This window comes from Euleptes europaea, chromosome 17 (assembly GCF_029931775.1).
Source record: "Euleptes europaea isolate rEulEur1 chromosome 17, rEulEur1.hap1, whole genome shotgun sequence".
Lineage (NCBI taxonomy): Eukaryota > Metazoa > Chordata > Lepidosauria > Squamata > Sphaerodactylidae > Euleptes > Euleptes europaea.
In genome coordinates this window covers 29,002,002-29,251,043 of record NC_079328.1, presented here as the reverse complement: position 1 = coordinate 29,251,043, position 249,042 = coordinate 29,002,002, and the positions used below count along the sequence as shown (strand labels likewise).

General features: G+C 44.9%; 1 protein-coding gene across 1 annotated transcript; it reads left to right on the top strand.

Annotated features, from left to right (window-relative positions):
* Positions 1 to 34,739: 34,739 nt before the first annotated feature.
* CMIP (c-Maf inducing protein) lies at positions 34,740 to 219,183 on the top strand. The gene is made up of 21 exons (XM_056862268.1): positions 34,740 to 35,033; positions 123,046 to 123,171; positions 134,318 to 134,368; positions 159,270 to 159,431; positions 164,486 to 164,527; positions 174,979 to 175,041; positions 176,908 to 176,988; positions 182,525 to 182,628; positions 184,928 to 185,032; positions 185,896 to 186,249; positions 194,449 to 194,514; positions 201,443 to 201,469; positions 203,120 to 203,168; positions 205,323 to 205,430; positions 206,672 to 206,788; positions 208,101 to 208,241; positions 210,398 to 210,445; positions 214,382 to 214,528; positions 215,484 to 215,589; positions 217,953 to 218,023; positions 219,087 to 219,183. The coding sequence occupies exons 1-21, from the start codon at positions 34,740 to 34,742 to the stop codon at positions 219,138 to 219,140; spliced, it is 2,316 nt and encodes a 771-aa protein (XP_056718246.1). The 3' UTR covers positions 219,141 to 219,183.
* Positions 219,184 to 249,042: the final 29,859 nt, after the last annotated feature.

Genomic DNA, 249,042 nt, shown 5'->3' with positions numbered 1-249,042 from the left:
TAGACTAGGGTGGCTGAAGCTGTCTGCAGTCAGACACATTTTTATCATTTAAAACCCAAGCTTATAACTGCTGGTGAGCAAAAGAGGGAGAACTTGGTCAAATTGTATGGTTGCTTGGTTCACTTTTGTTTTGTTGCAATTTTGCTCCAGCTCTAGTACACAAGTCTGTCATTTTGGGTATCAATTTTACCTACACCAGATAAGAAAAAAAGAAAACTGAACATGTAACATGGATTCATAGCCAATATTTACTCTAGCTTTCTGAATCCCCTTAAAGCTGGGATGCCTGTATCCCATCTGTAGAAGCCTTTTGCTCTTTCCAAGGCTTTAAAAAAAAACAGCCACTAGCATGGATAATTCTTGATTACGACTGAAAACCCCACCAGTCAGAGGTTGGCTCATATTTAGGGTGGATAAACTCTTGCATATCTATGTTGCACTTATGTCAGCTCTGGCTTGACCTGCAACCAAGGGCTACCTGCTGTTCTGCATAATTCTATGCAACTAATGTTCTAACCATTAGCAGTAAAAGGATCCTGTACAGGGATCCTGTACAGGGCATCCTCTTGGAGGCAAATTAGACATGACCCGTTCACATCTAAAGAGTGTATGGGTGTGTTACCTTGAGCTTCTTTTTTTTTAAGTCTTTACTTAAATGGACTCTATGCTTGGTAGCTTTTAAGGAGCCCAGTTCCAATACCAGGAGTCATATCATTTGGCGAGCATTCAAACAAACCCATGAAAAGCCACTACAAGGGTGATGTAATTCTTTGGAGAAGGATTTAGTAAATCTAGACACCTTCTCTGTCTCTCTTCCTCCCCTGTCCCCTCCAGAACTATGCAACTTTGGTACGTGTACTGGAAAGGGCTATAGACAGGCCTCTGAAATCTGTTTAAATATTTGCACTTTTTTTTTTTGCAAGGGCAGTCACTGGGAACTAATGAACAGGTTGTGATTTTTATTAAGTCTCTAGATTCTGCCTTCTACATTGCTTCATTTGGTTTACCTTTTGTGTGTGTCCAACATTTCCATTTTGAGTGTTAGGTACTTGCCTGATCGCTTGTGGTGACTAATAATAATTTCCAGGTGACCAGGAAGGGAAGTGTTGTTGTTGTTTTTTGTAAACTTGAAGTAAGTTGTTTCTTTGTTTCAGGCAAAATGGAGAACAGAAATATCCCTTGACTGCTTGCATGTATGCCTCTTGTGGGTTAATTTGGGGTAGCCAAGTCTTTTATCTTTAACTTTTGACAAATCTTGATTCTTCTGTTGCTTGTTTCGTTTGAACTGCTTTCGTAAGTTTTGGTTTAGTTGTCTAGCATTTAAGTTTCAGTTCCTGAGTACTAAGGTGACATGAACTAAGCCAAGCCTTCCTCACAAATTTATTCACTTAGTGTGAATGAAATTCATAGTCTTAACTACTGTGTTAAGCTAAAAAGCACCATCCAAAGAAAGTTAAGTTCCATTGAAATAAATTCATAGTTCAGCTAGGTATTTTACATGAGTTAACTCCAGAGGGGTAGCTCTTTTGCCGGCAGGGGCAGGGAGTGGCACCTTAAAGATTAGCAAAGTTTTCATTCTTTACTTTTTGAATGGCATGGCCCTTTGACCCTGCTATTACAATCCCCCCCCCTAAATTTCTACATGTCTATCTACAGAAGCCTCGTGACGCAGAGTGGTAAGCTGCAGTACTGCAGTCCAAACTGCTCACAACCTGAGTTTGATCCCGACGGGTGTCAGTTTCAGGTAGCCGGCTCAAGGTTGACTTAGCCTTCCATCCTTCCGAGGCCGGTAAAATGAGTACCCAGCTTGCTGGGGGGTAAAGGGAAGATGACTGGGGAAGGCAATGGCAAACCACCTTGTAAACATAGTCTGCCTAGTAAACGTCGGGATGTGACGTGACCCCATGGGTCAGGAATGACCCTACTGGGGAGCCCCTACATGCATCCGATGGTGTGCTGTAGTCCCAGTTGTCTTCAGCTGAGCAGGGTCACAAGACCCTCATTTTGTTTGTTTTCCCCCTGCTTTGTGGAGGAGCTTGGTGCCAATGCATGTGTGTACAGAACATGGTCAGTATGCATCCTGCCTCTCCTTGTACACACACTGAGAGGTAAAGCAGGACCTGGAGGTAAAGTTAGTCAATGTTGGAGAGGATTCCTTTTTAGCCCAGACGGATTCAAAGACGCATGCCCCTCCACTGTCCACACAAATATTTTCTCTTGCCTTCTCTCTTGGCTTGGCCACTCCCCATCCCTGTCAGTTGGTCCTGTGTGCTTGCAGTGCAGGAAACCCCCCACACATACACACACCAGTGAGATCATAGCTCTGGTTCCTTGACACATGATTTGCGTGATGCGATTTCCTGTTGCATGTTTGCAGTTCAGTGGGGTCCTTCTTTGCTGCCTGGGTGTTTAAAGTCGGGTTCTGCATCTGAAAGCGTTAAAGACCGCAGCTTTAGTCTGTGAAAACTTTTACTAAAATAAAAGCTTGTTGGTCTTCAAGCTGTTACAAGGCTTCCTATTTGGTTTTCATGATGCCCTAATTTTCTCTGGCTTGTGCTGTCAGCCCCAGCCGTCCCCATAGGTAGACTCAAAGAGAACATAAATGTAGATATGTTGCTTCTTTTGTGTTAATTGAAAATGTGTTGAGTTCTGTGTCAAGCATTTTGTATGACTCTGCTCCCATACAGCCACGCCAAAATCTATTTTTAGGTGGTCCTTGTGCTTCCAACACATCTACAGCATTTCTTAATAGACGTGCAAGTTATTTAAGGAAACGTACAATTTCTTCAAACTTGTCAAAGTGGCATTTTCTAGGAAAAGCACACAGTACCTGGATTACCATTGCAGTTATAATTTCAAAATGATTTTTTAAAAATTGATCAGATTTGTATGTATTGTTCAAAACAATAAGATCTTGTGTGCCAGGAGTTTGTAGGCATAATGAAAAAGAAATCACATTTTCCATCATCATACCCTGCCTATATCTGAATACCAAGGGGCAGCTAATGCTTTTCAGTTTTGGAACGTTCCCTTGTAGCAAAGAAGTCCTGGCTCCCATAGAGATCTGCATGCAGCAAACCTCATAGAGGTTTGGAGCAGAGCTTTTGGTCACCAGTTCAATAAGGCTGATAATTCCACCAAGGTTTTTATTTTCTTAGTGTCAGCACAGTTAATTGTAGAAACAAATCACTGCTTTTAACAGATTAGCTGTAAGGAACAATGGCAGAAACATAGTGTGTTACCATGGGGGGGGGGAGATGTCTGAGCCAAGCAATTTACAAAAAGCAGAACTTATCACTGTACATGACTCATATTCATGAGGTCTTGTTCTTTCCACTGATGTTTACAGTCAAAACTATCAAAATTTCAAAATTTTCTTGCTGTGGTCATTGTTTTAGAGATTAACCTGAAAGGACCTAGAGAAGGAATTATATAGGAACCAGAAACAGTCGAGATGTTAGAGACAGAAGCCCTGAGTATGTGTCTCTTCCATCCGTTAAAGCACAGTTTAGTTTTAGTATGCGGATTCCACTAGACACTGTCGAAGAAACACTTGGTTAGATTGCATACAGGCTTACTGGAACGCTTAATGCAGGGATATGTTTTGGGCTTGATTTTTAAAGACTCTTTGCAGATGTACCTTCGGTTGCTTGCTCAGTGCCAAAGAGAGTGTTTGCAACGCTAAGACCCGTAGAGGCTGCCAAATCTAATAACAATCCTCTTGATGTTGTCGATGCTAATACACAACCCTCTGCAGAAACACAAGAGAAGTGTCTAAATAGTGGACCTCCAAGGTGACTGTTTTGTTTTTGTTTTTTTGTTTTGCCAACTCGGTCAACGGGCTTGTTCAGATGTCATACTTTCCCTCCCCCAAGGGGCCTGAGCTAGTCCTGCCACATTCCCACGCATTTGCTGTAATGCTGATGTGCCAGAAAGCAACACTAAAATGCATGTGTGTGGTTGGGAATTGTGAAACCGCACATGAGAATTGCCTTATGCTGAATCAGACCCATGAACTGGCAACATGTCTCTGACTGGCAACAGCTCTCAAGGTCTCGGGCAAAAACCTTCCGGAGCCCTGAGCTGGGGAAGCCAGGGGGTGACCTTGGGACCTTCTGCCCACAATGCGATCTATCATTTCACTGAGAGGTGACCCTTCCCCAGAAGCTATGTGGAGGGAGACTTTTGTGGGGTCCCCCTTTCCAGGAAAGCTGAAGGGTATGGCGTCTTTCCATTTTCTCACTTGCACTGGGTACCTGTAACTGTTAACTAGCGCTGGTGGCTGTATGTTCATACTTGCGTCCCATTTTTATTTTCAACTGTGGGGGGGACTACCCTCTCCATAGGTGCTCTTTCCTCCTCCCTACTCAAAGTGAATTTCAGCTCACATTCTCTGCCCCAGGGCAGGGGGGGTCTCCATCAATGTGTATTTATGGCATCTGAACAAATCCAACATTTAGTAACAGTGTGGAGTTTATTTTTCAGCTTTTGTTGCTTCAAAGATCCTGTATCTCATACTAGCTTGGACATTAAAAAAAAAAAAGAACCCCACCTATGGAAGAACAGCTAAGGTTGGGCTAGTTTGAATGTTGTGCATGCTAAATTGTACTCTTTTATATTTGAAGAAGAAAAAATGTGCAATTTGAATGGCACTTTGTGATCCGTTAGTGAAAACTGGGCTTTGCAATGAAACATTGTCTTAATGAGTAACGACAAAGTAGTGTTGTCTGTGTTTCTTGTATCTGTTTTTCAAGTGTTTTGACCCATGGCTGTTTGTTTGTTTTAATCTTGACTGTTCATTTAGAAAAACAATAATCTTGATCCACTCCAGCGTGCACATAATAGGCCGCGTGTGCAGGGACCACGGAATGCTCGGTTCTGGCAGTGGGGGAAATGACCTTGTGTACCTGCATTTCTCTTCCTGAAGTGAAGACAAACGTTAACATTTTTAACAGTGGTTGCAGTGGGCTCTTCAGTCACTCAGCTTCACTTTTTATTTTGCAGGAACATCCTTTACAAATATACCATCCTGCACATGATTAGATCAGACTGACCATCTTGCCCAGGGGTATCAAACATACGGCCCAGGGGCCGGATCTGGCCCCTTGAGAGCTCTTATCCGGCCTGCGGGCCAGCCAAGGCAGCCACACACACCCCGCTCTCGATCTGGGCTGCCGAGGCACGGCCCGACCAAGTGACATTTATGTCATATCTGGCCCTCATAACAATTGAGTTTGACACCCCTGATCGTGCCCCTTTGCCAGGCTTTTTTTCTAAAGGGTCATAGTTAGGGTTGCGAACCGGCCCAGAGGAAAAATGCCCTGTCCCTTTAACAGAGGCTTATGTGCAGGAATGGGCAGTTGAAGCTTGTCATGGGATGGGAGGTAAATAATGTTGTCTGGCAAATAACAATCCGTTAAAGGGTCAAGACGTTTTTCTCTGGGCCTGTTGGCAGCCATAATTATAGTTTATACATTTATCTTTTTTTTTTTAAACCCTGCAGATGTTGCAGAACTTGTCTGCAGTTGGAAGGGGGTATAGATGGTGTGGGTGACATCACAGGCAGTGGTCAGTTGGCACTTCCCACACTTGGCCTTTCGCCTTTGTTCAAATAGTGACACTCCAAACAAACCCAGAAGATGGGTTTCTTCCGTTCTTGCCCCAGGAGAGAAAACGGTTTGTTTCAACTGAATGCATGGTCAGTGCTTCCAGACATCCCTTCCCACACATAACGCTCTACAAATGTTGAGTGTCTTCATTTCTAGAAGAAGAAAGGGAACTGTATAAGATGTAAGAAGATGTAAGGAGATGTAAGAAGGCGTATGAATCATGACGTGTATTGAGTTCATTTGCTTAAGGACCATTTCACTCACCTCTTGTTCCCCTCCAGTACTATGTTTTCATGGATCATCTTGCTTATCCACCAGTAAAAAGAAAAATTTAGATTTCCTTTGTTCTCATTGTTAACACTTAAGGTTTACATAATCTAAAGATGCAAAATGCTTATTTAAAAAGGGTTGTTGGATTAAGTAGCACTTTGTTTACATGTTCAGTATCATGTTGGGCAAGTTAAGGGTTTCTTGTTTTTGTGTTTTTTGTTTTTTTGTTTTTAATTTAAAGCACATGGATTGTGCTCTGGGGCTTTGTAGCCACTGTGCAAATTGTGGCGTAATATTGTATTAAGGATCAGTGAAAGTGTTTTATCTTTTTTAATGTAGTTTGTATTGACCGGGTTTTATAACATGTAAAGGGGAAAAAAGAGTGTTGTATTTTGATCTGAGATTTGTGTACAGTAAAGTCACTTTGCTTTATGTATTGGAGGTTCGTTGAAAACTTGAACTATTTTATAGAAGGGTGTGCAGACCAAAATTTAATTTGTCTTAAAGATGTTTGATGAACTAACCAAATAAACATTTTATGGTTTGCGTACACTGACTGTTTCTTGCATAAAATATGTTTGGTTCTCTCAGTGTTATTTTTAAAGTGTTGTTGACTATTTCCTTTCAGAGCTATCAAGGGTAAAGAAAAGAGTGTTGGAGAATAGGGGCAAACCCATAATTTATTATCAGAATTGGATATTCCCATTGTTCTTGTGCGCCCACTCTGTACTGCAGGAGGTGGTTTGAGAGTCTCATCACAATGGTAAAAAGCTCTCATTGTAAAGGTACTGTTATCAAGCTGTAAGGCAGTGGTTCCCAATGTGGGCATTACCACCCCCTAGGGGTCGGTGGGATTACTTAGGGGGACACTAAGAGACAAGGGGGCAGCAGGAGGTCGCTAGAGGTTGGCCCCTTCAACTGTTGGTTCACTAATTTACAATAAATCAAGCTATGGCACCATGCTGGCAAATTTGGTGGAAACGATCAGAATTTTTTTCCAGACTTTGAAGAGCTGGTACCACTGGATCAAGTTCATCAGTTTTGTTGAATAAATTTCAACTAAAAAGTTTTAATATGATTTTGAATAAATGTGTAATTAATTGTTACTGTTTTGAAATTGTATTGTTATATTCTTAAGTGAGTCATGCAAACCCCTATTTTGAATAATGCTTTTTATAGAATAGGGTAGGGGGCGCTGGGGTTGAGTTTGTGGAACCAAGGGTGTGGTGGCCCGAAAGGTTTGGGAACCATTGCTGTAAGGTGTGGAGCGCAAGCGGTTCTGTACAGCCGCAGCATTACAGATGAAACCTTTTGACTACTTAAAAAACACACAACAGGAATCAGTCTGTTGAGAGCCTGAAGTGAAACCCCAATTGAGACAAGGTTTCCTTTGCATGTAAAGATGCTGAAAGATTCAGCGCCAACGTAGGGCAGACACATCAGTGCTCTTCTGGTAAGAACAATTTTTTTATCCATCAGGATATGCTTTATCAGAAGGAAAGAAAAGGCAGAATAGCCTGCCTATCTCATGGGGAAAGAACAAGATTCTGACGGTCTCTGGGTTCAGAGGAAGGGGAACAGCCCTTTCCAAGCCTGAAGTTTCCTGACAGTACAGCTTTCTGTGTGAAAACACACAGGTCTTGACAATGTCAGCAGGTTTCCAGAACCCTAGGAATGCAATTGATATTGCAGCAACGGTCTGCAGAAAAAACAAACAAAAAGCATGCCATCTTAAAAGAGCTAACGACTTCTTATTGTGGCCAAAGCCTTTCATGTAGGGGAGGGGCCGTGGCTCAGTGGTAGAGCATCTGCTTGGCTTGCAGAAGGTCCCAGGTTATGTCCCCAGCATCTCCAGTTAAAGGGGCAAGGCAATTAGGTATGTGAAAGACCCCTGCCTGAGACCCTGGAGAGCCGCTGCCAGTCTGAGTAGACAATACTGACTTTGATGGACCAAGGGTCTGATTCAGTATAAGGCAGCTTCATGTGTGTACATGCATCTTACGAATTGTGTGTGTGTGCCATCAAGTCTCAGCTGACTTATGGCACCCCCATAGGGTTTTCAAGGCAAGAGGTGGTTTGCCATTGCCTTCCTCTGTATAGTGACTGACCCTGGTATTCCATGAAGGTCTCCCATCCAAATTCTAACCAGGGCCTTACCCTACTTAGCTTCTGATGAGATCAGGCTAGCCTGAGGTATCCAGGTCGGAGCTTATGAAGCAGGCTCCATGTTGAGTGTTTATTACCGCTGCTCCAGTTTGATGCAGACTACCCCTCTGGAATCAGTGAGTGTGACATGTTTATAGACATCTCTAATGGCATTGTAAGGGTTAATGCTTCATTCTCTACTATTGCAGCCCAACTTTGAGACCTACGATATTCTTTGGGTGGTTTTTTTTGTATAGCAATAGCTGTGACTGTCCCAAGAAAGCTCTCTCCGTGAATTGAGAACTCCCCTCATTTCATGGGTCTGGGCTGTGTTTTCTCAACAGTGAAAATTAATTCTGAAAATGCTTTAGAGTACACATAACTCTGGGCTGCAGCCAAGATTTAAAAAAAAAATTCAGTTAGTATCATAAAAAGATAGAAGTTTATTTTCTTCATGGACACCTGCAGTAGGTGCTTCCAGAATTACTTGGGATTTGTCTCTAATTTGCCAGTGGCCTACACAACCAGGAAGCTGTGTTGCTGGGGAAGGCTGGTCCTTAGCCAAAAAGAGCTACAGATCATAAAACCTGGTTCTCAATGCTTCTTGTGACTTTCCGTCTAATGTAAATGAAAGCAAGAAGTGGGCCTCACCTGTGCAGACCCAAGTTGCTTACAGCCGTGCTGGTTCAGAATCCCAAACCCAACTACAATCCACATGATAGCTTGAATTAGGACCAACATTACACAAAACAGCACAAGCTTTCAAGTTCTCCAGAACCTTTCCGCAGGCTGGATGGTACAAAATAAAAACATTGCAAAGGGTTGTTGGGGGATGTGTCTCTTGTATTGCAGAGTACTTCCTAGGTGCCCTTCTTGGGTTGCTATACAATAGGTCTAACCCTGCGCATTCAGAGAAGACTGAATTTAAAGACAAAGCTGACCAATGAAATGAGAGTTGTGCTCGTTTATATTTTTGTCAGTGTGTCTTGGGCTTGGGGTGCACCAAACGTCATCTTTCAGGCTTGTATAGAAGCCAACTTGAGTCCTGCGTTCTGAAGGAGAAATGCCCAAATTGTCACTCAGACTAGTGTGTGTTAATCATTCACTGCTAGTCAGCTTGTTGCCTCTATGAAGAAAAATGTACATCTGTTTTCTCCCAAAATCTGGGTTTTAGGACAAAGAGGACAGAAAAACCTAGTATTTATGGGAGAGGGCATTAAAATAATCTCAGGCAAAGTCCTTCAATACCAAGGCTACTAACAAGGGAAGAGTTCTCTGAACACGTACAAAATGCTCTTCACTACTGACTAGGGTTGCCAGCTCCAGGCTGGGAAATACCAGGAGATTTTGGGGGCAGAGCCTAAGAAGGGTGGGGTTTGGAGAGGGGAGGGACTTCAATGCCATAGAGTCCAATTGCCAAAGCGGACATTTTCTTCAGGTGAATTGATCTCTATCGGCTGGAGATCAGTTGTAACAGCAGGAGATTGCCAGCCACCACCTGGAGGTTGGCAACCCTACTACCCACATACCACGCACCATCCATTCGGTCCTCAGAAATGAGTTTTTAGACTACAGGGAGCTGCAATAAAAGAGTAATTTAAAGTCATTTAGTGTTCCCTAGTGTGAGAACAGAGATATCTCAGATGATAGGTGTGATGTTGTGCAATGTACACATTTATTTTTAAAATGTTTTGAACCTGTTTCTCTAGTGGACAGCTGTGGGGAGGGGAAGCCTGGAATCACATAATCAAAACAATATAAAATTAAATCACAACAAAGGGTGAAGATGGATATGCATTCTGAGCGTGGAGGAAGTAGCTTGTAACACATACCTTTCCTGCCCTGTAAGCAAATATCATGGGATGCACAGAAATATACGTGTTCAAACCATTTTGCAATGTTTTGGAATATTTAAGAGCGTAAGATCAGCCATACTGGATCGGAGCAAAGGTCCATGGGTCCAGCAACCTGCTTGCCCACCAGCTCAGCCATACAGGAAGGCCTGTAAGAGGTCTGGAGGCAAAACCACACCAGCAATTGATTCTCAGAGGAAGAAGAAGAGTTGGTTTTTATACGCCGGCTTTCTCTACCACTTAAGGAAGAATCAAACTGGCTTACAATCGCCTTCTCTTCCCCTCCCCACAACAGACACCCTGTGAGGTAGGTGGGGCTGAGTGTGACTAGCCCAAGGTCACTCAGCTGGCTTCATGTGTAGGAGCAGGGAAACAAATCCAGTTCACCCAATTAGCCTCTGCCGCTCATGCGGAGGAGTGGGGAATCGAACCCGGTTCTCCAGATCAGAGTCCACCGCTCCAAACCACTGCTTTCAAACACTACACGCTGCAACGTGGACACATGAAGCTGCCTTACACTGAATCAGACTTTTTGGTCCATCAAAGTCAGTATTGTCTACTCAGATGGGCAGGGGCTCTCCAGGGTCTTAGGTGGTCTTACATACATCGTATTCTCATGAATTTAAAGGCACCAGAGCCAGCTCCCCTCGTGACATCCTGTAATACTGAGTTCTAGAATTTAATTATGGGTTGGAACCAGACTAAAATTTCTGCAAGGCGTTCCGGGTAGTGGGGCAGAGCGTTCCTGCCTCCCCTTTCTCCTACTGATCTCCTAAAATGCTACTCCTGTGGGGACAGGTGACCCTCAGGAAACAACACAAGCCGCAAAATTGGGGTCTGAACAGGAAAAGGGGATTGCTGAAAAAGGCCTTACCCTTTCCATTAACAGCCAATTTAGTCCCGTCCCTATGTATTGCAGAACAAAGTAATTCCTTTTGTCTGCCCCAAGCCTACTGCCCATTGGCTTCATCGGGTGCCCAGTATTTATGGGATGACAGTAGGGTTGCCAGGTCCCTTTTCACCACCGGTGGGAGGTTTGTGGGGTGGAGCCTGAGGAGGGTGGCGTTTGGGGAGGGGAGGGACTTCCATGCCATAGAGTCCAATTGCCAAAGCGGCCATTTTCTCAAGGTGAACTGATCTCTATCGGCTGAAGATCAGTTGTAATAGCAGGAGATCTCCAACTAGTACCTGGAGGTTGGCAACCCTAGATGACAGATGCCATGGGGTATGGGGATTTTGAGGTGGAACTCCGGCAGGGCCCCAGCTGGTTGACGGGGGAGGGGAGAGGGAATACCATGACACCTACATGCTTTCTCAGGAGCCTAGCTGGGTGGAGTTTTGTTAGGCAAGGTGAGCGCAGCTCCCCAAAACCCAAATCTTCTTGCTGGCCTGCTCTGGTCATCAGAGGCAAACACCGCACCTTGGACTGGAATTGAGCCCAAAGGACCAAGAGGGTCTGACTTCTCCTGAATGCATGGGTGCATGAGAGAGAGAATGCTGTGTGTGTTTTGGAGGACCACATGTCACTACCTTTGTGGCAGAGGACAGGGGTCACTAGTGGAAACGGGTTTATCTTTCTGGCTTTGCCGTCTGTGCATCTCTGGTTTCCCATATCCTTTAGGGTTGGAGGTCTCTTGGCTGTTTTTAATCCTACACACGCCCTCGCTTGGGAATAATCCCAACTAAACACAGCAGGATTTACTTCAGTGTAAATATGAATAGGATCAAGTTACACCATGTGCGCTCATCTGTGGCAGCCGTGGGGTGAACTGAGACAACTTGGTCATTGTTGTGTAGTATGTTGTTCATCTGGCCCTTCCTTCGAGGAGCTTAGGGCTTGATACATTAGTCTTTCCCCACTTTTATTCTTACACAACAACTTTGAGAGGTAGGTTGAGAGGAGAGCGACTGGCCTAAGGTCATCCAGCAAGCTTCCCTGGCAGAGTTGGGAGTCGAACCCGGGCCTCCCGGATCCTAGCCTGACTCTTTAACCATCGCACCGTGCTGGTTTTGCATGTTCCTTTTGCGCTGTGCATTTGAAATAGTACGCTTAGCCCCTACAAGGCCCTGAAGCGCAGAGTCGAAAGTGTCCAAAGCACACTGCCATGAGTGAAAACAGAATCGGTCTTCAGCCCAGATCAACAGCCCTGAATTAAAAAGTCAAGCAGCCTTCTTACCTGTCTGTCAAAGCAGCCCCTTTGTTCCCGACTCATGAACTGAAGTAGCCGTGGGAAGAAGCATGGCTTCACAAGATGTCCAGCGTGGAAACAGCCCTCAGGTGGTCCTCACGTAATGGTCTCTCCCGCTCTCTCCTTCCCCAGCCTCTTCAAGAGAAGAGAGAAAGAATGTAAATGGGGAGCAGTGAATGGAAAGAAATGAGGCCAGCGGCTTTCGTCATGAATGAAGAACGGTGCTCGAGTTGTCTGAGGACAGGCAGGACGTGTGTCTCAGCCTCCAACACGTGCGGAAAGGGGCCAAAGCTTTCTGCACGTGGAGAACAGGGTAGCTCCCGGAGTGTGCTCCCTCTAGCTCCCAGCCCCATCTTGACAGGATTTAGCATTTCAAAGCATAGTTTTGTTCTGCGACTCTGCCACAGACTTAAAAATAGCTTTCCAGCTATTTATAGAAGCTGCAGAAGCGCCTCTGCTTGGGTATTCTTGATTGGGATCGCATGGCAAGAAAAGCCTGTTCTTCCTCTGCTCCAGCAGCCGACAGCAGCATGGGACCCTTCTGGATTTTCTGTTCTGCTTTCCGCATCTTTGGATCCAGGACTGTGGCTAGGGGAAAGCAAGGCCAGGGGATCTCTGGCCGTTGTGAAATTCCTTGGAGTGTAAAATCCACCAGCATCTACATTTTTTCTCACTGAGGTGATTCTTTGAGAAGCAGACCACCCCACTCAACAAATGCCTCTCTCACAAATAGTTCACACTGACAAACAGGCGCCTTTTTAAAAGTGGCGTAAAAGACATGCCCTTGATGAATTCATGCTACCCCATGGCTGTTGCTTCACCGACTGAATCAGGGATACCGCAACTTGGGGCCATAGGTCACATCTGGCTCCAGATGTGTCCTCGGCCTTTTCTGTGCCAAGCAAAAAGAAGTGTGCAAATGGCCATTTCTGTCTGAACAGATGCTGCTCCTGTCATGCAAGGAAAGCACATCCCAGCAAAGCAGATCTCTGCACCATCTTTGTTTTCATATTGTACACGTTACCTCAGTAGTTTTTGACACCTGTGTGTGTGTGTGTGTGTGTGTGTGTTAAGTGCCATCAAGTCGTTTCCGACTCATGGTGACCCTATGAATCAATGTCCTCCAAAGTGTCCTATCCTTAACAGCCTTGCTCAGATCTTGCAAATTGAGGGCCATGGCTTCCTTTATAGAGTCAATCCATCTCTTGTTGGGTCTTCCTCTTTTCCTGCTGCCCTCAACTTTTCCTAGCATGATTTTCTTTTCCAGTGACTCTTGTCTTCTCATAATATGTCCAAAGTATGACAGCCTCAGTTTAGTCATTTTAGCTTCTAGGGTCAGTTCAGGCTTAATTTGATTTAAAACCCACTGATTTGTTTTTTTGGCGGTCCAGGGTATCCGTAACACTCTCCTCCAACACCACATTTCAAAGGAGTCTTCTTTCTTCCTATCAGCTTTCTTCATTGTCCAGCTCTCACACCCATACATAGTAATAGGGAATACAATGGCATGAATTAACCTGATCTTGATGGCCAGTGACACATCCTTACACTTCAAAATCTTTTCTAGCTCCTTCGTGGCTGCCCTTCCCAGTCTCAATCTCCTTCTGATTTCTTGGCTGCAGTCTCCCTTTTGGTTGACAATGGAACCAAGGAATAGAAAGTCTTCAACAATTTCAATTTCCTAATTGTCAACCTTAAAGTTGTGTAATTCTCCTGTAGTCATTTCTTTATGGGGGGTTAAACAGGCCAAAATTGCTAATTCCAAGCTGAGGGGAAGAGAAGGTGGCCTAACGCTGCCTAACAGGTTAGTGGTTGAGGTGAGATTTTGAATTGGAAATGTTCAATAATTGCAATATTGCCGTAGCACTATTTCTTTTATTTTAAGCCCTCCAAAAGATAGCCCTCCTATGGAACAGGGGGAAACAGCGCCAATACAGGCAGGACCGGCACAAATGCACACCTTTTCATCCACACGGTACACAAATATACTTTTCAGTGTTTCCAAAAAGATCATGCCAAACCAGGTTTGGGAAAGATTAGAGCAAAGCAGGGTGAAAAATGGAAAGTGGTCGACTGGGGGCTAGCATTGTGTAGATACTCTGGAAAAATGGAGCAAGCCCTCGGCGGGGAAGCCGCTTCAGTCCGTCTGCTTTCCGTTCCCTTGGCACAGCAAGATGACTGTTTGAGGCAAGAAAATGGCCTCTTGACTTCAGCGGCTTCATGCTCAGGCCTGCAATGAAAAACCTGCCGTGGCAGCCTCTAGGACAGGAATTGCCCAAGCCACCCGCCTGGTTCTTCTCAGGAAATTTGCAGAAACCTCAGGTAGCAAAAAAAAAAAAAAAGAAAAGAAAAAAAGCTAGCAAGGATATGAGGTTATTTCTGTGGAAATTGATTCATCATTTGACTGATAGTTCCTACCCCCTTGCTGTGACCTCACTGAGCCTTAAATTGCTTAAAAAAAAAACATTTACATTTTTAAAACAAAATATCTTCATTAATCCTGAGCACAAAAAAGGGGAAGAAAACAGTTGTATCAGTGGGATTCAATAAACAAACTGGATTGTGATGTAGGGTAAAAACGCATGGTCACTTTATCCTCCTTTAATCCCTGTTTCAGCCAGGATTCAGCCAGGATCGAACACATGCGTTTCACCTAATGTGTGTTCGATCCTGGCTAAAACAGGGATTAAAGGAGGATAAAGTGACCATGCGTTTTCACCCATAGTTTCCAGGGTTTGTGTCTGTTTCATGTTTGGCCTTTGATCAGATCAAAAAGAGAAAAGGAGGAGTGGGGGATATAGTAACCCATAGAGTGAAAAATGCCAGCATGCCTCTAGCGGCTTAAAAAAAAAAGATTGTCTAAATGGTAAGACTAGGGCGGCCAAGTCCCCCTTTGCCACTGGCAGGAGGTTTTTGGGGCGGAGCTTGAGGAGGGCGGGGTTTAGGGAGGGGAGGGACTTCAGTGCCATAGAGTCCAATTGCCGAAGCGGCCATTTTCTCCCGGTGAACTGATCTCTATCAGCTGGAGATCAGTTGTAATAGCAGGAGTTACACACAAAGCCAGCTGGGAGACCTTGGGCTAGTCACAGTTCTCTCTGAACTCTCTCAGCCCCACCTACCTCACAAAGTGTCTGTTATGGGGAGGGGAAGGGAAGGTGATTTTAAGCCGGTTTGATTCTTCCTTAAGTGGTAGAGAAAGTCGGCAAATAAAAACCAACTCTTCTCCTCCTCCTCCTCCTCCTCCTCTCTTCTGGCATTGCAGCGCAGAATTGTACCAAAGCCTTCTTACTCCTCCTTCCCTGGCTTGGTTGCTTTGTACACCCATCTTAAAAAGCCATTTGTGTTGATCGAAAGGAAAACTGTTTTAGTTCCAAATGAATGATCAGTCTTTGCCATTGTGCCCTCCCGCTGCCTGGAATTGCAGGGACTTGCAATCCCGCCTGGCTTCCATCACTCCTTTCGACATGTTTACTCCACCGACAAGCCAAAACAAGTTTTCTTTCAGCCCTCAAAAACAGCTAACAAGGCTGCTACACCACTTACTGTGGTCCATTTTCCTGACAGTCTATGCAGCGCTGAAACCCAAAGATTCTCATAAGCAGGAGACTCGGAAGGCATGTGGGATTCTCCAAAATCAAGCGGTTCAAAAGAGCAACAGGCGTAGTTTAGGGGTATTTAAAAACAAGCAAACAAAACCATTTACAACCTGCCTTCTTTCCTGAGAATCCGGGCAGCTAATAGTACAACCACAAGCTGCAAGGAGACGCAAACATAATTTCACTAACAAGATCCAACAAACACAGTCTTAAAAAACAACAAAATTTAAAACTAATAAAAGTAGGGTTGCCAGGTCTACGTAGAGAAATTCCTGGAGATTGGGGGTGTGTGGAGCCTGGAGAGGGCGGGGTTTAGGAAAGGGAGGGACTTTAGCAGTGCCGTAGAGTCTGACCTTGAAAGCAGACCTTTTCTCTAGAGGAACTGATCTCTGTAGTAAGGAGATTAACTGTCATTCAGGGAGATCTCCAGCCCTCACCTGGAGGTTTTTAACAATAATAACAGCACGTAGGCTCATATGAATGATTCACTTTACTGAAATAGAATTTCTGCTGTGTCATGCCAATTATGCACAATTATGTACAACAGGTATATTAAACAAAATTATTTCCAGAGGAAATAATGCTCCCATACACAGACCACAATTAAACAAAATATCCAGAGTATTAATCCAACATAAAAGAGGTTACTACACCTATAATAATTGGTACATTAAGCAAAAAAGTTTTAACAGCAACAATGCACAATTATGTACAACAGGTATATTGAACAAAATTCTTTCCCGAGGAAATGATGCTCACATACACAGACCACAATTAAACAAAATATCCTGAGTATTAATCCAACATAAAAGAGGTTACTACACCTATAATAATTGGTACATTAAGCAAAAATTCTTCAACAGCAACAAGATGACTCCTCTAGTTTGGTAGTCGTTTCGCAAATTGCTTCTTCAGTTATTCATTATTCTTCTCATATATTGAGCACAAGGCTTCACTGTCATACATGAGAGACCACTAGGGTTCCTTCCAAAATTAAATGCAATTCATAGGGCAAAAGCCTCATTCGCACATGGAAATAGACCAATATGGTTCTCCTACCCTCCACACAGATTAAGAACAACTGTACCGATGTAAAACCAAACGCACAGATTAAAGCCACAGCCAAATCTGCCAGAGCAGTTCACCCTCCTCCAAATGCTCTCCGAAGTTGAACAGCTTTACAGGCCTTCCTAAACACAGCCTAGTTTCCTCAACACAGTGCTAGTTTCTTTGTTGAAGTGGGCTGCGACGGAAAATGCGCGTGCTGTTTCGCTACTTTGCCAAAGCCTGTCCTCGCTTGGGAAAATTAGTCTTCCCAGTAGAACCAAACGGGCTCCCTTAGCTTGTTAACTGCGTGCAGCAAATGATACAATTAAGAGCAGTCACTATATATTATAGCAATGTTTTACTCAGCTTGAAATTAACCGTTACTACTCGTTGTACATGGCTTAGTTCATGTTTTCATTATGCCAGCAAGATGCACATGATCTGAGTTATTTCATAGCAACTTCTGCTGTTAGATCTCTGTACAGGCAGTGATCGTTGGGCTACCATCTTGACCAGGATGGCACAGGCTAGCCTGATCTTGTCAGCTCTTGGAAACTAAGCAGGGTTGGCCCTGGTTAGTACTTGGATGGGAGACCACTGAGGAAGTCCAGGTTTGCTCCACAGAGGCAGCCAATGGCAAACCGCCTCTGGACATATCTTGCCTTGAAAATCCCTTGAGGGGTTGCCGTAAGTTGACTGTGAATTCAGGGCACTTTCCACCATCGTTCAATTTACAGATGATGTTGGCAGGCCAGTGCTTAGGTGTGCAACACTGCACACACCCAGGGTCGCACTTAACCTGGGCCGCCACACGGGCAAAGCAACAACATACACATCATCAGCATACCAACATAACACCCACCTAGGATATGGATCTCTGGCATGCTAAAATTGTACAGGATTCAGGACAATTTCAATGAAACAGGTATGCGAAAGGTCACAAGGACATTTTTGTTGCCCATTGACGCCATGTTTAAATCTGTCCTTGTCAGAAGGGCCTATTACTGTCACTTTTTATATTCTCGTGTGTTGCTAAATTTTATTGTCATTATTGTGTTCTGCTGATATCATCATTGTCACTGATGATTTGCATCCCACCCAGGGTCCGTGCCAGTGATCCTCAATGTGGTGCCTGCTAAACGGATTTCCAGGCGCTCGTTTGCTTCTTATAAAAAGCATCTCGCCCCCCAAACAAAGAGTCAATCCTGACTTTCCTCCACCGCACTGGAGCGCGGGGTGTTTCAGAAGGACCCAGGAGGCATCGCCTTTGTGTCTGAAGAGAGAGCCCATTTGGGAAACAACTGGCTCCATCGCAGAAGAATGCTTGCCTTGCAGCCTTTCAACACTTTGTAACTGAGTCATGGCAGCCATTTTTGGTAGGGTTGGTAGGGTTGCCAACTCTGGGTTGGGAAATACCTGGAGATTTTGGGGATGGAGCCTGAGGAGGGCAGGGTTTGGGGAGGGACTTCAATGCCATAGAGTCCAATTGCCAAAGCGGCCATTTTCTTCAGGTGAACTGATCTCTATTGGCTGGAGATCAGTTCTAATAGCAGGAGATCTCCAGCTAGTAGCTGGAGGTTGGCAACCCTATTTTGTAGACAGGCCGCTCCTCAACATTTCAAAAGCACCCACAGGCCCAACAAGACTGAGGACCCATGCTCTATATGTCAGAGAAAGGTGGTTAAAATGTATAATGATTACTACTATTGATAATAATATTTACAGTGTCCATAAATAGATTTTTATATACCCAAATTCAAACTGTGGGCCAGTTCTTAGGGAAGGTTGTGCTTCCTGTGTTTTCCCTTCTCCCACTATCAGTGCTTTCCTAAGGAGAGTTACTCCAGTCTAAGCCCATTCATTCCAATGGGCTTAGACTGGAGTAACTCTCCTTAGGAATGCACAGTATGTTTCTCTGTGTATGTGTACATGCTAATTCTTCCAGGAGGTGGCGAGCTCTTCTCTTACTCCCAGTGCTAGACAGGTGGGGGTTATGTGTGTATTCTTCTACAGGGTTTGATAATCAATAGGGCCAGTTTTAATGTGGTTACTCAGCTGCCTTTTAACAGGTTAACTTGTTAATCAAAAATATTGTCATAAATTTGCACGTCAGGATCCTCAGTCCAGAAGCCCTTTGAAAACACCAAAGACGTGCATGAGAATTTACTATTTAATAATGCTATCCGGGCAATTTACTTCTCATTTCCTGTTGCAGTAACTCGCCAGAACGAAAATGGGCTCTGAAATAAATCACCGTAGACATAACTCCCACAAAATCCTTATTGATCAGTAGTGGCCCCTGCCACCAATCAGTCCATTGCTCTTAATGGTATCTTGAAGAAGCTGTCCTCTTTCCCTCGCCTGCCTGAAGCTCTGTGTTTCAACCACAGTCCACATCTGTCCCAGTCCTTTCGATAACATTTTGTGTATTTGCTTTGAGTTGCTTCCTTATTAATGCCCTTCCCTCCACCACTTTCTTGGTTAGTCATGGTTTTTCAAGGAGGTTTCAGCAATACATAATTGCTTGTTTATCATGTTCTCATGTTTTTGGAGAATGGAAACATTTGTCTAACTGCCCTCACAAGATCTCTGACGTGAGTCCGATGAAAAACAAAATTATTAAGGGGCATAATCCACACATATGTTTTCCAGTACGAGCCCTTGGAGAAAAGAATGTGAGCATTGTGCCCAGTTATCGACTTGTGTTGCACCTGAGGGCCACACTTAGATCTTATGGCACCCTTTGGGCAGACCTGCAGACTCGGCTGCCAATTTAAAGAGATTTAAAAACGCCACAAAGGTCAGGCCCCCATTGCAGTGGGCTAGGGTTGCCAACCTCCGGGTACTTCAATAAGTCATCCCCCAACAAACACTAAATATTAAGAATACAAAACATCTACATTAGTTACATAATACAGTTTCACCAATTGTGATTAACAGGTAGGTATATAATTATTTCTGTCTAATGTTGTTTCTTTCTTTTACAGCAATGTGTTCATTCATCAGATGTCAGACAGGCACCTGGTGAAACTGTATTATGTAACTAACGTAGATGATTTGTATATTTAGTGTTTATATATTTCATGTTTGTTGGGGGATGACTTATTGAAATACAATTGCATATATAGAATAATAGGTTTCTGTGTGAATTTTGGTACTATATACACAGAAGTGTCTATCTTCTACCAACCTCCAGGTACTAGCTGGAGATTTCCTGCTATTACAACAGACCTCCAGCCGATAGAGATCAGTTCACCTGGAGGAAAGGGCCGCTTTGGCAATTGGACTCTATGGCACTGAAGTCCCTCCCCTCCCCAAACTCCGCCCTCCTCAGGCTCCATCCCCAAAAACCACCCGCTGGTGGCGAAGAGGGACCCTGGCAACCCTACAGTGGGCCCTCTCGTCCCTTCACACCTTTTCAAAATGCCTAAGTGTAAAATGAAAATTGGAAGAAGAAGAATGAAATTCCTTGACTGGTAAGCTAAGGGAACAGACGGAACAGCCACTGCATCTGTAGTGACCGAAAGTGGTAAGACGTGTAGGAATCCTGTTCAAATCGGAGCGGACAAGTGTTTCTTTAAGGGAGGTGGTGCAGTGTAAGCCGAACACTGGTGGTTCATTGCAACCTGGAATAGTTCTCAGGATATGCCAGTGTTTCCTGATACACTGCTGTATAGCATGAGAACATTGGCTATAGGTCAGGGAACAGAATATTTTTTGGTCAGTGTTCTTCTGATGTTGTTTATTAAATAGACTCTGGGGATCTTTGCTTTCAACTCGTCATCTGGCATTCCTGAGAACTTGATAAGGATAACCTTTCTTAAGTACTGTTGTTTCCAACTGATTGGCAGTAAAGGAAAAGTCCTGCTCACGAGTTGCATTGCGTTTTAATCTGAGCATCTGGCTAAAAGGAAGGCTGTTTTTTAAATGCAACGGATGGTTAGAAGTATAATGTAAGCCGGCAACTTTGGCTAAGGGTTTTTTTTTGTAAGGTCTAACAGCCAAAGTGCGATCCCTTTGGATGAATCATCTGGCTAAAAGGAAGGATTCAGTAGAAGACAGCTTCATGTGTTCAAGGTGCTACTGGACCAAAATCTTGCTCTTCTGTTTAGGATGGCTCTGAAAGTCTGCTCACGTGTCCACATTATTAAGTTAAAATATTTGTATGCTGCCACTCAAGCCTGGCTTGAGGCGGCTCACAGTTGAAAAAGTAAAAACAATTTAAAGTATAAGAACTAATAGAAACAAAATCCATGCAGGGGACAAATGCAACCCAGAAGCTGAGAGCACCGCCTTACACAAATTCCAGTTACAGATGGAGCATTCCATTGTGCCCCTTTCTGGATGATGTTTCTTTCTTTTTATTGCTTCTAGGAACTGTTTTGAATAGTTTGATAACTGTTTGAGCACTGCCTTTTCTGGATACCCTTTTCAGCACCTGGAGTCTGGTTTTCATGCTGTGTCTTCTTCATGATTCCGTTTGCAGACCTTGTTTTGGGTTCACGCTGACCTACGTTTTCACAGGGCTAATAACCCTAAATGCACTTATCTCGCGGGGCTGATAGCACTGCAGCAAACAGTCTTTCGCTTTAGGCAAGATATGCTCCTCCTGTATCGTATTGCTATTGTGGAGTTTGGCTCCAGAGATGGGCCGTAATTGGTTTATTGTGGCATAAATGTGGTCAGAGTCTAATTGTGTGATGTTAATGTCTTGTGTTATATGAGCATGTCAATGTGGTAGGCTGTTGCATGTGTTAAGTGCCGTCAAGTCGCTTCCGACTCATGGCGACCCCATGAATCAATGTCCTCCAGAATGTCCTAGCTTTGACAGCCTTGCTAAGAATTTGCAAATTGAGGGCTGTGACTTCCTTTATTGAGTCAATCCATCTCTTGTTGGGTCTTCCTCTTCTCCCACTGCCCTCAACTTTTCCTAGCATGACTGTCTTTTCCAGTGACTCTTGTCTTCTCAAGTAGGCTGTTGCAGGGCCTTATATGTGTTATATGTGGTATTGGGTTTTATCCTGAAATAAATATATATTTATTTTGTACTGACATAGTCTTTAGATTGTATAACCTTTGGCCTTGGATTTTGTTTATTTTTTCTTGACCTTTTGGGTACTTAATTCTGATAGCACTGCAGCAAACAGTCTTTCACTTTAGGCAAGATCTGCTCCTCCTGTATCGTATTGCTATTGTGGAGTTTGGCTCCAGAGATAACAATCATTGGTTTATTGTGGCATAAATGGTTTGTCTTGTTTGTGGGCTTCTTACAGCACCTGGTTGGCCACTGTGTGAACAGGATTTGATGGGCCTTGGTCTGATCCAGCATGGCTTTTCTTAAGTTCTTATGTTCTTTTGTTCTTATCTTTCAAAGTGCTGCAGCAACAGGGGGAATTACCTGGGGGCGGCTCAAAAAAGGGAGCAATACAGACGCTGCTATGCTCTCGTGACAAGCAAAGAGAGGGCCCTTGTAAGGGCCAAACTACACAACATATTTTTTAATGTGTTGGGCCCAGGTTCTCCACACCCAGCTTGTTTTCCCCACAGACGCACAGCAGCAGCAGGAAATGCAGTTTTTAAAGTCTGCAGGGGTCCGATTAGAGTCGCCAACCTCCAGGTAATAGCTGGAGATGTCCTGCTATTACAACTGATCTCCAGCTGATAGAGATCAGCTCCCCTGGAGAAAATGGCAGCTGTTGGCAATTGGACTCTATGGCATTGAAGTCCCTCCCCTTCCCAAACCCCGCCCCCCTCAGGCACCGCCTGAAAAACCTCCCGCCGGTGGTGAAGAGGGACCTGGCAACCCTAGGTCCGATTCATAGGGTTGCCAGGTCCCTCTTTGCCACCGGCGGGAGGTTTTTGGGGCCGAGCCTGAGGAGGGTGGGGTTTGGGGAGGGGAGGGACTTCAGTGCCATAGAGTCCAATTGCCAAAGCGACCATTTTCTCCAGGTGAACTGATCTCTATCGGCTAGAGATCAGTTGTAATAGCAGGAGATCTTCAGCTATTACCTGGAGGTTGGCAACCCTACTGATTTAGCTTGGAACCATGGTGAGAAGGGAGGAGGAGCTCCTGCCTCCCACATAAGGTTGCCAACTCTAGATGGGGATTTTGGGGGTGAAGCCGGGAGAGAGCAGGGTTTGGGGAGGGGAGGGGGCCTCAGAAGGGTACAATGCCATACAGTCCACTCTCCAAAGCCATTTTTTCCAGGGGGACTGATCTTTGTCGTCTGGAGATCAGTGGCAACGCCGGGAGACGTCCAGGCCACAACTGGAGGCTGGCAACCCTACTCCCACCCCATGCCAGGCTGAAAAAGCATTGGAGCACGCTAGGGCCGCCAGACCTCCTGCTTATGGAAGAAGGTCTCCCACTGGCAGCCCTCTGTTTCTGTTGCTGCTCAGGTAGGGGGGAAAAATCAGTGACGTCACCAATGTCACTGCTGAGGAAAACCGTAGAACTTTTGCCAATTCATAGAGTGACCCTACATCGCTTCTGGATTTCCCCCGGATGTGATGCAGCAATGTCAACAACATTGCACCCCTCCCCACGTCTCCACTTCCAACCCTCCTGCCGGTTGCCAGGATCAATCAGGCAACACTAGTCAGAGTGCAGCTTCCAAGTGATGCAAATAACTCCCTCTCCCAGGCTGATTTGGCTCAGGAAAACAGTGCAGGGGGAGACAGAAGCCACCTTCCCCCCACGTAGGGTTGTCAGGTCCCTCTTCGCCACCGGCAGGAGATTTTGGGGGCGCCGCCTGAGGAGGGTGGGGGTTAAGGAGGAGAGGGACTTCAATGCCATAGAGTTCAATTGCCAAAGGGGCCATTTTTCTCCAGGTGATCCGATCTCTGTTGGCTGGAGATCAGTTGAATTAGCAGGGGATCTCCTGCTGCTACCTGGCAGTTGGCAATGCTACCCCCACGTCATAGCCCTGAGCTGAATCAGCCCCCCCCCCCCGCAAGCTTTTCAAAGAACGTTCCCTGCAGCTGCAGGGAAAATGAGTCAAGTCCATGAAACCTGGACCAGGAAACCTGGACCCGATATGTTAAAAAATATATTGTGAGGTTTGGCCCTAAATTGATGACCACAATTTTTCTGCTGGTAAAAAAGAAAGAGGTAGCTACCTACAAGCCAAAGCACGTGATATGGAAAGGGCTGACCACAAACACCTTCAATGGTAAATACAGAAGTCTCCTTAGCCAAGAGACCTTACTAGAGTGTGAAGGACTTTATTTGCCTTCTGATTTTGGGCTAAGAGTTTGTTAGCTCTGACAAGTAAAATAAACCAGCCATCTCTACCACTTCCTCCCTCTCCGTCCAGCATATTTGTTTTTATTGGGAAGGCAACTTCATTCAAGTCTTCCGGAAGACTTCTCGTTCACTGGGATTCTTGGGTTGGATCCAACCAGCTTTTGTGCAGGTGAAAAAGGGAGGAGGGGTGCAGGTGAAAAAGGGATCATGGGATCTGCTTGTACAAAAGCCACATGGAACAAGGGCTGTAGTGAGGAAGGAAACTCGATAAGACTGAGTGGGAAAGCTGGCTGGATCCAACCCCCTTTCTTTTTAGTCCTAACATTCCCTCTTCGCTGTGTTCCTCTCGTTCTCGGGGATTCCTCATTCTGGATCCTGGTTTGGCTTCCACATAAGGTGCCAGAAGGCAGTACGTTTCTGCTTGTATATTTGTAGGGTTGCCACCAGGTCCCACTTCGCCACCGGTGGGAGGTGTTTGAGGCGGAGCCTGAGGAGGGCGGGGTTTGGGGAGGGGAGGGACTTCAATGCCATAGAGTCCAATTGCCAAAGCGGCTACTTTCTCCAGGTGAACTTTTCTCTATCGGCTGGAGATCAGCTGTAATAGCAGGAAATCTCCAGCTAGTACCTGGAGGTTGGCAACCCTATGTATTTAACACCTCAGCTATCTTTTTCATGGCTTTGTAAGCTCCCCACTGACGTCCAGCCCATACCACTGGCTGCCAAACCTCTCAGGAATGCCTTGTCTTCATTTTTCCTGAATTCACATTGGATTTTTCTGTCGTTAGTGGGCCTTTCTGAGGGAAAAATGCAGAAATGCCAATGCCTCTAGTTGTAGGGTTTTTTTTGGGGGGGGGGGTTGGCAGAAGGAAAAACTGGGGATGGAATTTCCTACAATCAGCAAGGCATTTCTGCATAAGAACAACATGGAATATTTCTCAAAACAGGAATTATATGAATGAAAACATTTGGGAGATTAACTGATTTTGTTTGCACAAAATCAGATGTCTGACTGATTTTGTTTGAACAGCTATAGCCCCAAAGGACTTCCTTCTTCATTATAAAGGGGAATCATAACTAAGACTTTGAACAGAAGAGAGAAGTTGTGGGTTTTTTTTTTATAGTTGCAAAATGGGACACATTTGAGGGCCACACTAGATAGGTCAATAGCAGATCTCTGTGTTCAAATAATGATTTATTTAGAGTCTGCACTGGGGACTCGAAGCAGATTACAGCATCATTCTCCTTTCCTTCCATTTTTATTCTCACAACATCCCTGTGAGGTAGGTTACCGTTAGGCTGAGAAAGAATGACTAGCCCAAGGTCACCCAGAGAGCTTCCAGGGCACAGTGGAGATTTGAACCTGGGTCTCCCAGATCCCAGCTCAACACTCTAACAACTACCCTACACTGGCATGAGGAGGCCCTACTATTAATTCTAACATGCTCAGAGGTGACCTTGGCCTCCATGAAGAGGACCCTCTTGGTTGCTGCCCAAGATCCTGGAATGCCTTTTTATATGCTAATCATTTAGTACTCTTCCTTCAGGCATTCTTTAATTTACTAATCAATTGGTGGACTCTAATCTGGACAACCAGGTTTGATTCTCCGCTTCTCCACATGAGCGGCAGACTCTAATCGGGTGAACTGGGTTGGTTTCCCCACTCCTATACTTGAAGCCAGCTGGGTGACCTTGGGCTAGTCACAGTCTCTCAGCCCCACCTCCCTCACAGGGTGTCTGTTGTGGGGAGGGGAAGGGAAGGTGATTTGAAGCCGGTTTGATTCTTCTTTAAGTGGTGGAGAAAGTTAGCATATAAAAACCAACTCTTCTTCTTCTTCTTCTTTAAAATTTGAAAAGTGGCATAAAATCGAAACAAAAACTGCAGCGGAGGTCAGGATGGCTTGATTTTGGTTCCAGTGCTCTTTGTGACCTCTTGGGCAACGTTGATCGCATTGGCTTTCATTATTTCCCCCCCTAGCCACATCCTCAATGGACACAAAAAGTCCCAGGTTTCATTTCCTTCCTCTCAGTTACAGAGGAAGTATGGTGTAGTGATTAATGTTCAGCTAGGACCGGGGAGACTTGGGTTCAAATTTTCCCTGGTCCATGAAGCTTGTTGGGTGACCCTGGGTGATTCTCTCAGCCTACCCTACCTCACAGGGTTATTGTTGTGAGAAGAAAATGGATGAGGAGAGAATGACATATTCAGCTCTGAGCTCCTTCACTCAGAAGGAGGAAAATGTGGCAAATAAACATGTAAAAACCAACAGACTGTTTCAGGCAGGTTATTGTAGTCACATCTACCTCTTGTTATCCCTGCCTGGAATTGGGCAATTCAAAGGTGGAAGTCCCATGCTTAAGCTGCATCTGCTGAAATTTAAATGATAAAAATAAAGGCGAGAAGCTCACATCCTTTGCTGGGAACATCCTTTGGATGATAGTTCAGTTTCCAGTATTTCTCAGAGGTAATGTTTAGAGGAAGAACGATTGTCGAAAGAGTCACTACGGCTAATCGCTCCATGGCTCGCTTGCAATGCCATTTTGCACAACAGTTCTGACACACTTTGGCCCAACAGCAACAAAAATCAGTGCGCGGTGCTGTTGTGCCTCTTTATTGTGCTGCTGCATGGCCATACCTATGACCAATGCCCCAGGAAAATTCTCTCAGGCTAGGTTAGTCCAGTTGTCTCTCTCATTCTGCCAGGTGAGGAAGATTTCATACCCTTGTGGACTGATGTGCAGAACATGTGAGGAATACGCTTCCCTGTATGAGCTCACCATCGTTTTCAAACAGGGAAACAAGCATGGTTCTGCTTTCCAAAAGGTCTGGCAGAACTTCTCCGAGGGGGAAAGACAGTGTGGTGTAGTGGTTAGAGTGTGTTGGGCCACGACCCGAAAGACCCAGGTTTGAATCCCCGCTCTGCCGTTGAAGCTCACGGGTCATCTTGAGCCAGTCGCTCTCTCTGATTTGCCTCACACGGTTGTTGTTCGGAGGATAAAACGGAGACGGGTAGAATGATGTTATTGGTCGCTTAGGGTTTCCATTGAGGGAGGAAAGTGTAAATATCTAAAATAAATTAAAAACCAAAATAAGGCTTATAGGGGATAAATATACTGATTTTTTTTCCTTCATCTTTGCAACAGGTCCAGGCTAATTATTCCTTCTTCCATGACAGAAGCCTTGAAGAGAAAAGACTCTAATTTTTTACTCCCATGGAGACAGTCTTGGAAAGGTTGGTTTCTGGACCTTTCATTGTTTAACAGGGAAATAAGAAGATCAGGGCTTAGATGGGAAGGCCTGCAGCTCTGGTGAGGGGTCTGGAGACCAAGTCCTATGAGGAAAGGTTAAAGGAGCTGGGTATGTTTAGCCTGAAGAGGAGAAGACTGAGAGGGGACATGATAACCATGTTCAAGTATTTGAGGGGCTGTCGTATAGAGGATGGTGCTGAGTTGTTTTCTGTTGCCCAAGAAGGCTGGACCAGAACCAACGGGTTGAAATTAAATCAAAAGAGTTTCCGTCTAGACAATAGGAATAATTTTCTAACAGTTAGAGCGGTTCCTCAGTGGAACAGGCTTACTCGGGAGGTGGTAAGCTCTCCTTCCCTGGAGGTTTTAAAGAAGAGGTTAGATGGCCATCTGTCAGCAATGCTGATTCTGTGAACTTAGGCACATGATGAGAGGGAGGGCATCTTGGCTATCTTCTGGTCACTAGGGGTGTGTGGGGGGGGGTAGTTGTGAAATGCCTGCATTGTGCAGGGGGTTGGACTTGATGACCCTGGTGGTCCCTTCCAACTGTATGATTCTATGATTCTTCTTATTGAGTTCACATACATACATCCCTTCCTCATTATCATCAATTGTTGTTGTTGTTGCTATCATGTTTTTTTTTTAGGGCATTTTCTATTATGGCATCTAGATTATACAATTTCTTCCCCACCAGACACTGAGCCTGTTGAGTTTTATGCTTTTAGTTAATTGTGTGTGCGTTTTGTGTTTTTGTCCTTTTGTCCTACTAGTTTCAAGCTTTGGCTTTTTAAAAAAAGTTTATTTTTTTTATTCTTGCCTGTGTTTTATAGTTGTTCTTTGGCTGCTTTTATGTGATATTGAGTACAAGCCCCATGGCGCAGAGTGGGTTTCAGGTAGCCGGCTCAAGGCTGAATCCGCCTTCCATCCTTCCGAGGTCAGTAAAACGAGTACTCAGCTTGCTGGGGATAAAGTGTAGACGACCAGGGAAGGCAGTGGCAAACCACCCTGTAATCATAGTCTGCCTAGTAAATGTCATGATGTGGCATCACCCCGTGGGTTAATAATGATTCAGTGCTTGCACAGGGGACAACCTGTACCTTTTTATGGGGTATTGACAATTTTAATTCTTTTTTGCTAGTTATCTAGAAACCACCAGGGGTTACACTGCAGAATGTAAGGCACAGATGCCTTAAATAAGTAAGTAAATTCCTCCACAAAGCTTTGAAAGAACTTCATATAAGAGATCCCTCAAATCCTTTTGTATCAGTCATCACGAGGGTCTCTTTCCCTTCTAGCAAGGGGATGTGACGCCTTCCACCCACTTAGCTGTGCTTCCCCCTCTTTAGCTCCCCTACCTTTCTAGCACCTATCAACTCTAAGTAGAGTTCAGTGCTTGATATGGTTATGAACACTCTCTGCTTCACCTGCCTCCTTCATTTTTTCCTCACAACAACCCTATGAGGTAGGTAAGGCTCAGAGTTTGTGACTGGCCCAAGGTCACCCAGTGAACTTCCATGGCAGAGTGGATATTCGAACCTGATCCCACCCCGACATTCTAACCGCTACATCACACTGTAAGACAATTTTTAAAATCTCTTCAAAAGACAAAATAAATATGCATTTGGGACAGTTCCATATAGGTAGCCGTGTTAGTCTGTAACCACAGAATATAAAACAGGAGTCTGGCAAACAACAAAATGTATTCTTGCAGAAGTCTTTGTGATTCAGAGTTCACTCCCTTGTATCTGATGAAGTGAGCTCTGACTCACAAAAGCTTCCGTTGGAAAATATTGTGTGAGTCTTTAAAGTGCTACCAGATTCCTGTTTTCTTACCTGAGACAGAGAACAGAAAACAGGGATTGCCTCTGGTACACAGCGACAGTTGGATCACATAAGAACAGATGACTTACAGGGGTACATATGACTTGACCACATATTGAATCATACCACTGGCCCATAGACATTCTGCTCTGACTGATCACAGCTCTCAGACGGAGAAAGGTCTTCCCCAGTTCCTGCTCCGTAATATCCTTGAAGTGCCAGGGATTGAATCAGGGGACCTTCTTGTTGGCAAAGCAGGTGCTCTCTGGTTCAAAGCCAGAACCTCACCCTAGGCCTGAAACGTCCATCTTTGGAAGCAGAATGCTACACTAGTAGGGTTGCCAGATGTGGGTGCAGAAATATCTGGAGTTTTGGGGGGTGTAGCCTGGGGAGGACAGAGTTTGGGGAAGGGAGGGACTTCAGCTGGGCACAATGCCACAGAGTCCACCTTCCAACGAGGACATTTTCTCCAGGGGAACTGATCTCTATTGCATGGAGATAAATTGTAATAGTGGGAGATCTCCAGGTCCCACCTGGAGGTTGGCAACCCTATGCTCTAGAATAGACTTTGTTCTTATCCAGCAAGGAAATCCTTAAATCTTAGAGAGCTGGTGACTTGAGAATGTGGTCCGTAAACTAGTCTGCTCCTAGTTCACCCTCCTTTGTTGCTGTGAGGTTTTTCCCCAAAGGTATTAGAACAGTACAAGCCCCATGGTGCAGAGTGGTAAACTGCAGTGTGTGTGTTAAGTGCCGTCAAGTCGCTTCTGACTCATGGCGACCCTATGAATGAAAGTCCTCCAAAATGTCCTATCTTTGACAGCCCTGCTCAGATCCTGCAAATTGAAGGCCGTGGCTTCCTTTATTGAGTCAATCCATCTCTTGTTGGGTCTTCCTCTTTTCCTGCTGCCCTCAACTTTTCCTAGCATGACTGTCTTTTCCAGTGACTCTTGTCGTCTCATGATGTCACCAAAATACGATAGCCTCAGTTTAGTCATTTTAGCTTCTAGGGTCAGTTCAGGCTTGATTTGATCTATAACCCACTGATTTGTTTTTTTGTCAGTCCATGGTATCCGTAACACTCTCCTCCAACACCACATTTCAAAGGAATCTATTTTCTTCCTATCAGCTTTCTTCACTGTCCAGCTTTCAAACCCATACCTAATAATAGGGAATACGATGGCATGAATTAATCTAGTCTTGGTGGCCAGTGACACATCCTTACACTTCAAAATATTTTCTAGCTCCTTCATGGCTGCCCTTCCCAGTCTCAGTCTCCTTCTGATTTCTTGACTGCAGACTCCCTTTTGGTTGATGGTGGAGCCAAGGAATAGAAAGTCTTGAACAATTTCAATTTCCTCATTGTCAACCTTAAAGTTGTGTAATTCTCCTATAGTCATTACTTTTGTTTTCTTGATGTTCAGCTGTAGTCCTGCTTTGGCACTTTCTCTTTTAACTTTTAGCAGTAGTCATTTCAAATCTTCACTATTTTCTGCCAATAATGTCGTGTCATCAGCATATCTCAAATTATTAATGTTCCTCCCTCCAATTTTCACTCCACCTTCATCTAAATCTAATCCAGCTTTCCTAATTATTTGTTCTGCATATAGATTGAAGAGATAGGGAGATAAAATACATCCTTGTCTGACACCTTTGCCAATTGGAAACCATTCTGTTTCTCCATATTCTGTTTTAACTGTGGCCTCTTGTCTAGAGTACAGGTTGTGCATTAAAATGATCAGATGTAGTGGCACACCCATTTCCTTTAAAACCAGCCATAGCTTTTCATGATCCACACAGTCAAAAGCTTTGCTGTAATCTATGAAACACAAGCTGATTTTCTTCTGAAATTCTCTCGTATGCTCCAGTAACCAGCGTAGATTTACAATATGATCTCTAGTGCCTCTTCCTTTTCTGAAACCAGCTTGAACATCAGGCATTTCTCGTTCCATATATGGTAACAGCCTTTGCTGTAAGATTTTGAGCATCACTTTACTTGCATGAGAAATTAATGTGATGGTCCGATAGTTGCTGCAATCTTTGTTGTCTCCTTTCTTGGGAATTGGAATGTAAATGGATCGTTTCCAGTCTGTGGGCCACTGTTTTGTTTTCCATATCTGCTGGCATATTCTTGTCAGTACTGCAGTACTGCAGTCAAAGATCTGCTCACGACCTGAGTTAGATCCTGAGAGAAGTCGGTTCCAGGTACCTGGCTCAAGGTTGTCACAGACTTCCATCTTTCCAAGGTCATTAAAATGAGTAACTGGGGGTAAAGTGTAGATGACTGGGGAAGGTAATGGCAAACCACCCCATAAACACTGTCTAGTAAACATCGTGATGTGATGTCACTCCATGGGTCAGTAATGACCCGGTGCTTGCACCTTTACCTTTATTAGAACAGTAGTATAATGGAACAATTCAGGATATTTCTTCTGTATGGGATAATATTGTCATCTATTGCCAGGTTTACTGTACCTATCACTTCCCTTTCTTTACAGTGATGTTCTCTACCTTTGTAACCTGCTTTTTCATTTTAGGATGTCATGCCTTAGACAGTTTTTGTTGCTTGTTTTCTAGTCTCTAGTTTCTAGTAATCCGAGTCCTACAGCATGTTTCTTTGCAAGCCTTTGCTTATCAGTTGAATGGCTTTTCATATTTTATAATCGGTCTCGAGTCTGAGAAAGGTGGGCCATAATAGTAATAGCAATAATAATATTAACAATAATATGTTTCCTTCTACAATTATTGTAAAAGTGGGACAACAATATGCAGTTTTTTTAACAAACTGTATTCTTATGTTGATTGATGTCCAGATTTCAGCGCAAAGCAACAAAAAAATTAAAACCAAAAAGCTCTTTCAACCAGCCCCCGCAAATGCTTCTTGTCACGCCATCCTCTGCAAAGTTAGTCCAGCCTAAATCCACTGACATTTATGGCGTGACCGATATTAAGGCTGCAAATTTCCCAGTCTCGAGACTAGTCATGTAGGGACCGTCAGTTCGCATGTGTCTTCACTGCAGATTAATAAAAATGAAACTTCCATCCAGACAGAGCTAGAAGGGGGGTGGGGGTGGAGCTTGCTCGCAAGCGCACTGAGAGCTTCATCAGCTTTGGAAACGGAGGGGGTGGTGGTGGAGGGTGCTCAGAATTCGAAGCATCGTCCTATTACTCATATCCCCTTCCCCATTCCCCGGCCGGGGGTGGGGGACGGGGGCTTTGCTGGCAAAAGCTTCAGGCTTTGAACACTGAAAAAATAAATAAAAGGACTCATTTATGCATGCAGTGGTTCCCAACCTGTTTTTGACCTGGGACCACTAGGACTTTTTTGTTCGGTGCAGGGACCCCAAGGTTCAAAATAAAAATTCTGAGTATTGTCAAAGGCTTTCACGGTCAGAGTTCATTGGTTCTTGTAGGTCATCCGGGCTGTGTAAGACACTGTCCTTCAGTGTCACTCCTCTGAAGAAGACTGCCACAGCTGCTGGCGAAACGTCAGTAAAGAAAATACCAAGACCACGGTTACACAGCCCGGATAACCTGTGTGTGTGTGTGTGTGTGTGTGTGTGTGTGTGTGTGTGTGTGTGTGTGTGTGTGTGTAAAGTGCCTTCAAGTTACAAGCCGACTTATGGCGACCCCTTATGGGGTTTTCAAGGCAAGAGACTAACAGAGGTGGTTTGCCAGTGCCTTCCTCTGCACAGCAATGCTGGTATTTCCTTGGTGGTCTCCCATCCAAATACTAACCAGGGCTGACCCTGCTTAGCTTCTGAGATCTGACGAGATCAGGCTAGCCTGGGCCATCCAGGTCAGGGCTCGGATAACCTACAAGAACCAAAAATTCTGTGAATTTGAAAATAAACTTTAATCACAACGGTTAGTTAAACATTAAACTTAGAATAACATTTGAATATATATTTTTGTAATAAGAGAACTTTTAATTGAAAAAAAAATTAATTTGTTATGGGTTCATAACTTTGGTTCGGGGACCTTAATTTAGTTCTTGCGGACCCCTGGGGGTCCACGGACCCCCGGTCGGGAACCAGATGCACATTTCTTCCATCCAGATTCTCAAAACTCTGCACGGGGGGTGGGGTGGGCTTAGTGTTGATTTTGGAGAATCTGCAAGGAGGAAAACGTGCATCTAGAGCACTGGCTCCCAACCAGGGGTCCGCGAGAACTAAATTAAGGTCTGCAAAACAAAGTTATAAACCCATAATAAATTAATATTTTCAATTAAAAGTTCTCTATTATAAAAATATATTCAAACATTATTCTAAGTTTAATGTTTAACTAACCGTTATGATTAAAGTTTATTTTCAAATTCTCTGAAATTTTTTTTTTATAAATTTTTATTAAATTTGTAACAAAATAAAAAGATAACAACACTCAAAAAAAACTATTAACAGAAAAGTTATCTAATAAAAAAAATACAAAAAAAATACAATGATATTAAAAGAAAAAAGAGGAAAAAAAAGTTGTAGAAGGGTATTTATACATCATATAAGATACAATCATAATTAATCACAATATCCAATAATACCCTTTTATTTTGAACCTTGGGGTCCCTGCACCGAACAAAAAAGTCCTAGTGGTCCCTGGTCAAAAAAAAGGTTGGGCACCACTGATCTAGAGAGAGAGAGGCAAATCCAAGGCAAAGCCTCCCCATGCATAAATGGCCTGCAGGATCCCTCCTCGTCAACGGCATGCCTTGGAGGGCTCCGAGCTGGCATCCCCAGGCCCGGTTTTGCAATCTGCATGCCAGCCCCAGCCTCCCCCCCCTCCCCACCCAGTCTGCCTTAAGAGAGCTGCAATCTGCCACTCCGGCTCCCATTGACGTCAGAGCGGGCCGCACGTGACCGAGGGGACCAATCGGGAGAGGCCTGGAGCTGCTCCTGCAACAATCTTTCAGCGGGGCTTTTTTTTTTGTTGGTGTTGCTCCTTCCTACAGCCAAGCAGAGGAAGCGGCCGACGCACGCCTTTGGCTCTGGCTCTCTCTTCCTCCCCCCCCCCAACCCCGTCTCCTTCCCCCCCCACTCGCATGCGCTCACCTAAACCCCCTCCCTCCTACACGCATCCGCAGCCCCCGTCCAGACGTGCACCGACAGAGAGAAGGGAAGATTGCAAGCTGGAAACGGATTGTTCTTTCTTTTTCTGTTTTTTTCCCCCCCCCACCTTCCTTTTTGGTTTTGTTTCCTCCGACCCAACAAAGAGGATCCCCGCCTCCTTTTTTTTTTTTTTTTTAAATGAAGACTACCTTTTGTCTCCTGCTTCCTGCGGCTGGATCTATCGTCCCTTGCAATATGGGGTTGCTCCTCTGAAAGGGGGGTGGGTGGGAAAGCACCCCCCCAGGAAAATTCCCAAACGCACCCTATCCTGAAAAGAAAAAAAAAACCAGAGGACGGGAGAAGGGGACCAAATTAAAAAAAAAAAAACCAGTTTAAGTTTCCAAAGCCAGGATTTTCTTTTTTTAAAAAGCAAAATCGCTTCCTCTTTGTGCATGCGTGTGTTACGCGCGCGCCTTGGCCAATTTTTTTAAAACAATTTTATTATTATTATTATTATTATTTTTTGCAAGGAAACCCCTTTTCCTCCCCTTGCCCCCGGTTTGCACGCGCGTGCCTCCCGAGCCCTTTGCAATTCGCAGCGGGGGCCGGAGGAGAAGGAAGCCCGGAGCCCCGCGGCGGGGTGGGCTCGAACCAGCCGACCGTCGGGCGGGCGGGCGCGCCGCCATGGAGCTGAACGGCAGCTGCGGCGGGGGCAGCGACCGCCGGCAGATCGAGGAGAGCAAGCCGCTGCTGGCCGAGATGTCGGCCACGGAAGGGGCCAAGACCGCGGCCGCCCCGTGCCGGCGGGGCGTCCACTGCAGCGGCATGCGCTACAAGCTGCTGCAAGAGGGGGACATCCAGGTGTGCGTCGTCCGCCACCCCCGCACCTTCCTCAGCAAGATCCTCACCTCCAAGTTCCTCCGCAGGTGGGAGCCCCACCATCTCACCCTGGCCGACAACAGCCTGGCCTCCGCCACGGTGAGTCCCGCCTAACCCCTTCTTCTGGGGAGAGACCCCCCCTCCCCAATAGCAGGATCCCCCCCCCTCCCATTGTCCTGGTCCTGCAAAAAGAGAGAGGGACCCTGGGTTTTGGTCCTCCTAGCAAGGGATGTGGTCTTAGCCTGCTTGGCTCATCGCAGGTCCGCTTGCAAGGTTGCGAGTGGAAAAGGTCAAGAGTCCGGTAGCGCCTTAAAGACTAACAAAAATATTTTCGGGTAGGGTAGGGTATGAGCTTTCGTGAGCCACAGCTCACTTCGAAGAGTCCAGTAGCACCTTAAAGAAGAGTCCAGTAGCACCTTAATTTTCTGGTATGCCAGAAAATATTTGTGTTAGTCTTTAAGGGGCTACTGGACTCTTCTTTAAGGTGCTACTGGACTCTTCGAAGAAGTGAGCTGTGGCTCACGAAAGCTCATACCCTACCAGAAAGTATTTTTGGTAGTCTTTAAGGTGCTACTGGACTCTTCTTTAAGGTGCTACTGGACTCTTCGAAGAAGTGAGCTGTGGCTCACGAAAGCTCATTCCCTTAAGGTGCTACTGGACCCTTCGAAGAAGTGAGCTGTGGCTCACAAAAGCTCATACCCTACCAGAAAATATTTTTGGTAGTCTTTAAGGTGCTACTGGACTCTTCGTTAAGGTGCTACTGGACTCTTCGAAGTGAGCTGTGGCTCACGAAAGCTCATACCCTACCAGAAAGCATTTTTGTTAGTCTTTAAGGTGCTACTGGACTCTTGACCTTTTCTACTACTGCAGACAGACTAACACGGCGACCCACTGTGAATTATTTGCAAGATTATGGTTGTCTGAATGGTAGGGAGGGGAAGGGTTTTTCCTTGCTTGGGATGAACCCGGGGACCTGACCTGGGGTCTAGAGCGTTGGACTTGTGAAACTGAACAAGGGATAGGGGAAGATCCACAAAGACCTGGGGAAAGGGGGTTGGGGGATGCACAGAGACCTGTAGGATGCATCCCTGTCACCCATGTACAGAAAAAGATCATTGCGAATTTAGGGGGAGTTTAAAATATTATTTTTGTTCCTTTTTTTAGTTTGGAATATCTGAGGTTATAAACCAGTAGCAATAAAGCACCCCTATGCTTTGGGCGCCCTTTAAGTGGACATTTGTGTGTGTGTACAAGGTTACATTCTTTTTTCTTATTACATTTTAACTTCCTTTTTTGAGATAATGAGGTCTTTCTTGGTTTAGAGGTGCTGTGGAATTATTTTCTTCTTAAATTTTAACTTCCTTTTTAGAGATAATGAGGTCTTTCTTCGTTTAGAAGTGTCATGAGATTACAATAATTTGGAAAGAAAACCTATAGATCAGGATGGATATATTGAGGGTGAAAAAGAATCCCGCACTTTAAATGGATTGATGAGAGGTTTGTGGAAGTCAAACACGATTGCTCTGAGTTGTAAACAGAAAAATATGGTTTAGGGCCTTGGTTTCCTTCTGATATTTTGGAAGGAAGGGGAGTGTTTTGTGGCCCCATGATGACTGTGAGCAGGGTAGGAAAATAAGTTTCATTCTCCATGTGTGTACTTCCTTCCCCATTTCATTGAGGATTAGCCCAGGAAACTGGCCTATGAAGGAAGAGAAATTGGCCACACAAAGGTGTGTAGGCAAAACCTTTCTTCAGCCCACATACCATTGAGGTGAGCGGAAGAGGCTTGGTTGTAATTCTTCAATCTGACTCAGAAATACTATCCAAGCTGACCTCGTCAAACTAACTGCGTGTGCCCGTTTCCGTGACTATTTGCTATTGTCCTTATTTCAGATCTCATGAAACGTGCCGTTTTGGTGCACGTACCTGATGCTGTAAGTCCAGTATCTTCAGATCAGTGGCCTTCCTCGTAGTATTGTTGTCTGTATCTTCTTGCTCCCCCGCCTTTCTCTTTCCATATCTTTCCCCACAATCTACAAACAGTGGTTGAGGCACTGCCGACGTGGGACATTTTAGGTCAAGTAGCCACCCATTTGTGGTGGAGACACCACCGGTTGAAGAATAGTAATTTTTTCAGTGACTCAGTGATTTGGCATAAAGGGCATAAACCAGTCAATTCGACAGCAACCTTGGATATGCTTTACAGCTAGCCAGAGGTGTAGTGAACATAAAAATTGTATTCTCCCCCCCCCCATTCTTAATCCTGAATACACTCAACAGTCTGTGTAGGCTTTGATTTGCACTGAACATAGAAACAGAGTAGGCATTGGTTAAATATTCTTCAATGGCACAATGCAAAGGCTTCTCTTCAATTGCTATTCAAATGTGGGTACATGTAAATAAGGAGATGACTCAACTGTAGATATATGATGTCTTATTGCAGAGGCGCTCTTTCACAAAGCGTTATCCAGAGAAGGACTGGCTGTAAAATGTTTCCTTGGTTCATTTTCACACCTAAGAAGCTGCCATGAATCCCGGCATTTACTGCCATTTTGTTGAATTGGTCCGCTGGATCCATTGCATGCCCGTAAGGCCTTCAAATGTACTGCTACTGAAGAAGAATGGTATCAGAGGAGTGAGTTTAGGATTGGAACAGTTCTCCAACCTAGGATATCTGCAATTAATTTGTTATTTATTTACTCACTTGTTTGCTTATTTATTTATTCACAATATCCAATATTTACAGAAATTTTATGCAGCCTCTTCAGGAAACCTGTTTATCTCCCCACAGTTGCTGTGGCTTGGTATATATCAGGTACACTATACCCCTCTGGTGAGGGAAGAAGGCCAGGTGTTGATCCAGAGGCCTCATACTACCAGCCTATCCAATGGCATCATACTGCCAGCCAGTCACAGAGTCCAGTGCTGAAAATTGTTATTCTCTACCTGCTGTACTGAGGCTCAGATGTGTTAGGATGTGAGACTGTGTTAGGATGTGAGACTGTGGCAGATCTGCCCCACTCATGTAGAAAGTGGAGGTGGGGCATCTAATTTGAAGAGTGTAAGGGGTGCTGAAACCTTCCTCCCACACCTCTTCCTGCAGGCCATCGTCCCCAGATGGTTACTCCCATTATTGGAGCCTAGCTAGGAGATGGAAATCACCACTGGGGGCAGGCTGTGGAGAGATAAGCCACAGGTGGGGTTTGAACACATGGATCTGCTGCTGCCCCGTGCCATTTGAGCCCAAGACGTGGTTCACATGTGGAAAAGAGTGGGATGGCAGGATACTGTAGTGGTAGAGGGAATGTACCACCTCATCTCATTGGGAAAATTTCACTGGAAAACAATTGAAAAGCAGAAAGACATAATCAGTTCTATCAGGAGTTTAAAAGGGTGGCATGAAGTGCAACCTTAGGCATGCTAACTCAGAACTAAGTCCCTCTGACTTTCGGTGGGGCTTTGTCTCAGGTAATGCATGTTGGATTGCAGCCTTGGGAAGGAAGCCACCCAAGGTCTGCCTTTGATTAAGGGAAGTAAGCACACACTTTCGGATCCCAATCACATTTACTTGGAAGTAAATCACATTGAACTAAATAACATGCTCTTGTTGGTAAATATGCAGCTGCATCTGAGGTTCATGCAGTTTTCAAAATGTTTTGGGATGATGGTTGTTTTAGAGAGCCATTCTAAACAGGTCTACTCCCGATCCTATTCAGGTCTATTCAGCGGGGCTCACTCCCAGGAAAGTCTTTTTAGGATTGCACTGTTATTCTCTGTACCATAATCCAAGGCTGCCTATTAGACTATTTTTTAACTTAGTTTTTTATGTTCAAAACTGAGATTCTTCATGCATTTGTATTGATACCAAGAGTGAGATTTTTTTTGTTCATGATGCATGGGAAATAGCTGAAAAGGGGAAGTTTGAAAGACTTTTTTTTTTTTGAGCGACTGCATCTGTAGTGTATGTTTGGTTTTTATGTATGTAGCACACACATAAAAAGAGGATCCCTGCTGCAGGAATTGTGCAAGCTAAAGGGGCCCTTGAGAACATTAAATTAAAACCCTTCTGGGGAGAAAGGTTATGTCTGTGCGCGGTTTGTAGTGGGGGACAGCTTCCCCTACAGTTTCTCCACTGTCCCTTGTGCCCTTCCTGAGTCTGAATTCACATGTTCCACTTAAAGCACTTTTCATCTTTGGTTGTGCACATGTGAAAACCAGGAGGATAATTCTAAATATGTATCAGGTTTTTGATGTGCCAGACAGTTTAAAATATTCGCCTACCAGGTATCTGAATTGAATGAGGGCTACACAGAAAGCTTTTTTTTTTGCAGGTGTGTTTGTTCCTTCCTGGGGTTGTACAGTGCATATGTGATTTCTACCTAGTAGGCTTTTATACCCCCCCCCCAAAAAAAAGTCTGCAGGGACTCACACTTCTTTTAAGTGCAGTGGAGTCTTGGAGATGTGAACAAACAACTTTTTCATGGGAAAGTTGGGTTTTAAGAAGGGGGTGACATAGAAAGTGATGAGAAGAAAGTAACGTGTGTGTAAAGTGCCTTCAAATCGCAGCCGACTTACGGCGACCCCTTTTTGGGGTTTTCATGGCAAGAGACTAACAGAGGTGGTTTGCCAGTGCCTTCCTCTGCACAGCAACCCTGGTATTCCTTGGTGGTCTCCCATCCAAATACTAAACAGGGAGTTACATAGCATGTCAGATTCCCCCCTCCCCATGGTTAAAATGGAGGGTTGGAAAAATACTGGGAATGCTCTTTTATGGGCTAGTTTTCTTTTCTGTATGGGATGTAATCCATTTTGACTTTTGATCTCAAATGTTGGGAATTATTAACCAGACTTATGGAATCAGTATGATATCCGAACCATTAGTTGTTCTTTTGGATCAACTGAATGACGTTTGTTGGTGCAATGCTAGACTGCTGGTATTATAGTCTTTTATTGGGGCCCAAATGGTTCTGACTTGGTGTTGGCAAGTGACTGTAATATCCGCAGTGAAGGAGGGGTTGGTCAAAGTATTGGGCATGGCCCAGATGGGGAAATGAAAAACTAAAATTCAACCCCCCCAATCTAATCTTTGATTTATCTAGAAGAAAAATGGAACTAATTTGCTCTATACTGGAATTGACATTCTCATTTGATCAGACCGGAATAACATTCACATAAAGCTGCCATATACTGAATTGGACCATTGGTCCATCAAGGTCAGTCTTGACTAGCAGCTCTCCAGGGTCTCAGGTAAAAGTCTTTCAGATCACTTGGTCCTTTTAACTGGAGATACCAGGGATTGAACCTGGGGTCTTATGCATGCAAAGCAGGTCCCCTGCCACTGAGCCATGCCTGCAGCTATTTTTTGCTTGTTGGTAAGAGGGTGGTACATTGTATGGCTTGTTAGTGGTCTTTATTAAAATTAACTTTCAAAATGCACAGATATAAAAATTCTGAATGGCTGATCCCAGACACAGGAAGTTGTCTATTGAATACAGTTCTGTTAGAACCATTAGGGAATTTTGCCACTGTTTTAGTGGAATGGAGATTTTGTCTACTGACATTTTGTTACTTTGTCAATACAGGTTACAAATCATTGTAATGTCTTCTGTGCCCCCTTCTATTTTATTATTGTTCCTGCTCTTTCTCACAGCACAGGACACTTTAAACAAGATGCATTTATTGTTGCCAGCGCACCCAACTCCTGTGTGGGCTGTCTTGATCCTGCACAGGATCATTGTTTTCAGCAACAATTTTATTTTCTGCCAGTGTGCGAATGGGAATCTGTGTGTCACTTTTTGTCTGTTTGTTTCAGTGCTTAATATCCCAGTAGAACAAATTTAATATTTGCAAACTTTTGTTTGCCAGGTAACTGCTTGCTCAGGGACATATTTTTCCCTCTGGGCTAAATGAAGATTATTAAGCAAACAGCACCTAAATATGTATTTCTATTTATTTGCAGAAAATATTTATTTAGCATTTTGTCATTCTGTTAAATAACTTTCAAGACTGTTAATGAAATGTTCATAGAGCCAAAATACTTCTATATTAACATAGTTGATTTTATTATGCATTACTAATTGAGCTCTCTACAGCCAGCATGATGTAGGAGCAGTGGACTGTAATATGGAGAACTGGGTTTGATTCCCCACTCCTCCACATGAGTGGCAGACTGTAATCTGTAATCGGGTTGGTTTCCCCACTCCTACATATGAAGCCAGCTAGGTGACCTTGGGTTAGTCACAGTTCTCTTAGAGCTCTCTCAGCCTCACCTACCTCACAAGGTGTCTGTTGTGGGGAGAGGAAGGGAAGGAGATTGTAAGCAGGTTTGATTCTTCTTAAAGGGTAGAGAAAATCAGCATATAAAAACCAACTCTTCTTCTTCCATAGCATCCAGAGTGACATACCAAACAGTAAGATCCAACAATGTTTATAAAATATTCTGAAGGCGTGCACAGCTACTAAATCCCTGCAACCTTTTTAGAGGGATGTTCTTTAATATCTGTATTTGTAAATTGAGTAGCCAGGTCGTCATCAAGAAATGGCAAAATCCCAAATTCACAATTAGAAAATCCACTTTGGAGTTTTGAAATATGTTGCTAGTCTTCATGACAATGAAGAGACTTTTTTTTTAAATGTCAAGGGGAATGTCAAGGGTGAAAAATGCCCTAAGAAAATCAGAAACGGAAAGGTTTATTCATTTGTCCTATCAACAGGTCTCCTGTGTGTACTGGGAAACTAACCCAGGCTCTTTGAAAGCGTGTGATAGCTGCCACACAACACCTGGCACATTTGAACTGGGCAGTGGAGTGCAAAAGTGGAAAAGAAAAAAAAGCATGCTCAGTATTTCCTTTGCTGACTGACTCTTTTGGTAGATTTCACTGTCACGACAGAATTCTTGTTTTCCAAACTCAAGTGGGCTTGAGAAGACCCAGACAAGGACATCAAAGACATATTCTCTTGCTTATTTTATCTGTAGATTTCCCCCTTGAATTTAGCAGGCCAATTTGAATGTTTCTGACCTTATAACATTCAGGTTGGTTTGGCTGCTGTGATTGGATGAGTGCTAGCCTCATTAGGAAGATATACATCGGTTACTCCCCCCCTCCTCTTCGTGATCTTTATTTGGTTCTTCTTTCTTCTCTTTACTTAGGAAACGTAATTTCCATCCTCAGGCATCTGGCACAGTAGTCTTAAACCTGTACTACAGTGATAATGAGTAACAAAAATAGCGATCCCTGCCTCAAACCGCCAACCAAATGTTTGGATATACAGTTACTTGCTGTCTCCTAAGGAGACAGAAAATGTGTTCGCTGAATTACTAAATAACCTCCTGACGAGGTTTGCAATATGCATTAGGAATGTTGCATTTGGACTGCTTTGCACCTTTGGCTTGGTCCACAGATTTTTGTGTGTCTCTAGCAGTTCTAATGCATTCATTTATTGTACCCCATTATTAACAGCAGGCACTTAATTGGCAACAAAAGGCTGGTTTATACTGGTACCCTGATGACTCCAGCAAATGGTGGAATTTCATCTGTGAATGAGTTGTTTCTACCCCAAACCATAGGTGACTTTCAGATCACCCCACGCTCAGTGGTTTGTATGGAGGTATCAGCTGGATGGCCTAGGCTAGCCTGATCATGTCAGATCTCAGAAGCTAAGCAGGGTCGGCCCTGGTTAGTATTTGGATGGGAGACCACCAAGGAATACCAGGGTTGCTGTGCAGAGGAAGGCACTGGCAAACCACCTCTTCTAGTCTCTTGCCATGAAAACCCCATAAAGGGTTGCTGCAAGTCGGCTGTGACTTGAAGGCACTTTACACACACACACACACACACACACACACACACACACACACACACACACACACACACATCAGCTGAGTGAGGGCAGTCAGCGAGAGGGGGTGGGGACATGCAAACAGGCACCACACCAATGCCGTGATATCACTTCTGGCATGCATCCATCCAATAGAGTTTTGGGGGAATCCTAGAGTGCCGAGACAACGTGATGATGTCACTTCCAGAGTGAACCTGTACTAAAGATTTTCAGGGGAATCCTAGAGCATCATGCCAACGAAATGACAGAAGTGATGTTGGCACAATGCCTTACATGTTCTTCTTCTGCTCTACTGAGCAACAGGCAAAGAGAGCTACTGGGCAGGATGTCTCTTGCTATAGCATGCCAGGTTTGTGTCAGCATTAAAGACCACCACCTTAGGGAGAGTCTCCCATAAAAGCACGGGTGCGGTTTAAGATCTGCCAACGAAGGCCCGTTAAGGTACTAACCTCTGTGGATACCACCTTAGCATCTGCTATGAGCATGGTCTTTTCAGTGGTTTCCCTAGTGCTGTGGCAAGTGGTTCCCCTGGAGGGCTGCCTAGCTTCGTTTCTTGTTTCTTTTGGAAGCAAGTGAAAACCTACCTTGGTAAATGTCAGTGTTGTCTCTTTGAGGTGGCATTAGTGCATTTGTTTAGGTGATGTGTGAATAAGGGTGATTATGCATTATTAAGTTAAACCGTGGATTTTTAAAAAACGTACATTTTTGTTTTAATTTTCTCCTCCCTCCCAGAACTATTTGCTTGGCTTACAGCTTTACTTGCACATTTGCCCAGTTTCACAAATAGTAAGATTTGCTTTTTTAAAAAATGATATTTTATGTTGCAGTGCAGATTTATCCAGACTTATTTAGAAGCAGTAGCTACCATGTGGTGTGGCTTGCACCGAATTTCACTTGGCTGTTTGAAGTTCCAAATAAAACCTTGCAGGCCTGGGAATCTAAAGAAGGCAAAAGTATATTTTGCACCAGCAGGAATCCGGAGGACTCTGATTACTAAGGACAGGCTGAGCCCTGGTTGCGTAATAACAACCAAGTTACCCATTAACCCTCCACCAAGGAAGCGAAAAGTGGACATTGATTCATTGTTTTTAGTTTCACTTCTCCGGTTGTGGGAAGCAAAGCAGGAGCTACCGCAGATGAGAATTCGGTTAACAATTCAGGCTGGGGCCTCGGACAGGAGCCGAGCAGCTTATTGATGAGTCAACCACTAAAAGTTTCAAATGGATGCGCTTGATTTTATTCAATTGCTGCCGAGCCCCTGAAACGAAGGCATGATTTGAAGTCGGTTTGGCTGCAGAGAGCCCACCTCCGTTCTGCCACTTGCGTGTTTTGAAAAATGGTCGGCTGGTTTCTTTTCTTTTTTTTGCTTCAGAGGGTGTTTGCCATTAATTTATAAGATTCGGTTTTCTGCTCGGACTTCTTCATTCCAGCTTGGTGTGGGTCTTTCTGAACTGCCTTCCAGCTTGTTGTTGTGGTGCCGTTTTCTAATTCTTTTAAAAAAACTGTTCACGTTTATTCATACACTAAATACCATAAACAAAGAAGTTAGCTAAAAACAACCACAGTTGGGACACATTCTTGAGAAAATCCAACTGAGACCGTTGTGGGGGTGGAGAGGAACCACAGCTTGCGTTTGAGAATTCAGGGTTGTTGTTTTTCCCTACCAAGAATTGGTAGCTTCTTGGAGGGAGAACAGGATGAAGATTTCACATCATAAATCACAGCAAGGCTCATGAATGATACGTTTTAATTGTCTTGTTTGTGGGCTTCCTGGAGGCACCTGGTTGGCCACTGTGTGAACAGACTGCTGGACTTGATGGACCCTGGTCTGATCCAGCGTGGCCCTTCTTATGTCCAACTGTTCAGCAGTCCCTGTGCATCTTGGATCTTGGCACCCAAAAATATTATTCCATTTACATGTTGTGGGCAGTTTGGGGGGCATTAATGCTGCCGGAAGTGGCTTCTCTCTTCTCAGCTCCAGCACCCCACCCGGTCTCGCCAGGCCCCGTTTCTACAGCCGCCCTTCCCTGTGGCAGTATAGCACCCGATCCTTCCACAAAGTGGCAAGAAAAGTGTGTGTGTGTGTTTGTGTGTGTGTAAAGTGCCATCAAGTCGCAGCCGACTCATGGCGACCCCTTTTAGGGTTTTCATGGCAAGTGACTCACAGAGGTGGTTTGCCACTGCCTTCCTTTGTATAGCAGCCCTGGACTTCCTTGGTGGTCTCCCATCCAAATACTAACCAGGGCTGACCCTGCTTAGCTTCTGAGATCTGACGAGATCAGGCTAGCCTGGGCCATCCAGGTCAGGGCATGGCAAGAAAAGTACCTGCTGAAAACTGCCTACCGTGATACTGTGGTACCACATAAAGGTTGTGTGTGTGACCTGTGATGATTCTCAGATCCATTTCTGCCTGTCCTGCTGACAGATGGTTGGCTTGTTCTTTAAAAAAAAAAAAAAATCCCCCACTCCCAGAAAGAGAATTTTTGGAGAACTATTTCAGAATGCATTAAAAAACAACAACACGCAACCACTACCGAAATATTTTGAAGCTGATCTGACAACGAAGCCTTTTTTTCAGGGTGAACGGGGGCCACTCGGTCACTTCAGCTGGCTGGAATACTCAGCTGTGAAAGAGGACTCCTCCCCCTTCGCATTTCACCGCGAGCCAGGAATTGTTTCCTGAAAATGAGATGGGCACAGAACCAAAGGCACCTCAGGAGGGTATCACGTTCACCAGTGGCGGCCAGCAATCTACCCGTTGCACCCCTGCGGGCACTGTGCACAGCTGGCCTCTCTCACATGTGAATGCACGCTATGCGGGCCAGCTCTGGGTTGTGGACTTGTGTTCCCAAGGTGACTCCTGTATTCCTGAGCTATAGGCCACTCTTAATTTGGGGTGGGTGGGGCCATGGCTCTGCTTGGCATTCAGAAGGTCCCAGGTTCAATCCCCGGCATTCCCAGTTAAAGGGACTAGGCAAGTAGGTGATGTGAAAGACCCCTGCCTGAGACCCTGGAGAGCCCCTGCCGGTCTGAGTAGGCAATACTGACTTTGATGGACCAAGGGTCTGATTCAATCCCTGGCATCTCCAGTTAAAGGGACTAGGCAAGTAAGTGATGTGAAAGACCCTTGCCTGAGACCCAGGAGAGCTGCTGCCGGTCTGAGTAGACAATACTGACTTCGTTGGACCAAGGGTCTGATTCAGTATAAGGCAGCTTCATGTGGCCACACAGCTGAGCGCCTTGCACACATACAGCAATTGACTGTGACGTCTCTGGGCCGTCTCATGTTCCTCCTTCAGGGAAGGGCGGAGGCATCTTGCTGAAGGGTGAGGCAAAATTACCCGTCGGTCTGGTCAAGGTCTGTTCCCCAAAGGTAGCCCTGATAAGAAAGACTGGCGTGGTAACTGAGTGGAGCAGGCGATGGAATTGACCGCCCAGGGAACTGAGGAAAAAATGGCTTGCCGTGTCAAGAAACTGTGGCAGGGACAAAGCAAGCCTGTGAGGTGGTCACCGAAGGGGTTTGTGGCCCAGGCAAGATCTGCTAACAGAAGAGGAAGTTATAAGATAATAGTAAGGAAGGGCAGGGAACTAGTCACAGGGGGAAGGAAGAAGCAAGACAAATAGTCTGGGAAGCTGTTTAGTCACATGGAGTCTGGAAAGTTCATAGGATCAGAGTTAGAAGGGACCACCAGGGTCATCTAGTCCAACCCCCTGCACAATGCAGGAAACTCACAACTACCTCCCCCCCACACACACCAGTGCCCAGAAGATGGCCAAGATGCCCCCCCTCCTATGAGCTGCCCAAGTCCATAGAATCAGCATTGCTGACAGATGGCCATCTAGCCTCTGCTTAAAAACCTCCAGGGAAGGAGAGCTTACCACCTCCCGAGGAAGCCTGTTCCACTGAGGAACCGCTCTAACTGTTAGAAAATTCTTCCTAATGTCTAGATGGAAGCTCTTCTGATTTAATTTTAACCCGTTGGTTCTGGTCCGACCTTCTGCAGCCTCTGAATCTTTTTGGAAAGCCCTCTGCCACTGTGGGCCTGAACAGCTTCCCAGACTGTTTGTCTTGCTCTGCCCTGTGTGATTCGAATCCTGTGATTTGAAGCTGCCCATGGCTGATTACCCTGCTATCCACTTCCTATAAACACACATCTTTTGCTGTTCTCTGTGAACGGTAACACGATCTCGCCAGGGCAGCTTGTTTGCTTTTCTGCCTACCACTGGGCCAAAAGGCCGATTCCATTTCAGCCCTGGTAGCATCAGCTTTTTTCTGACTTATGTAATTGTATGTTCTGCGGATTCGTTTGGCTTTTTAACTCTTGCAGTTGGAAGGCAGTTTTAGGGTTGAGCATAATCCCGTGTTTTGGTTAGACAGGCACATTCCAAAAGCAATTACCCTGCTGTTTTTCTTACGTGAGTGTTAAAATAGTAGTGCAAAGTGCCATCAAGTTGCACTCGACTTAGGGTAACCCCATAGGTTTTCAAGGCAAGAGATGAAAGGAGTTGGTTTGCCATTGCCTGCCTCTGCCTAGCAACTCTGGACTTCCAGAGGGACAGTGTGGTGTAGTGGTTAAGATCGGTGGTTTGGAGCGGTGGACTCTAATTTGGAGAACCGGGGTTGATTCCCCGCTCCTCTACATGAGTGACGGACGCTAATCTGGTGAACTGGGTTGGTTTCCCTACTCCTGCACGTGAAGCCAGCTGGGTGACCTTGGGTTAGTCACAGCTCTCTTAGAGCTCTCTCAGGCCCACCTACCTCACAGGGTGTCTGTTGTGGGGAGGGGAAGGGAAGGGGATTGTAAGCCAGTTTGATTCTTCCTTAAGTGGTAGAGAAAGTCAGCATATAAAAACCAACTCTGCTTCTTCCTTGGTGGTCTCGCATCCTGATAGCAACTGGAGTTAACCCTGTTTAGATTGGGCTAGTCTAGGCCATCCAGGAAACAGGCACATGTTAAAATACTAGGAGGCAGTATCAGGGAGAGGTCTTGGCCTCTGCCCAGTTTGTTGGTCCCCCAGGGGAACTCTTTTGACCACTGTGTGAAACAGATGGCTGGACTGGATGGACCATTGGACTAATCCAGCAGGGCATCTCTAATGGTAGCTAAAATTATAACTACCTTGGTGGACAAAGCAGAGAATTGTAAGTGAATACCCTGTTGAGACTTGTTGGTGTACCACAAACTACTAAGTTGGTGAAGAAATGTTACTGGGCTAGTAATATTTGTGGATTTATTGTGGTTTAACGCACAGCTTCTGTTTTGGAGTCTGGCATATTGCAGAATAGTCTGCAGTGGGACACACTGATCTTTTATGCATGGCTGTTTCCCTTGTCACCCCTTGATGACTTCAAGTCTTTGTGTTGATTATGCATGCTGTTTCCAACCGTCAGAGGTCGCCTCGCTCTCCCCCTGCATTTCCCCGCGTTTTGCCCGCGTCTCTGAAAATGCGGGGAAATGCAGGGGGAGAGTGAGGTGACCTCTGACGGTCAGAAACGACATGCATAATCAACACAAAGACCTGAAGTTGTCAGAGGGGTGACAGCAAGTGAAACAGCCGTGTATAAAAGACCATCCTGTTTTACTCTTCCATCAAAAGTTAGTTCCATCTAGGGACTAGTTGCAGTGGGTGGATGATTAGAAACTTTTTTACAATTTTGTTTTTCCACTTGCCACAAGCAGGGATTGGGTAATATTCTTCTCTTCTTCCCCATTGCAAGCTATCATAAAAAACTGGTGCAATTCACCAATGATATATTGGCTGTGTGTTTCATTCTTTCAGGGTTAGGAAACAAAAAGTGGTTAGATTGCTTTTCTACTTCATGCATCCTCCCTGCACCCAAGCATTCAGGATGGCCCAAGAGTTTTATGATGGTGTGAGAAGAGAAGAGCATAAATCAAAGCTGTTCCTCAAACTGGAAAATCCACCCTTAAACTGTACTCTAGGAATTAGGGTTTGTAAAACCTGGTATACTAGGACATCACACACGATGTAGTAAACAAAGCCTAAGGGAAGTAGATTCTTTTCTGGTGTATACAATAGGAAATGGTGTTGTAATTTTCCAGTTATTTCATCCTGGGGGGAAAAATTATGGGCTGTTCTAAATGAATTTACGCAAGTGGGTTTCTCAAAATGAGTAATAATAATAATAAAAAAACAATTTGGCAGATATTCTTGGAATTGAGAAGAGAACAAAACTGGATCCTTCTGAGTACCTTCTCAAGCTAATCTTGAGAAGTGTGCCGGGGCAGCCCAATCCTGAAAGGGGGGGGGCTTATGAGGCACCTGGGGGTGGTGCAGTCGCACCCTCTCCCGAGTGGCTTGCAGTGACGTGGGGAGGGGAGCGATTTCCCACCAAGCCCTGTGAAAATCGCCCATAGAGGCTATGCCAGGGGTTTTGTAGGCATAATTCCACGCCTGTAAAAAGGGGCATTCTCGGGCCAATAGGTCTTAGGAAGCTGACTGATGTCAGTTCCGCCCCGGGAATGGCCCCTTGGGTGCCAGCGCGAGCATATACGCTGGAAAAACACTGCCAGCAAGGCAGCGCCGGCGCCCGAACCTCACACTGTCACATTGCGCCCCTACACCAGTGTAAGTGCCCTTGCGCCAGCGTCTGTGCCACTTTGGACGGTGCAAGTGGCACTTACGCTGGCATGGGGTCACTCCAGCCCCTCAGAAGCTCTGCCCCCCCCCTGAAGATTCTTAGGCTAATCCCTTCCTGGGATTATGTAAAATCTAGGTATGTATTTTTTTTTATTTTTAGGACTGCCACAGCGGCAAACTAACCAAAATGATGAAGTCGGCTCATGAAAGCGTTATACTTTGGAAAAAAATTCTTCATCTTTGAGGTGCTATTGGGATTGAATTTTGTTTTCATCCTAGACAGAGTTCTATCTTTCCATGTCCATGGAAGTATATAAGCCTAGAAGGGTGTAACTCTGGTGTGGATGGCATTTAAGAAATAGTTATTTCTTATAAGTTATTTAAGTTATTTCATTTAAGAAATAGTTATTTATTTACTTCACTTACAGCCCACTTTCCTCGCTGAGACCCAAGGCAGGTTTTTATACACACAAACATACACACTTCAATCTGTTCTTTTACTCAGCAAGATAAGGAACTTGCAGAAATTATATCAGTTTTTGGGTAGTTTCAGTGGTGGAGCATTCTGTCTCTGTCTCTCTCTGTCTCTCTCTGTCTCTCTGTCTCTCTCTGTCTGATGTCTCTTTCTGTGTCTGTCTCTCTGGTGGAGCGTTCTGTCTCTCTGTCTCTCTGTCCCTCTCTGTCTCTCTCGTCTGTCTCTGTCTCTTTTGTCTCTGTCTCTCTGTCTGTCTCTCTGTCTCTCTATTTCTGTCTCTATTTCTGTCTCTCTGTCTCTCTCTGTCTCTCTGTGTGTGTCTCTGTCTCTCTCTCTCTCTGTCTCTGTCTCTCTCTGTCTGTCTCTCTCTGTGTCTCTCTCTCTGTGTGTGTGTCTCTCTCTCTGTCTCTCTCTGTCTCTCTCTCTGTCTCTTTCTGTCTCTGTCTCTTTCTGTCTGTCTCTCTGTCTCTCTCTGTCTCTGTCTGTCTGATGTCTCTTTCTGTGTCTGTCTCTCTGGTGGAGCGTTCTGTCTCTCTGTCTCTCTCTGTCTCTCTCTGTCTCTCTGTGTGTGTCTCTGTCTCTCTGTCTCTGTCTCTCTCTGTCTGTCTCTCTCTGTGTCTCTCTCTCTGTGTGTGTGTGTCTCTCTCTGTCTCTCTCTGTCTCTCTCTGTCTGTCTCTGTCTCTCTCTGTCTCTCTCTCAGTCTCTTTCTGTCTCTCTGTCTCTCTCTGTCTCTCTCTGTCTCTCTCTGTCTCTCTCTGTCTGATGTCTCTTTCTGTGTCTGTCTCTCTGGTGGAGCGTTCTGTCTCTCTGTCTCTCTGTCTCTCTGTCCCTCTGTCCCTCTCTGTCTCTCTCGTCTGTCTCTGTCTCTCTTGTCTCTGTCTCTGTCTGTCTCTCTGTCTCTCTATTTCTGTCTCTCTGTCTCTCTCTGTCTCTCTCTCTCTCTCTGTCTCTCTCTGTCTCTCTCTGTCTCTCTCTCTCTCTCTCTCTCTCTCTCTCTGTGTGTGTGTCTCTCTCTGCCTCTCTCTCTGTCTCTCTCTCTGTCTCTTTCTGCCTCTGTCTCTTTCTGTCTGTCTCTGTCTCTCTGTCTCTGTCTGTCTTTCTCTCTCTCTCTCTCTCTCTGGTGGAGCGTTCTGTCTCTCTGTCTCTGTCTCTCTGTCTCTGTCTGTCTGTCTGTCTCTCTTTGTCTCTTTCCCTCTCTCTCTGTCTCTCTCTCTGTTTCTCTCTCTCTCTCTCTGTGGATTCTCTGATCTTTCTCCAGCATTCTCAAAGCGATGATTTTTCGCTAACATGCTCAGGCCTGAGTCGAGAGCAGTGTTTTGAGAAGCAGCATTGCTTACGGATAGCCGTAAATGTGTTGGTTGTGTCACTGGACTGACTCAGTCGGCTCTCTTTCTGTATCCTCCTCGTTCCTTTGAATGCTTGCACATTAGAAGCCCTTGCAAGGGCGGGCAGTCATCTGGTAACAGGGTAGTTTTTCCACATTGCAATCAGATGCGTAAACTATGATTTGCTCACTGTGTGACCGAGGACTCCCACGGTTGGCTATGAGTTATTGGCAAGGTGAGGTGGAGTCGTCAGCAGCACACTGAACCTTAAATAAAAACGAGCAACTTGGTGAGGGTGCAAAGGCAGACCTTTGCCCAGCGCGGTGTGTGGGATCCATAGGTTGAGGAGTCACGCGGTGGCTCAGAGAATGGGGCGCATGACGCTGTTATGTTCTTAAGCAAAGTCGTATCAACGCTACGAAGTTCTGGTTTTTACATCAGCCTGATTGTCGTGGCTTCTCCCCAGTTGATCCTGGGAGTCATTTGGGCTCTGGAGGGGCAGTATAAAGATCTCTGAAACAAACTGGCAAAAAAAAAAAGCCTCTGTTAAAAGTCCCCAAAGTTTTCACAAACTTTTTGAAGTAGAGCCCATTTCTAAACTTACTGTATGGGGGGCGGGGGAGCTAGTTTCAGAGTAACTCCATGGAACTTACATAAAACACAGGACGTTTACAACAGTTATCATCGCACAAGTTTATAGTGTGTTTGTATTTAGTTATTTTTAAACACACAGCAGTACTGATGCTGTGTTTCAAGGCACTTTGGACCTTTCCCAGAGGTCAGCCCAAATTTGCCATCAAGCCTCCCAGAACGTCCTCTCCTGGCTCTCTCTGCTCCTCTTCCTCCTGCCTCGTACTAATGCTATCCACTGATTGAGTGAGTTGTGACCCACATTTCGCGAGTCAAAGCTCCCTTCATCAGGCATCCTTTTAGAAGAGGCATTCCCACGCCACTCTCTCAAAGCAAGGAATACCTCTTTCAAGATGTTACTTATTATTTGCACTTTGTATGAGTACTTGTATTAAAATGATTAAAAAATAAATAAATCTGGGGCCCAGATGAACAAGAACATTTTTAGTTGTTCAGATGTTGAATTGATTTTGATTCACCAATTAAATATTGTAGGCTTTAACAACAACAACAAAAAGATGTCTGTTCTGCTTCTGCAGCTCAGCCATTCTGTATGTTGTGTACTTGGTTCCAGAAGGTCCTTATTTCCTTATTCTCCTTTGACTCTTTTTCACATGACTTCCCATTTGACCTAATTCCCACTACCCCTTTCTGATGCACCCCTTTCTTCATTATTTTCTATGTCTTTTTGTTCCCCTACCTCCTGCATCCCCCCTTTACCTGCCTACTTTTTCTTTTTAAATGAAAGAGTTATCTACACAAACACACCCTCCATGAGCATGCAGTAAGGAATGCTGTACTAGAAGGCTACACAGATGACGGTTATTACTAGATTTTCTATTATCAGGGTGTAGGAATCACTAAGCAAATGAATGTTCTACCACGTCATTTTTTAATTCTATTTCTCATCCGCTAATCATATTCTCCAGCTGGTAATGCCAAGCAGTTTGCTCTACCAGTGATCCTTCTCAAATTTGGAAGTGATATGATTGGTTAGATTTCTTTGCCACGTACGTTATAAAGGTTCCCGTGGCACAGTAATATTTCACAGTAGTAGTAGAAGAATAAAAAGATGTTCCTTGGGTTGGATCCAGTGCAAAAGATCCACTTGCCCAAGAGCTCTTACACAAGTGGAAATGCGAGGAGTCTGCAGTAGCTACCTGCACCAGGCCAAGCTTATTATACCCCCACTTGCTTTTCCACTTGCTCAAGACATTGTGAAACTAATTTCTGGGTGCTGTGGTATATAGGGAGGAAAGCGCTAGGTGTTGCAAAAGATTTCGCGCAAGCAGAACCGTGCCATGTCTGCTTTATGTTTCTGCTTGTGCATCGCTGGATCTAAACCTTTACGTGGTAATAAATGGAGTAACAAGCATTACAGAGAGTGTGCTATAGAATTAATGTGACATCTTTTGGGGGAGGAGGTCTGATGATAACACCGGGGGTGGGGGCGGAAGATACGGCTTTTAAAGATACGGCTTACTTTTCAGATGATCCTTGGGGCTTGAGAAGAGGCTGTGGCTCTGGGGCAGAGCACATGCTTTGTGTACAGGAAGTCCCAGTTTTAGGCATTTGCACCTGTTGGTTTAGAAGCTCCTCAGGTAGGAGATGCGAGAGAGAGCACCTGTCTTCTTGAGATCCTGGAGAACTTGCGGAGTAGGCAGAAGTGAGCCAGATGGCGGAACACTCTGTCTCAATGTAAGGCAGCTTCCTATGTTCTTTTATGGCTCTAGTGGCGTCCGTTAAGTTGTCTAGACCCTCCCAATACCTGTTGTTGTAATGGTGTCATGATGGCACATGGAATTAAACAGGTCCTGGTATAAGCAGGTATCTCTTTCAAGTGAGACCTGGGCCGTACAGGACTGGATACAATTCCACAGGGCTTGTAAGACTGAGATGTTCCGCCAGGCCTATGGTGGAGGACAGCAATGGTTTCTGTCTTAGCTGACTTCCCTTCCTCCCCTCCCCTCCCTTTTACCTTTTTACCTATTTTATCTACTTTTATTCCCTATCCCTTCCCTTAATGAGGGTACCCTGTTGTCCCTCCCTTCCCTTATTTTTTCCCCTCTTGACTGGTTCCTGCTATTGTTATATGGTTTTAAGGGCGCCACTGTATTTTTAAAATAGATATTGGGGATTTTTAAATTGTAATTGATGTGATTTTAATTGTTGTTGGAATTTGCTGTGAGCTGCCCTGAGCCTGGTTTGGTTAGGAAAGGGCGCGATAGAAGCCGGAATAATAAATAAATAGAACTTCATGATACAAGTGTGTAAAATGGGCTGTCCTGACGTGGATGGCCCTGGGTAGCCTGATCTCATGAGATCTTGAAAGTTTAGTGGTTCAGCCCTGACTAATACTTGGATGGGAGACCACCAAGGAAGTCCCCAGGTTCGCTGCACAGAGGAAGGCAATGGCAAACCACCTACCTCTGCTTGTCTCTTGCCTTGGAAACCCTACAGCAGGGTTGGGGAACCTTTTTTCTGCCAAGGGCCATTTGGATATTTATAACATCATTCGCAGGCCATACAAAATTATCAACTTAAAAATTACCCTGCTATATTTGGTCAAACATTTAGCCAAGAGGCACGACCGGAGACGGCTCCGAGTGTCTGCCACTCACTTTTGAGCTCTGCCGTCCCCAGCTGGGCCCAAGAGATTCAGGCAGGGCAACAAGCACAAGACGGAGTGAGCGACAAGCCGCTCGGGGCTTGTAGGCAAAGGAGCCCGGTCCAGTAACACCCTGATCCGGCACTTTCCCGCCCTACGCGTCTTTTGCAGGACTTAAAGGGGAAATAACCAGAAGGGAGAGGGGGTACCGACCAAGCCCCAAGCAGGCAGCTGCCCAGATGACCCCTCCCCCACATGGGCAAGCAGGCAGGCATCTGCCCGGTGGCGCACTCACCCACCTGGTGATACAGGATGGTCTGTTGCACCAGCCAGGTGTAGCCATCCAGCCACACGGCGAAGTTGCTCCTGTTCCGCATGGTCGGGGCCAGATTCTACAGCCGGCTCCTGCTACCTCTGCCTGCAGGGATGAAATGAGGACACACTGGCTAAGAACTTACCCCCGCGCATTCTGGCCCTGTCCCTTTTAACCCCTCCCATTGTCGCCACTTCCGCCCCCAGCCCTCTTGTAGTACAGAGGGAATACATTTCTCCACGGCTCAGGTGGGAAAGGGTTAACACAGTTTCTTGGGCGGTCCTAGCAACTCCATAGCTAAGGACTCTTCTGCAAGGGGGAAAGAAGGTTCCTTTTCTCAGCAAAGCAAACTCACATCCTCCTTGAATAAAGGCTATTCCTGTCCGCAGGAGGGGGCGGATCGCCAGTCTTAGATCCTTCTGAGCTAGAGATCTGCCAGGACCCACGAAGGGCCGGACCAAATGATTTCGCGGGCCTTATATGGCCCCCGGGCCTGACCTCCCCCCACCCCTGCCCTACAGGGTTGCCATCTGTCGGCTGCAACTTGACAGTACTTCCCACCACCTAAACAGGCCAAGCCACTAATCTGGGTGGGGAAAGAGGGAACCGGCCAGTCACCCCCCCAACTTTGCATCAAGTGTAAACTGAGTGTACTTTTTGGAGTGTAAACCGAGTGATGATTTTCTCCATGTGTTGTGGCAGCTTTGTGACTGCATCTGCCCTTGATCCTGCTGGCCTTTTGCAGATCACTCTGGAGCCATGAGAACCTGCGTGTGTGTGTGGGCGTCTTTGTGAGAGAGACAGCATCTCTGTTTACTTTTCCCCCTCTGGTTCTGCGGAACTGAACCAGTGGGCCACTAGTGAACATGGTTGCAATTTCCTGCTCGTCTCTTGCTAAAAGAGAGCCGTTGGCACCTAAACGAGAGTCTGTATTTCCAGGAATCCAATCCTCTTCCTCCTATCGCAAATTCTTTGTGGGGAGTCTTGGCATTGAAGGGGAACACGTCTGATTCAGAAGTAAAGGATGAGAATATTTAGAAAGTGGGCAAGGGCATTGGGGAGCGGGAGAAAGGCAGGGAAATGCAGTGCAGCTTTCTTTGTTAGCAGTCCCTTTGCTAGAGATCTCTTTTCACTTTCAGCAGTTTGCTGGAGTGGAACGCAGACCCTGCTTGAATTAGGAAATCTGGCCGCGGCAGAAAAAGGGCGGTTTTTCACTTCTGTGGAATTCACCTTCCCTTGCACAGGCATGTCCTGGTAGCAGTGTTGAGGAGAAACGCAGTCATACCCAAGCCTTCAGCGTTGGTGTTTGGAACCGCTTTTTCTGATGCTTTACGATTGCTTTGCGTTTAGTTTTCTCTTCTTCCTTGCTGGGGCTGGCTCATACATGCTGCAGACCTTTGCCATTGGCGGAGCTCTGCCTGATTACTCTTAAGACTGGGTCTTTCTCCTCTCCTCAACCTTTCTGGTGTGTGTGTGTATTGATCTGCTGGAGTTGCACTTCGCTGCATCTGAAAGTGAGCTCTGGCTCACAAAAGCCTATGCTGGAATAGATTGTTAGTGCTTTTAAGTGCCCCTGGACGCCTGTTTTGATTCTGCTGCTTCAGACTAGCCTGGCTACACATCTGGAATTCTCTTTTAGACCGTATTGTTCTTCACTTCAGGTGAAGAGCTGTCTCTTTGTACAGTTCCCCCTCTGAAAACCTTGCTGCATTGTAAACTACTGTGTCCAAAATGCCTCCTTTCTTCCATGGAATCTGAATCAGTGTACAGAGGGTTTGTTGGTTACATATCCAGGCAGAGTGGACCCAGATCTTCTTAGCATCATCCAGGTTTCTGCATCATGTCCCTTCAGATCAGAATCGTATGCATTATTACTAATAATAATTCCCATCCATCACCATTGTTCATTAAGGTAACTCAGAGGTTGCAATCCTCCCTGCAAAGGCCCATTTCTGCAACCTGCATTAATTATTAAGCCAGTTGAACAATTGCGTTTTTGTTTTTAAAAATTGTACAGGCTTCGTTTTTTGGTTTTGTGCAGGGGAAGCATAAGACTTCTTTTTAAAATTTTTTATTTATTTTTCATAGGGGATACAAAAAGAAAAAAGAAGGGGAAAGGTCAAATGGGGAAAATTTAACATTTCATTTTGTGTCTGTGCCCAACATAGCCCGTCTCTACTCTCAGAGCCTCTTATAACATTACAAAATTTAGCTAGCAATTCCAAACATTATTCATACTTTGTTTTTATTCTGTTCTTCATCAATCAGGACTGAAAAACTATTGAATGAGTATTTCGGCTAGTGACCATATCTATATTTGCATTATGAAAAATTAGACCCATTATTAAATATACTGTAATCAAATCTATTTGAAATAACTTTTCAAGTCTTATTTAATTCTACCAGTGAACCCTCATATCAAAAACATAGTTATATCATACATATCTGTCAAAAAATGGTTGCCATTTCTCCTTATATTCATCAATCGGCAGCGTAAGATTTCTTCATGGGACCTGATCAACGTTTCCTACTGTTCATGCTCTTTTCGTGCACAACAAAATCCTCTGCATCTGTAGCTTCCATGCTGTTTCCAGATAATGTCATTTATTTCCTCTCTGTTTGCTGCTGCTTCTGTTTAAAATGTGTGTTTTACATTTTTGGAACCTGTTGTGCGTGCGTAGTTTGTCTTTCTTTATCTGTGCCTTTGGGGAACCATCAAGTTTTGGTCTGGTAGTTCCAGTGTTCTGAGTGGTGCGTGGAAAAAGTGGTCTGAATCGGATTATGTACAAAAGAAAAGGCTTGTGGGTGAAAAGAGCCAAGTCAAAACACTGTCAGGATGAGAAATCCTTTTCTGAGCTGACAACTGCAAACTGGGGGTTTGGATCTCTGTGGGATTTTCCATGTTTTTGCAAACCCATCTTTCCCCACTCTTCCCTTCCGATCCTAATGCACGTTTGCCTCCTCTCAGGTGACTTGAGACAGTTCTGCAGTCACCCGTCCCACCCATAGTGAGTGCAAACCAAAATGCAGAAAGGTCATTTGTGAGGGCATGGGTAGGGTTGCCAACCTTCAGGTACTAGCTGGAGATCCCTTCTATTATAACTGATCTCCAGCCGATAGAAATCAGTTCACCTGGAGAAAATGGCTGCTTTGGCAACTGGACTCTATGGCATTGAAGTCCCTCCCCTCCCCAAACCCCGCCCTCCTCAGGCTCTGCCCCCAAAACCTCCTGCCAGTGGTGAAGAGGGGTCTGGCAACCCTAGGCATGGGACTTGGCCAAATTTGAATTTTGGCTCTCTCTGAAGGAGAAAAACAGCAGGGATGGGAAAAATGGAATTGGGAACAGAACGGGAATAAAAAAAATAAGTCCAGCAGCACTTGTGGCTTGCCTCAACATCCCTGACAGTGTTTCTGTGGCGGGCATCCATCTGTGCTGTTGGGTATACATTCTGCCTCATCAGAAAGAGGTCATATTAACACTACTAATAAATCTGCCCTGTCCCCCCCCCCAGCTGTTTTCAAACTTAACGATTTTAATAGTTTATTTATTTAATTGATAGCCAACTCTTTTCTTCTGAGACTTTGGCACTAGGTGGCAATTTTTGTGCACGTGCTAAAGACAGAACACTCTTCTTCGTGTGCCAGTGAATTCTATGAGTTTGCAAGTCTGCATATGAAGAAAATTGCTGTTGAATTTTATGGTCTTGAATTTATTTACTTGAAGCTTTGCATGCCCCCTCTCCAGAATCTGAGGGAGCTCACAACTAGAGCAGTACAAACAAGTAAACAAGAAGTAGTCGAATAAATAAAAACAAGCACTCAAAGGTAATAAAATAATAGGAAGGCAAAGAATGCATCCATAATCTGATTGACCCATGTAAAAAAAAAATTGGGTCTTTTTTTTTTTAATGGATTGTAGTTTCAAGTGACCATTTGTATGAGTGACTGAATCGTCATGGGTCTAACAGGGCGTGTTGAATTGTTGTAGCACCTATCATTAACTCAAATACAATGCTTTTTGGAGCATATCAAGGAACACACTCAGCTTCCTCAACTGCTGGATAATAGGACCACGAGAATTTAGGAGCCGTTCCTGTGCGAAGAACCGACCTGAAGATGATGGGAGTGTTCAGTTCTTTTAGCTTTTCATTGGTTATACAACATAAAGAGAAAAGGCCATCTCCCTTGAGTGTGGCAAAATTTATCATGATTGAAAAGAACAATTGAATATGGTTACTTGGCGATTTAGCAGCAGCAAAAAAGTTTTGGCCTTCTTGCTTTATGCTCTTTTCCTTATTCCGCAGGCATTTAGTGTGGCAAACAGCATTGTGCCCATTAGGACTTCCTCAACTCCCACATCTCTGAAGCTGAGCAGAATATAGCTTGCCATCTTCATTTTGACCTTTCATCTTAAGACTTTTTCCCTTCTAGTGGAGAGACTTGAGAAGGAGACCAAGGTCCTAAAAATTTTCTTCATAACGTTGAGATTTGCAAAATTGTACCTGCTGGGTACAAACAGCACCAACTCTTGATTTATTGATACCATCCTTTTCTCCCCAGCGCAGCTTACAACGTTGTTCTCCCATCCTCCATTTTGTCCCTACAACAACAACCCTATGAGGCTGAGAGAGTGTCTGACTGGCCCTAGGTTACTCAGCAAGCTTCCAGGCCAGGGCAGGATTCAAACCTGGGTCTCCCAATCCTAGACTGATATACTAGCTACTGCAGTCAAACTGGCTCCCTTCGCATTAAAAGGTAAAGGTAGTCCCCTGTGCAAACACCGGGTCATTCCTGACCCATGGGGTGACGACACATCCTGATGTTTACTAGGCAGACTATGTTTATGGGGTGGTTTGCCAGTGCCTTCCCCAGTCGTCTTCCCTTTACCCCCAGCAAGCTGGGTACTCATTTTACTGACCTCAGAAGGATGGAAGGATGGGTCAACCTTGAGCCGGCTACCTGGAACTGACTCCTGTCGGGATCGAACTCAGGTCGTGAGCAGAGCTTGGACTGCAGTACTGCAGCTTAACACTCTGCGCCACGGGGCTCATCACATTACATAATCAAAAATAAACCCCGGTCCTCGCTCACAATGTTTTAGCCTCTCTCCCCTGTAGCATCAGATACAGCAACCCGTTTTGCTTTGCCTAGAAAAGGGTGCATTTTACGAAGGGGAAACTGTTTGTAACCCGGGAGTTAAAGCAGGAAGTGAGCTCCGTGCCCAGGGACAAGGAGGCAGAGTTTCAGAAGTTGCCATGACTGAGCCACCCCCCCCCCCCCCGTTGGTTGCTGTAGAAACGTGCCAGTCTGTGTCTTTCACCGACGAGTTCAATACAAAGGGTGGCTGGGCGGGAATGGGTTTTTTGTTTCAGAGGCAGTGTTTTTGCATTCGAACAGAACTGTGCATTCAAGGCCTCCAGGATATGTTGGATTAAGAACCAACCAACAACAGTTTGTTCAGGTGTGGCAACCGCTTTTCAAATAGAGATGCTCTGTTCCCCCATTAACCTGGTCTCGAGACAGCTTCACTTTGGGTTTGTTTGTTTAAACAGTTTTTGGGTTTGTGGCTGTAATGCCTCGGGGATAACCTTTTATTCCCCTTCAGCTGGTCCTGTTGGAAAGGGAGACAAGGCTGAACTGGTCCTATTCTGTGACCCTGTGTGGTTCTTTAGTTCGCTCCTTCCTTTCAGTACTTGCCTTTTGGTTACCCTGAGCCTTCCCAGTGGGGCCAGCTATAACCTTGCCTTTTAAACCACCCCAGTTGCTAAAGTGTTTTAAGAGATAACTGCTCCAGGTGATGGAGAGGGTGACAAACCAAGTAAATAAAAAACGAGATGAAGAGTTTCAAGACAACTGGACGCTTTATTACTCATTCGTTTGTTAAAACGTTGTATAAGCAAAATTGAGCTTGGGTAGATATGTGCATATGTGATGGGAGACCACCAAGGAAGTCCAGGGTTGCTGTGCAGAGGAAGGCACTGGCAAACCACCTCTGTTCGTCTCTTGCCATGAAAACCCCAAAAAGGGGTCGCCATAAGTTGGCTGCGACTTGACGGCACTTTACACACACACAAAGGAAGAAAGCATTCGATATTAAATTAAAAACGAGTTAATGTTTAAAATATTAGCAATACAGAGAATAAGCTAGCAAGTAGAAAGCAAAGAGGGCCCTATATTAAGAGGGTAGAAAGTAGGATAGAATAATAGGATGTATGAGGTAGTTTTATCAAAATTATGTATTTCCATCCAGAACGTTTCTGCATTGTTTTCTATTTTTTTAAAAAGAGGTAACTGCTCCATGTTTATTGCTCTTGGGTACGTGACACAAAATGCGTGGGATAGGGTGTTCTGAGGACTGAAGTGAACTTGGAGAAGTATCCATGTGTGGGGAGACCTTAAGAGACCCGTCTAGTCCTGAGGCAGCCAAGGCCACCGGAAGCTCAACTGAAAAGAGATTTTTGCTGATGAAACTCACTTTACAGACTTCCACCTAGGTCTGTTTTGAATGTAGCTAAGCCTCTGTGTTGGTTCCGGTATTAAACACAGCTGGCCTGTCTTTCCTCTTGATCCTTGTTTTGTTTTTTTCCACTTGTTTTGCCTTCAATGCCCCTGTTTTTGAAATTTCATTGGAAGTGGAACAACCCCCCCCCCCGCACTGGGAACGTTTTGGTGTATTTGTCGAAAAATATGGGGGGTTTTACATGGCAAAGAGCCCCGTGGCGCAGTGTTAAGCTGCAGTACTGCAGTCCAAGCTCTGCTCACGACCTGAGTTTGATCCTGCTGGAAATCGGTTTCAAGTAGCCGGCTCGAGGTCGACCCAGCCTTCCATCCTTCTGAGGTCGGTAAATGAGTACCCAGCTTGCTGGGGGTAAAGGGAAAATGACTGGGGAAGGCACTGGCAAACCACTCCGTAAAACAAAGTCTGCCTAGTACACGTCGGGATGTGACGTCACCCCATGGGTCAGGAATGACCCGGTGCTTGCACAGGGCACCTTTACCTTTACCTGTAGGATAAATTGCAGTCAGGAGTGTTGATGAAACATCACGCATCTTGATGACCCAGTCCTTGCACAGGGGACCTTTACCTGTTTTTGTTGTTTTTTTTTTACATGGCAAGAAAGAAGGTTTTTTCTTTCTCTCTGTTTTTGTTTTAAAATGCTTTGACCTGGATGGAAGGAAGGAAGAGTGATTACCTTATATCATGTTGGTGGGCTGGGGGAACATGAGTGCAGAACCTACCGTTGGAGGCTTCCTCATTTGGCGAGAAAGTGACCGTGACCGGGGGAGCAATACGCATCAGCCTGGGGGGCGGGGTGACCCCCACATGTGTTTACTCCCTTCACACTGTCCAAGTCAACGTGTGAGTTCGATGCTGTGCCGTGTTGGGGTTTTTGCTGTTGCCTCCAAACTAGCAAACTGTGACATGCTCTTTCTCTCCAAGTTCCAGTGCCTGCATTTAAAAGACTGGGGAAAGCCTTTTAAAAATGAACACAGAAGAGAAAACAATGTGTAGCTCCATCCAATGTCAACATTTGTTTCCACATTTGCTCCGTGCTCCTCCTCCCCATGGCAGTGATTTTTTTGGGGGGGACTTCTTCATGACACTGTTGAGGCTGCATGACACTGTATGACACTATTGAGAGCCAACGTGGTGTAGTGGTTAAGAGTGGTGGTTTAGAGCGGTGGACTCTGATCTGGAGAACCGGGTTTGATTCCCCACTCCTCCACATGAGCGTCGGAGGCTAATCAGGTGAACTGGATTTGTTTCCCCACTCCTACACATGAAGCCAGCTGGGTGATCTTGGGCTAGTCACAGCTCTCTCAGCCCCACCTATGTCACAGGGTGTATGTTGTGGGGAAGGGAATGTGATTGTAAGCTGGTTTGATTCTTCCTGAAGTGGTAGAGAAAGTCGGCATATAAAAACCAACTCTTCTTCTTCTTTTGTTGTTGTGCATTCATCCCCCTTCTGGGTTTTCTCCAGCTCAGCTGTGAACTTCAGTACAATATTTCCTAAATGATCCTGTAAAAGGCAGAGTTGGGGAAAGGGTGAATTTCCACCCTGCCCTGCCGTCATCCAGTGCCTTACCCCCATCATGTCTGCCATTACCTTCCCCCAGTACCGGCAGGCTTTTTGCTGTTTTTTTTGTTTTTTAATTTTAATTTTATTAACAGAAATAAATACAATTACAGTTCACAATCACAGGAACACATAAATACATAAGTACATAAAGCAAACAAAACAACAACAAAAATAGCAAAACTATAATTACAGCACTAATGGTCGAGGGCTGAATATTTGTTATAAATTCTTATAAACAAACACACACACACACACATATATATACACACACACATGCATATACATACACACACGCACATGTATACACATACATACATGCATAAACTTTTCCTTTTGGTTACAGGTATAAAAGGAATACAATATCAGCATAGGTTGTTAATACATTTAGAAATTAAAGGAGGAAGGGTCATTATAACTTTAATTTGTTTTCCTTAATCTTTGAAATGGTTTAGATACATGTTGAATTTCTTTCTGGTTTGTATATGAGATGAAGTCATGCCATGTTTCGTAAAAATCCAATATATTAGCCTTGCCTTTAATAACTCTAAGTTTTTCTTTTTGCTGTTTTTTGAAAAACATCGTTAGTAGTATGTGTATCTATGCCGTGTTAAAACACTATAGCAATATACAAACTACTGATTTTTTTTTTTAAAGGCAAAAAGCCCCACCCAAGGTGGAGCAGGGGGATCACCGGCAAGGGGAAAGAATGGGAATCGCCCCCTCCCCAGAAGCTCTCTTCCTTTTAAGGAGCCTCGAAGCAGCTTGCAATCGCCTTCCCTTCCTTTCCCCACAATTGACACTTTGTGAGGTAGGTGGGGCTGAGAGAGTTCGGAGAGAACTGTGACTGGCCCAAGGTCACCCAGCTGGCTTCATGTGTAGGAGTGGGGAAACCAGCTCTGCTCACCAGATTAGCGTCCGCTGCTAATGTGGAGGAGCTGGGAATCAAACCCGGTTCTCCAGATTAGAGTCCACCACTCTTAACCACTACGCCACGCTGGCTCTCATGTGTGCTCCATGTGTGTGTCAGAGCCTCCAGGAGCCCACTGTCAGTGAAAGGGACAGATGGAGCTTCTTTCATTTGCGTAATGTTTGTCCACTTCCTTAATGCCCTCTGTGGTGTATGATGGTTCATTTATACATAGGCCTCTGTATTGCCTTGCTTCCTTCTCCTTTTGAGGCAAGGGCATCTTGAGCTGTGGGTTGGTTTTTCTTTGCTCCAAACGGGGAGGCAGGATCAACTTCCTGTCCCCCTAGGTGGGAAAACCAGCCTGCAGGAACCCAGTTCTAGTCCTGCCTCGGAGGGGAGAGGAGTGTATAGTCACAACTCTGTGATTTAGGATTAGGATAAAGATCTTTTCTTTACCTGTTTCTCTGTCAAAAGAAAAAAAAATCTCACCACCACCCCATTCCATATACATTCAGTTGCATTCTCTTGAGCACTTTCTTGGTCATTTTCAAAGCTGGAGTCTGATCTGAAGCACATTCTCTTAGCGGTAGAGCGCATTCTTCATGTGCCGCAACCAATTGGTAAATCAGCATTTAAAACAACTGGCAGTTTTAGTCATTTTGATCTCTGGATGGAAGTGAGCAGTAAAGAACTGCTAAACTGCGTTCTGGCTGTGCAGTGCGTTTTGGAAGGAATGAGTTATTGTCAGCTTAAAGAAAGAGCGGTTTATAAGGTTTGGTCTTTGGCATCTCCTAATGGGAGCCAGCATGGTGTAGAGGTTAGAGACTCGGGTTCGACTCTTTAGCATTGCAAAACCTGCGTGACATCCTTCTGGGAGGAATGTGTTTGTCTTGAAAGCTTTGTTGGATAAGAACTTTGTTGGAAACACTGTTGTAAGACCATCTACTTACGTTATAGCTTAGAGTTATTGGCTTGTAAACTCTGGGAGTGTTTTCACAGGGCTACCTGGCGAGTGAGTGATACTTGTGTGTGGGGGGGGTAGAATTTGAAATCTTTAATCTGAAATCCATCTTGGATGCTGAAATGTGTTGAAATAAAAATAAGAAAAAGCCTCTCCTTAAAGCACGATTATTATTATTTTTTCAAGGACTCTCCGGTTCTAATTTCTCAAACACCATCCAGATGGCCTCCTCTATTGCTTGATCGTCCTCTGGCCAAAACGTAATTTGGTTTTGAACTCTGTCCAGTCTGGATTGCCAAATCTCAAAATAAAGTAAATCAGCAAGTTGTTCTTGGACAGCTTTCTCTAATCCAAACCGACCCAAATGAAACTTTAGGTCTAACCTCAGGCCTGCATGTCCAAATAGTTTCTTTTGCCAGTTTCTCTGTCTCAGAAGTAGCAAATGAGACGGCTGCTTTGCTGTGTTTAAAACAGACGAGCTTGTGCAACCTCTGTTCAGACCACACAACTATATTCCTTGGGACTTCAGTTTAAAGAGTGCAAAGGGGTCCTAGGAAGACTAATGGGGTTGCCCTTAAAGAGCCCTTAGATTTCTGGGTACCTGTCTTCTTGACTGGGCCTTGAACCTTCTTCGTGTGTGTGTGTGTGTGTGTGTGTAAGGGAGGTGTTCATATAGGCATTGCCGAATTACAGTGTACTCTACAGAAGTTAAGGAGCCCTGTGGCGCAGAGTGGTAAGCTGCAGTACTGCAGTCAAAAGCTCTGCTCACCACCTGAGTTCGATCCCAACGGAAGCTGGTTTCAGGTAGCCGGCTCAAGGTTGATTCAGCCTTCCATCCTTCCGAGGTCGGTCAAATGAGTACCCAGCTTGCTGGGGGTAAAGGGAAAATGACTGGGGAAGGCACTGGCAAACCACCCCGTGAACAAAGTCTGCCTAGGAAATGTGGGGATGTGACTTCACCCCATGGGTCAGGAATGACCCGGTGCTTGCACAGGGGACCTTTACCTTTTTTTTTTTACACTGCAGAAGTTGTCGCTGGAGTATACTGCTGCCGTTTCCGGGGATACAATGGGGACTAATTGGAATTAGCAATACAGAGAAAAGCAACGAGGAATAATTTTACTCCTGCAGTTGAGTACTGCTGTTGGGGACCATAAGCGTCAATATATCCACAGTTGTAAATCTTGGACTATTGGTTGCTGTGGCTAAGAATCAGTGAGGCGGCTATTGGGTTTCCTTATGTGCCATTTCAGATTTCCGGGAGAGGGAGGTTCCAGACGATCCAAAGGCCTACTCTTGACTTAAGGTTGCAAAGAAGCATTGCGTTCTAACTACTTATCTTTTGATACCTCTCCTCTGTAATTGCCCTAATACCGATAGTGGGATTAAAGGCACAGGGCCGTCTTTTTTCAAACCAAGCTCCTCTGTGAAGCGTTTGTGATGCTTAGCTAATACTCAAGTCCCATTTAATAGATGCTTGAGGTTTAGCTAAGCGACTGTACAGAGATGCGTGTACCTTTCAAACGTTTTCTTTCTTAACGGAGGCTTTCTTGTCAGTAAGTTCACAGGTCATCGTGGAAAAAGGCCTTGCTTTGTATCCAAGGCAACTTGACCCAGATGGTGCTGTCTGCCTGTGCTCTTCAAGCAGTGAGGAGGGAAAGGCACTCCCTAAATTTTTTAAAGCCAAGACTGTTTACAGGCATGCCTTGCTTTATTGCACTTCGCTTTATTGCGGTCGACACCGTTTTCCCAGCACCATGTGCTGACTTTGTGTCTCTGTGTCACGTTTTGCTAATTCTTGCAATATTTCAAACGTTTTCATTATTATTACAGTACTTTTTTTAGACATAATGCTATTGTTCACTTAATAGACTGCAGTACGTTGTTTAACATAACTTTTATATGCACTGGGAAACCACAAAAAATTGTGTGACTCGCTTTATTGAGATATTCGCTTTATTGCAGTGGTCTGGAACTGCAATATCTCTGAGGTATGCTTGTATAGCATAAGCCCTGCTGGGTCAGACTAGTGGTCTATCTTGTCTAGCATCCTGTATCATACAGTGGCCGGCCAGTTGCCCTGGAGGTCCAACAAACAGGCCATAGAGGCTGAGGCCTTCCCTTGATGCTGAAAATAGTCCTAACCAGGTCTACTCAAAAGTAAGTTCCATTTTATTTGGTGGGGCTTACACTCAGGAAAGTGTTCATAGGAGTGCAGCTGTTGCCTCCTAGCACTGGTATTCAGAGGTTTTTTTGTCTCTGAATATGGAGGTTTCCTTTGGTCACTATGGCTTAGTAGCCATAGATGGATAGATTTCTCCTCCATGAATCTGTCTAATCCAGTTTTAAAGCCATCTATGCTTGTGGCCATCACTATGCCCACCAGAAGCAAATTCTACAATTTGCTCATTGAGTGAAGAAGTTCTTTTGTCTGTCCTGAACAATCGCGCATCAACATTGTTGAGTGCTATCATGTTCTGGTGTTATGGAAACAGATCACAATGGAAATAGATCACGAAATAGCTCTGAAGAAGTGAGCTGTGGCTCACGAAAGCTCATACCCTGCCAGAAATGTTGTTAGTCTTTAAGGTGCTGCTAGACTTTTGCTCTTTTCTAGTGTTATGGAAGTGTGAGAAAAAATCAACTTTTTCCATCCCATGCATCATTTTATTAGTATTTTTACATCGTTTGTGAACCATCTGTGCCTTGAGGCCCAAGGAACTGATTTCCCATAGATTGTGCAAACAACAATATAAAATACATTACTTGTCCTGAGACCTCGCTCTGTGGAGGTTTTTTTTGGAGGCGTGGTTAGACGAAGAGACTCAGACTGTAAGATTAAAATAATACAGAAAAGTTTCCATAGTCCCCACCTGTTAGATAGTGAAGGTTACAAGTTTTACATATACAGAATCAATCTTCCACACCTCCAACAGGGCTCTGAAGGTCTTCCCTTGACTTGAATATTTCCTTTTTCTTTCTTTCTTGCTCAGTGACAGCGATCTGACGCAGGGCCTCAGAGCTGTTATGCAACAGCAGATACCATGGATGGCAATAAATGGAATCATTTACAAAGAAATGCCATAAAAAGGAGATGATCTGCAAGCCAAAGCCCCTCCCTGTAACTCTTCACAACTTCCCCCTTTCTGTTGGCGCTCCTCATTTCCTAAGCATTGTTTTTCCTCAGAATGCTTCTGCAGAGTCCACGTGTGGTTCTGATTGCTGGAAATTGATAGCACAAGAGGGGTGGCTGGTTGCAGCTGGTTTCTTTCTTAGGCCACTTTTATACGTTTTGCAGAATCAAATGATAATGTCTTTCCCGAACAGGGAATGGGGTGGATGGTATTTGTGTGGTTCATTGTTTTTCTCACAGTAACACCTCTCAACGCATAGAAAGATAACGTGGAAGGGGAAAGTCTGGTGGCAGAAATTGCTGTCAAGTTGCAGCTGATTTATGGCAACTCCATAGCTGGAGAGTTTCCAGGGCAAGAGCCAAACAGAGGTGGTTTGCTGTTGCTGTGTGGAGCAACCCTGAACTCCCTGGGTGGTCTACCATCCAAGTACTAATCAGGGCTGACCCTGCTAAGCTTCTGAGATCTGGTAAGATGGGGCTAGCCCGGGCTTACCCATTCAATTCTATATACTCGGGGAGTTCTTAATGGGAGAGGGGAAGGGAGCTATGTACCTGCAGCCCAGGAAATGCTCTACAACTGGATTTTGTGTAAATAATAAGCTAAGCCTCGATTCATAGACGCAAAGAACCTCTTACAGGATTGTAGTTGCGTTGTTCCCGCAGGCAACTCTTTCCACACTGTGATAGCAGCGTCGGTTTGCTGCAGCCAAAGCAGCAAAAGAATCTTGTGGCATCTTAAACTCAAACATTTATTTTTGGCAAGCTTTTGTGAGCCAAAGCACAATTGTGGTGTGCATTATGTGGTGCGCTCAGTGGGCAGACAGATACTCATATAGAAGTTGCAGAGGGGTAGGTGAGTCATCTTTTCTGCCCCCCACGCCGGAAATGTGAAAGCCAAGGATGAGCCCTGCCATCAAACCCCTGGTGCTCATTCTGATGTCATATTCTCTTCCCCCCTCCTTCCATGACACATGAACATATGAAGCTGACTTACGCTGAATCAGACCTGTGGTCCATCAAATTCAGTATTGTCTACTCTGACTGGCAGTGGCTCTCCAGGGTCTCAGGCAGAGATATTTTACATCACCTACTGTCTGGTCCTTTTAACTGGAGATGCCGGGGATTGAACCTGGGGCCTTCTGCATGCCAAGTGGATGCTCTTCCTTTGAACCACAGCCCTTCCCAACATTGTTTCAAAACCTCTAGCCATACCATCAAGGATTCCTTCACTTGCAGTCATGTACCAGCAGTCCTGCCATTTACATTCACCAACTTGGACAATCTCTACACAACAGAACAAACGGATCCAAGATGGATATTAAATATGGAAACACTCAGAAACCAGTGGGGAACATTTAAATCTCCCTGTACGTTCTGTAATGGACATAAATAAATTTCCCTACAGAAGTAGTACAGTAAAAGTGGCCGTCAAGTCACAACAGACTCATGACGACTCCATGAAATTCCACCTCATGGGGTTTTCAAGGCAAGAGGTGAGCAGTGGTGTTTTGCCATTTCTTCCCCGCCCAGTCTTCCTTAATGGTCTCCCATCCAAGAACCAACCCTGCTTAGCTTCCAAGTTCTGACAAGATCAGACTAGTCTGGGCTGTTAGGGTTGCTACCTTAAAAAGGCCCAATGACCTGGCTAGGCTGCTCTCATCAGGTCTCTCAGTAGCTAAGCAGGGTCTGCTCTGGTTAGTATTTGGAAGGGAGAACACCAGGAAATTCAGGGTTGCTGCGCAGAGGCAAACCACCTCTGAACACCTCTTGCCTTGAAAACACCATGGGGTCGCCATAAGTCATCAGCGACCTGAGACACTTTTCCTCCATCACCACCACCTTTAAAAGGGAGACGCTCCATCGAGAAGTTGCTGAGTTGGGAATTTGTATGCAGAGCTGATATTATCAGGCCTCAGTTGGAACTTGGAATGGTTAGCTCACCGCAAAACAGAAAAACAACTGCTCCACCTTACATGCTTAAATACAATATTCAGATTCATTGCCTATTTGTTTATTTACTTAATTTATACCTAGCAATGGGAACTCAAAACAGCTGACATCATTTCCCTCTCCTCCATTTTATCCTCACAACAACCCTGTGAGGTGGGTTAGGCTGAGTGCGTGGGATTGGCCCAAGGTCGCCCACCAAGCTTCCATGGTAGTCTGGATTTGAACCCCGTTCGGGAGGGAGTGGTCCACACCCTCCCTGAATGCATTTTTTCACCCTTGGCTGGATCTTTATGTCATCTCTGCTCTACACTGTAAAGTAAAGCACCTTTTCCTGGGAAACTAGGCCTTCACCATATATAATAGTCACTGTGTGACCCACCCCTGTTTGTGTCTCTTGGCTGGGCCAACGGGATGTGATACTTTATGCATCTGAAGTCAGGCTCCTGGAAGCTTGTGTCACAATCTGTTAGTCTTGAGGGTGCCGCGAGACAATTATATATGCACAAAGTGACAAACGAAAAGGAGGAGGGCGAGACTTTTACAAAGAGAGCCTAGATAGCCCTGCGTTCTAAGAGGCAGGCGTGTCGAAAAGAGCAGAAGAAAACCTGATCTGGTCAGAAGAGTAAACAATCCAAACAGTGGGTGCGGGCTGCTCCCATCCGCTGATGCACCTGTATAGTTAGAAAGCTGAATGCCGTACATGAATTTGTAAGGAGGGATGAATCCAAGGGTTTCTGTTGACACTGCTAACTTTTGTACCGCCACGTCCAAAATTAGCCGCAAGTTGTTGGGATGACCTGTCTTGTTATCTAAGTACATAGTAGCGTCCTCCTAGGATTTTATATAGTCACTGGTGTATTTTATACTTGGAATTTCTGGTTTTAATATTGATGGGATTTTAGGCAACTGTTGACTGTTCTTTTCTTTTGTGTATGTCTGGCTATGTGCCGTATTAATAAATGACTGACAGTAAGGAGGGATGTTTTCTCTCTGTAGGAAGCCATCTACTTCCATTCCCCATTGAAAACCAGGGCAATGTCAGATCTGCATAGGAATTCTGCCTCGAACAGTTTCTTGCCTTTTAAACTCTTGTGCTGAAGTAACGTGACCTTTAAATTCTGTTAATGAGTGTCCGGGGAAGTTGAAATGCCGCCCTCGCTGAATTTCTCTGTGTGTCAGGTTTGTGTCAGCTTATTCTCTTGCGCAGAGAGAGTCTGTTTTCTTACATGGGAGTGCCTTGAGTTTCCACAAATATACATTGTGGGAAACCTGTGTGTGTACATTTTAGGGGTCTCCAGTCAAGAGTCCTTCCGGGAACTTTTGAAACGTTAAGGATGGGTAGTGGCCACAGTCGTGAAAAGGTTACCAGGGATCACAAAATGGCTGCCTGTTCATAGCAACCCTGGTATTCCTCCGTGGTCTCCCATCCAACCACCAACAAGGGTTGACCCTGCTTAGCTTCTGAGATCTGACAAGATCAGGCTAGCCTTGGATGCCCAGGTCAGGGTATCACATGGCTACTCACCTGAAGCTATCTTGTTGGAAGATTTCAACTTAAACATTCTCCTATGACTTAAGTGGATGTTTAAGCAGGATTAGACTGTGGCTCTCGTCAAGAAATATAATAATAATAATTTATTGCAGTCATAGACCAGGAAATATCATATTACATTTCTGTTCTACATTTCCAAAAACCTTAAACCTTGCATTTCAAGAACTGCTAACAAAACATATAAAATACAGATAAAATACGAGTTAAGCCAAATATAACAATGTAAAACTAGGAGCAGTATTTCTATACTTATTACAGTTCCTTACCGGTCAAGAAATATATTCCTCCTGTCTCTTGCTACTCCTTGAGTAATAGGAAGGGGCACCTGTCCAGCACCGGGCATGAAGGAGACATGCTGTCAGCTTTCCCACACTCAAAAATCCAGCTGCCAGCATGAGTAAAGCTTCCTAGAGGCTTGGTTGCATATAGAAAAAAAATTAAACCTCAAATGCATCTGTCATTCTTCTAATAACCAAAGGTTAGTTGCTCTTCCCCCTTTGATGGCTGAAGTCTCAGCATCTTTATCTCGTCTCTTTATGCAGTGACAAAGAGGAAGTTTTGGAGCTGTTGACCTAATGCAGAATTTTAAAATCGACTATTTGAAGTCATTAATCAAATTAGATATAATTGCATAAAATCTCAATCTGTGCCTTTTTGAGATGTCTGTGGGAATCATAAGGTAACTTATATTTTTAGCGAACGAACGCTACTGCCCTGTGAGAACAAAAAAGTCATTTTTAATATTTTGTTTTCCCATGCTTCATTGCAGTAACACATCAGAATCAAAAATAGCCTTTTAAAAAGAGTCTCCCCTTAAATATCAGCATTACTCAAAAAAGCCAAACTAACACCTATTAATCACCTAAACTACAGCTGCTTAATCTGTGAGCCCTAAATTGATTTGAGCATAATTTGGAATGGCCCCCAGTTAAACAAATCTTTGTCGATTACATTATGAGTTTTAGTTGACATCAATTAATTCCATCAACATAAACTTGCATAGAAATAAAGCAATACTGTTGAAGGAAAAAGGATGAAGAACAACAAAATACATTTTCTCAAGTGTAATGTGCAAAGCGTAGGACTGCCAGCATGTTTTGATATTAAGCTAAACTTTGTAACATTGAAAACACTGACCCCTTTAATGATGTATCATCATTAAACATATTACAGCATATGAATTGTTGCCAAATTAGTTACAGTGTTTTCAATTTTTTTTTGTTTAAATGTATGTCAACAATATAAGGGTTTATTTTTCAGCGTTCCTGCAAATTTTCCAATTTTTCTATTGGAAAAAAATTGAGAAAGTCCTCAGACGTTTGCGTCCTGTACATTTTGAGTGTGAAATACCTAGTCTTAAGAAGCATTTAACTCATTCTAAAAGAGAAAACATTTCATAGGAGTTTTGATTCAGCTTTCCCCCAAATTTCTCTCCAATTTTCCAATCAGAAAAATTGAAAAACCTCTTAAAAAATGAATACTCCCCCCTAAATTTTCCCATTTATGTCTTCGCAGAATAACATGAAAATGTTGCCATGTGGATTTGGGAAGGGGCTGTGGTTCAGTGGAAGAGCCTCTGCTTTACATGCAGAAGGTCCCAGGTTCAACCTCAGGTGTCAAGGACCAAGCAGTAGGTGATGTGAAAGTCCTCTCCCTGAGACCTTGGTGAGCCACTGCCAGTCTGAGTAGACAGTTCTGACCGTGATTAACCAATGGTCTGCTTCAGCGTAAGGCAGCTTCATGTATTTGTCTAGATTCAGGGCAATTTAGGCCTTCCGGAGGCTTTGGGATTTGGCTGGAAGGTTGATGGGAGCAGCTGGCAGCTTGAGGAATGCTGGAGGTGCAGACAGGTGTGTTCTAGGCCTCTGACAACTTGCTCAGGCCAGAGTCGGCAAGGAGCTTATATTAGTGGCTGGAGTCACCTGGTGCCCTGGAGACACCTGGTCTACGACTCAGCATGTCTGGTTTCTGCTGCATGCCCTCGGCGAAGCAGACAGCCTTCATGGGCGCTGTGGCAAAGAAACCTCTCCAGGAACTAAATTTCTAGAGGCGTGTTTCTTGAGAGCTGCTTTTGAAATGCTGGGGGTGACCATTGGGATTAAGGTTGTTACCTGGCTAGGGGGAAAATGTTCCTTTAACAGAGGTTTGTTACACAGAAAAGGGCTTTTGAGGGTTTTCATGTCGTGGAGCTAAATAGCATCACCCGATGAGTGACGCAGATCAAGCTGATACTAAAGGGACAGCTCTGTGTGTGTGTGTGTGTGTGTGTGTGTGTGTGTGTGTGTGTAAAGTGCCTTCAAGTCGCAGCCGACTTATGGTGACCCCTTTTTGGGGTTTTCATAGCAAGAGACTACCAGAGGTGGTTTGCCTGTGCCTTCCTCTGCAACCCTGGTATTCCTTGGTGGTCTCCCATCCAAATACTAACCAGGGCTGACCCTGCTTAGCTTCTGAGATCTGACGAGATCAGGCTAGCCTGGGCCATCCAGGTCAGGGCAAAGGGACAGCTAGAGGGACCGTATTTAAAGTTGGCAAGCCAACTTTGATATTTGATTGGAAGGTTTGTTTTTAATATTTTTTAAAAAAATCTGTTATGAGCTGGTCGGTGTTTCTTGGTGGGTCCCCTGGATTTCAGCATTGGCTTCGGAGGGCGCATGTTCCTACAAAAACTGTCTTCTTCACCATGGTTATTAAAGAATGGAGGCAGTAGGAAAATAGGTCAGTATCAGTGAAGATTTACTATTGCAACACCCAGTTTCGCTCTACACCCTTCCTAAATTACACAGCTTTCTTGCCTCAGTTCCTGTGTGCACGCTGGTTTCAGTTATGGAAATCTATCTATCAAGAAGTAATGCAATATGTTATGTTTATTACAGGGCCAAGCCCAGCTTCGTTCGGCAATGGTTAGGGGGTGGAGCACCAGCTAAGTTAAGGGGAGGCGCTGCCCTTTTAGCTAGGAAGCAAGTTGCTGCAGGCGTTGCTTTCCAGAAAGTAGATGAGAAATGCTTATGTAGCAGTTTCATACCACACCGGCTTTCCATCTGAGGGTATTGGGAGCCAGCGTGGTATAGTGGTTAAGAGCGGTGGTTTGGAGTGGTGGACTCTGATCTGGAGAACCAGGTTTGATTCCCCACTCCTCCACATGAGTGGCGGAGGCTAATCTGGTGAACTGGATTTGTTTCCCCGCTCCTACACATGAAGTCAGCTGGGTGACCTTGGGCTGGTCACAGTTCTCCTAGCCCCACCTGCCTCACAGGTTGTCTGTTGTGGGGAGGGGAAGGGAAGATGATTGTAAGCTGGTTTGATTATTCTTTAAGTGGTATAGAAAGTCGGCATATAAAAACCAACTCTTCTTCTCCTTCCTATTCTCAGGTCTTTTCTGGTTTCTTTTATTGAACTTCCTGCTACACAACGTACAGTGAGGGGAAAAAAGTATTTGATCCCCTGCTGAATTTGCCCGTTTGCCCTCTGACGAAGAAATGACCAGTCCATAATTTTAATGGTAGGTCTATTGTAGCTGTGAGAGACAGAATAACAACAGGAAAACCCCCAGAAACCCAGAAGACAAAAGTCAGAGATTGATGTGCATTATAATGAGTGAAATAAGTATTTGATCCCTTTGCAAAAGATGACTTAGTACTTGGTGGCAAAACCCCTGTTGGCAGTTACAGAGATCAGATGTTTCTTGTAGTTGGCCACCAGGTTTGCACACATCTCAGGAGTTATTTTGTCCCACTCCTCTTTGCAGATCCTCTCCAAGTCAGTAAGATTTCGAGGCTGATGTGTAGCTACTCGAACCTTCAGCTCCCTCCACAGATTTTCGATGGGATTAAGGTCTGGAGACTGGCTAGGCCACTCCAGGACCTTAATGTGCTTCTTCTTGAGCCATTCCTTTGTTGCCTTGGCTGTGTGTTTTGGGTCATTGTCATGCTGGAATACCCATCCTCGACCCATTTTCAATGCCCTGGCTGAGGGAAGGAGGTGCTCACCCAAGATTTGACGATATATGGTCCCGTCCATCGTTCCTTCAATGCGGTGAAGGTGTCCTGTCCCCTTAGCAGAAAAACACCCCCAAAGCATAATATGTCCCCCTCCATGTTTGACGGTGGGGATGGTGTTCTTGGGGTCGTAGGCAGCATTCCTCCTCCTCCAAACACGGCGAGTTGAGTTGATGTCAAAGAGCTCGATTTTGGTCTCATCTGACCACAACACTTTCACCCAGTTCTCCTCTGGGTCATTCAGATGTGCATTGGCAAACTGCAGACGGGCCTGTACATGTGCTGTCTTGAGCAAGGGGACCTTGCGGCTCTGCAAGATCTCAGTCCTTCACGGCGTAGTGTGTTACCAACTGTTTTCATGGTGACTATGGTCCCAGCTGCCCTGAGATCATTGACAAGTCCCCGCCCCCGTGTAGTTCTGAGCTGCTTCATCACCGTTCTCATGATCATTGCAACTCCACGAGATGAGATCTTGCATGGAGCCCCGGACCGAGGGAGGTTGACAGTTAGGGTTAGGGTTACGGTTAGGGTTGTCACCTTCTCACCAAGCTGCTTGGCAATAGTCTTGTAGCCCAGTCCACCTTGTGCAGGTCTACAATCTTGTCCCTGACATCCTTGGACAGCTCTTTGGTCTTGGTCATGGTGGCTAGTTTGGAATCTGATGGATGGATTGCTTCTGTCGACAGCAGAACCCTAACCCTAATCTGGCTGGTTGATAGGGGATCAAATACTTATTTCACTCATTATAATGCACATCAATCTCTGACTTTTGTCTTCTGGGTTTCTGGGGGTTTTCCTGTTGTTATTCTGTCTCTCACAGCTACAATAAACCTACCATTAAAATTATGGACTGGTCATTTCTTTGTCAGAGGGCAAATGGGCAAATTTAGCAGGGGATCAAATACTTTCCCCCCTCACTGTAGCAGTGGCCATTAGCTTAGATGCCTTTAAAAGGGGACTAGCCAAATTCATGTAAAAGAGGTCTATCACTGCGTATTAGTTGCAATACTTACATAGATGTTCAGGGGCAGTATACCTTTGAATACCACTCGCTGGCAGGCAGATGGTGGGAAAGCAGTATTCCTGCCTTGCTGTGCTTGTGAGTTTCCCAGAAGCATCGTAATTGGCTGGATTAGATGGACCTCTGGTCTGATCCAGCAGGGCTCTTATGTTCTGAGATGTCACAAGATCCTGGCCACAGGCATTACTTGCCTTCGTACCCATAAGGGCTAGCAACGTGCTTTTTTTAATGATTGATAAAAGCTTAGGCAATGTTGAGCTTGCTATCTCTAGTAAATCAATAAGCAGAGCTTAAAGACCCGGTTTCTAAAATCACATTAAACAATGATTTATAGAAAAGCGGACTTTTAGTTTTATTCGCGATGTTGCGTTCAAACCTGACTTCCAGGTGTTAATGCATGTTTCTCCTATTTTGGCATTTCCAAATATACACCTAAAGATTGAAGAATGTATTTAAAAACTGCATGTGTTAATGTAACAAATCATGTTTGCATATACCTGCAAATATTTGTGGCAAACCCTTTCTGGCTGCTGTGTAATGTGTGAATAGCCCTTCGTGAACGGCTGCGCAAATAACTCTGTGGGGGTGTCAGCTTTTTTTTTGTGGTTCATTCATTCGAAACTTTACAGATAGTGGAGGGAAATGCCAGAAAAGTTCCCACCCCAAGCCCAACCTTTTAAATACTTTCTAGGTACAACTTCAGCCTTGTTTTGTAGTCTGTAGTTTTTGTTTCCGGTTGCTAGAAATAATGCTTAAACCTGTTGCAAAAGGAATGATTAATGACATTTCTCTCTCTCTCCCAGTTGCACTCTTCGCTAAACTTCTCATTCTGCATTCCAGTATAATCGACTTCCTTTTCACATCTGTGTGGGCCTGCCACAAGGCATTATGGGAGTGGCAAAAATCTGAAAGACCGAATGAGAAGTGCGACTGTGAAATCTCTCAAAGCTGCCCATTAAACTCCTGGTCCCAAGTGACCATTTAAGTGCCATTAATTTTAAAAGGATCACCACCTATTCCAGTTTACAGATTCTTGGACCCTAATCGGTGGCTTTTCTGTCAGAACTCATCCACTCTGACAAAAACCCTGTAGTAATCATAAAGTGTTGCCAGATGTGTTATTTAAAAAAAAGCCCACCTTTTCACTGTAGAAGCATATCAAAGTTGTCTTTAACCGAGGCAGAACGGTGGTTCAGTTATTGGCTGTGACTGGGAGGGCTTTTCTGTGGTCTTTGGCAGAGAACATTGCTGCTTTTAACTGGATTGGTCCTGGGACTGTCTTCATGCAGACCATGTGCCGCTGTACCACTGAGCCGTACGCTATCAGAGCAGGAAACTGCTTTATACTGAATCCGGCCATTGGTGCCTCAAGGACAGTATTGTATACTCTGACTGGCAGCTGCTCTCCAGGGTCTCAGGTTAGAGGTCTTTCCCATCACCTAATACCTGGTTATTGTTGCTGGAGATGATGAGGATTGAACCTGGGACCTTCTGCATGCCAAGCAAGCAGATGCTCTACCACTCAGCCAAGCCGCCTCTAGCTCTGTCTCATCTGCCTTGATGGCCAGTGGTTCTCTGGGGTCACGAGAAGTAATGTGCAGAATTCGTGGTTTTGCAGTCCTGACCAAAACCGGTTCATCGCTAGCATATCACAACCACCCTCATTCTGGACTAGACAGATTTTTTATCTGATCCAACTGGTAAAGTCGCCAATTTTGGCTTGGGAAATTCTTGGGAGGTTCTGGGGAGGCACCTGGGGAGGGGAGGGAACTCAGCAGGGATGTGATGTCACTCTAGGACTTATGCTTCTCCTAGACTCTACTATGTACCATAGAATCTGCCCCCTGAAGCTGCTGTTTCCTACAAGGGAACTGATCTGTGTAGTCTGGAGATTAGCTGTAATTCTGGGAGAACTCCAGGCCCCACCTGGAGGTTGGTAACCTGACTGGGTGGGTGAATGTTCAATACCTTGTATGAATGGCTACTGTTCATCCTCTTAGGAAAAAAATATTTGGGAGACGCCATCACATTGAGTGATGAGGAGACCCCTTGTGATCAGGAGACTCCTTGGGGATTCTTGTGATGAGGAGACTCCTTGGGGATGCTGCTTCTTAAATTGATCCACATGGGTGATGATCATTCCCACACGGTTCGCTGTTTTTGTCCAGAGTGGAGCAGGTTTAGAAGAAGATGACAGATTTATTATGGAATGTAAAAAAAAGATGTGGTGCTCTCTTCACTGAAACCATGGAGGAAGTGATTTCTTTTGGCCACTGAATACATTTGCATGACTCTTAAAAAAATTGGTACATTTATCTTGCAAAATGTCCTATTCCCAAAGGTCCCATTTCTGCTAGAATTGACCTTGGAAGAAGGGGGGAAGGAAGCTTCCCCCTCAACCACAAGAAATTTTATTCAGCCATGTTTTCTGAGATCCCCTTGAGGGATTTGTTTATTTTTGCATCCATGAGGACTAGAGCCATTTTATAAAAATGATACCTGAGATTCTTAAGAAGAAGAATTCTGCAGTCGTTGCGGCTTCTGTGCTCTAATTAGAAGCTCCGGTCATGAACATATTCTGGCATTAACTGCCTTAATCTCAAACAGAATGAAAAATTAATGGCCACGTTTATATATGCGTTGTATAGCAAGAGTTAAAGTGGGTTGGGAGGGTTGCAGGTTCTATAGATGGCTTTGGATTGGTAAATCTAGTTGATCTTTATCTTCTCTGTGTTTGTCACAGAATTGTGAGGGGATTTAAAACAATCCTTACCAGTCCCACCTTATCGCGGTGACGTAAGTGTGGTCCAGCCACCAAGCCAGAGGTGGCTCTTGCAGGTCTGGGTGAATCAGACCTTTTCATCTTTCTGTGGGATTTTTATCTGGGCAGATTTTTCAGCATCTGGTTAAAAACAATAGGAAGAGAAGAGGCAAGGTTCAGAGCGGATCAGGTTGACGCAGCTCAAGTTTCTGGCCAGGCTTTGGGGTTCTTGAGAGGGAAGGCTGCTCGAGCAGAGATGAATTCTCTAAATAATGGTGTGTGGGGATTTGTGGAACCCCCCCCCCCCTTTGGACACCGGAGCAGCAGCTGAGTATGGAATACGACTGTGAGGATCAAGCGGGTGCGATTTCCCCAACGGCAAAACGAAACGCGATCCTCAATTTTTGCATTTGGCTCGACTTCAACGGCTGTGTTCCCACTCTCTTTTTTAGGTTTTGTTTCTTGCTCCACTGTGATGTGATATCTGTGGTATAAGAAAAACTCCCAAACTCTCTCTATTCCAGTATTGATTGTTTTGCTTAGATTACACTGTTCTTTTCTTTTTTTAATGGGCAACATAAGAACATAAGAAAGGCCACGCTGGATCAGACCAAGGCCCATCAAGTCCAGCAGTCTTGTTTGCACAGTGGCCAACCAGGTGCCTCTAGGAAACCCACAAACAGGATGACTGCAGCAGCATTTTCCTGCCTGGGTTCCACAGCACCTGATATAATAGGCATGCTGCTCTGATCTTGGAGAGAATAGGTATGCACCATGACTAGTAGCCATTTTGACTAGTAGCCATGAATAGCCCATGAATATATCCACTCCCCTCTTAAAGCCTTCCAAGTTGGAAAACGATGTGCTCCTAATTCCTTCTGTTCAGGCACCATTGCCGGCAACTAGAAATGAGGAAGAAACCCTCAGTGTCTTGGTTAGTAGCAACATCCCAGGGAGAGAGACTAGAGGGGGGAGGGAATTATGGAAAGTGCTCCTTGAGGCCCAAGCGGGAGTCCCTGTTCTTTATCGCCCTTTTACAACTTGAAGGATTTACTTTTTATGAGACTGCGGTGCCTGCTTAAAGCTCCGTGTGTTTGGTATACTATCAGCGAAGGCTTTCTTCTGTTTTGTCTGCTGCGTGCCTCAAAGATGCGCTTCCTCCATCAGACGATTTGCAGTCTGCAAAGGCCGTTGGTTATTGTAGTGTACAGAACAAAGGGGGGTTGTTTTGTGTTTAAAGAGTGTGGTGTAGTAGCTATAGTATCATATAAGAATCTGGGAGACCCAGATTCTAGTCCCCTCTCTGCCATAGAAGCTCGGTGGACGACCTTAAGCCAGTCGCCCGCTCTCTCAGCTCAGCCTGCCTCGCAGGGTGGTTGTTGTGAAGATAAAATGGAAGAAGGGAGAACAATGGTGTGGGCCACTTTGGTTCCATTGGGGAGAAAAGAGCAGGTTAGGAATAGATAAATATGCACTTCTCCAGTTTATATAGTTTGTGTCATTCCCTGGGCTGCTTCAGTCATGCGGCAAAAGTCCCCTGTTTGTGGCAATGCGTGTTGGGAAGCCTCAGCCAGTCTTGACTTCCTGGCTTGTGCACCGGTGAGATGCCCGTCCTCGGAAAATCGTGTTCCTGGGTGCACATGTTGCAACGTTACGTGTGTGATTTTGCCATCAAGTTACAGCTGACTAACGGCGACCCCGTAGGAAAGAGATGTTCGGAGGTGGTTTGCCATTGCCCGCCTCTTCGTGGGCTGAGAGAGTTCGGAGAGAACTATGACCCTACTTGGTAAATTCCCTGATGAGTCAGTTGAGCTTTTGGCAAAGAAGCTCCTATTAGGAGAAGACCCTCAGCTTACGCTCCAAACCGCCAAGTTCTGCGCTGTTGCTATTAAAATGCGCAGAACTTTATTAGAGAATGATTGTTAGAATGTTTTACAATTTTATCAATTTTAATGTGATAATTTTAACCAGGGGTTGCTTTTATTGACCTTACACCTTTGGATGTCTGTGACACAAAGCTATTGTGTCTGGAAATTTCGATGTGTTGGCACGTGATTGGTCAGTCGACCGTATTAATAAACTTGACTTGCGAGAGCTATGATGAGCCCAAGGTCACCCAGCAAGCCTCATGTGGAGGAGTGGGGGAATCGAACCCGTTTCTCCAGATTAGAGCCCGCCGCCCCTAACCACTATACCACGCTGGCAACGTTATAAATATCAGCAGATAAATGTTGCCTAAGTAAGCGTGCATGTGCTTTCTTCTCCCCCGAAACCATGATGCAGCAGTAAAATGGTTTAATTAGGCCAAATTATTTTGGTGAATCTTTTAAGAGATATCCTGGGACTGCTTGTAGCCTTTCGCCCCCCCCTCCTGTGGTGCAAAAAACGAAAAGGAAATTAATCATTTTGTGACGTAAGCCAGGCTGCTTCCAGAAGCCTACACATTACCTTTGTTCTTCATGGCTATTGCACAGCAAAGTTGTTGCTTGGTTTTTTTCCCTTAACGTGGTGTTGTTTTTAGCACTCGAGCATTGGAACATGGTCTAGGACCTCAGTCCGTGCCCAAAAAACTCAGCTCAAGAAATCAGCTGCATCCTATATATTCCTATCCCGTAAGGCCCTCATGTAATATGACCGCGTGATCCAACAAATACCCGCACTTAGCTTTTGGCAGAGGAATAAAGCGTGAGGCCATTACCCTGCGGAAAACAACTGAACGGCTTCACTGACAGACAGGTTTATGTCGGAAATGCTGCCCATCTGTCTATTTTGGGCGGGGGAAAGACTCAGGCCGTGCGAGATCTCGTGTGATGTTACGGGAGACTCCTTGTCCTTAAATCCCACTAGGAACAATTGGAGTTTGAAAATACCAGCGGGGATAGGTTGACAAGATGCTGAGCTGAACAAGGGAGTATTTGAATGAGCTGCGAAAGCGATTTTCCCAAGCTTAGCAGGTTATGTTTCCCTCCCCTTAACATTTTATTGATTTTCTGTTTTGAAATACGAGGCACAGTTCAGTTCAAGACACTTGTAAGAATAGAACTGTGTCATTGCAAGAATAACAAATCAGCATAGCGGCCGAAAAACCGAGCTACAAATTGGGAAGTCCGCTGGCTGGATCTGACCTCTGCCGTGAACGCACTAGGAAGCCTAGAGCAAGTTGCCCCTTGTTGGCTAATAAATTAACAAAACAAACAAAATAGATCCTGTAAATCAATAGCAAATTATCAAACTATACAACAGTGTGATCACAAGCAGAGTTCAGTTAGAACGCATTGTCTCAGTTGCGCATCTGTAGATTGGAGCTAAATTATTGACCGACTTTTTAGTATTGCTGTAAAGATTACAAAAAAAGTCTGTTTAAAACTATTGAAAGTGGTATAGGAATGCTGAGCAGGATTAATCAATTTGATTAATATGATTGATTAATATTGCCAAATACCGATTAAAATATATAATCAGTGCCACATATTGACTGTTAGGTTTAATAATTTATCCATTTTACTTCATGCTCCCATTTCCTTTCTCCCCAGAGTGGACCCAAAAGTGGCTTATATTGTTACTCTTTTCTATATTTTATCTTCACCACAGCCTTGTGAGGTAGGTTTGGCTGAGAGCATGTTACTGACCAGGGTTACCCAGCAGTCTTTCTGCATGCTTTGAAAGCTGTTCTTCTCAAAATGGCTTGTTTCAGTTGCTAGTTTGTCAATTCTGATCTAGGCACCTGCTCCTTAGCTTGCTGTTGAAAGAGCTAGGGGTTCTGCTCAATGTACTTCCGGTTCTATAGAATTGATCTTTCCAGCCGTTCAGGTTGAGCAAGGTTTACTTTCATGAGCTGGCTCTTTGTTGCTAGATCAACTTCCAAACCGTGTCAGCAGAAAGCAGTTCGGTTTACTCTGAGGTAGGCTTCGGACAAGCTTGGATAATTTAAATGCGACAAACCGACCCTAATGATTAGATGGACTTCTGGGATTTGGTGCCTTTCTGGATTCTCAAGCACCTGGCAGATGATAATGCATGAATTCAGCTTTGTGGGCCATGTATACTGAGGCTTGGGTTTAGGGTTGCCAGGTCCCACCTGGCCACCGGCGGGGTGTGTGGAGTTTCCAGCTCCAGGTTGGGGAACTCCTGGAGATTTGGGGATGGAGCCTGTGGAGGACAGGGACCTCACTGGGGTACAATGCCATAGAGGCCACTCTCCAAAACAGCCGTTTTCCCCTGGGAAACTGATCTCTGTAGTCTGGAGATGAACTGTAATTCCAGGAGATCCCCAGATCCCACCTGTAGGCTGGTATCCCTACTTGGATTAGAAAGTGGGCCTGAAGAAATGTACTGCGTTCATCACGACTCAGGAAACAGTGCAGACTGATGAGTGGGCCTTCCTGATATTATTATTTAGCAATATTATGACTTATTAGCCTCATTACATAAGAGCCCTGATGGATCAGACCAGTGAACCATCTAGTCCGGCATCCTGTCTCACACAGTAGCCAACCAGTTCTTTTGGTCCAAGAACAGGGCATAGAGGCTGAGGCCTTCCCCTGATGTTGCTTCCTGGCACTGGTGTTCAAATATTTACTGCCTCCCAACCTAGGGTTGCCAACCTCCAGGTAATAGCAGAAGATCTCCTGCTATTACAGTTGATCTCCAGCCAATAGAGACCAGTTCACCTGGAGAAAATGGCTGCTTTGGCAATTGGACTCTGTGGCGTTGAAGTCCCTCCCCACCCCAAACTCTGCCCTCCTCAGGCTTCGCCCCTAAAACCTCCCGCCGGTGTCAAAAAAGGGACATGGCAACCCTATCCGACCCTGGAGGTTCCCTTTAGTCACCATGGCTTACAGCCACTGATAGACCTCTCCTCTGTGATAGATCACGATGGGTAGCTGTGTTAGTCTGTCCGTAGCAGTAGAAAAGAGTAAAAGTCCAGTAGTACCTTAATGACTAGCAACATTTCTGGTAGGGTATGAGGTTTTGCTTTTGCTCATGCCCTACCAGAAATGTTATTAGTCTTTAAGGTGCTACTGGACTCTCCTCCGTGAATCTGTCTAATCCCGTTTTAAAGCTGTCTATGCCTGTGGTCAGTGGTCATCACTGCACCCTCTGGGAGCAAATTCCACACTTAATCACTAGCTGTGTAAAGAAGTATTTCCTTTTGCCCATCCTGAATCCACTGCCCATCAGCTTTGTTGGATTCTCTGAACACTTGAATAGGTTTGCAGATAACAAAATCAATAAATAAACAGACAGAATAAATCCCTGTATACATTACCACCATAAAATGTCTTACACAAACAAAAACATTTCAGAAAAGCAGAGTAAAAGATTCTATCAGAACAGTTTTGGAACAAGAAATCTTATCTGCATGAGTCAGAGAACAGCAATCAGCAAGCTAACACATCAATTATAGAATATATAATCGATATTATACGTACCGTATATACTCGGGTATAAGCCGACCCGAGTATAAGCCGACCCCCCCCCCCAAATTTGAGGCCAGAAAAGGGAATTTCTTATTGACCCGCGTATAAGCCGAAATTCCCTTTACTGGCAATGCTGCGCTCTAAAATGGCGGCCGCCATTTTAGAGCGCAGGGATGATGTCGCCCCTGCCCCAGGTCGCCCTCCCGCCGGCCTCCCGGGCCCTCCCGACCCACCCCAACCCCAGTGCCATCCAAGGGGGGGAGGGGGAAGATCCCCTGAACCCCCTACTCATTGGGAGACGCGGCGAATCGGCGGCGGCGGCGGCGGAGCGGCCTTCCTGTGCCTGCAGGAGGCCCCCCCCAGGCTGCTGCCGGCTGCAGGGAGCAGCGGCAGCGCGGCCTGGAGGGGCCTCTCTCCGGCCCTGGAAGGCTGCTGCCGGCCGGGGAAAGGTGCGCGGGCCCGGCGGCGATGGCGGCGGTGACGGCGGTAAGTTCCCCCCTCCCCCCTCTACCGTATTGACCCGCGTATAAGCCGAGGCCGGCTTTTTCAGCCCTTTTTTTGGGCTGAAAAACGCGGCTTATACGCGAGTATATACGGTAATCAATATAATCAAGTTGCAGCTGTTAATAAGTGTAAAAACCAGGGGCGTGAGGTTGCCACTCAATGAACATAATGTTTGAGCAAAAAAGGGGGGGGAGTTTTCTTTCTAAGTCAAATTATTTGAATAATAATTCTGACTCTTTTTCCCTTTGGATTTACAAAAAATAAGCAGTGTGGTGTAATGGCTAAGAGCGGTTGTTTGGAGTGGTGGAGTCTGATCTGGAGAACTGGGTTTGATTCCCCACTCCTCCACATGAGTGGCGGAGGCTAATCTGGTGAACTGGATTTGTTTCCCTGCTCCTCCACACGAAGCCAACTGGGTGACCTTGGGCTAGTCACGCTCTTTCACCCCCCCACCTCACAGGGTGTCTGTTGTGGGGAGGGAAGGCGATTGTAAGCTGGTTTGATGCCTTAAGTGGTAGAGAAAGTCGGCATATAAAAACCAACTCTTCTTCTTCGTCGTCTTCATCTTCTTCGTCTTCTGCCTTCCCCTCCACCTTCCATATCTGGAGAAATCAGACTTCAAGAAGAAACCCTTTGCCAAGAGGAGGCATATCAACCGTTTGCTCTCCTCCAGAGCTGCTGATTCCGATAGTAAACTGACACCCAAATCTAGCACAAATCTGTCATCTTATCTGCCTTTGTTATTGACCCAGAGCTGCCGTGTTGCATAGAAGAGGCATGAGGGAAATTAAAACAAACATTCGGCCTCTGTTGTGGCAAGGTGCTGTGCTAAATGATCTCTCTTGAAGATAGCAGGAGCCTTGAAAATGTTCTCCCCCCAAGCACTTTTGGACTTTTTCTCTGCTGCATAGATTTGTCATTGTTTATACCCTGCACATCATGCCGTCAACTGCCTTCATGTGGATTTCACGTGGGAAGGTGTGCCCAGTAAGGACCGGGTGGTCCTGTTTTTCACAGACGGTGTTAAAGAAAAGGCCTCTTGGGCATGCGAAACCAACTCTCGATTCTCCCCCCCCCAACGGAAAATGCTGAGGCAGCATTCCTCTTATGCCCAGAAGGCTGCACGGAGAAAAGGTGAAAGGGTGCGCTCTCAGGAAAAGAGGCAATTATGCAAAAGTGCACAACAAGAACAACATGGCTGAGGAATTTATGAGTCATTAGCGAAGCGTAATGACCAGTGATTGAACTTGGCGTGCCACGAAGAGTGCATTTAAAACAATTAGGCGTTGAACTAGTGAGTTGTTCATGGCAGAGGCAGAATCTGTTGGGTTTTCATTACATTTGGGGCAAAGGCAGTTTGATTGCCTTTTGCTGACTGAACCTGTCAGCTTGGCGTTTGGGATGAATCACGCCAAATCATCACTTCCCTTCCGCTGGCATTTCCTTATTGTTTCACTCATTACGATGTCTTTGCATGCATACTCGGGCCTGCCTGGCAAAGGTAGAGGAATCTCCAGGCTGGTCACCAATGTAGTTGTGAGTCTTCTGCAGAGAGGAGAACACCGATATACAGTTGCCATAAATCCCGTGTTTCTTGAACTAGCAGTCTGGGTCACAGTTGCTGTTACGAAGAAAGAGGACTAGTTGTGTCTTCTGTTCTCTTCTTACTTTGGCAACTTTAATCTTTCTGGGGCAGCAAAACATGCCATTCTCGTCTAGGCATCACCTATGCTTGTATGCGCCTTCTCAGAAGTTACCTGCACACTGAATATATAAGGAGGTACTGAGCCCATTTGGGGCCATGTTGAACCACTGGCTGGTGGTCAAACTTGTTTTGTAAGGCCACAGGAAGTCAAGCTCCAGTCCCGAGTTTGTGTATTCTAGAGTGCGTTGAGCTTGAGAGGTTGCAGAAAAGAGTAACCAAAATAATCAGGGGACTATAGCAACTGCCCTATGAGGAGTGGTTAAAACGCTTAGGGCTGTTTAGCTTGTAAAGCAGGTGGTTAAGGGGAGATATGATAGAGATCTATAAAACTGCATGGTATGGAGAGAGTGGACAGGGAGAAGCTTTTCTCCCTCTCTCATAATACTAGAACGCGGGGGGTCATCTGCTGAAGCTGGAGGGTGAGAGATTCAAAACAGATAAAAGGAAGTATTTCTTCACACGACACATAGTTCAATTGTGGAACTCCCTGCTCCAGAATGTGGTGATGGATGCCAACTTGGAAGGCTTTAAGAGGGGAGTGGACATGTTCATGGAGAAGAGGGCTATCCATGTCCACTGGGTGGCCTTGGGCTAGTTGCGTTCTTTCAGCCCAACCTACTCCACAGGGTTGTGTGAATAAGATAGCGGAGGAGAATGAATTTTGTAAACTGCTTTGGGTCCCTGGAAAAATGGGGTACAAATATCTAAATAACCTGCATTCTTGGGAATCTTCTTTGCCATTATTGCCTTTCTTGTTATGCATTGTGTGCTGCTAAGTAACTTCAGGATCCCTCAGAATGAAAACCACTGCTGATCAACCAAAGAGCATAATCCGTAGAATCATAGAGCTGGAAGGGACCACCAGGGTCATCTAGTCCAACACCCTGCACAATGCAGGAAATTCACAACTACCTCCCGCCCAAACCCCCAGTGACCCCTACTACATGCTCTGAAGATGGCCACGATGCCCTCCCTCTCATCATCTGCTTAAGGTCATAGAATCAGCACTGCTGACAGATGGCCATCTAACCTCTTCTTAAAAACCTCCAGGGAAGGAGAACTTACCACCTCCCAAGGAAGCCTGTTCCACTGAGGACCCGCTGTAAATATTAGAAAATTCTTCCTAATGTCTAGTTGGAAACTCTTTTGATTTAATTTCAACCCGTTGGTTCTGGTCCGACCTTCTGGGGCAACAGAAAACAACTCGGCACCTTCCTCTAAATGACAGCCCTTCAAGTACTTGAAGACGGTTATCATATCCCTTCTCAGTCTTCTCCTCTTCAGGCTAAACATACCCAGCTCCTTCAACCGTTCCTCATAGGACTTGGTCTCCAGACCCCTCACCATCTGTGTTGCCCTCCTCTGGAAACCTTCCAGCTTGTCTACATCTTTCTTAAATTGCGGTGCCCCAAACTGAACACAGTACTCTAGGTGAGGTCTAACCAGAGCCTGTTAGCCAGCCACTGCAATCGGTTCTTGCAGGGGAGGAGCAGTGAGGTTAGAATGGGCTCGTCTTTGAGATGCAGGCAGGCCTCGACTTTCAAGGAAAAGGTTTTGTGATCGCTCGACAGAAGCAAATCTTTCCCTTGCTTTAATTTTTTTAAGGACAAGTACGAGGTGTCATCACTAGTTGCATGCACAGGTGGAAAGTTGTGGCATTTCTTGCTGTTCTGAAAAAGGCTTGTCCAAAAATAATCTGTCTCTTTGGGTCATTATTTGCAAAGAGAAAAAGGGAGGAGAGAGAAGAAGAAAAAAGATACTGCAATGTTACCATAGCAGCAATGCAGGATGTGGTTCCTATGGTGACAAGTAACAATGACATAGACGGCAAAGAAGTCAGTTTTTTTATATGTAATTTCCCCCCCAATCCTCAACCTTTTCTTTGTGTTCGATCTAGAATGTCCTCTTTGGATAATGGAGGCTTATTCCGCCCCCCCCCCCCATTTTCTTTCTATGCTGGAGCGGACAAGATCTCCCATGCTCTGGGAAGTATTTTAATAATCACAAAATGATTCTCTCGTGAGGGTGCAGGGCAAGTCTGCGATGTCCGCCGTCCCTTGATCACAAGTGAAACAGCCGCTGCACACACCCGCGAACAATTGCTCCAGAAAAATCCGGAGTAACTCCACCTGCTCTGTGAAAGCGTCCTTTGGTGTTAGCAACTAGACTAAATAGAGTGGCGAGGGCAGAACTGGAGCTGATATGCGGGCTCAGAAACATGTGCAAGGTACACTCCTTCCCACGTGTGCCGTCTCTCTTGTGCGCGTGCACACATGTATGGTACAAGCCTGTTCAGGATTTTACTTCTTCAGAAGTGCGGTGTGGTGGTTTCAGTGTCGGACTAGGAGCTGGGAGACCCCAGGTTCAAATCCCCACTCCGCCATGGAAGCTTGCTGGGTGACCTTGGGCCAGTCACACTCTCTCAGCCTAACCTACTTCACAGGGTTGTTGTTGTGAGGATAAAATGGAGGAGAGGAAGGCGACGTAAGCTCCTTTGGGTCTCCATTGGGAAGAAAAACAGGGTATAGGGGAAGTACATGAAGTTTAACTGGTGCAAATTTGGCTTTAGCTTTGCAAAGCCAATTTAGCACAATTTAGAAAGCCAAGGAATAGAATTTAAGAAATAAATGCAAAATGTCTTTACAGTGAGCGCCCATGTACCGTGGATGTCACCAGCTGTCACAGGGGGTTGGATCCTGTTTAGTGCAGACAGGTTGGTACTTTTTTGAAGCAAATTTTCCAACCTTCTCTTCTGTGGGAACTTGATAGCTGTGCTCTTGGAAGTGGATGGGTCCCCCAGAACCATGTAAGGACAAAATTTAGGTCTTCAGTGGGAAAATGAAATTGGGGGGAAATCTCTCTCTGAATCTGCCCTCATCTTTTCCATTGGCGGAAGGTTCTTCTACCAGTGGAAGATATAGTTAAGGGCTAAGCCTCTACAAGTCAGCCCGCTTCAATGTTATTGACCCTTGGATTAGGGAAGTGGGCTCTGGTGATGAGGGTGAATGGACCAAAAGGTTTCTGCTGGGAGACAGCTCACCAGTCACCACCCAGGTTGCAAAATATTGTGCCGTAGCAATGAAGCTACGTCGCCTTAATGTACTTCCTTAATCTGTGGAAACGTCCAATTGGGTGATTCCTAATTTTGTTGGCCTTGGTTGTGGACATCTACTCTGTATGGTCAGTTTCTGCTTTACCTGTTTTATCCGGCATATTAGCCGCAAATAAAATTTATTTGTTTATCCTATTTAAGGGCTAAGCCAATGCGTTATGCACCCTTTGGTTTGTGTGGATTGTAGCACCCATGTTAAAGGTAGCCTGTCTTAGGGAATGAGCAGTGGAGCTGCGCCACTGTGCATGTCTTGGGCTGAAGTGCACAGAACAAGTTGCACACCTTTCCCCCTCTCCGCACCGCTTTTTCTTAGTCAGCACTTGGTTGTGTGGACGTATATGTTTTTGCTAACATCTTCTGAAGCATCTGGCATTGCCCAGTCTCAGAGGCATGCAGTTTAATCTAGGCGGATGATTGTTCTGACCTAACATGTCTGTGTTTTTTTTTAATGATACCGTGTGTCTCTCTGCTGGCCGACCCTGGCCTTCTTCCGTGGCCTGGGTTGTTGAAAAGAGTCAACACTTTTCGTTTCTTGCATTTCACGGCGAGGCGTGCCTGTGTTTGCTAAAACAGTGTACAGATGGTGGGAATACGAGTGACCCTGATGTCTGGTTACTGCTGGTTACCGTTCTGCTGCTTTCTCCTTAGCTGCTCAGTTTAAAAGCTCAATCGGGACCAGGTTCCTGGTTTATAGATGAGTTTTGGAAGCTTCGCTACATTAAACAGTGGAGCCTAGCAAAAACACCTTAGAAACTGGTATAGTGATTGTGGAGAAGTAGACTCGTCTCTCCTCTTTGGAGCTTCTCAAATTCTTTTTGGTTTTCTTTCTAGTCTTGCTTTCCCCCTGGCCAGTTCTTTCTCCTTCTGTGCTTGCACATTTATTTTGCAACAAGTCATTTTTATAAACGGGCAAGAGGGAAACAGTAATGATAATAAATATAGCATCTGTTGTAGTGCGTGAGGGTATCCAGAGTCCTTCACATATATTATATTATTGCAGTCCCCACAACAACCCTGTAAGGTAAGTCAGTATTCCTATCCTCCTATTGCAGATAGGGAGATTGAGAGAGAGACTGGCTTGCTGAAGGCCTTCTACTGAGTTCATGGCAGATGCAAGACTCACAGTTAGGAGGTGGAAGGGTTGTGGAGAAGCAGAGTCCTGGGAAACTCTATGGTAATCTTACCATAGAGTTTCTGGTGATTGCTAGAGCTACCCTTGCCACTTCTGGATAGCTCTAGGAATCATCAGGAATTCTATGGTCAGAACATCCGGCAAGCCAACTAGGCCTCAGTTTTCTTTTTAATTATTTTCCCAAGGACAATTGCACCACCACATTTTTCACCTGGTGATCAGCTGAGTACCAGTGGGTAAGGGCTACAGTTGGCTGGAGGTCTCCTGCCATAAGCAGGGAAATGGGAACCCTACTCATGGTCCAGCTGAGTAGCATACCTTGGTGGGGTTTCCAAGGCAAGTGATGAAGCAGAGGTGGTTCCTCTGCAGAGTCTTCCTTGAAGGTCTCCCTTCCAAGTACTGAGCCCGCTCAGCTTCCGAGATCCAATGAGATCGGGCTATAATATCTCATTCCACATCCTATTTTGCAATACTGAGTGTTTTGGTTTTTGTTTTAATTATGACATCATTGACATGTCAGAACTTCTGAAGAACTTCTGGTGGCTCTGAAGGTGAAATCTGGGAGTTTAGGGGCAGCATTTGGTAGATCTGGGGGTGGAGTCTAGCAGGATAGGGGCAGAGGTTGGTGCAGGTGAGAAAACTGGGCTGTTCCAGGTGTCTCTAGGGTGTACTGTGAGGAACATGGAGGGAGAAGTGAAACAATGATGACAGCTTGGCTGCTTGGTTTCAGTTTACAACTCCTGCTGGAGACCTTGAGAAGCCTCTGACTCTTCAGATCAAGCCCAGCAGGCCGGCCACACTGTTATGCCATAGATTTCCTTGACAATTTATGACTGGTTCTCATGGCATCCTGTATTCACCCAAAGGAGGATGATTCTGAATGTAAGACAACTACCCCTAAAAGGTGGGGAGGTGTTATGTGGGGTGGTGGGGGGGAGATTTTACTGCAGTACATAACTTATTTACTTACTTCATTTACTGTGCTCTCCCTGTCAAATACTCAAAAATGTTCAAAAGGTATTTGAGTGTGTGTAATAGGACACTTGCAAAATGAGCACCAGTTTATTTATTGGTTTACTTCGTCTTATACCCTGCCTTTCTCCCCAGTATCAGTGGGAATTCATTTGGGGTTGTTTTTATTTGTAAACTACTATCCGTATCCATCAGACCAGTGTTTGAGCCCAAATTATTTGATAGGATTAAGGCACAAATCAGCTGGCACATTCTGGCCGCTTTCAAAGCAATAGCATGAATGTATTTATTTGCTTTATTTATACACTATCTTTCTTCTCAGTGGGAACCTAAAGTGGCTTACGTACATCACTCTATTCTCCTCCATTTTATCTGCACAACAATTCTGTGAGGTAAGTTAGGCTAACAGCATATGACTGGCCCAAGGTTACCCAACAAGTTTCCATAGCAAGAGTGGGGATTAGAACCTGGGTTTCCCAGATCCTTGTCTGACACTCAGACCACTACACCACACTGGCTTTTGAATGTGCTGGGCTGTTTGAGTCTAGTTGGTTGCTGCCCAGATTTGCTGATTTGTTTTGGTCACAGACCATCCAGGCGACTATAATACAACATGTGGGTGTGGGGTGTGAATGTCTATGACTTTCCACTCTGAGTGGAAAAAACAGCAAAAGCAGTTGCAGATAAGCCTTTGAAACCAACAGGAAGTTTGAGAATATTATTTTTGGACATGGGTAGTTCGACAGAAAAAAGCCCTCTTCCAGTTTATCCGCTCAACAGCCTTTCAAAAAAAGAAGGGAAAGGAAGGAAGGAAAGAAAGAAAGTAAAGAAAGAAGGAAGGAAAGAAAGAAAGAAAGAAAGAAAGAAAGAAAGAAAGAAAGAAAGAAAGAAAGAAAGCATTTGAGGCTGGACAATCAATTTACTGCTGTAGCCCCCCTACTCTCAGAAAAAGGGGACTGATTTTATGTATCTCGAGGAGAGGGTAACCAACTGATTCCCGTGTTGAGGGTTTATACACAAACAGGCCACTTATTCTTCAAAAATGGCTGCTTGCTTGTTTGAATCGGAGCAGCGAAAATTGACAGGATTATTTTGCAATGACCTGGCTTTACAGCCTGGCAAACTTTATGGCTTCCCCCACCTTGCCTTTATGACTTTGATAGAGTAGTCTGGGTGGGGCAGCATTATAACTTTTAACCGTATTTGCTGGATAAACAGCCAGCTCAAGCAGAACTTGGCCCTCCGGACATCTGGGGTAATGTTTGACTAGGAGCATTCTGCGGCCGGCCTTTTCCTCGTCTCTGCTTAATTGCAGAGCGATCAGTTCTTCTTTCAGGATGTGAACTGGGCGCATGTTTTGTGGAGCTACTGAACATGGTAGGCACGTACACACAGTATGGAAAATCTTTCAACCACCTTCAGGCAGTTACTACTAGGAATCTGAGTGGCAACGATATTGCCGGCAGGCGCAGAATAGGGCCCCTGCGGCACAAGATAAAGAGTGGTGGCAGCATTGTGGAAATCGAAGCTTACATGTTTAAAAGGGCAGTCGAAGCAAGTTTCTAGACCTCAGTGCTGAGGTGAGAATCAAACGCGCTGATTGCTGCTCAGAGCATAAGTTGACGGGGAGGGTTATAAACAGTAGCTCCTAAGCCACGTGTCAATAAGCTGCATCTGCTGTTTCTCCCCTGCCATCTTATTTGAGCTGCCGTGAGGTCCTTTCGTGTTGCAACCCAGGTAGGTAGTCCCCAGGGAGTCTCTTCTGTGGTGAGGGTCCTGAAGAATGATCTTGGTCTCGCAGCTGGAAGAGATCAAGGGAAAGGTGTTTTTTTCAATCCCATGGTGTTGCATCATGCACCCACTAGAAGCATCTCCATTCACTTCTGTACCTGGATTGAAATTTCGGTCGAGAAATTGCAGCAGCAGAGTTTGAACTTGTGTACCCTTTTTTTCATGACACAAAACATTAACGCATTTCCTCAGTTATAAATCGATAAGCTGTTAGCCGGGGCCAGAAGAATAAATCTAGGGAATCTAGAAACGTGATAAGAATGAGAGGGGGAGATATATTTTCCCCCTCTAGCTCTGTAGCAGGCAGTCATTTCCAGCCTTCGTAGCAGATGGAAAAAGTACCCGCTAACCCCTGTGCAATCCCAGAATTGTACATTAACCCGTTCTCCAATCAAATACCCAGTCATTTTCCTAATCCCTCTGACCCAGTGCACACCGCTGAACTGCTGGTAAATGTGGACCTGTGTTCACATCTTGTTCTCCCTTTGCTGGTAAGCAAACAACTCTGACCTTCAGCAAGTTCTTTTACTGCCATGCTGGGGACGAGAACATAACCCCCCCCCCCCAATGTGTTCCTGGCATATCAGAGGCTTCCGAGTATCATTGAAAAGTAAGTGTGGCAGGAACCTGGGAGCAGCGGAGATCGTGGTTCCAGCCGACAGGAAGGCCCCAGGAGCAGTCGTATCAACTCACCTGTGCTTAAGAAACCTGGTTTTTCAGCATGCCTCGAATTGCAAAAACCAAAGAAGTCCATATGCCCATATGTTGTCACTCTCTTGGCAAGCTGAAAGGCAGGGCCTACGAGCCGCAGTTTGGTGTTCTGTGGGTCACTGGTGTGGGCCTGCTCCAAACTGACCAAGGAGGGTTAGCCGTGTTAGCTTTTAGGGAGAGTTTAGGCTTGATTTGATCTAGAATGCACTTATTTGTCTTTTTGGTGGTCCACGGTATCAGTAAACTCTCCTCCAACACCATATTTCAAAAGAATCTACTTTAAGGGTTCATGCGTCCCTTCCCCTTCCCTCTGTGTGTATGTGTGTGTTAAGTGCCGTCAAGTCGCTTCCGACTCATGGCGACCCTATGAATCAAAGTCCTGCAAAATGTCCTATCTTTGACAGCCTTGCTCAGATCTTTCAAATTGAGGGCTGTGGCTTCCTTTATTGAGTCAGTCCATCTCTTGTTGGGTCTTCCTCTTTTCCTGCTGCCCTCAACTTTTCCTAGCATGACTGTCTTTTCCCTCTGTATATGCATTAAAATCTGTACAGTGAGATCCTGTAAGAAGAACTGAGCAATGGCAGGTCCAGTACTCCGCTGGAGGACAAGGCACATTGGGGGAGAGCTTTGATTTCCCGTGGAAGAGCACGGTAGAGTGGGAATACTTGCAGATGGCTACGGCGCTTTCCTGCATTCAGTAAACCAGTTTAGTGTGAGCAGAGGCCTTCGGTATGGGTGCGCTAGGGTTGCCAACTTTGGACATTCCTGGAGATTTGGGGATGGAGCTTCGGGTGGGAACGGACCACCCTCCACAACAACTATTTTCTCTAGGGGAATGGATCTCTGTAACCTGGAGATCAGCTGCAATTCCAGGAGTTATCAAGGCAATTTCTGGAGGTTGGCAACCCTAGAATGTTACAAAAGTAGCCTTGGAAAGTCCCCCGGAATAATATGTCCAAAGGTTGTTTCTAGTAAAGAATTGGTCTTTTCCACACTGGTAGTTGAAAGATTACAAGACTGCCTTTCTGGGAGTTTCCCTTCAGTGTCTGTTTTCACAGTCTGAGATCTACGGCAGCCTTCTTTATGAAATTCTTCCTACATCTCTCCTTTTTTTTAAAAATGTAGAAACTCCAGATCTTCTACTTGTTAGTACTTTGCACTCTCTTCAGTCCCTAGCAAACACTCTCTGTTAGGCAGGCTGCATAGAAAAACGCCTGCGTAAATATACAGTGGCTTTACTTTTGAGGGCCTGGGCTAGAATCCCCAAGTTTATTAATGATTTATGTCGTGCCCCCCCCCAACAAGCATAAAATTCAGGTTTAACATGTCCTTTGTTTTGTCCCGCAGTGTGGAATTGGTTTGGAAATATTCTAAAACGTTGTGGTTGTTACTGCTGTCGAGTCACAGCTGACTTATGGCGACCCTGGTGGGGTTTTCAAGGCAAGAGACGCTCAGAGGTGGTTTGCCATTCCCTGCCTCCATTTCACAACCCTGGTGTTCCTTGGAGGTCTCTCATCCAAATACTTGCCAGGGTCAACCCTGCTTAGCTTCTGAGATCTGACCAGAGCAGGCGAGCCTGGGCTATTGAGGTCAGTGCTGGCATCATTTTTGCCCCCCTCCTTTACTTTTAGTTCCTCTTCAGCGATGCACTATGTTGAGTGGGGGAGAGAACACACTTTGGGTCTGGCACTCTTTGAGTCCATCCACCTAACTATTTATTTGTTTGTTTGCATTATTTACAGTCCGCCTTTCTCTAGTTGAGCTCTTTGTCTGGTCTTCTCACTTTCCTTCCATGCTTCCAAGTGACTCCTACCTTTGCTGCAAATGCAGTCAGGTTTTGCTTTCACGTCCCAGTTACTATATCCCTGCTCGTTGTCTCCAACGTGGTGGTCATTTTTTTTTTTTAGGGGGTGTTTAACGCTCTACGTTTTGCAAAAGTACCATGGTAAGATTGCAAAAACTTGAGGCATCGAGGATTTTTGCAGAATTTATTGCCCTCCCAGCATAAAGACCTCTCATGAAAATCGGTACCGTTCCAGAGGCTGTTAATCCTCTCTAGAAGGACGTGGCCAGTGTGCTCTTGTTAACTCTCCTGGTGCTTCTCAGGGCTAGTCCCCCTCTGCCAGATGTTCCCTGGCCCTGAGGCAAACCTGTAATCCGCCTGCCTCTCCCCTTTATGTTCGTGTTCGTTCGTCTCCCTTGTGAAGTTCTGGAAAGCCGCTCGCCCTCCAGCGAGCAAACTGGCACAGCCTCCCGGGCAAAATCTGATAGGACTTACCACATTCTCTGAAACCAGGACTCCCTTACTCAAGGCAATAAAACTTTCATACACTAAATCTGAAAACCTGGGGCTATAAGAGATTCCTCCCCCCTCGCCCCCGGACCACACCTGTCACCGAAACACAGAAATCAGTAAGGAAGAGTAAATCTGTTTCTGGAGACAGTGGATAGATTCTTCTTCTCTTTTTAAAGCGAGTAAGGAGCAATCTGTGTTGCTTGTGGTGTTTATATTTATCGGAGTTATTGCTGGCAAACAATGTGTGCTTTCACACCGACTGAATAATGCGCTTTCAATCCGCTTTCAATGCACTTTAACGATCATTCACGAGTGGATTTTGCCATTGCACACAGTAAAATCCAGCTGCAAAGTGCATTAAAAGTGGATTGAAAGTGCATTATTCGGCATGTGTGAAATCGCCCAAAGGGTGCAGGGTTTTGTAGCGCTTGAGATATGTGCAACATTTGTTTGACTGAAGGTGGGAATGGGGCAGCTGACGAGTGTGTATATTTTGGATAAAGGCTCTTCTGTCAGTGCTGGCAGTGCCCCCAAAACCTCCCGTTGGTGGCGAAGAGGGACCTGGCAACCGTAGGCTGTCCCCATTGTTTTTCTTGACATCTCTTTGTCACTCTGGTGTGGAATCTGTTCAAGCTCTTGTGTAAACAGAAGCAGAGTAAAGTCTGGTAAAGTCTGGCTCTGCAGTGGAACAAATGTTGACTTAAGCTTTGTCATGGTAATTCTGTGGATTAGAACATGGGAAAGTTGGAGCAAAACACTACTGTGTGTGAAAACAGCTGTTTCTGGGTCCCCTTCACCCTTTTTCAAGGTGCTTCCACACACCAGGGAGATCATATCTTCAGCAACACACAGAGTAGTGGAGAGTTCTGGGAAACTCTCACCATTTTGTTGGTGGGCTGACAGAGGCAGTACAATTTGTTCCTCGGGGGTGCTGCTAAATATTATTTGCTTTTGATAACGCTGCGTATAGAAGAGATAATGTTTAAAATGCTGCTTCTTCCCATGGGTCTCTAAGTTTGTCTACAGTAATATACTCTCTGGTGCTGGTGTCCTCCTGCTAGGGAATATGTTCTCTTTTCTTTAAAGCACAAACACACCATCCAGAAATAAGGGATTTTCTCAAGAATCCCGGTCAGTAATTCTTTTTCTGCACACGGACACTTTGAGGAAAAGGCAAAAGATGACACGCCATGGTGTCAACCTCCCTGTGTCTCCAAAGTGGTTAGAGCGCCAGCATGGTGTAGTGGTTAGAGTGTAGGACTAGGATCTGTGAGAGCCAGGTTCGAGTCCCCACTCTGCCATGGAAGGTTGCTGGGCAAACCTCAGGCAATCACCGTCCACCTAACTAACCTCATAGGGCTAAAAATGGTTGGGCCAGACTGGGTCAGGCTCAAGACATTGTCTTGCACGTTCCTGACCCTGTCTTATAAATAAGCCCCATCGGGAGGGACCATGGCTTAGTGGCAGAGCATCTGCTTGGCATGCAGAAGGTTCAATCCCAGGTTCAATCCCCAGCATCTCCAGTTAAAGGGATCAGGCAAGGGTCAGTATAAGGCAGCTTCATGTGTTCTTAGCACCATACACGGTTTGCCTTTGCTCCCTGTTCGACGGTGGAATGCGCTGCCTCGGAGGGTGGTGGAGCCCCCGTTTTTGGAGGTCTTTAAGCAGAGGCTGGATGGCCATCTGTCAGGAGTGCTTTGATTGTGGAATCCTGCATGGCAGGGGGTTGGACCGGATGGCCCATGTGGTCTCTTCCAACCTTGTGAACTTGTGAATGCAGGGGTGGGAGAATAGTTTTGCAAGTCTTTGCAAGCCCCCCCCCCCGGGGTTTGGCATTTCCTCCCTTAAGCTCTGATTCCAATATCGAGAAAAAAGAAGTGGGTAAAGGACTCCTTAAAGAATACCAAAACCAGGATTGAGCGAGTTTTGGGATTTTTGTTTATGGCTACTGGAGCGATTTTCAGACTGTGGCTCCAGACCCAAAAGTTCTCTCTCACACAGGACAGTTGTAAGGAAAAAGGAGGTAGAACAGGAGAAAGAAATTCTGGGAGGCTTGATAGCAAATTTGGGGTTGCTTCTGCATGTTGCAAAATGGCCCTGAAAGAATCCCAGAGAGCCAGCGTGGTGTAGTGGTTAAGAGCTGTGGTTGGGAGCGGTGGACTCTAATCTGGAGAACCGGGTTTGATTCCCCACTCCTCCACATGAAGCCAGCTGGGTGACCTTGGGCCAGTCACAGTTTTCTTAGAGCTCTCTCAACCCCACCTACCTCACAAGGTATCTGTTGTAGGGAGGTGAAGGGAAAGAGATTGTAAGCCAGTTTGATTGTTCCTTAAGTGGTAGAGAAAGTCGGCATATAAAAACCAACTCTTCTTCTTCTTCTTCTTCGATGCTATGTGTCACTAAATAATAAAAACGAACAAATACGCAGTTGTTAACTAACCCCAATCTTATATTGGGGCAGGGGAAAGGAGCGTGGAGTTGGTTGTGACTTTTCCAAGGGCCACTTTGCGAAGTAACTTTAGAAGCGAGTCCTACCTCACAACATAAGAACCACTGATCTACACGGTTTAATTTTTCGGGGAAGGAAGTGGAAATAAAAGGCTCCAGGCTACAGTTGCCTTCTGTTCCAACCATCATTTCCCTGAAAACCACCTGTTTGGAGAAGTGCTTTGTGTAGGTAACAACATCATGTTAGACAAGCCTGCACCTAAAAGGTTAATCATATACAGCCAGAAAATAAGAATCCATAATTTTTAAAAAAATAACAATACAGTGCTTCCTTCGCTGAAGAATATCTAGGCTCAATCATTTAGTGGTTGAAGTGGGAGGAAGCGTGTGTCAGCACAAAAGCAGATTCTTGGTAAAGCAAATAGTAGCTTACAGGAAATGACATGGATGCAAGCTATTCTCCACGCTCGCTGCCTGCTTCCTTTTAAAAAATGCATTATTTAAATTGCAACATTTACTAGGAAAGAACTAAGTGCCTGGCATATGAGGGCAAAGGTTAGAATCTGCAAAGGGGGTATTCTCGAAAAAAGAAGCACCCGAGCGCACACAGAGCCATTCGTTGCGACGATGCTAGTGAGAGAACATTTCTCATAGCGGTAGACGCCGTTCCCCTCCTTTCCTCATAGCTCAAGAGCGTCTCTGGGTTACAGGCAGACCTAACCACATTTGGTCAATTAGTCACAGACTCGCAGACAGTAGTCAGGCTGCCGTCATACCCTTAGAAGTTTTATTTGTTTAAAAATATTTCTCTTGCGCTCTCATGCTACTGATTTCTGAGCTGGCTAACTGCACTTGAAAAAAAAACTTTTTTTAAAAAAAAAAAACCCAACCATCCTGCATTCTCAACCACGAGGATAGCATTCTCGAGGGTCAGTTGCCATGCTCATATTTTTTGTGATTGCGCACAAGCAGGGGCCAGACAGAGTACTTGGTTCCACTCCCCTTTTTTGCGTGTTGATTTCGGCTTGTGGGTTGTCTGAAAAGAGGATTACTGGCCATCGTTTTCCCATGGAGGAACCCCGAGTAAGAGTCCCAAGAAAATTAGGTCTTTTAAAAAAGTTTTTATTTTTATTTTCAACACAACACATTACAAAATACATAACAAAATAACAACACACATACTTAATACAACACTATTATAATACTAAGACAAGACCACATTCTACCCATATTCGGGGCAAGTCTACAATCTACATTCCATCTTAGCTACGAATATTCTTAAAGCTTCTTACACATATAAAGTGTAAAATATAGGTAAACCAAGCATAGAGGGGAGGGGAAAACTAAATATATATTCAAGGCTATCAACATACAGATTACATTATCTATTGTAGTATAATGTTGCGTATATATCATAGGCATTATATTAAAATGCTTTGGAAATTCAGAGTCTTGAGAAACAGAGTTTGAAATTCCCTGCTGTGCTTTTTCAGAAGCTGCGTTGTACCTTTTCGAACACTAATCTCCTGTGAGGCCTGGGGGGTGCAGCATCCTGTCTTTAATCAGAGTTGGACACCGTGTAATTTACTGCCCGGTTGGCCATTAAGTTAGATCCACTCTTAACATTGTTTTGGAGTGGGTTGCGTTTCATCCAGCGACTGGTGTTCCCAAACAAAGGGCCTTACTTGTTAGAGCTGAGAACCTGCTGCGTGGGGTTGGGGGAGAAAAAAAATTGGCATGGAGTATATCAGTTTTATAGACTAAGCAAGCCAGTGTTTAGACAGCTGAATTGGCTTAATTTTTTTTTGTTTTGTTACAAACGCCTTTTGGCTAAAATAGCCAGTGCCTGATTTCCGAGAAACAGAGAAGCCAGTTTTCAGTTCTCTGTTCAGCTGCAAAAAAAAAAAAAAAGTTTTATTCTTGTAAAAATTCAAATGGTCATAATAAAAAAAGTCTCATAAAATGGTTTTAGCCTAGAAACAATATTTATTTATTTATTCCATTTGCTACCCCGCTCTTCCCGGCCAAAGCCAGGCTCAGAGCCGCTTTTTTTTTTTTACACACAGCATGTGGCCAAAAAATTCAAACCTTTCTCAAAGATATTTCACCCTTCCTGGACATTGGTCATATACTTGAAAAATGGGTAAAATTCATAAAAAAAACCCAAAAGTTTGAAAGGAATTCTCTAACCTGAAGTTGCTGAGCTGGTATTTGAATACAGAGTTAATACTATTGGGCTTGGTCTCAGTAGAGATAGGAAGAGCTTAATCCAGAAAGCAGTTGCCCCTTTACTCATTTTACTTGATCTCAAGAAGTTGCCTTCTCCTGAGACTGATCTATCAAGGTAATTATTTTCTCCTCGGCCTGAACTGTCCCTAGGAGCTGAAATGACTAAACTGAGGCTATCATACTTTGGTCACATTATGAGAAGACAAGATTCACTGGAAAAGGCAATAATGCTAGGAAAAGTCGAAGGCAGCAGGAAAAGAGGAAGATCCAACATGAGATGCATTGAGTCTATAAAGAAGCCACGGCCCTCAACGTTTGCGAGACCTGAGCAAGGTTGTTACTGACAGGACGTTTTAGAGGACATTGATTCATAGAGTCACCAAGAGTCGGAAGCAGCTTGAGAACTCACACACACACTGTCAGCAACCCCCCAGAGTCTCAGGCAGAGGTCTTTCTTATCACCTGCTACCTGATCCTTTTAACTGGCGTTGCTAGGGATTGAACCTGGGACCTTCTGCATGGAAAATAGTCGCTTTACCACTGAACTGTGACTTCTCCAGTTTCTCAACAGTTAGGAGTGATCCACAGCCGTAAGGGCAGGTACATGTGCTCTTTTGGTTGGATCTTGTTTTCTGTCTGTTCTGTGCAAACCCATGTGACGTGCCTGTATCTTTAGGGTGCTAGTCCTTCCATTGTCATTTGGGTATTTCTGTCCACTGACACCTCAGGTGTCTGATGAAGCAAAGCTGCAACCTCATGAAAGCTTATGCTACTTTAAACCTGTTAGTCTTTAAGGTGCTAGAAGACTGTTGTGTCGGCTGCAACGGACTAACATGGCAACCCCTCTGGAATCAAAAAGGAAGGTCTTTGACTTTGCTACTAAAGGCCAACAAAGTGAGAAGTCCGGCAGGCCTGCACTAGAAAAGGAATTCCATTTCATAAAGCAGGAGTGCTGTTATTAAAAATCTTCAGGAGGTGTTAAAAGGCCATTTTATTCGCCAGGGCTTTCAACAGGGTACAACCTGTAGGCATATTTTGGCGATTGGGGGGGCTTATCTGGTGTTTTATTCAATTGGTTTTAAATTGTGCCATTCTAAGCACTTCAGAAACACATCTATGACTTGCAAGCCACCTTGAGCTACAAGGGATAAAGAAATAGAAGTGGGGTTGGTCACCGAAAATCAACACGTTCCCGTACCATATTGAGTATGAGGATTTTTTCACATGCTGTGCTGGACAGGGCTACGTCAGAGCTAATCCAATCCTCATCTGTGGCTTTAGCGTTGTCACGAGACACAAGACTCCAAAAAAGGAGCTTAGTGGTTTGGGCAAGACTTCCTTTTGCTCTGGGTGCTGCTGGGCTTGCTGATTGGAGGAGGGAATTGCAGGCCATTCAAGCTGAGATTGCCCCAAGCCAGAATCTTCTTGCCCCTGGGAATCTGGTGCAAGAGGCAACCCTTTGGGAACTGCCATTTATGAAGCTCGAAGGTGTGCTGCACTCTACCCACCTGGCTAGAGAGCCAGCCAAGTTATTTATTGCTTTCTGGGTACCTGTGTGTGTGCTGTCAGCTGACTTATGGCAAACCCCATAGGGTTTTCAAGGCAAGAGACATGCAGAGGTGGTTTGCCATGGCCTGCCTCTGCGTGGGCTGAGAGAGTTCTTAGAGAACTGTGACTGGCCCAAGGTCACCCAGCAGGCTTCATGTGGAGGAGTGGGGAATCAAACCTGGTTCTCCAGATTAGAGTCTGCTGCTCTTAACCACTATACCATCTGGCGCTCTCTCTCTAGGTACCTACTAGTTTGTAAGACCTGACTGCCCAAGGAATCCTCTAGCTGCTTACTTTTACAGATATGTCAGGAGGTAACTAGATTAGCTGGACACTGTGCTGAAGCGGGCAGTGGAGGAAAATAAGCGTGTGTCCACTGCTCTCTGGACAGCCCTCCCATCCCCTCTCTTTTGATTTCTTTTCATGCAGTTGGCTGGAACAACAATAAAAAAAATCCCTGTTGCTTTCTTTTCCTCCCCTGCCTTCCCATGGAAAAAAGAAGAAAAGGTCTGACGTCTTTTGGTCCCTGATGAAGCCAATAGGGAGTGTTAATTGCAGAGCTCCTCTGCACCCTTGTTTAGCTTCTGGGTCTCGGGGGAGCAGCGGGGTGGTGGTGGTGGTGGTGATGGAGGAGATGAGGGTGGTCAGCTGCTTCTAGCTGAAAGCGACCCCCCAGAACTTGAGTGGGCAATCTTCTCACGTCATGGCTTCAAAGCTAAACTACGCATCAGAGAGCAGATACTAGAAACAGTGGACGCGATATTTCCCTTCTCTCCTCCTTTCATCTTATCGAGGCAAGTCACAGATACCACTGGAATGTGAGCTTGGGGGAGGGAGGGGAGATGTGGCAGCAGTAAATTGTCAGGAACAGTTTTCCCCTTCCTAGCTGTCCCTTCCGTGGCTTAACATTGAAGCCAACTTTTTAAAGTTTTTCCGTTCTGGAACACTTGACCCCAAGGGCCCAGTTCTCAGGTGAAGTTGCAGCATTGAGTTGTAGAATTGGATCCTTTCCCTAGATTTAACAGCCACTGTTTATCCATCAACCACTTCACACTTTAAAAAGAGGAAATGAAATTTAATTTTCCTTGACACTAAAAAGAGAAAAGTTGCCACATCTCTCATGCAGTTGACCAATCTATTTGTCAGCAGATAACGCCGTATCTTCTTCTCAGAAAGCGTCTTGGGAGTGATATATTTATTTCGTACAACATTATTTTGTGGACATGCTAAAACAATGTGGGCTAGAGCAGGGCTTCTTAAATTTTTTCCACTTGCGACCCCTTTTTGCCCGAGAAATTTTTATGCAACCCTGGGTATATAGGTATAAAAAATAGGTGTACAAATCAAACATTTACTGATAATAAATAATAAAGAAACCTTTTACTGTTGCAAATTTTTTGCAACCCCCACATTCAGTTACGCGATCCCATATGGGGTCGCAACCCACAGTTTAAGAAGCTTTGGGCTAGCGAGTCTGTTTGATCTGGACAAATGGGCATTTTTGTTCTGCAGTAATTTTATTGTATCGCCCTTGTGTCTCAGCTGAATCTAGGGCATTGCATCTCGCCAATAAGAAAGCTCCTCGGAACATATGGATTTCTAACCAGTGGAAATAGTCTGGCAAGGAGAAAGTAGAATTGGATCCTGGGGTGGGAAGGTGTAGAAATCCCCTTTTTAAAGTGTACCATTGAGTTGCAACCGACTCATGGCAACCCCATAAAGTTTGACCTTGTGAGGTTTTCAAGGCAAGAGATGAACAGAGGTGGTTTGCCATTTGCTTTGCTCTGTGTAGCAGCCCTGGTCATACATTCACACACCTTTATTTGGCATATAGAAAGAAATACGTACATTAGGATAAATCTGAGTGCAGGTACATAAAATTGGATAACACATCCCGAATCAGCCATTAAAGAATGCTACTTGCCATTCACGATATCTGATTGCTACCTTTAAAAACCTTGCAACTGAATCAATTATTTTTGGATTTAGTGTTGTCATAAGGTAGGATGTCCTAAATTCATCAAGATAATTCACAGTGGGTAGCCGTGTTAGTCTGTCTGCAGTAGTAGAAAAGGGCAAGAGTCCAGTACCACCTTAAAGACTAACAAAAATATTTTCTGGTAGGGTATGAGCTTTCGTGAGCCGAGAAGTGAGCTGTGGCTCACGAAAGCTCATACCCTACCAGAAAATATTTTTGTTAGTCTTTAAGGTGCTACTGGACTCTTGCCCTTTTCTACTACTAATTTCATCAGAAAGCCAGTCCTTATTTACAAACAGCGGGGCAATGAATTGGGATCATCTGAAAGCATAAAAAGAGCAATTTAAAAAGGACTTGAGCAAGTGATTCTATTTCTCCATTCCCGCAAAGGCAAATTCTATTTGTAAATGGGATTTTATGAAATTTTCCGGGTAACAAGGCGGGGGGTAGTGAATTGAGCCTGGCAAACATATATGCTCTTCACTGTTGCAGAGCAGTAGTAGCCCTGGTCTTTCGTGGTGGTTTCCCATCCACAGGCTTGCCAATCTCCAGGTAGTAGCTGGAGATCTCCTGCTATTACAACTGATCTCCAGCCGATAGAGATCAGTTCACCTGGAGAAAATGGCCACTTTGGCATTGAAGTCCTTCACCTCCCCAAACTCCTCCCTTCTCAGGCTCCACCCCAAAAACCTCCTGCCGGTGGCAAACAGGGACCTGGCAACCCTACCCATCCAAGTACCGACCCTGCTTAGTCTGAGCTGTTAAAAGATCAGGCTTGTCTGGGCTGTTAGGGATGCTACAGTTTCTTTGTAGTACTGTGAATCAATCAAGCAAGCAAGCAATAGTTTATTTGCAGTCATAGACCATCAAATAAAGTGAATTTACATAGTTAAATAGTTTAGGGTAAAACAAATACAAAATGGATTTGATATTAAAATGGTTAAAAATGGCAAAATTACCAAGATACATAGCTATTTAATATCAAGTAAATCAAATACGGCTAGCCTGATCTCGTCAGATCTCAGAAGCTAAGCAGGGTCAGCCCTGGTTAGTATTTGGATGGGAGACCACCAAGGAATACCAGGGTTGCTGTGCAGAGGAAGGCACTGGCAAACCACCGCTGTTAGTCTCTTGCCATGAAAACCCCAAAAGGGTTTGCCATAAGTCGGCTGCGACTTGACTGCACTACACACACACACACAAAACAAATACTAAATATGGGTAAAATTACAATGCTTGATAATATCCAAAGACTGTTGGCCGATAGGTGTCTGTGGCATTGGCACAATTTTCACACAGTGCTGAAGAGTTCCTATTACATTTTGCCAGCAATAGAAAATCACAGTTGTGGGAAATGGGATTTACTCGCAATCCCAAGTGCTACCTGGTGAAAAGTCGCTTGGCTCCCCAGCAAGAAACAATGGCCCATATCCAACAAAATGTCAGCAGCATTCATCAACAACCGGACGGTGTTCCATTGGAACTAAGTTTGTTGAGCAAGCGGTCGCTCTGGATACAGCGTGTCCCTTGCGCAGTTGGGAGTGCTTACAATTTCCTGCTATGAAATACTGCATTATTACATTAAGAACCAAGCTTTTAAAACGTTTAGTCCAGTGTTCTAATGCTAGCGCTGTGTCTTGAAATAGAAATGTGTCTTGGGATGCAACAACTTTTTTCGTGCAACAGTATTCTGCAGCTTTAAAAACATTCCACAAACAGAATGGTTTTTACATTACTGGAAGTGTGCCACAGGTCGCATGCCAATGGCAGCTGCGCATTGCTGTTCAATGTGGTGGAACGTTCCATCTAGTCACAGCTGACTTATGGTGACCCTGTAGGGTTTTCAAGGCAAGAGAAGTTTGGAGGTGGTTTGCCATTGCCTGCAGCCGTGTGGGCTGAGAGTGTTCTGAGAGAACTGTAACTGGCCCAAGGTCACCCAGCAGGCTCCATGTGACGGAGTGGGGAATCGAACCCGATTCTCCAGATTAGAGTTTGCCACTCTTAACCACTATACCACACTGTGTCTCTGCAGTTCAATACACCAATAATATTCGAAGGCTTTAAGTCCAGTGGGTGTCAGTAGGAATTATGACATTATTCTTTGTGGCTGTGGGTATCTCCGAGCACACATGGTGCTTTTGTTTGAGTAGGCTCTCTAGTAACCTAGGGAGCTCTGCATGTGCAAAGGGAATCCTCCATCTGCAGAAGGTTTCTTTTTGTGTGCAAGACCACACACCATCCCATCATATAACAGATGAAAAAAATGTATTCCTATGCACCTAAAGGGGAGTAATCTTGCCTCAGCCCCCCTTGAACACAGTAAAATTTGTTTCAAAATGAGCTTGAACAGGATCAGTCTGTAATATTTTGTGCAATAAAAATATATAATTACATCCATTTGGGAAGGAAAAGTTATATTGTTCAGTAAATGCATTTTTTAATATTAGCTGAGCCGTCCTCTCGGTGGGAAGTATTCAGCAGCAAAATTGGCTTCGTTTAGCGGACAATAAAACTGCTGTTTGAAGTGTTTAGTTTGCAAATGGGGAAAAACCGAGGCATGTAATCCTCAGCTCCTTTCTGCATTTGCAGGTCTGACCCGAAGGCAGTCACTGCCGGCTCCAACAGCATGACGCTTCAAGTTGGAGTTTTCAGGAATTTACTCCAGCAAACAAAAATGAGACTGTGAGGTTTTTCCAAATAATTCTCAGGCTCTTGAGAGCCAGCGTGGTGTAGTGGTTAAGAGTGGTGGTTTGGAGCGGTGGACTCTGATCTGGAGAACCGGGTTCGATTCCCCACTCCTCCATATGAGTGGTGGAGGCTAATCTGGTGAACTGGATTTGTTTCCCTGCTCCTCCATGTGAAGCCAGCTGGGTGACCTCGGGCTAGTCACAGCTCTGTTAGAGCTCTCTCAGCCTCACCTACCTCACAGGGTGTCTGTTGTGGGGAGGGGAAGGGAAGGCGATTTGAAGCTGGTTTGAGTCTCCCTTAAGTGGTAGAGGAAGTCGGCATATAAAAACCAACTCTTCTTTTTCTTTCTGTTTTGCTTTTCCTAGCATTGAGAATTGTGGGTGCTAACTGTTTCTGATGGAGTTTTGTTGGCTCACCAGATTGAAAACGGGGGGGGGGGAATACGCTTCTTCAAAATGGGTTTCCTGTTGAACCAAAACCTTGCTCCTCGCAATGGATCCCCATATCTTACTCAGTATAAAGGCCCTCCATGTTCCCTTTGCAATTCCCAATTTATGATTCCCTTCTGCTGAAATTCCTCCCTACACAGTGCAAGACGTCAGACTTACCTTAAGAGACATGTAAGATCCAATCCATTATGGTATGCACAACAGTCCAATAAGGTAGATCAGTATTATTCCCGTATGGTTGGTGGGAGTGGGCTTTAAGTCTAAGGGAGAGACGTGGCTGAAACCATATGATAAGTTCGTGACAGAGGCAAGATTTGAACCCAGGATTTCGTGATTCATAACACACTCTTAGCCTCTATGCTACATCACTACACAGCTCTCAAGCCATCAATAATTTGGAGTGTCGCTGTGCTAGGCTTTTGAAACAAAATAAAAACAGAATTCCGGTGACATTTTAAAACAATAATGAAATTTTTCGCTGCAGGAGCCTTTTGAGAGTCACAGCTGACTTCATCGGATGCGCTGGAATTTGATCCTTCTGACGTCCGGAGTTCTGACTCACAAAAGCTGCCGCTAGAATAAATTTTGTCAGCCTTTAAGGTGCCCCCCTGATTTCTGTTGGCCCGTTAAGATTGTGCTAAGACACCTTTTTGTGTGCTAAGTGACTGTTCAGGGTTGGGCCTTCTCCATAGTGGCACTGTGGGGAAGTTTCCTGCTTAGGGTAGTTCCTTCCCTACTGGTGTTTAAGCCACCATATGAAGGCAGGACCCATTCAGAGAACTTTTGGGGTGCTCCGATAGTGTCTCTTTACTTCCTGCCGCTGCAGATTTTGCTGTGGATTGTGAAGTCTTTTTTTGAGGGGGGCTGGCATTATTACTTGCTGCCATTTCTCTTTCATGGTTGTATTTTCAACTTGTTTTCCTTGTTTTTAATTTTGTTTTGTTAGCTGCCCTGTCCCCCCCCCCCAAAAAAAAACTGGAAAGCAGGGTAGAAATATTTTAATAAATAAAGTAGCATCAGCCATAGAAGAATAGTGCAATTTCTAACAATTGCCAAGAAAATGAATTTTCATTATTGAGTGTATATGTGTGTGTATGTGGGGGAGATGACATAAAAAGTGCCAAGTGTGGTTGTTTTGGAAGAAACCACTGTTAAAGGAAAAACAACCCCTCTTTGTTGCATCGGAATGAATGAGTTAATGTACTTGGGACTCAGGTTTGCAAAGCTGGACACAATTTGTTTTCTCAGTAATGTGAAGGCTGTGATTCATGGGGAAGGGATTCTGATTCCTTTCTGGGGAGCTGCGTCAGCTCCCGTTCTCCACTGTACAATGGACAGATTTTCTTTTTTAGTGTGTGGCACGGGGTGCTACAGTCCTGAGCTGGCTCGAATGGAGTATCAGGGAAGGAACACAAACACTGTTATAGTTCTGGTCCCTGAGCCGACTGATTTGTTTTGCACAACGAGCAAAACTCAAGAGATAGTTGCTTGAATTCCTTCCATCAAAGAAAGTGTCTGTGGCTGGGAAGGTGCTGTAGCTCAGCGGAAGAACCTCACCTTTGCATGCAGAAGGTCCCAGGTTCGATCCCCTGCATCTCTTGTTAAAAAGGCCCAGGTAGTAGGTGATGAGACAGATTTCTACCACTGCCAGTCTGAGCAGACAATACTGACCTTGATGGACCGTTGGTCTGATTCAGTGTGGCTCTGTCATTGAGCATGTGCTTGGCAGGGTTCAGTGACTGGCACCCCTAGTTTAGAAGAATATCAGGGAGCAAGGGCTGGGAAAGACCTTCCCCTGCCTGAGAACCTGGAGATCCACTGCCGGTTAAAATGACTTCCTGGAGGGGCAGCGGCTCAGGTAGAGCCCCTGCTCTGAGTTCCAAAGGCCCAGTGTTCGATCCTCGGCATCTCCAGTTAAAATATATATCTCAGGTAGCAGACCTTCTTCTGCCCACCACCCTGGAAATCTGCTGCCAGTTAAGGTCAGTATAAGGCAGCTTCAGCTTATTATGTGTGTGTTATATATAATAGCAGGTTGCCAACTTCAGTTTGTGAAATCCATGGTGATTTGGGGGTGGTTCCATGGGAGGGTGGAGTTTTGGGAAGGGAGGGAGCTAAGCAGGGATGTGGTACCTTCTGAAGTTGCAATTTCCTTGAGGGGGAACTCATCACGGTAGTCTGGAGATGAGCTGTAATTCCAGGAGACCTCCAGGCCTACCCGGAGGTTGGTATTCCTGCACAGAAGATTTGCTCGGGGTAGGAAATCCTGTTACTGTAAGTTCGTTTGAGAAAGACGTAATAGTTGTCATGAAGAATCAAAGCAAAGCAGAACATCTTTGCCTAAAGGTGTAATGTTAAGGGGAGGAGTGGCCTTGCGGTGGTTTGTTCTGGCCAGCTTCGTAGCTGAATGGACAGAGGAACGGGTCAGCCAATCGAATGCTGGGTTTCAGCTCTCTCTCTCTGTTTCTCTCCTCTTCTTCCCACCTGCTGTGTTTTTTCCACTGCTCCTCCTTCTTCTTCCTCTGGCCACTTTTAAGCCAGGTGCTTGGGATAGAGTCAGTTGACGTCATGAACGTTTCCTTACATTTCTCCTGGACCTCGGTACAGATTTCAAGACAAAAACCTCTTCGCCAGGCTTTCAAGGGACATCTCTCCATGCGACGGCTAACTGGCTGCAACTCCGTTGAGCCTGGCTTGAGAACAGAAACCTAATCTCTACATCCTAAAATCACCACAACTGCGCTTTGATCCTTGTGACTAATTGATCGGAGTGGGTGATAAAATAGCTGGTTGAACTGCAAATCTTTCTTTCCTCCCCAAGGCCCTCTGGTACAGCAGCTAAAGCTGTTTACTGAGGCGTGGGAGAGGGGACTTCAGGTTGTTTTTTGCAGTTTTGACAGGCAAAATAAATAAATGGGTGTCATTTTGAGACTCAGAAGGAGACCATCTCTGGTTGGATTCCAAGGGATATTTTGCCTATTGGCCTGGCTTCTGCTAATTCGTGTATCCTACAAATATTAATTGATTGTTTTTACCTTATTGATCTAAAAGCATCTTGATTGCAGTGGGTAGGAAGTAAGCCTGTGATGATGATGATGAAGAAGAGTTGGTTTTTATACCCTGCCTTTCTCTACATTTAAGGAGTCTCAAGGCGGATTACAATCGTCTTCCCTTCCCCTTCCCACAACAGACACCTTGTGAGGTAGGTGGGGCTGAGGGAGTTCTGAGAGAACTGTGACTGGCCCAAGGTCAGCCAGCAGGCTTCATGTGGAGGAGTGGGGAATCAAACCCAGCTGACCAGATTAGAGTCCGCCACTCATGTGGAGGAGTGGGGAATCAAATCCAGTCCTCCACATTAGAGTCTGCTGCTCTTTACCACTGTGCCATGCTGGCTTTCACAGGTGATCAGGGGGAATTGATGTCTGCTCTGGAGCATGACTTTATGGGAGGAAGGCTTTCAGTATTCCCACCCATGCCATTTTCACAAGCAGAAACAGCCGCAGGGGTGACCTGTTTGCCTGCATTCAGGTCCTCATGTCCTGGCATCATGTGATCTGAGAACATGAGGACCTAACAGCTGGACAAATAGGCACCTCTCCAGTTGTTTTTGTTCATGAAAATGGCACAGAAGGGAAGGCTGAAGCCTCATATGCGCGTATGCACGTGTGCGCGCACACACACACACACATACACACACACACACACCCCTACCTGTCTGGAGCAGATTCCCTCTTTGCATGAATCCCTTTCAGGTGGGTTGGGGATTTCCTGACCTGCACTACCCATCTCCCAGCTTGGCTCCAGCCTCCCTTATTCAACCATTTGTTCAGATTTCTAAACCTTAACATTGCTGTCTTAACATTATGTCCTGCAGTGTTTCTCAAGTGGAGGTAGGGCTATCCTTTTCGTGCCCCGATTTTCATACCAATGTTCACTGCCCACCTCCTTTGCTTGAAGACTTTGCTTTCTGCCTTGACTTTAAAAGTCAAGAGGATGTTTGTTCCTTTAGTTAGTGTATTTGCCAGCAGAAACCCAGTTGCCCTGTTGATGTGTTGAAATATACCTTACCAGCTAATGACATGTGAATGCAGCCAGAATATCCACATGCATGTGGACACTGTTTATTACATTTTTATTACTGGTATCCTGCCTTTCTTCCATCCCAAAATTCAAAGCTGGAATGCATTGAGTTCCTAGAATTTCTCCCATCCACATATGGACCACAAATGTTTAGCTTCAAGGCTGAAAAGGGTAGCTATATCACGTGTTCAATGCTGTGGCATAGCCCTTAGCTGCCAGAATGATAATGGATCCAAGCATACCTCTGGGCATGTGCAGTGTGTCTTTCTGCCAGCAATGTGTCTTTAACAGGAAGTCTGCTTCTGTCCAAGTTGAGGGAAATGGTTTCTGAGACATGACATCTCCCCCACTCCCAAAAATCAGATGCTGGAATCCAAGATTCCTAACATTGCTAGCTAGTCCTCTGTGTCAGTATACCAAGCTGACCTTTTGAAATAATGAGAACTGTTTTCTTTTTAAGTTAGCGTGTTTTGCTGGTGTGATAATCATGCGGTTCTAGAACCTATCTCCAGGGATTTGTTTCCCCCTGGGTGTGCAACCCGATGCAAAATGTGCAGTTCCACCAGAGCGTCTGTGGAAGTTACAGTTTCAAGGCTTCTACATTTGTGTGGTCAGATTTCCAACGCTGAGGATTTCACCCTGTTTAAACGTCACGAAACGCAACTCTAAGCGACAAAGCATGTGTGCAAGGGAAAATGCACACGTGTGTTGCATGCGCTACACAGACGAATTACGGTTGCGTGCCGCCGCACGATCCCAACCTTTTCTTAAAACCTCCATGCCTGTCTCAGCGTGGTCTTACTGCTGAGCCCAGTATCTCTGAGACAGTACTGACCGCCTGTGGAAAACGATCAGTTCTTTCCAGGGCCAGTCATTTTTGCGCCCTAGGCAAGGCTAACTACTCGTGCTCCCCCCATTGCTAACCAATTTCGAAAAACAGGTGTCTTGTAGGGAGGGAAAAATAAAAGCACAAAATGTTGTATAAGATGTTATAATTCTGTTCCATAGCACTGTTGTGGTACTTCTCTTAAAATTAAAAAATATATATTAATTTTCAGTTGCATTTTTCCCCAAGAAACTAATTTGTTTAAAAACTGTGTAACTCAGGCCAGTTCTGTGCCCCTCTGAGGCCTGCGCTTTAGGCGACCGCCTAGTTCGCCTAATGGTAGCACCGGCCCTGGTTCTTTCTGGCCGGCAGTAGAAGGCAGCGGCGTCCTTTCCCATCTTTCCCACCTATTTGTTTCTGCTTTGCAGGGCTCCTGCCAGAGAGGAGAGTGCTCCTAAATGCATGTTCTAAATAGCCGCTCCTGCCCCTCGTGGCAGCTGTTGCGCTCCACTTTGCCGAGAAGGTCACTGCTCAGCAAAGCCCGGCCTCATTGCCATTTTTGCTGCGCTTAGCACTATTCTTCTTTTCTAGCAAAGGAGGCCGACCGAAAATAATCTAATATTTTCTTTTGCTTCCGTACAAAGTCTTTTTTTTTCCCAGGAGGAAGTACGCTTGCTTTTGCACTGAGGGAATTTGTTTTTTTGCGGTGTTGATATAACGCTTTGTAAATGTGTACCCCCCCCAAAAAAAATAATCCTAGGGCAGTACATAGTAAAATGACATGAAAACAGTTTAAAAAGTAAATTTGAAGCTAGCAACAGTGTCCCTCTGTGTGTGTGTTTAAAGCAGTGGTTCCCAAACATTTTGGGCCATTGCCCCCTTGGTTCCACAAACTCGACCCCAGTGCCCCCCTACCCTATCCAACAACACAGTTGAAGGGGCCCACCTCTAACACCCCTCTGCTGCCCCCTTGCCTGTTAGTGCCTCCCTAGCTAATCCCCCCGGCCCCCGGGGGTGGTACTGCCGACTTTGGGAACCACTGGTTTAAATGCTTCCAGTTAATTTCATCCTCATGACAACCCTGTGAGGTAGTTTAGGCTGTGTGTGTACGTGAGACTGGCCTAAGGTCACCCAGCAGCCTTCTGCGGCAAAGTCGTAGTAGTCCGGCATTTTAGCCTCTCCATTTCCTTTTCTCTGTTGCAGTAATAAGGTAGCTAGCAAACTAGTGATATAATGGATAAGGAATGGATATGGGCCAGGGAGACGTGAGTTTTAAACCTCCAGTCAGTTATAATACTTTGTCTTTGGCAGGTGACTGTCTCTCAGCATAGTCTACCTCACTGGGTGGTTGTGAAGGTGAAAATGTGTGTTACTCTGAGCTCCATGGAATGGAGGGAGGGGTCTAGATTTCAAAACTGAATAAAAATAGCACATAGGTGAAACAGCTTTGGGGTTTGTTTTTTTTTTGGTGTGAACTGCCCAAGAAGTTTTGAAATATTAATTTTGAAATGTACAAGTTGGCAGAGTTTTTTGTACTAAGATGACTTCCTCTTACACATGCATTCACTGTCATGGTAGGCATTCCCCAAATCCTTTTTTTTTTTTTAAAGAAAATAATTAAGAACATTGTAGCAAAGAGATGGGAGATTCTCATTCTGTTGCCACAGCAGAAATTAGAAAGCCCTTGATACTTGCCACCAATCGTACATTTTTAGATACACTGGACAAAACATGTTCTGCACTGACACAGAGATTAGGACTTTGCATATTTTGAACAGCACAGCAGAAGAAAGCCGCTCCATGTTTTAATCCCAGGGTAATGTTGAAGCAGGTGATAGCTGAATGAGCAGAGATGGCCTGGAAAGGGTGGTGTGCATTGGTTACCAGAAACTTAAAGATGAAGCAGATGAAATAGCCTCATGTCACCATGGGGATCATATTCAGCTCTGTTCGTATTTGCTTCTCTTGTTACTGTATACCCTGAAATGGGGCAGAGTGCATTTCTCTCTCTCCCTCTGTCTCTCTTTCCCCTTCTGCTTCTTTTAGCTTTCCTAGCTAGTTAATTGGGATGTTTCATACACAAGGTAGCCTTTGTTGCCAACTTCCAGATGGGCCCAGAGATCATCAGTTCCCATCCATCCACTTGTCAACTGGCCTGCCTACTGCTGGCACAAGGTATGCCCAGATGCAACGGCATAGGGCTTCTAAGCCCCTGCAAGAGGGAGCAGATCCCCTGCCCCCAGCTCTGGTTTCTTCCTGCCTTTGCTGCAGCCAGTGGGAGAAGAATAGTCTAAAAAAATCACTGTTGGGCGACGGCATGACATCTCTTCCAGGAAAACCCCAGAAGTGATGTCAGTCTTTGCTAGGAATCAGCAGAAACTCGATATTTTACCATAGACTTTCTGGCAAATCCCACAGAGGCATGATTTTGGGAAAAACCCAGAAGTGACTTCACACCATCACCAACACCCCATCATATCAACTCCCCCTGTTCTCCTATGTGCTGCAGCTATAGGGTCTGTAGAGAGGGGCAAAGGAGGCAAAAATCAAACTTCTGGTCTGCTACTAGCCCGAACATTAGCAATTTAACTTCATATTGAATTTTAAACCTGAGTATTTTAAAGAGAGATACTTACTGAGGCTCTAAATGAGGCTGTTTCATCCAAAAATTATCCAAAAATAATTTGGTATACCATTTTCTAAAATAGTAAACATAATAGGGGTTTAAAACCATATCATGTACCCTCCAAAATTGTATGAAGGCTCTATTCAGTTTTAAAGCAATGATTTTTTTATGGCTGTAATGACCAATTGGTATGCGTGTTCATTTAGAAAATATCTAAACAATAATAGAAACTTTTGATTGAAAGCATTGGCTCAAATCAGCCTTTTTTGCCCTTTGGCAATATAAATTGACTGGATTTAAATCCCTGCCACATGCCAAGTAGCTGCCAGAATCTAATTTTTAGGTGCAAGTCATGCTCAGCGATGGAAAATATCTCATTCTCTGGTATTATCTCCCCCCCACCCAGATTTGGGATGCAGAATATGGAGGTAGATGACCTCATCACCGTTTTAAGTGGTCTTTGGAACCTTCCTAGAATCCTGTTCTCTTTTTTTTCCCCGTCTCTGTCTTCTGCAGATTATTAAAACCGAGCTTGTTATCACTCATAGCATTTGCCATTTTGTCTCCTCTCAAGCCTTGAAGAGCTTGGTTGAAATCCTCTTAGAGATTCTGAAGAGAGATTGGAGTGCCGGATGACAGATGTGTGTTTGTTCGGTGCCAAGTGACAGCTAGCGTGCCCTGCGTAAATCGCTGGAGAAGATTGTTTTTGCAGGAGAGTTTCATGTCCTGGTTGGACCGGAGAACTTTAGTATTCAACAAGAGCCACCTATGCTTCTTAGTAAAGAAACAGGTGGCTGCCAATAAGGTGGAGATGACTTAGTAAGGAGCTATCAGTTCAAGCCTCCTTTCAACTATTCCTTCAAACCTGTTTTGGTAGTTTGCAAGTCTTTCGTCCAGTAATCTTAGGTCCAAATCCTAGCTCTCTGGATGGCCTTGATCAAGTCTCTGTGTCTCAAAATTAATCTTACCACATCAGATCATCAAGAAGATGAAACGGGAGAATCTTACAATATCCTCCTGAGATCTTTGGAGGGAAGGGGCCATAGATAGGTGTTTTGGGGCCATAGAAGGGGCTGTAGGTCCAAGTGGAATGTGCAGGTTCCTTAAAAGGCTTGAGAACAGTCATTATATTTACAAAACTGGGGCTTAATTTTTAGTGGATACTCTAGGAAAATACACTTCCCTTTCATGCCTTTCTCTTGGAAGCCAGTAAATGTGGTACACCAAGTATTTGAGATCCGTTTGTAAGCACTGAACCATTTGGATACAGTTTTATCTTCCATGTTGCTGATCTGATTCTAATTTTATTGTGGTTTTATCATTTTAATTGGCCATATTAATAGTTATGAACCGCTTAGAAAGCTTTTGAAATCGTGTTATAAACATTATTTTATAACATTATATATTATATATATAATCTCTCTGCAGCTTAGGGCACTTATAGCATTTATTTAAGTCAATCCTATCAACAAATGCTCTTAAATATGCAGGATCTCGAGAGATTCTCCTCCACTCCATTAAGAAAATCTCTCTCTCTCTTTTCCTTGGCATAGTTTTCTATAGCAGTGAACATTTGACAAAGGCTTATTACATCCTGAAGAGGAGAGGCTGCCCCTCCCCTCAATCTGTCATCTGAGAGATGGACAGTTCTGTTCTGCTTGTCATGTTTTGACTAATTGAGATTCTTGGCTTCAAAGTCATTGTAAATCCGTAAGTCGTGTTGATAGCACAGTCTGTACTGTGCTGCAAGAATTTTTTTTTTTATTGAATTGGCTCTTTTTACGCTTAAATCCTTTTTATGGGTAAATGATTATTGAATTAGAGAAGTGTGTTATCGCTACATCCTGTCTCAAGCCGCTTGGAAACACTTTCCCCCCATACATGATCTTGGTCATCTTGATTAACAGCCAGATAAAGTAAAATAATTAATAATCATTGTTGTATCACATACATGGGGGAAGGGAGTCTGCGGGGAAGAAATTGTTGCCCGTGGCCCAGAAGTTTGGCCCAGAATGATCCTGGCTCATCCTGCTGTGCCGTGCCAGGTGTTCTGTTGTATGCCCATGACATAAGTTACCAAAAATATGGCACCCCTGTCTCACACCGAGGAGCTCAGAAGTCCCTTACTGTGTTGAACTCATGGGCACTTTTGAAATTTTAAGTACAGGTAGTGGACATCGTAACAAAATATCTGCCCTGGGGTGGGGTGGGGCTGGTTCCAGTTACGAAATGCTGGGATGTTGCACCGAATGTGGTTCTAAGCCAAGAGTTGCCCTATGACAGATCAAAAAAGATGATGTCTCTCCAAGGGCTCTTCTGAGGCGCCTCCTCCTCCAGCGAACTTGAGAGAAGCCATGGTTTCCTTTTTCGCTTTGTGGAAGAAAATAAGGGGCACTAGAAAAGACACTGGTGGGCGCCATATTGGAAACCACAGTCTTATTTTATTGAACCGGTGACAACAAACACAGCAAAATGGGCCATGGGAAGTTCCCTTTGGGCTGTTCCCGTGATGTGAACATACATTGGGGAGTGATCTTACTGTTGGGAGATCCAGGCACTGCCTGTTGAGACCATGACAGATTAAGATGGCAGAGGATGTGTTGGAGTTACCTGCTCTTCTGCTAAGAGTCTGTTGAGCGCTGGCGTTCAGCTGGTTGGTCAGAACCCATCAGTGGTCCTGAAGAAACCTGGTCCAGATTTAGGAATTACTACCCTCAGTATGATCAGTCTGCTTAGAGTCAACTACAGCAGCTTTGTTCTTACTCTCGGCGCTGTAAATATGGGAGGTGGGGTGGGTGCAGCGGGTGGGGGAGGATGATACTACCAGCCTTTCCATAAGTGTTTTCCCATTGAAGGTTGCATGGGCCAGTGCTTAGTTGCCCAGGTGAATGGGTACCTAGGAAATGTCCTACCTTGCTCATCCCTTTTCCATTTAAAAAGTCTGAACCAAATGCTTTTGTTTGGGGGAGGGTTTTGCTGTAAAATAATGTTGACTTATTATGGTTGCACTGCTAAACTGACAGTTGGTCCCTCTGTCTTTTTATGTTTTATGTAACTTTGTGGATATGTGTCTTGGGTGGCGTAGTGGTTAAGAGCAGCCGTCTTTAATCTGGAGAACCGGGTTTGATTCCCCACTCCTCCACATGAAGCCTGCTGGGTGACCTTGGGCTAGTCACAGTTTTCTCAGAACTCTTTCAGCCCCACCTACCTCACAAGGTGCCTGTTGTGGGAGGGAGAAGGGAAGGTGATTGTAAGCCACTTCGAGACTTTTTTCGGTAGAGAAAAACTAGTTATAAAAGCCAACTCTCCTCCTTCTCCTTCTCTGGTTATGTTTGTGATGATGCCAGATGGCGGTTTCCTCTTATTTTATTGTAACCCACTTTGTGGGTCTTGCTGCCCCAAAAAGTGGCTTAGAAATACTCAGTCATCTCTGGTACACAATTATCTCCTGAAGGCGAAAAGGAGAGAGCAGACTGAAAGAGAGAAGAAAGGGAAAATAAGTGGATAGATATAGACAAACTAAAAATAATGTAAGAGATTTAAAAAATGGCATGACGGGATTAAAGGTGGGTTTCATGACTGGAACAGTTGGTGGCTACAGAAATAGAGGTCTCATTTAATAATAGATGTCCTGTTTACTTCCTCTTCATTCAACTTTCCATGGAAATCGGTAGATGAGATTCTGTGCTGCCCCTTCCCAGAAGCCCTGGAGAAAGATTGGCTGTTCTGTTGAGGTCTCAGCATTGCATCCCATCTGAACACACTTGATCCTCCAGGTCTCTAATTTAGGGAATCTTTTGGCTGTCCAGCCCAAAGAGACTTCTTGGCCTGAAAGCAACCAAAATTTATGTCAGAGATTTATCACTCTTTTTTGGGGGGTGGGGGAGAGGAAATGGAAGCATTTCTTTTAACAGAACGAGTAAGTAACTGACAGGGAATATTCAATTAAAGGAAAAGGCTTGGCAAAAATCACAAACTGAAGACGTTATCAGTGGAAGCATTAATCCTCCCCCCCCCCCAATCCAAAATTCATTATCTGAAGTTGCATCTCTTTGGCAGCTTCTCCGCATGAGTAAGTCCTTCACCCGCAACTACTTGTGACAGATCTGCTCCTTCGGCTACTGCTTATATTTCATCATCTTGCTGAAAATCACCAAGCTGCATGATTTGCTGGATGTTGAAGGATATCATAGGGTTCCCAATTTCCAGGCGGGCTCTCCTGGAATTAAAACTGATCTCCAGAGATCAGTCCCCCAGGAGGGAATAGCAGCTTTGATGAGTGGTCTCTATGGCGTCACATCCCTGCTGAGCGCTCTCCCCAAACTCCGCCCTCCTCAGGCTCCCCCCCCCAAACCTCCAGGAATTTCCCAAGCCAGAGTTTTCAATCCTAATTGTGTGGTGGTGGCCAGTCTGTCCAGCAATTTGCTGTGTGTTCCCATCAAGTTAAAACATGTCAGTGGGCCTTGGGGGGAGGAGGGATCCCAGGGGGAAAGTAGACCACACGAGGCTTTCCCTGTCCTACAGTCTGAGGCTTAGAATTCAAGGGCTGGTTAAATCTTGCATTCTCTGGTTATGCTGATAAGCAAACAAATTCAAGTGAGATTGAAGACTGGGTCTCTTGACAACTCACGGGAATGCTTTTTTTCTGCATGGCGCATCTCATGGAAAAAACCCCCAACACAATCACTTTCCAGTGCTCAGATGGCTTGTTTATCAAACCGCAGTGATTCATGCTGATTGACAGTGCTATACCTGGGTGCCAGAAGCAGCGTGTGCATGAAAAGGAACCGGTGACTCAGCCTGCGGATTTCCCTTCGTCGTGAACTTCTTTCCTGGCACGGGGAGACAACTCAGTAGCAAACACACAGGAGTGGTAGAGCAGTTTTCAATTAATTCGGGCTTCCTCCTTGCGTTCTGGGGCTCCACCAAGAAGTTGTCATCCTTGCATTTGCTAGAGCTGCAGCAAGACTTCCCCCCCATATACACACATTTTCTGTCAGCAAAACCAAGGGAATAGGTTTAGTGGACATATTTCTTGCTCAGCACCCAAAGTTTGGGTGGAAAAAGACTATATATAGAGAAATATATTTATTTTAAGGCGCTGATATCTATATTAAAAACATTAAAAATTGTATTAAAACTGTTTATCTGGTTGATACTGGTATGCACACCTTGAATGGAAGGCTAGCACAGCCCATAAAACAACAAGCAGAAAGAATTCCACTGCGGTGGGCTCTTTAATTTTATACATTTTATAGAACATATACATATACATTATATACATTAATATACATTAATTTTATACATTTTATAGAATATATTGGACACACGTTAGAATACATCTCTACCTACACACCTGGGTTGTTGTTGTTATTTTGCTGTAATACTGGTATTCAGTTGTAATATGTATTGGTGTGCATTATAAGTGATGTTATTAGACCACTGATGGCCAGGGGGCCGAACCGCGTTTGGATTATGGTTTTAGTTTATCAACCTGTATTAGTTGCCATTGTGCTTTCTTTTAATATAATTTTTAATGTTTTTAATATAGATATCAGCGCCTTAAAATAAATATATTTCTATATATAATTGAGTCTTTTCCCACCCAATTTTTGGGTAACTAGCTTTGATTTTAGGTTAGGTCTTTCCTCCCCCCCCCCTTTTTTTTGGTCATATTTCTTGCTCCCCATCTGTCTTTGCATTATAGCAATCTTAGCATGGAGATACTAGCTTTCTCAAATTCTTATTTACAAGTATGGCTTATATTGCTCTCCTCTCCTCCGTTTTATCTTCAAAACAACCCTGTGAGGTAGGTTAGGCTGAGACTATGTGACTGGCCTGACGTCACCCAACAAACTTCCAACAAGTTGGAATCAACCACCTGCAGCCTCTAGCAATGGAGGCTCTTCACTTAATCCTCTTGCATGTGGGAACCAGGGCCGAATGTCCTAAGTGGCAGCAAACCAAGCAACAGCCCTGGTTTGAACCTTGGCTCTGGAAGTTCTGCTCACCCTTTAGGGTGGGGAAGAGATTTCCCCAGTAACAGGCAGCAGTGTGGCTCCCTTGTTTGCATAGAATTTAACAGTTAATACCGTATCATGTACATTGGCTTGTAGGACTCAGGAAGGCGTTCACAGATTTCCGAGCAAGGGTTTAAGCATCCTAGCATCAACCCGTTTATGAAAATGAAGGTTCAACTCTAACCTGACTTAATTTTTTTTACAAATATGACTTGCCCTGCTTGGAAGGATATCAGAGAAGCCTCTTCGTGGGGTGGATGTTTGCGTTGGAGTAGAAATTCCACGGCTTGCCGCCGCAGCCGTGCCTTGGTTTTATAACGTAAATCTTGAAGCCGTTGGGGTGTGTGTCTGTACACAAACACTGATCTCTGCCAAAGCGGGTAGGATTCATCTTTGGAGGCTGAAGAGTTGCTGACAGGTTTAATGTTCAGATGTCAGTGGTGTGCTTGATCCCGGCTGCTTTGTGACAGTGGAACAAAAACAGGAGGAAAGGAAATCCAGGGCAAAACTATCTTTTTTCCTCCTCTCAAGGGAGAGGGAGGGAACATGTCGATTTCTTAAATGTCATACTCTTTTAGTCAAGGATCTCTAGTGCTTAAATTAGCAGTACACACCAGTCTTTCATGAATTCTTTTCACATTTCCTTTTGCAAGGTGCAGCTTATTTATTACTGTGACAACCACAAGTTTGGCATATGTATAATGCTTGTTCCATATTCGAAGGGCTTCACCTCTTTTGATAACTCTGACAACAACCTTGTGAGGGGGACCAGTGTTGTTGTGGCTTGCCCAAGGCATCCCAAGGAATTAATGGTTGAGGCGCATCCTAGCTCATGGCTCATGCTGTTCCAGAGCTTCCTGAATAACAGCTACCTGTACTTTTTAAGTTTAGTGCTTGTGTGCTAAAACGGAAGGTGGAAGGCTCAGTTATCCCAGGGTAGCTCTTGTGTGATGGGCTGTTCAGCCCTGTCTAGGCTGTCACTGCCAGGGGAGCAATTTAGCTTCATGGAATTTCAGCTTCCATTTTACAATAAGGCAAGTTTCTAGCCCCTGTGAGAGAATGTGAACTTCTTCGCTTTTCTCTATTATCAAAACAATAACAGATAATGCAAAAAATAAATTGCACAAATTGTGGCATAAATTATGCAAAATTAGCGGAATTGTGTGCCTTTGCTCAGTTAGGTTATTATACAGATGCAGAATTCAGATTTCCTTAATTTTTATTTTTGAAAATGTATCACGCATATACAATTTTATTTCCCAGGAATATTAAATACTAGAACACTTCATCAATATGTTCGTATTTTATTTGCATTTGTTTGAGGAAATAATTCTGTACAATTGCATAATTCTTGGTGTAATCCTGTTGGGATTTTTACATTAAATCATTAATTTTCCCCCTTTCACTGTTTGTTCTTACAGCCAACTGGGTACATGGAAAACTCGATTTCTTACAGCTCGATCGAAGATGTGCAGTTGCTCTCTTGGGAGAATGCCCCTAAGTATTGTTTACAGCTCACGATCCCTGGGGGTACCGTCTTGCTCCAGGTATAGTAAACATGAAAAAGCAGCTCTTTTCTTTCTGTTACTTAATTGTTCCAGTTCTCTGTCTGCTGAATGTGGACACAAACAGGCGGATGGTTACAGTGTCCGTTTCCTAACAAATTTGAATTGTTTGATTTGGGCTGCCAATATTTTGTTGGGAGTCAGGATCAGATCTCAGTCATTCCAGTAAACCTTCAAGAGCTCAGAGAATAGTGGGAGAGAATATTCTGCATGGTATGGATAAGGCATGGGAAATGTCAATGATAAAATTTTACAGTCACAGCTCTGCTACTGTTGTATAAGCATGTGAACTAGGAGCAAGAGGAAGCCAATAATAATAACAATAAACACCACCAATAAATGCCAGCTCTATAGAGGCATGCAATCCATATGAGGGTCCTGGACTCATCGACTGAAAACCACTGCCCTGGAACACACCCAAACACGACCCTGTGATTACACATTGCAGGGGAAGATTGATAATGGAGGACCACTTGTGTTACAGGGAACTTTGTCCCCCCATTAGTGATCATCTTCTTGAGGAACCTCTGATATGTGTCTGAGGAAAATCAGGATACAGAGCTGGAACACAGCTGGAAAACTACTGCATTAAAACAAAGAGCAGCAGCTCTGAGAATACCATTCGTACTGTTAAAAATTGTCAGGGTTTTTTTATTTCCATTTATTTACTAGCTCCTTTGACCAAACGTCTCGAGCGTAACCATAACAATAATACATAATACAACACCAAATAATCAATTTACAATACTCAACATATACTTAAGGTTAAAACACAGTAGAAAACAATTACTAAACATAGCATCACTAATACCATAACAATATATTCCCCCTGAACCAGCCTTATCAAAATTGTCAGTTGTAATCAAGATTCTAGACTCTCGACCAGGGCAGAATTCAATCCAGAATTATTAATGTTGTTGTCTTTGCTGCCTCTCCAAAGAACCTGCTGGAGGCAGCTTACACAGTAAAACGTTTTATATATATATATATATATATATATATATATATAACACAACATAACACCGTTAAAAGATTAACAATCCCAGACAGAGCATAAAAACATCATAAAACTTCTTTCACGAGTCTCATCAAATGGTTTTGAAGCTAGAAGTAGACAGTACAAGCAATTTCAAAAGAACCACCCCTTACTTAATCTGTTGCATAAGAAATAACTCTAGATAGATTTAGTAAAAAAAATTACACCATGAAATATTTGGATATTGTGTGTGTGTAAAGTGCCTTCAAGTCGCAGCCGACTCATGGCGACCCCTTTTGGGGTTTTCATGGCAAGAGACTAACAGAGGTGGTTTGCCAGTGCCTTCCTCTGCAACCCTGGTATTCCTTGGTAGTCTCCCATCCAAATACTAACCAGGGCTGACCCTGCTTAGCTTCTGAGATCTGACGAGATCAGGCTAGTCTGGGCCATCCTGTACCATTATGTTGCTTTTTGAATTCCAGGTTCCACTGAATTCTAATGTTCTGTTCTAACAGTTTTTTAAAAGGGACATTTTGCTGTAGAAAATAGTAACAACCCTGTATCTCAAGTTCCTCACCAAGCATAAAGGCAGCTTGGCAAGCCGTGTAGATTTTTATCTGCTTTGGCCTGCCATGGTTTGTTTTGCTTTGTTTTCTTTTTCAGTACCGCATAGCAAATTAATAACATTTGTGAGAAACGGGGAACGATTTGCTTGCATGTTGCTTTCCTCTTGAAGATCTGCAATCATAATATTGTTTCAACCAAGCTGATAACAGCATAGAATGGAGTCTGGGCTCCCATGGATGTTGACTTTGGACCTTTCTAGCAGGGCCCAAGTCATGGTGCACCGCAGTCGTGCGAAATGCCGGGCCTCCCAGCTCAGACACAATCGCTCCCGTACGTTTTCAGTAGGAGCTGTTGCATCTGGATTTGACATGCGTGACCAGCTATGGATGCAATAGAAGAATGGATTTCCCATGCAAGCGGGTTCCATTGGATTCAGTCCCAGTGTTTGCCATGCCCAGAAGTAGGGTGCTAAAATAGAAGGCAATTACTTGGGGAATTCAGTTGGAAAAGCTACATTTAAATCAGGACACAAATAAAGAAGGCAATTAGGCAAAAGGTGCGCTAGGAGAAGAATGCACAGTGCTCTATTTTGCTTCTGTGCCAAAAATGGGGGGGGGGTAAGGGGGTAAGGTTGAAATGAACATCCAGCAGACTGTGAGCTCGTATTTGTCTACAAATCTCAGCTTTGCTTTAACACAGGGTTGCCAGCCTCCAGGTAATACCTGGAGATCTCCTGCTTTTTCAACTGATCTCCAGCCGATAGAGATCAGTTCACCTGGAGAAAATGGCTGCTTTGGCAATTGGACTTTACGGCATTGAAGCTCCTCCCCTCTCCAAACCCCGCCCTCCTAAGGCTCCTCCCCAAAAACCTCTCACCAGGTGGTGAAGAGGGACCTAGTAACCCTACTTCAACAGCTCTTTTTAAAAGTTGTAGTTCCCATGAAAACCCCAAAAGGGGTCGCCATAAGTCAGCTGCGACTTGACGGCACTTTACACACACACACACACAGTTCTAAATTCTCTGTAAGAAAATTGAGACTGAAAACTTAGTGACTAGTAGACTGATAAAGAGACCTATAATTTTTTGTTTTTCAATTGCATAGTGTTGGTTGGTTGCCTTATATACGTAGAAGGAGCCTTCTGCTCATGAAAGGGCTGTTTCACACCTCACGGCAGAACACTGCAAGTGAAACTACATCCAAAGATTATTATTACATCAGGGTAGGGCTGTGGCTGAGTGGCAGAGCACCTGCTTTGCATGCAAAAGGTCCCAGGTTCAATCCCCAGCATCTCTAGTTAAAGGACCTCGGGTTGTTGGCGATATGAAAGACCTCTACCTGATACGCTACAGAGTAGGGTTGCCAGGTCCCCCCTCTCCTCCGGCGGGATATTTTGGGAGCAGGATACACATGGGCGCGACCGCAAGCAATACAATCCTGTCACTTCTGGTTTACGTCCAAAGGTGCCATAGCAAAAGGGGATGATTTACCACTCAACCCCCCATTTGAGAGGTCAATCGTCCGGTCACGCTGCAGCGTTTCCAGAAGTAAACCGGAAGTGACAGGATCACGTTGCTTGGGGAGAGGGTGCAGGGTATAAATTAAATAAGCAAATAAATAAATTTACCTCACAGTGGTAAATCACCCGGTAAATTTGCCTCACAGTGGTAATCCTCCCTCACGGGATTATGGTGAGAATAAAATGGAGAGAAGAACTATATAAGCTGCTATGGGGTCCCCATTGGGGAGAGAGGCAGGGGATAAATGAAACAAGTCAATAAATAAAGATGGTTTTTATTCATTCAGAATGTTTATAACACTCTTTTACATCCCCAGGCCTTCGCTACTGCTTGCAATCTAAAATAAAAAAATAACTTCAAACAATCCATATCTGCTAAAACCATTCAAACTAAATGCACAGGCAGCAAAGTAATGCACAAAAATGTATACCCTTGACCGAAGAACGGTACACTCCTTCTATCTAGGATTGTTGTCCTCTTCCACCGAGCGCACATCTTCGGGAGGGACGCACATGGAGCATTGAGGGAGGTAGGGGACCCCCGCCTAGCCAGCCAGATCAGCCGAATCAACCCTGGCGATCAGTGGGGTGACAGATGTCGCAGCCAGATCCGCCCTCACATCCAACACAAAAATGTAATTACTTATCAAAAGCTTGACAGAATAAATTGTGTTAACTTGGTGTGTAAAAGGTAGAAAAGGTAGGACCAGACAGGCGTCACAAAGGGAAGGCTTCACCATAGTTTGAGTGCCATCCATTTAATATCCAAAAGTAGGAACTCTCAGAGGTTTTGATCCCAGTGAAAGTGCGGGTTCATACGTGATCAGGTAGTCCATCAGATTCTTGGCTTCTTATAGCTTTAAATGTCAAAACTATGACTTTGGATTGCCCTTGAGAACACACTGGAAGCCAATGTGGATCTTCAACTGCCTTTGAAATATCTTCAGTACAACAAACTGGAGTTAACCTGACTGCCGTGTTTTAAACTAGGCTGTCCTTACTTGAATGGCGTGCAACCATATCATACATGTTAAGTGCTTAATGAAAATCTGTAAGTGATATTTGTGACCCTTCTGCCCCAGCTCCCGATCAGACCACCCTCACTTCCCGCTCAGGCAAGTAGCCCTTAAGCAAGCGAGAAAGCGAGACCTGCCCCTGCTCAGAAGTTAGGGAGGAAGCTGTTTTGGCGCAGGGCAGCAAAACATGGCTCCCCAACCCCCGGTTAAACAGGGTCCAGAGTCTTTCCTCTAGGTATGCCGCCACTACTTACTGATCTCTGTCCCCTTCCTCTAGTTTGTTGCTAGGAAGAGCATCAAACTGGGGATTGTTTTTGTAGCGTGAGCCACAAAAGAAGAAGAGTCGATTTTCATACCCTGCTTTTCTCTACCTTTAAGGAATCTCAAAGCAGCTTACAATTGCCTTCCTTTCCTCTCCCTACAACAGACACCTTGTGAAGTAAGTGGGGCTGAGAGAGTTCAAAAACAACTGTGACTAGCTCAAGGTCATCCAGCAGGCTTCATGTGTAGGAGTGGGGAATCAAACCTGGTTCTCCATATCAGAGTGTGCCGCTAGACCACTCTGGCTCTCAGCAAGGCGTGTAGGTAGGAATCAAAGCAAGCCTCTATTATATTGGTACAATTCTAGAGTAAATATAAATTACAGGACTAGGGTACAGATTAAGGTTTCTTTCACACATGTTCGATAATGCACTTTCGGTGCACTTTCCATGCACTTTAGTGATTGTACGCAAGTAGATTTTCCTGTTTCACACAGGAATTTCCAGTTGTGAATGGTTGCTGAAGTGCATTGAAAGCGAATTATCCAATGAGCATGAAAACAGTTTAAGAAAGGAAATGAAATGTAGAAAAATTGCTAGCCTTTTTGGAACTTACAGATCCTGAGCATCTGATCTCCCTCCCCTGTTGTTAGATTCAGATGGGTGTACGCATGAAGAGAATGCTGTCTGCACACGGTCACACCCCTCCCCCCCAAGTAATACACACACACACAGAAAGGACAGCTCCCCCCATGTGTGTAAGGTCTTAATCAATTTGGGCCAAGGGCTCTATTAGAAACAGCTCGCCAGAACCTACTAAGCCAATGGTGAGACGCTAACAAATCAACGAGAACCCATGTTTTCACTCCTGACTGTGAAACTACACCCGGATGGGTTTTCCCCCACCCTTGATACGGCCACAAACAGGAGCAATGGATCATCCCCCTTCTACTCTCCTCCCTGATGATATTATCCATGGGCAAGGGAAAATCAGCTTGTAGGTTGTTTTCTGCCTGTATTTCTTTTTCCTTGAGTTCTTGTTCAGAAGCGAGACCCATCAGAAATTCTGTTCTCAGTGCAATGTTTGCTTAAAGCAGGTTCCAAATTGGCCTGGCAAGTTCTGCCTTATGGTGCTGCTATTTTTTTTTTTAGCCTATTCCTGGCAATCAGGTGTACCCAGGAGGAAAAACAAACAGGACAGAAATCCCTGATAAGTATAACAATGGCTGCAGATAATATGCAGGTTGCCTTTTTAAAAACAACAGGGCGATTTCTTTTTGTCAAGGGGATCTTCAGAGGAAAATCTAGAGTAGAGGTTTGGCCAGATTAGGAATACAATGGTGGGTGATTTTTGTTTCCCGTTCATTTGTACGCCCTTTCGTGAAAGCGTTATTTTTGCACCTGTTTCTAATTTAGGCTTGAGTCCTGATATCCACCTTTCAGAGTTTCCTTCCTTTGCATCCAAAATATCCTTTCTAAGATAAGCCATCAATTCAATAGGGCTCACCCAAGCAAATGAGCCAGGGGGGAGGGAGGTTGCTTAAATACAGGGATTTATTTCTTACTCTGAAAAGCAGTGCTGTTTCCTTGTTGTTGTTTTTAAAGTAATTCAAGCTTCATAATAAAACTGTGTATTTTGAAAGAAATAGAAACAGATCACACAATTCATGGTATGTTTCAATCTAAAACACTTTCCTCTTTCTCTGATCACTGGCATACATAAGGTATCCAAGGTGAACATTGCACAGCACAATTACTGGAGATCACAGGCAGCCAAACTTTTCTTTAATCAAAGCTACTTCTGTGGTGTAGTGGTTAGGAGTGGTGGTTTGGAGTGGTGGACTCTCATCTGGAGAACTGGGTTTGATTCCCCACTCCTCCACAAGAGTGGTGGACGCTAATCTGGTGAACCTGGTTGGTTTCCCCACTCCCACACATGAAGCCTGCTGGGTGACCTTGGGCTAGTCACAGCTCTCTTGGAACTCTCTCAGCCCCACCTACCTCACAGGGTGTCTGTTATGGGGAGGGGAAGGGAAGGTGATTGTAAGGTTTGATTCTTCCTTAAGTGGCAGAGAAAGTCGGCATATAAAAACCAACTCTTCTTCTGAGTAATGAAAAACACCCTGAGCTGCTCCCCACTCCCACCCTGGCATCCTACCAAGTTTTCTTTTGTCCCAGAAACAGAACGTGGGCTAGGAAGAGCACCAGAAATGAAAATATCAGCTGAGCAGCACAGAGAAAAACCCTATAAAATCAGTGCTGCTGCCACTTTTTGATCTTCTTAAGAAAGCCCAGAGCAGAACTTTTCTCAGTCTTTTCCTGGGTCTTCTCTTAGCTCACAAGATACCTAGCACTTAGCTCACAAGATACCTGTTGGAGATGCCTGTACTAAATTATAGCAAACATAAGAATTGGCATACAAAAAAAAAATCTCAAAGTTTATGGTAACCCAGAAAAATGATGTATTCTAGAAGCCATGACTAGGCCCAGGGGAGTATCAATTTGCCCCAGAATGACCACAGTCTGTTCTGCCAAAGTTTATACTTCTCACTAGCCATTAGCTCACAAGCTACCTGTTGGAGATGCCTATACTAAATTATAGCAAACATAAGAACAGCATACAAAAAAAATCCCAAAAGTTTATGGTAACCCAGAAAAATGAGGGGTTCTAGAAACCATGACTAGGCTCATTTGCCCCAGTCTGTGCTTCCAAAGTTCATACTTACCCTCTAGCTTGGTGGGTATAAACAGTCAGGTCGGTGTTGCAGCTGCAAACAGGGTGAAGCAGCTGCAGGCTGAGCTGAAGCAGTTCGCAGGCAAATGGGTCTGCTTTCCGTCAGCTAGTTCGCCCTCTTGAAGTCAGAGATTGTTCAGATGGGATATGTGAAAGATGGTGTATCAAAGATGGCTCTGTTCTTTGTAATAGTATATTCTCTGCCTAGGCCAGTTGTCAAGCTCCTCTTGAGTAATACAAACATCTGCAGAAGCTGATGGTATACATAAAAGGGCTAGGTTCTAGCAACGAAGCATGTTTGCTGGCAGGCCTGTAGCTTTATGGGAATCACTTGGTCGGTTCCCAACAATCCTGAACTTTGGTGCTGTTGAGTCCTGCAGGGCTGGAGCCAGGAAACCTGTGGGTTAGACACCAGTTGTGTCCTTCTTCCACCTCAAGAGAACACTGCCACAAGTAGTTTAAAGCCCTTGGATGCAAATACTACAGACTGCAAATCCTCTTGATCATTGGAATCCATAATTGGGCACTGCATGTGCAGAAATTTAGGAGAAACTACAATTTTTGTGTGCTTTTGTTTATGTCTGACGGGGTGGGAAGAAGAAGAATTGGTTTTTATATGCCGACTTTCTCTACCACTTCAGGAAGAATCAAACCAACTTACAATCACCTTCCCTTCCCCTCCCCGCAACAGCCACCCTGTGAGGCAGGTGGGGCTGAGAGAGCTATTAGAGAGCTGTGACTAGCCCAGGATCACCCAGCTGGCTTCATGTGGAGGAGTGGGGAAACCAACCCGGTTCACCAGATTAGCTTCCGCCGCTCATGTGGAGAAGTGGGGAATCGAACCCAGTTCTCCAGATCAGAGTCCACTACTCCAAACCAAGGCTCTTAACCACTACACCACGCTGGCTCTCTGGGGACTCCAAATCCAAGCCTTTGTACTCTGTAACATGTGAAGAAGCTCTAAGAGGCTAATGAAAGGACCTTAAAGAATACCACGAGCCTTTCCCAAGAGGCTCCTTACAAAGACTAAACCCAGCTTCATCATCTCCGTTTGTCATGCCAAAAGCCAACCAGATGTCTTGGTGCTGTCCTCGATCCACTATCTTGGAGGAGTAAGCCCACCTCCCGCTCTAGGATGAGAAGCTTCAGTCTTCAGTGCGCTGTTTGATGCCCCTTTTCTCAACTTGCAGAGTCAGCTCCAAGCTGCCCCAAGCCAAGTCTGACTGGCATGCTGCCCAGACTTCCTGGTGAGACCAATTCTGCCAAGTGCTGGGTGTCTCCTCCAGTGCAGAATAACCCCAACTGGTTCCATGAATAATTTGGAATTATGGGCAAGGGCCTCCAACCGCAACAGCATAACAGTTGGCCAGACTTTAGCCTTGCAATTGTTAGTTTCAGAAAGTATGCACTATTGAAAACTCTTTTGAAAGCACAGTTATGTTTGGAAGTGGGAAACCTCTGGTTCTACTGTGAAGTTTATGAGGAGGCCCTTGGACAAGTAGATTATCTCCTCTTAACCTACCTCACCACATAAAATGAGCGCATCACCCTGAAGTCCTTGGAAGCAGAGTAGAAAATAAATATGATAAATAAATGAAATTAATTATGGTCACGCCTTGGGCTAGAAAATAGCTCTGGGTGCATGGTGGGTTTTTTAAAAATTCAGTATACATTGTCTGCCTCTGCTGATGTAACAGGCAACAGTATTTACTGGTGAATAATAAATGCCATTTGAAAACCTCCAGCAGCATCCAGGCACACAAATTGTGCACGTAAGAAAGCAACTCCATTCCTGTCGTTAAAGCTCTTGAACTCTACACACATTCTTGAGGTTTAGCAAACAGGAAGAAATTAGCTTACCAGCTCCCCTGGAGACTTGGAATGGCACCTCATAGGTTAGAAGACAAGGTCTACTGGGAGGAGGTGGAGCATGGAGGGGAGGATGGGAATGGGTGGAATCTGCGGTCTCAGCCTGCAGCCTGACGCGGGGTTTGTAGCCAACAGCAAATAAACTCTAGCCACCTCGAAAGCAGTTTGCATTCTCCATCTCCCCACGCCTTTGGTTCTGGCATCTTACTCTAGGGTTTCACCTCCTCCTTGGAGAACCTGGCAAAGAGGGTACCACCCTGAATCTTCAGGTCCAATAGCGAGACATAACCACCCCAGTGGAAACGGAAACCAGTGTCCCTGCACATTTAAGCATGAGAGTTTATTGGCCTGGCTCTGATTGTGGTATGAAAGAAGAAGAAGAGTTGGTTTTTATATGCCGACTTTCTCTACTACAAAGCCAATATTTATATGCCACGGGCTAGCAGGCTTTTAGAAGCTCATTGTCATATTTCCCTCTCCCACCCATCAAATTTTCCTTCAGTGTCTACCCAGGGTAGCAGTTTTTTCGTAGTTGTCTGCTTGCTGATGCCTTCTGTGTGAAATTGTCCTTGCAACGGAGATTTTGCACAGCCCAGAGTAATCCATTTTCTCTACCAAGTTTTCCCTCCATTTTAAGCCATGGTTTCCCTTTCACACCTGATGCTCACTGAAGGCCCCTCCCTCCTACGACCATCAGGATTCTCCACCCAACCTGTTTTAAGTTGTGGGTTTTTTGTGGAGCATGCATAGAAATAATGCAACATCTTGTTAAATTTTTAAAAAAGGTACATATTTGCAGACACCTCTGATGGTCCCCACCCCCTCGCTAAAAGGCAGGCTGAGCTGTGATTATCGTTTGTGGGTTTTTTTAATCCCACAAGCATGAATAATGCTGGATAATAATGCAATACCTTGACAGCTTTAAAAACAACAACACAAACCCCTTCTCCAATTATATCCTTCCTTTTCTAAAAGGCAGGCAATTCCCTTCTGTTCTTTTTTTAAACCCACGAGTATGAATAAAGGTGGATAGGAATAATTCAATACCTTTGCAACCTTAAAACCCCCCCCCCCATCTGTCTAAAAGTCACACCATCCCTTTCTGTTATGTTAATTTCTTACAGGGGACTGGCCCCTTGTGGTCATAAGCACAGGAAAGAGTAACTGACTAACATTCAGGCCCATTACGCTGTTTCCTCTTCAAATGGAAGAGTCTGCTTGTGTCCATAAGTGTCTTTCCCAGGAAACATAAACGTGAAGGTTTTTGCAAGTGTAAAACAAAGCAGATTTTGTTTGTGGAAGGAATGGGCTGTTAATAGTCTGTGTACAAATGGAGGAGGATGTCATGTGGAAATGTGGGAAGATCTTGGTTGAGGAAGCATCGGTCTGACTCAGCATCAGCTTCCCATGTTCATGGCTTCTGTACTTGGAAGTGCATTCGACAAACATGATGAAAAACCAGAGTTCAATGTATACAAGTTTGTGTGTGTGTGTGTGTGTGGGAGCACCCATCAGTTTACTTCTAGGTGCCCGGGGTTAAGGCCGGTCCCAAAGGGCTGAGGAAACGGATATTTAGGTTTGGTTGGATGAACAAGATACTTTGCCTAATAGACAACTGCTGCTTTTCTTAGAATCATAGAGTTGGACCACCAGGGTCAACTAGTCCAACCCCATGCACAATACAGGAAATTGACAATTACCTCCCCCCACACCCCCAGTGACCCCTACTCCATGCGCAGAAGATGGCCAAGATGCCCTCCCTCTCATGATCTGCCCAAGGTCATAGAGTCAGCATTGCTGACAGATGGCCATCTAGCCTCTGCTTAAAAACTTCCAGGGAAGGTTTAAGGTTTGCTTTTTTTAAAGTGAAAAGCAGTGCAAATTTACATCTCTGCTTAGTTGCTGCTTTTGAAAGTGAATCAGTTACAAAGCCAAATTGCTGCCTCTTAGGGCTTTTAGAGAGAACTCTCCTTCATGTCCAGGGAACGATGGGCTTTGAAGCTTGCATCGAGCCCAGAGTAGATGTGGAAGGTTAATGGGTTCAAACAAATGAAACTATGAGCTGCTTTCCAGACTTTAAAGACCATGTGAGTGGCTTGTGTTTTGGATTAATGATGTGTGGCATTAGTGGAATCTAATGGTTGCATTTATGTTATTTAGCGCTCTCTCTCTCTCTTTTTAATTGCAGGCTGCAAACAGTTACCTGAGGGACCAGTGGTTTCATTCCTTACAGTGGAAGGTAGGCCCTTTTGTCTTCATTTTAAAAAATCAAATTTTTAAAGTTAAATTTGCATTCTGTTCTTATCTGGGGCTCCCGTTGATCTGCTGTTCATACTGATGTTTGGGCTTCAAGTGATCCCAGATCATTCACTGGGCTCTGGCTTCTTGTCGTCTTTTTGGAATCTGTAAAATATCCAGGTGGAAGTTGCTGACTAGCTCGAGAAGTTTTGCCACCCAAGGAGGCAAACCTAAGTGGCACCTCTGAAATAGTAAAATACCTTGCTCTGCTTGACTGCCTTGGGAACCTCCTCGACCCGCAAGTTAGGCGTTGAGAGCCGGTGTGGTGTAGTGGTTAGAGTGTCGTAGCTGGGAGACCCAGGTTTGAATCCCTGCTCTGCCATGGAAATTTGCTGAGTGATCCTGAGCCAGTCACACAGCCTCAGCCTAACACTATTTCACAAGATTGTGGTGAGGATAAAATGGAGAAGAGGTGAACGATTTAAGCTGCTTTGGGTCCCTATTGGGGAGAAAGGTGGCGTATAAATGATGCAAATAAATAAATATTGTTATCACTCCAGGGGCATTCCAGTGGTACCTCAGGTTGCCTCAGTCCTAAGAACTGTGGCCCACCAAGCTAAATGTAGCTCCTCAGCCAAAGCACAGCAGGTGCTCAATCACCTGTCTGGTTTTCCCACCTGCTTGGTAACATAACAACCTGGAGGGTCATAGAATCATAGAGTTGGAAGGGATCACCAGGGTCATCAAGTCCAACCCCCTGCACAAGGTAGGAAATTCACAACTACCTCCCCCCCACACCTAGTGACCAGGTGGCCAAGATGCCCTCCCTCTCATCATCTGCCTAAGGTCACAGAATCAGCATTGCCGACAGATGGCCATCTAACCTCTGCTTAAAAACCTCCAGGGAAGGAGAGCTTACCACCTCCTGAGGAAGCCTGTTCCACTGAGGAACTGCTCTAACTGTTAGAAAATTCTTCCTAATGTCTAGATGGAAGCTCTTTTGATTTAATATCAACCCGTTGGTTCTGGTCCGGCCTTCTGGGGCAACAGGAAACAACTCAGCACCCTCCTCTATATGACAGCCCTTCAAGTACTTGAAGATGGTTATCATATCCCCTCTGTCTTCTCCTCTTCAGGCTAAACATACTCAGCTCCTTGAACCTTTCCTCATTGGTCGCACCCAGGTGGCTACAATCCGTGATGGGTGGACTGTGCTTGATTTGGTCATTTGCACATCATCCATATCTACTTGTAACACGATGTTGCCTTATTTTGAGTCACCATCTATCTACCTCAGGATAGTCTGCTCTGACTGGGAGCAGCTATTGTACTTTATTATTATTTACACTGTAAGCTGAGTTGAGTTCCTATAAGCTAGAAAGGCGACTAGTAAATGTTTTAGATAAATGAATGAATAAGCAGAAAATACATTTGAAATTTTTCTTTGGGGAGAAAATGTTCCTTGTACCTTTATAAATATTCATAAGATAGGAGGACTGGGCCCTTTTTCTTTCATTCCCCTCCTCAAAAAAACTTTACAAATAATAGTAATTGAAAACATTATGGCTCCCCTTCCCCACTTAAATCAAAGCTGTTATATCTTACATCTAGGTGTCTTGCGGTCAGCAAGGAGTTGTTTCTTTTAATGTTTTGTGGCTGTTTAACTTCTGAGTAAGAGTTTCTGCTTAACATTGAGTTATTTACCTTGGAGGATCTTTGGCAGGGTTTCAGGGAACTTACAGCAGATTCAAAGTCAAAGACAGGGCATTAAGTTGAGAGGTTCCAGAGTGTTTCTAGGAAGAAACCATGTGAATGTTAGAAGTTTGGAATGTCACTTCTGGATGCATTCGGTTAACTCTGCAAAGCAGCCTCCACTGAATGCTTAGCTGCTTCTAAAAGAAATTGGCAGAGATGGGAAGTCTCAACTTCAAATCAGGGGAATGAATTCTGGGTTCAAAAATGATTTTCTAGCTTTCGAGGCAGCATGCTTGCCTGCAAGTCTCCCGGCTGAGTCCAGGACTAATGGAAGAGGATGCCAGTTTAGCAGTTCTGCTCCTGGGGAGGAAAGCACTTTTCTCTGCTGGCTGCAGCACCAAGCTGAGAGTCTTCTTCCTGGCTGAGGGCTAAGAAAAACAAAAGAGTCCTGAACTTCTGGAAACAAATAGAAAAGGCTGGATTTGTAGAGCAGGGAAGCCAATTTAGTCCTTCATCTCTTTGCCTAGCACTGTCCATTTGGGTAGCAACCATGCATAGTTTGATGCTCAGTGTGCCAATTAGACTACATTTGTCAGGGGCTCCCCCATTACCATTTTTCCTTCCTACTGCTCTGATGTGGCAGGAAGTAGAAGTAGGGTTGCCCAGTCCCTCTTTGTCCCTCTTTGCCACTGGCAGGAGGTGTTTGGAGCGGAGCATGAGGAGGGCAAGGTTTGGAGAGGGGAGGGACTTCAATGCCATACATTCCAATTGCCAAAGTGGCCATTTTCTCCAGGTGAACTTATCTCTATCGGCTGGAGATCAGTTGTAATAGCAGGAGATCACCAGCTAGTACCTGGAGGTTGGCAACTCTAATAGCAGGTGGTTGTGCATGTGTGGGAAAATCAGCATACAACATCAGCATACAACTATCCCAGGTGAAAACATATGTAGCCCGAGGCTGCTTCTTAGCTAGTGTTGCCAGTACTGACCCAGTAAATGTAGGGAGATTTTGAAGGCAATGTTATAGTTATAGAACATTGGGTGCAGTTTCAGTTTCATTTTTTAAAAATGACTTTTAATTCTTTTTCAGAAATACGCTGAGCGAAAGCTTAGCCTACTCTCCCTTTTATATAAGTTGTTCGAGCCGTCCCACAGATGTGATTATGGGTAACACCAGGATTGGCTTTTATCAGTCACATGAGCTAAGGGTAGCATTCAAGACTGCCTAACCTTTTGCGCATTAGAGATTCTTGATTGGGAAGCTTCCCTGAGCTTGGTCTTTGGATACTAACTCAAGGATCACACACAGCTTGCTAGAGTTTTTCTCAAAATAATATTTTTTTGGTGGCTTCTTGTATGTTATTCTGTGTCTTGGGACTTGGACGGCAAAATAGCTAAACAGTTTTGAACTTGGCATATCTTTTTCAGGTGGCAAAAAAAATCCTCCCCTGTTGAACATGCCCAAATCAAAACATACAAATATTCTGCTCAGTTAAGAGTCATTTTTATAATTGAAAGGCTGTCACTTAGAGGAGGGCAGGGAGCAGTTCCTGTTGGCAGCAGAGGATAGGACTCACAATAATGGGTATAAATTACAGGCGGAGAGGTACTGGCTGGACATTAGGATTTATTTTTTTACAGTAAGAATAGTTCAGCAGTGGAATCAGCTACCTAGGGAGGCGGTGAGCTCCCCCTCACTGGCAGTCTTCAAGCAGTGGCTGAATGAACACTTGTCAGGGATGCATTGAGCAGGGGGTTGGACTAGATGGCCTGTATGGCCCCTTCCAGCTCTACGATTCTATGATAACAGCGAAGCACCATGTATCTAGGTGAAGGCCTGTAGCTGTGTCAGTCAAAGAGACACACAATTAGTAAACAATTACAAAATAAGATCTTAAATGAGGATTGGTTCTTAATTCTTAAGGATGCAAATCGTACATGTTCACCTCGCTTCTTCCAGATAACCTTCAACAGAACTTTCTCCTTGCCAGATTTCCTCTGGTTAGAAATCCTTAAGTTCAGACGAGCTTTCTTATTGGTGAGGTGTAATGCCCTAGACTCAGCCGAGACACAAGGGCAATACAATAAAGTTACTGCAGAACAATGAAAATGCCCGTCTTGTCTGGATCAAATAGATTCCCTAGCCCACATTGTTTTAGAATGTCCACAAAATAACATTGCATAAAATAAATATATAACTCCCTGGATAAAACAGCTAAAGACATTTTCTGAGAAGCAGATACTGCGTTATCTGCTGTCAAATAGATCGGTCAATTGCGTGAGAGATGTGGCAACTTTTCTCTTTATAGTGTCAAGGAAAAAATAAATTTCATTTCCTCTTTTTAAAGTGTGAAGTGGTTGAGGGGTAGCCAGCGGCTGTTGAATCTGGGGAAAGGAATAATAAGCTTCAGGCATATTGCATATGCGTTTCTGAAATTATAGCCCCTACCTCTCCCCCCATGCCAGGTGACAAATGGATTTTGAAACTGAGGGGGCATTTCAAAGTTGTTTTGTGATATATCGTGGAGGATCTGCTGTCCCCCCTCCAAAAAGCTAACATTGTGTAGTGGTTAGAGTATCAGGCTAGTATCTGGATGACCTAGGTTTAAGCCCTCACTCTGCCTTGGAAGCTCACCGGGTGATTTATGGCCCGTCAGTCTCTCTCAACATTACAGGGTTGTAATGAGAATAAAATGGAGAAGGGACAATGCCACGAGCCACTTTGAGTCCCCAATTGGGGAGAAATGTGGGGTATAAAGTGATAAAAGGGCACTCCCACTTAGGTACATCCAAGCATTTAGCTGTGCTAAAATTAGTTCTTTGGACCTTATCCTCATATGGAGTTCAGAAGGGAAACCAAGTCTCCAAAACCCAAACTGGAGAATCCAGACACACTCAGAGTTGCCAGTAGAAGTTTAGCATGTTTATTTTCTCAAGCGGGAAAGGATGAGTTGGTAGAGGCTGTGGCAAAGCATTTCTGTGAAGCACCTTGTGGTGCTGTCACCGTGGCAACGGTTATAAATAGGGCTGTTAAGTAAATGGAGTTTTGTATTTTTTTAAAAAATATGAAACCCTTAAATGACGTCAAAGGCACTTGCGGCCTTTAAATCTGGCTAAAAAAATGTGTCTTCAAAATCCTTGGGCTCAAAAGAGTTGGCCCGACATAACTCTCCATTGTGGACATAATACTTCATCGCTGATGTTTCACCAGGCAACTTCAGTTCATGGATTATTATTTTTTTGCATGGCTTCTCAGACAGTATCCATCACCCCTGAAATCATCACCCCTGAACTTCGGACCGTCTCTCTCAGAGCCCTGTTTAGTACCTGTTGACATAGTCAATAGGGCCTACCCTAGAAGCTTGGCTGCTCCAAGTGATCTGAGAGGTATACATTTACTTCTCTTGCAGCATCACAGAAGACAATGCTGCTTCCTATCTGGACATATTATCCCTTAACTGCTTGGATTGATTTTGCCATCCTGATAGGGTAGCCAACTCTGGGTTTGGATATTCCTGGAGATTTGCAGGTTGGAGCCCGGGCAGGCAGGGTTTGGGAAGGCATTATATCACTGGGATATAATTCCATAGAGTCCACCTTCCAAAGCAGCCATTTTCTCCAAGGGAACTGATCTATGTTGTCTGGAGAGCAGTTGTAATTATGGGAGATACCCAGGCCCGACCTGGAGGTTGGCAAGCCTATATCTTGATGCTCATTTGCCATAATTAGTAAAGGGAAGGCTCCCCTAGAATTGTATTAGGGTCTGGTCCAGGTTAACTAGTTTAATTTGGATCGTGGTTTAAATAGGGCCTCGTCTGAGGCCTCTGCTGCTGCCAGTACCCATTTTCCAAACTTACTGTGGCAGGGGTAAGGGACGAACAGGGTGTGAGAGGGAAGGAAGGACCAACAGACCTCATATTGAAGGGCTGGATGCTTCATGAAATATTTGTGTGTGTGTGTGTCCCCAATAAAGCATTGGAAATGTACCACAGTGGATGTTTTCCATGGTTAACAGGAAGCAAAAAGGATGGCATTTCTGATATTTTGCAATGTGGGTGCAGTCCTGAGACCTCAGGGACAGGCCTGAAACCAGGTTGGAACGGATCCAAACAAACCCCTTGGTTCAGGAATCCCTGAGGTTGCCCTGCCATTACTCATTCAATCACCTTGCCCAAGAATGTCTGTTTATTAAAGTTCTAGCCAAATCCTGAATGCGTTGTGGAACAATTAGAACAGATTTCTGCCACGTGTGTAAACGTTTTGTTACCTAAACTGTTTTGGGTTCAGCCACATTTTAAAAAAAGACATAATAGGATATTTGTTAAACCTTTTACCCTCTTGTTGTATATTTGGATATAATGGTTCCATTTCATGTTGTTGACTGTCCGTATATTGTTGGCTCAACACTGGAAAGCTATCTGACCTAGTATGAGTGTAGATGCATTAACTTTCCTAACAAATGTATGTCAGATTAGGGGGATTGATGACCCCCCCCCTTTAGTTTTTTTTTTAAGAAGACTGGTGACCATTCGTTGAGTGTTTGGGCCGTATGCAATAATATACAGATTTACTTGGGAGTAAGATGCATTGGACTGGGTGGGGGGAAATGGCATTTGCTGCTCAGTGGAGTGCCACATGTTAACATTGTGCTTTCCATATTTGGAAGAGAATGTTCAAAGAATGTTCCTTTTCTACACTTTCGGATTTCCACGGCTTGCTGCGATAACATTGTTCCATTTTCCTATGACGGATGCTCCCACCTTGTCGATAATTTAAACAAGGCCTGCTTTGTGGAAAACATATTTCCTTAGAAAAGAGCCCACTTGCATGACGTTTGCGTATTGCAGATTTTGGACTGGATCCAGCCAGCTTTTCTAATGGCGAAAAGGGAAGGAATGGTGTCCTCTGACCACCAAAGACGGCTGACTGTAGTAATGAGGGGAATTGGGCAAGAGTGAATGGAAAAATGGGTTGGATCTAACCCTTTATGTCACGCAACTCTTGCCTTTGAACTCTTCCCATACTCTTGCCCGGTATGGACTTTCTAAAATACTATCCCCTTTAAAGTGTAAATGTAGGATATTCTGGCTAGCAGAATTATTTCCCTCTATATCCATGCACTCTGATGGTTTCCCAAGTGCTGCGTGAGCCTCAAGGGTGGTTTAGGGCTTTACTGGCTCAGTGGGCTTTTCTGTGGGCCCTTCAATTATCTACAAGCCCCGACAGGGCCAGTTGCTCAGACTTCTTGAGCTCCATCACCAGCTATGTGGCAAAGGAAAAACAGCTGGACTACACATCTCCTGTCCACCTCTGGACATATATAGTTCAGGGTGAGCTGTGATTTCAAACCCACAGTAGTTTGCACGGTAGTTAACGTGCGCTTTGTCACATACTGTGCATTTGATGTCATGTTAGGAAGATGTGTTTCACGTTCATGTTCTGTGCTGATCCCTTAATGCCTTAAGCCCTTCTCGCGCGCTGAGAAAACAGAGCTGCCACTAACCATGTGGTTTTGGAATTGACAACTGATAGGCAGCTGAGACATCCCTATATCCCAGCATTCAGCTAGGGAGCAGCTGGTCTGCATAGCGCTGGTGATCAGCTGATGAATAACGCACGAAGAAGTTCCAGGTTTCTAGGTCACAGTGGCTGCTCACCCAGGTTATAGATCTTCTATTGTAATTTTATAAGACAGTTCCTTTTCTTAAGGGCCTGTTGGCAGTTGCTTCTAGGAGGGTTGTTTTAGTACATTCTCAAGAACTGCAAATTGTACTTGTCTTATTCGGCATATGAGGATGCCTCCCATGAACAAAGGTTTTGTTTGTATTAATTATAAGTTAACTATGTGGACTGTGAGTGAGAGAAATCAAACTTTGTTCAGTGTTGTCTTTGCTTAGGCAAGCCATTAGATATCTAAGCCTCTGTCTGCCATCTGTAACAAAAAGTTACTGAGCTACCATACAATATTATAAGGTTGTGGAACCGAAGCTGTGGAATTCCCTTCCCAGGGAGATTAGTCTGTACCCTTCTGTCATTGTCTTCCACCAGTGGGTGAATGCTTTTTTTGGTTGGTTTGATGTTCCCTTGTTGACCCTCCTTTCTCTTTATTTTACTTGAATTAATTGTATTGTTTATAGAAGTCTATGTTTTTAAATGCCTTTTTAACTAATTCGTCACTTTTTTTTGCCGGCAAGTCACAGCTGACTTATGGTGACCCCATAGGGTGTCCAAGGCAAGAGATGTTGGGAGGTGGTTTGCCATTGCTTGCCTCTGTGTCATGCCCCTGGTATTCCTTGGAGGTCTCCCAACCAAATACTTGCCAGGGTTGAGCTGAGAGTGTGTGACTGGCCCAAGGTCATCCAGCAAGCTTCCATGGCATGAGTAGGGATTCGAACCTGGGTTTCCCAGGTCCTAGTCTGACACCTTAACCACTACACCACGCTGGCTCTCTGTTCACCGCCTTGAGGCCTTCTGATTAGATGGAAAGGAGGGATACAAAAGTTTAAAATAAATGCAATTTACTTAATTTAAAAAATTGCAAGTAAAATACAGGGGGAAGATTTATTTCTGCTTCAGACAGCAGAAGCGAGCTATCGTTTTTTTTTTTAATGCTGCCTGGTATAAACAAATTCTTTGCAAGCAGAAAATAACTTCAACAGAGAGCCGTCTGGTCTAGAACCCCTTTCTTAAGCAGCCAGTTCTACACTTGTTGGGCTTTTTAATGTGGGGAGGGACACTGAAATGGCATTCTTCATGCCTAATCTGAAATAGCAGAATCCCTCTGTACACTTTCAGGAATCTACCATCTCATTCTGTGTATGTGTAGAATGGGTTTTAGAGGCGTTTTTCTTAAAAAAAAAAAAAAAGTTAGGCTTGTACAGTTCCACACATGACCGTTAATGGGTTAGATCCAGACAGCTTTTCACTCACTCTTGCCCAGTTCTCTTCCTTACTTTAGCCCCCATGTTAGGGTCCCCAGCACAGACATACTTGATGATCAAAGGAGGAACTCTTTCATTCCTTTTTCATTAGCAGAAGAAATGGTGGGATGGATCCAATCCATTGTTTATAACTTAGTTATGCTATTATAAGGCTCACTGGCCAGCCCTGGGCAACCCTCTTAGACTAACCTTTAAAAAAAATTGCCACAACCATCATTTCAAGGGATCCGAGAACGCACATGCAATAGATGTCCGATGTTAAAGCTGCAGCCCTGCTCCGGAAATCTGAGTCGTGGAGGCGGCGGGTAGCGGAGGGAAGAGGAGAATGATTCATTGTCTGTAGCTGCTTTAAAACTGAAAGTGTGTAAAAGAATCGGCTTTTAGAGCTCTGCGCTGCATTTGGTGTGCGGCGGTTTTAAAATCAGAGATTAAATTCCTTTTGGTCATAAACGGCCACTCCGAGATGCGACGCCTCCCTGTAAAAATAAGGGAATTGGCACCGTGAAGTTCTGTTTCCAGCGGCCCAGCGCCCAGCTGCTCCCCCCTCTTCTTCCCCCTCCCCGTCTCCCTCTCCAAAAGCAGCCTGCGTGCATCGCACATCTGCATTTGGTACCCGATCTGTCCCTGAGGGTCTTTGCAGCAGCCTTACTGAAACAAGCACGTTTCTCAGGCTGGGCACATCTCTTTTTTTCTGCTGACGACAGTGATGATGCAGGTACGCCGGGGAGAGGAGTCTGTTTCACAGCCATTTATGGCGGTGCTGGGCTGAAACCCCGGGAAAATAGCACGTTTTGCCAAAGAAGGGGGAGCAAAAGCGGTAGGTAAACAGATTTTTTGTTGTTGCTGCCGGTTTGTTTTCCCATCTCTGAAAGGCTACAGAGGGTGGGGAAGTGTAGTGGGGGCAGATTATGGAGAGGAACTGTTGTGGAAGGTGGAAAGAACGAAAAGGCTGAGGAATAGGAAGTGGCAGGCGTTCCTTCCCATCTGATTTGGAGCTGTAATTGCTTTGAACGTGGCTCTGTTGCAAAATGGTCTCGCTAAATTGGAAGGTGATTTGATAAGGAGCTCCCCCCCCCACCTTAAGAGATGAATTTTTATAATTGTCTTATTAGGTGCAGAGTTTTTGAGATGGCGAGGAGGTAAATATAAGAACGCTCGTCTGCTTGAGACACCCCTGGAGTGTTTTGGGGGCAAGCTTTTGCCGCCGTGGAACGGGTAGACCGCGTTTGTGTGGCTACAGATAAGCATGTGTGTATATATTACACATGTGCACATATATATTCTTTTTCGGCCTCGAGGCAGCAGGCTGGTTACCTGGGCAACCGGCAGATTGGGCCTGGTTTCCCCTGCAACAGGAGATGCTTTGCGCCTGCAATCTCCTCTGCTCTCCCTTCCCTCTGAATAACAGGTCAAAGTACAAGGAGATAAGGCCCTCTTTGCCAGAGCCCGCCTCTGCTTCGACGGGGGTTAACAAGCACTCAGGCCTAGCAAACTGCTAGCAAACAGTGACTCAGTCCGAGAGCTGCAACCGATAAATTGGAATCAGATGTGGCCCAAGCAGTAGAATTTTTTTTTGAAAAGCAAGAAAACGGTTCTGCAGCATTCATACTCCAGGGGTTGCTAGGGAGCAACACATAAATGCGGAGGGTTGTCAGAGTTTTGATTGCAAAAGGCAGTGCGGTATCAGGGTTAGGTGGAGCCCAGGGTGTTGAAGGATCTTGCTTGGCAGGGGCAAAGCGAAGATGGAGTTTGGCAGAAGTGAGAGTTTCTTGGCTTTTCCAGGCGGCAGCCCTGGTTAGTTGCTTGGAAATGGTTTTGCTGGGCAGAACAGTAAAATATTGTCTGCTTCACATGAACACATGGAGCTGCCTTATATTGAATCGGACCCTTGGTCCATCAAAGTCAGTATTGTCTGCTCAGACCGGCAGCGGCTCTCCAGGGTCTCAGGCAGAGGTCTTTCATATCAGATCTCCGCTCTTCAAAAGTATTGCCCACCAAGTGTTAGTGATTTGGAATCCTACAAAGAATTATGGGGGGATAAATGAATGGGAAATCCTCCCCCCGAAACCCAAATTTATTCCTCCAGGATGCAGTAGGATTGATGAAGCCAATATTTACTCCCCCTGTCAACATCCCCCAGTCATTAACTGATGCTCCACTTTTCTGTACATTCTGTGCCTTCCAGAAGACAATGAACACATTCAGTCTTAGGGACATTAGGGGAGGTTCCCTTCCCTAGTAATATTTTTCTGCATTACGGGAAGTCCAACGTGTCTTCGGAAACCCTCTGCTCCTCACGAGCTCCTGGCTCTTTCTCTGACCAGAACGATCCTTGGAGCTCCTTCCTTGGGTTTTTTCTACGACTCTCTAGACAGGCCCACGTCCTGCCTCCCTTGTCTTGCTCACAAGTTAGGCTGTTTCTCATGAGCAGGTGGTTGCTTATGAGGAGACCTCCCTCTGGCTAGAGGACACTAACTGACTTGAAAACCTATTCCACCCACCTCTTCTCAATCCCTCTCCCTCAAATCTAAGAGTTTTCATATGGTTGGGATGTCCATGAACACCCACGAAATAACTGCAAGCTTTTAAAGTGACTTCATGGTCCATCACAGAGTAAATGTCCTATTCTGTTGTTTCTTGATCCCTGTAGCATAATATCTTGTCCATCTTCGACAGCAAAGCAGGATTTCTTAAACCTGGTCAGGCTGTGTCTTCTCAATTCAGGAAAATCAAGTCTCAGCGGGCAGAATTTATACCTGGTATGAAGCCAGTGAGCGAAAGGAAACATAGAATCATAGAGTTGGAAGGGTCATCTAGGGTCATCTAGTTCAACCTCCTGCACAATGCAGGGAAACATAGAATCATAGAGTTGGAAGGGACCACCAGGATCATCTAGTCTAACCCCCTGCACAATGCAGGAAATTCACAATGACCTCCCCCCCACACCCCCAGTGACCCCTACTCAATGCCCAGTAGATGGCATGGAAGAGTACCCACGGAAGCAGGACTCACTAAACCATCTAGACTACTTTATGCTACAGATACGGGGCTCTGTATAGCCCCTTCCCCCTTCACAAAGCAAGCTATCATGACAGTGAGATGGCTAGGCTACCTTTTTCTCTCACATGCAAGTTTTCTGCCAGCATGGACTTTTTCAATCGAGAAAATGTGATCCCCTCCCCCTGCCAGCTTCAGTCTGAAGTTGACCACTTCAGGCCATAGACCGGAAAACGAGTAGGTAAAGTTTGTAGTATACTTTTTGTCCTTGTCCATACATCATGGTCCCGAATAGGGTTGGCTTCAGAAATTCCTGGAGATTTTGGGGTGGTTCTTGGGGAGGGAGGAATTTGGGGAGGGAGTTCAGCAGAGATGTGATGCAATAGGGTCCACCCTCCAAAGCTGCCATTTCCTCCAAGAGAACTGATCTCTGTAGTCTGCAGATCAGTTGTCATTTCAGGAGAACTCCTGGCCCTGTGTGAATGTTGGCTACCCTAGTCCCAAGACCTGCCTCAACAGAGGATGGAACTTGGTTATTATTTGTATTTTTTTAAAAATACCTTGACTAGTATCTAATGCAGGGTTATTTACCTCTTTCCCATATATTTTCGAGTTATATTGTGCCTTTAGTGGCATCTTCTTCTCTGTCATCCACTCCCACAGAAAGAGAAAGATACACACATGGGAAGGATGTTCTGGAAAAGAGGGTGGTTTACAGAGCCATCCTAAGCAGAGTGAAATGCTTCTAAGTCCATTGAAGTCAATTGTGTTAGAAGGTTATCACTCTTGTTTAGGATGGCACTGGGGGCCAGAAGACTGGGACATAGGACTGTAAGGGGAGAAAGTCTGTCCCCTTGTTTCTGGCTCCTCACTCTTAACCCCTTGCTCCGGAAGCTCTGATTCTCCTCATTGCTTACACCTCCATGTGGGGCCCTGCTTCATGTTTTGAGAAACCTGATTATGGTGGTAGAAAGTACCAACAAGTCACAGTCAACGTTTGACAACCCCATAGAGTTTCCAAGGCAAGAGATGATAAGAGGTTGTTTATCATTGACTGCCTCTGTATGCCAACTAGGGTTGCCAGCTCCGGGTTGGGAAATACCTGGATACTTTGGGGGTGGAGCCTGAGGAGGGCAGGGTTTGTGTAGGGCAGGGACTTCAATGTGGTATAATGTCATAGAGTCCAACTTCCAAAGCGGCCATTTTCTCCAGGGGAACTGGTCTCTGTTGCCTGGAGATCAGTTGTAATATCAGGAGATCTCCAGCCACCCCCTGAAGGTTGGCAACCCTAGTACCAACCCTGAACTTTCTTATTGGTCTTCCATCCCAGCAGGTTTCATGTGGAGGAGTGGGGAATCAAACCCTGTTCTCCAGATTAAAGTCCACTGCTCTTAAGCACTACACCACGCTGGAAGTTAGAAGCTTCTCCTGAGGGATGGAAGATTTTTACTTCTGTAAAACAAAATAAAGTTCACCCCATGAGAGCTAATTTGTAAATAGTTTAATATTTTTTTCCAGAACTGTATAGTTGGGAGGGGGGAATCAGATTTCACAGTAGAACAACCAGTATAAATAATTAACAGTATTAATTTTATTTTTTTACAAATACTAATTGATTTCTTTGTGTTGCCTTTATTTCTCATTTATTACAGAACACTTCTTTTTTACAAAGTAAAATGCAACTCATAAACCAGCCCTGTGTTGTTTATTCTGTATTTTGTTCTTATGAATCAATGACAAAGCCAAAAAAAAATCATTAATAATTTGAAATTATAAAAAAACCATGAGTACAGATTTCTATGATACTGTCTAGAGGAAGCTTTGAGGAAGTTTTGCCGTCGTCGTTCTTGCTGCAGGTTCTTTGATTGAGACGCTTCCTGCAGTAGTAGAGGAATTCCATGTAGACAGAGTGCCATTAAAAATAAATTAAAACCCCCAAAGCAAACCATTTTTTCCCTTAATGAGCAAAATATGGAACTGCCATGGATGCTTTAAGGATGGCGCCAGGGCCCAAGGAGAGGAACATTTGCCAAAAGTGGATGTAAGTGAGGCTAGAAGGTTTCAGGGAACGCATCATGGTTTCTGATCCAAGTGTCTCCTTTGTGGGATGCGTCTGGCTCGGTTCGTAATTGCACTTTTCAGTACCAAGTGCAGCTGGAGCTGCTGTTAGTCCCTCTTACGGAGAGAGGAGAGTGTCGTTTGGTCCTCAGGCTCATGGAGCTGGGAAGATCGGTCTAGAGGCTGCAAGATACGTCTCAGGGCTGTGCCAACTGGCAAGATGCACGCCAGCCCAAAAACCTACAAGTGCTGCCTTAGCGAGGAAAATCCCTTCCCTCTCTTGGGGGAAGAGGTGAGAGGTGTTGACTCTCCCCCAGCCTGATCTCATACTTAAAATCAAAATTACAAATAACAAGGCTTCCTTAAATATAAGCTGTTAGAAGAAGAAGAGTTGGTTTTTATATGCCGACTTCCTCTGCCACTTAAGAAAGAATCAAATCTTCCCTTCCCCTCCCCACAACAGGACACCCTGTGAGGTTGGTAGGGCTGAGAGAATGTGACTAGCCCATGGTCACCCAGCTGGCTTCATGTGTAGGAGAGGGGAAACAAATCCAGTTCACCAAATTAGCATTTGCCGCTGTTGTGGAGGAGTGGAGAATCGAATCTGGTTCTCCAGATCAGAGTCCACCGCTCTAAACCCCTACTCTTAACCACTACACCAAATTGTGCAGAAATGGTTAACTATCACAGTCACATCTGCAATTTGTCCTGTGAATGTTGAAGCTATAGAAGGCAGTGGAGTGCATTGATTCCATTGTTTAAGGGCTTAGGAAATGTCATTTGAGGCTACCCGTTCTTTGAGTCAGTGGTGCCATACTAAAAGTCTTATAAATAAGGCATGCTTCTGGAGCAGGCACTGTGTGAAATAAAGTTTGGAAACCGCCTTGAGGCCCTGGAGAGGCATGAGAGAAGATACAGAGGCATTTGTCACGGAGTGTTCATTTTATTTACTTCATTTATAACCCTACTTTTCCCCCCAATGGGGACCTAAAGTGGCATATATCATTCTCTCAGCCACCTTGCTGGCTCTGTAGGAGTAAAGTGGGTATCTGTCACAGGGATCACAAAAGCAGCAAAATCAAGCTACCCACAGACAAAGCAAGAGTTTCTTCTTATTCAGGGACTCCTCATATATGAAGAAAAATGTGAGTTGTTAGCCAGAAGGAAAAGGCAGCCCCCTGATAAGGGCTGAGCATGCTCTGAGAGGCACAGAACATCGAGAACAGTACAGGCATGGGCCTGCTCAAGCTTAAGGTTGGTCCCAGAGGAGACAGTTGCTGGGCAGGGAAGGAACTTTTTGAATCATTAATCTCCTTCTCCCCTTGCAGGCCCCCAATGTGTGTAAATATATAGGTAAAGAGCTGTTAGGTACATGTCCTTTCCTTGTCAAGCTCTCAGAAGCAGAATATTCTGTCATACGCCAGCATCATAACAAGAGCTGATTGTGCAGGGCTCAGGCATAGCACTTCTGAGCGAAGGGTTTAATACCGCCTGGTGTCATTTTTGTTTTTTAAACATGTGCACCCCTGCAAGCAAAATAAACTGTTGTGTTTGTGGACCTCTGTGCAGTGGGGGCACCCTTCCCCTACCCACAATTCCCTGGCAGTGGGTTCCCCATCTTCAGCTAACGAAGTCCATTGTGGGCAAGGAATTGTGTATTTGTGACACTCTAGAAATTTTCCCCGATCTCTTTGGTCATTGTTTTGAGGGCATTCTGCCCTCATTCAGAATGGGAGGAAGTTTTCATCTCATTTGCCAAAATGTCATGTCCCCTCCCATTTCAGCTCAGCCCTCACGTAAAATAATCAAGGAAAATAAGATTGTGGGATTTCCTAGTGCATCTACTTGGAAGTGCATAAAGTAATAAAGGAAAAGTAAGTACAGTCCAGTGCATGTGTTGAGGGCCTTTCCTCTATCCCCAAGGCAGATGCCACTAGCACACATTTATCTGGAATTAGCAGCAAAATTCAGAATGTTTGGTTTTAGGAAGACTGAGCCTCAGCATTTCTCACTAGATAAGTTAAAGGAACTGAATGTAAACCTTGCTGGTTGGGGCCTGCCTTGTAGAAGGCAGAATTTTCTGCAGAAACGTTGCTATATTCTCATTTTGTTGGAGTCGAGTTCCCTTGCACTCAGCAATAAATCAGTAATTTCTGGCACACGCAGCCTGTGGGAAGCCGATGTATATTTCAGCTGTAGCATTAGCATGTATGTGAGGAACGAGCGATTCGCTATAGGGCGAGATGGGTCCTTATAGGGAATCCTGCCGTGGCTGGAACCTGGTGATGGGGTAGGATTTTACAGGCGGAGACAGGATCCAAATTGGATTTTCCAGTCAAGGAAAAAAATGTTTTAAGTCTCATGGGTGAAATTTGTTTGGGGTTGCGGTTATAGAATGCAACACTCGCAAGAAATGGAAAGAACAATTGGGAGGAAAAGCGAGGGAAGAAAATGAGGAGTCAAGGCTAGTCTAGTGACTTCACAAGGGACAGCACAACCCCCTAGGCGGCAGTTTCCTTTCCGTCTGTGTGCATTCAGTGTCCCATCCGACGGCACTAACATCATGACAGCGGTTTTGCTGATGTCACTCAGTGCTCTAGGGGCTTGGGCATGCGTCTTTGCAGAAGCCAGAGTTGGCAAAGTAGGCTTGGAAGTTAATGAAGGTGTGGCATGCTGTGTTTTGACTTGATGCTCAGCATGCAAAACAAAACCACACCTGTTCCAGAATTTATATTGAGTTTCATTAGTCTTTTTTGCCCACTTTTTACAACAAAAGACTCAAGGCGGTTTCCAGCCTTAAACACACAATAAAAACACCAACTGGAAGCAGAATAAAACAGCATTACTTAAATGTCAAAATTAAATCTGTTCAGAATTCATCTTGCAAAAACCCCGCCCCCTACTACCTAGCCCGTCAGCAAAAAGCATGTCAACCGGCTCAGATAGACTGTTTCAGAGTGGTGGCAGGACAAAAAGACACTTCACCCCAGGTATCTGTACAAATGTACAGTTTTGAAAGGTGAATATTAATTAGTCAAAAGGTTGCAGAACAGAGTTTTCCTTCTCCTTCCATGAGACCGTAGAGACTAGAGGAGACAGCCTAGAGTGTCACCCAGAAGTGACGTCACATCCTCCCAAACCCTGCCTTCCCCGGATACCTCCCCACAAATCTCCCAGCCTTTGCCAAGGCAGGGTTGCAAACTCTATCACACCCGCAGGCACACAAATGCACATGTTCAGAAAGGAGATGTCGGAGAAAGGCAGAGATATGAATAGAAACTTTAAGATTATTCTGCCTACCTCCTACATTACTATCACAGGAGGTAAATTTTAGAACTAAGGAGAGAGGATTTTGTTTAAAGCTAGACTGCTCATACAACTAGAGATAATGTTTCCTTTTTCCGAAATTGTTTTTATGTGGTCGGTCTCTGCATCCACTCGTATAAACCTAACTCACTCTTACCAAGAGCCTGACTGGGTTTGAATACCTCTTAAAGAATTGGATTTCCAAGTTTTGCTGCTATATCCGTGAGGGATAGGAGCGTGATTCATAATTTGAAGAAGAGGCAGAAATAGCATGTTTGGATTATAAGCCACACATACATCAAGTAAACTTTTAATTCTCATCCTGACAAAGCAAAAAGGAATCCTGTCGGTGCTGGGTGGTGGTGGTAAATTTGGAGACGTGAACTCTTTGTTGATGTCTAGTGTCTTGAGACCCAAGCCAGCTGAGTAAACGCCATGTTCCCTGTTGTAAAAAGAGGGCTCGCTTTACCACGGGGGCAGCCACCGAAAAAGTTCTGTTTCTAGCTGACTTAGATCTAAGCTGTGGACAAAATGGAGGTCATCAGCTGATTAGTGCAACTTCAGCGGCAAAATACTGACTTCAGAATGGTCTTTAAAGTGTACTTTCTCATTTTTTGGGAAACCGAACCAGTGCCATGTGTTTAATGTTGGCTGTTAAAACTGATAGAATTCTCCACTTAAGGTTACACAGAATATCCGTTTTAGCAGGAGGGGCATGTACCTCGGGGACAGAGCATATGCCCACCATGCAGATGGTCGCAGGTCCAGTCCTTACATTTCTAACTAAAAAGGGGTAGCATGACTAGAAAACACCTCTGGGTGAAACTCTGAGAGCCCTCTGCCAGTTGGAGTCAACCAAAGTAGGCTGGATGGACGGGTGATCTGATTCACTGGAGCATGTGAGGCTTCCTGATACTGAAGTCTCACATAGCTCCAGTTAAGAAAATCTCCGGTAGCAATCTGACTGTGGCTGCATCCCTCCAAGACAAATGTCCAGGCAGGAAACCAAGTGACAAGTCAGACGGAGAGGGTTCCAGGGGAGAGGTAGAGTTTGACAGCCAAATGAGCAAGAAGATACTGTAGATCCGAGGCAGCCACCACTGAGAGGCAAAGAAGAAGCAGAGTTGGTTTTTATATGCCGACTTTCTCTACCACTTAAGGAAGAATCAAACCGGCTTACAGTCACCTTCCCTTCCTCTCCCCACAACAGACACCCTGTGAGGTACACATGAACACTTGAAGCTGCCTTATACTGAATCAGACCCTTGGTCCATTAAAGTCAGTATTGTCTACACAGACTGGCAGCTGCTCTCCAGGGTCTCAGGCAGAGGTCTTTCACATTGCCTACTGCCTGGTCCCTTTAAGTGGAGCTGCTGGGGGTTGAACCTGGGACCTTCTGCATGCCAAGCAGATGCTCTACCACAGAGAGCTGTGACTAGCCCAAGGTCACCCAGCTGGCTTCATCTATAGGAGTGGGGAAACCAACCCGATTCCCGAGATTGGCGTCTGCCACTTATGTGGAGGAGTGGGGAATCAAACCCGGTTTTCCAGATTAGAGTCCACCGCTCCAAACCACCGCTCTTAACTACTACACCATGCTTACTGGACTTCCCTGGAGGCTTGTTAAGCAGGTGACAATAGTCAGGAATGAAAAGGTGGCACTGAGACAGTTAAGACAGGGAGGTTGGACTGGTCAGCTGATAATTGTTGTTAAGAACTCCAGAGAGAGGCCTGTATTTTCCACTTTTGGGTGTCACTATGCCACATGTCTCCGCTTGAAGTTCTATGAAGTTCTATGATCCGAGTATCTAGTTTTAAGGGCTGGGAAGACCAGCAAAGCCAACCACTGAGGATGCTAAAATGGGTTGGCCTGAAGTCCCTTTCCCCGCGAGCAGGCAGGCAAGAGGCCTGTGTGTGTGTGTCCTTGAATTGATGTGTTTTGAGCAAGTTTCACTCCCGGCTCTATACTTGCAATCTATGACATAAAATGTCGTAGGCGTGCTATCTTGGTGTGTACTCTTTGCGTTCTTCAACCATTCCAGTCGCGTGAATACAGATGACCGAGTTACCCGGTGATAACTTGCCAGAGCAAAGAGAGACCTCAGAGTTATGTGGGTAAGCTGATCCATTGGATTGACCTGCAAAGGATTGATTGGCCATTTGCCTTTTGTGTTCTTTGCTTCCGTTTGTTACCCTCCCTCCAGTTTTGTCTTCCTCCCCAGCCCTGTCTAAATTTTAATTCTTTTGGGGTCTATGGAAGGGGAAATAAATGTACTTCACGGGGTATGTGGTTGTGGGAAAGCGTGCTTTGGACTACACACCAATACAGTCTGTTTATGAAACTTCAGGGAAAGGTTAGAAAACATACTGTCATGGCTCATGAGATGTATGTGTGGAATGGGATCAAATGGGATGCCTTGCGCTGGGAGTTTGTAGTGGGTGCAGAAGAATGATGCTTGCACTCTCTTTGGAGCAGGGGCTTGCCTTTGCATGCGTGCACCTTGTACATTGGTTGTGTTTGTATAAACAAGAGAAGTAATTATTTAAAAAATCCAGGGAGCCAGGGGAGTGTTAAAAATCCCCCTTGCCACTTAGCAGGGCAGTAGAGATGACCACCTTACCTGAGTGATTACATCTGCACCGTGCTAATTTTCCATCTGTGCTCCCCCGTTGCGAGCACAAAATGGTGCTTAAGTTCTGCTGAGTATTCCAAGTATTGTGCTGAGAAAATAGCATCGTGGTCCAGGATCAAATCCAAGATTACCAGCACTGGTCTCTGGGGGACTGTTGTAGATTCTCTGCTTTCTTTTGTCCCGCCCCCATCCCTTCCTCCGTTGTTCAGAGTTACTGTAACATTTCATAAAGATAACGGTGCATTATGCAAGCATATTTAAAGGCCTCGTGGCCCAGAGAGTTGGAACCGAGCGAGAAAGAGACATTGATCGTTCTCTTCTTGTGACTCCTCTCCCTGTGGGAGCCTGGAGACAGATTGACCCCTCCATTTCAAGCAATATCTTCTAGGCGTCTGTACCAGCCGCTCCAGGTCCTTCCTTTTTTTTTCCCCCCTTTCCCCTTCACTATCAGGCAGTTTGTTCCCCTCCACCCTTCCGTTCTTTCTTCTCCTGCGAACAGCAGCACCAGAAGGCTTTACATTTCTCCGAGGAAAATATTTAAAAGGCTTTGCGGCGGGTTTAGTAAGCCCCTGGAGTTGGTTTCTCCCCCCCCCCATTTTAGTTTGTTTATTTTAAAAGAAAAGTTGCGAGGGAGAGTTTGACAGCTGCTTCCAAAGGTCTGCCGTCTTTTAGCCCAGTGCTAGCCGTTCTTCCCAAGCCGCTCCCCAGCTGGATTAGAGCATCGCTGGAGGTCGGCTTCACAAATGGATTCTGAGGTGCGGGGAATGAATGGCGGGGAGGGTTTTTTTGGTGCCTGTGCTTGGCTCAGCAACGTGGGCTGGCTCCTTGCAATCCACTCCAGGTCTTCATTCCGAGGGCATCTTGTTTATTTCGTGGTCCGGTTGGCTTAAAACAGCTCAGAGATCGGCTTGCATCTGCCTTTCCTCTCCAGTTTGCTTTCATTCACTTCTTTTGTGGAAACGTTAGGAGAGCTTGTGAGATCTGCGAAAAAGGATGTGCTTGGTTGACGGTGTTTGTTGCTGTTCTTTGCTGTGGTTAATTCCTTAGAAGCTGTTTTTAAAAGCGTTTTTCTTTTAGCAGTTCTTGTTAGAAGATTTTTTTTGTAAGTGCTGTTAGTAATATGATACATTTGCAATGGCAATTGGGCAGAATGAGTATCGTGACATGCCAAAACTGAGTACTTATGGTCCCTAAGAGGGTAGAAGACACCTTGGATATCTGATGAAGATCTTATGGGGGAAGAGCAAACAGAAGTTTCTTGACTTCTCTAAAACTGGGGTGGTGGCATTTATAACTCCTTATACATACCTGGCGTTATTCACTAATATGTCTGTTTTAAAATACTTGGTCTTTTGCTAACGGATAAAAGAATCAACAGGCAGTGATAAGGATGGTAGAGATGTTTCCAGTCTTTGCTCAGCCGCTACAAATTTAGCTCTCTTTAAAGGAGGTTGTAATAAAAATCGGGGCCAGAGTGTGAATGGTGTCATGATAATGGAGATGTCTGCCCTGATCCAAAGTTTTGCAGGGCTCCGAAGACACAGAGGAAATTCTGGATGAGTAGGGGCTACCCTGTTTCCGTCCATGATGGAGTCAGTCCCTTGGCTCAAACTGGAGCAAGTAGATCTTAGCCACTGGGGGTCAGTAAAAGTAAAATGGGCTTGAGGTCCGTTGTAGTCAGTACCGCTTTAACTCGTACTGAAGCATTTGGGATGGAAGTGTGTTTAAATGCTGGCTTCACCCAATACCCAGCAGGGGCCATCTCATATGCGCCTCTGCGGCAAGGGAGGCCTGCTTAATTTATTTTAAGGGGCATGCGTGCTGTACTGTTCAGTTTCTTAAGAAATGGGAAGTGTCTGAGAGCAGCGGTTCTTTCGGAAGGACTTTTGAGATGACAGCTCCCATTGGTTCCAATCCTGTATGTATTTGTGCATGGTGTGTTAATCTGCGAGTAACTTTGTATTTGATTGCTGTTGCTGATTTAATGCAGCCTCAGGGAGATGAGTGGTTTCTTCGGGCAAGATGTCCCAATGTGACACCGGTCCCCCTCTGTAGGGCGTGTGAGAGAATTATAGGAAGACCCAAGAAGAGTAGCCAGTGATCGGTTGAGAGACGAAATGGGTGCTGCCACCAATAGCTGTCAGGAAGCAAAGGAGGCAACACATTATGAAAGTTGTGTAGAACGAGATTGGGGCGCATAGTACTTTCTGGCTGGTTAGAGCACATTATATTGTGGGATGCAGAAATGGCTTACCTAAAATACAGGAGGGGCTCACTTGATTTTCTCCTGTTCACCCAGTACCTCTAAAGTGATGACAGCCACATCATTTTGGAAACCCTCATCAGCATAAAATTTAAAATTGCATTTTGACAGTGCATGGGGGTGGGGGAACGTGGAAGCCCTTGTGTGCTACATTTTATGACATGCTCTATCAGGCTTTTCTACCAGATGTGTGAGACATCACTCTTTTGTCTCTCTGTTTAGGCATACAGTTTTAATTCACAGGCAGACTGTAATTAAATCAGCCATTATAGTCCCCCCGCCCCCAGCTTGGTGGTTTTCAAAATGCCAGGCACAAAAGCCAGAACCTGGGCTGCAGACAGCTCCGAATTCCATGCCCTTTCCTTCTTCTCTCCCCCGCCCCCAAATTTTGTTTCCTGCTACCTTTTGGAGTGGTGAAATGGCTGTGCTTTTTAGTACATTGTTGTGATTAAGCATAAAGCAAGATGCTGCCTAGGGAAGGAATTGATTGATGGGCGCATAAACGCAGATTGGGCACGGAGGGTTCTCGAAAGCACAGGGTGTTAGCCAATGGAAAACTGATCTTGTCAGACTGTGAGATGAGCACGATAAAGACTTGATTGCCCTCTGTTCTGTAAATGATAAAATAACAACAGTGAACACCTCGGGAAGAAGGTTTTGGAGGAAGTATTGCTTAGGTTTAGGCTGATTATTTTATTAATCTATGTAAAGACATATGGGGGACAGAGACATCAAATACATCCTTCCTCAATAGATACAAAGTTGTATTTTGTTACACACATCTTGATTTCTAGAATGGTCTAAAAATTGGACTTTTTAAATGTCATGTTGGTTGAAAGTTGGGATATTAAATCTATCCCTCAACAACGTCCAGCATCTTAACAGAGAGCAAGCCAAGAGGCTGCATTGAGTGGAAATGTGGGGGTTCCCCTTTCCCACATTTAAATAAGCAGACTAGGCTCAGTGGCAGAGCATCTGCTTTGCATACAGAAGGTACCAGGTTCAATCCATGGCATCTCCAGTTAATAGGTGAGGTAGTGGGCGATGTGAAAGACCGAAGACCCTGGGCAGTCATTGCCAGTCAAAGTAAACAATTCTGACCTTGGTAGACCAGTGGTCTAAGTTGGTATCCGCTAGCTTCATGTGTAGGGAAGGAAAGACTGAAATTAAGTCAGCACAATTTTCAGTTTAGCTTTTTTCAAAATGCCAGTAACTAATCTACGCTTGCAGAATGCAAGGGGAATGATACGTCACATATATTGTCTCAGTGATGCCTGAAATAATTTCGGAGGTAGGCATTAGGTTACAGTTTGATCTACTACCAATTTTTATGTATTATGTCTATGTAAAACACTCAGTTTAATACCAGGTTGTTATTAACAGATCTGTTGTTAGCTGGCAAAATAGTTTGGGCAAAATATTGAAAAGGATTCTTCTGCACCCTGCATTTCAAGAATAGTTTAACAAGGTTTTGGATATTGCTCTGATGGATAAATTTATGGGAAAAACTTCATTCTCGTATGGGATGGCTTCCTTTAGCTAACTTGCAACAAAACTGGACTTTATTTATTGAATCCATCCAGGCTATTATGGAATAGACAAAACTGTTTCCTTTTGGTGAAGTAACTTAATTTTGTTTGTAGAACTGTGATGCATTATAGCAAATAGAAGGGTGGGAAAACAATTTTGTATCAGCCCAATATTTTATGTTGCAGGGTAGGGAGCTGACAGTGACTTGCTTTATTTATCTATTTATTCATTCATTCATTTGTTGGTTTGTTTATTCATTTATTTGTTCGTCTATTTATTCAAATTTATAACCCACTCTCATTCCCATGACAACCTTTAAAACCACATAATTGTCAAACATACAAATTTAAAACACAGTACTTATAATAACAGTAAAAACAAGGTGGCATTCCAATAGTAGTAGCCACCATGACACTGGATAAACAGATTACACCCCCCAGATGACCAGAGTGGGGGGAGAGATGGGGAGGCCAGCAACAATAGACAACTCGCGGCTGCCCTCAGTTGTAGGCCTGGCAGAATAGCTCTGTTTTACAGGCCCTGCGGAACTCTTTCAGGTCCCGCACGGACCTGATTTACTTGGGAGACTATTCCACCAGACCGGGGCCAGGGCTGAAAAAGCCCTGGCCCTTGTTGAGGACAGCCGCACATTCTTTGGGCCAGGGACCAACAGCAGATTATAGCTGAGATAATTTTTGTTTTTTGTTTTTTTTTAACCATGGGAGGTTTTCCACTCCCAGTTCATGCTGTTCACCAGTGCTATGTCACACTACTCTTCCAGTGATGAGTTGCTAACCAGGGTGATTTGTCAGTTGTAAATGGTTAATAAAAGACCTCTTATTGCCTCTTATTTCATATTTTGTTTTGGTCGATTTTGACCTGTTAATCGATCCCTCCCCACACACAACTTATTTCTTCAAGATGTACAAGTTAGAAATAAATTGTTTAAAAACATATTTCATCAATTGATCTCTTATCCGTTTCCTGAAAATGTAAGAGGAGGATGCCATGTAAATTTCTACCAAAGTACTTTTTAGAAAGTCCTTTTTCCTTCATGCTTAAACATGACAAATTTTCCCACTCTCTGTCATAAGATGTGGGTAGGATCAAAATAGAGAGCCACCGTGGTGTGTTGGTTAAGAGGGGCAGATTCTGATGTGGAGATCCGGGTTCAGTTCCTCACTCCTCCACATGAAGCTTGCTGGGTGACCTTGGGCTAGTCACAGTTCTCTCAGAACTCTCAGCCCATGCGGAGGCAGGCAGTGGCAAACCACCTCCAAACATCTCTTGCCTTGAAAACCCTACGGGGTCGCCATACATCAGCTGTGACTTGATGGCACTTTCCACCACCAGGATCAAAATTCAGAATCTCTCTTGCTTAAATAGCGTGTAGAATGTTGCATATTTTTTCCGTTTCCTCACTGTTACTTAATCTAACATCTGCACTTCCGTGTGTCTATTTATAAATTTTCTTTCTAGAAAAAGATCTACAAGTATAAGAAGGTGCTGAGTAACCCAAGCCGTTTGGAGGTTGTACTGAAAGAGATTCGAACTTTGGTGGACATGGCGCTAACGTCTCCTTTGCAGGACGAATCCATCCATCAAGCTCCTCTAGAGATTGTCTCCAGGCTGCTCTCAGAAGTAAGTTCTTCCTGATTTTCTTTGTTGCTTTTTTCTGTAAAAAAAAAAACCCTTTAAAAGTCCAGGAAAACCTTTTTTGTACTTTAATCACTGGGGTCAACTGCTGTCTGGGGAGGAATAGATTCCCTTGAGATGCTTTGCAAAACTCAGCATTTTTAGTTTGTTGGTCACAAATGTTGTGAGATGGCTTATCAGCCATGTGGTCAGGGAGACCCTGAACAAATTTGCGCCCATTATATGGGGGTGGGGGAGCTGAGAATGAACTTATCAGTCTAACCAACATCACAGGGTTGTTTTTGTGAAGATAAAACTGGAAGAGGGGAGACCAGTGTGGTAAGCTGATTTAGGTTCCCACTGGGGAGAAAAGTAGGGTATAAATATGTAAATAAACCAAATCCCGAGCAGCTTATAGAACTAGTATAATCCACTAAAGGAGAAAAACATCAGTTGGTACCTTAAAATATACTCGGTGAGGTCAAACCCTAGTTATGTACGTTGAAGTTGTGATTTCCTTGGGAAAGGTTAAGCATCTGCTTGATTGATTAAAATCAGAGGGACTTCAAAGAGAATTCCTTCTTCTTAAGAGCAGCAACCTTGGCCAGAAAGTGTTCCACATTCGATGTTACCAAACCATTGTTTGAATCGCCAAGCAAAAATGACAACACCCAGGAATGTGAAGGAAGGTTCAAGTTGGTAAGAATTGGAGCAATAAAGGCCTCTCTGTCCTGAGACCAGCGAGGACAACGAAGCATCAAATGGTCCAAGGTTTCAATTTTACCCATATTGCATGGGCAGAGACGATCTGAATAGGGTATCCCATTAAACCTACCTAACATAACCATAGAAGGAAAGGCATTCAGGCGGGCCAAGAGAAAAGCCCAATGGTGTGAAGAAATTGGAATCGTAGTATGAAAGTCTGGAAGCTTCTCTGGTGGAGGGAGTCCCAGCGCCAAACCGGAACAAGTACGTCTAGCCCTCGAAACCGTCCTGGCCCAATCTAACTTTTTCAGTTTCTTCAAAATTACCACTGATTGGGATGACACAAGATTATCAGTAGGAGCGGAAATTAGGAGTCCCAGTGCTTTTAATTTTTGCGCTAGAAGAGTCAGCGAAGGATTAGGGGCAGGATCCTTGAGAATAAGATGGAAAACCCCCGCTTGGGACGGAAGACTGGCGTCGGACAACTTAAACCTTAGCTTAATTGCCCTCCTCCATGCACATTCCTCGAGTGAGGGTTGGGCCAATTCCATGCGGAGGGCAGTCCCAGCAACACACCTGGGAGTTCCAGTAATTCTCCTAAGGAAATTATTCAAATAAGAATCCAATTTTTCATCAACACCGGAGATCCAAATGTCTGCTCCGTACAAAATTTGGAAAACCACCTTCACATTATACACTTCATTGGCGGATGGAATACACTTGGCCCCCTTAGTTCGAAAAAACTTCTCCACCATTGCAGTAGTGGATCTTGATGTCTTCTTCACATGATCCAGATGGGCAGACCAAGATAGATTATAGCTGAAGACAATGCCCAAGTAGCGGAAGGTGGAAACCCATTCAAGCTGACCATTTTTTACCTTGAAAAACTGAGGACCTCTTCTCCTGATGGCCGAAAAACGAAGGGCCTTTGACTTAGCGTAGTTCACGGTAAATTCTTCCAGAAAGAGATTAACTGTAGACCTTAATCCCACTTCAGATGTCGCCAACAAAACCACATCATCCGCAAACAGTAAAAGGGGTATGAGATGGCCAGCAAGATAGGGGGGATGTTTAGCTCCCTCCTTGAGACGTGGCATCAGCACGTTAATAAAGATGTTAAACAGGGAGGGAGCAAGCAGGCATCCCTGTCTTACCCCCTTTTGAACTGGGAATGGGTCCATCAGTGTTCCAACAGGATCGACCCACACTGAGGCAGATGTTCTAGAGTAAAGAGCCATAATCAAAGCCAAAAGTCTACGGTCTATACTAGTGTTCATCAATTTCCTCCAGAGTCTCCATTGGGAGATGGAATCGAACGCAGCCCTTAGGTCCATAAAGGCCGCATATAAGCATCCCCTTGGGCGAAGAGAAAACTTAGAGGCCAACTGGAGGAGGATCAGACAATGGTCTATGGTGGAAGAACCTTGTCGAAAGCCACACTGCTCGGGGTAGAGATAAGCCTCTTCATCAAGCCAGTCCTGGAGCCTCTCCAAAAGGAGTGCAGACAAAACTTACAAAAGCTCAGTAGTTGCTAATAGCCTCAGTGAGATAAAAAGTGGGTCTTCTGCTTTATCCCTAAAAGTATGTAATTACTTTAATGATACTGCCCATGTAGCCAATTCAGCCTGAAACTAAAGAAAAAGGAACTATATATTTTTATATGTGTATATAAATAGATAGCCTTGACCTGGATGGCCCAGGCTAGCCTGATCTCGTCAGATCTCAGAAGCTAAGCAGGGTCAGCCCTGGTTAGTATTTGGATGGGAGACCACCAAGGAAGTCCAGGGTTGCTATGCAGAGGAAGGCACTGGCAAACCATCTCTGTTGCCATGAAAACCCCAAAAATGGGTCTCCATAAGTCGGCTGCGACTTGACGGCACTTCACACACACATATAAATAGATATCTAGATAACCAATAAAATAATTATTTTTTTTTATTTTAATTGACTGGGAAAGAAACTTTGCAACTGCCAATGTAGTATTAAAATCCTCCCCTGCTAAAAGGACCCTCAGATGATCCAACTCGCACACAGAGTCCTTTATCCATCTGTTTCTAGCCTCATTGAGCAGGGCACCTTAAAAATATGTAATGTTAGGCTATGCCAGATCTTACTAGGATGTCGGGTTCCACAGAACTAGGCCCATCACAGGAAAGTCCTTGCTCTGAACCCTCAGGCTGAGTTCCAACATCTTAGAGGAGTCTCCTTGTTAGGATCCTCGCTTATGTCATATACCTGATGGCCTATAGTGTGCAAATTGGGGTCTAAACACACGCGAAAAAAGACCTGGGCCTCTTTGTGCATGCCAGAAATAGATTGCAGAATCCATTCCAGCATCTGCAATCTATTCCAAGGTTTGGATCTGCAACGTTTCCCAAGTGGAACCAAAATGGTTCTGCCAAGCCTAACGCTGCTGTTCCTTTATTCTCTTCTCAAAATATTTCCCGTACATTGGCGCTCAAAGATATAAGCCCTGCTAATGTGGAGGCTTTAAAAGAAAAAAGAAAAAACAACAACCAATAGTTTTAAAGTGTTTTAAGGACATGAAATAGAGTGACACATTCCAGAAGACTCTCAGAAACCAATTCCCAAGAGCCAGTTAAAAGATTTGTAGCAATTTGTCTGAAGGTAGCCTCTTCTGATGATTAAGCGTTTGGCTTCATATGTCCAACATCACCACACAGGGGAACAAAAAAGAAGGAAAAGTACATTTACCAGCAGGGTTTTTTTTTTTTAATTCTTTTAATTGAAGCCAGGTTTTCTCAGCTCTTCAGGAAATATGGAAGCCTTGCTGAACTGATCTTATCTGAAACAGGCTTGCTGTGTGTTTGCCTTAGGCGAGAAAGAATCATCTGCAGGTGACTAAGCAGCAGACTTAAGCTAAATTCAAGAGAGAAAGGCCTTTTATGCATGAGAAGTTTGTATTGGGTTTGCCCCTCTCTAGATGCATATTTTTCTCATTCAAATTCTCAAAACTCTATGCATGGGGGCTTTTTTCCTTAAGAAATTCCAGGAGTACCCTATAATAAATTATGCCTCCCCAGTGAAAATGCGGCGCTTCTGAGTCCCTACCCCCCCTGAAAATGCTGCTTTGTAATTGGCTGTAGAGTATTTTTTGAAATATGTCACCAGCCCCCGCCAGCCCTGCAGCAGGATTCTTTCATTTGAAAATGAACTGGGGCCATTTTACAGCCAAAGCAGAGAAGGGTCCAGAAAAACACTCCCCCAACCAATTTGTGTCTAACTGTCTCAATGCAGGGATCATAAGAACATAAAAACACTCACACTGTCATTTCCATGTCAGTGTTCCATCGGTAATCACTTGCAAACGGGGGGAGGGGGAACCAGCCTGGCTCTGTTCAATCTCCGAGGTCTGAAAACCATCACAGTGAAATTGACTAAAGGGGGGCAGGAAGCCATGGTGGAACCTTATAAGAGCAACAGCTGGAGTGGTAGCAGTAGCAGCCATGATATCACCAGAGGGCCAGTGTGGAATAGTAGTTACAGTGTTTGGATCAGTACTGGGGAGACCCAAGTTGAGATCTCAACTCAGCTTTGAAGCGCCACTAGGTGCATTTGGGTCAGTCGCTCTCTTATAGCCTAACATCTCACAGAGTTGTTGTGAGAATAGATTGGAAATAGGGGATTGTGTACAGCATCCTGAGCTCCTTTGCAACGAACAACAATAATAACAATAACAATAATAATAATAATATGATGATGATGATGATTAAGGAAAGGGCACATTCAGCTTCATTCTAGTGCAGTTAACGGTGTCAATTTCATCATCATTGTGTCTTAACCTTCCTTTATTGTCCATTGGAGGAAACACCACTTATGTTGGTGGGAAGGCTTCAAACGTTGCTCAGTAGAGTAACCAGATGGGGTAAGATCCACCCTAATGGGAAAAAAAAGGTCTTCACCTACTTCCTTGCCATTGAGGGAACCGTATGATCCTCTCTAGCTAGCATAGATATGTCCTCATCATGTCTGGTTTGGCCCTTAATTACAAGGTCAAGTAAGAGAGCCAGTGCGGTGTAGCTCTTAGAATGTCAGTCTAGGATCCAGGAGACCCAGGTTCAAATCCCTACTGTACCATGGAAACTTACTGGATGACTTTGGGCTAGTCACACACTTTAGCCTAACCTACTTTACGGGGTTGTTGTGAGGATAAAATGGAGGAGAGGAGAATGATGTAAGCCGTTTTTTGGGTCCCCATTGAAGTGAAAGGTGGGGTATAAAGGAAAGAAGTAAATAAATAAATGCACATTGCAAAGCAGCACCAAACTGCTCATTAATCTTGATATTTTTTTTAAATCAGGGTTTCACACTAATTTTATGTTTATTTTTTTCAGAATACCAATTTAACCACTCAAGAACATGAAAACATTATTGTGGTAAGTACAGAGAAACATCTTTTTTGCCAGCCAATGTCATGTTGGTTTCTTCTTCTTGATCTTCCCGTTCACTTTTCTTTACTTGTCTCGTCTTCTGCATGCTCTGTACTACCTACTGAAACTGGTTTAATTCTGAAGGTCTCCCCCAAGAAATTGAGAATGTTTTTGAGGGCTGGGAGGACACCCTTCTTACATGCTCATGCAAATACAGTTCCCACGCTTCTTGGTACAAGGGATGGAGATGGAGGGAACCCTGATAGTTTTACCTTTATAGTGTGCACATCTCCAGTGGTACTGTAGGATCAGTAAGCTCAGGTTCGTGCTTTGTCTACTAACATTTTTCGCGAGCTTATATTGAACACAATGGCAGCATTCGGATGCCCCACAAACTTCAGATTTTTCAGGGAGAACGAACCAAAGATTTGGAGCTTATATGAACCATCACCCATCATCTCGTGTTCAGCACTGGAATTGCAAACCAAGGACTCTTTGATAAACTGCAATTTGTCAAGACATTTGAATCAGGCATTTTAACAGATTGTGTCGCCCTTGTTGCTTACAACCCCAGGCATTGAAAACATTCGATTTGGATATCATAACAAATTGCAAGAGATCTCGCGCAACACCAAGTGTTTTCCGCCTTATGTATTATAGTGCCCAGAATTGGTTTTGCAAGATCTTGTGCTGGTGGAAATGCTGTGACTTTAGCGCAGTGGCTACTACAGTCTTTTTCTTGCCATTCCACTTGTGCAAGAGCTCTAGCGCAAGCGGAAACTTTGTGCTGGGTCCAGCCTACTGAACGAGTCTTTCTCAGTCGCAATATATAGAAGGCGCTGCAGAAAATGGTAAATGATAGCTTCTGTAGTACCATGGCCACAAATCCACAGACCTAAATTTATCACTGTTTTACTGCCTCCCCTCAAGACAGGCGAAGGGCAGAGTTTGAAAGCCGAGGGCTGTAAATGCTTTTCTCCATTGGCAAATTGTCAATTACGCAAGGCAATTGTGCTTCGTACATTCATGCCATTGAGAAAAAACTTAGTTGTTTGTATGATTTCCACATCCAGTTGGATGCCTTGATTGTAATTTCTGCTCTAAATCAGACTTTTGACTGTCTCACCATCAAGTTCACAAGTCAGAGGGGAGAAATTATAAATGGAGATGAAATATTTGCATTGCTTAGACCAGCTGCTCATTTTGCACTGGTGCCAGAAGGCATCTTTTAGACTATCTATTATTTATCATTTGTTGTGGCTTGACCCAGTACTGAATTACTGATTTATGAGCAGGGGCTTTCATTGAAATAAAGCTGCTTGAGTACTTGGAGGTGCTTGGTATAAGTGCCTTCCAAGCAAATTTTGGATGATCTCTAGAGCAGCTGAATCACAACATCCCCTGGAGAGACAATGTAGTGGATAGAACTTGAGACTTAGGCCACGGGGACTAGCCTTCAAATCCCTGCTCAGCCATCAAGGTCATTGGGGGGCATTGTGCCAGTCACTGGTCATTTATGCATGGGAGTTTTACCTGAGATTCATTGCTCGCGGGACCCACACTTTCCTGTTGGGAGTCTATGCACCAGCAGTCTCCAAGCTCAAATCAGGAAGTATTTGAATCCCCGCCCCTTGAAATGCTGCTTTGTAATTGGCTGTAGTGAGAGAAAAGCCCCCCCCCAAAAAAATCCCAATTGCTGCATAAAAAAGCATTTTAAGAACAAAAACAAAAAATGGAGCTATTTGAAAGGGGGTTGGAGAAACCCAAGCCTCATTTTTAAAAGCCTTCTGCTCAGAAAGAACTCTGAGGAAGCAGGAAGAATTTGAATCCCTGCCTCTTGATACGCTTTGTAATTGGCTGTAGTTTTTTCTGTGAGAGACATGTCCCTCCCCCAAACTTCTGTGTCCCGTGCATTGCCTTATGCATGGGGATTTTAAGCGGGCTGAGCTCAGGGGAGAGGGAAGAATCAGGTTAATAGAGGGATGGGAAGTCCTGGGATTTGCAAGGGCTGGCATCGAGGTCATCTGTAATGGAGGGAAAAGTCATGCATAACTCCAAGGAACAACCAAGGCAGATGGGAGGGTGAACGTGAGTGAAAGTACCCATGCATAAACGACCACTGTTTCTCAGCCCAACCCACCTCACAGGGTAGCTTTGAGGATAAGAGATGAAGATCCAGTAGATATGCTCTTCTGAGCTCCTAGGAGGAAAAGTGGGATAAAAATGCATTAAACTCAAAGCCCAAACATAATTTGGGCTGTAGGCCTTCTTTGAAATATTTTTTGAGGGCTGTCAAATGCGCAACTTTGGTTGAAGTGATGAAGAGGGCTCACCAAAGCTTCTGCCGTGATCCTATTATATAAATTCTAAATTAGCTTATTGTACAGGGCTGAGGTCTGCTCAACATACTTGCAGATTCCTTTATGGAAGATCAAACATGAGATTCTAAAATGTTATAGATAAAGCTTAGCTGGCTTTAATCAGAGGACTTCATCTGGAGAATAGGAAAAGGGGACATCAAGTGCATCTATTTCTTACTCAGCTATGAAGGGTAACAACTCAAAATGCCAGCTTTTCAGGTTACACAGCTCTTTGCTTCATAAAATATGTAGCGACTCTCCTTTGATCTGTAGGTCATACAAAGTGTACAACAACACCTACATCTCCTGGGGCAGTCTTGCCAATACCTGCTGATCCAGTGACTCCAACTCCAAATTCCTGAATTAGAAATTCCTAGATTCTTTTAACATACCTGGTTTTCAGTGATCTAAAGCCATAAGAACATAAGAAAGGCCCTGCTGGATCAGTCCAAGGCCCATCAAGTCCTCCAGTCTGTTCACACAGTGGCCAACCAGGTGCCTCTAGGAAGCCACTAACAAAGACGAGTGCAGCAGCACCATCCTGCCTGTGTTCCACCGCACCCAAAATAATAGGCATGCTCCTCTGATACTAGAGAGAATAGGTATTCAGCATGACTAGTATCCATTCTAACTAACAGCCATGAATACCCCTCTCCTCCATGAATATGTCAACTCCCCTCTTAAAGCCCTCCAAGCTGGCAGCCATCACCACATCCTGGGGCAGGGAGTTCCACAATTTAACTATGCGTTGTGTGAAAAAATACTTCCTTTTATCTGTTTTGAATCCCTCACCCTCCAGCTTTAGCAGATGACCCCGTGTTCTAGTATTATGGGAGAGGGAGAAAAACTTCTCCCTGTCCACTCTCTCCAAACCGTGCATAATTTTATAGATCTCTATCATGTCTCCCCTCAGCCGCCTTCTTTCCAAGCTAAACAGCCCTAAGTGTCTTAACCGCTCCCCATAGGACAGTTGCTCTAGTCCCCTAATCATTTTGGTTGCTCTTTTCTGCACCTTCTCAAGCTCTGTAATATCCTTTTTAGGTGTGGTGACCAGAACTGTACACAGTATTCCAAGTGTGGTCTCACCATAGATTTGTACAAGGGCAGTATGATATCAGCAGTTTTATTCTCTATTCCTCGTCTAATTACAGCCAGCATGGAATTTGCCTTTTTTACAGCAGCCGCACACTGGGTTGTCATCTTCATTGAGCTATCCACTACCACCCCAAGATCCCTTCCTTGGATCCGTCGCTGCCAGCACAGATCCCATCAGTGTATATGTGAAGTTGGGATTTTTTGTCCCAATATGCATCACTTTACACTTACTCATTTTAATGCCCATTTTTCCAGTATGCAGAGATCCTTCTGGAGCTCTTCACAGTCTGATTTTGTTTTAACCACCCTAAATAATTTGGTGTTATCTGCAAACTTGGCTACTTCACTATTTAACCCCTGCTCCAGGTCATTGATGAACAGGTTGAAAAGCACCGGTCCCAACACAGATCCCTGAGGCACCCCACTGCTCACATCCTGCCATTGTGAGAATTGACCATTGATTCCTGCTCTCTGCTTCCTATTTTTCAGCCAGCTCTCAATCCATAAGAGGACTTGTCCTCTTATCCCGTGACTATGAAGTTTGCTTAGCAGTCTTTGGTGGGGGACTTTGTCAAAAGCTTTTTGGAAAACCAAATACACAATATCCACAGGCTCATTCCTGTCCACATGCTTATTGACGCTTTCAAAAAACTCTAATAGGTTAGTGAGACAGGACCTACCCTTACAGAAGCCATGTTGGGTTTTGCCCAGCAGACCTTGCCCTTCTATATGCTTGACAATTCTATCTTTAATAATGCTTTCCACTAATTTACCCGGAACAGACGTTAAGCTATCTGGCCTGTAATTTCCTGGGTCCTCCCTGGAACCTTTTTTATAAATGGGTGTTACATTGGCCATTCTCCAGTCCTCTGGTACAGAGGCTAATCGAGGGGACATATTACATACCTTTGTTAGAAGTTCAGCAATTTCCCATTTGAGTTCTTGAAGAACTTTAGGATGAATACCGTCTGGTCCCTGTGACTTGTTAGTTTGCAGTTTGTCTAGACGTTCTAGGACTTCCTGCCTTGTTACCACTATTTGCCTCAGTTCCTCATTTTCCCCTCTCCAAAATCTGCCCTGTATCTTCAACAGTGAAGACATGCAGATTATTGTTTCTTGTTGGAAATTGGTCTACTTGAGATGGGACTGCGATGGGCCCAATTTTAACTTCCGGTCTGAATTTCTAAATTGATTGCACCTTTATGACAGCAGACGTTTCCCTTACCGCCTCCCTCGTTCCTTTAGGTTGGACCTAATAGTACCACACCAGTACTATCTCTTTTGTTCATTTCTTCCTAGGGTGCTATCTTTAAAGATGGCGGTAGCACTGGAAGTCCACGCAGCCCCGTAGAAGCAGCAGGGACCACTGAGCTCAGGCACAGGACTAGGGTTCATTATCAGGACCAGGGGCAGAGACCATGAGGGTACAGGTCTTACCCAAACCCACCGGTTCTGAGTTGACATCCAGCCCCACTTCTGGTTGCAATTCTAATCTAAGAAGTTAATGATATCCAGTGAGCTCATTAAATGAAGGGAGGGGAATCACTATTCCTCCTCTCCTCAGAACCAATACAAAAATCGTAATGGTGCCAGCAATTTATCAGAGAGGTGAAAATTGCCTCTCCATCATTCTAATTTAATTTCAGCTGCAGGCGATTTCCAGGAGACTTGTTCAGTAATCTAATCTAGGATGTTGCTGTCACCTGATCATTTTATGCCTCACCGAATCTTCCAGCAAAAAGTGACACAACAGCGAATCTCGCCAGGTGTGAATTGCACTTAACCGCCACTCAGGAGTCCACTTGAGCTGGGCTGGTAGTCATGGCAATCAATTTCCAAAGCAACAGTTGCATTTTCTTTCAATCCCAAATAGTACCTAGGCTAATTTGTGCTCCTAGTTAATACCTGACATCAATAAGGCAGAATGTGCTGTGGGGTGGGGGGGAACCAGAGAGAGAAATTATTCACAGAGATAGCAGCAGCAAACCACTGAGGTACAGGCTGCTCTTGACACAAAACAAAGTAGATTGGGGTGAGAAGGGGGAAACCAAGATGGCGGTTCCTGTGAGTGGCCGACCCACAAGCAAGGTGCCTATAGTGATCTTGGTAATAGGAGTAAGTGGGAATAGTATGCTTAGAAAGTAATCGTGTTTGGAAAGTGGAGAATAATTAGACTGGACAAGCAGAACCCTGAGGAGCAAGACTGTGAGCCCAACTACATGTTACATTTTCTGTGGGGATGTCCCTGGATCAGTTTGAGAGATGCATTCTGGAAATCCATGCTTCCTAGGCATGTGTAGGCCTGATATGGATTTGGACATACAGGGAAAGGCGCTTAGGTCTCTCTACCTGCCCACCGCCCCCCAAATGCCATTTTTCCCAACCTGAAATGGTCCCAAGAAACTATTCGCCCTGCTGGGGGAAATATAACGTGTACTCATCAGAACATGTGGAGCTCCCAGCAAGGCAAATAGTGGCTCCCTGGGGCAGTTTCAGGCTGGGATGTATTTACTTTATTTATATTTTGGACAGCTCACTAAGATACCACGTATATTTCCTCTAAACCTGTGATAGATTTATTTATATATCTGTTAACTTCATTTATACATCACTTTTCTCCTTAGAGGGGGACCAAAAGAAGCTTACAAAATTATCCCCTTCTCCATTTTATCCTCACAACAATCCTGTGAGGTAGGTTAGGCTGAAAGCATGTGAGTGGCCCAAGGTTGCCCAGCAAGCTTTCATGGCAGAGTGGGGATTCGAACTTGGGTCTCCCAGATCCTACTCCATCATTATACCACCCTGGCACACAGCCCAGGGGTAAAGAAGATTGAAGTTCCCTCTCAGCATGCACCACAGTCCTGATCTGAGTTGGGCCTGCCCCTGTCTGGAAAGCACATAACTCCAAAACATGTCTCTGGAACCAACCCAGAGTACCCCCAGGTAAAAGGTAACATGAATTTAGGCCTGAGTCATTCTAAGTCCAGAAAGATTTGTTCTAGATCCTCTTGGAAATATTTAAAGGGGTGGAGAGTTTGCTTTGAGTTTTGTGTGTTTTTTGGGGGGGCATTTGTACTGTGGCGGAGAATATGCTTTGTGCATGGTGCAGTGTTCAATCCTTCATGTTTCTGGACTAGTTTTGTTGTGAGAAGGGGAATTTATTTTTTACAAAATCCGCTTTTTAAGATATAGCCATTGACTCTTTGTCTCTTTTTTCTCTTGGGTTTGTTTTGTTGGGTTTTTTTTCCCCATTTCTCTTTGATGAGAAATCAGTGCTCCCTTTCTTAACTTTAGCCCTTGCAGTTGTTTTATGTTACACAATACAGGGTGGTGCTCTGGCGGGAGCATAGGAAGCCTCACATGAAGCTGCCTTATACTGAATCAGACCCTTGGTCCATCAAAGTCAGTATTGTCTACTCAGACTGGCAGCGGCTCTCCAGGGTCTCAGGCAGGGGTCTTTCACATCACCTACTTGCTTAGTCCCTTTAACTGGAGATTTCGGGGATTGAACCTGGGACCTTCTGCATGCCAAGCAGACGCTCTACCACTGAGCCACAGCCCCTCCCCTCAGAAGACATCGCCTGCCTCTGAGCATCTACAGAGAGAAATTCTGAAATTCTGCAGAATCTCCTTTCCTGTCCCCCCCCCTTCAGATTTCTTTTTGATCAAAACAGAATTGATTTGGAACAGATTCTGAATTCCTGGGGGTGGGGGGAATGGATTATTGGATTTCAGAGAGAAGTTGGCTAAAGAGGAATTTAGAGGATTTCTCTTTAACAACGCTACTCCAGACTAAATGGGACAATGACTAGAAGACAGCTTCGTTTGTTCGTATGCATTTTTCCTTTCATGCATGAAGCTGCCTTATACTGAATCAGACTTTTGGTCCATCCAAGTTAGTCTTGTCTACTCGGATTGGCAATGGCTCTCCAGAGTCCCAAGCAGAGGTCTTTGACATCACCTACTACCTGGTCCTTTTTAAACTGGAGATGCCCAGAATTGAACCTGGGTCCTTCTGCATACCAAGCAGATACTCTGCACCTGAGCCACAGCCTTCCTTGCAGTGTTTTTGGACGTCTGAAGCCTGGCCTCTGTGGTATGCAGGGGAGGCTTTGGCGGGGCTAAGGCTTGGGGGCAAAGAATCAAGGTGTTGGGGAAAAAATTAGTGGAAACGGTCTCCGCTGTTGTGCATCAGGAGTTCTAATTTTTAAACGGATACCAGGAATCCCTTTGCTGAAGGACAGAAAAGCCCCAGGGCCTCCTCCCTGTGTTGAGAACCCTTTGTTCCAGAATTACATTGTAATTTCCAATGGGAGACCACAGTGACATGATTTCATTACACGCACCGTATCAGCCATAACCCCTAATGCATTTACGGCATGTAACTGCATTGAGTTGCCTAGTGATGGGCAGAGAAGGATGAGCTCAGTGATTGGCAAACAAAAGGTTTATTTTGTTTTGTGGGGGGGGGGCGGGGAAGTAAAACTTCAAAGGAGACAGGAAAGCTCAGATGTTTCCACTAGCCAAGCTTTACTGCACGCATTCCTAAACACTGCACAGCCTTTGTAAATATGGTAACATGCTCTATGTTAGGCTACTCTAGACAACCCAGAAACGGCAACTGGTTCAGAATGAGGCAGCCCGACTTATGTTAGGGGCTAGCTGGCCCAGATGAGCCCAATTTTGTTATATCTCAGAAGCGAAGCAGGGTTGGCCCTGGTTAGTACTTGGATGGGAGACTACCAGGGAAATCCAGGGTCGCTATGTAGAGGCAGGCAATGGCAAACCACCTCCGCTCTTGAAAACCCTTCGGGGTCGCCATGAGTTGGCTGCGACTTGATGGACACTTCCCACCGCTGCCACCACAGCCGACAAGAATGCATCTTGCCTGGTTTAAAACAGCTGCGCTGGCGGCCAATTTGTTTCTGAATTCAACTTGAGATGCTGGTGCTCACTTAAAGCTCTGCGTGGCCTAGGACTTGCATATCTCAAGGACTGGCTTTTCCCATACATCCCTGTGCACCAATTGTGGGATTTTATTTGCCTCCTTTAGTTATTCCCCCACTTCCAGTGGCTGGCTTGGCATCTAGTAGAGACTACTCCTTTTCTATAAGGGCTTCACCTTTTGGAACAGCCTCCCTAAACATTCTTCAGTTTTTAAGGCCATTTTATTTGTGGGCTTTCATTAGGGTTTAAACTGCAGGCATTTTCTTATGGAAGGGTGTTAATGGGACTTTACTGTGTATGCTTTGAATTTTGGAATTGTAAGCCACCTGGAACCACAAGGGAAAGGTGGGGGATAGATATTTTGCATAACTAAATGTTACTAAATGTTACTAAAGCGAAGTGAGTCCAAGTTTGCTCAGTGCCTGGATGGGGGGCGCCTCTTGGCAGTGTTAGATCGGCTGCTTTGAGTTCCTGAATGAAAGACAGGTGGAATATGAAATTTAAAATCTGCAACAAACATTTTTACTAGCCTTCCCATCCACTTAACACCTATGTTGGCCCTTTGTGCCAGAAGAGAAAAAGAACTCTGTGCTTTCTAATTTGAAAAATCATGTTCAACATACTTAGAGGCAATTCCACTTCATATATTGATTGGATGCCTGTGTAATTATTACTTGGATTAAAAAAATAGTATTACATTTTTGAAAAAAAATATGGAAAAGAAGATATAATATCAAGATGAATAGCTAAGTCATGGGACTAGGCAGTAATGTAAAAAATAACGAACCACATGTGTGTATGAAGGGAAGGCAGATAATAAATAAGTTTCATCAAGATTGGTGCTTGTTCATTGATTCTTGTAAACGAATTATGTGACAGATGTGACTGAGAAAAGCAACTTCTGTATGTTATTGTATTGTTGTTGGTATCTGTGTGGTTATGGTTTTTTAAAAAATAAGGTGATTTAAAAAAGTTGTCAATGGCTGTTAAGAAGTCTGATCTAAAATATTTGTTGTGGTATACAATAAACTATAAGGAGCCCCGTGGCACAGAGTGGTAAGCTGCAGTACTGCGGTCCAAGCTCTGTTCACTACCTGAGTTTGATCCCAACGGAAGTCGGTTTCAGGTAGCCGGCTCAAGGTTGACTCAGCCTTCCAACCTGCCGAGGTCGTTCAAATGAGTACCCAGCTTGCTGGGGTTAAAGGGGAGATGACTGGGGAAGGCACCCCGTAAACAAAGTCTGCCTCGTAAACGTTGTGATGTGACGTCACCGCATGGGTCAGGAATGCTTGCACAGGGGACCTTTAGTTTTTATACAATAAACTGCTTGAGGCTAGCCGTGTTTTCCAGATTTCTTAAAAAAAACTTGGATTCCCTCTTCAAATTCACTCTCCCCTTCTGGGCCATATAATCTGGCGCCATCTTTCTGGCTCGTGGGTTAGCATGCACTCAGGATTCCTGGTGTGCAGACGTGGCTGTGTGTGCAGCCTACTGTGCCACTCAAGAATGTGTGGACTGGGGCTCTCACCCAGCAAAGGAATCTAGGGAGCCTACAACCTGCTGCTCACGAGAGAAGGAGCTGGCTCCCTTATTTGTAGGTTAAATGCATCTGAAGGGGTGGAACTCGGTTCCACAAAGGTGGCCGCTAGCTTCAGATCCATGCAGACATCCCTTCAAACAAAAGTGAAATGAGATTTGTTCTGTGGGTTGAACTCTGCTTCCCTTTGCTTTTTGTTTTTCCAACAAATGCAAATGGAAATCTGAGTGCCATTTCATTGGTGTTTGGGGAGGGCTCTCTGCTTTGGTGGTTAACCAGCTTACACGGTTATCTGTTCAAATGTTTGCTCATCACTTAAAAAACACCCTTAAACCTTTCATAACAGCTTTGTTATTGTCAAACTGCTCAGAGTGGAGGGGGACGAACTTTATGATTGTCACATGGCCGCCCCAATCAGCACTATGCAAATATGAGCTACTGATGAACCTAGTCGCTTTCTTTGTCTTGATTCAGGCAACTAATAATGTATAAATTTCTTTTTTCCCTCTTATTTTTAGGCAATTGCTCCTTTGCTGGAAAATAACCATCCACCTCCAGACTTATGTGAATTTTTTTGCAAGGTATTTCTGCATGTCCTTTTAAAAAAAATCAGGCATATGGTATCTCATTTATTTTCAGGTCATAGCCACGCCCTAGATGAGCAGTCCAATCCTAAGGGGGTGCGGAAAGGGGTTTGGAGCCGGCATGACCCCTGTGCCATCGTTAGTGCCACTTGTGCCAATTAAAGTGGCACTAATACTGGCACATGGCCACTTATGCCGGTGTTGGGGAGCTGAACAGCAGTTGGGGAACTCTAGGTATTGCAGTTTCTGTGAGAAGGTGGCAGGATATTTCGAACTAAGAAGTCTGAGCTCTTTGCCAGACTATATATAATTCCAAAGGTTCTCTAGAGGAAGCCATGACACTAAAAGAACTAAGACTCACAAATCATTCATACTATGTTAATTTATTTACATATACACATTTCAAAAGCAGCAAACATTTCAATACACCAGTTATTAAATCATGAAGTTGGTAAATCACAAAACCAACCCATATACTACCGGCTGCATGAATTGATTTTACAGTTTTAATAACTTTGTAATAGGTATGTTATTGAAGATTTTACTGGCATGTGAAGATGTAGCTCTTTTTAATGCTTTTGAAATGTGCATTTGTAAATAAATTATTGTAGTATTGAACAACTGGTGAACAAAATTCTATTTGGGGAATATGCATTTCTTTAGTTGGGTTATAGTCTTTTGGAGAAGTTTATTGCACCTCAAAACATGTTTCTGGGATCTCAGATTTGTGTCAGGTGTAGAACTTTCTACAATTCATGGATTACAGAACATGAAGTTTTAAATTTGCACTGTGCAAACATTTATATTGACCGTGTTTCTCTTTGCTAATCAACCTTCCATGATGCTTCTGAATTTTCTTCAACTCATATATTTTGGGTTGCCTTGTTTTCTGACAACCCAGTGCTGAAAATACACAAAGGTGTCTGTGTATCCTTCAGAATCAGTGTGCTGTAATAGGTAGCCTGTTAGATAAGAATGTGGAGACTTGTGTTCAAATCCCTAGGCAGCCAGTTATTCTCTGTCTCCCAGTGTTGTACATTTTTATCCTGCCCTTCCTCCAGGGAGCTCTGTCCAATGTACATAGTTCTCTCCTCTTCCGTTTTAGCAACAACTAGGGTTGCCAACCTTCAGGTGGTGCCTAGAGATTTCCCAGAATTACCACCGATCTCCAGATGGCAGAGATCAGTTCACCTGGAGAAAATGGCCACTTTGGCAATTGGACTCTATGGCATTGAAGTCCCTCCCCTCCCCAAACCCCGCCCTCCTCAGGCTCCACCCCAAAAACCTCCCGCCGGTAGCGAAGAGGGACCTGGCAACCCTACCTAGTACATGTATGTCACGCCTTGAAGGAAGGGCAGAATAAAAATGGGGGGGGGATGAGTGACCTTGGCCCCTCTCTTTTGACTTGGAAAACCAATTGGATAGCGTAATGTTAAAAACAAGCGCCTTATAGGCTAGGGGTGCTGTCTACCCCAAACTGAGCACTTTTGAACCCCACTGGTTCCGTTTGTACATGGCTCTTCATTCTGTTAGTGTATTGGCGGGCCTTCACTGGTTTTGAATGTAAAATATGCCGGCAAGATTATTTATTTCCCTCTTACTGAGTGTTGAATTGTACTGCAAGCAGACGAGTTAAGAGTTTGCCCCTACCTACGATTGGATGCAAAATATTCCAACTTGTTAGGGTTGTTTTTGGGGGGGGGGGTTACGTCAAGATTTATTTGGAAGTCCTTTGTTCGGATTTACAGGCCCCACATTTGCCACCTAAGGCATGTATATCCAGTTTTGAGGCATTTTAAAATTTTTTTGCAAGCCCTAGTTCCTCACAAGCCTTTTGTAATATTTTATTATTTCTGAATGCAGCATTGCAGAGAACGCCCTCGGTCCATGGTGGTCATAGAAGTCTTCACTCCGGTTGTACAAAGAATCCTCAAACACAACATGGTGAGTCCGAGTGTTATGCTTTGCTGGTCAGACAGGGAGAGTTTGTTGTTCCTTCCCTAAATTATCCACACTCATCCATATAATGTTTTGGAGGGTGAAAAGCATCCGAGGCCCTGTCCCTGAGTACCTTTGGAGGTTGGGACAATGGCAACCAGGACAAGGGCCTTTCTAGTCGCAGCCCCTTCTCTTTGGCACACCTTCTGTGGGAATTGCTCTCTTGGCACCTGTGCTGTTATCATTTAGAAGAACACAGTGACTAATTCAGGTTGTTTTCCAGAGCATTTAGTCAAGAAGATGAAGGCCTACTTGGGGTTTTGCTTGTTTATTTATTGAAATATCAGTACCCGGTGTGGTGTAGTGGTTAAGAGCGGTGGTTTGGAGCGGTGGACTCTGATCTGGAGAACCGGGTTTGATTCCCCACTCCTCCACATGAGTGGCGGATGCTAATCTGGTGAACTGGATTTGTTTCCTCACTCCTCCACTTGAAGCCAGCTGGGTGACCTTGGGCTAGTCACACTCTCTCAGCCCCACCTTCCTCACAGGGTGTGTTGTGGGGAGGGGAAGGGAAGGTGATTGTAAGCCGGTTTGATTCTTCCTTAAGTGTTAGAGAAAGTCGGCGTATAAAAAACAATTCTTCTTCTTCTTACCCAACCCTTTCCCTGCTTGCTACTGCTGATGATTCTCTTCAGTTGGCGTGTTCAGTATTGTTAATTTAATATGATAATTGGGTTGACTTGTTATAAATTGTTCCCATCTTACTTGGTATAATCTGCCTTGTGGGCATATCACAGACAAGTGGGATGATTGTTTGTTTTAACAAATAAAGCTTTATTAATAACTGGAAGAATGGCCATAGGCCCCCAGACCTTTGCCTCACCCACCCCCTTCTACTCTATCCTTCTTCGCTCTCTCGTCTTCCTTTCCCATCTGTTTTTCTCCCCAGTGTCCGACCGCATTCCCCTCTACGTCACAATCGGGTGGGGGGTTAGGTAGGAGAGGAGCAACCCCTTTACTTCCCCCCCCCATACTCAGTGGAGAGCCAGTGTGGTGTAGTGGTTAAGAGCAGTGGTTTGGAGGGGTGAACTTTAATCTGGAGACTGGGTTTGATTCCCCACTCCTCCACATGAGCGGTGGAGGTTAATCTGGCAAACCGGGTTGGTTTCCCCGCTCCTCCACATGAAGCCAGCTGGATAACCCTGGGCTAGTCACAGCTCTCCAAGAGCTCTCTCAGCCCCACCTACCTCACAAGGTGCCTGTTGTGGGGAGGGGAAGGGAAGGTGTTGTAAGCCGGTTTGATTCTTCCTTAAGTGGTAGAGAAAGTCGACATATAAAAACCAACTCTTCTTCTTTTGTCTCTTCTCTTCCTGTCCTTGTTACCCTTGCCTGGTCATACCATTCTGTTTTCTTCTCCCTGGCCCACTACCAGATCTCAGCGTTCTGCCTCTTAGTCATGACTGTTCCGAGCATGACACAGAGCGAATGTTCGGTACTGGCTGTTCTAGATTTAGGTGCCACGCAACCCTCTGTCTTAGTTGTAGATTCGTTTACCGAGCTCATTAAGAAGGCCAGCTAATTAAGATCTCATAGTCCAGATGTCTGGAAGTTTGATTATTATTATTATTATTATTAATATTCTGTTCTGTCCTGTTCTGTTAAAAAATGCTGCTCTTTGATCATGGATGTTTGACTTAAAGTAAACTTAAAGAGCAGCCACACCCCAAATGGCAAGCATTCTCGCTAGATTTGGAACAAAACAGAATTGCACAGTGTGCTGCTTGTCCTGGGTTGTAGCTAAAGAATAATTGGGCATATTTTCTGCACTGAGCGGTTACAGATTTTGGGGGGGGGGGAATCAACATGTCTACACCACTGTACACACATGAAGAATTTAAAGCACCAAATACAAACATTAAATTGGAGTGGTTTTGAGTTCTTAACTGCTCCTTGGAGAACGGTTGACTAAATAAACTCTTGAGTGTGCTAAAAAAAAATGCCACAGAGCCCCTCTCTTGCTGTGCATTTCCCTCTGTTACTCGCACAGTTTATTATTTAGATTGGTACCATTAATGTACATGACAAAAAACAGCCCTAAGCCTGCGTGGTGTAGTGGTTAAGAGCGGTGGTTTGGAGCGGTGGAGTCTGATCTGGAGAACCGGGTTTGATCCCCACTCCTCCACAGGAGCGTCGGAGGCTAATCTGGTGAACTGGATTTGTTTCCCCACTCCTACACATGAAACCACTTGGGTGACCTTGGGCTAGTCACACTCTCTCAGCCTCACCTACCTCACAAAGTGTCTGTTGTGGAGAGGAGAAGGGAAGGTGATTGATTCTGCCTTAAGTGGTAGAGAAAGTCGGCATATAAAACCAACTCTTCTTCTTAAAATCTAAATTATGACATTAAAGTAAAACAAAGGGTGGAAGAGACAAGCAAGATTTTAAAAATTCGAACATAAGCAAACATGTGTTTGATTGTGGTGCCTTCTTTCACTAAGTCAGACCATGGGTCTGTTGAACTCAGTACTGTGTATTCTGAGGGGGGTGACTTTCCAGGGTCTCCAGCAGAGGAAGGCCTTTCCTAACATCTGCCCTAAGGGCCAAAATACAAGCTATGTGTGAAACATATCGAGTTACAGGTACCCGACATAACTGGTAGTCACATGTATGATTGCAGAAACTAACCTTCAAAGTGTTCCATTGCGCCATTTGGTTAGGTTGTCCAAATGCTCCTAAGGTAGAGATGAATGGAGTAATGGAACACTTTGAAGGTGATGCTTCCATATGTCATACTGACACAGTGCAGGAGGGGCATACCAAGGTAGTTCTTCGATGCCACCCAAGGTACCATCAGGGAATTGGTCAAAGCTACAGAATGCAGTTGCTACCTGGCTTTTAAACAATTTTAAACAATTATGCTTAGCATAGTTAAATTGTGGAACCTGCCCCAGGATGTGGTGATGGCTGGCAACTTGGAAGGCTTTAAGATGGGAGTGGACATGTTCATGGAGGAGACGGGTATTCATGGCTACTAGTAAAAATGAATACTAGTCATGATGTATACCTATTCTGTATCAGAGGAGCATGGCCATTATATTAGGTGCTGTGGAACACAGGCAGGACAATGCTACTGCAGTTGTCTTGTTTGTGGGCTTCCTAGAGGTACCTGGTTGGCCACTGTGTGAACAGACTGCTGGACTTGATGGGCCTTGGTCTGATGCAGCATGGCTTTTCTTATGTTCTTATGTTCACTTGAGTAGCCCTGAGGAGTGTTCAAAGCACTACACAGTTCGTTAGTTTGTTCTTGATGGGTAGCCATGTTAGTCTGTCAGTAGCAGTAGAAAAGAGCAAGAGTCCAGTAGCACCTTAAAGACTAACAAAATTTCTGGTAGGGTATGAGCTTTCATGAGCCACAGTTATCTGAAGAAGTGAACTGTGGCTCACGAAAGCTCATACCCATGTTAGTTTGTTGTAATCCTTACAACAGTCCTGTTAGGAAGTCCAGTATTGTCATCACTATTGCAGATTGGGGAGAGTCTGGCCGGGTCCACTTATTGAGGTCATAAAAGAAGTGGGATTCAAATTGTGGACTTCCTGATCTGGAGCTCTGTCTCTAAGCCACCGTTCTGCATCAGCTCTCAGTGATCTTGGTTTACAAGTGGCTCTTTAAAAAAACACTTCTAAGGTTATTTTGCAGCTTTTTGCAGGTGACCGAAGAACACCTGGGCTCATGCTCAGGAGTGCAGACTGTTCACAATTTCACATGTGGCTGGAAGAATGTAAAATGTTTGTTAAGAATGTGGTGTGAAGCTTGATTCCTTTCATTCATTTAAAACAGTGGTTCCCAAAGTGGGAATCCTGGGGGTCGGTGGGATTACCTGGGGGGGGGGGACTAAGAGGAAGGGGGCTGCAGGGGGCGCCAGAGGTGGGCCCCTTCAGCTGTGTTGTTGGGTTGGGTAGGGGGCTCTGGGGTTGAGTTTGTGGAACCAAGGGGGCAGTCGCCCAAAAAGTTTGGGAACCTTCGATTTAAAAGAATGAAATATACCTCCCTCCCTCAAAAAACAAAACAACAACCAAAAAGCTGGGAGGGGTGAGGGAAGAACAACAGCTTGAATATCCCAGTTAGTTAGCCATGATTCAGTTTTGGGTAGGGCAATTGGAAACAGCTTAGATTATACTTGGGAGGGAAGGATTGTTCTTCAGTTACAAATCTGAATCTAACAGGTTACCCAATGAGAAGTCAGATTATTTGGTGGCAGCATTTGGATATGATGATTCGCTTTCCAGTAAAGGAAGAGTCTTCCTCCAACCAAGGAAGCCACTTCTGTTAGAAGGAGGATCCTTCCTTAGCTGGGAGACTCCTTGCATAGCAGAAGAGAAGTCATTCAATCCATCACAGTTTTATTTGCAGGTGCGTTGCAGGCTTGGTACAGCCCCAGATGTCTGTCTGTGAACGGAGCCTGCTATATTAGCTGTGATGGGATTCGACTGCTTCCATGTGTGACGTCATAGAAACATTTGTTGCTTTAATGGCGGTTGTAAGTGGAGGCGTAAATCAGTCAAAACATCCAGATTCCTTTTCTGATCTCATAGGCTTCTGTTTGCAGCTGAACCAAGAGGTACTCAAACAGACATTGTAAGATAACAGACTGAGGAATTTCATAAATTGGCCACTGTGTGAACAGACTGCTGGACTTGATGGGCCTTGGTCTGATCCAGCCTTTCTTATGTTCTTATGTTCTTATAAAGAAAAAACAGATACAAGGCCAGAAGATTTCGTTGAATTGCATTGCAGCTGTCGGGATATGCCTCTCTCACGAGGCTCATATTTGTTTGGTCCTTTGCCCGATGTCTTAAAACACCTGGAAAAGCTGCTAAAAACAGTCAGTAAATCATCTTTTAGAACATCAGCCTTTAGGTCCCCAATGTCTGCTAGGCGGCAAATTAATGTGAAAGAGATATTACGTTTAAGCTATACTACTAGCCATGCTTGCTTTAGATTGCATCCCATCAAACCCAGAGACTTACTTCCAAGGGGAAAGTGTTTAGGGATTGGGAAACTAGTTTTTCAAGTGAACTGTTTTAATTATTTTTTTGTCCTTGCTCCCTTTAACTCTAAGGATGTTCTCACCAATGTGGACCTCAGTCAGTATCCCAGTCTGGTGCGGTCCCAAAGGGCTGTGTTTAGATGCTGTCAGAACTGAATTAATAGAAGCAATTTCAAGACAGGCGTACGTCCTGTGTGCCAGAATTCTTGAAGTAGAGGGCAGGCTCAAGAGAAAAGGACAATATACACATTCAAAGAGAGCCTCCTGCGACCCTTCTGATCTGGAATGTTGATTTGCAATATGCATATGGGAGGGGGAGAAAAGGTTCTCGTCAACGCTTTTCATTGCAGAAGGACAGAGGGATAACACGGTGGACTGCACTTCCTCATTGTTCATATATGCCCAGGCACATTTTTTCTCCTTCCATAATTTGAAGACTGTGTGTGTTGATGTTTTTTTGAGATGTTAATCATTCTCTCTTCTTTATCGGGCAGGATTTTGGAAAGTGCCCTCGGTTGAGGCTCTTCACTCAGGAGTATATTCTGGCCTTGAATGAACTCAACGCCGGCATGGAAGTGGTGAAGAAATTTATTCACAGGTCAGTGCTTGTTGAGTTAACAATCTGTCGCTCTTGCAGTGCCATCCTAAGCAAAATCACACCCTTCAAAGCCCATTAACTTCAATCAGTTTGGAAAGGTATAAATCTGCTCAGGATGCCATCGTTTGTATGTAAATCGTTTAACTTTCCTCGCAGTTGTCTTCCTCTTAACCACTCTCTCCTCACCAGTGCCAAAGATTGTCGACATGGGTGAAAGTAACTTGCACCGCTATCCTAAGCAGAGTTAACACCTTCTAAGCCCACTGACTTCGTTTGACTTAGAAAGGTGGCCAAATTTTGTGTTGCTATATATAAGGCCCGAAAGGATGTAATTTACAAATAGGTAAAATTTGATAGATAAACATTTTAGAAGCTAGCTTATTTGCCTCTTTAGATATGGGATTTTATTGATACATTTTATTTTGTGGACTCTTCGACTAACTGATACTGTTTTTTATTACAAATTTATATTACTCCTGATTAGATGTGTTCTATTTTTTGGTCAAATGACCGTAAAATAAAAACTGACTTAGAAAGGTGTAACTCTGTTTAGGATTACACTGTTAAATTTCTTATGGTCTTCCATGGCAGGGCTCAAAGCAGAAGGTGGGGGGTACCACTTTGGCGACTTTCTCACCACTACACCATACCAGTTTACTTTCAACCCTGATTGCCAAATCTTAATTTCAGGAATACTGGCCCTTTGCATAGGAGATGTTGGCCAGAGCTGGGGAGGAATTTGGCCATCCTGGTTGCATCCAGGGTGGAGTCTAGAGGTAATCGTTGGAACCTGTTAGGGGATGGAATGTGATGTACATAGCAAAAAATCTTTGCTGAGCCAGCTCTGCAGTTAAAGCTCTTGATTTTTTTTTTTTTTAACTGAGTTCTTGTTACCTGTCGGACTTCAGTTTCACTTGTTAGATTTTTGTTAACTCTATTTTAGCTTATAACAACAACAGGAATAAACATTAAAATTCAACAATAAAAATAAAAATTCAACAGCAGTAGGTTAAACATACTACTACAGTCAAGATATATTCCAGTACTTGGTCAACTGTGCATTAATGCTTTTTACAGAAGTCATACCATTTGTTGTATTCATATAGCAGTACTTATTAAAGGCAAATCATACAATAGTTTCATGGGCATTGTTTACTTAGTGATGCTCCCTTCTCCATACATTCTAAAAAAGGCAGCCATCTATTTTAAAAGTTCCTAGAGTAAGATAAGTTATTTGCTTCTTTAAGCTGTGAAGATATCTAAAGTTAAAAGGTTCCAAACCCTCTCATACCAATGCCCAGTGGAAGGTATCTTAGCTTTTTTCCAGTATGAAGCAATCAAAAATTTTAGATCAGTAAATTTAACAGCCAGCTGGAGATTCTGTTGGATGGCTTGAGACAGAGGACCACTTCATATATTATGGCTTGTTGCACTTGTTCTGTTTCAGGTTTCCTCCTAAAAATAAAATGTATGAATGAGAAAAAAAAATGTTTTTCTCATGGGGTATCTGTCAGGCACTACGGCTCATGGCCAGAGTGGCGTAGTGTAGTGGTTCAGAGCGGCGGACTCTAATCTGGAGAACTGGGTTCGATTCCCCCCTCCTCCACATGAAACCTGCTGGGTAAACTTGGGCCAGTTACAGTCCTCTCAGAATTCTCTCAGGCAATGGCAAACCATCTCTGAACATCTCTTGCCTTGAAAACCCTACTGGGTCACCATAAGTCAGCTGTGACTTGACAGCAATTTCCACCACCAAGGCTCAGGATAAGTAGGTACTTTGGAAGCAAAAGACAGTCAGAAGGCTGATAGAATAGGCACAGGGGGCATGGCTCAGTGGTAGAGGATCTGCTTGGCATGCAGAAGGTCCCAGGTTTAATCCCCGGAATCTCCAGTTAAAGGGACTAGGCAAGTAGGTGATGTGAAAGGCCTCTGCCTGAGGCCCTGGAGAGCCACTACTGGTCTGAGTAGACAATACTGACTTTGACTTACCAAGGGTCTGATTCAGTATAAGGCAGCTTCATGTGTTCAAGGAGCGAACAGAGCTGGAGATCTCAGAGAATTTGCTGATGATATCGCAGGGTTCCTTTGAAGCTGTCTGTTTTTTGTTTTTTTAAATTATTATACAACATATATACCACTTTCCTACATAGATGCATGAAATTTATGTACTACTAACAGCCTTCTCACCGCCCTCTAGTTATGTGCTGCATTTGGAATTCTTAGATACTGAGGGGTTTTTTTGCAGTGATATTTGCCCTGTTCACACGTTCAGACTGTTACCGTTTTCTTTCTTTTCCAGCATGCATGGTCCTACCGGGCAGTGCCCCCATCCCAGGGTCCTGCCAAACCTCGTTGCTGTCTGCTTAGCAGCCATTTATTCTTGCTATGAAGAATTCATCAACAGGTCAGTTCTCTGAACATCACATCCTCCCCCACCACACAAACACACAATGCAGTATGTCACATGGTTGCTTGTGGTTGATTCATGCCTTATCGTGCTGGGGTTTTGAACACCCAAGAACCAAATATATATGGTGGTGCACCATGTATGAGAGGGGACCGCACACTGAAATGGCTTTTGTTTCCCCTGTAAAATGCACTGGTGATTTGGAAAGGACGAGGACTCTGCTTCTTTGGATTGCGGGGGAAACATAACCTTTAACATGTGTGACATTCACATGCATGTATTTTTGTCTTCTGCTAGATGAACTTTAGCACTGAGCCTGGGATGGTTTACTACAGGGATAAACAGCTAGAAGGCCCTAGGCCAAATACTCGTGCACGCATGGTATCCCTTTCCCTAACCCTTGCCATTACCAGCCCAGAAGCACGAGTGTGGGTAGGGAACAGTGTCTGGGGACGCTGGCAAGCTGTTGGGCGAATATGCCCTGGCCCACCGTCTTCTGCCCCTTCTTCAAGTGGGCTCTTTAGCAAAAATAGCGCCTTAACTGTAGCCAGCTGCATACCAGAATATGTAGTGCATCGCTGTTGGTGCGTCATCGAAAAGAGCTGTATTCCTCCCTGTAAAAAGCAGAGTTTGCAAACTTTCACAAGAGAGGTCCTGTGGTGCAAATTCTTTCTGGAGATGTTTGTTTTCCTTCTGGTATAAATAGCACAACGCAGTTGTAACAGGCCCCAAAACAAAACCCACCCCAGCCTTTGCAACACAGTTAAGCTTCACGATCTGGCCTCCTTCCCTGCTCTTTCTGTTATGTCTGGCTAGTAAAGTTATTTATGCTCTCCTTTTTTTTTTTAATAAAACTTCAGCAGGGACAACTCGCCGAGCCTCAAGGAAATTCGGAACGGCTGCCAGCAGCCCTGCGACCGCAAGCCCAATTTGCCCCTCCGTCTCCTCCACACGAGCCCTGACTTGGTGTCCCAAGAGGCCACCTTGACCGAGTCTCGTCTCAAGTCCGTCATTGTCACGTCCAACGAGATCCACGTGGAAGTCGAGCGCAACAACACTGCCAACCAGAAGATGACGGCAAACGTCGGCAATGACAGCGAGCCCAACCTGATCGACTGCTTGATGGTCAGCCCCACCTGCAGCACCATGAGCATCGAGCTCAGCCCACAGGCGGATCATGTCCTCGGTTGCTACGTGGAGATACTCAAGATGCTGTGAGTGTTGCTACTTCTGTGCCTCTGCCTAAGAAAGGTGGGGGGGGGAGATGGATGGATTTCCATATGGCTTGTCTTCTCCCAACATCTGTGGGCATCCAGCAAAGATGTGCAAATAGCAGAGTAATAAATCTCCCTCTGGCAGTCATGTCCAATGTCTGCAACAGGCATCTGGTCCTGCTGGTGTAACTCCAAAAATAGCATCCAGCTGATGAAAAGCTTTTGTTTACCTGCTGACCCGGGAGCGTATTTTGTAAGGCTGGGGTGTACTGGCAGTGGCTGTGGGTTGCTCCTTGCCTGCCAGTCATCCTTCTGCTTCTTCCAATCAATTATTCTCTACCATGTGGGGTTTTCAACCTATGCTGGTTCAACCTATGTGGCAGTTAGGGATGGGGACTGTATGGTACATCTCCCATACAAGTGATGTTATTCTTTTCTGGGTGTCGTCGCTAGAGGTAAAATGTACCTTGACTGCAACTATGTATGCATCAAATGAGTTAATATCTCCTAACATCACCGCCTTCTAGGTTCCTATTCAGATTTAAGAGGGAATCTCTGTTGTGGCGGTCTCAATCACTAGCAAACTATAACTTGCCAGCAGGCAACGTTGTTTGTAAGTGAGTTATTTCACCCAGCAGCCTACCAAGAGCTTTCCTGGAAAGTTAAATGGCCAGTCCGCCATGTGTGTTACTGAGTTGGTCTTGTGGCATTTGCTGTGGAGTCCATCAGTATCAGTATCAAAACCTTTATTGGCATAAACAACATCTGCAGAGAATGTAATCATACATTTTCACTCAACAAAAGTTCACCTGTTCCCGTTTACAGTAACGTTCACAAATCCACATTGCTTGCTGCAAAAACTTGGCTACATGTTGAGTTGTGGCCACATCCTGAGTAGACATAAGAAAAGCTATCTTGTGCTCAACCAGGTGCTACTCCCTACTTGCGAACAATGGGTTCATAAATTTAAGGGGGATTCTCTGATAAAGGGGGCAGTGCAGCTGATTCTCTGTGATTCATTCCACAGGGGCATAACTTTGCAGCAAGTGGTATTGATTGAAATCTCCCCTGTGGTATTGATGAGGGTAGCACGTTGAATCTTGCGAACATATATGTCCTCCTTTGTTTTGGATCCGTTAAGTGAGAAAAATAGGTTGCCACCGGATGTTCATCTTTTACCATCCCCAAACTCACACAAGCCCCATTATTAATTTGGCTGTTAAGTTCTTGCAGTTTGTTGTCTAGCAATCTGCGTTGGATAATATCGAATGTCGATTTTTCTGATAGGCAATAAAGGGAGTCTATTGATATTCCTAACTGCCTGGTTTTGTTTTCAATCCCTTTTTGCCACCCTGATGGTTGGTCATCTTGCTGTGGAGTCTATGTGCAGATCAATATGCTAGCTGCAAAAGTAATGAGCGACTAACAGTGCAGTCCTAAGCAGTGTTTTGCACCCTTCTAAGCCTATTGATTTCAGTGGACTTTTGGGGCTGGAGAGAAGCAGACAGAAATTTAAGGAGAAGGGTTGCAGTTTGTCTAGTGTCACTTCTGTCTCTCTCTCTCCCCCCCCCAACTTGGGCCCGCCTTCTCTGCATTCTCCACTAGGTCAGCTCCATACTTTGAATACCCCCCAGTGCATTCTCTGATGACATGTTTATCGGGGTTGCCCATGGCTGCTAATATGTTTTGGGATTGTTTCAGCTGTACGTGACCTCCAAGGGCAGTTTTTTCGCTCGAACCGAAAGATGACACTAGGAAAGGAGGGGAAAGGTCCTCTTGTGTCTACGGGACAACGAGAGCAGTGGCCCAGAGCAAAATATGGAATTTAGGCAGGGGCTTATTTAATTTGCTGCAGTCGCCTAGTGCGGCAGGGTAACATACTGTAGGGTTTCAGCTACAAAGCGGGCTGGTGGAGGCATGCGGCAGCTCCAAGCTGCCCTGCCTGCTGTGAGCATTCCATGAACTCTGCAGATAGGATTGTACAGCGAAAGGTGTGCAGCTGCTGTTAGTTTTTTGCATGCTTGGTAATTTTTAAGGAAAAGACTGTGATAAGTAGCCCTTATCAGCTAGAAGAGAAGAAGAAGAAGAGTAGGTTTTTATATGCCAACTTTCTCTACCACTTAAGGGGCATATTGCTAAACACATCAAAACAAACAATAAGAAATTCTTTAAGTATATTAGGAGTAGGAAACCAGCTGGGGAAGCGGTTGAACCATTGGATGACAATGGGAGTAAAGAAACTCTAAGGGAGGATAAAGCGATTGCAGAAAAACTAAATGAATTCTTCTCATCTGTCTTCACTGTTGAAGAATCAGGGCAGATTCTGTCTCCTGAACAGAGATTTTGGAGAGGGGAAAAGGAGGAACTGAGGCAAATAGTGGTAACAAGGCAGTAAGTCCTAGAACGTCTAGACAAACTGCAAACTAACAAGTCACAGGGACCAGACGGTATTCATCCTAGAGTTCTTCAAGAACTCAAATGGGAAATTGCTGAACTTCTAACAAAGATATGTAATATGTCCCTTCGATCAGCCTCTGTACCAGAGGACTGGAGAGTGGCCAATGTAACACCCATTTATAAAAAAGGTTCCAGGGGGGACCCAGAAAATTACAGGCTAGTTAGCTTAACGTCTGTTCTGGGTAAATTAGTGGAAAGCATTATTAAAGATAGAATTGTCAAGCATATAGAAGGGCAAGGTCTGCTGGGCAAAACCCAACATGGCTTCTGTAAGGGTAGGTCCTGTCTCACTAACCTATTAGAGTTTTTTGAAAGCGTCAGTAAGCATGTGGACAGGAATGAGCCTGTGGATTTGTGTATTTGGATTTCCAAAAAGCTTTTGACAAAGTCCCCCACCAAAGACTGCTAAGCAAACTTCATAGTCACGGGATAAGAGGACAAATCCTCTTATGGATTGAGAGCTGGCTGAAAAATAGGAAGCGGAGAGTAGGAATCAATGGTCAGTTCTCCCAATGGCGGGATGTGAGCAGTGGGGTGCCTCAGGGATCTGTGTTGGGACCGGTGCTTTTCAACCTGTTCATCAATGACCTGGAGCAGGGGTTAAACAGTGAAGTAGCCAAGTTTGCAGATGACACCAAATTATTTAGGCTGGTTAAAACAAAATCGGACTGTGAAGAGCTCCAGAAGGATCTCTGCATACTGGAAGAATGGGCATTAAAATGGCAAATGAGATTCAATGTGAGTAAGTGTAAAGTGATGCATACTGGGACAAAAAATACCAACTTCACATATACACTGATGGGATCTGTGCTGGCAGCAACAGACCAAGGAAGGGATCTTGGGGTGGTAGTGGATAGCTCAATGAAGATGTCAACCCAGTGTGCAGCTGCTGTAAACAAGGCAAATTCCATGCTGTATATAATTAGACGAGGAATAGAGAATAAAACTGCTGATATCATACTGCCCTTGTACAAATCTATGGTGAGACCACACTTGGAATACTGTGTACAGTTCTGGTCACCACACCTAAAAAAGGATATTACAGAGCTTGAGAAGGTGCAGAAAAAAGCAACCAAAATGATTAGGGGACTAGAGCAACTGTCCTATGGGGAGCGGTTAGGACGCTTAGGGCTGTTTAGCTTGGAAAGAAGGCGGCTGAGGGGAGACATGATAGAGGTCTATAAAATTATGCATGATTTGGAGAGAGTGGACAGGGAGAAGTTTTTCTCCCTCTCCCATAATACTAGAACACGGGGTCATCTGCTAAAGCTGGAGGGTGAGGGATTCAAAACAGATAAAAGGAAGTATTTTTTCACACAACGCATAGTTAAATTGTGGAACTCCTTGCCCCAGGATGTGGTGATGGCTGCCAGCTTGGAGGGCTTTAAGAGGGGAGTGGACATATTCATGGAGGAGAGGGGTATTCATGGCTGTTAGTTAGAATGGATACTAGTCATGCTGCATTCTCTCTAGTATCAGAGGAGCATGCCTATTATTTTGGATTCGGTGGAACACAGGCAGGACGGTGCTGCTGCACTCGTCTTTGTTAGTGGCTCCCTAGAGGCACCTGGTTGGCCACTGTGTGAACAGACTGCTGGACTTGATGGGCCTTGGTCTGATCCAGCAGGGCCTTTCTTATGTTCTTATGAATCAAACCAGCTTACAATCACGTTCCCTTCCCCTCCCCATAACAGACACCCTTTGAGGTAGGTGAGGCTGAGAGAGCTCTAAGAGAGCAGTGACTAGCCCAAGGTCACCCAGCTGGCTTCATGTGTAGGAGTGGGGAAACCAACCCGGTTCACCAGATTAGAGTCCACCACTCATGTGGAGGAGTGGGGAATTCAACCTGGTTCTCAGGATTAAACCAAACCACCGCTCTTAACCACCACACCACACTGGCTGGTTGGACCACTTTAGCTGTTCATTAATGCTTTCTGTGTAAATGGCGAGCTGTGTTTAGTTTCTGAAGTCAGAGTGTTGAAACTTGAACTTTGCTGAAAGCTGCGTTTTCCCTTGGATCCTCTGATGTGCTTTTAAAACATTTTATACTGGTGATTTGCAAGATGTGTTCCTAAGAAGCTGGGGCTCTTCAGAAGCTTATGAGGGGTTCTTTGGCAAATTATGGGCCTTGGTCAAATGCTAAGGTTGTCAGCCGGACAGGAGGGAAAATGCCCTGCCCCTTTAATAGAGCTTTAATGGGAGGAAATGGCCAGTGGACGTTTTTCATGGCATGAAATTAAATAACATCACCTGATCATCGCTGCAGATCAAACTGATACTAAAGGGGCAGCTAGAGGACAAACATAAAAGTTTGAAGCCCTATCAAATGCAGATTCCCCATGGCTGCTTTTTAAGGGGGTGAGTAGGCTGGGAGGTCCAATCACAGATCTTTAAAGGTAGTTGTCTGCTGATTCTTGTAGGTTATCCGGGCTGTGTAACCGTATTTTCTTTCCTGACGTTTCTCCAGCAGCTGTGGCAGGCATCTTCAGAGGAGTAACACTGAAGGACAGTGTCAGTGTCAAGTGCGTAGGAAGAGTAATATATAGTCAGAAGGGGGTTGGGTTTGAGCTGAGTCATTGTCCTGCAAAGTATTAACGGTAATGTGCAAATCATTGTCCTGTAAGAATCAAGATAATGTGCTGATGAAGGTGTGGTATGTTAATGTGGAACCATTGTATCCTGAAGTGATCTGTTAACATGTGGAATCCAAGGCTAATCCGCATGGCTATTGTGGACTGTAGTCTTTGTTAGTCTGGAGGTTTTCAGGACAGGAAGCCAAGCCTTATTCATTCTTAAACTCTCTTCTTTTCTGCTAAAGTTCTGCTGATGTTTATGAATTTCAATGGCTTTTCTGTGCAATCTGACAAAATAGTTGGTAGAATTGTCCAGTATATCAGTGTCTTGGAATAAGACCCTGTGTCCTGTTTGGGTCAGTCCATGTTCAGCCACTGCTGATTTCTCAGGTTGGCCAAGTCTGCAGTATCTTTCATGTTCTTTTATCCTTGTTTGTATGCTGCGTTTTGTTGTCCCGATGTAAACTTGACCACAACTGCAAGGTATACGATATACTCCTGCATAGATGAGGGGGTCTCTTTTGTCTTTTGCTGATTGTAGCATCTGTTTGTAGTTGTCTGCATTTGATGAAAACACAGGGAATGGCAAACAAGGGTCCCAAAAGACCTTTTCCTAGCAATGAAGAGCCTAGCATAGGTGCACTCTATGGTAGTCTCAGTTCACATGGAACAATAATTAGTCCTGGCTGGCACCCTACAAAAATAAACTAGAAAGTGCTCGAGAATCCTCTGCAACACCCTTAGATTTTTGAGACTGGTATGCAGGTGTCTTCAGTCAAAGTGATTAGGGATGTCTGCCTGGATATATCCAGTCCAATATATTTGGGTATTCGGGATTCTCAGGAATACTGGTCTCTGGGTCTCGTATATTTCTGGAAGAATTTGGGGACTATCTAAGGCCAGCATTTTAAAGATTCCAGGCTGGGTTTTCCCCTTTTAACAGATTTCCTGAGCAATGGGAGGGAGTGGGGAGGAAGGCATCTCACCTGGCCAGGGGAAGTCATATCCCGGCCAGCACGAGTTTCGCCCAGCCCAGGGAAGGCAGCTCCTTGCCAGCGCAAGCCAGAAGTATTGCCCAGCAGAGCTGCAGGTCTGGCTGGCTCCTTCTCCCTCCCTCCTCCTCTCCCTTCTTCGTGGGGAGTGGGGCCCTTTTGCAGGGCTGCTTTTTCCCCCTCCCAGTTTGTACCCCTGCAAGAATGGCTGGGGACACCTTGTTCAGGGGCTTGTACATTTAGACCCCTTGATCCAATTCACTAGAAACTTGGAGGCCTTTAGTAGACAGACAGCACGTGGTCCCTTACAGTGTTGGTGTCATTTGCTTGATAACTAGCCACTCCAGCACTGCCTTCTGCAGAAGCCGTACCATTCTTCCTCAGGAAAAGCTTGTTCTTCCAAGCGCGTAGCAATTCTGGCTGTAATCATGAGTTCCTTCCATTTTTCAGAGCAGAGGCAGAAGTCAGACTGACAGGTCTATAATTTCCTGGATCCTTTTATTTTAAAGAAAAGAAAAATGGTGTTACAGTTGAAGTCTTCTGGTAAAAAAACAACAACCCTGCTGCTAGTGATTTAATAACATTTTATGACAGGGCTGTCAGGCATACAGCTCGAGGGCTGGACCCGGCCCCTTGAGAGCTCTTATCCAGCCCGCGAAGTATCCACCCCTCCCAGTCCCGATCTGGGCTGGCAAGACCACTGCAAGTTCGCCAGCTAAGGCAGCCACCCCCCGCTCCCAGTCCGGGCTGGCGAGGCATAGCCCGGCCCAAGTGACATTTATTTCATATCCGGCCCTCGTCACAAATGAGTTCGATACCCCTGTTTTATGGCTTAGAAGAGCATTGATATCTGAGTTCTTTTAAGAACTCTTGGGAGAATATCATTCAGCCTCGGTAACATCTTTGTCTTTGCTAGGTGACGTTAGTTGTGACCCAATTTGTAACCCAATATTTTTTTCACACAAGAATTATACTACTGGGGTATTTGACAGGGCTGTTTTAAGGATTACAGCAAGACTGCGTGCGAAGCACTTTGAACAGTGATAGTGCTATATAAATGCATATTAGTATGATGTACATATTTGTTTTATTTAATTGTTTTAAATACGTGCGTGTGTGTTTTAAATGCTGTTTTAATGTTTGAAGCGCTTCAGTGTTTACCACCTTGGGACTCTGAGTTGGTGGAAAAGGCGGCATACAAATATTTTAAATGAAAGTAAAAAATAAGTATGCAATACGCTTCTTGTGTTGCAAGGGCTGATTCTCCGTTGTTCAGAATTCCGAAGATGAGTTGTAGAGGCAATGAACTGATCTTATTGGCTCATTTTTAAGCCAGAGCTGCAATATAAAACAGTTTGATATAGTGGCTGTTACCGCACTAGGTATTCCCAGCGATGTATCAAGAGTTTGGAAATGGTATAAAAAATACTGTTCGCACTTTCTATGTATTCCCACCGATGTATTAAGAGTTTGAAACTGTTATAAAAAATACTATTCGCACTTTGTTTGGCCCCTTTAGCTGTGAAGACGTCTTCCAACCATTTTTTTAGCCGTGGCATCCAAAAACCCTTTTAAAGCGATGTTTTTTATAACATTTTCAAACTCTTAATACATTGCTGGGAATACCTAGTGCGGCAACAGCCATTGAGTCCTCCTTTTGCTGGTTCTGTTCTCGTTTAGGGTTTTGTTCAATTTCTTTCTTTTAGTCAGCTCAGAGATATAAACACATGTTGTGTTGGATCCAGACGGTATTAGGAATTTCCACGGATTCCCCCTTTTTTCTTCTTATATTGTTCCTCCCCTTATATTGTTCCTCAGGGTCCCCTCTCCCACAGGAGAACCATTTTGTGGAGATGAGTGGGCTGCAGTGGGAAGGGGGAGGCGGGGAATTTCCATTCTGCCACTGAAAAGTTGAGCACATTCTGGTACTTCAAGCTCCCCAGCTCCAATGTGTCTGCATGCAGAGGACCTCCTCCTGAGCACTACGCAATGCAAGGAGCGACATGCTCCATAAAGGAGCAGAGCAGTGGAGTTTCCCGCTGGCTAAGGGGCCTCTTCTTGCCCTGACATCCACCCTGTGTCTATCTGGGTCTGGAGAATTTAAGCACCAGAGAAGCAACCTGTGAATTCGGTACCGTATATTTAAATTAACCACAACTCTTATTTTTGCATTATAGATCAAACTACGATGACTGGAGACCCGCTCTTGCCAGTTTGCTTCAACCCATCCCATTCCCCAAAGAGTAAGTTTGTGACAATAAGATGTTTCTTGGGCTCTTTCTATTTCTTTTAAAGGTTACTCGTTAAATTGCAGTCTAATCTTAAGGTTCTAAAGACAGAATGGAGCAGGTGCAGAGAAGAGCGACGAGGATGATCAATGACCTGGAGACCAAACCCTGCGAGGAAAGGCTGAGGGACGTGGGAATGTTCAGTCTGGAAAAGAGGAGGTTGAGGGGGGACATGATCTCTCTCTTTAAGTATTTGAAAGGCTGTCACTTAGAGGAGGGCAGGAAGTTGTTCCTGTTGGCAGCAGAAGATAGGACTCACAATAAGGGGTTTAGATTACTGGTGTAAAGGTACCGGCTTGTTAGCCAAAATGCTCCTTTATATGGGGAAATTAGCTGAGCAATCGGTAACTATGTATTTTTATAGCGATCTCGCACTCAACTATACCAGAATCCGTTTAATGAGACGTTTGAATAAAGACAGACAAAAGGATTCCAAATTAAACAGTGTTTATGTATTCAAGCATTCAAATGGTGCAGCACAGGCATACAAGAGACTAGTAAATTAAGAGAGGAGTACAGAGACGTTTGCCAATGTGGCAGGATATCGTTGATCAATATTTACCGTATATAGAAGAGGTGTTGTCCAATTTCACGTAGACTAATAACAGATTGAAAAGGAAGACCGAGATGGGGGGCAGGGGTTCCCGTAGACTTGACCAGCAAGGCGGGAGGGAGCGTGGTAAGGCTGCGCAAAACCAAACCAACAGAGTAACGGCAAAGGTGCCAGGAAAGACCTACGGTGTCTTGAATGGGCCAGGGGCATCCCAGTTATACTATTTTCTGGGGGCGGGAAGAGTGGTTTTATCCCTCCCAGGTTCCCAGGTGACAAAAGGTGACAAAAGGATTAAGCTGTGTCTACCGGGGCAGGGTAGTGAGAATTTGGAAATCTATTCTAATGCCAATGGCTTTCGCAACCCGAGATGGTCTGGAATCTCTCTGCTGATGTGATTTACATTCAGGAACAATGGGTGTGATCTGTGCAAATGTCCTGGGGTCGCTGCAGCTGGACAGGGGGGAATGACTCATCTTGAGATCAGGATCACCGCTAACGACCCATTGAGCAACGGAGGAAGTTGGGAGGGGGGAGCAGCTCGCATTGAGTACGTGGCTGTCAGCTCTCTGCGAAATGGCTGCTTCTAAAACAGAGATTTACAGGAACATGGCTCCTCTCAGGCTCACAAGAGACGGCCCTTTGCATCTGGTTCCTAGTAGCTGGTTGCCCGGGCTGGCGAGAGCGGCTGTGTCAGTTTCCAAATGAACCGCGCCGCGACCGCCCAGTAGCGTTTGGGGCAGGCGCGCGGCTGGAAAGCAGTTAGTGCGCTTGCATACCGGGTTGCCAGGTCCAGTCCTGGAGATTTAGGCAGGCCCGTATGCTATCAGGCTGGATATTAAGGAAAGATTTACAGTAAGAGTTGTTCAGCAGTGGAATCAGCTGCCTAAGGAGGTGGTGAGCTCCCCCTTTCTGGCAGTCTTCAATCAGCGGCCGGACAAACACTTGTCAGGGATGCTTTAGGCTGATCCTGCATTGAGCAGGGGGTTGGACTAGATGGCCTGTATGGCCCCTTCCAACTCATATGATTCTATGATTCTGAGATAGTTTAAAGCTGAGGCATCAACACACAAGGTCTTTTTCAAATCTTGGGGAGGAGAATGTTTGGTGAAGGGTTTTCAGATATTTCGAGACAGAAAGTCTGTCCTGAAGGGGTCATTTCTGCTGCCCTCCCAGCTTCACATAGTATTGGGACGTAACACTACAGCCCCAAAATGTATTCAGAAAGTGCCATTAATTTCACTGGATTTTATTTCTGAATAGTTACCCTGTTACAGCAAGCTGCCTTCACCAAGCATTCATTTAAGATGCAGCTATACACCCCAGGTCTCATTAAGCAGGGCATATGTGTCTTTTGATGGGGATACTCTTGGTTCTTTATGACCACCAATTGTTATGTGTAGCGAGTTGCTCAGAAATAGGGCTGGTTTGGGGTCTAGTGAACTTTGTGTCAATCCTTCAATGGTCAGTAGTGAATGAGTCCTCATAGCATTGTGAGGTAAATCCAGAATGTGTCAATAAGATTCCAATTTAAGTTAAGTTTTCAAAGGTGCATTTGGAGCTTTATTTCATGCAATTCACACTGAGTTTGAGTAAAAAAATTCTCTTTAACATGTAATTTCTGGACCATGGTGTCTATTGTACTTTCTTGATCCTACATGTTTCCTATTGTGTACAAAAGGCCACTTTAATATGAGTGGAGGGTGTTTTTAGTCATGTTTGTATTCATTTTCAAGTCAGAACTAAATGATCTGGTTATCTAAGATAACTAGTGTGCTGGTTAATGGGGAATACTTCCAAACACAGCAGAAGTTTTTGTTAACTGGGAAACTTGGTTAACCTGCATGCCCAGGACGCACCACCAGGTCCCGGGCATAGTTGCCACCATCTCGACACTGTTGGGCGTTATGTTTTACACCCCTGATTTAAGGAGTGGATCTGTTTATTTTATTTTTAATTTAAGGAATATTTAGTGTTGCCTCTCTGGATGCCTGCTTGAGGCGGCTAGTAGATCATATTTTAGAGTCCAAATATCATTGTCATCATTTCTGCTGTCTGTCTATCTATCGCTTTCAGTGTTGAAAATGCATCATGTAACCCATCACTCGTAAACCTTACCACATTCTTGTAAGGTACCCAAGTATTATTTTCTCCAGTATTGCACATTAGAGTCTGAAGTACAGGAAGAATAGTTTGTCTAAAGCTACCTATCAAGTTTATAGCTGAGCTGAGATTCAAACTGGCAGCCTCTTAGATTGCTGCTTGTTTGTTTATTTATTAGATTTCTGACTCGCCCTCCCCGGCAAAACTGGGCTCAGGGTGAATTAAACCATTAAAACAATAAACAATCAATGAGTTTAAAAAATAATTAAAACCATCTTCACCTAAAAATCAACAACATTCGATGGCATTAAAATACAAGCTCGCCACTAAAGCAGATACAGGCCAGCCCCTCCTAAATTCGACAGCACAAATAAACAGAGGGGGGAAGTGGGGAGGCCATTACTGATGACATCCGCAGCTGTCCTCAGTGGGAGGCCTGGTGGAATAGCTCTGCTTTACAGCCCCTGCGGAGCTCTTTCAAGTCCCTCAGGGCCCTGATGTTACTAGGGAGAACATTCCACTGGGCTGGGGCCAGGGCCGAAAAAGTCCTGGCTTTTGTTGAGGATGAGAAGACAAGAGTAACTGAAAAAGACAGCCATACTAGGAAAAGTTGAGAGCAGCTGGAAAAGAGGAAGACCCAACAAGAGATGGATTTACTCAATAAAAGAAGCCACAGCCCTCAATTTGCAAGATCTGAGCAAGGCTGTCAAAGATAGGACGTTTTGGAGGACTTTGATTCATAGGTTCGCCATGAGTTGGAAGCAACTTGAGGGCACTTAACACACACACTTGTTGAGGACAGCTGCACACTCTTAGGACGGGGGACCTCCAGCAAATTGGCATCTAGACAATGCAGTGTCTTTGGGGGATGTACCGGGAGAGGCGGTGTTCTCATCACCTCCGCTGCATTGGGTCACTGAATATTCCAGTTACGTTTGTCACATTCTGTGTTATTCCAGTGTAAGGATTCCCAACTTTTTTGAGCCTGTGGGGTAGTGCCTTGTTCCGTAAGCGCTATTTGGATACCACGGAAGAGGCGTTGATAAGCCTCCCTCTGAAACTCATTAATGACAGCAATGTTTATGAAATGCAGATCTCAGAGGGTGAACATTACAGTCCGTAATTGTCCAATTTGCCAGCTTATCACATCCCTCAGTGCCTTGGAAGGCCTAGCTTCAGAACTGCACGAGCTTCGGAAAGGCAGGGAGAGGCCAAAGCGGCACCCAGCATTGTTTTACCTGAGCGAGTTGTTCTAGCGAAAGGCCCCTAGGGCAGATCGCGAATCAATACCGTGATGCAACGCCCTCTGCGAGAATGACCATTAATTGTCGTACTAATGTGCCACGCTAATTAGATGTGGCGGTACCTTAATTGCAGCGCAATTAATGAACACACCTGGGAGCAGAAAATCCTGTTTACAAGTGTGTGGTTTCTGTCGCCGAAAGTTTCCATTAGCTTCTTCTATGACGGAATTTCCCCATAGGTTAATTTCAGCTTTCGTTCATTTGCTGGCAGAAGGTCTTAAAAATTATTTTTTTTTACCTCAGGATGTCCCCGAGGTGTCAGTTTCTGCCTGTGCTTCACAGGCTTTCATCTGTCACTTGGATCTACTTTGGACAGCCCACTCTTGATATCATGATAAGTTTCTTCCAAACCTTCGGTAGATGCAAACCCACCCAAGTGAAAATCCATTTTGTATGAAAATGGCAGGGTTATATGTGATCTCGTGATAAGGCAGTACTCTCTAGGAAATGGAATGTGTGTTGTATTCAGGGATATTCTTTTGAGGTCATCTCTGTCCTTTTCTTGGAACAGAATATATGTATACCTCAATTAGAGCTATACCAGTTATTCAGCATTTTCTGTTTTCAGGTGGAAACTAGCAGCTTTGTAGGATAAATTTTATTGCCCAGGAACTTTTTCTTTTATGTAAAGGAATATTCAAAACTGGAATCCACCACCTGCCACCTGAGGTGGGGGAAGCACATTCTCTCACCTCAGGGTTCTGCCCCGTTATTGTATGTATATGTTTGCACGTGTGCTATCAAGTCATGTGTGTGTTAAGTGCCGTCAAGTCTCTTCCGACTCATGGTGACTCTATGAATCAATGTCCTCCAGAATGTGATATCTTTGACAGCCTTGCTCAGATCTTGCAAATTGAGGGCTGTGGCTTCCTTTATTGAGTCAATCCATCTCTTGTTGGGTCTTCCTCTTTTCCTGCTGCCCTCAACTTTTCCTATCATGATTGTCTTCTCCAGACAAGTCATAGTGCTGACTTATGGTGACCTTGTAGGGTTTTCAGGGCAAAAGACTTTGGAGGTGGTTTGCCATTGCCTGCCTCCGCATGGGCTGAGAGAGTTCTGAGAGAACTGCGACTGGCCCAAGGTCACCCAGCAAGCTTCACGCAGAGGAGTGGGGAATTGAACCTGGTTCACCAGATTAGAGTCTGCCGCTCTTAACCACTACACCACGCTGCCCTGTTATTACCCAACCGCATTTCTGAGGTAGGCTCAACTCCCCCAGCTACCCTGGAATGCTCTTTTTCCATCAGCCACAGCACCCAAAGAGCAATCCAGTAATGCTGGGGCATTTCATCTGCATCTGTGCTTGAGTCTCTTTTCGTCTGGGGCAACTTCTTGTAGGGTTTCAACTTTAAAAAGCAAGGGATGGGAAAGCCCCCCCCCCACCATACAATGTGGACGGAGACCCCCGTTCAGTATTCCCATATAGAGAGTACATTTATTGATTTTATGTATTTAAATTTATATGTGCTGATTAAAGCCAACACACATGTTTGGAATGCAGCCTCACTGAATATCTAACCAGAGGACCCTCCATTTTGATAACCACCTGTACACAAGGTGTTTGGAGTTCCCTGTAACTGATCTATTTCTTTCATCTTGGCTTTGTTGGTTTGACTCATTGGGGGGGGAAAACCCTTCCTCCCCCCCTTCTCTCTTTCTTTCTTTATAGTAAATAAACCATGCAGGATTTTCTTCTCTTTCTGTATACTCTTATTTCATACAACACTTTTTGTTCTGAATGTTTACAAAAAAAAAATGCCTCTTTTTCGCTGGGTATTAGATGGCTTTGAGGTTGACCAAGTCAAGGAGTTTGTTTACCTTGGCATTCTGTTTTCCCATAACCTAAATTGGAATGCCCATCAAAAAGCAGTGTCCAACAAAATTAAACCTGGGGTTGGTGCTATTGTCAAGTTTTTTCACACCAAAGGTGGCAAATATATTCCAGGGGCTATTCAGGTTTTTAACCTGAAAATTACCCCAATTATCCTCTTTGGGGTTGCCCTCTGGATTACAGTCATCAATGAATCTATAGATCGTCCACTTCTTCAGTTCTTACGAAAACTCCTAAATGCCCCTCGATGTGTTGCTGGCGTTACTCTTCGTTCCGAGTTTGGCCAAATGTCACTTGAAGCTAGGGTGTGGTTGGCTGCCTTTAAACTCCACCTTAAACTGTGCTTTAGCACTTAGGGGTTCCTAGCTTCTCTGAAGCATGACCCTTTCAAATCCTCATGGCAAAAAATCTTAGATGAGAAACTGGCGTTGCTGGGCTTCTCGTAGGATATGATATCAGATCTTGGGAAAACTGAAGCTTTTGCCAAAATTAAAAAGCGCATTAAAGAGCTCGATTATAACAGCACTACTTTTCGTGCTCGTCGCGTCTGTTCATCCCAGTTCTTCGGAATACCCCCTCCACGTGGTCTGCCTGCCTATACATATTATCTGACAACTCCTCGTCTCTGTAGAGCTTTTTGCTTGGCTAGATTGAATGCTAATCCTTCTATGGTAATGCAGGGCAGAATTCTGAATATACCATACTCAGACAGGATCTGCCCTTGCTCTTCTGGCTCTATTGACACATTAGCCCATGCCCTTTTGGAATGCCGCTTTTACGGGGAACTTCGATCGCACTATATTTCCCCCCTTTTAATATACAAATCCAATGCCTCTGTGACTGACATAATGCCTTTTTTACTAAGCGACAGGGACCCCAAGGCTACATTGTCAGTGGCAAGATTTGTTTCAGTCCTTATATCCCTCCAACACTAGATATATGCTGCTCAAGGTCAATTGATCAAGGAGCTTCTAAGGGATAAAAGGAAAGGAATGTTTACAAAATCTGTATACTCGTCATTATTTTAGGAAAGAACTGTATGAAGAAAAAGGGGGACCGGAAAAAAAGCTAATAACTGTGTGTGTTTCATTTCAGGGCTCTTGCACACGAGAAGTTCACAAAGTAAGTGCTTGTTTGCTTATGGTTGTATGATTGCTGACAGGGTTTTAGTTATGTAATAAAGACTCATGCCTTACTGTTCCTTCCTGAGCTCTGAGGTTCTGAAAACTTCCAGTAGAATCAGAACTGTAGGGTTCAAATGACCCTTCAGACAGCAGCAATTTCTGCACAGCTCTGGGTTGGATGCTTTGGGAAAGAGGTCCCCCGCCCCCGACTTCCCCACAGCATCGTGGTTAGGGTTGCCAAATCCCTCTTCAGCACCAGCAGGAGATTTTGGGGGCAGAGCCTTAGGAGAGCAGGGTTTGGGGAGGGGAGGGACTTCAATGCCATACAGTCCAATTGCCAAGGCGGCCATTTTCTCCAGGTGAACTGATCTCTATCGGCTGGAGATCAGTTGTAATAGCAGGAGATCTCCAGCTAGTACCTGGAGATTGGCAGTCCTAATCGTGGTGCTCCTGTGCACCAGCTGGCTTTCCCTCAATGTTTCTGTAATCTTTTTCAAACCTGCTTTGCTGTGTGGTTTTGGGAAGGATCACAACAAAGCCATGTTGGCTGCTGTGGGTAGGAAAGTCTGGATTTTCTTGGCCTCACCCTCCCACACAGCAACCATTTTTCCTGCCCTTTTGGCACCCATTTCCTCCCCCAACACTAAGGTAGGGCTTTTTGAGGCTTAAAAAAATGGGCATATCAATAGGCTAGGCTCCAAATGCCTCAATTGTCCTGAAAGAAACACTTGTCAGTTTAACCTTCTCAAATAAAAGTAAATTTAAGATCAAAATTCATGGGGCCCAAAGACTTGGAGATTACAAGTGGCTGGCAGTGTTTCTGAATCCTCCTGGAATTCACACAGAAACTGAGGCAATCAGCACATTCAGAATGATGCCGTGCTTTTGATGACTGGTGGGGAAAACTGTATGTGTAAATGTTCCTCGAAGCAAAAATAGCTCCATCTGCTTGGAAAACTAACAGATCAGACAGAGAGAGGGGGAGAGATGGTGCTTTCACACATACTGAATAATGCACTTTCAATCCACTTTCAATGCACTAATGATGGTTAGCAAGTCGATTTTACCGTTTCACACGGTAAAATCCAGCTGCAAAGTGCATTGAAAGTGCATTATTCTAGCATAACTATGTAGCTGAATTGCTAATGTTCTACTTGTAGGGGTTTTAAGCCAAATCACTAGCTGTGTACATGTAGGAGGAAGCATTTTTGCATGCTGTCCTCCATCTGCATCTTGATGTGCGAGTCCAAGCAGAGCTATTCTACATGACTAGTGTGAATGTATAAGCTTGCTGTAAGGAAAGGAGTATACCTTGCCTGGCTGTGGGAAGAGCTGGTGCAGGAGTTGGGAAGGGTTGAAGGTCTGGCAGAACAACTGGGGGAGATGACCTTGCAATGCTTGAGTGTTTGAAGCACTTACAGTGCTCTTCTCTTGGCCTGTAAGCCCAATCTTTGGGTCACCCCTGTAAGACTTTCACAGTTCCTTCCTCGGAAATGTTTTCTCTGCTACATCCCTATGCCTCTCCAGAAAAGGGGCCATCCATCGCGCTTAAGTGTAACCAGAATGAAAGGAGGCAGCTGTATAAAGTTTGAACTGACCAACATTCTCTCTCTCTCTCTGCTTTTGTTTTATCTTTTGCTCTTTGAAGGGAGCTGAAATACGTCATTCAGAGATTCGCAGAAGATCCAAGACAAGAAGTGAGTCTCTTTCCAGCCCCTGCGATCAAAAGGAGTGTTGTTTGTCAAACGCTCGGCCTTTTGAGTGCCCCACACACCAACCCCTGGGCCTCTCTGCTTGGCTGCCTTGATTTTGGCCCCAGCAGTATCAGTCCTTGGGGAACTAGACAGCCATATTAGAAATGACCTCATGCCTCCTATATAAACACACGCCCCACCCTGAATTCTGAGGCCTGTTGTTGATGTACAGGACCCGTAACCAGTGAGATTTAATTCCCTGGATGAAACAAGTGGTTTTTCCACACTCCCTTGATCTGTTGAAATAGCCAAGACAAACATCCTGAGCCTTTTGCTCTGTTTACAGTTAGGGCTGCATCCACACAAGTGGTTGGAAAGTGCGCTCTTATTGCACCTTTACAGTCATTTCCCAGTGGATTTACCTGTGGGGGTCAAACAATCGAGGTGCAGCTGATACCCGTAGCTCAGTATCCAATCGCAAGATGTCTTAGTTCCGCTGTACACTGCATTGGTCAGGCCGCACCTGGAGTATTGTGTGCAGTTCTGGAGGCCTCACTTCAAAAAGGATATGGGTGGAATCGAGAGGGTGCAGAGGAGAACGACGAGAATGATCAGGGGCCTGGAGACCCAGCCCTGTGAGGAAAGGCTGAGGGAGTTGGGAATGCTGAGTCTGGAGAAGAGGAGGTTGAGGGGGGACATGATTGCTCTCTTCAAGTATTTGAAGGGCTGTCACTTAGTGAAGGGCAGGAAGCTGTTCCTGTTGGCAACAGAGTATAGGACTCGCAATAATGGGTTTAAATTGCAGGAGAAAAGGTACCGGCTGGATATTAGGAAAAATATTTTTACAGTAGGAGTTGTTCAACAGTGGAATCAGCTACCTAGGAAGGTGGTGAGCTCCTCCTCACTGGCAGTCTAAGCAGAGGCTGGACAAGCACTTGTCTGGGATGCTCTAGGCTGATCCTGCATTAAGCAGGGAGTTGGACTAGATGGCCTGTATGGCCCTTTCCAACTCTATGATTCTATGATTAAATAATGTGTGAAGGCAGCCCTAGCAGATCTCATCGTGGCGATGAGTGTATGCGTTGAATGAGAGGATGTATAGCAGGTGGTCCCCCAACCTGTTTGAGCCTGCAGGCACCTTTGGAATTTCGACACAGCGTAGTGGGCGCAGCCGCAAAGTGGCTGCCACAGGAAGTGGAACCACCTACAAAATGTTTGCCCAACTTAACCTTCAGTCACACAGTCTGCTTTGTCTGCTGCCAAAGCAACACTTTTTAAAAATTTGCATAGCAATCAACTTGCTGGCAAAAGCCCCACCTGATCCTACCCACTTTCTAAAAACACTTGGCAGGCACCAGAGAAGGTATTGACGGGCATTACAGTGTCCACGGGCAACACAGTGGGGACGCTGTCATATAGGTTGGGAGCCACATTCAGACTCACCTCTCACATGGCCCCTGTTGGTGGAACATACATAACATCACTAATGTATGACCAGCCCCAGCTCAGATTAATTCCAGTGTCCAAAGCAACGGTCCGGTTTTGCTCCCCCATAGCAGCCCCTTCACACCAGTTCAGATGTTACATTACCCTCACTATTTTGAGAACTTTTTCCACACGTCCATTCAATGCACCATATTGGGAGCAAGGGAAAGCTCCTGTCTAGCTTCGCCTTTAATGCTGATTTTGTTTTTAATTATATGAGTTGTTCACCCCTCCAATGTAAACAGTACAGGATTGGATGCCAACTGGTCCAGTCCACTGGCGAAGGCTCTTTCCTCCTCCGGAAGGGCTTCTTGATCCGGGCCATTTATGCATGGGAGGTTTTGCCTTGGATTTGCCGCTCTCTAGATGCACATTTTCCCCATCCAAATTCTCAAAACTCAAAAATAAACCCCCTTGCAGAGTTTGGATGGGGAAAATGTGCATCTAGAGAGCGGCAAATCCAAGGCAAAACCTCCCATGCATAAATGGCATATGTGTTGGTCACCCGTTCCACTGGTGGAGGCTCTTTCCTCCTCCGGAAGGAAGAGTTTATTGATCCAGGGGATCCAACCCACTGTCTTGTTTACCAGCTTTCTTCTCTATAGAAGGGCAGAGAGAAATGGTCACCCTGCGGAGATAAGTCCTCACCTTCTGCTTTGCTTTGCTTGGTAGGTCCATTCGTGTTTGCTGAGTGTTCGAGCTGGCAAGGACGGCTGGTTTCAGCTCTACAGCCCTGGCGGTGTGGCTTGCGACGACGACGGGGAGCTGTTTGCCAGCATGGTAAATGTCTGCAACGGGACAGGATTTGGGCTTGCACAGTTCCAAAAAGTCTCTCCGGAAATGACTGCCTCTGACAGTAATGCACAGATTTCTCAAAGGGATATGAAGGCAGCCAATCTCTCATATCTCTGTTACTGATGTCTGAATCAAGGCCACCTGGTTGTGTGTGTGTGTGAAGCAAATCAACAGCTTGCCCTCTGCAAATTGCCCCAACCCTTTCCTTTGTAAACCCCAGAGAACGTCTTCTGATTGGAATGTCGTATCTGGGAGGGGTTTGCAACCAGGAGGAGATTGCATTTTCGAGATGAAAGCAAAATTAGTATGCATTTGTTTTCTGTCTTTTGGGCCTCTGGGCTGTTCCTCTGGTCTTCCCAGACTGTTCCCAGGGAGAGATTGGGAGCAGGACACAGGTTTTGTGCAGGCTGGCTCACCCATCCTGGTGAAAAGGGACCAAGCAGACAAGTGTTTAGCCTGAAGAGGAGAAGACTGAGAGGTGATATGATAACCATCTTCAAGTACTTGAAGGGTTGTCATATAGAGAGGATGGTGCCGAGTTGTTTTTTGTTGCCCCAGAAGGTCAGACCAGAACCAACGGGTTGAAATTAAATCAAAAGAGTTTCCATCTAGACGTTAGGAAGAATTTTCTAACAGAGCTGTTCCTCAGTGGAACAGGCTTCCTTGGGAGGTGGTGAGCTCTCCTTCCAAGGAGGTTATTAAGTAGAGGCTAGATGGCCATCTGTCAGCAATGCTGATTCTATGACCTTAAGCAGATGATGAGAGGGAGGGCATCTTGGCCATCTTCTGGGCATGGAGTAGGGGTCACTGGGGGTGTGTGGGGGAGGTTGTTGTGAATTTCCTGCATTGTGCAGGGGGTTGGACTAGATGACCCCGGTGGTCCCTTCCAACTCTTATGATTCTATGATTCTAAGTGAAATCCTAGGAGATTAAACCTCTGAGGGCAGAGGTGGTAATGGGACTTCACAAGTTCCAGACCCACTTCTGTTGTGTGTTTTTTCTGGGAGCAATCCCTGGGCAAGGTTGAAAAAAACAGTGACCAAAGGATACTTTTAAAACAAGCTTTCAGTGGATTTACCACGCCACGTCCCTATTGGGAATGATAATTTTTCTCTCAGTATGCAGTGATTTGTTGATGAATCTGCACCAGCATTTCTGAAAGAACAGCATTACCATTTAGGAAAAGCCTGCTTCTCTTAACTTGAACCTCTCTTCCCTTCTTTCAGGTCCATATTTTAATGGGCTCTTGTTATAAGACGAAAAAGTTCCTGCTCTCTTTAGCGGAAAACAAACTAGGACCTTGCATGCTGCTGGCTTTAAGAGGCAACCAGACTATGGTGGAGGTAAGACCCAAAGTAATGCTGATGTTTTCCTACCTGATGGGGTGTGCCAACCATGAGGGTATCCCACCCTTTCGTTTACAGTGGGAACCAGAGGTTTGAAACAAGCCAAATGGAAAACCTCAAGAGGATGCTTAAAAATATACATTAAAACCGATTTAAAGGCTGCTTCCTCCCAATGGAAGAAACCTTGGGAATTTTAATTCTCTAGCTAAATTAGGTATTGCAACAAAGAATTCTTGGTACCTGTGCAAGACTATAGTTACTGAGGTTCCCTGACCTTGTAGTTAAAGAACTTTCCAACTATATAAACTATTCTTGGTATAGCCCTGGGTTTTCAGAAGAGATACTACGAATTGTTGGTGGGGTTTTTTAAAATATATTGACATTTCTCTTTTTAATGAGCTTTTAAGTAATAGGTTTTTAATTTTTAAGTCGTCTTTATCACCGCTTGCTTGAATGAAACATTTCTCTGTTTCTGTCAAAGCTTATTCTGATTACTGTAGTCCTAGTCCATGGTTTATTGGACGGCTCTTCATGTTGATTGTATCGGCTTACACTGTGTAATCTGCTTTGCATCTCAGTGGGAAAGGTGAACTATGAAACAAGTACATAAATAGATGAACAGAGTAGTGCTGAAGAAACCAGATGTAAGGTTGGGTAAAGAATGCCCTGTTAGGGTTAGAGTGATGTTACCATTTGAGGAGAGTTGAGTTCAAATCCTCACCCCACCATGAAGTTTTCTTTTTAACCTTAGACTAGCCACTATAATTTTGGAGAGCCAGCGTGGTATAGTGGTTAAGAGCGGTGGTTTGGAGCGGTGGACTCTAATCTGGAGAACCGAATTTGATTCCCCACTCCTCCACATGAACAGCGGACGCTAATCTGGTGAACCGGGTAGGTTTCCCAGCTCCTCCACATGAAGCCAGCTGGGTAACCTTGGGCTAGTTACAGCTCTGTTAGAGCTTTCTCAGCCCCACCTACCTCACAGGGTGTCTGTTGTGGGGAGCGGAAGAGAAGGTGATTGCAAGCCGGTTTGATTCTTCCTTAAGTGGCAGAGAAAGTCAGCATATAAAAAAAAAAAACCAACCAAAAAACCAAAACCACTATCTCTCATCCCAACCAGTTGTGAAAATAAAATGAAGTAAACCCCTCCATAGTGTCAGAGCTCCTCAGAGGGAAAGAGTGGGTGGGTAAAACATGGCGACTAAAACAGTGGAAATGTTTTGGGCAAATGCTCAAAATGTTGCTTGGGTCAGCATACAACCTGTATGGAGCTCGTTCCCAGCCAACCTCTTTATCTTTCTGCTGCCAGATTCTTTGCCTGATGCTTGAATACAACATTATTGACAACAAGGACACACAGCTTCAGATCATATCAACTCTGGAGAGCACCGACGTGGGGAAAAAAATGTATGAGCAGCTCTGTGACAGGCAGAGGGAGTTAAAAGAACTGGTACGTCTTTGTGCATGTGTGCATGTGAGAGAGTGAGCTGACAGCGTTGTCATGTGGCAAAACGGGAAACCAAAGGCAATTGAAACAGGCCCGAGGGGCACAGTGGAAGTTTTTACGAGAAGACCTAAAACTTCTGGGATGCACTTGATTAGAAACATCTGAACAAGGACATTTTGCGGCACTGTATTGTGTATTGCAGTTACTGTCTGAATAGCCCAGATTAGCTTGAGCTCAATAGAGCTTGGATGCTAAGCAGAGTTGACCCTGGTTAGTACTTGGAAGGCCAGAGTTGCTACACAGAAGAAGACAATGGCTACCCCCTCTGTTCATTTGTTTTGAAAACCTCATGAGGGGTCATCATGAGTTGGTAGTGACTTGGCAGCATATTATTTCTTTTCCTTTCCCTAGATTTAACAGCTACTGACTATCCATCAACCACTTCACACTTTAAATGGGGAAATGAAATTTATTTTTTTCTTGATGCTATAAAGAGAACAGTTGCCACATCTCTCACGCAATTGACCAATCTGTTTGACAGCAGATAACACAGTATATACTTCTTGGAAGGTGTCTTCAGCTGTTTTATCCAGGGGTGATAAATTTATTTCATGCAATATTATTTTGTGGACATGCTAAAACAATGCAGGCTAGGGAATCTATTTGATCCGGACAAAATGGGCATTTTCGTTCTTCTGCAGTAATTTGATTGTATTGCCCCTGCGTCTCGGCTGAGTCTAGGGCATTCCATCTTGCCAATAAGAAAGCTTGACTGAACTTATGAATTTCTAACCAGTGGAAATAGTCTGGCAAGGAGAAAGCAGCATATTATTGTTGTTGTTGTCGTTGTATAATACAAGGTCCACGCAAGGCCCCCACTGTCCTCCCCAGTAAAAGGAGTATGATTTATTTATTTAAAATATTTCTATGCCGCCTCTCCAGAAGGACCTGCTCAAAGCAGCTTCTACTTGGCTATGACCACTGACCTCTCTGTCAAATCCAAAGGATTTTTGTGAAGATATGGTGGGATAGCTGTTCATAAGAACATAAGAAAAGCCCTGCTGAATCAAACCAGTGGCCCATCGTCCAGCATCCTGCCTCACATAGCTGCCAACCATTTATTGTGGAGGACCAACAACAGGGCATAGAGGCCAAGGCTTTCCCTTGATGTTGCCTCCTAGCACTGGTATTCAGATATTTGCTGCCTCTGAATGCGGAGGCTCCCTTTAGTCACCGTAGCAAATAGCCACTGATAGATCTGCTGTCCACGATTCTGTCTAATCTCCTTTTAAAGGTTTCTGTGCCTTTCCATCCTAAGGCTGTATGTTTACCAGCCACAATCCCCCACACACACACACACTCCTGCTGCCTAGTTGGGTGGAGGATCATGTGTGTCCGGCTGATGCATGTTTGTCATGAATCACACAAGAATTCAGCACTCTTGAACCCCAAAACGGGCTCCATGCAGAAGCACCCTACTTGTTACCATTTTGTTGCATCTCTTTTGATTTACTTACTAGAAGATTTTTTCAAAATCCCAGCAGAGCATAATTATAGTGTCAGAAATAGTTGATGTGTCATCTACACGCATGTGCACAGTCTGCTACGCTCCAGTGACTGCGTCCAGGGGCCTACCCAGGAGCTGTCAGCGTGGCGTAGTGGTTAAGAGCAGTGGTTTGGAGTGGTGGACTCTAATGTGGAGAACTGGGTTTGATTCCCCACTCCTCCACATGAGCAGCGGACACTAATCTGGTGAACTGGGTTGGTTTCCCCACTCCTCCACATGAAGCCAGCTGGGTGACCTTGGGCTAGTCACAGCTCTCTTACAGCTCTCTAAGCACCACCTACCTCACAGGGTGTCTGTTGTGGGGAAGGGAAGTTGATTGTAAGCCGGTTTGATTCTTCCTTAAGTTTGTAAGCTGGCTGTAAGCCGGTTTGATTCTTCCTTAAGTGGTAGAGAAAGTCGGCCGGTTGATTGTAAGCCGGTTTAATTCTTCCTTAAGTGGTAGAGAAAGTCAGCTTATAAAAACCAACTCTTCTGCTGCTGCTGCTGCTGCAGTGCAGCCTTCTCCTTCAGCGTGTCAGCCGCACACTGTTTGATAATACTGGTGATGAAAAATCAGTTCAATTAACAAATTAAAATTTGATATCTGTTACAGCAAAGGAAAGGAGGACCTACCAGGTTAACACTGCCATCCAAATCCACAGTGAGTTGTTCTACTTCTCTTTGGGGGGAAACGGTGTAATGTGATAAAAGCATGTTGGAAAAGCCTGTTTCTAGCCCTTCTAAACAGTCATTAAAGAGTGGTGAACCACATTTTGATTCCTTGTTATTGGGCCACGTATGCTACAGAGCAGGGCCAAAACCACACTGGAACTCTCGCCATTCATTTGGAAATTATCCAGGCTGGTGGACAAGGCAGGCAGATTCGCTTGGCAGGCAAATGAACTGGCCAGATAGCCAGGCTGTTCAGCAGAGAATAAGGGGGAACCAATTTGGGGAAGCGCAGTGACAGCTTGGTCGTTAGACACAATATGTCAGCTGAGTCAGACTCGGAGGCTGTCTAGGTTGACGGGCGTGACCCAGTTGATCTCCCGTGTCACCTAACATCTGCCAAGCAGCAGTACCACCTTCTGGTCTTCTGCAGCAGTATCACCTAAATCAGTGGTTCCCAAACTTTTCGGGCCACTGCCCCCCTGGTTCCACAAACTCAACCCCAGCGCCCCCTACCCTATCCTATAAGAAGCATTATTCAAAATAGGGGTTGCATGACTCACTAAAGAAGACAATAAAATTTCAAAACAGAAAAAATTAATTGCACATCTATTCAAAATCAAATTGAAACGTTTTAGTTGAAATTTATTCTACAAAACGGATGAACTTGATCCAGTGGTACCAGCTCTTCAAAGTTGGGGGCGGGGGGGAATTCTGATAGTTCCCACCAAATTTGCCAGCATGGTGCCATAGCTTGATCTATTGTAAATTAGTGAACAACACAGTTGAAGGGGCCCACCTCTAGCCCCCTCCCTGCTGCCCCCTTGCCTCTTAGTGCCCCCCTAGGTGATCCCACCGGCCCCCAGGGGGTGGTACTGCCCACTCTGGGAACCACTGACCTAAACAAAACAGAAAAATAGAGTGGGCCAGCAGCTCCCTTTTTTGGACCAGCTGGCTTGGTGGTGCACAGTGTAAAGTACCCAGGGTCTGGCTGTCAGAGTCCCCCGTTTGAGTTCTCTGGTAATATTTGGGGAGGGGGGGGAGAATGAGAGGCAAAGACCGTCTTTCTGTCTCTGCATACTGAGATGTGATTATTATCCCTGGTGCTGGGTTAAAGGAATTAAAGTTTCCTCTTGGCTCGTCCTGATAATTTCCCCATTAGATGTCGATTTGTGTACAAGGTGAAAGCTGCGCAGCCATGAGAGTGCCGCTGGGATGTGAAACATTCAATTGACGTCCCAATAAGCAAGTTTCTAGTTCTCACCATTACTGCAAAAATGCAAAAAATCACGCAGTTAGGACCAGCGTGGTGTAGTGGTTAAGAGTAGTGGTTTGGAGCGGTGGAGTCTGATCTGGAGAACTGGGTTTGATTCCCCTCTCCTCCACATGAGCGGCGGAGGCTAATCTGGTGAACTGGATTTGTTTCCCCGCTTCTACACGAAGCCAACTGGGTGACCTTGGGCAAGTTACAGCTCTGTTAGAGCTCTCTCAGCCTCACCCACCTCACAGGGTGTGGGGAGGGGAGGGGAAGCGAAGGTGATTGTAAAGCCGGTTTGAATCTCCCTTAAGTGGTGGAGAAAGTTGGCATATAAAAACCAACTCTTCTTCTTCTTCCTGTGATTGGAAATTGGGGGCTCTCTCCTTCCTTAGTGTCAAGAGCCCTATAAATTTTCGAACGCATTTTCTTGTATTTTGTGCAATGTTATTTTGTAGTGGTTAAGAGCGGTGGCCTGGAGCGGTAGACTCTGATCTGGAGAACCGAGTTCGATTCCCCACTCCTCCACATGAGTGGCGGACTCTAATCTGGTGAACTGGATTGGTTTCCCCATGCCTACACATGAAGCCAGCTGGGTGACCTTGGGCTAGTCACAGCTCTCTCAGCCTCACCTACCTCACAGGGTGTCTGTTGTGGGGAGGGGAAGGGAAGGTGATTGTAAGCCGGTTTGATTCTTCCTTAAGTGGTAGAGAAAGTCGGCATATAAAAACCAACTCTTCTTCTTCTATTACTTGCCTTGGGTACTGTTCTGTAGAAAGGTAAGTCATAAACACAGAAGTAAATCAACACAGTGTATCTTTCCTTGTGTTCTGTCCTGTAGAAAATAAATAAATAAATGGTGTTAATTCAGGCAAATCTGCTTTGCATGACTCATTCTGAGTAGTGAGAAGATCAACAGCCGCCTATACCAAGCATTCTCACTGATGGCTTCCACCAGGTGGAATGGGCTACCTGAGGAGGTCAGGAAAGCTCACGTGCTGTTCCTGTTCCCCAAAATGCACAAAACAGAACTGTTCAGGGAGGTATTTTTATAACAGGGAATAAGGCTGCTTAACATCTGCGAAATTGAGTCTGTTACCATTGTTATTCCTTGTATGTATTAGACTGTTAATTGCATTATTTGCTGGTTTTTGCAATTCACCTCTGTTGCATTCTCCATACGTATCCTGCTGTGTTTCAGCACTTTGTTCTCTAATTTTGTAACCCAGTTTTGTTCACTGTTGGTTGTAAGTTTTCCATTAGTCTTTGGTTCTTGTAGGTTATCCGGGCTGTGTAACCGTGGTCTTGGAATTTTCTTTCCTGACGTTTCGCCAGCAACTGTGGCAGGCATCTTCAGAGTAGTAACACTGAAGGACAGTGTCTTTCCATTAGTCTTATTGCATTGTTTGGAATTGTGTAATCCACCTCGAGTGTCAGCGAGAAAGGTGGGCTATAAATGAAGTAAAAAATCACACACACACAAACACATGAAGCTGCCTTATGCTGAATCAGACCCTTGGTCCATCAAGGTCAATATTGTCTACTCAGACTGGCAGCGACTCTCCAGGGTGTCAAGTAGTCTTTCACACCACACATGAACACATAAGAACACATGAAGCTGCCTTATACTGAACCAGACCCTTGGTCCATCAAAGTCAGTATTGTCTACTCAGACTGGCAGCGGCTCTCCAGAGCCTCAGGCAGAGGCCTTTCACATCACCTACTTGCCTAGTCCCTTTAGCTGGAGATGCCGGGGATTGAGCCTGGGACCTTCTGCATGCCAAGCAGATGCTCTACCACTGAGCCACAGCTCCTCCCCTACCTGATCTTTTAAACTGGTGATGTCAGGGGTTGAACCTAAGACCATCCCCTACCTGATCTTTTTAACTGGAGATGTCAGGGATTGAACCTAGGACCATCCCTTACCTGATCTTTTTAACTGGAGATGTCAGGGATTGAACCTAGGACCTTCTGCATATAAAGCAGGGGCTCAACCACTAAGCCATGGCCCCTCTCTAAAGGTAAAGGTCCCCTGTGCAAGCACCGGGTCATTCCTGACCCATGGGGTGACGTCACATCCTGACGTTTACTAGGCAGACTTTGTTTACGGGGTGGTTTGCCAGTGCCTTCCCCAGTCATCTTTCCAGTGCCTACCCCCAGCAAGCTGGTTACTCATTTTATCGACCTCGGAAGGATGGAAGGCTGAGTCAACCTTGAGCTGGCTACCTGAAACCGGCTTCCGTCTGGATCGAACTCAGGTCGTGAGCAGATCTTGGACTGCAGTACTGCAGCTTACCACTCTGCGCCACAGGGCTCCTCATGGCCCCTCTCTACATACACATATATTTTAGTATATAGTGTATAATATAACGTATGTGTGTGAGTCTACTTATGTATGTATTTACGTGCTTACTTCATTTATACCCCACCTTTCTCCCCAGTGGGAACCCAAAGCAGCTTACATCCTCCTCCTGTCCTCCATTTTATTGACCCCACTGGAATGCTGGGATAGGTGTGATGCAAGCAGCACCGCCCCTAGAATTCAGCCCGCAGTGCAAAGTAGGAATGGTACAGTGTGCGCGCGGTAAGCTTTACCGGTTTACCAAGCCTCCTGCCCATAGCGAGCCTCGCTTGCTGTTCTCTGTGCCTGATCCACCTCTCCTTCTCCCTCAGGACGCCGACCTCGCCCGGTTGTTAAGCTCAGGCTCCTTTGGAAACCTGGAGAACCTCAGCCTGGCCTTCACCAATGTCACGAGTGCCTGCGCCGAGCATCTCATCAAGCTGCCTTCCCTCAAGCAGCTGAACCTGTGGTCGACTCAGGTACGTGGTTCGCAAGCCACAGTTCAGAAGGAAGGGCTCCGGGGAACCCCGTTTTGAGATGACCAGATGTGTCAGTATAATGATGGAAGGAGCTTGTTTTATGTTTTTGTGTGTGTGTGTGTGTGTGTGTGTGTGTGTGTTAAGTGCCGTCGAGTCGCTTCCGACTCATGGCGACCCTATGAATCAACGTCCTCCAAAATGTCCTATCTTTGACAGCCTTTCTCAGATCTTGCAAATTGAGGGCTGTGGCTTTCTTTATTGAGTCCATCCATCTCTTGTTGGGTCTTCCTCTTTTCCTGACTGTCTTTTACTGTGTCTCTTGCCTTCTCATAATGTGACCAAAATACGATAGGCTTAGTTTAGTCATTTTAGCTTCTAGGGTCAGTTAAGGCTTGATTTGATCTATAATCCACGGATTTGTTTTTTTGGCAGCCCACGGTATCCGTAATGCTCCCCTCTAACACCACATTTCAAAGGAGTCTACTTTCTTCCTCCTTCTTTTTTTTATATATGTGTTTCATTTATACCTTACCTTTCTCCCCAGTGGGGACCTGTAGCGGCAGGCCAGCCACTGTATGGTAACGTAACCAAGCTCACCCGGGTTTGGCTCAGTAAACTTGCACCATGGAAAGCTAAAAAAGAGCCAGTGAGGCGTAGCAGTTAAGAGCGGTGGTTTGGAGCGGTGGGCTCTGATCTGGTGAACCGGGTTTGGTTCCACACTCCTCCACATGAGCGGTGGACGCTAATCGGGTGAACTGGATTTGTTTCCCCGCTCCTATACATGAAGCCATCTGGGTGACCTTGGGCTAGTCACACTCTCTCAGCCCCACCTAAGTTTGTCATCCAAAATAGGGTTTTCAGAGGTAGCTTCTGTATACAGAAGCGTGTTCTTGGCGACACTCTGGTTCTGTGTCAAAAAACAAACAAACGTATTGTGTCTTTTCTCCCTTTACAGTTTGGAGATGCAGGTTTGCGGCTTCTCTCCGAACACCTCACTATGCTGCAGGTGCTCAATTTGTGTGAAACCCCCGTAACTGATGCCGGATTGTTGGCACTGAGCTGTAAGTGACCAAATAAATGGTCAGATATGGGGCAGGAGGTGGGGGGGCAAATGAACTTACCAGGGATCGGGCTCAGCAACGTTCGGGTGGGTAGCCGTGTTGGTCTGCAGGAGAACAGCACAATTTGAGTTTGAGGGAGGGGCTGTGGCTCAGTGGTAGAGCATCTGCTTGGCATGCAGAGAATCCCAGGTTCAATCCCCAGCATCTCCAGTTAAAGGGACAAGGCAAGTAGGTGATGTGAAAGACCTCTGCCTGAGACCCTGGAGAGCCATTGCCAGTCTGAGTACACAATATGGACTTTGATGGACCAAGGGTCTGATTCAGTATAAGGCAGCTTCATGTGTTCACCATTAGTAAAGTATCTCAGATGGATGAACATACAAAGCTGCTTTTTACAGGGTCAAACTGTTAGCCTATCTAAGTTAGTATTGTCTACTCTGATGGGCAGCAGCTCTTCAAAGGGAGGTCATTTTCTTTACCTACCGCCTGGTCCTTTCAACTGGCAATGCTGAGGGTGGAACCCAGGACCATCTCCACATAAAGCAGATGCTTTACCATTGAGAGACAGCCCCAGGTTACCGAAAGAAGCAATCTTCCACTAAATAACAATCAGTACGGACTTTGATGGACCAAGGGTCTGATTCAGTATAAGGCAGCTTCATATGAGTTCCAGTAGCAGTTTAGAAACCAACAAGATTTCCAGGGTATAAGCTTTTGAGATGAAGAGACAATGTCCAGAGTCATTTTGCAGAGTGTTCTTATGTCTGGTCCAAATCTCTTCTTGAGCAAGGTCAGGATGAATTCTGGTACTGTGGTGTGTATGCATCCAGATTCAGGAAGCAGATTATAATCTGGATGGTCCTCTGTTACCCCAACAGTGAAGGGGGGATGGTCCAGCTAGCGAACGGCCCCTGCTTTTTATATGTGTTTTACAGCATGGTCAGAATTGTTATATTTTATTATATTTTGAATGATTGTACTTTATGGTGTATGTATTTTACAATTTATACCACTGAGGAAGGACTATCGGCCGAAACACAATTGGTTTTAAGGATAGCTTTTTATGGTTTACAATGTGTTACAGCTTTGTCTAAGTTTAGTATGTAACCCATTGTTATTCTGTCCATTATTAGTTTTTTGTCATCTTATTGGACACCTGTTGTTTCTGGGTTGAAGTTTTTTTCTTCCCCTTTCTGTCTGTTTTTTCTGTGACGAGTGGGGATTCAAACCTGGATCTTCCAGATACTAGTCCGACACTCTTAACCACCTATTCTCTGCATGCTTTAAAATGAAACTGTAGCACTGGTGCGAGGGGGGGGCATCACAACTGCTGGAATCAGTGGTTGGTCTTCTCGCAGGGTCCAAACATGCTGTGAATTTTCTAATTCCGTAATGTGCCTGCCAGCAACCCTATGGTTTGGAAATCCGAGAGAGTGTTTACAAAAAACAGTGGAGAGTCTTGGGTGCTGTATCAGCACCCTCTTACAGAGCCGTCTTAAGCAGAATTGCAGCCTTGGAAGCCCCAAAGACTCCTGTTGACTTAGAAGACTTGTAACCTCAGTTTAGGGTGGTGCTGTTAATTAGATGGAAGTCTCCCATTATCGCTGCATTAATACTCATTTGCAAAGTGTCAGGATTCCTGACACTCGAAGATTCCTGACACTTGAGGTTTTGGAAAGGTTTCAGATTCTCAGTTATCAAAAACAGGCTTACCAGGGCCCAGATCTGGTGGCTCATACACATGGTCTACATGGAGGCCTTCCATGTATCGAAATCCGAGCCATCAAGTCGCAACCAGGCTTATGGCAACCCCAGCAATAGGCTTTCACGGCAAGTGAGAAGCATAGAATCATAAGAGTTGGAAGGGGCCATATAGGCCATCTAGTGCAATCCCCTGCTCAATGCAGAGGTGGTTTGCCACTGCCTTCCTCTGCAGAGTCTTCCTCGGTGGTCTCCCATCCAGGTACTGACCCTGCTTAGTTGCCGAGAGCTGACGAGATCGGGCTATACCATGCTGCCTTCCCTCCCTATCAAAATTGGTAGGGAGGGAGAAGAAGCAGTGGGCAGGGACTGAGGGCCAGGAGTTCTCACACTGTACAATAGATTTCTAATGTAAACTTTTTTGGGGGGGGGGGTTCCATGATCTCAGAATCTCAAATTGCATTTTTTTTTTACAACTTTCATGGTTGCAGAGAGCATCTTGATAGCGAATGACTTCCCAAGAACAGCTTTTAAACTAAGTTGGCGCTTAATCCAACCACCATGATAGATTGGCCCTGAGTCACCATTAGGATATTTTGTCTGTCTAGTGAAGCTTTACTGCCGGCAGCTATCTAACAACATAATATTTTATTCTTTCTCAGCTATGAAGAGCTTGTGCAGTTTAAATATGAACAGCACCAAACTTTCAGCGGACACCTACGAGGATCTCAAGGTATGTCCCGTTTCTGCAGTTGCAGGAGGCATACAGGGGGGTGGGGGAGGCTTTGGCAAACACTCTTATCTGCCTAGGGAGGCCATATTGGATGTTTTGCAGCCCAGGCCAGGGTTCAAATTATGGGGGAATTGTTATGAAATCTGCAAACCCCAGCTCCTGAGGCTAGCAAGGGCCTGATTGTTACTGTTCTTCTTTTTAAAAAAGTAATTCTATGCTTGAAGTTGCAAATGCCAGAGTGGCCATGTTGTCTCTTTGCCACTGGCCAATCAGTGGCCATGTGATATATGACCTAGTCATTCATGCAGCCTCCCAGAAACCATTTTGTTACTAACGCTGCACCTCAGAAGCAAAATGAAGAAGCTAATTGCCTCAGGCATTTCCCAAAGGATGTCTGTAAGATCAGACTGTAAAATCATGGCCTGAGGATTCTGCCTTCTTACCTTTTCAAATTTTGTAACATCCAGCCTGGCTGAAGAGCTCTGGTGAGCTCAAAAGATTGCACACTGTTTCGTGCTCATTTGGTGGGTCCAATAAAAAGTATGGCACAAATTTTGCTCTTCGTTTTGGGATTTTGTGTGGGCCAATATGGCGGTCCGATTTTTTCTAGTTAAATCATGCCGTGTAGTGGCTAAGAGCAGTAGACTCGAATCTGGCGAATCGGGTTGGTTTCCCCACTCCTACACATGAAGCCAGCTGGGTGACCTTGGGCTAGTCACAGTTCTCTTAGAGCTCTCTCACACCCACCTGCCTCACAAGGTGTCTGTTGTGGGGAGGGGAAGGGAAGGAGATTGTAAGCTGGTTTGATTCTCGTTTTAAAAAGGTAAAGAAAGTCAGCATATAAAAACCAACTCTTCAAAATATCACGCCGTTGCCTCGTGTTGGAGCAAACTCCCTGAGGCGGCAGATCCTAAGGGCACTTCCCTGGGAGTGTGCCCCGTTGAGTAACACGGGACTTACTTCTGAGTAGACCGTCTTAGGATTGCTCCAAGAGCTTTTTAAGTGCCGGCTTACAACTTCTTTGTGGGTATCTAAAAACAGATGTCTCGTTCTTTTTCCTCAGGCTAAATTGCCCAATCTGAAGGAAGTGGATGTGCGTTATACAGAAGCGTGGTGAAGTCTCCCTCTGGCTGTACCTTCGGTTTACAACAAGGACAGGGGGAAGATTTTTGAAACAAAACAAAAAAGCAGAGAAATAAAACTTTCAGCTTCTACCTATAGAGAGAAGTACGTTCCGAGGACTTCAATTTTAGGAGCTGTGTTTGTGAGGTAGCAAAGTGGCTTTTGCGTGGGGGGAGGGGGGGTTGCGCCATGGCCAGATCCTGTCTCTAATTTTTTTCAGCTTCATACTATGAAATTCAACATAATTTTAATTGAAAGGCGGGGGGGGACAGAAAAGCCAAGACACTGCAGCTGCAAGAAGATTAGAAGAGAGCGGGGACGGAAAGAATCTGTGCGGAATATTCATTTGCCTTTTGTGTTTTTCTTAATGCTATCTGGAAAGGGAAAAAAATGACAAGTATAAACAAAATTTTCTTCGTTTCCGTGGATGGGCCTCACCGTTTAGGTGCTTTTCCATCTTTCCAGCTCTTAAGAAAGTGGGGGGGGGGTAAGCGAAATCAGGAGAAGAAACAGAACCGTGTATGATCTGCACCTCCCGTTCTGTCCCTTGCAATCATTATGCAAAGTAATTTTGTTGTACATAAGATTTACATAATGCACCTATTTAAGAAAATGGTTCACGAATAACAGGTCTGGGACCTGTCTTTTATTTATGAATTGTTAATTCTCTTATCTTCTTTTTTTCCCATTTTGTTTTGCATATAGTACTGTATAAAGTAGTTTGCCGTCTTACTATTTGTTTGTTTGTTTGTTTAAAGCAGAAAGCCCTCTTTAAATAATTTACTTTTACTCATGTGAACTGTAGTATCTGTCCCTGCTGCATTTCTGATTTACAAAGGCCTTGGGTGGGGGGAGGGGGGAGAATACGTATATATCTGTCTAGAGGTGGCCAAGTTGGATATGTTATAAATTACCCAAGGTGCACACTTCCAATCATTCTCAGAATTTCTGGGGGTTAGGGAATTAGGGGTAGAGAGGATACCACCTCAAGGTTAGGCTTTTGTTTTGTTTTTAAAGTAAATAAAACTCTTAATTTTTCTGTGGATCTTAAAATGAGCTATCAACCTTACGTGTTAGATTTCCCTGGAAGGGCCTTTTCATCTTCTGTTTACGTCCAATATTTCAAAGGCAAATTTGCTGCGTTGTGTACGTTCTCTCCTCCTTCTCCCTCCTTTGTTTTTTGCTCATGTTCAGATAAATTTGGCATATCCTTTTCGGAAGACCGAATCGCAACTTCTTTAAGGATGAGTCTCGCTAAGCTCAACCAGAAAATATGACCACTAACCCTTTCCTGATCCTCTTCCACTGTTGCTCTGCAAAACGATGAAACTTTTTTTTATGTTGGTTTCTTTTAATAAATATGTTTTGGGGTGTTGTTTTTCCCCACAATAAGCATTCTTTGAACACAGCGGCTTTTAAAAAAACAAAACAAAAAAATCAAAATAAAGGCTTTGTTTTGTGTTTTCTTTGAGTTTAGCAGATGTTTTATCCAGTTCTTTGACACCTCAGAGATTTAACATCCAAGCAATGTAATTTTTATACATATATATAAATATATATATAAATATATATATTTAATCGTATACAATGGGAAGCGAAGCTTTTGCTGGTTGACTTTTTTAAAAACAAAAAAATGTGTCACTAGATAGCTTGTTCACACTTTGGTCTCCTCTGTCTCTCGATTCCCTTCTGTTTTTTTCCCACAAAAGGAAAAAACAACAACACAATTGGTTCAAGTCTTAATTCATAAAGAGTGCCAGATTATTATTATTATTATTATTATTATTATTTTGTTCATTTGCTTTTCTGCCTTACATCCCAAGCTGTATGATAAAACTCAGTGAGGGAAGAAAAGAAAAAGGAAAAAAGAAAAAAGAAAAAGGAGAGAAACTAATGCCAACATTTTATCCTTAGCACTGTTGCTTTTACCGATGGTTTACTTCTACTGTTCTGTAGCCGTGTACAAAGAGATGTGAAATAATTTCAGGCAAGGAAAAAAAAATAAACTGTAAGTGAATATCTTTTAGTGGCGTGCAATGTGTTTTCTTTGGCTTCAAGTGCTTTTGTGCTGTTAGGGATTTGAAAAGTCTTGAAGGGTCTGTTTGGCCCTGTGAACTATGCAGATGAAAGACCTTTTGGGAGCCAGAGTAGGGATTCAGACCTTGGGATTCAGACCCTGGTGTACCACTGTGCCACACTACCCATCACAATTGTGGCCAGAATTCTGTTTCTTGATCATGCAGAAGTTAACGTTTGGCAAGTGGGATGAAATGTTGTGGACTTGCATGGCAATAGATCTTAGTGCTAATGGTATGTTTGCTATGGAACAGCTAAGATGTTTATTAAAAGGCTGTTTAGAATTTCAAAGTGATCATCAATAACACAATTAAAATCATGTGTTTGCCTTGATCATGGGTTTATCCACAAGAGATGGGAATACTCCAGTGAGAACCTGTTTACAGTGTGCGGCTTCTTTCTTCTGTCTAACTTCTAGAATTTTGTTTTAATGTACTTCTGTGCATACAACTTTGTTATTTGTGGATGTAATATGGGGATGGCCAAAATATGTACATATGATCCCAAAGAACCAACTGTGCAAGTGAGAGCCATGAATGAAATTTCCACACAAATTTGGCAAAGATTTGGCTGTGAGTTTTGTTCTGTTTCACATTTGAACTTTGGTGCTGAGCAGTACTTTACTCTTGTTGATTAATTTTAAGGCAATTTAGTCAAGCAGACATGGAAAATTTGTGTTCGGTGGTCCAGGGCGGGGCAGTCACAACCAATGGTAAGAAACGTTTCCCTGGGGGCAGTCCAGATTGTAAACCTTTTCACAGTAAACTCTCTCAGGGGCCCATTCTTTATCATCAACTGAATCCTGCTGAATCTGCCAGTCTGGAGGATGAGCCCCAGCAGTGTAGGGCAACAGGCTAATCTACTCAAGTCACTGACCTCGAGAAGGAGGTCCACCAATAGAGTGTATGATGCCACCTGGCAGATCTCCCATTTCTTCTGTGAGAAGTCTATTGATCCCTTCAAGCTTCTAATCCACAGGAAAAACATTGCTTGGACATCAAGAGGGCCTTGAGTTTTTATATTATTGGGACTAGGGATCTGAGGAAGTCCGATTCCCTGTTGTCTCCTTTAGGAATGTCCCTTCTGGGCTCCAGGGTTTTGGTGTCCTCTCTGGGAAGGTGTGTGAAGAAGAAGAAGAGTTGGTTTTTATATGCCAACTTTCTCTACCACTTAAGGAGGAATCAAACCGGCTTACAATCGCTTTCCCTTCCCCTCCCCACAACAGACACCCTGTGAGGTAGGTGGGGCTGAGAGAGCTGTGACTAGCCCTAGGTCACCCAGCTGGCTTCATGTGTAGGAGTGGGGAAACAAATCCAGTTCACCAGATTAGCCTCCGCCGCTCATGTGGAGGAGTGGGGAATCAAACCCAGTTCTCCAGTTCAGACTCCACCTCTCCAAACCACTGCTCTTAACCACTATACCACGCTGGCTGGTTAAGAGTTGTATTGCTCTGGCCTCTAAGTCTAGGGGGTTGGAACCCCCAGTGGAGGTTACAGTTCATTCCCATAAGGGAACAGACACCTCTGCTGCATACGGGGCTGTCCCTTATTTAGAGATGGTCTGCCAAGCAGCTACAAGGAAGCCAGTGCATACTTTCACCTGGCATTACCATTCTGTCAAGGAGGCATCTGCTGAGGAGGAAACTCCTTCAGTAAGCTCTGACAGGCTAGATTTAATTTGGCCCACCCTGGGGTAAGAACATAAGATTATGTACATTGCTTTCGTACATCCCATGGGTTGTGACTGCCCACCCTGAACCACCAGATGACAGGAAGTGTGTTCACATACTATGTGCCCTTCTCGGTTGTCCTAGGGCACGACAGTGATTCCCTCCCAACTACAGTTGCCAGGTCTCTTGTCACCACCTGCGGGAGGTTTTTAGGGTGGAACTTGAGGAGGGTGGGGTTGGGGAAGGGGAGGGACCTCAGTGTCATAGTCCAATTGCCAAAGCAGCCATTTTCTCCAGGTGAACTGATCGCTATCAGCTGGAGATCAGTTGTAATAGCAGGAGATCTCCAGCTAGTACCTGGAGGTTCAAAAAAAAAAAAAACACCTCTTGCTGAGAAATGGTAGTCAAAAACAGCACTGATAGCTAATTGGCTGCTAGCCTTCCGCCTTAATGTACCATGATAGTTTCATCTAGCAACGTGATAGACGTACATTCGTTGTGTTTATGAATTCCTGATAGACAAAGCTTCTGTGAAATGGGGTTTGCACCGGGTTCCCATCTCGGGGTTTACAGCCTTGATCACGAGGATACCTTGGTCTAACCCGACTCTGCAGTGCATGAGACCGGGCGCTTTTTCTTAACCTTCAAGCTCAGGCAGACGTGCTCACCCGAAGCGTCTGGAATTACACTTTATGTCCTGTCAATTCTCAGAACTTTGAACACCACTTTGAATATTCACTCGGGACTTCCTGTTAACATTATATTATTGCCTTGTATTGTTTGATATTGCCTGTTACTTTGAATAATCACCAATTAGCTATCAGTGCTGTTTTTGTGTTTTTGAGTACGTGGAGGTTGGCAACCCTACTACCAACAGTCAAAATTCCAGTAGGATAATCTTAGGGTGTGGCCCTGACTTGTTTCCTCCTGCTCCCTAGTATAATGTTTTAATGGTTGGCAGTTGGATTTTTTAGTAGATGTGTTAAGAGTTATTGGGAGTTGCATGGCTTCTGGACCAGTCTGGGAGACTGAGGGTAGGAGTTATCAAAAAGGCTAATGACCCTGACTGCCTCCAGAGAGGAGCTTCCTCCTATTGGTTGTGGTCCCCCTGCCCTAGAACCACCAAGAAAGGAACTTGACCATACGTTAGGGTTGCCAGGTCCCGCTTCGCCCCTGGCGGGAGGTTTTGGGGGGCGGAGCCTGAGGAGGGCGGGGTTTGGGGAGGGGCTTCAATGCCATAGAGTCCAATTGCCAAAGTGGCCATTTTCTCCAGGGGAACTGATCGCTATCGGCTGGAGATCAGTTCCCCTGGAGAAAATGGCCACTTTGGCAATTGGACTCTATGGCATTGATTGCTATCGGCTGGAGATCAGTTGTAATAGCAGGAGATCTCCAGGCCTGAGGGAGAAGCACTTGAGGGGAAGAGGTTTCCCCTTCATAAATGGCAGCCTAGCATTCTTACCAACTCTTGAACACAGCCCCTGTGTCATCACCTGTGGATCTGCATCCCCCACTAGGAGGTCTGAGGATCTGGGTAAGGCAATGCACTGGGTGGTAAACCTGATTTGTATGCTGCAAGGGTACCACATCAATGTTCGTTCTGAACGGAGAGTTGGGGGGGGAGTGTCACACTTGAGGTGACCGCTCCTTTCATCCTCAAAGGCAGTGACGTCATAGTTGCCATAGTGACCAAATCTTCTCCTCCTGCTTTCTCCGCTGCCAAGGAAACAGATGTGAGCGAGAAATGCAGGCATCACCCTCTGGCGCAGAGTGTGGCTGGCTTCTCCGTTGGAAACTGGCCTTTTCTTCCGGTTCCCCTTTTATTAACCTGAACCAGGAAGGGCAGAAGCATTTCTCGCTTTGTCCTCAGCTCCTATATACATTGGCACAATTCAAAACTCAAAACGTTGGCTGGATTAACAAATCTCTCGGTCTGTCCTCTCTGCAGTTCGTCCATTCAGGCCTTTCAGGAGTGTTTATAATTCCACAGCTATGCTTTTTGGAAATGTGTATAACAAAGCGAAAAATGGTCACTGAGACATATTAGTTTCAGCTCTGGGCAAATTAATGGGAGGGACTGTGGCTCAGTGGTAGAGGCTCTGCTTGATATGCAAAAGGTCCCAGGTTCAATCCCTGGCATCTCCAGTTAAAGGAACCAGGCAAGTAGGTGATGTGAAAGACCTCTGCCTGAGACCCTGGAGAGCCGCTGCCGGTCTGAGTGGACAATACTGTCTTCGATGGACCAAGGGTCTGATTCGGCATAAGGCAGCTTCATGTGTTCAATGTTTGGATGGAGAAATCTGGGGGTTGTCTCCCTACCCTTTGTGCATTCAGGATCCTGTTTTGGTATAGCAACCCATGTTTCCTAATTGGTTAAATGAATAAATGAAGTTTGCACGTGTTTAACTAAACACAAAGTCAGCTGTCAGATGCCATCAAATGTTGAATGCTGTGTGACGGAGGCTGTCAAAATGTTGACAGCCGCTTCAGGATCTTCAAGGGTCTGATGTTAAATATAAAGTATTCTGCCGTTAAGAGTCACAAAAAGATTTTTTTAATCAAATAATAAGTTTCTATATCATAATCAGAACATGGAAAGAAGAAGAAACCTGCTTTTATAAGCTGTCATAAATTGGATCACATTGAATCTGTGGAAGAGCTGGAAAGGATTCATCTCATTGCAAAAGGACTCAGAAGTATGTGGACTCAGATCTGGAGAACCAGGTTTGATTCCCCACTCCTCCACATGAGCGGTGGAGGCTAATCTGTTGGCCTGGATTTGTTTCCCCACTCCTACACACGAAGCCAGCTGGGTGACCTTGGGCTAGTCACAGCTCTCTTAGAGCTCTCTCAGCCCCACCTACCTCACAGGGTGTCTGTTGTGGGGAGGGGAAGGGAAGACGATTGTAAGCCGGTTTGATTCTCCCTTAAGTGGCAGAGAAAGTTGGAATATTAAAACCAACTTTTCTTGATCATCCGTGCTGGGAAAGAGAGCAGGGGCAACTAGGCTTATCAGACCCCTGCTGGGAGAGAATCCCCCACAGCTAGTGGGAGATTCCTTGCTGTCATTCTGCTGACCGGAAGGTGGAAATGGCAGGAAATCAGGGGGGGGGATGTCAGCAGCATCCTGATGTGCTGCTGTCACTCCCTGCACACCTGGGAGTGATGTCACTTCCAGAGGTTTGTTGAATATAGAGGTCTCCTTTAGTCACCATGGCTACTAGGGAAGTATTTCTTCACACAACGCATAATTAAATTATGTAACTCCCTGCCCCAGGATGTGGTGATGGCTGCCAACTTGGAAGGCTTTAAGAGGGGAGTGGACATGTTCATGGAGGAGAGGGCTATTCATGGCTACTAGTCTGATTGGATACTAGTCATGATGCATACCTATGGATACTAGTCATAATTAGGGTTACCAGATCTCTCTTTGGCACCAGCAGGAGGTTTTTGGGGCGGAGCCTGAGGGGGGAGGGAAGGGACTTCAATGCCATAGAGTCCAATTGCCAAAGTGGCCATTTTCTCCAGGTGAACTGATCTCTATCTGCTGCAGATAAGTTGTAATAGCAGATCTCCAGCTACTACCTGGAGGTTGGCAACCATAGTCATGATGCATACCTTTTCTCTCCAGGATCAGAGGAGCATGCCTGTTATATTAGGTGCTTTGGATCACAGGCAGGACAATGCTGCTGCAGTCGTCTTGTTTGTGGGCTTCCTAGAGGTGCCTGGTTGGCCACTGTGTGAACAGATTGCTGGACTTGATGGACCTTGGTCTGATCCAGCATGGCTTTTCTTATATTCTTATGGACCATGAAGCTGATGGACCATGATTCATGTTTTTGGTTATCACTACGTCTACTGGCGGTGAATCCTACAATTTAATTATTTGCTGAATAAAAATCGTATTTCATTTTGCCTATCCTGCAATTGCCTATCAGCTTCAATATTCAGGCATCTCAACCTTTCTGAGATGGGCATTTTAGGTTTTTTCAAACATTATTTGTAAGGAGCCGCAGAAAACTGGGCTGGTCCCATTTGTGGTGTAGTGGTTAAGAGCGGAGGACGCTAATCTGGAGAACCAGGTTTGATTCCCCACTCCTCCACATGAAGCCTGCTGGGTGACCTTGGGCTACTCATAGTTCTCTCCGAACTCTCTCAGCCCCATCTACCTCACAAGGTGTCTGTTGTGGGGAGAGGAAGGGAAGGCGACTGTAAGCCAGTTTGAGAGTCCTTAAAGGTAGAGAAAATAGAGGTATAAAACCCAAGTCTTCTTCTTTTGTATGCACACAAACCCCATTCAAATGGATTGCAGACTTTGAGCCTTTCTGAGACCCAGATTTGGTGACAGCTACTGTTCCTGTCAGTAGATACTTCAAAAGAAACATGGGAAAACAATATTTTTGTCTTTGCTTGTGAATTCCATGTTGTCAAAGCGGTGTTGGCAAGAACATTGCTGTCATGATGAAATTCCCATGCCACTCGGTGCTTGTTGGGTAACCTTCTGGCAATCAGGAAATTTGCTTCTGGCAAACCCACCCTAGTAAGTGACAATTCCATCTTGGCAGTGAGATCCGAGACAAATGCTGCTTTGTCAAAACAAACCGAAATGAATCCAAAGTCAAACCTTCATTTCAAATGATAGCAAACTGTTTTTTTCCAACTAAGAAAAACCAGCCATAGTGATTCAGGGCTGAACACCGTGAACTGCCGAAGAATGTATGGGCGAAAACTCATGGTCACTTTATCCTCCTTTAATCCCTGTTTTAACCAGGATCGAATGCACATTAGGTGAAACGCATGCGTTCGATCCTGGCTGAATCCTGGCTGAAACGGATTAAAGGAGGATAAAGCGACCATGCGTTTTTGCCCTATGTGGTATTTCAAAGGATTCCTGTCTTCTTACAAGTCTCTGTGGACAGTCGTGCAGATTCTTTGCCTATATGGCCTTAGGTTGGCTTCGGTTAGGATATTTTAATATCCTAAGAGATGCCTTTCTGGATCACACCCCCAGTCCTTCTCCATCTACAGCAGGGGTGTCAAACTCATTTGTTACGAGGGCCGGATATGACACAACTGTCACTTGGTCAGGCCGGGCCATGCCACACCACCCCAGCTCGGGACTGGGGGGTGGGGGTGGTTGCCTCGACTGGCTTGTGGGCCGAATAAGAGCTCCCAAGGCCGGATCAGGCCTGCGGGCCGTATGTTTGACACCCTGATCTACAGCCTGTGAGCATCTCACAAGAAAGGCACGAGGGTGGTCAACGCTGCCTGTTTCTCCAAACAGGAGCCCATTAGGAACATGAATTCATGAAGGCGAATAAGCCTTCAATTATTGACTGGAGAGAGAAATTATGGATGTATATGAGGATGGCCAAATTAATGGAATTCCTACATGGTAAAGATATGGAAGAAATTTAAAAAATCATGGGTCTAAGACCGCCTCATATTGGGATAATTTGGCAAAAATGGATTTTACAGTATTAATTAACGAGTTATAGAAACTAGTTTTAATAATTTTACATTTTGTGTTATTAAACATAATAAATACTGTTAAGACACTTCTTTGGTTCAAATTAACGGAATTCCTACATGGTAAAGATATGGAAGAAATTTAAAAAAATCATGGTCTAAGGCCGCCTCATATTGGGATAATTTGGCAAAAATGGATTTTACAGTATTAATTAACGAGTTATAGAAACTAGTTTTAATAATTTTACATTTTTGTGTTGTTCAACATAATAAATACTGTTAAGACACTTCTTCGGAAGTCGGGTGAAGGGTCACTTTTTTTAGGTGGGTGGAGGGGGAAGGGGTATCTTTTTGAAGTATATAATTAAGCAAATATGAATGTATCACTTAAGATATATAGATACTCCTCTGTGTTTTGTTTTTTTCTTTTTGTATTTTTATGTTAATTTCATTGTATTTGTTTTTTGTGTGTGTGTTTTGTTATAAAAAATTATATTTAAAAAAAAAGGAACATGAATTTAGAAGGGGTGGGAGAAAATTTCCCCACAGAGTTTACAAATCTAATCTTGGATATGTTCAAGCTCTGGCTCTGGATAAGGAAGCGAGACCGAAATACAAACAGCAGAAGCCGTTTATTTTAAGATCCGTTTGTTGTGGTTACCTTTTGATTCCTCAGCATAACTGTGGCAATGTTAACTAATACAGGTCAAAGAGTCACCCACCCCAACAAAAATAGCAAAGGCGTTTAGTCATATATTTAAAACATTTTTACCCCACATTTCCACCCAATTAGGGCCCTCAAGGCAGGGAACAATTTTTTTTAAAAGCTTTAAAAAAATACCTGCCTACATACATGTTATATGGACAGACAACTAATAAAAAGCATAACCAGGAGGGAGTGTCAGTAAGAAAACACCAAACCAAACACAAAGCTCTGATGGAAGATAATGATAGAGGGCATCGGACGAATCTCCCTGGGGAAGGAATTCCACCGTTTCGGTGCCGTGCCCGAGAAGGACCTCTTTTGTGTCTTTGCAATGCCTAAGGAGTAGCGATGCCGGCTGTTAGCAATAACAGTTATTGAGGATGTCAGAACCGAAACAATGAGCGATTAAAATGTGGGATTCGCTGCCAGAGGATGTCGTCATGGCCAGTCTTAAAAAGGGGATTCGACAGATTCACGAAGGGTAGGCCTATCAGTGGTTACTAGCTGTGGTACCGAAAGGGAACCGACCTGTTCAGAGGCAGACAACCTCTGAATCCCAGTGCCAGGAAGCAACATCAGGGGAAGGCCTCTGCCTCTAGTCCCTTGGACCTCTAGTCCCTTGTTGGACCTCCAGAGTGTATTACCCATGGTTCGGTAAAGAAATGATTCCAACAGGCAAGTGTTGGGGAAAACAAGGTATACGATTTTATTAAACAAAAAATACACCCTTTTACTCAGGCTAAGTAATCTTTAAACACAAATAACCTTTTATCCAGGCTGAGTCTTAAATAAGGATGGGAAGTTGTCTCCAGGGAGGCAAGCAAGACGCTTCTTCTCTGGCAGCCATCCTGGTTCTCTAGACGCTCTCCTCCTGGCTGGCTCCTTATCTGAAGCCCTCCCCTTCTTTTAACAGAGAGTGAAAACTAACCTTTTCCCCCATCACCAGGTGCTCATCATTTACAGTGCTGTGTGAAAGTCCTAATGACCTGAGATTGCTCTCACGTGGGGAAGGGCTGCATAGATCACCATCTACCTCCTCGTAATTACAGTGGTCTTCCGCAGTTTCCACTACACCAGAGGAACTGGTCGGCTTCTCTGTGTGACAGGATGCTGGATTAGACGGACCGCTAGTCTGATCCAGCAGGGCTCTTCTTGTGTAAACCCCATAAATTCCTGAGGAATCCTCACATGCAGTGCCAGCATACTGAGACATGTTGCAGCATCCTATAAAGACGTGGGGACAGAATCTCCTAGATGAGGGCAGTAATGCTGGGTCACGCTGAGACAGTGTTGTTTCAAGCTCCGGCTCAATTCATAATATCCCCGTCTCTGGATTTTCTTAGAGGGGCTAGGTTGGATTTCTTTACAGAAGGATGCCTTGTGTTTCACGATCTCGGTTGCCCTCGTCTGGGGGGAAGCAGCACTGCTAACTCCACGGCCTGCTTCTAAAGCTCACAAGCACAAAGCAGGGAGCGACCGCTGGCGTTGGTGAGCTCTTTCAGCCATTAAAGAAGAAGAAGAAAAGTTGGTTTTTAGATGCTGACTTTCGCTACCACTTAAGGAAGAATCAAACCGGCTTACAATCACCTTCCCCTCCCCACAAGCAACACCCTGTGAGGTAGGTGGGGCTGAGAGCTCTAAGAGAGCTGTGACTAGCCCAAGGTCAGCCAGCAGGCTTCATGTGGAGGAGTGGGGAAACCAACCCAGTTCACCAGATTAGCGTCCGCCGCTCACATGTAGGAGTGGGGGATCAAACCCGGTTCTCCAGATTAGAGTCCACCGCTCCAAACCGCCGCTCTTAACCACTACACCACGCTGGCTCTCAACTGCTTAAGTGATGTCCGAACAGATCGACCAGGGAAAGGAGCGTTTTGGAGGAACAGGAAGATGTTGTCTGAGACCCGGTGTGGAGTGGTGGTTCTAACATCAGATTAGGGCAGGAGAGGCCTCGATATGAATGACCACCCAGTCATTTCGCCTGCTTTATGATAGCAACGATGATGATGATTTATTTACTTCATTTATCCTCAACGGAAACCCAAAGCCATTTATGTCATTCTGCCTTCCTCCATTTTATCCTCACAACAACCCTCTAAAGTAAGCTAGGCTGAGAGTATGCTACCGGCCCAATATGGCACCCTAGTGGTTAAGAGTGGCGGACTCTAATCTGGAGAACCGGGTTTGAGTCCCTACTCCTCCACATGAAGCCTGCTAGGTAACCCTGAGCCAGTCACTGTTCTCTCAGAACTCCCTCAGCCCCCCCTACCTCACGAGGTGCCTGTTGTGGGAGGGGGGAAGGTGATTGTAAGCCACTATGAGACTTCTTACAGTAGAGAAAAGCGGGGTATAAAAACCAACTCTTCTTCATCTTCTTCCATGGCAGAGTATGGATTCGAACCTGGGTGCCCTGGGTCCTAGTAGGAGACTCTTACCACTACATCATGCTGGCATAGTGATCTGAGACATGTTATTCTTTCTCAGCCTGGCCTACCCCGTAGAGTTGTTGTGAGGCCAAAACAGGGAGAGGGAGAAAAACTTGTGCTTCCCTGCGTTCCTTGAAGGAAGGGAAGGATCAAAATGTAGTAGATGTTTGGGTTATCCGATGGTTGTTTTGTGGGGCTTGGAAGTTAAACAAGAAGCACTAACCAGAGCTGATCCTGCTTGCCTTTGAGATCTGACAAGATTCAGCTAGCCTGGGCCATCCAGGTCAGGGCCACGCGGGAGATATTAACCCCCTATTTATTTATTTAGATATTTTTTACCCCACCTTTCTCCCCAATAGGGACCCAAATCAGTTTACAACATCATTCCCCCCTCTGCCATTTTATCTTCACGACAAAGCTTGTGAGGTAGGCAATGCTGAGAGAGAGAGCGTGACTGGCCCAAGGTCACTCAGCACGCTTCCATGGCAGACGGTGGGATTCAGTCCTGGGTCTCCCAGATCCTAGTCTAACACCCACACAGCTTCCCCAATGTAACTAGGGTTGCCAGGTCCCTCTTCACCACCAGCAGGAGTTTTTTGGGGCAGAGCCTGAGGAGGGTGGGGTTTGGGGAGGGGAGGAACTTCAATGGCATAGAGTCCAATTGCCAAAGCGGCCATTTTCTCCAGGTGAACTGAACTCTATCGGCTGGAGATCAGTTGTAATAGCAGGAGATCTGCTAGTACATGGAGGTTGGCAACCCTAAGTGTAGCCCAAAATTAATCCAGCCCTGCACCTATTTCTTGTTGAGTTTTCCTGGCACAGGTTGGTTAGTTTTAAGGCATTCTCCATTGAACAGTGCCCTCTCCTCTTGGAAAATTAGCAGAATCACCACCAAAACAGCATGGGGGCAACAGAGAGTCCATTTCCATCCCTTCAGTGTTGTTTAATTCAGAAATTAAAAAAAAAATTAAAGTATGTGCTTATTCTGGCTTTATGTCAGAAGAGGGCAGCAGAGGGCATTTTAGGGCTAGATTTCTCATCTCTTGAACTAGTGCGTACTGATTAATCTGGTACAGGTAAAGACAACTGTAGAGTCTTTTTCAAGCAAGGTCTGTACTTAGTTAATATTTCCCCAGGTGTAAGGACAAATGTTTTAGGGATTGACAAGGTAGTCACTAGTCTGGATTGCTGAGAACCAAAGCTGTCAGACCAATTAAGAAATCTCAGTTGCTCAGATGTAGTTAATGAATCAAATCAGTTTAATACACATACACCAAGTAAAAGCTGTTATTCTAAAAGTTTTGGTTGACATCCTCCCCCTAATCTTTTTCTTTACCCCTTTCCAGGGTTGGCACTGTTTTTGCAATTGTGTTCTTTTACTGTTGGTTGCTTTATGGCTGCCAGGTTGACTTGATTTGTTGCTGATTGCTTCAATTTCATTACTGTTATAAATCATCTATATAGCTAATTCTCCACATGGCCCAATATGTGGATACTTAAATCCAGAGATTGAGGCCATGGATAGTCAAGTCTGATCCTTCTATGAAACTACGAGAAGCCCCAGGTTTGCAGAAAAATCTGAAATCTAAACAAAACTAAAAATACATGGGGGTAATCCTCCCAAATGACTTCATTGCCATAGAGTCCAATTGCCAAAGTGGCCATTTTCTCCAGGTGAACCGATCTCTATCGGCCGGAGATCAGTTGTAATAGCAGGAGATCCCCAGCTAGTACCTGGAGGCTGGCAACCCTACTGAGGCCAGACACTCTTTCTCAGTCTAACATCCCAAGCTGGGTTATTGTTGTAAAGATAAAATGGAGGAGGAGAGAACGAAGCTGCTTTGGGTTACCATTGGGGAGGATAGCAAAATATAAACATCCACATAAAAATTAAAGGTCACAGACCCTTCCGTTCCACCTGGAACACTTCCAACAAGCTGCTCTATGAAAACCTATCAACATAGCTGCTGCTTCTACGATGCCTTCTTTAACACGTAGACCTTAGCAAATCCTCCTCCCCCCCCCACTTTCCTGTCAACTCCTCAGTACATCTAAATGGATTCCTGTAGAGCTCTCATTACAGATTAACCAACTGCACCTCATTCTTCCAGGAAGTGGCAACTTGATTGAGCTAGTAGAAAAGCAGCACGTTCCAGGTTTCGCAGCTCACCCGAATGAAACAGATGCGGCCCATTCATCTGCAACGTGGATCTTCTTAGGATGACTGCATATTGAAATTCCAACCCAAAACAATTTCTGTGCGGCGAAGGAATTTCCATATATACAGTTGCGAAAATATTGGCAAGTGGCTCACTCACTCGTTGCCCAAATTGACTTTGTAGCCTGAACTTCTTCCACACCAGTGCCTTCCAGGACTTTGGACCTTTCTTTTCTGCATGCTAAAATCTGCTTCGGAGGGCCAGACTAGAGCTTGCATATAGTTGCATGCCACATAACTCCCCCCCACCCCGGCCCTGCATTGTGGCATTGTCCATCTTTAAAACTGCCAAGTAGATTTGTGGAGGGTATTGAGCAGAGGGGACTAAGGCCTCCCTCCAGGGGCTGGTTCACCATTCAAGTGGCCCGAGTGTTTCTTTGGGGTATGAAATTGGTGGAAGGCAGTGATGTTGGAGGAAGTGTCAGGGGAGCCTTGTGCCTGTTAGCTCCTTCTAGACCTGTTGCTCCCCAGGTAGGGTTGCCAACCTCCAGGTGCTAGCTGGAGATCTCCTGCTACTACAACTGATCTCCAGCTGACAGGGTTGCCAGGTCCCTCTTCATCATCGGCAGGAGATTTTTGGGGCAGAGTCTGAGGAGGGCGGGGTTTGGGGAGGGACTTCAATGCCATAGAGTCCAATTGCCAAAGCGGCCCTTTTCTCCAGGTGAACTGGTCTCTATTGGCTGGAGATCAATTGTAATAGCAGGAGATCTCCAGCTATTACCCTGAGGTTGGCAACCCTACTGATAGAGATCCGTTCACCTGGAGAAAATGGCCGCTTTGGCCATTGGACTCTATGGCATTGAAGTCGCTCCCCTCCCCAAACCCTGCCCTCCTCAGGCACTGCCCCCCAAAACTGTCTCCAGTGCCGAAGAGAGACCCTAGGCAACCCTAGGCTGACTATAGAAGCATGAAAGGTACTTAATGATTTGATTTCCTCTTAACCTTCCTTGGTGAGTGCCAAGTTGGCATGAAGCAGCACCAGATGTGACAAAACATGGTGGGAACAGAAAGCCGAAGAGACCTGCACTTCCTGTTCTCTCAGCTTCTTCGGCACATCCAGAGTAAGCCTTGCAAGTTGCACATCTTCTCTCCATGTGGACAAGCTGCCTCGGCTTTACCAAAAAGCTGCCGCCTCTCAGTACAGAGGACAGATACCAAAGTTCCTCTTCCGTCGTTATGAAGAAGTGTTGGAGAACAGGAAGTCTGAGTCATTCACATTTCCTGCTCTCTCAGATGTAAGAGCGTCAGGTCTGAAGACCCTTCTGAGGTATTTACAAAGAATTCTTCTCATTAGGGCCAAAGTAGACAGTATTCGGAGGGGGTGTTCAATGAACAGATCTTTCAAGTGTTGTTTTTTTTTTAATATGGAAATAGCCACCACGCAGGTCCGCCGTTTGGATTGGGGCCACCATATAAACAGGCTAGGGAATTAACCCTTCTCCCTGTGTGGTTGAGCTGACTGAACTCACCACCTCATTCCTTTCTGCACGATTAGAACATGCTCCCTCTCTTTGAGATCTGGGGTCAATTTTGGTAAGGTAAGAGACCGGTCCTCGTTTTCCCAGCCCTGCAGCCTCCATACACCCACAGGTCTGGTATTTCAATTTTTTTTAAAATGGGAAGAGCTATTCCCCGAGCTGCAAACATCACGTCCAGTTAGAACTTTACACTCTCTTTGGCTTTTGTCTGGAGGCAAATCTCGAAAGTAATTTGAGATTCAAATTATTCGCTCATTTGTTAATAAAATCTTCTGTCCAAAGCAACGCTGCTTTTGAAGAGTCCCGGTTGAGGATTTGATATGCAAAGTCCCAAACGGTAAGTAGGGCCAGTTGGCAAACGTTTCGCCTGTCTAGTAGATGCATTGGCTTCGTAATTAAACAAATGAGCTTTGGGCTTTACCGAAACCCGGGTTGCGCGGGGAAACGCCTCGTTGTCTGCCACACGTCCAACCGTGCTTTTAAGCCTTTGCACTTGGCAAGCCCCTCTTTGGCGACTGTGGCTCAATATTCTAACTACAAGTAATAAATAAAAGGTGGTGGTTGTTTTTGCTGCAGTAGTTCCCTAATTTTAATTTAAAAAATGTTACAGAGAGGACTACAAGAGCCTCCAAAGTATTACAATTTTGTTTTCTAAATAAAAAGTTTTACAAAACAACAGGGTACAAGAGGAGTAGAGAAAAGGAGGCTTTGCTCAATTCTGACACCTGTGTGTGTATGTGTGTGTGTGTGTGTATAATGAGCAAAGATTCGAGTGCTGGCATGTGAGAGGGAAAGGATCGCTCATTTTTAATCATTTTCCTTGCCACTGGTGAGCCAAGATGCTGCCTAGATCTGGAGTTACACTGTTCACCAGGCCTGTTTAGGGTATAGTGGCACAAACGAAAGAGAATGCCATCTTGTTCTATTGTTTTAATGTATAATGAAGAATGATGTTATAGTATGTTTTAATATATGTTTTAACCTAGGTTTGTATCCTGTTGTGAACCGCTCTGACCCGGCTTGCTGGGAATGAGGGCGGGATAGAAATGCAATAAATAAATAAATAAATAAATGCATCACTTTCGATGCAGATGCCACCAGTGAAACTTCTGAGCACATGTTTCTGAGTATAGCAAACAGAGCAGTGTTGGCTAGTTCTACAATGAAGAAGAAGAAGAAGAGTTGGTTTTTATATGCCAACTTTCTCTACCACTTAAGGAAGAATCAAAGTGGTTTACATTACAAGCACCTTCCCCTCCCCACAACAGATACCTTGTGAGGTAGGTGGGGCTGAGATAGGGTTGCCAGGTCCCTCTTCACAACCGGCAGGAGGTTTTTGGGGTGGAGCCTGAGGAGGGCGGGGTTTGGGGAGGGGAGAGACTTCAATGCCATAGAGTCCAATTGCCAAAGCGGCCATTTTCTCCAGGCGAACTGATCTCTATCGGCTGGAGTTCAGTTGTAATAGCAGGAGATCTCTAGCTACTACCTGGAGGTTGGCAACCCTAGGCTGGGAGAGCTCTAAGAGAGCTGTGACTAGCCCAAGGTCACCCAGCTGGCTTCATGTGGAGGAGTGGGGAAACCAACCTGGTTCACCAGATTAGAGTTCGCTGCTCACATGGAGGAGTGGGGGACTCAAACCCCGGTTCTCCAGATTAGAGTCTGTCACTCCTAACCACTGTTCTTAACCACTACACCACACTGGCTCTCAACGGGCCAGCATTCTCTGGACACTGGTTTAGGGGGACAATAGATGTATTTTGCTGCATAATCCAAATCTCCTTGCCGTTGGCCAGCCTCTTATTGTAAAACTGCTGCCTCCAAAGTTGTAAGGCCTTCTCACTCAAGGAGTTGTTGGGTTTGGGGTGTTTTTTGCTTCAGGGAAGGTAACTGTGCAGTTGTTTCCTTCTTTTAATAAAACCGTACTGGGTTGCCATAAGTCAGCTGTAATTTGTTGGCATATTACACACACACACACACACACACACACTTCCAGACCCTAGTCCAGCACTGTAACCGCTGGCTCTCAGTGGTTTGTGAGCCCCTGTACAAGACTCATTGGTGCTCTGAATAACCCACACAACTCACACGCAATACAAAAAAAGGCAGCTATAGCAGTATCATGAAGCTCAAAGCTCACTGAATTAGATGTCTCCAAGCAAACTTTTCTTTCAATTCTTACAATGTTTTAGAAGAACGATTTCCCTGCTCTGATGTTTTCTCCTTTCACCGGTTCTGAATTGTTATTTTAATCTGTGTTCCATTTTTAATGCCTTCTTTCCTTTCCTTTATCCCATAGGAAGCTCCTTGATCCATTGATCTTGAGCAGCGTCATTTTAAATCTAATGCTTGAGGGATATAAGGACTGAAATACCGTAAATCTTGCCACTGACAATGTAGCCTTGGGATCCCTGTCACTTAATAAAAAAACCATTAAGTCAGACACAGTTGCATTAGATTTATATATTAAAAGGGGAGAGATATAACATGATCTAAATTCCTCATAAAAGCAGCATTCCAACAGGGCATGAGCTGATGAATCAATACAGCCAGAAGAGCAAGGACAGGTCCTTTCTAGGTATGGTATGTTCAAAATTCTGCCTTGCATAACCATAGAGGGGTTAGCATTCAGCATAGCTAAACAGAAGGCTCTAGAAAGACGAGGAGTTGTCAAATAATAAGCGGACAAACCGCGTGGTGATGGTATTCCGAAAAACTGAGATGAACAAACATGGCGAGCACGGAAAGTAGTGTTGTTATAACCGAGCTCTTTAATGCGCTTTTTACTTATGGCGAAAGCTTCAATTTTCCCAAGATCTAATATCATATCCTGCGAGAAGCCCAACAATGATGATTTCTCATCTAAGATTTTTTGCCATGAAGATTTAAAAGAGTCATGCTTCAAAGAAGCCCCTCAGTGCTAAAGCACAGCTTAAGTTGTAGCTTAAAGGCGGCCAACCATGCCCTAGCTTCAAGCGACATTTGGCCAAACTCGGAGTGAAGGGTAATGTCTTTCTGTTTCCTCTCTTTCAAATTATTTTTCTCTCTTTGACAAGGTAATTTGAGCATGTTTGTTGCAGATTTATAGCCACATTTTATGGTTCTCAGTTTTATTTTCTTTTTTCAGTTGCTGATGGGTTGCATTATAATTTCATACCCATTTTGGTAAATTTTAAAGCTGCTTCCAATCCTTTTCTTATCTTTAGATATTTTATTGCATTTGTATATTTTATATGGAAACACCTCCTTGTAGATGATGATAATAAATTGCACGAAATCTCTTATGATTGTTGTTTGTTCTTGATCATTTTATTTGTTTTGGGATGGATTTTTTTTTTTTTATTTAGAAACTTCTTGTTTTTGTAAGCCTCTTCTGTTCCCTCCAGGGAGAAAAATCAACCTACAAAAACCTTCAAATAAATACATTTGGGGGGAGGAAATTGTTTCTTTCTACTAACCCCCTCCCGAGCATTTTTAACCATGGGTTTATAAAAATATGGTAGAGCTCTTGGGCGGGCGGGGGGGGGGGTGGACGGCTAATGAAAGCAAATAAGAATCCACTGATTTAGTGGGAGTTCTTGCATTTTCCCAGGTAGAAAAATATTGTGCTGTGAGTGATTAGCAATTGTGGGGCTTTCCACACTGGGGGTTGCCTGGGGGAACTGCCCAGCTGTGCTAGACTTCCTCCCCACTTACCACCATCCAAATCCTCCCTGCTAGTTTTTAAAAACCTTTTTTTTCCCTGTCTTCCCCCACCCCTTCCATCTCTCCCCTGGCAACATGTGCTTCTTCCCAACTTCAGGCTACCCCTACTGTTTTCTGCTATAAGAGGGACTGAGGATATCGATTGCCGAAGGCAGTACAAGCCAAACGCTAATGAATGATAGCAATCTCTCCCCATTGGGCATTTGTTTTAAGGAGGGGCGTAACCTATGGGGGCAGCGGGGCTCACCCCCCCACCCCCAGATTTCCCAGTGAGGGCAATGCTCCGCCTGGGCTCCCAGGTAGCATCATTAAGCTTGTCAGGCTGTCAGGTTCCCAAGATCAGTCAGTCCTGGTTTTTTTTGTAGCCACTTAGCAAGTTCATAAGAAGAGAAGATTTTGTGGGTTTTTTTTGTAAATTTTTTAATAAATTTATTTCCTGATATTGTTTGTTTTTGTAAAGATAAGAGAGAGGGGGGACCTTTGGTGGATAATGCTGCCAAAGGAAGCCCACAAACAAGACAACTGTAGCAGCATTATCCTACTTGTGTTCCACAGCACCTAATATAATAAGCATGCTCCTCTGATCCTGGAGAGATCAGAGAGCCAGGTACCAACCTTGGTCTAGTTGATGTTCTGCTTAAGTTCCCTACTCTCAACCTGTGGATCACTGAACAGACAACGTACTAGAAGTTAAGGTGAGTTTGGTATCCTGGAACTTACAGCTCTAGAGAAAACGAAATTGAGGAGATGGGAATATTTCTGTCTTTAGCGATGTGCGTTTGGGGATTAGAGGCCTGTGGCTCAAATGCTGAAAGTTAAGGTGTTTTTTAGAATTCTGGGACCTGCAGCTTTAGAGACAAAGCAATGGAAGAGACTGAAATATTTTGGTCTTTAGCTTCCCCCCTGCCCGTGCATCTGTGCATGGGTTGGGGGAGGAGATAAAGTTGGTTACCAAAATATGGAAAATGAGGTGATTCTGCTGTCCTGAGCCCTACTTCAGCCAAACAAATGCTTCCATATTTTCAGGTCAGGATAACTGAGAAGCCAGGGATTACTGTGGATTCTGAGCTGCATTTGGAGATTTGTGCTGAGTATCCAGTATGTGAGTGGTATAGTTGTTAAGAGCCACTGCCAGTCTGAGTAGACAATACTGACTTTGATGGACCAAGGGTCTGATTCAATATAAGGCAGCTTCGTGTGTTCGTGTGTTCAAGAGTGTGGCTCTAAGATTGGGATGAACATGGGATGAACATAGTTCAGATCTCCATGGGCAGCCCGTTCCTGAAGGAGGGGGTAGGTCCGCAGTGGCCGGAAGTGGTGCTGCCACGCCGCTTCCACAGAGGCTCCACAGAGGCCACTGAAAATAAATTTAACTTCTGTAAAGATTGGAAAAATAGGGAAATGCCCCCAATTCAATTCAATTCAATTCAATAACCTTTAATAGGCATAGTACAAAAAAACAGCTCATACAGATTCTCACGAACGAGAACAATTCACACAAATCCCTGCTGAACAAACCAGGGCCCCTACAGAGTGTACAGTACAATTAAGTGTAAAATATATAAAATGTACCATATTTTGGGGTTAAAGAAAAGGTTATAATAAAGGATTAGAATAATCTAACCATCCAGCCAGACTGTGATATAATAAACAATGGTGATCATGATCATTACCCAATCTCTAGATAAACCACATCACAGCAGCAACTTAAAATATTAGGCAGGCTTCATAGATACCCTTCTCAGTAACATTACCAATTTTTTTGCAACCGAGGCAGTTGTTTCAGGCTTGACATCAGACAGTAGAACAGTTAACATTCGGCTTTTATTATTGACTAACTCAGTATCAAGAAAATCTAACAGACAGTCATTACGAGGGCCCTCACCCAGGCGACATTCCAACATAATAGGCATAAGTGAGTCTGGAGATCCTGAACCACAGGGGCAGAGTCTCTCCTGATACAGAACGTGATTAAATGCCCCCATAGACTTCAATGGGGCCATGATACAAAAAAAAGGTGTCATGGCTACACCGCTGCAGGAATGGGTGTTCCCAGGGAGGAAGGGGTTAGGAAGGTGCCTAAAGGCAGCTCCATCCCCAGGAATGCCCTGGGAATGCCTACCTGGACGCAGCACCTATGTCCGAGCCCCGAGCTGCAGTGTGGTGTCCCAGCACCGGCATGGATGCTACCCTTGACAGAGTAAATGACCCTTATCATGGATTAAATGATCACATACGCCGGCGCAAAGTCACGCCGGTTCCTAAGGAGCTTTGGCCCCCACCTTCATGATTGCAACCTTAGCCATGAACCTTGGGCCAGTCACAGACCCAGCCTAAGTTGTGAGGAAAGAAGGGGAGGAAGTATTTTCTTTCATACACAAATTAAATATTTACTCAGATTCTCTCAGTGAAGGAGTTCATGATATCTTTCCTCTCCTCTTACAGTTTTTTCTTTGACTAAGATTCAGACTATTATGAATGAAAAAAGTTATATTTTGAAAACCACATTACTGTTGATAGCGTATGTTTTTTAGAAACATAAATAACTTCATATTGAAATAATTTAATACAGATTGCTAACTACGGGCCTGGACCAGGGTCAGCCCCATGCCTTCCCCAAGAAATTGAAAAGTCTATGCCCCTGGCTTTAAGAGCAAGCCTGTGTGTGTAAAGTCTGAGTAAATGACTGACTGAATGTGTGTAAAGTACCATCAAATCACAGCTGACTTATGGTGACCCCACAAGGTTTTCAAGGCCAGATACTAACAGAGGTGGTGTGCCATTGCCTTCCTCTGCATAGCAATCCTGGAACTCCTTGATAGTCTCCCATCCAAATACTAACCAGGGCCAGCTGTGTTTAGTCTCTGATGAGACAGAATCATAGAGTTGGAAGGTACCACAAGGGTCATCTAGTTCAACCCCCTGCACAATGCAGGAAATTCACAACTATCTCCCCCCCACACCCCCAGCAACCCCTACTCCATGCCCAGAAGATGGCCAAGATGCCCTCCCTCTCATGATCTGCCTGTGTGTGTGTAAAGTGCCTTTAAGTCTCATCCGACTTATGGTGACCCCTTTTATGGTTTTCATGGCAAGAGACTAACAGAGGTGGTTTGCCAGTGCCTTCCTCTGCACAGCAACCCTGGTCTTTCTTGGTGGTCTCCCATCCAAATACTAACCAGGGCTGACCCTGCTTAGCTTCTGAGATCTGACGAGATCAGGCTATCCTGGGCTATCCAGGTCAGGGCCATGATCTGCCTAAGGTCATAGAATCAGCATTGCTGACAGATGGCCATCAACCTCTTCTTGAAAACCTCTAGGGAAGGAGAGCTTACCACCTCCAGAGGAAGCCTGTTCCACTGAGGAACTGCTCTGTTATAAAATTCTTCCTAATGTCTAGACAGAAACTCTTTTTATTTAATTTCAATCCGTTGGTTCTGGTCCGACCTTCTGGGGCAACAGAAAACAACTCAGCACCATCCTCTATATGACAGCCCTTCAAGTACTTGAAGATGGTTATCATATCACCTCTTCAGTCTTCTCCCCTTCAGCCAGGACTCCCCTTTTGCTGTTTCACACAGACAGGAAAACCATTCGATTGATCAAGCTCCTGATGGCCTGGACCACCTGATCTGGCTGCGTTTGACATTGTGGCTCACAGGTTATGCAGGCCTACGTACTTGCCAATGTTTAATATATGATAATATGGACATTCTTGCAATGCCACAGACAAAATAAAGACAAGTGATTTACCAGCGACAGGCATGACAAAGTAGGGACCGTCCCTTCTAAATAAGGACAATTTTTCAGGTTCATTTAAATATCTTGCATCTCTTCCTGTGGCTGCTGAGGAACCAGACACAATATCAAATGAAGAACATTCATAGGATTATGGAGTGGAGAGGGACCAAAATGCCATCAGGTCTAAAATCCTGCTTCTGAAGGGCCTGACAAGCTTATGAGGATCAGCATCTACGACAGTTTAGGCCACAATTTAATGGGATGGGCATGCATTCTTTAACTTCTTATTAAATGGTAACAAAGCTTTACCCACAAAGGAACCAAACCCCCGGGTCTGAGCATGGGGGAGAGAGAAGAATTGATAGATACATATGCAGGGCTCTGGCTCAAGGTATGGTTTATTTTCTTCATATGGAAATGACAAATGGCATTTTGAGATGGTATGCATGGCATGGGATCGGGGTAGGATAAGTCCTTACATATTTGTACCGGGCTCAGAGAAATTTATGTTTGGGCCCAGCCAAATCCTCAAACAGGTCTGTCCGATTTGTAATCTAAATGCAGAGCATCACCTATAAATCCAGAACATCACATCTGTCTCCTGCTCAAGTTGGGATGGGTTGTGGCTCAGCGGCAAATCATCTGCTTGACATGCAGGTTCAATTCCTGGCATCTCCAATTAAAAGAGACCAAGTAGTAAGTAATGAGAAAGACTTGTACCTGAGACACTGGAGAGCTGCTGCCAGTCTGTGTAGATGGTACTGATCTTGATGGACCAAGGGTCTGATTCAGTATAAGGCAGCTTCATGTGTGTTCAAGACTACAAAAACTGGCAGGTTTCTTAAGCAGCCTGTAGTGCATAGGTGGAGATCTACACCTGATCCCACAGATTAAGTTGTGCTCTCTGAAACCAGGTACAGGATGCTCCATTCTTGTTCTCAGATGCCATCTCAACTACTTTACTGTTCTGGGGAGGGGGGATTCAGTATAAGGCATGCGTTCGTGTGTTCATGTATTCTGTAATGTGGATTCTATAGTTTCATTGTACATCAAAGTACAATGATCTGTAACAGTTCTTTCTTCCCCCACTTTTTCTTTCTTTTTTTGTTACTAGTTCCACTTCTGTGCTTTTAATAGCAACATTAGTAGTCAAAATTTTAACAATGAAAACTTTCCCCCTCCTTCTCTATGCCAGAAAAAAGTCACCCGCAAATTTTTTTTGCATGTTGGGCAGCGGTTAAAAGCAGAAACAAAAGGGCCATTTTAAAAAGCAGGCAACTCAGGGTGAAAACGCATGGTCGCTTTAGCTTCCTTTATTCCCTGTTTCAGCCAGGATTCAGCCAGGATCGAACGCATGCGTTTTTGCCGAATGTCCATTGATCCTGGCTGAATCCTGGCTGAAACAGGGAGTAAAGGAGGCTAAAGTGACCATGCGTTTTCACCCTCCATGTTAAAGGTAAGGTAAAGGTAAAGGTCCCCTGTGCAAGCACCGGGTCATTCCTGACCCATGGGGTGATGTCACATCCCGATGTTTACTAGGCAGACTTTTGTTTTACGGGGTGGTTTGCCAGTGCCTTCCCCAGTCATCTTCCCTTTACCCCCAGCAAGCTGGTTACTCATTTTATCAACCTCGGAAGGATGGAAGGCTGAGTCAACCTTGAGCCGGCTACCTGAAACCAACTTCTGATGGGATCGAACGCAGGTCTTGAGCAGAGCTTGGACTGCAGTACTTCAGTTTAAACAGACCTACAAATTATGTTGGAAGGTACCTGAAGCCCTCCTCCTAAGCACAATTTTAACGAGACACAGGAGCCGTACATTTATTTGTGACATTATTATGGGTGGAGAGATGTAATCAAGGTGTGAGCCACGGGCAGCACTCGCAAGATACAGATCTTATTTCCTGGTCCTACGCACACAAGAGGAGCGCCTTCAATTGACCTGGGATTTGACACATCCTCGCTCCAAAGTCAAACTATTTCATAACTGAATATGAAAGTTTTATGCTGCCATCATATCAGAGATCTGTCTAGCATTTCTTTAAACACACACACACACACACACACATTTCTGTATGATGACTGTAAACAGAACACTTCTAACCAGAAATAATTAACAAGCAACCAGAACTTTTACAGTACGCTTTCGAATTGCTAGGACAGTGATGGCGAACCTTTTAGAGACCGAGTGCCCAAACTGCAACCCAAAACCCACTTATTTATCGCCGAGTGCCAATGCGGCAATTTAACCTGAATACTGAGGTTTTAGTTTAGAACAGGGGTGGGGAACCTTTTTTCTGCCAAGGGCCATTTACATATTTATAACATCGTTCAGGGGCCATACCAGGCGTAGATCTCCTGGTGTGTGTGTGTGTGTGGGGAAGCTAGGGTTGCCAGGTCCTCTTCACCACTGGCGGGAGGTTTTGGGGGTGGAGCCTGAGGAGGGCGGGGTTTGGGGAGGAAGACTGCACAGCCATAGAGCCCAATGGCCAAAGTGGCCATTTTCTCCAGGGGAACTGATCTCTATTGGCTGGAGATCAGTTGTAATAGCAGGAGATCTCCAGCCACCACCTGGAGGTTGGCAACCCTAGGGGAGGCTATGCAGAGAAGGCTTGAAGGGTGCCTCTGCTCCCCCAGGTCTTCCCCCTCCTCCCAGGTGGGAGGGCAGCCAGCGGTGGGCCCAGGCAACTGAGGTGCCAGGGGGGCGCAGCTTGCAGCCTGCTGTCAATCTGCAGGGAAGGAAAAGAGGAAAGAAAGGAAAGAAGGAAAGAATGAAGGACAGAAAGAATGAAGGACAGAAAGAAGGAAGGAAACAGGGAAAGAAGGAAGGAAATAAGGAAGGAAGGAAGGACAGAAAGAAGCAAAGAAAGGGAAGAAGGAAGGAAAGAAGCAAGGAAAGAAGGAAAGAATGAAGGACAGAAAGAATGAAGGAAGGAAGCAGGGAAAGAAGGAAGGAAAGAAGCAAGGAAGGAAGGAATGAAGGACAGAAAGAAGGAAAGGAGGAAGGAAGGGAAGAAAGGACAGAAAGAAGGAAGGAAGGAATGAAGGACTGAAAGAAGCAAGGAAAGAAGGAAGGAAGGAAGTAAAGAATGAAGGACAGAAAGAAGGAAGAAAGATAGCAGGGAAAGAAGGAAAGAGAGAGAGGGAGAGAGAGGGAGAGGGAGGGAGGGGGAGAGGGAGAGAGGAAGAGACAGAAAAAGAGGAGAGAAAGAATAGGAGAGAGAGTACAGAAAAAGGAAGAAAAGAGAGAAAAGCCTTCACACACACGCACAGCCGGCTTCCTGCGACCGGGCTTCAGCCTTCCCACCTCTCCCAAGTCCACAAAAGTCCTCCACCTGATCGACTGGCTTTTTCCCCTCCCTCCCTCGCGGGCGAGAGAGGTTTCAACCCCTGTGCCGCGCGGCGTGCAGGGACGCTTCGCCTTCCCGGCTTGGGGGAAGCGTCTTCCTCCCTCCCTCTGTCCCGCCTCCTCTTGCCGATGGCGAGCGGGGGTTTAAAGGGGCCGCAGCGTTCCTGCACGCTGCGGCTTCAGAGAGGGCCGTGCTGCGCTGCGTTTCTCTGGCAGCTGCAGCGGAGCCCAGGCTGGGCCAGGAGCCTTCTTATTCCTCCTCCCAGAGGCTCCGGGGGCTGCTTGGGCGCAAGTCCCGCCGGCCGCCACCGCAGCACGCCCCCCCCCCACTGCACGAGCCGCTCCCGCTCCCCGGCGCCGCTTCGCAGGCCGCTTGGCTGGGCTGCGCGCTGGGCAGAACCAGGGCGGCGGCGGCTCCTCTTAACCGAGCGGGGGAGGCGCCGCAGGTGGCGGCCCGGCCTTCGGGGGCCTTTTGCAGCGGGCGGGCGGGCCCGGCCTCCCTTGCAAGGAGCTGTGTCCCTGCAGCCCCCGGATTGCTACGGGTCGATGAGGCCGGGGCTCCGTCCGGGGCAGGAGTCGGGGGGGCAGGCTGCGCACCCCGGGGGTCCCTGAGGGCAACCGCTCCCGGCTCGCCCACTGATCCCCGCCCCCATTCTGAAGCGCCTCCCAGTCCGACCTCGGGCGTGAGGAGCCAATCCGGAGTTGCTGCGGACCGCCCGTGGCTCGGGGCCAGGCAAAGCCGCGCCTCCACCCCGGGAAGGGAAGGGAAAGGAAGGCTGCTTCCCGGGGGCTGAGCGGAGGCGGCCGGGCGCGTGCCGGCAGAGAGGGCTACACGTGCCAGAGGCGGCACGCGTGCCATAGGTTCGCCATCACGGTGCTAGGAGGTCAGTTGTGCAAGACTTCGTTTCCCAAAACGTTTGAGCAATCAATCCATTCATTTTTCCGGTTTCAAAACTCAAATAGATCTGTGTCAAAGGGTATTGAACCAATTGCATAGAAGATGATCTGAGGTGGATGACAGAACTATGGGCTTGGAACGAGACTGGAGCTTCCTTGGTGAATCCCTGCACAGAAGCAGAGAGGTTAAAAAATCACCATGAGTAGATTCTTCTCTCTTTTAAATGTTTGAGTTATATTGAGGAAATCGTTCTTTCACTGACTTGTGTAGGGTTGCCAGCCTCCAGGTATTAGCTGGAGATCTGCTATTACAACTGATCTCCAGCCAACAGAGATCAGTTCACCTGGAGAAAATGGCCACCTTTGCAATTGGACTGTATGGCATTGAAGTCCCTCCCCTCCCCAAACCCCACCCTCCTCAGGCTCCACCCCCAAAACCTCCCGCCGGTAGCGAAGAGGGACCTGGCAAACCTTGACTTGTGCCATTTACATATATTGTCCTTGAGGTGACCTTGGGATACTGATAAGTTGATGCACCTTTTCTTAATTTCTTACCTTGGGAAACTGTGTGTGACTTCAAACATCTGAATGTCTCCGAGTCCGAAACAGAAATAAACCATTAATGAAAAAGTAATTTTTCTAGTAGCTGGCATTGTTCTCATTTTCCCCAGAGGAATTGAAACACTATAAAATTAATACTCTTTTAATATGTGACACGGCGTCACCGTTATTTAGTTTGCCCAGACCACTTGCAGCATACAAAGTATTGTACAAGTCTTTATCCTTAAACAATTAAGGTTAGGAATAAATTCAGCAGTATTCCGGTGTCTTTAAGGGCAAATTGACATACGTAAATTTAACAAATGGCATGCACTTTCCACCCATCCCTTTAGTGCCATGCCATAAAAATGTCACCAGCGGTTTTTCTACTTGTTAGGCTGCCGGTACAGTTGTGTGAATAGGGCTGGTCCCGCTCCTTCCCTGACACAGCTTTTGGCAGGTCAGGCTGCCATTAAAGGCACAGGAATAGGCTTGGCCCTGCCATTTCCTTGATACCATCTTCTTCCTGAAAGGATGAGGACTCAGAGAACACAAGAACGGCATTGTTAGATCAGACCAAAGTTCCCTCTAACACAGTGTGCCAGTGTGGTGTAGTGGTTAGAGTTTCAGACTGGGAATCTGGGAGGTCTAAGTTTGAATCCCCACTTTGACTTGGAAGCTTGCTGGATGACCCTGGGCCAATCACATCATGAAGAGGGACCTGGCAACCCTATCAAAGAAAATCTGCAACGGAGTCTCCAGTACAAAAGTAGCAAAAAATTCTTATTGGTGCTTACACATATAACATCAACAATACAAGAGTGAAAGATACATATAAGAACAATCAAAGTTATGTACAGTATGTACAATCTAAGTAAGGTGCAGTCTCTGTGCACCAATTGCCATGTTCTTTCAAGTAAATGTTGTATTTTCTTCAAAATGTCCAAAAGTAAGATGAGGCAAGGAGGTGATGAGAAAGACCTCTGCCTGAGACCCTAGAGAGCCACTGCCGGCCTGAGCAGACAATATTGACTTTGATGGACCCAGGGTCTGGTTCAATCCTCGGCCTCTCCAGTTGAAGGGACTGGGCAGGTAGGGGGATGTGAAAGACCTCTCTGCCTGAGACCCTGGAGAGCCACTGGTGGTCTGAGCAGACAATACTGACTTTGACGGACCAAGGGTCTGAGTCAGTAGAAGGCATGCGTTCATGTGTTAGGGGAGAGGTTGTGGCCCAGTGGCTTGGCATGCAGAAGGTCCCAGGTCCAATCTCCAGCCAAAGGGACTAGGCAGGTAGGTGATGTGAAAGAAGGGTCTGATTCAGTATGTGTTATGAGTTCATGTGTTAGGGGAGGGCCTGTGGCTCAGTGGTAGAGCATCTGCTTGGCATGCGGAAGGTCCCACGTTCAATCCCCAGCCTCTCCAATTAAAGGGACCAGGCAAGGAGGTGATGTGAAAGACCTCTGCCTGAGACCCTGGAGAGCCACTGGTGGTCTGAGCAGACAATATTGACTTTGATGGACCAAGGGTCTGATTTGGTATAAGGCAGCTTCATGTGTTCAAAGAACAGACACCGATTCCCATTCGTATCTACAGCTGGTAGTATGCATGGTGAGAAAACAAATGTACCCGA

Bases quoted from the DNA above. Each gene is read 5' to 3' on its own strand.
- CMIP (XM_056862268.1), top strand. From the start codon at position 34,740: ATGGAGCTGAACGGCAGCTGCGGCGGGGGCAGCGACCGCCGGCAGATC. The intron at 164,528-174,978 runs GTAAGTACAGAG...TCTTATTTTTAG, and splicing joins AACATGAAAACATTATTGTG to GCAATTGCTCCTTTGCTGGA. The intron at 186,250-194,448 runs GTGAGTGTTGCT...TTTGCATTATAG, and splicing joins GTGGAGATACTCAAGATGCT to ATCAAACTACGATGACTGGA.